This window comes from Phaenicophaeus curvirostris, chromosome 5 (assembly GCF_032191515.1).
Source record: "Phaenicophaeus curvirostris isolate KB17595 chromosome 5, BPBGC_Pcur_1.0, whole genome shotgun sequence".
Lineage (NCBI taxonomy): Eukaryota > Metazoa > Chordata > Aves > Cuculiformes > Cuculidae > Phaenicophaeus > Phaenicophaeus curvirostris.
In genome coordinates this window covers 42,492,521-42,736,313 of record NC_091396.1, presented here as the reverse complement: position 1 = coordinate 42,736,313, position 243,793 = coordinate 42,492,521, and the positions used below count along the sequence as shown (strand labels likewise).

Sequence of the window (243,793 nt, the reverse complement as noted above, 5' to 3'; positions counted from 1 at the left end):
GCCTACCCTAGAGAAGTTGGTATAATACCTACATACAAAACACAAACAGTGAAAACCTTGATACATTTCCACAAGCCTTCATTCTCTGAGCTCCTTACTGACTTCTGGTAAAGGGGGGTTAGTAAGTAGCGTATATGCTACTGGTTCCAGTATTCATGGGGCCATTAACCCTCCACTTGCCAGGAAAAGGACTGTTTCCATCAACTAATTTACCTGAAGATCTTAAACATTTACTGTTTAGTTTCAAATCACTGTCAGACTGAATTGATATCCTTCATCCTACTTGACATGGGACTGAGTATCAGAGGATTGCCAGTGAGCTTCATTCCCTGAAGGATTTAATGTTGCTGCTGTGGGTTCAAGCCAGCAGACTTAACAAGGACTGATATTTTTCTCAACATAAGACTTTAGAGGTCTTAAAATCACTTGTTAGTTCAGTTTGTCTTTCTGTCTTTCTAAACAGGACAAATGGCCAAGCTGCAAGAAAACTTCAGCCAAGCTTTTCTTTCCCAAAACCATAGACCCCCATTGAAAAGTCTCTCATGGTATTTAGGGCTCAGCCAACATTTCTGATTCTCCACTACCTTTTAATTTCAGCCTCCTGAACTATGTTTATTCTTCAAGGCTGGAATGTGATACTATAAAAGATGGAAGTGCAGATTTTTATTTAAACTAAGGGCCTCACTTTGCCAATAAACATCAAAGTATGTTAAAGTGGATACAAACACAATGCAGATGCCCTGGAAAGGCATTTTATATCATCAGACGAAAGGGATGAGGCCTTTGTAGGGTCGATTAGTCTCACAGATTTATAGTAATTTGACTTTTTCCTTATAAATCCCCTAGTCCTGACATCATATGAACATAAAGGAAACTCAGCTGTCAAAAAAGGTTAATTTCTAGCTTTTGTTTTAGGAGGATATAATTTCCCAAAAGGATCTCAGAAGACATTATATCAATTTTTTGCATTATATCTGAAAAAACACATGCTGATAATACTTGAAAATATTTGTTTATGTGGTGGCCTTAAGCAAAGATTACAGTGAGGGTAATACATTGTTTCTGATGTAAATATATAATTTTGAACGGTATAACTCCTCTAAAATATTGATGCTGAAAGCTAATTATGTTGACTTTTTTGTTACTAGGCTAAAATATATCTCCGATTATGTCCCAGGCAAAAAGCTGCAGAGAAAGAGAAGTTCAGACCTACAGATGCAGAAAACATGCTGCTTACTTGCACTTTACTGCTTTCTAGGAGAAAAGGGATGTCAAGTAATTTTGAACGGTAAAAAACCCTGGCACTGTCCTTTTCACTGGTCGAAAGGTTATAACCAATACACTGCGGAGGTGCAGTACCTTTGAAGCCTTTTGTATTCTGTTACTCTCTGTTTGATGCCCCAAATGTCAATACAAACTCCTCCTCTGCTATCTCAAGTGTATTTATAAAATGACAAGTGTACCTTTAAACAGCTCTCTAGGAATGGACAAACCACAAAGATTTTTCAATAAAAATTTATGGACTTGTATTATTGCAAACTATAGGAGCTATAACTGACACTGTGTCCCAGCTGTCATGCTGTGGGATAGTTACATATGACACTGAAGGGAAGAAGAACAAAAGAAAACAGAAAAGGGGGGGAGGGGAAGTTTCTGAACTGAGGGTGGAAACTCTTATTTAGTGCAATCCTTCCTCTAAGATGCTGTAGAGTCTAGATACTGCGGTGCCTATTTCACTTCTCTGTTATTCCCATTCGTATGGTTAAATTTTCTGGCCAGACAAGCCTGACCTGGGCATCTAGCTGGGCTGGGAATGGACAGTCTGTTTTGGAGTGCTGCTGGAGCAAGCGTTAGCTCTTACCTTCCCTGCTGTTTCTTGGCATGCAGCCTGTTCCCATGACATTATCTGAAGCTGGTCATGGAGGTTTATGGTCTATTTTTACAGCAATATTTTCAAGCAATTTTCTTCCAGCTTGTAGTTATAGACCTTTATACTCTCAATCTAGCAACAACTTGTTTCTGTAAATCTGCTTGTTTAAGATTTCCCTCATGTGTGCACACTAAACACATTGTTAACCTTGATGAGCAGTTAAACACTCAACCAGCATTGCAAAATTTCAGCCCGTTTTCAAGTGTTGCAAGCCTTCATTTCTCCTGTCTGTTCAGTAAGGCAATAAAGGAAGGAATAAAATATCTTGTGCCAGCAACAGAACTGGTTCAAATCAGTGCAGCTCCTCCACAAAGTCAGTGGGGCTATAGAGATACACATGCACACTGAATCTGGTGTTACATATAAAAGATCGATGCTCAATGGCTTTCATAGGTTTCTCTGTACCTTATTTATCTCTCATTGTTTCTCTGTGTGTGCACTTTGCTTTGAAGGAAAGACACTAACTTTATTTTAAGAAGTATTAACAGCTTGTTTGTCAATATTAATTTTTGGTGTATTTGAACTGGCATAGATGCTTTGCATAAATGCAATTATCTCATACCAATAAAATCTACTAGAGACCATGCTGGCCAGTGTGTTTTACATCTTCACAAAGGACTAAAACTCCATGCTCTGATTTTTTATCGCACTACTATGTTTTATAACTAGTATAAGTCAAATGATTGGGCTGGGGATACAGAAGAATAATCTGAAGATGCAGTGAGCCAGGTCCCCTTTCACTAGGTGGGCTACCCCAAAATGTAACATGCAACGCACATGCCAATCATAGGCAAATTCTGGAGCCTGAGTTTTTGAATCTGGAAGAGGAAAAGGGAAAATGTTGCTGTAGCAGTTACTGCAAAAGTGAAACATCAAACAGAGCATGTGAGGATCAAAAATGAGGCAGGAAGAATAAGAACTTAAACACTCTGCATACAAAGATTAATTACTTAAAATAAAAGCTGGAAGATCTAGAAGAACCAAACAACGTAGTGCAGGAAATTTCTAAAAATGTTGCTGTTAACACTAAAGAAACACAGAGAATATTCTACATGCAACTGCAATACAGCTGTCATATCCAAATAAATTAAAACCCTCTGGGAACCAAAAACCACAATAAAATGTAACATTACTTAATTGAAGCAGTATCTTTTCTCTGCAGTCCAAGCTGAATACTATTTAGAGTGTGAAAAAGTAGCTTGGGAGCACCCAGTGGCACAAAATGCCATTCTGAGTCCAGGGAAGGTTAAGGTTTGCTTTTTAGGGGTTAAAACTCATCTTCTTACTGGTTTGCTGACATTGCAAAAAGGATACTTCTGCCCTGTTTTTACATCTCTATTACAAGATTTCTGAAGGGGGATTCTGAGACTCCTGATTTTTGTGACCTAACCAATCAGAAAGCACGCACATACAGTTTTAAACTTAGTGCTGCAACACTTCCTAGCAGTCCAGTTTATTTGCTGTGCGGTATTTCAGGCAATACTGTACAAAAAGAGCAGCTGGGACTCTGGCTGCTGCTAGAGGTTTGTTCATAGGAACCCCCCAGCCTCCCAATCCCATCTCAGCACTTGGTTACTGAGAGAGTTTTGCATTCGTTATAAGGTGCTTATGCTGATTTGCAAAGCCATTGAAAAATAGAGCCAAGTTACCTTTCTGAGTGACTCTACTTTGCTGGTCACAGGCTGAGGTCAACAGATACAGGTCTCTGTGCATCTTCAATACTGAAATGCATCACTTTGGGTGGTCGTTCTTTCAGCCATTGTGCACGTGGCCCTGCTCCCTCCTGTCAGCACTCACACTGCTACCTTCCCTGCAGTTTAAGTCCAAACACAAGACACAGTTGTGCTCATCAGCCATTAGCTGGATGCAAATCATTGGGATTTCTGAAGATTCATTCCTAATGCCCCTTTTGCAGTCATTTATTTTTAGCATTTTGAGATGTGACTGTGAGATAAGGCACTACAAATAGTGTTTGCTTTTTCCCCCTCTGTCATTCATTTTTTATTTTCTGTTTGCAAATGCAATTGCCCCTGCCAGTACAGGAGGATAGCATCCATAATGTAACTATATGAGCACAAAGTTTTTCCTACTCTAAAGTAAACATTTGTTATGGCCAAAGTGCAGAATAGCTTCACAAAATACTTCTTCAATTAAAAGAATAAAAGCAGCTGCTGCTGTAAGAAACTGACACTATTTATCAAATTTAATATGGATCATGCAATCTTATGCTGAGTCTTTAACCTTAAAATGCCTACTAAATAAGTGCGACAGAAGAGGATTCACAGAAGTCAGCCTTCTAAAGCCAGTAATATGAATCATTACTTTAAGTTCCATAAATGTGTTTGCCGTCAGGCATAGTACAGATAATTATGTGAGCTGGAATTTTAACTCTGTCGTTAATCAATGAATATTTTTGCTGACTGAATGAGGAACAGGTTAAGAAAGCATATTATGGAAAAAAAAATAAATTTTCATATGTCTGCTCCAGAAATAGTAAAGCAGATTTTTTTCACTAATGTAACAAATTCCATTATATGAACACTATTATACAAAGGTTACTTATTATTAAAGGTATGTCACAAATGTCATGGTAGAAGAATGTTTCTATGGGATAAATATGTCTCAGTTTGAAATGTTGTCCATAAATTTCTCAGTTACCACAACTTTCATTTAGCTGCAAAGGGCTGGCAGGAACATGGGGTTTTTTTTCAGAATTAATCATCCGCTGTTCTTCCTTCCTGACAGTAGACTTAAGCACTGCAATATGAGGGAGAAAATCTTGGAACTGTTTTTTATATTCACCCAATGTCCAAGACCGGAGGCAGGAAGGGACATTTCCAAAACTGATTTTGGGAATGACATAGCTTTGAGCAATTGAGTGAGAGCTCTCACTTAGCTGCAGTACCCAAAAAGTAAGCTGTTCTGACTCTAATAGAACTAAGCACCAGGTATTTAAAGTGGTTAGTATGCGTCCTGCAAAAAGCTGAGAGATCATCCCACACAAGTGGGCCATAGTTATTAATTCCAAGTATTTTAATTTATGAAGGATGTCAGCACACAATTAGTCAACAGAGAAGTTATAAAATGATTCAACTGAATTTAAAACTGTGTGTGGAGGTGACTAAAGACTCCTAAAGAAAACAGCTGATGTACAACCTTACTTCGGGATCAGCTTGAAAAGAAGGGCAGAGATGGGGAGGATCAGCAGTCATTTATTCACTATTAGTCACTGTGTGTTCTTCCAGCCCCTTGGCTTTCTGTCCTCCCTTTTTCACTGAGCCTGTGTGTTCAGGATTTGTCTGATGCCCTATCCAGCTCCTTCTCTGACAAACCTGCCAGAGGATTTTCTTGCCATTTTTTTGTAGGATGAGAGGAATACAGAGATTCTGCCCCACTCCTGCATTCACGGGGACTCAAAGCTTTCTCCAGTGCACACTGCCCCTGCCAGAAATTATCTCAAGGGGAGAATATGAGACTGAATCATCACACAAGTCTGCTCAAAGTCAAAAAAACCCAAAATTATGACTGTGACTGTTCATAGGTGTTAACTTCTCACAAGGCAGCAGGTCATGTGCTCAGCAGCCAAGCACTGGCATGAAACTGTGCTGGGTGATGAGCATGCTGACAAGTGGGACTGAAGTGGTGTGAAAACAAATCAAGTTTTCCTAGTTGTTAGTTGCTGTCCATCAGTAAAATTTATTCTTTCCTTTTTAAACAGAGTTACTGCCCAGCTGAAAACTTTATGAGAAATCACTCCTGTTTTTTTTTTTTTATGTGAGCTTCTACAGTCACATTTTGGAAGCTGTTACTTAATGTGATGTCATTGGGTCTACAGGTGAGTAAAATCCCCAAATAACTTTTCTTTTGGAATGTTCTTGTGGCAGCTGTTTCTGCATGTAATTCATAATTTCTCTGCCTTAAGAACTGTAGCCTTTTAAGTAGCTTCAGTGAACAAAAGCACAGCACACATACAAGTATAGAACAAAGCACAAAAGCTTTCAGGAAATACCTGTCCCCAAAATGTTATACAAGTTAGGATTTTTGACAGCATTTTATTTAGTTAATGCTTTTTATGGACACTCTTTAATCACACAATATACAACCACAGCAGTTGTATGAGATAATTGGTTTAGTGGAATCTGACCCTATTTTACAGGCAAGGAAATAGGTCAAGGAAGCAAACCCATGTGGGGCGTGAGCGGAAAAAACAAAATTAGGTTTCAGATCTTCCTCCACTCTCATCTAACATGTGCTCCCTCACACTATGTTGCTGTCTTACTGAAGTTGGACTTCGATAATTACTGTGCAAAGAACCTTTGAGAAAAGAAATTGGGGAGGTTTTTACACTCTCATTATATGTAAAAGTAGCTGCATAAACTGATTTTCATCTGTTTCAAATAAGAAACTATATTAGTTTTGATCATTAATGGGATTTAAGAAACTACAGCAGCATTGAGAAATTACCACATATTCTCCTGGGTTCTTTATGCAGCCTCTGATAGTAGAGGCACTTGATGTTACTGTCAGAAAATAACTGCAAATAAGCTTTAAAATGGAAACTGTGGAGAGGGTTGAGAGAAGGGAAGAAAATCAGACAAGAGCTGCGGAAACAGACACCAAGGAAGAAAAGAAGATGAATCATCTACTGTGATGTCTAAAGACCATTATTATGTTAAATAGTGAGCATCAAAAGTGTGAGTATTTACTTTCATGTATAAAATATATAAAGTTAGAGGAGTGTAGTTTGCTACTTCTTAGTTTGGGAGTTTGTAATATGTGAAAATATAAACTAGCTTCTTGCTTCTTTAATAGCTCTATTTACAATATACATTTGCAGGAGCAAAGAAAGCAGCTCAATATCGAGCCATAGCAAAGATGAAAAAATCATATGCATACTTCTAACAGCATGTGGAAACAGGGGCATTTGGGTGTCAGCTATGGCTCATGTACAGTCAAACACTAAACCTAATTTTATTGCTATGATTGGAAATGATTCTTTTTCACACCCTTGTGGTAGACTCTTGTACAGCCAAAGCCTCTCTGTCCCTTACTCTGTGGCACTGCTTCACTCAGCTGAATGCTCTTGAAGTCAGCAGAGTTACTTTACTCAACATTTTAAAGGCAGCTGTAGTCAACAGTGTGTAAATGAAAGGAGAATTCAGCCCTAGACATGAAAATATGGATTGCAATTTTGAAATTTACTTTTTGTGTTCATATCTTTTTTACCTGCAGTATCAGGGACAAGCCTTTCAGTTCTGAAAATAGCTACAAGACACCTTTTCCTTAACATTTTCGAGTAGGAGCTGCAAGTGCCTTGTTAGCCTGATTTCTCAGAGTGCAAGGCTCACACAATCTTATTTTCTACCTTCCATCTGCAAAAAAAAAATAAAGTCAAAATTTGGTAGATGGTTAGAATCCCAAAACCAGTTACGATCACAGGAGGTTTGTGAAACCCAATAGCACAACTTATTGGTTCACTAACAGAAAATAAGTGTTTGACTTGGCAGCAGCCTGTTCACCAGTCAGCATTTGTGATGGCCAGTCAGTCAGGGTGCACTTAGCCAAAGCTCTGCTTCCTCTTGCGATGTGGCACATCACGGAGGAAGAAAATAACACCATATGAAAATAATGGAATCTTTTAAAAGTCTGCATGTTTGGCTGCCAGTTTTGTTCTAATAGAGTCTATGCATCAAAATTCAACAGAAATTAACCAATAGAAGATATTTATCTGAATGTAATGATACTTAAAAATGTAATTGACATCTTACAGTGCAGGACAAAGAGTTATACATTGAAATCCAATGTGTACCCTTGTGAGTTGTCCAAAGCACATAATACCTCTTGGTTTTGGGAAGGTGTATTGAAGGTGATAGTGTTGATGAACAGGGCAACTTCCCTCAGGGACACTCCTGTCCTCTACTGCAGTTTCTCGGCAATTGCTTAAGGACTTTACTTTTGTCTTGCCATGCACTCCATTTCCCTAGCACCATCCACTTCAGTTTTGGGGTCACATTCTCAAAGGGGTTTAGGCATATAATTCCCACTGAAGTAAAGGGTGGTTAGATGCCTAAACACTAGATGTATCTGGGGCAAGGTCGCTGCCTTTGCCTGAGAGCAGCCCCTTTCAAGGTCATCAGTGCTACTGGCTGCCCTCCAGGCTCCAGACATACCACCTGCACCCTGGAGCCTGGGCATCTTGTACAGATCTATTTAAAGAGGGCGGGAAAGGGGCCCCCACACTCCAGCTACAGCAGCTGAATCTGGACCCAAAAGCACAACCTGTCCTGGATGTGCTTTGCTCCGCAGCTGAAACCTGCTTGTGTCTCCCTGTGCGCAGGCTGAGAGTGTGGGATGAAAATGAGGCAAGAGGGGAAGTGGCACTGAGGTGGGGGTAGGTACACAGCCTGTACTCCAAACAGCGGTTAACAGAGTGACTGCTACATTTTCATGACCCAGGTAACCCGTGGCCCTTCCTCACTTGCCCAAGGGGGATGTGCTGACAGGGAAGCGAAAGACCCATCCCCTCAGCCTTTCCTGGGAGTTAAGCTCCAGGGAAGGAAAGTCCAGGCAGTTGGGCAGCCTCATTCATGTCCACGCCAGGCTGGCTCTGCACAAGCTTGTCCCAAACCAACTTAGAGGGCAGGGAGGTTTTGTCCCTTGCTGCTTTCCTTGCGGTCCATTCACAAAGTAATTTTTCCAGCATGATCACACAGAACAGATGAAAAGTTCAATCCTGAATCCTCCACTGCTGTTTCAAGGAGCAAAGTCTCTTCTTTAAATGCAGACTAGAAAATTGAGGATTTCAGATAAAGTTTAAGCCTTGGATAGCATGCTTCATGCTTTGTACATATCACACTTAATAATTATTATTTATTTTTAATGAATGTACTCTGTAAAACCAAAATAAGACTGATAGCAGAGAGAGTCATGATTTGTGGGACGGAAATTAGCACATCAGGCAATAAGAATCTTCAAAACTGGCCACAAAAGAAAAAAAAAGTTTAGTTTAAGATTGTTTATGCTTTTAACAGATTGAAGTTGATGTGTGTGCTTTCATTAAGGAAATAGTCATGAAAATAGAACCAAAGGAGCTGCAGAATAAGATGTACATTATTAGGAAGTATTAGGAAGTGAGGAAAGCAAATTACATTATTCTACAGGGAAAGACAAGTAAGCAAAACATATAGAAATACGTAGAAACCATTTCTTCCTGTAGGGAATATTCTGTGCCTTCCATAAAATTGCCGCCATTAGAAAATGTACCGTCATTAGAAAATGTACCATAATGAGTGTCGGTTGCAAAGCAAAAGTACAAAGAACACCTTATAGTAAAATTATCTGTGCAAAGCTAGTCAGTTGGCGAGAGGAAAAGATATTATTTTCAGGATAAGATGAAGGGAAAGGCTGTAAAGTTGTGGAAATATTTATTACTGGGGAAATGAAGCAGAGAATTATTTGGTTTTATAGAAAGATGAATTCTTGCCTGTTTTAAAATCAATTCTGAAATTCACATTGAATTCTGTGAGGTTAGGTTTTCTTTTCAGCAAAGTCAATGTACTAAATTAAATTAACTGCTTCATAGATGCAGTGTCATACAGATTAAATGTTAAAATCCAGTATTCTAGAGAAGGAAAGCTCCTCGGTCAGGGGTTCATTTGCTAGCACTGATACAGCCTTTTTCAGTGATATCTGCCGTCATTCACTCTCCATGCCTTAGTTCCCAGTCCTCAGCCGACCCGGGGGTGTGGGCTTGGCGAGGTGTGCTGTCTCGGTGACTTTGATTCCAGGGTTTGAACGTATCCAGTTAGCACCACAGCCTGGAAGCCTCCCAGCAACGGGGCTTCTGCTGGCTCTTAGCGCTCATCTGGCTCAGCGCTATGAGGAGTTCCTCCCTCCTTAGAGCCGGGACTGCACCAGTCAGAGCCAGACGGCCACTTGTATTGATGTAACTCTTTTCCGTCTATTTTTTTTCCCCTCTCTCCTCCTCTCTCGAGGTGTAGACACAACGAACCGTTTCAAGAAAATGTTCGATTTCTGCATCCCACATACGTTGATTTGGTCAATCTGCTTTGCGATCCTCTGTAGAGCACAATGAATTAATCCATTTAAAAGAAAGGGGGGGAAAAGAGAGAGAGACAGAGACAGAGAGGGGTGGACTTCCTCAGGTGGTCGGAGGTGTTTGTGACAGCCCGGCTTCCTCGGGGGAGGCCGGCGAGAAGGGGAGCGGGGTAAGAGCGCGGCGGGGGCCCCGACGGGACGGTCCGTCTAGGGTAGAGCCACATCTCGGACTGGAAACCCTGTGGTGACCCTCAAAGACCCCGGTTCGCCGCGCTGCAGGGTGACCTCCCCAGGTGACCCCGCATCCCCACGCGGGTCCACGGCCACCGCGCCCTCGCTTCGCCCGGCTCCGGCTCCTCTTTTCCCTGCCCTGTTCCACACGAGCCGCGATCAAGCTCGGTCGTCGGCGAGCGAGCTGAAAAGCGTGCTGCTAACAATGAGGAAACAATTTTAAATTTCTTTCTTTACCCCCTTTAGAAGCATGGAAATTCCCTTAAACGTTCAGGGCTTCCGAAGCATTTCTGTGGATTTAGCTGGAGGGACGGGGCGGCAGGACGCAAGCGACAGGGCACAAGCAGCGGTCCCCTTCGGGTCCACGGAGGCCGACACGGTCGTATTGAGCAAACCAGGAGGGGGGAGGATGGATCCCCTCACGCATCCTGTGCCGAATTAAAGCCTCGTTGGATTGGTGCTAAGGAGTTTAATTTCGCGATTTCGGCTCAGCCTCACCCCGTAGGCGCACGGAGACGGGGAGTCACCTGCTGCGGGATCGCCTGCCGCCCTCACCGCCTCTGCGGAAGAAACGCCCGCCTCGCATGGTCCCCGTGGGAGCCGTCGGGGAAGAGGCGGGTCTCGGGAGCACCCCGGGGCTCCCAGTCATCGGGGGCACTTGGCGGGGGGCAGGGCGGCCTGTGCAGAGAGGCGAACGGCAAACCCACCCCCTCGGTCAAAGGATGCCGTCCCCAGGGTGCCCGTGGGGCCAAGATCCCGCAGGGAAGAGGCTCCCCCGGCCTCAACGGCCAAGGGTCGCGGGAAAGGGTGAAATCCGAGCCGGCAAATCCCGAAATGAGGCCGTTCGGCCAGAGCTGAAAAATATCCAAGTCTGTCCCGAGCAAAACAAGAGATGAAACATTTCAAGTTATTACGTTCTCCCTTTGAAGCGAACTATTTCCCGCAGATAACAATGCGTAGGTATATTTAGACAGCTCAGCTCGTCCAAAGAGAATGTGTCTTGTGCTATTTGAGAAAAACTCTAAGAGTAAGTGCAAATATTTGATGCTGAAGAGCTCTTAAGGCTTGAAGAGTAGCATTTACTTATTTCTACACATCAGTGTGGGCTTAGGATGTTAAATAGATTAAAAGGCTAAGAAAGGTCACTGAAGTAGACTCTCTCTCATCCTGACTTTTTTCCTTGCAAAGTTTTTGCACTTTCTTTAGAGTGTCCTTGGCAAACTCCTCTTAAGAGCCACCTCGGATACTGTGTAAGTTTGTGGCTCTCTGAATGCCGGCCCCCTCCGCTGCCCTGGCCGCCGCCCCCCCGAAAACCCGCTCCAGCCTAGGCATTCAGCAAATGTTTGCCTGCGGGGTCAAGATATTAATAAGCACTTCTCGGCCTCCTTTTCTACTCGGGGTGCCCGGGAGCTCGGGGCAGCAGCGGCGCTGCCCGGCGGGCAGGTGAGCGAGGCCGTACCTGGCGGGGGGCAGAGAACAAGGACGGCGCCCACCTCCCTCCGGCCGGGGGCTGCCCCGGCGGTGACACGGGTAGACGGGGACGGGGTGACGACGAGGGCCAGGGAGACCGCAGGAGGAGCCGCTCCGCCGAGGACGGCCACGTCGTTTCAATTTAATCTCATTTAAAAAGACATAACTAATAAATTTGTATGGACGGGGCTGCCGGAGACGTAAAGCAGAGTCGATAGTGGTTCAATCCCATTGAACCCTATTGAAAACCATGACAACAAGGAACAAGCTCCGATTTATCCCGGAGAGTTAAAGCACATTGTGGGAAGGCGTCAATCACCTATTATTCCAGATCTGAACAAATGCAAAATCTTGACTGGAACAAATGCTTCCAACAGGTCCGGGACATAGGGCTACATTTCCCTTTTGTTCACGGCCTAGCAGTTGGCATGTATTTGTGCTCCCCTCGATCCGACCACCCAGGACGACTGGGAGGCTGCGCCTGGAGCGGGGAAGATAACTACTGTCACCAGGCACGCTTGATAGGTGGCTGCAGTAATCACGGCCTGGGAATCGTTTATAGGGAGCCTGTCCAGTCCCGAAGAAATATGCGGGAAGTTGGCCAAACGGAGCCTTGTGCCCCAGTTCATCTCGCCCACAAATCTCGCCGATATTAATCTCACCTCTCCCTTGTCGTTATTGCTCTATTGACATTTTCCCCGTGAAGCGTAACCACTTCCAGAAGCAGCGCGGAGAGCAGGGCGAGGAGGGGCGGCGGCAGCAGGGAAGCGGGGCTGGGGGGCGAGACCAGGGGTGGATAAATATAATCTATACACAATAGCTTAGAGATGTCTGTTTGGACAGGGAAATTTGAGCCAACAAAGCGCCCGGCTACAAGAGCAGCGTGTATCTGAATTTCTGTTTCCAGGCGCTCAGAGCATCCTCGCAGTGTTTCACACCGTTTGCCCGACGGCGTTGTGCTGTGTGCGCTTTGGCCGACGTTCATGGGAAAGCGGATCTGCTGGGGAGAGGTTAGATGTGCTCTTCCCTCCAGGCTTTCTTCCATCCAACCGGACTCGTCTCCCACTGGTTTTCTAGACGGGGGCAGGGTGGGAGGCGGCGAGGACGGGCGCTGCGGCTTGACATGCGGTGCCTGGTCCTCGTGAAACAGGCTAATCGCGCCTGTTGGGGCCATCGAGGTTGGATAAAGCCCGACCGGGTTGGCTTTTTTTCACGGGGGAGCCCGGTGAAAGGCTGCGAGGAGGCGCTTGTCCCTTGGAGGGGACCGTGGAGCTGCCACCGGGTCCGGTTGCTGCCGTTGCTTTCGGGAGATGAAGCGGCGCACGGCGGGGACGGGCGGATAAATAAACGCGCTGTGTTTGATCTTTCCTCCCTCTCTCTCTCTCAGCTGGAATCGTTTCACTCATTCAAGCACGTAGCCCGAGTGGATATTCCTCGGGCTGGTGCAATGCAAAGGGGTCCTAAAAATCTCCCCTACCCTCCTCCCGACTTATATGAACTGAGTGTGTCGGGCCTCCCGCGTTTCCCTAGCCAAGATCAGGCTATCGCCCTTCCCTAGAAAAAGGTGTGTATTCCATCTACCGTGCCCAGGAGAGGCAAAGAAAGCCCCCGTAGATCCCATCCTCTCAAAGCACACACTGGCCATCCTTCCCCACCGAGATCTCAGTGTGAAAAAGTCCCTGGTGAGGGTAAGAAACCTGCCAAAGACAAGCGGGAGAACTGGAGGTAGCACGACAAACAGCTTGGGGAAATAAAACAAATAACGACTTAAATTCCTTTCAGGTTTAGAGCGGGGGAGGGGGGGGGTGTGGAATAAAGAAGGAAAAGCAGGGAGGGGGTTCTCGGCAGGCTCTGCGGATGTCCTGGGAGGATTCACTTTGTCTGCGGATAGAAGGGACGCTGGTGGCTTTGGTGGCGGATGGAGGGGGGTGGTTGTTGGTCATCCACATGCCACCCAAGATGTTATTCACTGCTAACAATTACCATTATCTGTCCCCACTTTTGGCTAATCAGACAGAATATGTAATGATGAAGCCTGTTTCCTGCTGCCTTTGGGAGGTAACGGGTTATTCTCTCAGAGGGTGGCGGGAGGGGGGGTTACACCTACTCCCATTAGGGCTTTAGCACTTGACTAATTCAGGTACTTAGCATCCTATAGACAGGGACGGTTTGAAAGCAGGCAGTGTTTGCAGTGGGGAGGACTGTTTATATAAACAGGACACCTCTGTAAACGACACTAATATTTGGGGTTAGGCGGCGATGGAAGGGAAGGTTCTCTTGAGCCGGGAGATACCCCAGTAACAAAGCGCACTCCTTTCCTCGCAGTTTTAAAGGGAGAGGGTTCGAGGCGATATTTTTGGGTGGAAGTGTGCACAACCTACCATGGCCACATCTGGCAGGATCAGTTTTACAGTGAGGAGCATTTTGGATTTACCAGAGCAGGATGCCAACAGCATAAAGCAAGCCTCTGACCATCACCACACAGCGGAGAACTACGGTGGCTCGCCGTACCGAGGGTGGATAGAAACAGAGAGAAGCCATTATCCCTGTGAGTATGAAACGGACAGGAATTCGCCATCTCCGCACCGCTATTTTTTATTTGCTTTCCCTCTTCCTTTGGGAAAGATGCGAAGAATCGAATCGCGAGAGTGCGTAGCTTGCAGGATCGGGGGGATCCAGAAAGGCAATTTTATAGAATATTAAGGAATTGCGACAATGAACCAGCAGGAACATCCCGCCCATGAGCTTAAGAGAGAAAAGATATAATTTTTTTTGTAGGTCTGTTCATGTTCCCTGCGACAGCAGAGAGCAAAATCTCAGGCTGTGTCTGCCCGTCTCTCTGCACTTATCGTTTAAGGTTACTCCCGGATTCTTTTTCCCTCCCCCCCGCCCCTTTTCCGTTTCACTGTTGCAGCAGACCCTGCCTTTTCGTGCCGGAGGGGTTTCGGGTCGCCCCACGCCCCGCAGGGGAAGGCGAAGCGCTCCCCGTGCCTCGCCTCCCGCCTCCACCCGCGCAGTCGCCATCGCGGGGAGCGGCCAGCGGCTCAAAACCCACCGTGGGCCACCTCGGTGTCACTTCACGGGCACAGATCGTGCCGCAGACACGCGGCGTTTAACGTCTAACTGTGCGTGCACGGGGGACACCGGCCCTCGGGTGGATGCGGGGGGCCCCGCCGTGTTAGATTAAATATTAAGGTAATCGAGGGGCTGGAGAAAAACAGTAATGAAGGGACGGGGCAACCCGGGATCGCGTTTTAGCACCGAGGGAGCGCAAACGTTACCAGCCCGCGAGCCCTGGGCTGTGCGCGGCCAAGGGTCCGCGCCCGTGCGGGGCTTGGCGCGGGGGCAGAGCCTCTCCCCGCGGAGGGAAAACCCGCTCCGTCCCGGTTAATTTATGAGGGTGTTGGCGCGCATCCCTTGCTGGCCGTCGGGATCGCTTCGGCCCAGTAAAGAGCCGGGGCTGTCCCTGCGGGAGGCGTTTCGGCTCTCGACGGCCGCCGCCTCCTCGGTGCCTGCCCCGAGGTCTCTAACCCCCTCGCTGTCCGCAGCTTCCGACGAGAGCGGCCCGGAGCTGAGCCTGCCCGACTCCACCCAAAGGTCGCTCCCCGCCCGCGGTTCGGAGGCCGAGGAGAAGAAAAAGAAGCGGCGGGTGCTGTTCTCCAAGGCGCAGACGCTGGAGCTGGAGCGGCGGTTCCGGCAGCAGCGATACCTCTCGGCACCGGAGCGGGAGCAGCTGGCGCGGCTGCTCAGCCTCACGCCGACGCAGGTGAAGATCTGGTTCCAAAACCACCGCTACAAGATGAAACGGGCGCGGTGCGAGGGCCCCGGCGGCAGCCCCCCGCCGCTCCCGCCCGCCCTGCTGCGCCGGGTGGTGGTGCCGGTGCTGGTGCGGGACGGGGAGCCCTGTGGCCGCTGCCCCGCCGCGTCCCCGCCGCCCGCCGCCCGCCCCAAGCTGGGCTGCGCCCTGGCGGGCTGCAGCGCGCAGGCCGCCCTCGCCCTGCAGGGCTACCGGGCCTGCCAGCCCGCCTCCGCCCTCGGCCTCTTCCCCGCTTACCAGCACTTACCGCACCCCGCCGGCGTGTCCTGGGGATGGTGACCGCGGCGCTTCGCCCTCCGGGGCCGGACTCATCCCGGGGGGGGCGGCGCCACCCAGCCCCGGGCTCCCGGAGCAGCGGCGGGAGCTCCCCCGCCCGCCTCGCCCGGAGGCGACGATGCCGGGTGCGGCTCCACTTTTGTAAAATCTCTGCTCCTCCTGCTTCTTTCCGAGACGTTCATTGTTAAAAAAAAAGAAGAAGAATCCTAGCGACCTAGTTTATTTTTAAACGATTCTTTCGGTGACTAATAAAATGATTTTTTGACATTTTTTTCCCCCAGGCGGGGCAGTGTATTTTTGACGATTGGGGCTGTTTTTTGTAGGATTACCTCCCGTGCCATAAAAGCCGAAATCCTTCCTCTTGACCGCGCCAGCGGAATTTCACTTCCAAGTTCGTTTGTTTTACCCACGTGCGCCGGTTAGAGGGCGAATAAAGTTTGCTGCGAGCATCTCGCTGCAAACCTGGTGATGTTTCCCACGAAAAGCGTGAGCTCAGAGCCTCCCGTCCCCGGAGCTTTGCCGAATTTTCGTTTTGGGCGGCGATGCCCCGGGGCTGCGGCGCAGGATCCCCGCGCCCGGCCAGCCGCCCGCGGCTGAGACCAGCCCCAGGATCAAGCCAACCTTCCCTTTAGCCTGTATCCGATCCAAAGATCGACTGGGGAACGTTAGCCGAGAGAAAAAAACGCATATGCTTTGAAACGCTTTGAGGAAATATTTATTCTATTATTATAAAGAGGAAAATGTAAGTGTCCTTGCGACCGTCGATGGGGAAACCCCCTCCCAAACAAACCCGCAAGTCTCTTCGAAATACAGACTAGACCGAACGCCTCCATCCTTCCGACGGGAGCCGCGGAGGTAATATCTAGAAGCGAAGACCCCACGGGGATCGACGCACCAACCCGCCCGCCGGGAAAAGGATGTCGAGGGAAAGGGAGCCGCAGAAGCTGTTAGGAAAAAATTTTTCACAGAAAGGGTCATTGGGCACTGGCACAGGCTGCCCAGGGAGGTGGTTGATTCACCTTCCCTGGAGGTGTTTAAGGCACGGGTGGACCAGGTGCTGAGGGGCATTGGTTAGTGATTGATAGGAATGGTTGGACTCGATGATCCGGTGGGTCTCTTCCAACCTGTTTATTCTATGATTCTGTTTAGGGGCTATTTTATTTTTTTTTTTATTAATAATTTCTGGAAGAGAGTTGCTTCTGCCCAGGTGCGCCCAGAAACCCCAGGACTGCAAGGAGCCGCCCGTGAGGCTGGGCAGGAGGAGCCTCGCCCCGCTCCTCTCCCAGCCCTGCACGCCCCAGGGCTGTGTCCCCTCCGCCGTGTCGCCTCTGACCTCAGGAGAATCCAATCCAGCTGCAGGCAGGGCAGGTCGGGGAGGATGGAGCGACGCCTGTCCTCCCACCTGCAGCCCCTTCCTAGCTTGGGCAGGGGCCGTGTGCCAAGGGAGAGATGCAGACCGGGCTTCTGGGATGTGCGGGAAGGACCCGAGGGAATACAGCCTCTGTGTCACCTGTTCTGTATCTTCTTCTTCTTTTTTTTTTTTTTTTTGGTCGTTATCTTTCCTCTCCCTTCCCTTTATTTTATTTTTTCTCCTGCCATCCGAAATCTTCTTTTCCTTTTTTTTTTTTTTTTCCAGTCTCAGCTGCTGGCCACCTTGTCTCCCATATGGATGGGGTTATCTTAGAAGAATCTCTCAGAGAACCGCTCCTTAAACCTCCTTTTGTCTTGGGGGTTGAAAAGAGCATTGTCGTGCATGAAAAGGACCTAGACAAAATCCGCACTGTTTCAATTCAGGACTGTTTAATCAGTCCCTAGTGACAATTTTATGGGTTTTAGGCGGTACAATAGTATCTTTTAAAACCTTGTGGCCTTCATGAAAACAAAGGGCTTGAATTTTATGGGCTTACAACTCCAATTAGAACAGTGCCAATGTGTATGGGAGATTATCAAATTTGTATCATAAAACTCCTTTATAATAAATGATTGCTGGAAACTGGGGAGAGGTGGGGGGAGAAGGGACCCGGACTTCAAGCAATCGACTATCACACGTAATTTTAAAAGTGCACATGCTGCTCTCCGTTTTAACTCTTTGCAACCCAGCTATGCATCGGGATAAGCCGTGGAAACAGTGTGACACGGTATTAGAAACAGAAACAAAGACAACAGGAGAAGATTCTTTTTCCTCAGCCCAAATCCACCTTCCCTCAGTTTCCCGATGGTTTGGCAGCATCCCACCCAGAAGGCTCCCTCCTCGGCTCCTTGGTTATCTGGGCTGCTCTCCTGTCCCGGAGCCCACATATGGCCATAGGAAGCATCTGTAAAACAGGAGGTCTTCATTATATTACCGCTTTTATCAGTTACTGGCTGTACAGGTGATGACAAAGGGTGTCCCTTCCCGGGCCCAGGCTACAGTGATTCCCTCGGGGCACCAGCTGCAATTGTCCCTCCCTTCTCCCTCCATGCGGGTTTCATGATGCAAAATGTGCTGTTGGTGAACATTGCTTTTTACCAAGCCCAGCGAACAGAAAGTGTGTGATCCCTGGGTGCCGACCAAGGCTGAAGTCCTGCCCTTGCAGACTAAGGGAAGGTAACCACAACAGGGGTGCAGGAAGGATGAGAGAATCACATTCATGTACTGAGAAAAGAAACACACTTAATTTGATACATCCAAGTAGAAAGAAGAATGCATTAAATAGTGAGTCAATTCAATAGACCGTGGAGGTTTACAGTAAAAGGAAAAAAGATATGAAGAAGATACAGTAGGAATGAAAATATTACTCCTGATAGAAATGAATCCACCTAAACTTTAAGTGTATTTAGTAAGGAAAATTGATTTGTTAAACTTACCAGTGGTTAAGCCAATATTTAGGACATGCATCTTAATAAATGTCATTGGTAACAGCTTTGAGGCAAAAGAAATCTACTGCCTTTTGGTGTATTTTCTGTTACTTTGGGGTTTTTTTCTCCCTCTCAAAGGGGTGAGTGCACACACAATCTCTGCCTTTTCTCCCTTTCTTCTGCCCCACCAGGTTTCACTATTACTTTCACTCTGCAAATAGGCCTGTGATTTCACTGAACCTAATGAATAAACATGCCATCTTCAGAAAAGCATTGCTAACATCTTCAAACATCTTCCTGGGTGCTTTATTCTTAGTCAGTAAATAAACTATTGACTTTGCAAAGGCCCAGCCCTTTTTTAGTGGGAGCCCCTAGAACCGTCTGTTAACTCAGATCTAAGGTATTAAAAAAAATCACCAGACTGCCTCCAAAAGATGAAAAAGAGTTCATCTGAAAGGGCATACGATCAAGATGTTTTGCAACAACTTATGAAATAGTTGAGCGTGCCCCAATGCATGTTCATTGTTAGTCTTTGGATAATACATTTTTAAAATTGCAACAGCTAAAAACCATCACCTCCTAAGAACAACTCTGTCATGCATCTAAATAAATTCTCTTCTTGCTGATTTAGGAAAGGCTGCTGACAGCCATACAGTATGTACACCTAGGTTAATAACCCATCTGTGCTATGCTGCTAAATGCAAGTCAGATTTGTGAAAATTCATTGGATTTCTCAGCCCTTCCTACCTCATAGCACTCAAAAGGAACAAGCCTTCACCCTTGGTCAGAGTTCAGTTGATGCTGGAGGGGACAGCGACCTCACTTTGCTTTCAGAAACCAGTGGTATTCTGTGGAGGAACACAAACCTGGCTCTCCCTTTACTCAGTGCCCTTCATAAGCCACAGTTCATTGATGAAGGTAGTGTCTTGCTGAACTCAAATGACTGATAAGTACTGCTTCTTGAGAAAATGGGAACAGCTAGGATACAAGGAATAGCAGTTTCTGAGCCTTTCTAATAGCATCCAGCCCTTTCATCAAAAGCCTAGAGATCACATTTTCCTTTTCCTCATCTGGTGCTTCCAACCCTTGATCACTGGTCTAGACTCATACACATTGGCCATCACATAGTGCACTCTATCCAGAATTCATGCCTTGACCAAAGAATTGTAAAGCGAAGACTGCACTCCATCTACTTGATATAAAAATATCAGACCAAGAGTCAAGTGCCACCAGGATCAGCAATGACAGAAGGACCCCAGGCACCTCATGGAACTTCCAAGAGGCTTCTAACCCATCTTACTTAAAAAACTTCCTGTGCGAAAAGAGGTAGTGGATGCAGAGTTGCCTTTGTCGGAGAAGTTGCTTTATCTAATTCTTATACCTGGGAGCTAGATATTGTCTTCAGAATCTGGCAGAATTTGCCTCTGGGTGAGGTATACTTTAGTAGAGAAAAGGAACAGAGAAACAGGGGAAAGGTATAGCCAACAATGGAAAGAGTATATCTCCTCTGGAGCCCAGAGAGTATGTTTCCATGGGATGGCCATGCTGCTTTTGAGCAGTCAGCCAAACTCCTCAGGGGCATCTTGCATGCCAGACAGTCCTGCTCACTGGTTCATAGTGTTCCTGGAGACAAAAATTATTTCTTGACATTCCCAACAGCCACAGTATTTTGCTTTGCAGCATTCGTTGGCAGAAAATTTCTAGTTTTGTACACTGGGAATACTTCCTTGTTTCTCCGTTGTGAGTGGATGGGAGATTTGGTACTAAGTTAGTGGCATGATATCGAACACTAGTCATGATTTTACTAAATCCTAAATGTGGCTATTTAAAAATATATAGACATTATTGATCTGGAGAGAAAAAAATCCTTATTTTAATGAAATAGATTGTTTTATGTAATTTAATATGAATTATATAATTGAATTTCAGTATATTGGTTCTACATTGGCATGTTTGTATGCCTTACCCTATATATTTTACACAAATATAAGTAAATCATATTTTTCTTCAGCTGTGATAAAAGGACAATTGGGAAGAAAACCTACTACTGATATTTCTCCATATATGAATACTGTTGAAAGAGATTGAAGATCACTGTCATCTCTTGTATTTCTGCCTAGGTGACTGACTATTAGTGTTAACTGTCATTTCCATAAAACCTATACAGAGTCTTTTACTTCTTTTTTCTACTACTGTTGTCTTTCTATACCTATTCTTCAAGTTTTATGTCCTGTCTTGGATATCTTCTACACCTGTCTCATATGCTTATGAGTCTCCAACACTGTCAGACAAAGTAAACTTCCCTGAAAAGGTCTCAGTCTGGGATGGAAAGATGCCCAATAGCTAGTGCAACGCTTTTCAGGAAGCTGCTCATTTGCCTTTTTTTGTTGTTTGTGTGCATTCATGTAGCGCTCCTAATTGGACACATCTGCTCTCTACAAAATACACTATCATCCATGATTATTGCTTTTCCATCATACTTCAGAAAAAGCATCTGCTGCTGCTAGCTGGGCACTGGATAGGGGCTCCTCCTGATCTCTTCCACTTACAAGTTGCTTTCAGAGAGCAACATGTTGGCAAACATCCTTCTTTGCTATTTGCACATCCAGTTACAGGACACACGTGACTGTTTCTACTCATCTCCTCCCTTTCCTTCCCCTCCATTGCTTCCTCAGGGTGATGCTGATTTTATAATTTGTGTCTTCAGTGTAGAAGTTCTACTTTCATCACCACAAGTGCCTAGTTTATCTGCTTTCTACTGTCGTGATTGTGTTAAAATTCTTCCCTTCCTCTTCTTTTCTTTTTAAACCAGCAATGTAGCACTCCATTGTCTTCATTCATGTCTAACACAATAGTTTTGAGGAACTAATTTTACCAGTGAGTAACCAGACCTAGTTAGCTAACCAATTTTCACAGTACCAATGTGTATGTTTGTGATTACTTTAACCTTCATATATTCAAATTTGGCTAATGAAACCAGTTTTTTTTCTGTGCTGCAAAGTAACCTAGAGTTTATTACTGGTTTTTGTTTTGAATATTTTAGTTTCAAATGTGTCTTTGGCAGCAGAAAGTTGAATTTCAAGAGCACTGAAAGTTGAAGACACTACAGAAGTTCTGTTCTGGTGTATTTTAAGATGTTGAAGTGTTCAGAGACACCATGCAAAAGTTGCAGGAAAGGTGAAAGCTTGGCATTCGACCTGTGGATTGAAGACTGGGGTAGGTGTCCTGTCTATCCTAGCTTATCAAAGAGACTGAAGAAGCAATGTAAGTTAAAGCGCTCACACAGTAAACACAAATTTGGTCATAAAAGGCTCTTCAGTTTAGCTGGAAAGTTTAATGAAGTCCAACAGTTAGATAATTTCTGGTTCAAAATCTGACCTCATTCCTAATCAGTGAGAGTAATTAGCCATTTTCACCACAACTTGGTGACAAATTCCCCAACTGAAAATTTTTAATGGCATATTCAAATAAAATTTTTCTAGTTTAATCATAGATGTTTGACTTGAGCTGAGAAATAATTACAGGGATCCCCAAGGCTCTTATAGTATCAGAGATGACAGTGCTTGATTACAATAAGTCCTTTTGACATTAAAATCTGCACACCTAAATTTGCTATCCTGGTGGACTTCAGGTGCTAGAACAGTCTCTGTTATTAATCCATGTAAATTATCGGCACTCTTGGACTACTTTAATTTCAGCTGATCATGAAAGAGCCCTGCCAATCAGAATCACGAAGATGGTTTTGAACTGTACCATACAGCTGGAAAGCTCTTCAATGCTATGATTGCATGCGCCAGCTCACAGGTAAATGGCTTGTCTAGAAAAGTTTCTGAGTTTGGAATAGATGCAGCTATGAGGGTAGCGGTGGGGCTGAGCTCTTCTCCGTTGCGTGGTGCAGCCCCACAGCCCACACTGGTAATGGCAGCTATCAGCCCTTCTGGGATTCTTGGTAAATCTGTGCCCACACACGCATGACACCCTCTATGTCTCTGTTTCTAGCAACACCCACCTACCAGTTTGCAGACATCTTAGGGCAGTGATGCTACCAAAAGGCCAGATCTCCAGCCCGCTCCCCAAAACCTTCCCCCCTCTGCTATAGAAGCATGAAGAACATCCAGGTTGTCTTAGGTCTCCTTTTAATCACTGTCCTTTCTCCCTCTGGCATTGACTTCACAGAAAATGGAGGCTGCTCAGGACATCTTCAGACATATTTCCAAGGGCACCTTGTAACAGTTGGAAAAAAGAGCTGAAAAGTTAAGGAGCTGAGGAAATGCATACGTGACACTGTTGCTTTTTCTTTCCTCCTTTCTTGCTCTCTCTCCACCATCAGGCTATGCCTACTATAGAATCAAGCCTGTACCTCCTCCTAACAGCCTCACTTTGCATTTTTTGCTATTGTCACTGAACCAGCCAATCATGGAAAAAATGATATATTGACTTGGCAGGTGCTTCTGTTTTGAACATGATTAAATAACTTTTTATTGTCATCTTCAAAGCATTTTTATGGTCATTTACTGAGTGAAAGGGGCTCTGATTTTGTGAGCATCTGCCAGAATATGTTTGATCCTGTCATCATTTCTTCAGAAAATCACACGCCTGTAGCTAGAGTGCAAGATACGGTAAGTGCATGAATTGTCCATTGCACTCTGCACTTACAACACTGCCTGCTTTGTCAATGATAACAACAGCAGGGGAGAGATCTTGGAAGTTAAGCTACCTGCTGTTTTCTCCTTGATGTTTGAGCTCTTCAATGCTGTATGAGTCTCAGAGATGCAAAGAGAAGCTTCTCTGTTGATGCCGTATTTTATTGGTTATTTAAACTTGGTACGCTGTTTGTAATTAAAACTGACTAGGAAGGAGGATTTCCATTTCACAGGACATGCTGGGTATTTTGTTGCGTATCAGCATGGCAGTATTACAGCACTGATGGAGACCTGGGCTGTTTGCCGCTGTTCATGGAGCAGCTCTGCAAATCTCCACTGGGCACCCAATTTTGGGTTCCCATCATGTTCCCACTTATTGAGTAGAATTCACATATACCCCTCAAATATCCCAGTTCCACAGAATCAGCACTTTCCTGTGGAAAACAAATCAGAGCACTCCCTGTCAACATTATCTACCTATGCAATAGCCTTCATTGACCTTCATCCGGCCTTGAAGTCCCTGTGCAATGCAAAATAGAAGTACCTTGTGCTAGCTGAATTGTGCTAGTAATATTGTGTAGACGAAACAGAAAGTTAGAAGTGGCACATCCTTGTTTAAATTTAGCATTAACCAGCTGGCCACATTCTGTGGGAGGCAGGAAGGAGGATTCATACAGAGGGAGGAATCTGTTAGAAAATCAAATAGAGGCTATAAAAATATTTCTTTAAAATGGCAGCATCATGAAAAAGAGATGCCAAGCAAAGAGCTTACTGATCATCTGTGTATCACTCATAACATACTGCAGCTAGCTCAGCCCTTGGTTCGGAGGGGGCATGCAGGTGTTAGGAAGAATAGCTTCCCACATATGGTATTTTCTACAGGATTCTTTTCCACAGACAAAACTTATTTGTGCTTCATTATCACCCTCTGATACAGACTGTTAAAGTGCAAGGTGAAAAAGGCAAAAAGTTGAAGAGTATGGGAATGTCAGCATTCCCGAGAACAACTAAAATGAGACTGACTGTAGAGGCTTGACTTCCGGAGGAAACGTATGGACTAACTGGTTGCGTCTTTCCCTCATTTTCATGCTGCAGTGTCCCTCAGAACTGCTGCTTCTCAACCATTGCTCTGCCATATGTGTTTCTTTTGATTCTGGCTGTGCCACAACTGCCTTCCTCACCTTTGACAGCCATTACCTTTCCTCTCACAAAATCATCAGTAAGGAAACTAACTTTATATAAAATCAGTTATTATGGAACAGTTTGAAAGACAAAAGAGGCAATTAACCATAATGGCATTTGATGTTGCAAAAAAAAAAGCTCCTCATATCAAAAAAGCAAAATCATTTGCTATCAGGACTTATTTCTTTTGACTGGGAATATCAAAGGAAGGAGACTATAGGAGATATCTAACACTCCCATGAATATCTCTAATGAAGGAATATTTCTGGCTATAGTAATGTGTTTATGTTTATGAGTCTATGCTACATTTTCAAGACCATGCCATACAAGTTTTATAAATCAGTGAGTCAGAACTCACAAATAGTGAGGTCAGCGTAAAGAATTATGAGATTAAAAAAGAAAGGCATAACCTTTTTATTTGCCTCCCTGTTACTTCTTGAAGACAATTTTGTTATTTTTTAAATGGCTTTGGATCTATTTTCTCCTTTCAAAAGAGATTGCTAGGCTCAGTGAGAACTAAATTGGCACATACTTGTATGTGTTGTCACTTCATCATTTGACTTTAAGAACTGGGCTATAGAAACAGTTACAGTGGCAGTCCTGTGAAAATCATGAGAGCTGTTGAGTTCTGCATTTTCAAAGGCAGGCGTGCCCTGCTGTAAAATAATTTCTCACTCCTGTGGCTAGCTGTGACAGAAAGGTCCCTTCAGTCCTTAGCCCTACCTTTAAAAACATCATGAGCCAGGTCTTCATATTGTGTTTGCCACCATGGCTGTAGGAACTGTATGTCCAGCTGAGGATCTAACATGATTAATTTAATCAGCTGGCATTGATACATACATATCATATATTGTCTCACCTTCACATTTACACTTCTTGTAGTCCAAAGTCTTTGACTAATGTACTATCTTTATTTCTCATAACCCGTTGATGGAGTATGCATGCCAAATTAGGAACAGAGCTTTTGTTACAGTGACTCCCCATCCACATATTTTCCTCCAAAACCCAATTTAAGAATTTTGACCCTCTGGGTCATTTGGAAAAGCCTCCATGAATTCTCAGGTAACCATGCTATAAATGTGGAAAGATCAGCAGGGGTTCCACTGTACACCTTTCTCAAGCCAAAAACTGCATTATATTCCCTAGATCCCATAACTCTTAATGCCCTAAGACACTTGTACGCTATAACAAGCATTAGACTTCTTACATGAACAGCTTATGCCCTACTGTAAAAAGAAGGAACTCAAGAGGGGAGAGAAGGCAAATGAAAGCAGTCTGGACAGTACGCCCACAGCCCACTCACTGGGACTGGTTGATAACCCACAGTCTTCTCCTCATAAAAGCTGAAGATGATGGAGAAATTCACCCAAGACTCCCAGAGCAGAGTGCCTCCTGTGCTTGCTAGCTCATAGGGCTATCCCTAACAGGTTTCTTCTTACTTTTCTGGTCATCTTTCTGAGTGCCTTTGGCTATTTGAGCTGACTTTGCGAAGCCGGAGCAACATATATAGGGCAGGTCATGTATGCCTTATGTCAGAGGAGTCTGACTCAGAATATTTGCTAGGACTTCTTTCTTAGCCGCTAAATATAGTACAGAGTAAAAGTGTTGGGGTTTTTCCAACTTGCTAATCAGGAAGGAGGTAGATCTTAGCAATGAGACAATTATGAAAATCAGGAAGCGATTTAATTGTCTGAAAACAGCTTAATTAGAAAGAATATAATTTTCTTAAATGATAGTAATCGTTTTCCTGGGGATTAAAGAATAGCAGATCTTAACTTCAAGGAAAATACCTTTTGCTATCAGAAACCAAATGATTGAAAGAATAATGGAAATAAATAAGTCCATGTTTCTCCAGATTCTCTTAAGCATTATTCATATGGAAAACTTTTCCTTCTCCTGTTCACTATGTAGCGATATCGTCGGTATTTATCTATAGCACAATAGCATCTAAGCCCCTCAGCAGGAGGAGGGCTCCACATTGAGGTAGGAGCTGTCTAAATATATGGCAATATACTGATAGATCTTCCCTTACAGGCCAAAAAAGGGGGAAAATAGTACAGTAAATAAGTTGAATGCATTGAGTCACCCTTGACTGCTTGAAAACACCTAAAATCTATTTGGTTTAATTTGAATAGTAAGCATTTGTTTCTAGAAACAGAGCAGTGGGAAAGTATAGAAGATACCTGCATAGAGGTGAGGCAGATACTATAGGTAGATCAGCCAAGGATGAAGTGTTGCTGTATTTGGAAACCTAATTGTACAGTCTAAAAACTTCTACATTGACGTGTAGTTTTAGAGTGATAGTTAAGGCCTGTCTTATTCAAGGAAATACTTAAGTACCTGTTTAACTTTAATTTAAAGTTCATGGTCTGTCTCATGCATTTTCAGAGGCTGTTTCTGATGGAAGGTAAGTAAGAAGTGTTACATATGCAAAGTTATTTAAACACTTTTTTATTTGCAAAGTAGAACCTAGAACCTTCAAAAGTCAGGACATTTCAGAAATTAGATAGCCTCTTATTTATTCTGATATAGTCTTTAATTAGCTGATCACGCTAAATTTTGCCTGTGAGATCTCGGCCTCTTTCAGTGCACTTCACAACTGAGTTCCTTTAAAAGGCAATTGCTCAATATTTTGTATTTTTCCCTGCCCTTAACATTATTTTTACCAAGTTAAAGCATGCACAGATAACAGAAAACGTCTCCTGTGTTTTGTCAATAATATGATGATGAGTTGGCTGAGCTCATCTATCATCTTGTTGCTCCTGGAAGGGCCATCCTATTTCCTTCTCTTTTCCCATCCCAAACACAGGGCAGGATGAAAGTGGAAAAGGCAGCCACAAAACCAGCCAATGTTTGTTTGAAAGATGGGTCCTTAAAAATGCATTTGAATACTAGCATGGGAAAGTGGGACATCAAGGACTGAAAAATATTGGTCTTACAGAAGGAATAGGGAAAAATAGATGGGAAGCCCTGAGTCTGAAAGAGATCTAGTGAATCAGGAGCTCAGTGGAACCTGGCAATACAACTATGGAGTAAAAAAGGCTAGTGTAATCCATGGATTTTGATGAATGAGTTGGAAAGCCAAAGAAAGAAAGTGATTTCCCTCCATCTCTAGCTCTGATGAAATTAGTGCTAGGTCACTATGTCTACGAGCTGCATCCGCATTTTCAAAACACGTTGCAGCAGAGCATGCAAACAAAAGCCATAAAATAATTACAGGCAGATGAAAATAAAAGGATAGAAGACTTTAAAAAATATTTCTACTGAGCTTAACAGAAACAAGATTGACAGATCTCCTCCCAGAGACATGTGGGATTATTATGCTGGTTATTTTGTGAAGAGGCGTGGGATTTCATTGCTGAACTCTCTGTAGTAAGAGGGCTGATCCACAGGATCAACTGTGCTCTAGTCTTTCTAGATGCAAAAACCTCTGCAATCTAGGGCAGAAAGGCATAACAAAAATGGAGGCTGAAAGCCAGATTACACTTGGAGCCAGGCACACCGCTGGGAGTGTGACAGTAATCTACTAAGGTAAGGACCTTTCCAGGAAGACTGGAGGCCTCACTGCAAGGGATGTTTGGATCACACTCAAATCACTCAAGGTTCAAGACAGGTCTTAACAGTTACATAAAGTGACTACTGTTATATAAGAGACTGGACAAGATGATTCATTGCTTTCTGGTTTTATTCTTGCCTGTGTAAATCAGTGCAGAAGCAATGCTAGTGATAGGTCTGTGGGGCACAGTGTGACTCTGAGCCCTGTCTTGCAGACTGGATCCTCGAAGTAGCCAAGCAGGAAGGCTTTGATGAGAACTGCAGAAAAAAAGGATCTAACTCCCACTTCCCAAGGCAAACTCTAACTCAAGCATTGCATCATAAATCTTAACCTTCCCATTCAACAACTGTGATTAGAAAAGCTGTTGCTTTGGCTTGTATTTCTTTTTGTAAATCAGATTCTTTTTCAGGCTGAGTAGCACCTTTCACCAGCAGTGCTCAGGCTGAGCCTAAACATCCTGCTTATAGACTAAGCCACTACTTAATTCAAGAATGGTTGTGGTAGAATCTGGCTGCAGCACTGCTCTTCTGTTGAGGAGCACTTTAGTCACCATCAGCCCTTGTTTGTTTTCATCAGAGAATCACTTGGGGAGTCAAGAAGTTCTTCATGAAGGCATGCAAGATCTAGGAAAATATATTATGTAAAATGTGCCTTAAATGATGTTGAAAGGAGTCTTTAGGGTTCTTAACTGGTTATGTGTATGATGCAGTTTAGTGTTTATCCTCCATGACTTCTTCCTGCCTGGTGGCAGCACAACAAGCTCAGTAATACAGAGTATGAAAAGCTCCTCCAACACCTGTTTCCCCTCACTGAATTCTTTTCAAGGCATCAGTGCAAAAGGATTGCTTTGGTTTTTCAAACTGTAGTCCTGGGATACTTTTTTTGCAGGGTATTTTTTGTTGTATACCTTCTTTTCTGAAGTAGAGCAGGTTTTTTTTGTTGGTAGCACAGACATTCCTTGGCAAAGAGGCTGCCTGTGTAGAAACTGAGGGAGAAGCATAGGTGTAAGAGGGAAGAGAAGTGTACTCCAAGTCTGGTTGCCCATGCCTTGAATGCTAGCTGAGAATGTAACGTCTCCAAAAGCAAGTAACTCACTGGGGAGTCAGTGCAGCTGCATTTGTACATTCCACACGAGCTGAAAACTGTGGTGGGAATAACTCTGCTAGCGTGACCTGAAGGGATGAAAAAGCATGATTAACTGACAGGCAAGATAGACAACCTGGGGGCATTTCTGGGGATATTAGACTTCCACAAATAACTTGGCAGAAGCAAGTCTTGGTCCTTTACGCTCTGCTGTGACTGGCATAGTCAAGGATGGAGGGCACAGAGCCTTCCTCTATGTCAGAGGACTTGTGCTGGCATTTCCAGATCTGGACGATGCCATTTCACAACCTGGGGAAAAGAGCTAACAGCCATTTTTTTGCAGGGGTTGAACTGTGCAATCTCAGAATGTGATTCCCGGTGAATCATGGAGTTGGGCTGCCTGCAGTGCCAGCAAGAACAGCAAACTGTTGTTCATCTACAGAGAGGTGAGTGGGAACACATGATTTGTAGACAGTTCATATCACATGAGCATGGAATCTGTACACTGAGACAAGCATGGGTGGTGAAAACAATGGGTATCACTACAGAGCAATACTAGAAATCTCTTCCGATGGGCATGAGTAGCTTGTGAGGTTTAGTGAGTAGCTTGTGAGGTTTAGTGAGTAGCTTGTTGGTTTAGGGATTGATAGGAATGGTTGGACTCGATGATCCAGTGGGTCTTTTCCAGCCTAGTGATTCTGTGACATTTTTTTTCCTTGGCAGAGGCAGATTAGCACAGAATGAGCTATCCCACCCCTGACGGAACATGCTGCCAGGTAAAAAGAGCATCTACACAATTCCAGAACAGACCAGAGACTTAACAGAGCACTGAAGTGAATTTCCAGCCTAGTACAGGAGATATTACTCAAACTGCCCAGGCCAAATGTTTCTATAGTTTGTGACCTTAAGACAAGGTTCTGGTACATCAGCAGGTAGACAAGCCACTGAGCCACCACACCACCTCAGGACAAGCACCATTCATTGTTAGCATCAGTGGTTATTAGTAAGAGAAGAACATACCAAGGAAGCCCGAGCTAAGGTATACAGATATCATTACTCCTAAGAGAAAATTGAATATGAGGCTACACACACTCCTAAGGTTTTAATATGATGACGTGAGAATCAGCAGAGATTCAGAAAAGCCAGTTATTGTGGAGCTGCTGAGCAAAGCATGACACAGCTGGGCCATCAGCAGTGGAAGCAGAAACTGTTGGCCTGCCATAGACTAGAATACAGATTGTACAAGCCTGAATAAAGCAAATCTTATCATAAGACTGCCCTGATCAAATAAAAAAAAACACTGCAAAATGATACCCCAGTGCTCAGGCCACGCAAGGAAGCATGTAAGAGAGATTTTGCCTAGGAAGGCCGAGCAGTTTATCCTCTCAGGTATAAGACCAAACTTTTATAAAGTGAATATAGATTTTAAATGTGGAGACGGAAGCATGGCTGAGTGAAGCCAGAGGATGGGTAGTTGAATATCTCACGAACTATTAACATGTAACACTATTAAATATGCTAAGTTTGATTTGAGAAACCTGATCATGTAAAGCTGACAGCTTTGAAATCTTGTAAAACCCAGTGTGATGCTGGGAAGACGCCGAAACAGACTGATTTGTTTGTAATTGCACGTGGTCACAGGAGATGGCTACTGCACTGCAGGGAGAGTATCAAACAAGAAACTGGAGGTATGTCACAGTGCTCAGATTACTCACTCCATCAAAAAATTAAAATTAGTCAGGGCCAAATGAAAACTTCCCACAGTATCTGCCTTGAAATGCTAACAAGCAGGATGAGGGCAGCATTAGGTAAGACTCTCACAACCAATTGAAAACATAGAGGAAGGTTCAATCTGCAACACATCCCATATCAGGGATTTGTGAGCTGCTGGACCTAGATCCTCTTTCCATAAAAAAGGAAACGCTGCTGCTCTGTCTTCAAGAAAAAAAGCCCATAAGTGAACCAAATTTGGGTCTAGGTATCAAAGTACAAAATCCAATGATAACCCAATGGGGTATCCCCAGTTCCCTGCCTTGTTTTTTAATTCAATCTGGCTGACCAAGATTATGCTGCTATTGCCTAGTCCCTGAATTTTAGAAATAAAATGTAATGAGATATCAGTGGCAGGATCATCACGTCAAGAAGAGACACAGAAGGGTCCAAGATTTTGATTTCTGGAAATATATTAGGCAACTAGAAGACTGATGTTTTAGCCCTTTGCAGAAGGCTACCCTGCTTCCTTAGCAAGGGTTGAGCTGCAGGTTTCTCAGCTCACCTAAAGGCCTTATCTTCTTAATCATTTTCTTTCTCTTTTCCAAATATTTATTTCCTTAATTATTTTCAACTCTATATTCCATCAAAAAGCACTCATAACTGTTGATGTGGTGAGGTGAGTTTGATGCTGCTTTCTCCATTTTAAATAGTTTTTTTTTCCAAAAAACATTGAATGTGAGGTTAAGTTTGATGTACATATACAGGTTCTCCACACAGAATATTTAAGCATATAAATTTTTTTGTAATTCTCATGCAATATCACCTGAAATCAACGGGAAAGTTCCCCTGATTTAACTGTACTGACTGGACCCTGTAGCTCCCTAATGTAAATAAAATGAATATCCTGTGCATGTGAAGTCAGCCCTGCATGCAGAAGGCAGAGACACGGTGCTAATTATGAAAGATACTTCCTAAGTAAATGAATGCAAATTACACTTAAAATACTAAATTATGAGCTCTATACATGAATTATTATGTTTTACTTTAGTACAAAGGAAGGAATGTCATTTTCTGCGAATTAAAAAACGTTCCCATTATTCAAACATCCCTCGCTATCTGCCTAATCCCCTAGAGGGCAGTATGACCTAAAAATAAATTAAACTCAGCCAAGCAATTAGGCTTTTTCAAAGGCTGGTTACGTTAAATAAGATTGCATTTCCCCTTTACTCTGACAAATTGGCACAAAGATGCAAGACATAGAAAGGTTATAGTTTCCAAATTATATGAGAAAATGTGTATAATAAAATCAGCAGTAGCACCCTATATTAAATTATTTAGCTCACAGGATCCATATATTTAATTTTACAAACAGTCAAAGCCATGTACATTGTATTCAAGTATCTTCTAGCTGGTTTCCTAAGAAGGGTGTTATGGCTACAGGTTCGGATGGTCTCAGTTCCCTGGGCTGACCTTAAGATTCTGCCTTTCTCTACCTCTGCATGGGCTTGATCTGGAGGAATTAAATTGTTGAGTACCCAAGTGCAAGGGAGGTAGGGAGCACTGGCCCATTAATCAGTCACTGCCAGGGCATAATGCTATATGGTAGCCCAAATGCTACAATGGCCCAGCCTGCCAGGCACTATCAGAGTTTGAATGAGGAAGGGACGTCTGCTGACAGTGAAATGAGGAAGGCTCTGTCTCATAATATACACATCTGTATAATATACACAGATCACCAAAAAACACCCTTTACTTTGCAAGTATGAGCCTTCTGTTTGATGTTAATAGAAGTAATAAGGGACAGGTCTAAACCATGTAGTGATTGTCTAATACTGACATTTGCGTCCAGGTCCCTGCTCCTTTTTTATGCAGAGCACCACTGTCTGATTTTGGGAAACTAAGATCTGACTTCCTTAACTGCCTGAGAAGGGAGAATACGCACGCTCACAGAGTAGCTTTGGCACACAGTCCTTGACTATCATTTAATTTAACAAAAGGGCCAAAGAAGAGGATAAAAAAACTCCAAATGGACATAAGCATGTAGGCAACTCCCAGTTAACACCAACATCCTTCCAGTAGGTACAACCTCTGTCCACACAGACACCATACTGGCTTTTGTCAGCATTTTGGTTGAAAGTGGGTTTTCAAGGGTCAAAGGTTATCTCATGGAGACAATATCTCTGTTTAACTGCTAGAAATCGCAAAAACTGAAGCCAAGGATCTAATAACAGGCATTAATTCCTTGAGCAGCAGATCCCATTTACTTAACAAACTCCATAGGAGCTTGTCTGGTAATAAGCTGGAGAAGGAAGAAAAATGTTTCAGGATGACAGCTTAGTTTGAAAGACAATTGATGGAAAAAGGGACAAAGAAGCCTTCTAATAAAAAAGTGCCCTGTAGGTATGAACATTTTTATTCTGGTGTCATTGCAGAAAATATTTTTGATTTGTACTGGTTCCAGACCTGTTTAGAAATTATTTTACATATTCTTTGAACAGGGAAGAATAAAATATGTATATCTGTGGATAAATGAATTTAAAAAATAAAGTTTGGTTGTAATCACCAAACGTGGGATGGTGTAATAGCTGATAGAATAGCTGTTAGTTTCCCGGACTACTCTTTTAACAGGAAAAAAAACCCAAACATTTCTGAAGGAGTAGCTGGCAGGTACATAAAAAAATCACTTACATTGCTAAGTGTGACTGTTGGATCTGATGACACGTTTTAGGTTAACTAGTTTACATGTCTTCTGAAGTGAATTTCCTAGCGACAATGTTTGCACTATTCACCTGCCTCATCAAGGCCTGTTTAGAATACAGTGCTTAATACAGTTTTTAACCCATTATAAAGCCATGTACAGATAATTTAAAATGATCATAACAACTAACAAACACGTAATCAAGAAGCTCTTAAAATGTATTAAAATTCAGGTCTCTCGCTATTAGCAAAACCGCTTCATTAACATATTAAGACAATGTTCATTTGATAATTAGCTTCTGTTTTCTTTGTATCCTGGCAGTTAAATCATCCCTGTGAAGCCAGAGGGAAAAAGTTTATGCTTATACAAGATGTCTTTAGTGAAGTCTAGGTCACCTCTGCCTCTTGATAATTTTTAATCAACTTCCATATTTTCTTCTTCTTGTAGTCTCTGAAATGTTGCAGACTAAAGTTCACTTCCATGGTGAATGTGGGAATTTACAGCTCTCAGGGCTCAGAATAAGGAAAATCATGTGTCCCTTTTTTTTCCCTTGCACTCATGCTACTCTGATAACACAAGGCTCAAGGGAAAGAACTTGGGAATTCTTCGCGTACAACCTCTATGACACACTTGCGCCCCATGTAGCACTCAGATCCTGGCAGAGAAGAAAACTAACAGGTGGAAAGTAAGATCATTGTTCTCCATACTTTTCCTACTCACTGGTTATTTATTCCAAACTCTATTTTTCAAGAAACTAAATAGGGGCTGTTATTTAAAGTTGCTTTAAAAATATTTCAACCCCAAGAATGAGGCATTTGATACCTGATTTTGTCTGACTTCAAATGATGTCCATCTCTGCTGAGAGAGCTTTGAGTTGCGCATGCAGTGTCCCATAACAGCAGTTTGTTTCCACTGCAGCAACAGACAATGGAAGCAGCTTATTTATGATGAAGGAAGAAGGAAAAATGGATTATTTACATAAGACTGCTCCAGTTTATGTTCCTGTTGCATCCCCCACCCACCATCACCTCACTAGCCACTTCCAGAGAAAAAAACTTCTCATCCTCTCTCACAGATCTGCAAGAAATAGGAAGCCAGGCGTTACTGAATATACAAGCTAGATGAAGTAGTTATAATTTCCCCTGGTATATATTTAATTTGAATACGTTCTTAGAGCTAAATAGTAACAAACAACACGTTCTACTCTGAAATAACAGATGCTAAATGCTTCAAGTATAAGTAGCAGGCTGGCAGAACTGTTCAGAAGGATCTTACATGACAGAGTGGCTGGATACAAATAGCAAATGAAATTTAGTGTAAGTGAACATTAAACAATGTACATTAAAAAAAAATCCTATGATAACTTCACATATGGCATTATGGTCTCAGAGGTGACTGCTCAGGAATGAAGGGTTATAACAGGCAGTCCTATGAAAATGTCATCTCAATGATGAATTGTGGAAACAATGCTAAAAATGTCTAGGAAAGCAAAAGAGAACAAAAGAGAAAACATAACACTATTGTAGAAATTCATCGTACACATGTACCCTGAACACTATGCACAGTTCTTCTCAAAAAGGACATAATGGAATTGGAAAAGGCTCAGAGAAGGCTGGTACGGGTATGTTATTTTTTCTCTACTGAGGAGGAATCTTCAGTCTGAAAGGGGATAACAGAGGGAAAATATACTGGAGGTATATAAAAATCCTGAATGCCAAGGAAAGGACAAATAATATAGAAAGCAGTGATTTGTCCTCTCCCAGTGCAAAACCGGGGGGGGGGGCCATCCCATGACATCAGAAGGTGGCAGATTATAAATAAACAAAAAGGAGACGGTTCTCCACACAGTGTCATTAAGCAAAAGAATTCTATATCAAAAGAGATTTTTGGTACTAAAACTGGGCATGAATTCAGAGAAAGGCTGGAAAAATTCAAATAGCATAAACTCATCAAAGACTAAATGCCTTGTCTGGCTCTGAGCCACAAGTTGCTGGAGACTGGAAGATTATTTTGCAGAAGCATCACTACATGTTTTCTCTCTCCTTTAGACGTCCACTGTTTGCTGTTACAGGATATTGACTAGGTGGACCTTTGATCTGACTTAGCATTGAAGTTCTTATATTCTCACAGTCTTATATTAGATGAGATTCTGCTCCGGGAAAACCCTTACAGTAAGAATGGTGTCAGAGATGCCCTCATACAAACGACTAGATCTATCCAGCTTAACAGAAATTAAGCTGAGGCCCCAGAGGGAAGAAAATGCACCATATAACAACCAATTCACCGATTTTCATTTTACTTTGTTCAGATCACTTTTTATTACTGCTTCAGATATGTGCTGTAATAATGAAGAGACAGTATACTGTCATTGATGTCTTCTCACTATAGATGATTTTTTAAACTATATTTTTATTTATTTTGTTGTTATATTACATGCACTGAATTGCACAAAACCCACAAAATTACTTTCATCCTACCACATTCACTAGTAGAGATGCTGACTGAAATGAATAGAGAGGAGATGCTATCTTTTCATACATGGATGCAGAAGCCAGGATGTCAGGCAGAGGTGGTAGATAATCAGTCTTTGTGTCTTTTACCTTAGAAAGTACATGGCTCTTCTTTGCTATCAAGGGCAGGTGGGAAATAATATCCTTCTAACTTATCCATTTGTTTCTGAGATGCGTGGGAAGAACACTTGAAGAAAACAACAACCAAGAAAAGAGCAGAAAAGCATGTGAAAAATAAAAGGAAACCAAAATCTGTAAGCTGATGATGTGTCCCCTTCTTTTTCTCCTATTGCATCACTAAGAGTCCTATTAGGTTATTTTTTTCACTCTTCCTCAAGTTTTTCTCAAAACCTTGCCATGGGGACAGTCACAATTCTCAGAGCATGGAAACAGCCCTCCCTGTTCCGCTGCAAGCTCCCCTTGTAAAGCCTCACAAGTGTCAGCCTGCCCACCTACTCCTGTTCACCCCGGGCTGTTAAAGAATGCCTCAAATGAGCAGGGGACACCCTTTAACCACTGTGCTCATGATGCAAAATCATTTATTTTTCCACATCTTGAACAACTACTGCGTAGTTGTTCTTCTTCGGGAGGAACCTGGACCTTGAATGGGAGGAGTTGAATCAGGTGGCAGCCTAGAAAGAGGAAAGCACTCTGGGGAAGCAGTACAAACTCTACTAAAAGCCTTTACCTCCCGCAATATGCTGTCTGGTGATGGCATTTGTGAAACCTACTGGCTCCTACCTGTTTATGAAAACTGCCACCTCATGGTTGCCTTCATGACCACAGGAGGTTTGGAAGCCTTGCCACTGCTTTCAGCAAACCAACTCAAATTAACCAGGTAGCACCCAGTAGCACCGAGGCACTCACAGTGTGCTACTGAGACTGCAAGTTTTAGGTAACTTTCAGTGGTTTCAGCTGGCATTCAGAATGCACTAGGAGAACAAACACTTTCCTCCATCTAAAAATGCAAAATACTTGACCTTGGCTCTTCTAGAACTTTGCCAGATGCTGTGATATATTTAACCTTCACTTTCAGAGTTTCATAAACTAAGTCTTGAGGTGTCAAAAGCCCTAGATGTTTTTTTAAAGGAAAGTGTGAGAAAATGGCAAATCAGCCACAGAGAAGGCTCTACCGAAAACTGCAGCTGCATCAGTGTGACTGAGTAAAAAAAAAAAATGTTTTTAAAACAGAAACTGCTGATACGGCTTTTGGTGAAGCCTCTGCAGCAGCTGTGATGGCTTTTAACTTTGAGTTTTCAGTGGGTAAAAGATGATATTTCTTGCGTTGTCATTTTTATGAATAACACAGACGGATTGCAAAATGTCAGTCCAGGTTGAGGAGCAGATGTAAGGTTAGCTGTGCCTTGGACTGATCCAAATAGTGTGGGCTGAACAAGTTAGTGGGGGTCATAACTACAAGGAACACAAAGACTGCCAGTCCTCCAGCTCAAGTTAACTTCAACACAAGCTGGCATTGGTGTGGGTGGCAGTGGTGATGCTTAGGAAGGTGTCTCTGAGCAGCTGCTTCTCAGGAATGCCAAGGTACCACATGGGGAGAACAAAGAAGTGCAAATCAAATGTGAATAGATGCCTGGTATCTCAGGTCATGGACATCCTCTTCCTTACATGGCAGAGTGTGTGCTCAGCCTCTCAGCACTCCACACAAGACTCTGGGGCAGACTCCCATGAAATCTCTAAAAAAGGAAGATTACATCTTCCAAATCAGATTCTCCTTTGGTGCAAAAAAAGAATCGGCAAAGCAGCTGGTTTCGGGCACCATGGCTCTAGATTAAACTCTCCTGGGAGGACAGAGGGCTGAGAAATATTTCTGCCAAAAGCCAACTGAAGACAAAATGCCTTTGTGAAAAGCTCTGGGTTTTAGGAATGACAATTTTCAAAAAGAAATAAAATATTTATGATTTTCTAACTAGGTTTTCTTGAATCTCTCTTAAGGAGAATGAAAGGATCCTGAGACCCACGGGTGGTTCATGCTGATCTCTCAAAAAGACTGAATTTTCACCCTGGGAACAGAAATACTCCCAAGAGGGCACACTTCTATGCTTGAATAGCTACTGGCTGAGAGAGCTGGCAATATTCTTTTATTTCTTTGAATCTGTAAGGTATCAAGAATTGCAGTAGGGTTATACTACTAGAAAATACAATTCATTTCTTCAGAGATGGTAACCTTGAACATGTTCTGATTCCCTGCTAAGATTTATTAAAAGTATGATTTGGATTTGTTCATGCATGAGTCAGGGACCAGAAGTCCATAAGAAATTTCCACAAGTAACATTTTATTTTTCTTCTATGTGTTTCAAATTCCCTTCCTTGTTCCCTATGCAAAATCCCTAGCCCTCCAGGCAGCTACTGGATGGAAGTAAAGTGTGTGGCCAAGTCAGCAGTGCTACACACTGATGGCAAAAGGGAAAGATTTGCCAGAGACTGATAAAAGCCAAGGACACACATCATTTATCAAAACGTGGCAAAGGTAGAAAGTCTCCTTTGTCAGTTGCTGTGGGAATAGATCTTAACATTTCCACTGCAGATTTGCTCATTATTGGCACGTTGTTGAAATAAAGGAATAAATCTATTGGAGCTGTAGTTCATCCTCAACAGGAAGAAAATGAAACATGAGGACTGGCTTAATTTCCTGTTTTGAAGACTCTGGAGGTGGCTTCTTACATTCCTGTACTTTGTAAGTGTTTATAGGAATGGGAAAAGCAATGGGCCTCTGCAGATCAATGGATATGATACGAGACCATCAACGGACCTATACACACACACTGGCCAGTTTTATACATAGTATGATGTTTTATTGTGCGGGATACCCCTGTGGTCAGATGGAATCAACTGTCCTGGCTGTGTCCGTCCCCAGCAACTTGTGTCTCCGCAGCCCACTTGCTGGTGGGGTGGTGAAAGGATCAGAAAAGGATTTGATGCTGTGTAAGCACTGCTCAGCAATGATTAAAACATCCCTGTGTTATCAACACTATTTCCAGCACAAATCCAAAACACAGTCCCATACAAGCTATTAAGAAGAAATTTAACTTGATCCTAGACAAAACCAGTACAAATTAGCCACGCCTTTGTGGTCTGAAAATCTTGAGTGGACTGCTTGGACTTGGGACAGAATTTCTATTCCTTCCTATGAGGCTGAGCAGGAGTAGGGTTGTCTCTGCTTCCTGTGTGAGACCTAGAAGTTCATTTTTGTTAGTAGCTGGTTTGACAACTAAATTAAGTCATGTGACAGCTGCTCAGAACCTCTTCTAGCTAGACAGTGATTCTTGTTCTATATCTGAAAAGTATCCAATTTCCCAGTTCAAAAGTTCATAAGATTTACTTTCCTTTTCTAATCCCTTCCCTGGAAAATTGTCATCAAAAGACTTGAAACAGTGCTGGGCTTTTCCTGAGTGTTTGGAGGAAAAAGCACAAAGATGGAATGATTTTTCCTGTAAAGGAGGAAAGAAAGAGTCTCATGACCTTGAGAACTCATACTCTCTGTCTCACCCCAGGAGACAAGCCATTGCCGTAGGGATCTGAAACCACCTGATGTAAGTCGTCTTGTGATGGAATCAGGGATCAGAGCAAAATGGATACAGTTGGGGCTAACTGTGAAAAGGACTTATGGAACTTGCTCTGCTACTACTGTAAAGCTCAGAGGAGGAAAAATATAATAATTTTGCCCTGAAATTGCTTACCGTTTACATATCTCTTCCAATAACATAATTCAGTAGAAATTCAGTTAGCCTGTGCTTAAGATTTTACTGGACAATATGCAAGGGTTTCGGTGGATTTTCTTTAATATTTTGTAGGAGTTTCAGTACTCAGTAGATAGAACTGGATTTCCTTGGAATTTTTCAGGCTACATAACATGACCTGAACAAAGGGATAATTTGATTACGCTCCTTGCTTCAAAATTCTTCCTTCCTTCCTTCCTTCCTTCCTTCCTTCCTTCCTTCCTTCCTTCCTTCCTTCCTTCCTTCCTTCCTTCCTTCCTTCCTTCCTTCCTTCCTTCCTTCCTTTCTTTCCATACTGTCCATTTTGACTGGACACTGATTTGATCCTTGTTCTTTATTTTACCCCAATTTTCTTCTTTTCCCTCCTGCTTGAAAGTTTGATATCATGACAAATCTTCCTGAACAAGAAAACTTTGCATTGCAACCCTGTCAGGGACAAGCAAAATAACTCATATTTTGGCTAACAGGCTAACTTCTTTTGTTAGGGTAATTTACCTTTCAAAAAAGAGCCCTGTACATTTGCACCATTGCCAGTACAAAATGTCCAGAAATTTAGATCTCTCCAAAATCTCTCCAAAAATCTCTCCAAAATCTTTAAAGCTGCCTTCAAAATATGAACTTGCTAAAAACAGGAAAGCTCTAACACTTTTTCTGCCTGTTACTCTGAGCCTTGCATGTTCCATCAAGCTGTCTGTCCTTTGCAGGGATGACAGTAAGAACTTTGTCTTAAGAAGATAAAAGAAGACTAAACTGGACAACTATATATTTAAAGAGACCTCAAGGTCTATGCAAAACTGCAAGTATCAGAGGGCTTATGGTGCTGAGAGAGACTGAATTCTTTTTTCTGGATAATGGGAAAAATTAAACAGTGGGGGAAAGCAAAAAGAAAACTCATGGGTTTTTTTCCTTTTATGGCAGACAGTACCTGAACCTAACACAAGTGTGCAGCTGCCTGCAGCAGGCTGAAATAAAATATAAATGGCCCAATGCAAGAGACAAAACTAAAACATTTCTGCTAGGTCGATTAAATGGGTGTGCTGCCCCTCTCAATGTCTGTATTTGAAAAAATTATTGAAGCGATACCAAATAGATGAGCAGCATTTGACATCTAGCTCCTAGTGCATTAAGGTCTGCAAGCTCAGTGCTCTCCTTGCTAGTGCACTAGTGGTTCCTTCTCCCAGTGGCAGTTGCCACTAAACAGACAAGATTTGGTTGAATTGTAGCTCCGGAACCAGATCAAGAGCACAGAAGCAGAAACCATCTTCATGTTGCTTGGACCTACCCCTAAAGAGGGATCTGAACATCAAACAGAGGCCTTTGATTTGAGCGGGAAGCTGGAGCAGAAGGTAGAGCACTCTGGCGCAGTAGTAGCCAGCGTGCTTTTCGGTGCCAGAGAGCAAGTTGGTACCAGAGCACGTGCCATCCATTCCCTTCTCTCTGATTTAATTTCTTTCTTTTTTCTTCCTTACTTGATGACCATATTCTGTCCCTTGAATGTATGCGCTCTCTCTGCTGTGCAGGCTGACTCCAGTCTATGAGAATCCTCCCACAGAACTTGCCTCTCTTCTTCTGTCCTGTATTCTCCAACCACTGAACAGACTGGCTGGTCTAATACTTGCCTGTGAACTTCCAACAAACGCATTTCTTGGGAGCACAGGTGAAGGAGGAGAAGGAGAAGGAGGAGGAGGAGGAGGAGGAGGAGGAGGAGGAGGAGGAGGAGGAGGAGGAGGAGGAGGAGGAGGAGGAGGAGGAGGAGGAGGAGGGGAGGGGGAGGAGGAGGAGGAGAACACAGCACATTTGGGAAAATTATGAAGCCAGTATAAAGGCATCCACCAAGGCTTCATGAGTATGGCAGCACCATAACCGTGTTCTGATCCCCTCTCCTAGAAAGGCTTTATTTCAGAGTATAATGTAGGCCTACATGGAAGAAATTGTTCAAAAAGCCTTTAAAATTGTTAATGTTATGTAATAGTTTCATGTAAAGCTGATGATTATGAGATTGATAGGAAAAAAATAGGACATAGGACAATGTTTTTCTAGTATGGATTATCTTAATTTATCTATTCCAATTCCAGACTTAGCAGAAGATAAAGAAATTGGAAGTGTACGTGCACACTAATGTTCAGTAACATGTACTGAATTTCAAGTTTTACAACCCAAACTAGAGATTACAACACTTCCACAGAGAATGAACAAACTGGCAGTGGTAACCCTCAAACAACTGTTTTTACAAAAACAGCCCTAAACCAGCACCTAAGTGAGGTCAGAATTCATTTTATAAAACATAAGGATATTATAATTAAGTACAAAAAAACTGTTCTTCAGATTTCTTTCTGACAAGAAAGCAAAGACTTGTGGATACTGATTTATACCAAGAAATATTGTTTTATACCATAGGAACATTAATGTGTTATCTTTTATTGCAAAGACTGCTTGCATTATATTGTGAAGTCTATGTCATGAGCTAAACATACAGAGAAATAACGATTTTTTTCGAGGAAGGCAAAATTCCTATTCCTTCATATTATTACAAAAGATTCAAAAAACATGTTCTGGCCTTAAGTATCAGACTTATATTTTGTCTTTTGTTATCACTTACAATAGCCCTGCTGCTTGAATACCCAGCCATATCAAATGTAAGTTATTTGTATATCTCTATCCTCTCAGGAAATCTTGACCTTGAAATAGAATAAATATGTAACATGTTCACAGCTAACACCACCAGTGCTAAAAACCATAGACACTGAACAAAAACATGCAGAAGATGAGCTTGTGCAGTGCTATTTGACTCATTGTTGCAAAATGAGAAATTACAGTTTAAATGTTTTGCTGTCTGTGAACGACCCTTCATTTGTAATTGATTCAGCTCAACAGACTGCAACTCTAAAACCATTGAGATATGGAACTTATTTGTCCCATGTTTAGAGTATGCTTCAGTCACTCTACCAAAATCAAACCACACAGGATGGGACCTTCTCTGCTTGAGTGCTTTGGTAATGTGCCACATTAACTTAGAGTCTGAGATGACTAGTTATTCAGGTTGAGATTTTTAGATGTCCATGAGGAATAAACAAATCATTTGTTGACCAGTTCCATTAAAGGAAGTAAATTACGCATAAAACAAAACCTATAAATAAGCCCATAAAGCAAAAAAAAAAAAAAAAGAAAAAATGGAAATCCCTTAAATAACTATTTGAGACAATTTTTATTATCCCCTGTAAGCAGCCATACTTACAGACCAATAAGACAACAATTCTTGAGGTATCTGTACTGATAACACAGGACGTGATCAGCTGCAGTCAAACTGGTAAATCTCAAGGATTTTTACATAAAGAATTGAAGGCCTGTGCTCCAGTTAGGCCACAGCACAGGCCTCTGATGGCAAGAAACTGGGGTAAAATCTTATAGTACATGGCACGGCTCCTTCCTTTTGCCACTACCAAGTGAGAAGGGCTGTAGCCTTAGAGATACCTAAAAGTAACAGACATCGACCTTACTTCAGGTTTATGAAAGATGGAGTAAGCAAGGCTTGGAGTCAAGGGATCACATCATAATATATTGGACACTTAAAAGGAATAAAAAATCCTATCCAAAATCCTTATCAGAGGAACTCAAGAGATATAGTGAGTACTCAATAGCTCATCTTCTTCATCCTTCCTCCCAGTCACATAAAATTGATTCTGGGGACACATGCACTGTTGTGCTTGTGAGTATGTGGGTGTAAGAACATGAGAGAGTGAAATCTGTAGGAGAAGGAGCATGAGGGACTGCAATCAGTTTTCTTTAAAGTAAATATCACCCTTGCTTCCAGAAGGTCTAGAACTGTGTTTTGTTACATTAATTTTCTTCAAGAGCACTAACACAGGGCTCATAAATTAGCTGTTGGACTGAAATGATGAACACTAATGTGACAAGCTGGGGAAGGTGCCTAGAGGGTTCTTACAGAGACCGGAGCTAAGTCTGATTTTATTTGATATCCTCAGTGTGTTTAGGCAAAAAGAAGATTAGAAACACACTGATGGCATTTGCAGATGATTCTTCCCTGGGAAATATTCCCATCCTTTGCTGGGAACATCATATTGTACAGACATAAAATATGAAAGGACGAAAGGAGTCTGGGGACAGAGAAATAAAAACTCAAGACTGATCAAGGAAAAACTGAAGGCGTAGGATCTGGAGGAAGGGAGGAAACCCCAGAACAAGGCTATTCAGTGGGGATGATGAATTGTATCGTCCTCGTTGATGATGCATACATTAAGAGTGGACAAAAAGTACTCACTGAAACTTCCTGTCCAACAAACACTTCTTATGCTATATGACTAACGAAAATACTGTAACTGTCTTACTGATGTGAACAGCAGGAAGACCATCAAAGCTAGAAAAATTCATACTAATTAAGAAGTACAAGCACAAGAAAGGAATTTTATTTATAAGTTTTGCATTTTTATTTCAAAGAATTGTTAAAAAAAAAAAGATATGGAAGTTTTGAATAAAGGCATGTGAAAAAAGGGAGTAAGTTTCAATCTTGAGCAAGGAGGCAGAGATGAGCAGGGAGAAAGGACCGAGAGGCTATCACTTGCCTCCCTGGGCAGTTCCAGGGAGAATTTCAAAACATTGCTGTGCCCCCCAGCAGTTATTCTGCAAGGATGTTGGTGATGACCAAACGTATTAGATTCAACACACTTAACTGGAGAAACCAATATGCAAATTTCTACTCAGATACAGCTCTATAAACTGGTTTTCATAGGCAATATAGGGAAGCAAGTATTTCTAGGGTGTGTCAACTCCTCCCAATGTAGGTATGTAAAAGGGAAAACAGGAAATCTGTAGCATAAAGATGTGACAAAGTGATACTAATAATAGCAACAGAAAAACAGAATGTGTGAATAAAGCTTGCAATAGAAAGAAAAAAAGTGGTTTTAGCATTATTAAAAATGGAGAGGGTAGAACCATCAGGAAAGCAATGGAAAGCCCATCCAAGACAAGACGAAGCTTTAGAGAATGGAGAATCTGTTCTCCTCTCTTGAAGCTATACTACTGAGTGTAAACCACACAGCAGAGCTAGACACTTGGGTTACTGTGATTGTGCAGTCTGATGAAGGGTCTGGTGTGCTGGGCTCTGGTTGCTCCTGCTTCAGCCTGTGTATCATCTTCAGTAAAGCAACAGTTTCAACAGAACCCAAATGAGAATTAAGGTGCTGTCTAACAGGCACAACTAGCCTTTGGAGCTAGTGAGCTCATTCAGATCCCCTCAGGAATCTTGCTCTTCTATTCCAATTAAAAATGAGACAACTCTTTCAGTCAAGTTTTCCATCTAGCCCTCTTATTTTGTGCAATTTGCACATGGATAGTATCACAAAATCTGGTACTGCATTTTCCAGCAAATTTACTGCTCATTAAAATTATATATTTGAGCAAATGGAGATGGCAGAGTTCAAGTTTGTTTTCTCTTGCTTGTGATTCATCTGTAAGTACATAAATAAATGAGGCAGTCACAGGAGACTGTCATAGCTACCAGATGTAGTAATGTGGAAGAGTTTCTTAGTCTGGGCTAGTGGAGAAAGGATTGTAAAACTGGGTGATGAGAAGGAGAAATCCACCAAAATGCCAAAGTTCTCAGCTAGCAGGAGGTTGCAAACAATAAAAGAGTACTTTTTAAAATTAACATTGTCTGAAACACTTATATTGTACCACAAAGCTTTAAACAATTGTGACAACTGTCTTTGCTTTGTTAAAAATAAATTGTCCCTGACTTTTCTCACAAGTACTCCTGGAGTAACTACTGAAGTCAATGCAGTTGTATTCCAGACACATACCCTTCAGACTCCAGCCCTTTGACTGTGCTGTGTACATGGATGGAAACTTGCTCTTTTCTGAAAAGAAAAATGAAGCACATGACATGGAAAAGAAATGAGATGTTGCAAGAATGAGTTTTAAAGAAATGATTGACTAACCTTGAAAGAAACATCTGAATATAGGTTATTTAAAAGCATAAGGCTTCTGTGTTCCTCTGTCATACAATCACTTTGAGAGGGACTTTATCATGTAGGTGGATACTGGAAATTTTTTTCTTACGTTGGGTTCAAACACCTTGGGAAAGTTTCAGTCACATCGAGTCAAGTCCCAGACCAAGGGAAAAGGCACATTTTCTCCCTGTGACCTGACAAACCAACAAACAATAGGAGAGTCCTCCACTAAGTCCCCACAGTAGCCTCTGTTTGTCACAAGCTGGTTTTCATCAGGCTGCTGGCTGACAGTCAGCCGTACCACCTCCTCACCTTGCCACATGCCTCTCAGTCTGTGAGAAAGGGAGAATAAGCCATTTATGGTACAGTTTTCCAGGTTGTCTGAACACAACTGAGTTGGAGTAAAGGTGAATGGGTGCAAATAACAGCTACCTCACCTGGAGCCAATAAAGAAGCTGTACACATGACATAAATATACACTGAGGAGGAGTGGATGCCAGAGATACAGCTTGCAGTTCTCCCTCTCCAGCCTGTCTTGGCACACAGAGCCCTACTAGCACAGCATGTCCCTTCCACTGCACAAATGGCTCGAGAGAATTGTCCATACTTTCCACTTTCAAGACTGTTCAGAGGCCCTTTGTGCAATTCACGCAGCCATAGAACAATCAAAACAAATCTGTCCGTCTAACAGGGCTTTTACTCGTATGTGCCGCTTGCTCTTTGACTTCTTTTCTCCCTTGTTCATAGGTTCTGTGGGTTTTGTCCAACAAGTTGACATGCAACTGAATTTGGAATAGAAACATGTTTTGCAACTTCATGGTTACAGAACTGTTTATTGGACTATGACTTGATCTCCACAACTCTCTGGCATGAAACCAAGAGAGAGAACATCCGTGCATGCAGGTTGACAAGAAAAGAAGGAGGTTTTGCAACAGAAAGTCAGAGATGAAGAAAGAGGCAATCACAGAGAGAAGAAATTTAATATTGATTCAATTACTCGCATTTAAAGTTAAGAAAGAAGTAAAAACGATATTCATGTTGTCAGTTGCAGTGGTGGCCACTACCAGGTCTCTACCCTTTCTCTATGTGTACACAACTGTGAGATCAGTAGAAGCTATGTGTGCACATAAAAATGGCAAAATTTGAAAGTGAAGAGCTTTATCTAGCATTGGTTTAGATAACTAATACAAAGATAGACACTATAGTGTACAAGGAATAATGCCCACTGTAAAACTCAGTGAAAAATGTTTCCTGTGGAAAAAAAAAGAGAGATGTTTACATATCTGGAACTATTGACTTGAAAACAGGAAACAAAAAAGTTTTATACTGCAATAGTAAATTTAAACTGGCGGGTGTTTCATGACTATTTATAATGTGGCTCTGGGTTGTCTTATCCGAAGTATTCCACAACACTGTTTAAAAGTGATAGTACAGAATGGACTAGCTTGCCAAAAAAAAGGATAATATGTGTATCTTATATGGAGACACAGGATTTTGTTTTTCAATACAAGATAAAAATACTAGAGGCATTCCAATTCCCTATTGAAGACTGGGCATTTTGGAAGAGCAGCTTTTAAAGTAAAATTCAATGATAGTGAAAAAGCCTTGAAGGAAAGAAACATACGTGGAGGGAACAACAGCTAAAAAGAAAATGCTATCGCTTTTTTTATTAAACTATTTTTAGACAAATATAGGCAGAATTCTATGTTAAAAAAATCCCAAGACCAACATCCTTGGGTCTGCTAGAGCAAAGGCACACACATTTTCTAACTTGCCATCTTTAATTACAGTATAATATCTTTTGATGGCTCTTTACCTAGTTAAATGTAGGTAAATGCAGGAAATATACAATGACAACATGGAAAGATGAATAAAATTTGACTAAAGAAATAGAACTGGTGATTAAAAGTCATCCCAGTTCCGATGCTTATTGATAAGTTTGACTAGATGATCAATAACTATTCTGACATTCCAGTAACAGTCACTGCATGTCTAAACACCCTCCTCCAAATTTCTGGATCACAGATTCCCCTGAGACGCTAGCCCTAATTTGCCTCCAAGCTGACTTCCACAGCAGTTTATTCAAGGTCCATGATGTTGAAGTACAGGGCCATTCATGTCCACCTTCCCTCTCAAAGCCCTACCATAAACCTCAAGTGGTGGGAAGAGCCAATACAAGGCTACTGAGTAATATTAACTTTAAGGGAATAACCACTCTTCTGAGCTAAAGTGCAGCAAGGTACTGAAGTGCCCCCGCATGTCAGAATTTCATGATCAGAAAAAAAAGCACCATTTCAGTGCTCAAAAGAATATAAACTTTCAAATGACACTTCATTGAGGGAAGAATAGGTACTTGGTTCCCTCAAAGGCAGTTGCCAAATTAGCATAACCAAAAGTACATTGGTTGTTGAGTCACGTTTGATTCAGCAAAGATTACCTCTACTGAACTGATGGCATCATTCTAGTGTGGAGTTTATGCATTTACCCATCTACAGGAAACACTTCATGCTCCACAGGAGGAAGTGGGCATTCTTTTCCTTTCCCACTGCATCTCACGTAGATGTGTCTGAGAACATTTTCTGTGGTCTCCTTAATAGGGGTGTATGGATATGCATGCTATGTTCTGCCATGTGATTTCTCCCTCTTTCTATAACCATACTTATATAAATAGTACGGAATGCTGATTTTAAAAAAAAAAATCATCCATAAAGACACACTTCTTGTTTTAAAAACAGAGGCGAAAGCCACTGTCTTATTAGAAAAGAAAAAAATATCTGAAAACAGAGTATTTGTCCTCTGCCTACAAGACAGATCTGAACTGAACCTTATTTTCTAAGTAGCCAAGAAAACAAATCATATAAGAATTCAGACCTCTGACCACCTCTGAAGGGGAAAGCTAATGGAAACAGTACCTCACTGGGGACATTATTGCATATCATCACCTAACAGTGACCCTGAGGGAAATGAAACTGAAGAGAAATGGAGCAGCTGTGAGGGAGGTGGAACTGTTCTCATTTCTGAACCTGCAGCAGAATAGCTTAATTGAATATACAGTGCAGCAAAATGAATAAATACCTGAGGAAAAATATTTCAAAGCTTTGTAAAGGAACAACATGCAGATTGAGAGAAAGGCAAAGTCCTGCATTTCTAGTCATTTTTGATAAATGCAGGACACATAATGATTAGTCAGAAAAGGAAAAATTAGACAAGCCCATTAATTCAAGGGACTGCACATTCAGCAAAGCATTATGCCATGCAAGGAACATGCCATGGAGAGCTGAGCATCTGAAGTTCATTGAAAACTTTCTACAGAAGCCAAAATTTCTCAGAGGTACAAGCATTTCAGACACCTTTTATTTCTTTTTTTTCTGAAGTGGTTGGTTGCTGTAATTCACAATTTTCCTAGGCAGGAAAGCCTAGCCTGCAGCCTGCATAGTAATGCTGGCACACAGACTGTTCTGAGTGTTATGCAGAAAGGTGCTCAGCTGTGAGGCTGGTACCTGCACACAAGCTGTGTCACACAGCCTGTGCCACCAAAGCCAGCTCTTGCCAGTACTCTGTCAGTGCTGGTCAGCTGCTGAGAGTGTGATAGGAGGAAGAGCGCGGCTGGGGAAAGTCTGTGTGGCTGGGGGAAGATTAGGAAGCTTGTGGTTGGAATCCTAGTGCTGGTACAAAGTCCGTGCTAGCAGTCACCACCATGGCCAGGAGCCCTGGCAGCAGCTGATACCAAGAGCTCCAGCTTCCATCCTTGCCAGTGCCAGGGGCTGTTGCAGCAAGCAGTACCCAAGGTGAGATCTGTTTGGAAAACCCTGCCTCATGTAATATGTATTTCCATTTGATGTTTCCAGGCTACATTCAGGACAAAGCCTTTTTACTGAAAAAGCATCAAAATGTAATAACGCAAAGCACTCTTTTTATAGGTTTTGTAGTGCAAGCTTTAAAGGCCATAATTACCACAGAGTTTTTCTACTGAATTTAAATGCAGTCCTTAATTCTTACTCTGGGAGAATCCCGGGCCACAGGTGGCAAAGTGGCAGGACAGACCCCTGCCTGCAGGTGATGACAGACTATATGTGACCCTGAGCCACAGCCTGCAGCCCTGTTTGCAGCCCCACAAGGAGGTGGTTTTCCTCTCAACCGTTTTAAGCTGCTGTATACCTGACACAGTCACAGGGACCACTGGGGGCTTAATTTGTCTGCAGCACTGAGTTGCTCTGAGTGTGCACACACTTTTCACCAGAAATCCTGCCTCCCAGTTTCAACAGCAAACTGGGCTGGCTGTGCCACCAGAGGGGTCAGTGGGATCAGATAGGCAGAAGCTGAATTTGCCTTCATTCATTAGCCAAAAGAGGTTTCTGTAACAGCACACTGATGATACTGGGCCCATCTATTTCCCATATGACTATAAACCAAATCTTTGTCTCTTTTGACATCTCAAAACAGTCCTTAAATGCTTCCTTCTGTCATCCTAAGACCATTAACATTCATAGAGTGTTTTGAGATCCTGCAGAGAAGATGGGATGGAAGTGTCAAGTTTATTCGCTTATAAAGCCACGTATCACAACGGGACAAATCGGTGCTGCTCTCCCTGCCTCCTGGTGACTTCTTAGGGCACACAGAACTTGAAGGTGGCACCCTTGTGGGGTGGCAGAGCAAGCACAACAAGTATTATGTGTAGATGGCAAAATGGTTTTCCTCCTTAGTCCTGTGTTAAGTGCTCACTAAATGAGTTTGACTCTACAGACTCAAGGACGGCCAGCTCAGGTTGCTTCCTCCAATACTAATACGTAAACAAGTTACTCACTTGTTTTTTTCAGTTAATGTTATTCAGAGAGAGTAAAATGCTGTAGAGTGTTCATTCTGGTTCCAGTTGTGGGAATAGAGCATATATAATTACCGATGTGGGTAGCAGTCCATCTCATAGTCTTACTTATGCCAGTGAAGGATATTATCTCATTATATCAGCTTAGCAGTCTTCTTTCCCTGGAATTTGAAATAAGCAAGGCACATAAAGGGTTGATGAAACAACTAATTATAAGGGACATTATTTTAAAAATTGCACAGTAGTCAAAATCCATTAATGGACTGTTTTACATCATTAAACTACTTCCAAGAAAGTATCTAAGCTTTTTCAGCATAAATATTTCTACACTGAAAATGTAACTTGAACCTAACTCTGTGGTTAGCTATTTTTTGAATGAGCATAATATGTGCTTTCATTTATGACAGGGCAAAGATGAGTGAAATTTTTAACTTCATTATGTCTATCATCTGAAGTAATTTAGAAGATAGTCCTGCTACATGGAGACTCTTCTGCACTAGAATGCTAATAACGACTAATGTCTGGGGAAACAGAAAATAGAGCTGCTAGCAAGGACTTGTTTTAGCACATGTTTTAGGTTTTTTATTTGAATAGAAAGTGCTGTTCTCATTCAAAGGTTGAATACTTCTGGACATTCAGAAACTTCTCAGATGTGCTTTTTACATTACAATACCAATAAGCTTTGGTTTTGTTTTCCAGCTCTCAGTCCATCAACCCAACAGAACTTCAAGATTAACTTTTCTCTTTCTTGCTGATCAACTCCAGAAAGAAAAATTCTGCAAGGCTGAGCCCATCTTTTGTTGTATCTGTGAAACATTTTGGTCATCACTCAACTGCAAGCAGAACTGTGCTACCAGTCCTCTAGAAATATGGGAGCCAAAGAATCCTGCTCAATGGGACAGTAATATGTCCAAGGAGAAGAGAGATTGCTGCTGAGGAAGATGTAGACATAAGCCGATTACAGTAAGGTCACCTCATTTAGGAGCAACTCTATTCTTCACATAGCTACCAGAGTGGGCAAAAAGTACCTTTCCAACTTGATCCTTTCTTTGTCAGTTTATTTGTTCTTTCTGGGAGATGGAAAATGTGAAACATTTTGATGAACCCTTTGTTTCACCTTTCTTGGCAAGAAAAATATCCTGGTAGATCTCATACTTTGCACTGTGCAGCTAATATAAACAAACATATTTGGCAGAGTGAAGGGCAGAGAGTGAAAATGCCAGTGTTTGAGCAAGGATGCATGCAGTGATGGGAAAGCACGTTGCTCCCAGTATTGCATTCAGTATTGCAAACAGCCATAATTTCCTATCCCCCATCTCCATTTCTTGCATAAAATAGAGGGACTCTGCTTCCATAAATATGTATGACAATACAGATGCCTTTGGTGCTGGAGAGGGTAAGCCACATACAGTGGTTCTGCAGCACTCTTTGAAAAGTACAGTATTACAAGGTGATGGAGCCTGATCTGACCTCCAGAGTCTCTGACCCATTGCCTTGCAGGTTATGAGAGCTGTTGTCAGAGTAGTCAAATGCCTTCCGTGGCGCACAGGTCTCATGGCCTGAGCAGGGCTTCTCTGCCACATACGCCATGCACACATCCCACTGTACAAGGAATTTTTGAGACTCTGTTTGCAGCAGGAAACTCCTGAAAGAGCGGTACCTAGAAACTGAACTCACTTAAAACTAGTAACTTAACAGAACCCTTTCTGGGCAAGAGGAATGCACCTGTTACATCAGCACCCTGGGCCATATATATGTCAGTAGCTGGTTAACAAAACCCAGGCCCGGAAACAATGCTGCAGAGTGTATGGCTTTGTTAATGGGTTTGGTAGCAAGACCAATAAAGTTCATTGTTGAGTTTCCCAACAAATGGATTCCTTTGTGCTGCAGCTTTTTACATCAGCTTTTAACTAGACCTACCAGTTGTACTAGCCAAACTGAGGGCATGATCTTCCCATGAGGCGAAAAGGAGACCTCCGATACATCCCTAGAAGCACCCTTGGACTTCTGAAATGGTCGTCTTTGCCTACTGAACCCTTGTGTCCTCTCTTCCAGGAAAAGAACGTAAGAAAATCAAGGCAGAATGAGTTATGATTTTTTTTTAAAAAAAGATTCAGTCGAAATGTTGATTTTAAGGCTGAGGTGAGAAATAACAAATCCACTCTTCACTCACAGCGAGCAGTTGTATCAGTCAGGCCCTACCAGGCCAGCATACTGGCTCTGCTCAGCCCGACCTCTGAGGACTTCAGCCCCCAGCGGCACAGCAGATTCTGTCCCCACGCTCAGAGAAGAGTGTGGCGCAACCAGACGGTCCCTGCTGAGGGGGATACTGAGCAGGCTCAAGGGGTAGAAAGCAGATGGGGAAGAGGCAGAATGACTCCCAACAGGCAGCTTTTGAGCAAGAATCTTCTGTGTATGTGACCATGAACTGTCAAGAGCACAATTTGAAACTGTTTGACTGTGCTTCTCAAAGCAAACACTTGGAGCGGGCACAAATTATTAAACAGCTCCTTTTGATCCAGGAGCAGGCGAATTACAGACTCTTTCCCAGAGATGAGGAAGAATCCTGCTTGAAGCCGACCCATTCCCGTAGATCTGCAGCAACGCCCAGCGCAGAAGGACTAACACCCACATCATCGCACCGGTTTCCTGGCACGACCGAGCGAACGCCCACTCCGTTACCTCATTTATTTGGTTTTTTTTGCCGTGGTTGGGGGGAAATCTCCGCGGCCGCGCTCGGCCGGCGGGGCGGGGGCGGCCCCTGCGCTCGGGCCGGGCGGGCGCTGCGCTCCCCGCGGCGGCCTGGGGAGCTGCTGGGGGCCGGCTCCTGCCCAGGGGCGCGTCCCACCGACGCAAAACAAAAACCCAGGCACAGCGGGGCAGCCGGCAGCTTCTTTGCCCCCCCGGGGAAACGAAGCCGCAGGGTGGGGGGCGGCGCGGAGGCAGAGGAGGATTTAGGGGCGATGAGCGGAGCGCTCGGCCGCTCCTAAGTCGGCCGCGGACGGATGCGGCCGGAGCCGCGCAGCTTGCGCGGGTTCCCAGGCCCGGCCGGCCGGGTGGGCTTGCGCGGTACCTCGGGGCGAGGAGGTAGGGCCGGGGCTCCTCGCAGCCCTCCGGTAACTCGCCCACGAGTTTTGCTGCGAAAACAAAAGCAAAGCAAACAATTCCCTTCCCCCTAGCCCGAAAATAAAGCTCGGGCACCACCCGGGCTGGTCGAAAGGGCTCCATTGTCGTTTTTAAATGAGACATCTTTGCAACCGCTCGCCCCTCCCCGAGCCAGCGGGGAGCCGCCCGTATCCCTGGAAGCGAGAGGTAGCGGGGAACAAAAGGCAAACTCCGAAGTGACATTGAAAATAAAAGGGAGCTTTGGTTACCCCCAGGGAAAGGTCGAGGGGGAAAGGTCGCACGTACTCCCGGCGGCCGTGGGGGAGCGCCCCGGGCCCGGCCCCGAGGGCGCGGGAGGGCGCGGAGCCTCCGCCCCGCAGCGCGCCTGGGGCGGGTCGCAGCGCCCCCGGCCGCTCGCCGGGGCGGCCCGGGGGCGACGAGGGGCTTCGAGACCAAACCCGGGAGCAGCGGGCAACGCGCCCCGCTCCCCGCCGGCCGGAACCGGCCGCCAGAACGGGCTGCGGTAAATCCAGCCCTGGCGCCCGTCGCTCCGCTCGGCACCCGCGGGCACCCGCGCGGCTCCGCGCCCGGCCCGGCGGGACCCCAGAGCCCCCGGCGCCGGCGCGGCCGCGGGGCTGGCACCGCGGGGAAGCGGGGGGGCGGCGAGGAGAAGCACTTAAATACCGAGTTCCTTTTTGAAACACTTAGAGACGACAGGGTTGAGGGCTGTGAATGTGCGCGTAAATATGTACTCACGCTTAGCCACTGCCGGGGACACGCAGTAACCCCACACGTGTGTGTGTGTATAGGTGCGTCTGGGTACACACACAATAGCACCGAACTCCTGAGCTATCTAACGTAATATACTGATAACTGTATTTAAGCACTGATAGCAGTTCCCGGCAGGATTCCGTTTGTAGGTATAAACAGATAAAAAGTATTTACGTGTTTATATCTATGTAATAAATGCGTATGTTTTTAACTATCATTGTAGAACAACTTTTTACAAATCGTCTCAATGACCAAATTCCAAAAATCCTCCGCAGAAATCACCTGTGGTCTGGGTGTATCAAAGATGCTTCAGGGCGACGATGAGTCTTGTATGTGTGTGCTGACAGTGTCGAGGCGGTGACAGGTTACTCTCACATTACTGACATTAGGGAAGAAGACATTATATTAATTGCTAATAGATCATAATGACACATAAAACTAATAACGACCGCTCGTACATCTGCTCGAGCGATGCTGCTACCAGGCTGCTGGGGCATCCGTGCCTTGTAACAGCTTTTTCCAGCGGGTCCCCTCGCGGGGCAGCCGCGGAGGGGCGCGGTGTGGCCGTCGGGTCGAGGCGAGCCCCGGGGCCCCGCCACCCCCGCCCTGGCGCGGCGGCTGCGGGAGCCCTGCCCTGGCACCTCGTACCTGTCCCCACCCTGGAGTTCTCGGCCGGGAACGGCCCCGGCACAGGAAAGGACGGGGCGGAGGGGGAGGCTGCCGCCAGATTAGGGCAGGAGGTCTCAGCCGTCCGCCAAGAATTGGGCAAGGAGGGAAAAGAGCTGCAAGGAGGCAGCGCTGCCCTCGCACTGAGCCTTTCGAGTGGGGCCGCCGAGGGCTGGTGGCGAAGGGGCCCCCAAGAACCCCCAGATGCGAGATGCTCCACGCCCTGAACAGTTGGAGGAGCAGCTGTGCGTGTGCTGCGGAGGGGTGAGGATTTTCGCTTTAGCCTTTGGTAGTTTCACTTATTTTCTTACATTCCCACGCCAGGGGAAGAGATTTCGACCGATGTATTGCGGGATTTCTCCTACCCGAACGAGGTAACCAGGGCAGGGGAGCTTTCCCACGGCTGGGAATGGTCACCGTGAGGCACAGCGAGAGTTTCCCCTCCACGAATCCGCCCTACTCGGTCACCGCAGAAACCCTCGCTCCGTCCTCCCCGGCGTGGGCTCTGGGCACGGTGTGCTGAGCCATTTTGGTGGGGCTAGGAGGACAGGGGGTGTCATACAGCGACATGCGCAGAGTCGAGCGAGGAAGAGCTGCTGCAAGCTGCCTCAGCAGTTCGGACGGTCTTTCCTTTTTCCAGGCTTTGGGAGGGTCACTTAAACCTCTCCGTGGGTGTGCTGGGCTTGTGATGGAACTCGTCCCAGCTCTGCCCTGGATCCCTTATACTCAGGCTCCCTTTAACTCAGGCTCCGTTTGACGGCTGCCCCGCAGCAGGGCAGGCTGCTGGGCTTTGCGGGCCGGGCTGCGGGCCGCGGGGGCTCCGTGTGCCGGTGTCGGGGCGCTCACACACCCGGGAGCCGCCCCACGGCGGGGCAGCGAGAGCCTTATGTCCCCGTATCGAAAATTTAAGCCTAGAAAGTGTCTCTCTGGCTGAGAAGGAATTTGCCTGAGGGTTGCGTGGGACTCTTCCCCATTTCCCCTCCAAGCTCAGGTGCCCCGAGGGTTCCAGCCAGCCCAGCCGGCCGTTCACACCTAAGCACATGCTTAAGCGCTGCGCTAAATCGGGGCCGCGCTCCTGCACGGGCTCCGCGTGCGGAGGAACCGCGTGGGGACACCTCAGGAGCCGAAAGTGCCTAAGGGAGGCGAAAATCAATTAAGGGCAAGGAGCGAGTCAGGCGCCGGACCAGGCAGAAATGCCCCCCTGCCCCTGCCCGGCTCCCGGCCCTGTGAAACGGGTGCCAAGGCGGAGCTGTTGCCCTTCGGCGTCTCGGGCCGGCGGACCACATTTGATTCCCCTTGGGGAGGCACAGCAGCTCGCATGAAAAAGACATTGTTGTCTTTGGAGAGCCCTGTGCGCACTTTCAAAAGCTGATCCTTGAGTTCCCAGCCCCGGCAATCCAGTTGATGAGGAAACGCACTGCGGTCTTGGTGGCACCGTTTCCATTGGAATTGGCACCATTTGATTGACAAAGTCTCCCATTCTTCCACCTCTCGAGTGTTATCAAACGGATTGTGTGGGGTCAGAAGCTATTGAAGGGACGTCCGTGTAGCCGCATTCTGCAAACACTGGGTGAAGACCGTGCCTTTCTCATGAAAATGCTTCCACCAGGCAAAACGCATCTCATCTTCCCTGCTCTCCTCCTTAGCATTTCTTTTTAACTCGAGCGTTTTACTAAGCAGCATCACCAGGTAAACGGACACATCCCCAGAGGCAGCCCAGGCAGGACCCCGCGGGGCGGCAGCTCCCCCCGGGCTGCGGGGGGACAGCTCTGGCAGCGAATCTTGGGTGGAGGGCTTGGAAGTGAAGGGTGAGCGGACGGGTCAGGGTAGCAGCGAAGTTTTCTCGCCACTTGTCCGCGGTTTGAGTCGCCCCGTTGTAGTTCATTTGGGGCGGGAAAGGAGGAGCAGAGACTGACCTACTTCCTTTTCATTAGGTCGACGTAGCGGGTCTAAAAAGTGCTACCGGGACCTTGCGCGGGTAGCTGCGCCTATATGCGCGTCGGTGTAGTTCTAAATCAGCGGTCAGACCTACAGAGAGAGTTTCAGGCTGCTCCCCTGCAGAGCGGGAATTAAGACCTCTCGCCTTAACTTCGAAGACCCCTCGCAGAGTCAAGGTTGGACTCCCTCGGGTTAATCTAATTGAGGAAGTTTTTGGAAGCGACCTAAGCCGGGGGATGAACTCTCCCGGCTGTGGAAGGGGTCGTTCCGGCGGCGCCCCCGGGACGGCGAAGAGGGGGGCGCCCCTTCCCCCTCCGCTCCCCGGCGGCCCCGGCCCCCCGGCTGCCCCGCATCGCAGTCCCCGGAGAGAAACCGAGTCGCTGGTCCTGCCACACAGACCGCGCGGTCAGTCGCTGTCGTTCCTCTCTGATTTGAGACGATCGCAGCATCATTTTGGTGGATCTTGTGGTTTTAAAGTTGTTGGGTTTTTTTTTTTCTTTTTTTAATCTCCATCCACACCCTCTTTTTAAAGGCTAATAAAACAGGCACGGAGCTGATGTGCCTGAGAAATATTGGAGGAGGGGGAACAACGACCAACAGATGACAGACCGCCAAGGCAAGGCCGAGTGTCTCTCTCTGTAGGAGTAAAACCAAAGATCACATTGAACAACCCGCGCAGAAGGGCAGGGGGTTGGAGGGGGGGCGGGGGAAGCGGGGTAAGATATATTCCAGGGATCTGGAAAAACAAGATCTAAAGATCTGGAAAGAAAAGAATAAAGAAAAGAAGCAAAAGCAGCCGCCTTCCTAGCCCAAATTCGCTCTCCCCTGCCTTTGGTTACCCAGCAGACTCACAACAAGCCCGCTTCGGAATATTCAGCCTTGAGGAAGCTGGTGCCGAAAGAGGCAGCTGAGGTGATGTAGGAAAGCTGGAGGCCTGATTGAAGGAAAGTTCCCCCGATTATATTTGTGTGGAAAGGCTCACCTCTTGCAGAGCTCTAAAGTGTAATCAAGGCTAAGGCTTACACTTGAAGGATGTTAACTCTCATACGGGAACCTACTTTCTCCTAAACGGTTTCTTGCCTAGTGAATGAGAGCCTCCCAATTGAAGCAAAACGATCCTTATGTACTAATATCAAGCACAGTCACAAAGCGACTGGCTATTTATTCTGCCACTTTAGACAAAGATATTTTGTTATTCCCGGGTAGCAAGTGCACTTTTGCATTTTTAAGCACGAACCAACCGAGCACAAACATATTTACAAGTGCAATTACTGAATAGTTACTTGACACTTCAAAGTCACTGGGTTAACTGTACCTTTGCTGTAACGTTCTTAATATTCGGGTAATCGCTGCCTTAAATTGGGTTTGCCAGGGCCGTAGGCCGGGGTGTGAAACACTCGGGAGGTTTCCCTCCTCCGCTGGGGAACACCCCGAAATGTAAGCTTTGGAGACACTGGACAACTTGGAAGATTTCTTCAAACACCCGAGCGACATCAGCTGCTGGCTGTTCGTACGTGTATGTGGCTGTGAACGGGCTCGCTTTTGTTTTGACACCGGATCCGAGACGAGATCCCAAAGTGCCAGAAATTGCAGTTTATTCAAAACTGCAAGGAATTCATTGGCAAGGTGATGTAGCAGATGACCTGAGAGGTCTTCTCCTTCCAACTCCCGTACTGTATAAATAACCTTAGAAAGCAGCTTCAGGTTCAGAGGGACCATGAGAGCCTGTAACAGTCCTTGCTTTTGAGAGTAACAAGGAACATTTTGCACTATTTTCAGTCTCTGCCGCAGGCAATTAAATTATTGCTAGTTTTCGCAGACTTACATCTTTCACCTCTCCCTGGGGTTTGCTGGGTTTGCTAGGATTTTTTGTTTGGTTGTTTGTTTCTTAAAAAAAAAAAGAAAAAAAGCCTAGGTGGATGCAATTTATGGATTTAGGGAGACAAACGATCCTCGCACTAGGGGTCTCGCACTGGGGGGCTTAGCAGACATAGAGAAGGTTCCCGAGATGCTAAATCCCAAGTGCTGCTCAGCCACCAGCCGGCCAGGGTACCTGAGAAGCCGGTGCGGGGAGTGCGGAGCGCTGGGAGCGGTGGCCCAGAGTGGAACGTCAGCCCTGCGGAGATCTGCCCTCCCGGGGCTCCCTCCAGACCAAACTTGGTGAGGAGAGGACTCTGTCCTTTTGCTCACCGGCGTTCAGCCCCGTCTCCCCAGCTCTCACAAAAGCCGGGCTGACAGCCTTGCCACCCGGGAGCTGGGTTTGAATCCTTTCACCCAGACAAATGGGGGTGTCTTCGCCTTGCCTTCCATTTCCCGTCCATGATATTGCCACCCCCGAGAAAAACAGAATGAGTTGTTCTGATGGGGTCTCTCTTTCCCCTCCTCCCTCTCTCTCTTTCTCTCTCTTTTTAAAACAAAAAAAAAAAAAAAAAAGAAGAAAAAAAATCCTGACAAGTAAAACTTAAAGGTGTTTACCTTGTCATCAGCATGTAAGCTAATTATCTTGGGCAAGATGTAGGCTTCTATTGTCTTGTTGCTTTAGTGCCTATGCCCCGCCTCTGGTGGCAGCCTAAAACCTGGCGTCTGGCTAAAACAAACGAAAGGCAGCCCTGAGCCTCCACTCAATCCAATTAAGGCGGACTTCGTCCACTCGGTTACGTGTACATCCAACAAGATCGGCGTTAAGGCAACACCAGAATATTTGGCAAGGAAAAAAAAAAAAAAAAGATTTGCCTCCCCTTCCTTTTTTTTTTTTTTTTCCCCCAGCCGCCGAATCATGTCGATGAGCCCAAAGCATACGACTCCTTTCTCAGTGTCTGACATCTTGAGTCCTTTGGAGGAAAGCTACAAGAAAGTGGGCATGGAGGGCAGTAACTTGGGGGCTCCCCTGTCAGCCTACAGACAGTCTCAGGTTTCGCAGCCGGCCATGCAGCAGCACCCCATGGGCCACAACGGAGCGGTGACTGCCGCCTACCATATGACAGCGGCAGGGGTCCCCCAGCTCTCCCATGCCGCGATGGGGGGCTACTGCAACGGGAACCTGGGCAACATGAGCGAGCTCCCGCCTTACCAGGACACCATGCGGAACGGCGCTTCGGCCACAGGCTGGTACGGCACCAACCCGGACCCCCGCTTCTCCTCAAGTAAGTCAGCCCGGGGCTGGGGGACCGGCGGGGGGTGGCCGCGCGCCTGCCCCTCGGCACCGCGGGCGAAGGGGGCTCCGGCCAGGGCAGGAGCGGGTCCGGATCCCGGCCGACACCCCCGTCCGCCCCCACAATTCCTCCTCCCGCCCGCGGATCGCGCCCGGTCCCTCCTCCCCCGGCCGGTTTCGCGGCGGTCTCCCGGGGCTGCTTTTCGGGGCGAGGCGGCGGGGAGCCCCGCGGCGGCGGGGAGCGGGAGCCCCGGGGTCGCCGTCCAGCGAGACGGGAGCGGCGCGGCCCGGGGTCCCGGGAGGGAGCCGGCGTGCCCGCCCGCTCCCGCTGCGCCCGGCGCCGGGCGGGAGAGAGGGAAGCGGGAGCCGCGGGAGCCGCGTCCCGGGAGGCGCGGGGGCGAAGCGGGTGAGTCCGCCCCGGCCGGCGCCGGCGAAGCCCCCGTTCCCGGCCGCTCCCGCCGCGCCGTCACATCGGGTGCCCGCTCGGGTCCCGCTGCCCGGGCAAGGGAGAGCGGTCGCCTTTATTCACCGGGGCCGAGCGAGAAGGGCGGGGGGACCCCGGTGCCCGCCGCTCGTTGTCGGGGAGCGGGGGCGCCCCGAGGCCCCGGCGGGGCTGCCGGGAGGCGCGGGAGCGCGGGGCCCCGCTCGGGCCGAGCCGCCTAACCCGTGCCGCCTTCTCCCTTGCAGTCTCCCGCTTCATGGCGCCGTCCTCGGGCATGAACATGGGCGGCATGGGCAGCCTCGGCTCCCTGGGAGACGTGAGCAAGAGCATGGCCCCGCTCCAGAGCACGCCGCGGAGGAAACGGAGGGTCCTTTTCTCCCAGGCCCAGGTTTACGAGCTGGAGAGACGTTTCAAGCAGCAGAAATACCTCTCCGCCCCGGAGAGGGAACATTTAGCCAGCATGATACACCTCACCCCGACTCAGGTCAAAATCTGGTTCCAGAACCACCGCTACAAGATGAAACGCCAAGCCAAAGACAAGGCTGCGCAGCAGCAGATGCAACAGGAGAACGGCTCTTGCCAGCAGCAGCAGTCTCCCAGAAGGGTGGCGGTGCCAGTGCTTGTAAAGGATGGGAAGCCCTGCCAAGCAGGCTCCAACACACCCACGGCAGCCATCCAGAGCCATCAGCAGCAGGCAGCCACGACGATCGCGGTGGCTACCAATGGCAGCAGCCTCGGACAGCATCAGAGCCACCAGACAAACAGTGCGGGGCAGTCTCCAGACATGGGACAGCACTCGACCAGCCCTTCCTCTCTGCAGAGCCAAGTCTCCAGTTTGTCTCACCTAAACTCTTCTACTTCTGACTATGGCACTGCCATGTCTTGCTCCACCTTGCTATACGGTAGGACCTGGTGAAAGGATTAAACAAAGCAAAAGAAAAGAAAAAAAAAAAGAAAAAAAAAGAAAGAAAAAAGAGAGCAGATTTTCCCAGTCACACAAACCTCTGTCCTGTCCAAACTACTGGGTGTTTTTCTTTTCTTTTCTTTTCTTTTTTTTTTTTTCTCTTTTCTTCCCCGTTTTACTGAGTGATTTTCTGAGGACCTCTAAAAGAGAGAGACAGACTTTTTTGTTTGGTTTTGGGTTGGTTTTTTTTTTAACTCTTGATAGTTTTGGGTCTTTCTTTTGTCTTTCTTTTTTTTTTTCCCCAAGGTTGTTGTATGGGGTGTTAAAAACATTCTGACTAATAACTACGGAACAGTCTGCAGAAAGGGGACCATCATTAGACGTGGTCCGAAGGCTTGGATTTCAGATATACACTTTGCCAGCGTCTAGGACTTGCATGTAAATATAGAGATTTTGGGGGATGGGATGGTTTTCCCCAAGAAAACGCATTCGCGTCACCCAAACACAAGAAGCAGCTTCCCCCTCCCCGGGTCTCCTCTCCCAGCCCGCCGCCAGGGCCAGCGGACGGAGACGTGGAGTCATCAAAGGCTTGGCTTTTATTTTCCTCCTTACGTTTGATGTGAACCTGTAGCTGTATAATGCTGTCAAAAGTTGGACTAAACCCATAGTTTCTAGTAGCCTGTATATTTTGTTGTAAAAAGAAAAAGAAAAAAAAATACAATCAACCAAACCAACCCCCACCTTTTTTATGGACACTGATCGCCCCGTCGTAAATCCTCTGGCAGTTTGTTATTTGCGCACGCCGCCTTTTTCTGTTGTAACTTATGTAGATATTTGGCTTAAATATAGTTCTTAAGAAGCTTCTAATAAATTATACACATTACGGATATTCTTTTTTTTTTTATTTCACTTTGGTTGCCCCTCCCTTCCCTGCATCTCTTTTTTTTTTCCTTTTTTTTTTTTTTTTTTCCCTTGATGGAAAAACAACCCGGGATGCTGCCAAACCCTGAAAAGCCCCTGCCTCTCCCAGGACCCGGACCCTGTTCTCAAAGGGGAACTGCGCAAGGGAGTTAACGGGATATGGGATCAGTCAGAGTGCAGAAGTGACAAGCAAACGCGTGAGATTCACAAACTCGAGAACGAAGGGATCGAGTCGAAATTCACTAGCCCGATTATTGGGGGGCGGGGGGTACCTTAGAGACTTTTTGCTAGAGAAAGCAAAGTATTCCGGGTGTAGACACGCAAATGCCGAAAGCTTGGAGGAGAAAGAAGGTAAAAGTCCAACGTCACTAGAACCAAAATAACAAAGACTCTGCTGACATTATAGAAGACACGGTCGATTTAAAATGTGTCCAGTTCTAATACCTTGTAAAAAAATTAATTTCTACCAAGGTTTACTCTGTACTTGTATTTTAAGGGAAGTACAGTCACCTTATTTATAACCGAAATTAAAAGATAGTTTATTGTGTACGACATGTAGTTTGAATTAACTTTCTTTATCAGGCTGTATTTAATTTTGTGCACGTCCCCACCTCTGCAAGCTCATCCGCGCTCACACGACCGCGCAGTTTCTCCTGCTCACGTCCCCCCCCGCCCAGGCGAGAGGTCGGGCTGCAGGTTACAGCTCAGTTTAACGGGATTGGAGGTTGTTTTTTTTTTGGTTTTCTTCTGTAGCGATTTGGGAAGCTTCTAACGAGGGGAAAGTGCGTGTGCGAGCCCGCGGGTGTGTGCGCACGGGTGCGCGCGGATGCGCGGGAGCGCGCCTGGCTGAGACACCGAGGGGCGCTTCGAGGGAAGGCAAATATGGGTAATTCAAGACAATTAGATATTAACTTTCTTGTAAATATATAAAGCGTATCAAGTTAAGCAGATCGTATCGGACAAGCCCGAAATACACGTAATTCGCTGTTTCTCGGGTCCCAAATGTCCCTATTGTGAGTGTTAATAAAATAAGAAGCCCCCCGTCCTAAAACACCTCGTGGTGTGTTTTCTTTCGCATCTGCTGCTTGGTTTCGGGTTTTCTTTTTCTCCAAATCCCCTCGGTTAAACCACGGAAGCGAATCGTAGTCATTGAAAGACCTCTGAACCACAGAGGTATAATGAAATGCTGATATTTTTGAAGAGAAAGCAAGCAGCTTGCCCGGGATGGAAACAACCCAATCTCCAGTTTAAGTAGCAGCTTTTGAAAGCTCCAGTCTTTTATTTATACAAGATAGTCGGTGTTACTCGGGCACCAAGTGCTAGTTTGGATGGAGAATAAGGGAAATAGACAGAAAGAGATAGAGGAAGAAAAAAAAGATTATCGGATTCTTTCTGCCACCCCCCTCCTTTTATTCCTAACTAGAGAACATCACGTGTGTCAACAGGAATTTCGAGACCTTTCATTCTTTATATTATGTCCTGCTTTACACAGTGACATTCTCAAGTAACCCAAAGAATATATATTTCTTTTTTTTTTTTTACGGAAAATATTCATTTCAGAGCTATAACATTATGTTAAGCATGGCGGGCTGTGGGGGGTGGGGACGGGGGGTCTGGAGCTTAGTGTTGTTATTTCTGATAAAAGAAGAAAGTGTTGGAAATTCCTGGTCCGTGGCACAGCGCTACCAATTCCCGCGAAGGGAGCGAGAGCAGGGTTAACTCTAAGGATTTTTAAAAATAGGCTTAGTTTCTCCCAGAATTAATATACAAGACCGAAGGGGAAAATGCTGTGGTTAAGTCGACATTTCCCCTTCAAATGTAATTAATGCCTGCAGCCTTTCAAACAGAGGAACGTTCACAAGTGGGGAACACCGAAAGGCATCAATACAGTCGAGAAATATTGTCCCCCCGCCCCGTCCCAATATTGGAGTTAGCATGTTCGATAGAGATCCAGCCAGTGACTTTTCATTATAGACTTCGGGGGAAATAAATGAATTTTGTTGTGTCTCGACAACCTCATAAACACATATTTGGTGGTGGGTGTAATTACTGTAATGGATTATTATGTACACTGACTTATCTTTCTTAAACTAGATCTAGTTTCGATTAAATAAACTCGTTTCCACTTTGTCTGATGTCGGCTTAGTTTAAAGTCTGTTTACTTGTTCCACAGAAAGGTGAATTCATCTCTTTATTAAGCACTAGAGACCGAGCAAACACAGTTCAAACTGTATTTACATATCAATCAGGAGAAATGCAAACAAACTGCTCTTTAACAATTTTATAGAGTTTTTTATGACATTGTGTTATTGCCTTTTATCATAAATGTATTTGTTATGCCTTGACGGGGATGAAGATATTGGAGGGGGGGGTGTAAATACATTTTAATCTCCAGTCTCCCACGAGAACACTCACGAGAACTTAGTCACTGTATAGCTTTTCTAAATTAAAATATGTGCCACCTTCTAAATGCCTACTTCTTCCAATACACTGATTTTCAGTCTCCCGGTAATCAATGCAGAACTTGGGTAATGGGATGGCGGGGGCGGGGGGCAGCACTATTCAAATCTGAAATTATGGAAGAAGTGCACGTTTCCCAATATAACAGCTCCGTTATCGACGTCCGACGGTGGGCACCCTGTATTTTGAGAGATCAAGGGATCTAGTGAAGAATGGCTATTCCCTCACACTCCCACACTCCCTGGCACAGCCTGTAAATGCAGGAGAATCGCGCAGGGCATTTTTTCCTGCTGTAAATAGGAGTTCACGCTTGAGTGCCATGAAGTGTGCGTGTAGTGGCACAGCAGGCTGTGGAAAAAAAAAAAAAACCAACAAAAAAAACCCCACACAACCCAACAAAAAAAAAACCCATAACCACCACCACCACTACCACCGCCACGACAACAGCAACGATGGCAAAAAGCTTCTTCATATTTGCTGTTCGATGTCAAAACAGGTTGTAGGGTGGGTTGTGTTTTTTTGTTGTTGTTGCTTGTTTCACAGCAGCTTGTTAGCAACAGGGATGCTCGGGAGGAGAGGCTGGAGGAGGCAGCAGTGCCGGGGCCTGCACCGAGCGCTGCTGCTCCCCCGGCAGCGGGAGAACCGAGCAGCGAGGGGTTGTTTCCGTACCTACCGTGGGAGAAAAAAACGATGGGGAGCTGATCTAAAAGTATATTGCCTGCATCTCGGTGCAAATGGCAGCGCAGGGCCCTGAGACAGTGCTCAGAGTGCAGGTCCCAAACTGTGTAATCTGAGACAGCTCTGAGATGACTCCGAGAGAAGTTGCCACGGCGGGGGGAGAAGTATTTTAGGAGTTTTGTGGAGGACCGCAGGTAGAGAGGCCTCGCTGGGAAGGCAGCCCCGGTCCAACTTGTCGTGACGGCTGCTTGTACAAAAGGGACCTAGAGGTAAAGACTGAGTGACTTCTGAAGAATTTCAGTCCTTTCATGGCCGTGTCGGGAGCAAAGCTGAGAAATATTTTTTTTTTCTGCCTGACCCGTTGTTCCTCTCATGATCCCCTTCGCGGGGGGGGGTAGGGGGGGACACCCTCCAAACCCTAAGTAAATGGTAATACTGTCTATATGTATCAAATGTGTCCAGAGATCTGACCCAGTACGACTGTTCCTATGAGGTAGGGAGATGGCAAAGTGGTGAATAATATGAAATGACTTTTAAAATTTTTTTTGTTTTCCCCTGGCTGCAAGCACATTAGGGAGCAGGTAAGGTCAAAGTTTTCTATATCCTATGTCTTTCTCTCGAAGGCTTCTGGTCAGCTATATAAATAAGATGGTGAATAACATGTATTGATGCAAAAAGAATCTGAAATTCGTTTTGATGCCGAAAACAATTTATTATTGAAGAAAAATTCTTGGGAAACCTAGAGTTGAAAACGTTAACTAGGATATTTAATCTTGATATAAAGATTTTTGTTAGGGGGAGGAGGAAGAAGGAAATCGGTTATTTTTTTTTTTTTACAATGACACAGACATTAAGAAGCAAAGACTTTTATAAACTGTATAACGCATTACCTAAGAGAGATATTATGAATCTGCTGTCCTCAGCTGGTGTACAGAATTTGAGGAGGAAAAAAAAGCATATTCTAGAAATATTTACTAAGTGACTAACAATATTTAGGTCTGTTTTTTTTACTGGCTAGTTCCATATATCACATTAAAACCCAAATCTGAATAAGATGGTTGCTATTTTCTGAGTTATATATCTATTTTGCAAACACAGTGGGACTTCCCGAGCAATTTTAAATTAGTTTGCAGGTTGTGTTTCTTTAGCAAGCGAATATACATAGCTGAATTTAGTGAAAGTATAAAACTTACTGCATTCATTCTGTAAGAACTACCCATATCATTCTGAATAGAGCATCCTCAATATTTAAAGTGTACAGAAAAATAATAAAGCACATGTACACATGGAGTTGAGGATTCTTTTGGATGTGTGTGTTTGTTTGGCGCTGTTTGGTTGGTTTTTTTAGTTTGTTTTTTTTTTTTTTTTAAATAGAAGTATAGTTGCGGTGCTTAGAAAACTAAGCAAGGTATGAGATCATCACTTCTATCTGCTTCGGTGGATTTCACCGGAGTTTTTCTCCTCGATCAAGTAAATTTGGGCAAGTAATAACGTGATAGAAGGCGACAAACTTACACACACCTGGGATCTTGGAGGGAACAGACTTTTTTGCTTCATATCAAAGGTGTTGCTGAAGTGGCCGAGTTCATGTCAGTGTGTTACTGACCTAATAATGTGACACTAGGACACGGTTCGTTTGGAGTTTCTCTCGGTGCTTTTGTTCCTTAAAGTTTTGTTGCCGGTTTTCTCAGAGGAGCTCTTAAAAATAGTACTTCTTTTCTTTTTTTTTCTTGAGCATCTTGTTCTGAGTTTTTGCTCTTAACCTGCCCGTTACTTCAGAAACCACGGTGGCTGCTGCGAAATGGAGAGCACAAAGCTCCGCGTCCCCTGCCCCTTTCTCTTCATTAGCTCAGCGCAGAGGGAAAAAAGCTAGTGGAAGACGGATGCGGAGCGCGTAGCTCATATAAGTGCGTCTATCTAGGAATTGTACCTATAGATGTGTGCGCCTGACAGCGTATGTAGGAACTGATGTGCTCGGCAGTAGCTGTGAGAGCAGGAATGGGAAAACTCTTACTTTGAAAGAAGCGTTGCCCGCCGGCCTGTGCCTCCGCTCACTCTTTCTATCACCCCGAGGAAACCCTCCCGCTCCGGCGGGACGGGAGCGCGGCGGCAGCGGGGACGGCGGCGGGAGCCGGTCCCGCAGCGCGGCCCCGCAGAGCTCCCTGCGAGCGGTGTCGGGGACCCTGCGCTGCCCTCCGCCCCCGCCGCTCCCGTCGTCGGGGCCGCGGCCGCGGGGCTCTGGCAGGCGGAGGACGGGCTCTCCCGCGGGAGCAGCCCAGCGAGCCTCCGCGCCCGCGGGCCACGGGCGACCGAGGGCAGCGCCTGTCAGCCTCTTTATTTCTTAGGTGCCGGCCGAGGCGGCCCCCCGGGTTGCGGGTGCTCCGGGGCAGATCCAGCTGCGCGCACCCACCGCCTCTCGTCCCCGGCACCCGGGGCGATGCCCGGGCGGGAGGGCTGCGAACGGCGGGCGGGGAACCCCTTTGACTTTCGTCCAAACGCTGCTCCCAAACGTCCTGACAAGATGTTGACTGCGTGTGGCACTTTGCCATAGCTGGGGCGAGTGGCACGGGGCTCGGGGACCCGGTGCTGCCCCGTCACCGCAGCACACAACACGCCTGCCTAGCGGGGTGATGGCAGGGAGCGCGTGGCCCCTCCACGGTTACTCAAAAAAGACCCGAGGACGGGATGCGGACGGATGAATTAGCGCCTTCGCAAAGGTACGGTGCAGGTGCGGGGCAGGACGGAGGACAGGTCTCGGCACCGGCATCTCCTGCATTAGGTTTACCCGTGCGGCCGACTTTCGCGGGAGCCGCCGCTCCCCTCGCCGCGCCCGTCGAGGCGGCGGCCCCGGGGCTCCCCGCGCTTCGCCGGGCGGGCAGGACCAGGCACCCCCGCCCCCTCCCAGCTCGAGTTTCGTTTGGTTGGTTTAGGTGGCGGGAAAGCGAGCCCCGAGGAAGCACCTGAAAAAGTTTAGGCGTGCTCGCCCCGAGCCGCGGCGGGACGGCGGGGAGCCCGGGCCGGGCGTGCGGGGCCGGGGCTGCTCCCCCCGGGGAGCGCGGGGGGCAACCCCGCTTCCCACCGCCCGTTTTCCTCTCTCCTGGACGCGGGGGGCTGCCTAGTGCAGATCCCGCTTTTCTCTCCTCGCTTTTTAATTACCCTTCCGAATTTGAATGGATTATTCTCTGGAAGATATGACAGGGTTTAAAGCTCTCATTACATATCAATAGACGGAACCTTCGCACGGAGGTTGTCCTCATTCTTTAGCGTGCGAGCAATAGCTGTTGCTCCCTGGCTCTGGCTTTCCATGGACACACACGCATACACAGACCGGCCGCCTTTAAATAGTGACTCAAGACGCAGAACCCGGACGTGGGAACCGCGTCGTGCTGTGGGGCTCGGGAGGGTGCTGGTGGATGGTGTGTTTCGTGCCCGGTGTCACGAGGGGTCACCGGGACGCGCCGTCGTCGGGAGGGCGGGGGTGTTCGTGTCGTGGAAACCCGGGCACAGCGTGGGCTGCGCTCGGAGTCAGCCCCGTGGTGGTGGCTGGAGGTGTATGGGCTGGGGAGAGTGTGCGTGTGTGTGTGTGTGTGTGCGCGCAGGGGGAAGGGGGTGTTTGTGTGTCACTGCATCGCCCTTCCACAATGGCAGCGTAATTATCGAGCTGAAACATTCTCAAATGGCAAAAAGTTGCAAAATAGATCGACCTCCCCGAGACGAGAAGGAGCCAGTTTCAGAGCTGTGCAACCATCATGCTTTTTTTTTCAATACATGTTAAACAAGAGGATCTAGCGAGTGATTCCGATTCAATACACATAATCAGTTTGGAAGTCCTATTTCCATTTGAAAACAGGCCTGTTTGCAATCATGAGGGCCGGACATGCTGGAAGATACAGGACGCATTCAGAGTAGGTGGTAGGTGAGAGAATCTATAAACGAGCACCAAATATTTTCCATTCGTAACACACCTTTTAACCGATGCTTTAATCACGATGTATTTTTGATCTAATATTATCTTCGAAAGTATTACTTAATTGCTTTAGAAAGCGAAGTTTTGACCTATAGCGAGACTCCCCTTTGGGGCGGGGGGGAGGGAAATCCAAAACAACCAAGAAAAGAAGGATGATTGGAAAAGCATGTTGATTGTCCTATCAGTCTCTTAGGGTTAACAGTCATTTAATCAAGAATACACCGGGTAAATTATCCCAGAGGAAACGGCAACTTGTTTTTTTTTAAGTAAGGGCCGGAGGAAGGACAGTTGCACCGGGGTTTGAAGAGGAGCCAGCGCCCGCGGGCCCCGCAGCAGATCGGGGCTCCCCGCGGTCCTGTCCCCCGAGGCCCCCGTCCTGTCCTGAGTGGGAGAAGGATGCACAAAAGCCAGACGGCAGAGGCTGGGGGAGCGATTTGGCCTCAGGGAGGGCAGAGCTCCCCTCTCGCCTCGCCCCCCGCGGCAATCCCTGCTCCGAGCACGCACTGCACTTCTCCGCCTCCGCTTACTCCAGAGCATTTCTCTTATTCCTCAAGTGCCCGAAGCCGAGAGAAAGCCAGGAGGCCTGTGTGTCCTCCATCGTAATCATCCCGCAGGAGACGAGCGGGCAGGGAAGTCGGAGCTCACCTGCGGGTAATCAATAGCGAAATAAAGGCTCTCCCGACACCGCGCGTAGCACGTTAATTGGCGTTACCGCTTTCCCTCATTTACTTGTTTATGTGACTGCGCCGCTGACAGCGCCCTGGGGCTGCAGGCAGCGTCCCAGCCCCGGTCCCAGCCCTCCGCCCTGTTTTCTGCTTGGATTTTGAAAGCAGACACTTGCTTCTTGCAGCTAAGCGCCGTAGCCCGTCCCAGTCACGGCAGCCCTGCTTTTCCCGGCTCCCACCCTCCGCCACATTATTTTATTCTCTTCCACTTCAAAGGGTCAAATCAGCTCTCGGGAAGGTGGAGGGTGGGTGGGTGGGTGGGTGTAAATAAATAAATATTTGAATGAATACGGCAGTGCCGCAGAAGGCTGAATTAGCCTTGTAAGAGGTATAAACTGTCATTACTGAATTGCAAACGCACGCGCACCGACGAGGGTGACAGAGGGGTGGGTGCAGAGCCCCCTCCCCGGCACCTCTCGGGGGGCTCTGCCCCCGGTCACACCGGGACCCGTCCAGGGCGCGGTCGGGACGAGTCGCTGGCTCCGAGGGTCCCTTTTGCTCCCCTAGCCCTCTCTCTCCTCTCCGCTCCCCGCGGCTGGAACCACCCTCCTCCTTTCCACCTCCTCATTCCCCTGTCTCTCTTTCCTCTGCCAGAAAGAAAGAAAAAGCCGGGAAACTTGTTTCCACTGGGATTTCTACCTTGCTCCCCCCAGGCCGCCAAGGAAGGACCTCGCACTCCCCACTCCACGCCAGCTAATTAGGTCTGAGCCCTAATTAAGGCTTGGGCCAGACGTCCCGGCCAGGGGCCGGGTGCAGGAGGGCCCCAAGGGCTGCGCTCGGTGCTTTGAAGCGTTTCCTCCCCGACTCGGGGCACCACAGTGACAAACCCGCTCTGCCCCGTGTGTAGCTCCTAAAAACAAGTGGACACTGATCTCTCGTAGGACCCTCCCGTGTCCACCCGGGGACAGGGAGCCCCTCCGGACCGGCATCCCACTCACCTTAAGCAAGTTTGTGGTGGTAACAGGAGAGGCAGGACGCTTTCCAGAGGGAAAGAGGGATCGGAAAGGGAGGAATAAAGGGCAAGTGTTCGCTTAGGAAAAGTTTCCCAGCCCAGAATCCGATGGTTTTATTCACCCGGGTTGTCCCACAGAAAGCTACGTGGAGAAAATGGAGAAGTTTTTGACCCCACGTCTTGTTCTCCGCTCCTCAAGCCACGTAGGTTTGTTCTAGCGCACCCCGCTGGGTCGTGCCTAATTTCTCACCGCTTGGGAAAAACACCCCAGGGCTCCCAGCAGAACAGGGAAAGGATTCCGGTCTGGTTTCCTTGTTTCATAATTCCAAAAGAACAGGTTATTTATTTGGAAACGGGGAGATACATTACCTGCCTGTTGTGGGGGGGTCAAATTTTTACCCATAGGGGTATAAGAGACCAGAAACAGTGATGTCGCCCCCAGGAGCATCCTCTGTTCTCCCTTGACGTTTAAGGACACTTGCCCACCGCCGCCTCATTTTGTCTCCCCCCGATGTACATTGCACTCCAAGAAAACTTGCAGTCAATCAACAAGTGATCCGCTTATTTTATTATCAGTTATTTTCAAGGGAGAAAATGAAGGTTTGATCTCATAGCAGTCAGGCAGGCAAGATTCCCACTTAACCCAATCGTCGCCTTCCAAGTGGGAGACGGCAGAACTGCGACCTCATTTACTTACATTACCGGGTACAGGCTGCGCACCCACAGCTTTCCTGGGCGAAAGGAGAACGTTTTACGAACAAGCGTGACCTAAAAATTAGTGGTGCTACAAATGTGTGTGTATCCCTCGAGTTAACACAGATCTTCTGCAAAAGCCTGATGTACGCGTGTATGTTAAGGTGTGCGTGGATGTGTGTTTGCGTGTGTAGAAAAGTGATGCCTTTGGTGTGAATTCGAATTATTCAACTATACAATAGAGAGCCTTACTAAATCAGGGTGAGATTTGTCGGGAGGCAGAGGCAATTCAGTATGCAGTAAAAAAAAAAAAAAGAAAAAAGAGAAGAAAAAATATATTATGTCATTAAAACCAAAACTTAGGAGAGGAGAGTATCCTGGGAAAGGCTGCCTGTTTCTGTGTATCGTTTGCGAATAAGCAGCTGGACTTTTTACTCCTCTTTATTTAGATATTCGTTTTATTTAAATATTCACTCCTGGACACTGGTCAAACTACCGATGGGATGGAGACATTTCGAGGTATTTTGACAAGAAACCAATCGGTGTTCTGAGGTCTCTGCAAGCGTTTTTCAATGAAGGATCCTGGGGGGAGGAAAGAAAAAAATAAGCGAAACGCCACCCTTCCAAATGACAAACAATTGAAAAAAATTCTGTTGCTAATATTTTAAAGAACAAAGGGATGAATACTTCTTTTGCTCAATGAATATAAACTAAATACCAAAGCATCTTTAGGAATAAAAAAAGAGCAGATAATAGATTTTTGTTGAATATTTCACATACAAAAAAAATTATACTTTTTACATGTACTTGTCCTTAACCTTTAAAAGCAACTGCTGTAAATACAAGATCCGTACTTTCTCTAATAGATTTTACTAGGAACTGGTGACAGAGAACTGATTTCTTTTCTATTAGGCTTTAGTACATCTTTGTTGAAGGCCTGCAGAATGACCAGGGATTAGATTTGCATCTCTTAGACTCCCTGTGTGGTCTTTGTAAGAAGCTTGTAACTGTTAAAAATGACTTGTTAGGAAGCGTGTGGGCTCTCATCTCTTTGCTTTTGACAGAATGATTGTGAAATTCAGATTGTTCTTATAGGCTTTAGCCTGCAGATTCCACCTGAACCTTAAGCAATTAGAGCCTAATCTCAGTGCAATCATATTTGAGTTAGGATTTGATGCACTTTGTTTACTTCAATTAAAAAGCTGCGGAGTATTTCGGAGCAGTTTTAAAGCGATATTCTCGAGGCATTAGCGATTTTTTTTTTTTCGAACCCTGAACATTATCCTCAGCGCCCCATCGCCCGGCGGGTTTGAGTGCAAAGCACTCGTCGGGTTCCGCGGGCGGAACTGAAGAGGAAACAGCAGGGAAGAAAAAACAGTCTGAAATTCCTTACGATGCGGAGAAGATGCGGGCTGCACCCCCTTCTCTCTGGAGCCGGCGGGACGAGCCCCAGGGCCGCCCCCCGGGCAGATCGCGATGGAGGGGTGGGGGGGAGATGGCCTTGGTTGATACTAAAGCGATTGCGGCGGCTCTTGCTGGCGTTCCCGAGCTGAGTTTGTTCCCGACGGAGCCCCAGCCGCCCTCTCCCGCCCCGAAGGCTCCGGCTGCGCTCGCACCGCCGGGTAGCTTCAGCGCGCCCCGGGGGTAACCCGGCTCCCCAGACAGCCCACCCCCGGACACCTCACCTAACCACACCACCTGTCTGCGGTGGTCAGATACAGTAGAATTTGAGGTATAAAATGGCGAAACACATGCACTCGAAGGGGTTCTTTTCTCGCTCGGACTACAAGTTTCTATTCGTGCCCAGGTTTCATGTGGTCAGCCTTAGAAGAATGCTTTTTGCTATTGACATTCACATAATTATGGTTTTCAAGTGCCATCCTCTCACATTTTCTTTAAACTGAAACCTTTCGTTTCTTTTTTTTCTTCTTCTTTCTCTCTCTCTCTCAGTCATTAGGGCTTTTCAGTAAGCCCTTACGAAGTCTCTGTGAATCAAACGCCAAACTTTCCAAAACGCTTTAAAATTCGTGGTCATTCTGTAAAAAAATTGGGAAATGTTTTTTCTCCCCGTGAGACATTTTCCGTCGATATTCTATGTTAAGATGGTCTGGGCCAGATCCTGTTCCCACTGAAGTTACCATGCGAGACCTCCTCCGGCTCTCAGCAGAATAGGATCAAGCTCTTCCATGCTAATAGATGTTTAATAGCATCAGCACATGCCCGACAAACACCATTATAACCTTGACCCGGTCAGGTGCAATGATATTACTCCTTCTAAAGTTATCCTGCATTTCCTTGGTGACAGCAAGCAGCTCTTTATCACCTCTCACAACCCACAATAACCCACAGGCAGTGATACCAATAACCCACTGCTCTTTTGGCATTCTTTTCCTTTGGAAGTCTACTCTAGTAAGTAATAACTGTAAAAAATAAGAATGCAGTCTGCTTCTTTTAGCCCCATCAGTCTACACCACTCAGAACGTTCCAGCTCGACAGTGACTGCTGAAGTAAAAAGTCATGTTTTTAAAAGTGAGTTAAAAGTTACCCTCTGAGCAGTCCCTGTCCTGATGCTGAGTGCGGAATTGAGCACTGAAGTGGAACATCAACAGCTCCGGTGTGATTCCTGCTCCACAACTTCTCTGCTAGGCTTGATCCGTTTGACCTGAAAGCTTCTCTACAGGGAGTACTGGAGTAGTCCAGCATTATCACTGTAAAAAACTTTGGTTTAGGTCTGTAAGGGGGATACGAGCTAGACTTCTCTCTTTCCTTCTTTTCCTTTTTTTTTTTTTCTTTCTTACAGAAAAAAACAACCTTGCAGCAGTCTTGCAGGATTATTTTTAAACCTCAGAATTTCACCCCTTCCTCAGACTTGCAGTATTTTACAGTTTTCCTTTTCTTTTCAATTCATAATCACAGACAATTTTTTTTACAAAACTTGAGGTTTAACATGATATGTCTATGATCTGTAAAATAACGTGCTCTTCAGACTTTTCATAGCACAATGTGGAGATACATTCACCAAATAATCATGGCTCTAAGAAAATAAAACAGTGAAACTCAAGGATATTCTCTGCAGAATGTACGATGGACCAAATCAACTGATTTTAAATTAAGAATCTAATTGTGTTAAAAGTAGCGTCATACAAGCAAATATGTTCTCTTCCTGCACTCTGAAAGAACAGAGTGCCTTAAGCAAGAACTTCTTGCCTTAAGAGGCTGTTTAACAGATGAAAGCAACGCAGTTCACAACTTAATCTGTTCAAAATCAGGCTTCAACAGGGCTGAATGAGTGATGGAACGACAAGATTTCTGGGGGTACCAGTCCAAGAGCAAGGCAATATCCCTCCTCTTTCCCCTGCAGCAACTGTGATTGTGTGTATGTGCAATGTTCACAGAAAGCAGATACAGCTGAGCAAAAGGCAAAGTTAATACAGCAAAAGTCCTACTCTGACAAAAGAAATGGAAATGTACAGTACTATTCCTTAGGCAGAACTAAGGACTAGAGAAGCATTAAAGCAGAGAGTAAAGCTGGCAGGTAGAGCTGATACTTTTCTCGACGTACTAGTAAACCCACGCATGTAATGAAAAATGCTTATTAGATAGACAAAAGCTGGGAAAAGCAAGCATTTCTTTCTCTCATTATCTCATGCAAGATTAGGATAATGGGAGGAGCTGCTCTAAGAGTGGAATGCAACCATGAAGAACCAAGATGGAGCAATGCTAACAAGTGCAAAGCTCTGCAAAAAACACGTGGAAGATTTGATTGCTCCAGGAGGCAGTGAGGGCCTGTCCCAGACATCCTCAATAAAGCTGCACACAGAACAACACAGGGATTTTGTGTTTAATATGACTCTAAAGTTCTCTGTGTTACATATGTCTTCCAGAGAAGAAGCCAAAGTATGAGTTTTACTGCTTTTTTTTTTTTTCACTAGGGTTATTGCCACTTGGACAGATCTACTGTTCTAGAGTAAAACCTGGTCCATCTAGCACTGGCTTATATATTTCATGTACTGGATTTTTTTTAGGCATCAGTGAGTGATTTGTGTGTAGAAAGGAAGGCCTCAGTGACAAAAGCATTTCAGTATTTTTTCCTATTTCTGTTATCTAACAATTCAGTCAGGTCAGACACAGATTTCAAGACTGTTTCACAAGACATAAGCCACAAAGCAATCATGTCCTACTGCAAGATAAATAACAGAAACACACTATTTGTAATCCTTGACTTTCCAATATGGAACTTTTGTTATTGATTATTTTCAGATAATGTGCCCAGAGAGATGGAATTGCTCTGGCTTTCCACATCTTTGAGCAGAAAAATCATGCCTTGGTCGCAACTTAAGTTTTGGCAGAGTGTGAAAGGTAGCTACCTCCAAAGAGGACAACAGATTTCAAAAATATCTTTGCAGTCACATTCCTTTTGGGTATCTTGTCTCGCTCAGGCAAACCTAGTTCAAAACAGCCAGGAAAACGAGCGAATGATCCAGAGTCTGCTTTCCAAAAAATAACTTGCATGGTAATGCATGCTAGTCCCAAAGTTTGGAGGAATAATGAAAGGGAGAGAGAGTATTCTAGAAGTTCTGTGCTTAGATTCCTTCACTGGCTGAAGTGAGGAAAATTTCTGCCACTCATTTCCGATAATGAGCTGCAGCAATAAAACCCAGGCTCTAATGAAGGGGTAAGGTCCATGGGGATGTATAAGGATATTTCAGCTTAGACAAAAATGCTGGCACTACTGCAGGTACAGGAAGGAAACAGGGATGGCGTGAGTATTCAAAAGTTCACAGATACTAGAACAGTATTCATAAAGCAACACTTTGGCTAAGAGAAAGGGTTATACAGAAAAGACAAAGTCAAACCAGACCAGTAGCTCATATAAATCAGTACCACTACCGATAACACTACTACTACCTGTTGATTCTAAAAGAAGTTGCTCAGTGTGAGTAAGTATAGAATAATTGTTTCAGAAGAAAGCTTTCTGAAGTTCATTACTTCTTGGACTTTCCCAGGGGTATCTTGTGGCAATTATTTGCACCACTAATCTGGGGCATGATTCACATTTGACTGTGACATTTGGCAGTTCAAGGCCCCTCCTTTCCTGAGCTCTTAAACAGGCAGGCTCCACAGGGAAACTTTCTTTTTGGTGCTATACTAGCGTTAGGGTTGCTCTTTCTCACAGTATTTTGTGTCCTGGAATCACTTCCACCACGATCTTCAAATACAGTTTTTAATCCAAACTTTTTTCCAGAAGCTGCAGAGAATGGGGAGACCAGGAGAAGCCACACTTCTTGGTGACTCAGTAAGCAATGCTGTAAGATCCAAAGGTCTGTTCTTATTTCTAGTGTCCTCATTGATGTTATTATCTCAGTTTAGAGCACGAGATATACATTACTATTTTAACCAGGACAAATGTTATGCTAAATAAATACATACTTTGAAGAAATAAGAACCACAAGTTTTTATGAGCCTTTTCATAGTGTGAAGAATCAACATCTGCTTGTTTAATTCATATAGCAGCTAGAAACAAAAATCTGTGCCACAATCCAAACTCTTTTCTCTCCCTATGTGATATTCTTAGGAATGTATTATTTTTAATTCATTGCAAATACAACCAGTACTTCCCATTTTGTTCCCTCTTATGCACTCCATTTCTACTCTAATCCAGAAATGACATTTTTAGTTATATTTATTTAAGGAATAGGAGAGAGCTTTCCTGTATATGAAATCAATGAAATGCGTTTTTTTTCCAGTAACAAAGAGGTTGAGATGACATAGTCCCAGTCTACACATAACCAAGAAAAGATTTCCTATACTAGATGTCTTTTTAATGTGGTAAAAAAAAAGCATAATTGACACCTTACAGCTGAAAGCTTAGGCTAGGAGAAGTCCAGCTGAAATAAGGTGCAAGTCTTCAGTAATGAAGGCATAACAGTGGTATGGTAGATCCTCTACCACTTTAACTCGAAGGTCTATGTCTTTCTGCAGCATAGGCATAAACCTGATGTGGAAATTACCAGATGAAATACAGTGGCCTGCTGTGTGCAGGCAGTAAGACAAGACATACCCACTGGTCTTTTCTCTTCTCAATTTCTATGCCTCCAAGGGATCTTAGACCAAAGCCACTTTGTCCTTGCAAAGGCTCCAAAGCCTCCTGTTCAGAAAGGGTATTACTGGAGATCAAGAATATTGACAACTGAATTACAAAGTCAACACTGACAACATGGAGTATGCATTCATGCTATATCCCACTAGAATTCCATATAGAAAGAAGTCTGCAAAGCTTTTATCCTCAGAAAACTCAGTAACAGTGAATAGGAACAAATGTTTCAGTTGAAGAATAATACTTCTCTCCCTATTTTAATGCTCAATATACATAGGACACTGCTACTCCATACTTATTGTACCATCCACCACATGAGTAGGGTCAAAAAGCTGATGAATCAATTGCCAGTTAGCTCTCTTCCCAGGGACAGGTACTACTTTCTTACCTCAGAGTGTTCTATTAACAAGTCCATCATTGCCAGCTACTTGTACTTCACAACATGTGAAATTCTGGGACCTTTCCAATTCCAGAAACTACACATGGGTTTCTCAACATAAACCCCCAAACCTGCCATCACAAGACACATGAGGGTATGGAAACCCTAATAGCCACTGTAAAGTCCACACGAAAACAAACATAAATCCATAATGCGTGCTGTAATCAGCTGTAACAAGGCTCTAGTATTCAGTCCTTAGATGAATTCGCTGATGGTCTTAGTCTTCTTGGAGAAAGCATGATGGAAACACAGAGCAACTCATTTTTCATAGTCCCAGTCCAAGCTACAGTTAGTCTGGGCTCTTTGGGGAGCCAAGTTAGTCTGGGCTCCCAAGAGGGAGAGACCTCCAGGGAGGTTGCACTACTTGTCTGTTACTAGACTGAATACTTCTCTTGCTCACTGCCATAGCTGCCCTGCTTATTTGCTCCTTACCTCACATTTATCTGTGGTTTCCAATCTAATTTTTTCTGCATGGAGAGAGGGAGGGAGAGGGCATAAGTGTCAGCTCTGCGGGCAGTTTATGCTGGTGTAACTGCAGAGCTAACTGGAGCTGAAAAATCTATTTTGACAGGCTGCTGCAATGAGCCTTTAACAGTCCTAGTAAAAAGGTTTCTTCAGAAGCAATGCAGTCAGGGGAAGGAGAAATTGCAATTACTCTGAAACGTGGTTTTCACTTTAGTCTTTTACACTAAGAATCAGACCATTTTTTTCCTCATTCAATTCTAGCTTCACATCCAGAACAATATTGTTGAAATAAGAGTTGAAGGCTACTTTTGGACTGATCTCTTTGCTGCACAACAATACTGTCAATATGGGGACTTCCAGTAAAGAGCAACAAGGTACTTTTTAATCTAAAAAGTATAACCCTCCATCAAGGTGGAGCATTACTAGACACATGTTAATTAAAAATCATGATTCAGAGACTTGAGATGCTCGAGCTGTGGCCTGCATAGTATATAGGAGTCACAATCACATTTTTCAAATGCCTCCAACTCTCAGAGTCAAGCAAGTATGAATATAACAAGGGAGCCTCAGTCAACGCCTTCAAAAAAACATGAAACTGAGCACACCTCCTCTTTCCATCGCAGAGATAATTTTAATCTTAGCTATTTTGTTGTCAAAGCCTTAGCAGATAATGAGAGGAAGGAGACAGAATGAAAAAAAAAATGCAGGCAGTAGTATTGGGAACTCAAATGGCTGCAGAGAAGGAGAAAGATGGAAAAACAGGAAAAGCAAAAAGCTAGAAAAAACAGAGAGGAGCCAGGAGGCCTCACATTTGCACACCTTCTGGTGCAAATGTGAGGATAACGTGTACATAAAGTAGAGCTTAATCATCTTGCTGTAGCATCTGAAAACCAGAAACAGCCCCAGCCTCAATCAGAGAATAAGAGGAGAAAAAGCATTTTATCTTAATGAGAAAACAGAGGCAGAGGGAGATGAAGAAACAGGCTGAAGGCTCCTCTGGAAGTCTGTAGCACGCTGGGGAATGAGAAAGCAGCCTGCTGAACTGTGCAGCTAACATCTCAGTCACAAGTCTCTCCTTCCTCTCTTTGCTCTCAAATCCCTAGAAGCAGCAGGAACAACGTAATAGAAACAAAAGATGTAGTATGCTCTCACTGACCCCAAGTCTGAAGAGGCCTCTCAGCTCCAATTCCACTTTATAGAAGTGTGATTTCATAGGGGTCCGAGAATATGTCATGGTTGCCTGAGGGGCATAACAGAGGATGGAGAGAAAGGATGGGGGAGCGGCTAGGTCCTACCTACCCTTAGCATGAAATATGCACAGCATTTCAGCTCAGATTGATTTCTTCCACAGTCCAGTAGCTGAGAGCCTTCACTCTGGTGTTTCCATTCTGGAGTTTTTGAGTTTTAGCCAACTATCTACCCCATGTCTGCCCTCTCCTGTCTCCAGGAGGGTCTGATGCCTCAGCAGGGCAGCAAGAGCAGTGAGCACAGAATGATCACAAGATATGGCCTCGAGATGCAGTTTCTAAGTGGAATAGAGCTACCTACTAGTGTGGACAGGGGACAAGCTTCTACATGATGCAGAATTGAACTGTTCTTGAATTTACAGTCTTCAAATGACTTGTTTTAGACTCTCTGGTCTTAGACAAATATCTTGTTCTGACTCTGCTTCTTAGAGGCTGTATGGGTAGGAATTAAGAAACATTGCAGCAAAAATAAAAGGCAGTTTTAAAACAAGGATAAAGGATTTGGAAAGTGACATGAAGAGGCGATAGGTAATTTTGAAGCTAGTCAGATGAAATATTACAGGGATTCTTTATTTTGTGTGTGCAGACAATGGGAAATATGAGTTTTAAAAATCAAATTATTTAGAAGAAGTTGTTTGTTTTAATATTAAATAAAATTAACTGCAATTAACTTTCTCTAGATGTTCACATTTCAGTGGCATCAACTAAAGACAAATAACGAATTCTTACGTATTTCACACATCTTCTCTACTAAAACAATCTGATTTGCACTGTAACAAAATGCCTGCTTCTACAGCACTGAAATGGCTTTTCAGTATTTCAGCTTCTAACCCTGTAAAGTTTTTATTGGCACAGATGTACAGAGGAAAATGTAGAATGTGCAAGATAATAGAATTTACTTCTGATTCAAGATTAGCTTGAATACGAGAGATGAACAGGAAATAAATAACTGAATTTTCTTTTGTGGGATTTTTTCCCCCCATATCTAAGCTTGGTTTTTTTTGTATGCATATCTTTAACAGTGTAGGTCTGATTTGGAAATGTGTTCACAAAGTAGTATGTTTCACACGTATATTTTACATACAGAAATGCAAAATAGTAGAGCAACTTTATAAAAATATAATTTATTTTAAAATACAAAAAGCAACATGCTATTGGAAATACTTCTAGTGTATCTACAAAGAACATTTTAAGGAAAATAAGAGTTTAAATTGTATGGATTTTGAATTAATCTGTTTTAAAGCAAAAATCTATTGAACAGCGAAATAAAAGGTATTGTGCTTTGTGTTCCTGTTTAAAACTGAGAACAACACTGGAGCATCACAGTTAATTAGCTCAAGTCAACATGAGATGCTTTATAACATTTCTCACATTGGTGCTTCATCTAGGCTTTAGGATAAACATTATCCACGTTTTAGAATAAGCATTTCATGTAGACTTTGCATGAAGAAAATAACTGGAAAACATATAGCTCAGTCATTCAAAATATTGAGGTATTTCAGACTCTTCCCTGCACCAGAAAAGAGATTTTAAATAATTTCCATAAAAACAGAGATTAAACCACTGAACAGTGTGGTTTGTAATCCTATTTGCTTAGCATTTGGGGGGGGGTGGATTTAATATCTATTCTTAATCATCAAATTATACACATTGCTTTTTAAAATATCTTTCAGCCTTTCTGCATTTATTGTAAATTTTGTGTACTTTACTTATCTGTTATGCAGGAGAACTGTCTGTTCTGTAAAGGCATCATATAAAAATCTCCATTTAATGCATTATAAATAATGAAGTGCTACATTATAATAATTATTTCCATATTAACTGAATGCACAGCTGAGTTAGCTGTATTAAACACCTACACTTTGCTAAATGCCTTCAAATAGCATTTGATTCTCTCTTCTTGTTGCAACTATTCGACTAATGTTCTGGCCCAGAGAAGGCTGAAGAGTTTACTTGTGTAAGGTCAGGGAGAAGTACCATACTTAATGGATTTTACTTATTTAATTTAATTTTGATTGTACAATATCTGTATTTAAAAGGTTAAGACTCTTTGCATCATGCATTTCAAACATGTATGTAAAATTTACTATCTTTTACAGTTTCAGAAAGGCACTAAACAGCTTCCCATTTTATGTAATAGCTGAGATGAACTGTCTAAAATGCTTTCTTTCCAAAGAAGTGACTATAAAACTGCACTTCTGTGAAGAATTCCAAAGCTTGTCCATGGATTACTATTAGTAAATACATCAGAATATAGTATTTGCTTTGAAATGTAGTATTTTAAAACTTGGGATATATTGTACACTGTATACATACTTACAAATATATACTGTTTTTGAGATCAGAGGCAGTGCTTCCAAGCTCAGATGCTCGTTTTCAAACCAGGATAAGTATTAGAGAATGCAGAAGATTTTTGTTTGTCTAAAAAGCCATGTTGACAAGAACAGCTTTCTTGTGAACTTTCTGAATCCTGGCAACATGTTCCCTCAGACATTATTTATTATTTGTTCATTGTTTGTTGCTCTTCATGTTGCAACAACAAATAAGTAGTACTAAGGTATTTTCTGCCCTTCAGCTGTAAATGTACTAGACTCAACCAAACAGGGGCCACCTTTATTGCAAAAGCGAATGGTGTTTGAGGATGGGATTAATTAGGAGGAGGGAATGTAAGGGCTCCTACTTTAAGAGGCAACTACCTTGTATCATTAGTTTGCTCAAATTTGGAAAAAAAAAAGTAAACAAACAAACAAACAATCAAACAAAAACCCCTTCAACAAAAACTGAAAGCAGAATTAAATGCATTTTCAAAGACTGCTTTTTAGCCTCTCTGAAGTTTCATTTGTATTTAAAAAACTACTACTACAACAGAGCATACACCTTCAAATTATTTAATGTTCTTATTACACGAGATACTCAAAATCGACCAGCAGGACCACTGTGCCATTCATGCTCATATTTCAATTAAACATTTGTGAATGTCACACTGCTTGTAAAGACCCTGATGTTCTTAACACCGAGGGCAATTTTATAAGAAGTGGTTAATGGAAAATGACATTGCTGACACCATTTTTTAGTAAATACAATGTCAGTGCTATAATGGCAACTTTGAATATTAAAGTAGTTGCAGAATTACCTCTGAACTCATTGTTTCTTAAAGCAAATATACCTCAGGGAAAGGTCAAATTGTTTAGGTAAAAATATTTTAATCCTTTGGATACATAAAGCTGTAAAGGGAAGATGATGTTAAGTTCTGGAAAGCTGAAATAAGACTGTGGCTCAAGAGGATACACTGTATAAGCAATTTTTAAACAGAAGTTTCAATTACACTTGTCATCATTTTCAACAGGCAAAACTGTCTTCTGCTAATGAGGAAAGAATCTGATGCAGTATGTACAACTGAAAGGAAAAACATTTGAAGAAAAAAAATAGAAGCACAGCACAGTCTATCAAATACTTCTGTCTAGAAAATACTGGCACTTAATTCTGATCTTCTTCATGCTCCTTGGCTGAGGATCAAAATTATTATTTGGACAAAACTCTCACAGCTGTCTTTCTCTAGATTTTTGCCTAAGCACAAGCAACAAGAATTTGCCATTTTGTACACCAGTTTTCTGCTCTCTCGTACAAATTTTAAGCCACTGGCTTCAGCTGAATTATTTTTGGTACACATTATTGAATGTGAAAGAGCTGATCCCTTGGATTATACATTTTATGTACATAATGTACATGAATGTACATAATGTAACTGTAAGTCTTTTCAAGAAATTATGGCTAATGAACCCTAGGAAATTTATCAATGGACTGGGGAAATCTTTCTGCCTTAATCTTCTCTTTGGTTTATTACTCATTGCAACAGAACCAATAAAAACAACAGAACTGAGAAACAAGGTAAAAGAAAGAAAACTCAGAACTGCAGGAAAGTATTTTTCCATTAATTGCTAAACATGCAGGCACAAAGGCACAGAAGACAGCAGAGCAGGGATGAAATGTTCTAGAGTACTACTAGTCAGAATGAAATTAACGAGCCATATGAAATCTTGCTTCAACTTTTATATTAGTATACAGAAAACTCCTTCTTAAGTTGTGGCGCATAATTATAAGAAAAAAATGAAGCAAGGCAAATTTTAGTGTTGTGACTAAACAAACCGTAAATGAATGAATGAACATTACACGATTATCTGTTCAGAAAATCTATCTAGTTGAGCCTGATCCTGAAGTCTATTTTGGGCAAGATTTCCTTAAATATTATACTTGGCTGTAAGAACTGCAGGGCTTGGATCCAACATCTGGGCCTGCAATTATTATATTAAAAAGACAAATAATATACTTAACTTTTAACATTTCCTTAAATAAAACATCTCTTTTGCCACAGTAAACTATTTCTCTTTCAAAGAGAATCAACTCTTAAAACTATGCCTTTTAACTTTTAAGGACTTAAACAGGTACCTTATGAACTTCATGAATAGATGCCTAAATAAGATGCAGAACCAAAGAGAGTGATAATAAAATACAGAGTTCATCTATCTTATTTGTAGTTATTAACAAGAAACTTCTGGAAAAATGCTCCAAACCCCCTTTATTTGGCCAACCAGCTCAGTGGAACTACCTGCATTGAATATGAGAGCAAAATTTTGGTCAAATAGGGGCTCAGCTGGATCTTTAAAAAGAATATAGAAGGGGAGAGAACTCTAGAGGGGTGCTTTCCTTGGGGAGAGAGTGATCTACTGCCAAAGCAGAAACATAAACATTGGAATACATAGATTATGGAATCAGCTGAAGTCAGAGAAGTGTGGGCACACTATCAAGACTCACTTTTATGCTGCATCTGGTCACAAAAGGGGATGATATGCAGTTTTCTCCCAGACTTGACTGGGCAAAAAAAACTCCTTGAAGAACCCTTTGTTTGATTTCTGGTGTCTGAGTATTCACCCTAGGCTTTCTTGTTACGTATGGATCTACCGAGATGTGCTGCTGCTGAATTTAACAAAATTGAGCCCTGACTGTGACTGGGATATGAGGACACATAATTAGCTGTGTTAGAAAACTGACCCTCAGTCTTTCATTAAGATGGAATTTTACCGTGTAAAATATGAATGAGTAAAGACATTTTAATCAGGAAATAAAATAACCAAATTATTCTCCTCTGTTGTTATTTTTACACTGCAGTGAGACAATGGTAGGGAAACTCACTTTAGGTGATATCACTTAATTAGGAAAAGCATCCTAATCAGATCCCCCTCCAATTGCAATAACTGTAGGGAGTCGAGTACATTTCTCTACCAAAGTACGAAGCTGCAGTGAAGTATAGATATTGATATTTTAAATTGTGATACAAAAGCAACAGCAGAGAAGATGCAAACACTATGAAAGCAAACTCATACTCTCTATATCCCCCATTTTATGATTGCTTCTAAAAAATATATGCTATAGCTCTTATGAAATTTCTGCACCTCCGCTTATTAAAATAGTGTCAAGATCAGGACTTTCATAGTCAGGACTCAATGACTCACGAGGGCCATGGCACATAGACTACTCTCATTGGTGACTAGATACAAATAACAGAGACCACCTCAGTCCTTGCATTTTCTTGATATTTCTGTCCATCTCCCATAGTATTACATATTATGTATGGGAAATCTGGAAGCAGGATATGAACACAGAGAGGATCTCTTGCTGGAAGGTCCATTTGGTCGGCAGGCATATTGCCTGGAACTTGTGTAAGCACAGTATCTTCACATCCTCTGATTAAATGCAGTCCTTTCTTCAGTGACTGTGAACTAATGGTACAGTTAAGCCTTCTATGTTTACAAGTATGCTTACAGTTTCCATCTCTACATTTATCCCCAATACTATGAGTGCCTATTAATGATAGCATTCCACACCGTTCAATTTTTGCCTAGAAAAAGTAGCTTTAGCTTACAGTGCCTGATATTCTGCCTTCTGCACAGGACTAATGCAACAACCAGGAACTAAGGAAATCCCCTTCAATTTCAGAGCAAATCTTAGGGTTTATTTTAGTGAAACTGTTTTTCAGTGAAGCACCTCCTCCCTATCTACAAGTAGCCGTGCATAATAAAAGCCATACAGAATGGGAAGGGAAATAAATACTAAAGTACTACCAATTACATGCAATTAGTTGCATTGCCAACACCAATCATTGACAAGTTACAAAATAGGCTTTAAAATAACAATTTTTAACATATGTGTAGGATCCTGTTTATACATTTACTAAATCTGAGTGTTTGGTTTTTCCCCCTAGTTTTTCTAAGCAAGCAGCAGTAACTTCAGGATTACTTCACAAACAAAAATCAGTGCTCATATATCGGCTACGTAGTTCAGGGAAGGGTTTTGATAAGGTTCTTCACTGAGGACTCTGAAATAAAGCTATCCTGGCATAATAGGGTAGGTTCTCTGCTTAAAGGACAGGTCTAGCTTCTGCCATGTTGATGAAAAGTATGGAAGGAGTACATTCTAGTTACCTGACCAGAATACTCATAAATGACAAGAAAAAGGGGGGTGCCATGAGAATAGAAAGGCTGTTGCTGATATTAGAGCTCTTAAAAACTAAAGCTGATTATGCAGAGTTGTAGTAAGATCTCAAGGCATTTAGTAAGTGGCTACTAAAATGGCTGATGAACCTAATGTTGTATGCAAAGTAACAGACCTGAAGAGAACGAATCCCCCTACACAGAGTTCTACATACAAAAAGATGGGCTTTAAATGAACCAACTGTGTAGGAATGAGCTTTTGGCAGGTTTTTTTTGCATAGTCCTCTGAAAATATCAGTCGAATGGTCAGTAATGCACATGTGGTACATAATATGTTAAGAATTACTGAAGGAGATGATAGACAAGAAAACAGAAAGTATCTCCATGTCAATGAATGAATCCATACTGCAGCCACATATTAAGTTAACATGCCTACTGTAAACCCACTACAAAGGAATACAGCAAAGATACAACAGATTCAGAAAAAAAAAAGTCAGAATTATCAGAAGGACAACATAATTTCTTAACAGGTCTTAGTTTAACATACTAAGACTCCAGCTTGGACACGGATCTGTAAACATTGTAATGAAATGTTTACATTGACATGTAAACATTGTCATGAAAGTGAATAAAGAAGAACCGTAGTGTATCCAGTGAAATGATGAAATAGCAGATTTAAAAGTATCAAGAAGAAATACTGTATAATCTTATTGTAGAATTCATTGATGCAGGATTTTGTGGGGCCAGGAGTATAAAGGGGTTAATAAAATGGCAGACAAATTTGTGGAAGGAAGCTAGCCACAACACGACCTCAGTGCAACATTCTGCACTGGAAATCATTAAGCCATTGATTGCTTAAATGTGCAGGTGACACTACAGCAGGACCACACTGTACTTTCTCTGTCTATTAGATCCTGAGAGTTTCCTATTGAAAATTGTCAGGCACTGTATCCTGGATAAACTAGATCTGATTCAACATAGCCATTCTCTGATTATGTTCACATCAGAATTAAAAAAAAAAAAAAAGAAAAAAAAAAAGAAAAAAAAGAAAAAAAAAGAAAAAAAAAAAGAAAGCTGGTATTTTCATGTATTCCTGACAAAATCATAAGATGTGACAATGCCCACATGACAAACTCAGGAATCTATATGTAATGTAAAAATTGTCATTGATTTTTATTAGACCACGATGCCATTGTTTTATCTCATGTCCTGTGGGCTATTTTTCACCATGGCTCTGCTATGTATCTACCTAATGAGAAAGAATCAAAAGTGGTTCTGAAGCAATGGAATGGCCACATCCTGGCTAAAACTGTTTATTTCCAGCTTTTCTGAAAGATTTGGAAAGAGAACAGGAGTTAACAGGACTACTTTTAAACCACACAGTTTGAAAGACTGCAGGGTCACTCAAAGGTATGTTGCACATAGACAAATGATGCTGGGGCAGAACAGATGGACATACTTCCAAAGCAGAACGGTTCTGTTTCATTGCAAGATCAGATGAAGGAAAAAGGAAATGCATATACAGATGGGGAAATTCTGCCATTCAGGGAAAAGTTTGTGAGGGCAGAATGTGAAACACAAAGTTTTCTGCAGAGGTACTCTCAACTGAATGTCGAAAACACACAGGACTGATGAGGTGAAGAAACACCTGTGGAGGTTTGTTATTTTTATCTACAGCTGCGTTAGCCCAGATATGGAATGACTGATGTCAAAACCTTCACAAACTTTGTGTTGTCTTACTTTAACTGTTACATATGCCTAGGAAGCGATAAACTGGAGCTTGGAAAGTTGGAGCTTCGGGTACTCACTTTAATGAGAAGCCTGGTAAGCCAAAGCTGCTCTTGCAGGCTTATGGCAGGTGGCCAGCAAGAACCCATTTTTGTAAAGGGATTAAAGATGGAAAGCAGATGCCTAGGATACGTGTCAGAGATGAGAAGGAAAGAAGCAGTGCTGCAGCTTACTTGGACTAAAGGAAGCTTAAGAGCAAACTGATCCAAAAGACTAGGACCATGGAGCGTCTAATGGGATGAGTTTTAGTAGGACAGAGTCAGCAAAATAAAGGTTTGAACAGGGGAAAGCGAGAAGCTTTGAGGACTGGAATTTGTATACAGCCTGACAGGCTGCAGCGCTAATCTCCTCCAGCCTACAGACTGAAGGAGAAAATGTAAGCTCCTACTGACTATTCCTGGATTCACTGGCCACCTTGTGTGTGCTTGGCCAATGGCGGAAGACAACATCCTCCCCTCTGGTTTCCACTGGTCATGGATTGACTGCTGCAGAGTGGTTGCTTTGCTTATGCCCCCTGTACATCCAGGCTGTCAGGTTAATGTAAGAAAATACTCCATTTGCAGATCATCTGCTCTACAATAAATTTCACCTTTGGGTAAACAAATGTGTTTTTATCGCTGTAACATTAGAAGTAGATGTTCTGCAACGTGTACACAATCCAAACATTTTACTTGTAGCATTTACTGAATAGCTGATGCTTTGAGGTTTTCCATTTAAACAGGAATATGTACAACTCAAATTCAAATCTGTCGCTCAGTTATGCCTTTTTTAGAATGAATGAAGGTTCTTTTTGTCAGCTTTTCTCACCTTGCACATCTCTTCTGAACAAAGTGATAATCCAAAATATCTTTGAAGCTTCATTTCTAAACAGACCATAATTTCCACACGTTCACTTAAAAGAGCACCTTAGTTTGGTTGTCTGTATATTCTAGGACAACACAAACATGTAACTTGTCTAAGGATGTAAGTGAAAGCTGAGTAAAGCAGAAAGCTTCCAAGCACAAAGCCTTGAATTGTCTGTTGTTTGATGCTTTTTGTCTTCTCTAAATAATGGGCCCAATCAAAGATACTATCTGTACAACTCTTGCTTCACAGACGTCTACACTGTTACAATGGAAAACATTTATTAAAAATGACATTTCCTACATAAATCACTTACCTATTTTCACGCTCCTTTTCGCTGTGAGAAAAAGATGAAATCATAAATAATATTTTTGATCTACACTTATCTCAGTAAATGTATTTGCTGTATTCTATGAAGTTACTAGAAAGTCTTTATTTGATTTTATCTAATTATCACATAAATACAGGAACATTAAGTGGGCTGATGTCAGCAATCAGGACTGCTTGTTACACAACATCAGTAACAGGGGCTCAGGTATGAAACAACTGTAATTATAGGTATTTAGCCAAAATGTATGTCAGTTCTAACTGATTAGCTGTGTAAGTCTTTATAAGTAATTGAAATACTTCATAAATAAAAATCGCAAACTTAGCAACCAACAATATAGACACAATACAGCAGTTTGATTGATTGTACAATGACACTTAATTCTCTGTCTTTACTTCCGCTAATTGTTGCAAGCTTGTTCCCTATTGGATATTTTTGTCTTCCTCTTGTTGTGTCTTTAGTTTGTTTGGTGTGGGAGTAGCATAACAGCTAAGGGAAGATAAGTTTACATGACATTCAGTATGTATCTATCTTGCATTCCCATTAAAACTTGTTTCTAACATGGCAGGCAGAAAAATAGTGTCTTCAAGATATTTAATCATGGTTTCTTCAAGCTCTGCGGTACAACTAGCCTGTAATTTTCAATGGACTTTTCAGCATGTGCATCATTCTGTCAAGAGTTGTGTTGCTATCCAACACCACGTTGCAGTTAATTGTCAACTGATGTAGCTAGCTTGTCGTGGTGCTAACCAATCCCTACCAATATTTAAGTGATTCTTCCCTTTCTTAGGAACAAAGGTTAACTGTTGCTTTTAAACCAGGGATCCAAAAGCACAGAGTGCAATGAGATGTATGCCAGAGCGACACAGGTATATTGATGCGGTAGCAAACACTTATTTTCCATTGGGACCAGGCACATCTCATCAGGTATGTGATCACAACAACTGATATACAGATTAATATTTTTCTCTGGAAGGCATCTAAGAAGTATGTTTTGGTTGATGCCAGTTACGTCACATTTTATAACCACACTGAATTACTGCATATCACAGGGGTCCCAACAAGAGTCTTGAAGCAGGTTCCTGCCAGTACCTATTTTGTACCATACATAAACCCCTCAAACTTAAAGTCCAGATTGCTGCACATTTCGTTACTCCTGCATGTGCAGCAGAATGGGTTTTGCCTGCTTTGGCTGCTGAAACCATAACCACTGTGTATTTGCCACAGTTTATCTATCGTTACACTGAGAATGAGCTGAACTAGCTGCAGTCTGTGGCCATGGTGATTATCCTTAATTTCTAATTAATTTCTGATTAAGCAGAGTATGAAAACCATCAACACACACTGCTCCCCAGCATCACCACCTCACGCCATTTGTCCACAGATACAGGATACCCAGCCAGCTTTTGCTCCTTATGTTCATTTACAGCTTATTCAAAAGATTTAATTTAAGACAGGTAGGGCTAGGCACAGATGCTTAAAACTTTGCTATTAGATGCCGCTGGCACTGCCAAAGCTGACCCACTGGCCATTCATGTGAAAGTATTACGTTGTCTGACCTGAAGTGAGCTGTCACAAATTTAAGTATGGCAAAAAAGCATGAGTCACTGCTATGTGCCGTTCCGAAAAGCCCTTAGTAGAGGAAAACATGTGACTTTGCACTTGCTAAAGCAGGGCCACTCCAGAGTTTACAGCTGCTATCAGCCCTCAAAGCTCTTCCTCTTCACAAACAACAGCGCTTTATGCATGAAGACTGTCTCGAGAGCAAGACAGAGGAGCTCTGATGGAACCATATTCCATTGAAATGTGCTATTTTATCAGTTCACTTCAGAGGAAAAATTCTGCTTTATCATTTACAGGATGACTCTTAAGCACATGCGGTGCATATAACAGGACCTGGGATAGCAGGAGGATGATGCTCTGCAGAATGTACGCTCATCAAACAGCTCCCTGCCCCCAGCAGTCCTCTGCCTCTACATCATTTAGCTTTAGTTTCCAGCAGTTACTTGTCCTCTTTCCTCATGCCATGATCCTAACACCACTTGTATTGCCAGGACAGTGCTAAAGACCTGATGTCAGTGCTTCGAGGAAAAGGAGAAAGGAAGAGAATATGTGGATTGAGAAAAGCCGATAGAAGAGGCATTAGATATGTTGTAACTCCACACTGTCCTCCTTTACACACAACCTTTGTTGTTCCTCTCGAGGACTGTGTTTTCACAGGGACACAGCCTGAGGTACCAGTTCACTGTGTTTTCAGGAAGCTAAAGAGGAAATCTTTTCTCCACCAGCTGCGTTGACACTGGACTTTACCCTTTCATTGCCGACTGTGAAGGATCCAGGAACAGGATCCAGGAACATGGGCTGAAGAGCAGGAAGGAGACAATGCTGCAAGCCCCAGCCAAAACCACACTCACCAGTGCTGAACAGAAGGGGAGTTTTACACCTGAGTTTTCTCTCTCCCCTGCTTTTAAATCCATCAGACACAAAGAGACAGGCCAGTTAGATGTACTCTGGTAAATCTTTGAAATGTCCTGGTTAGGAAATCTTGTACCTATGGTAAAAAAGTGCCTTTCTTTCAGTCTTTCAGTCCACAGGATACCCCGCTGGCACCTCCACGTGCGGAGGGTCAGTACAGGGTTGAACGAAGGGGACACACGACATGTCATAGAACAGCCCACGTCCTTCCAGCAGCTCAGACAAAAAGAGAGTGTGTCCGGGGGGGAAGCTTGTCTAAAAGTGCCCTTAGTCCTCTCCAGTGCTCGCTCCCAGCCTTGGGCTGTGGTGTGAGGCCCCACAAAAGGGCAAAGAGCATCACCATTAGGGACGGGGCGAGGAGATGTAGGGAGGGAGCTCCCTCCTGGGCGGAACACACCAAGTCCGGGGTTCCTCTTGTTTAACCAGCTCGAGGTGGGCCCTACATTTGGCATCCTACGCGTGCCCCTCGTCCTGCCCAAGCCCGGGCGGGGCTGCCCTGGGGGACTCGCCCTCCGAGGCGGCACAAGAGCCGCTGTGAGCAGCGCCAGCGCCGCCGGGGCAGCCCCGGCCCGACCGCGGCGAGGGAGCGGCCCTCCTAGCGGCTCCCGCCGCTGCCCTTCGGCGCCTTCCCCTTCCCAGCCGGTTCCGAAGGAAAAATGAAAGGAACATCGCCAATTCCAGGCTGCGGGAGCGGAGCCGCCTCGGCCTCCCCGAGGCACTCGAGGGACCCTTCAGAGGCGGCGGGGGGAGGCTTCGCGGGGCTGAGCCATTAATGGCGCTTTATTAGCAGCTTTGACGCGAGAAATGTAAAAATTTTGGGGGCGATAAGTTTACGTTTGTTTGTTTTCTGCTCACAATGAACTCAAAGAAATTGCCGCTCTCGGGATTGCCGGGGGGGGGTGGGGTGGGGTGGGGGGCGGTGGGAGCGGGAGACGAGGGAACGCTCCGAGCCGCCGGCACTAATGGAGGGTTCCATTTGTTTCCATGATTACAGCTATAAATAATAATAGTTAAATATATATATATGTATATAAAATCCTGGCAACTTCGGGTGTTTTCATTCTCCGCGTCCCAGGGGTTTCCCCAGCCGCGCTCCTCGGGAGCTGCCTCCGCCGCCCCCTTCGTGCGCTCCGCGCATCCCGGGCTCCGCGCATCCCGGGCTCCGCGCATCCCGGGCGGGGCGAGGCTCCGCGGAGGGCGCACCTGGCGCTGCTCCCGCCGGCCGCCGCCCTCCTCCTCCTCCCCGAACTCTCCGGAGATGCAGCCTCGTCCCTTTTTAAGCCGTGCCCTACTTTGTATTGGCTGGTGAACAAGCCTGAAAATGGATATTACAGCTTTTTATGATATAATATCCCTCTAATTGGTGCTTCATAGGGCCGTGCCTGAATTCTTTTCAATTAAGCCCTAAACTACAGTAACTGTTTCTCTCGGTACATGCTGGAAAAGCCATTCACGAGAGAGGCGACTGGTACTGCACAATTCCAAAGTACCTTTAATGTGTCAAAAATGTTTTGTGAAGAAAGCAACACTGTAAATGCAATCACCTACATTGGTGTCCCCATTGTTAAGCGGGAGCCAAAGTATTGCTAATTGTCCTGCGTTTTAGCTGGGTTTTTAGAGCATTATGTAGTAAGTACACCGAAGGGTCAATTTGTGAAGTGAAATACTTAGCATGCAAAGCGTAATACAAGATGCTGTGTAATACTTGACCTCTCAGCATAATAAATGTAGCAGTGAAACGCTGTGCATTCAGGATTCGCTGAATAGAGCCTCCGCAGAGGAACAAAACCAGAAAATGTTCTCTTCATTCCTTTTTTTTTTTTTTTTCACTAAGCGAAAATTATTCTTTATAATGGCCATTGCAGCAATTAGCCGGCATTTGGGGAGAATAAATGTGCAGAAATAGCAATTTCTTATTTTAAATGAGATTTTTGTATGGAGCCTGCAAATTACTTGGAGGTATATGAATAATTGTTGCCTTAGTTTTATGCTACAGAATAGGGTGTGGGTGGGTATAAAGATTTCCTATTTGCAGTTAAATGTTTAGACATTTTATTATTTTAATTTCACTCTCAGTCTGTCTCGATTGACCCTGCTTTCCCCACTGATCATTTCATGTATGCCAGGAAGCAAGTACTCAGATGATGGAAGCTTTCCAATTACGGCTTTATGGTTTGTGTGTGTGTGTGTTTTTTGGGGGGTGGGGTGGTGGCGTATTTTCTTTTTTTCTCCCTCTTTTTTTTTTTTTTGTTGCTTTTTTATGAATGTGACATGTAAGTGCAATCAGGTTTTACTCTGGAAGCTACTAAAGCTACTAAAGCATGCTAAATCAAAACTTTTTAAGAATGTAGCATATTTGATGGGCACTTCTCATTATCCTCTAGAATGGTAAACCTAATTGATGCTTTATTTACACATTTGTGCTCTGAAAAAAAGAGATGCAAAATTCTTTCTCTTGGGCCTTCCAGATTCCTCCATTGAGTTTTAAGTGGATTGAAATTTTTGTGCTTCACTTGCTAAAGTGGGAGAAGTTTTGTGAATATGAAATTAAAACACTTTCAGAGAAAGCGTGGGAAGTTCTGAAAGCTAGAACTTATTAGGAACATTTGGTTTCTGAAAAATTAATAAGCTTCCTTGTGTATTTCACCACAGCAGTGCTGGAAGTTTGTACCCTGAGTAATGGAACTTCTGGTGTAATTCCATAAGCATTTGACCAAAAAAAAAAAAAAAAAGGCTTAGATAATTTAATTAATTTAGAGTATATATCTTCCTCTTACTTGATAGAAAATTTTCCTTGTCTGCGTCAGGTCTCTCCCTGCACTCTTATTCCCTCCTAGCCCCCTTTTTCACTTCTTGAAATCGTGCATTAGCAGGATTGCCTCTGAAAGTGATTTTTTGGGCAGTGGAATGGTGTAGCAGGATGTAGCTCATAAAACTGAATGGCCTCAGAAAATAAGGATTCTTTCACAGAGCTTGTTCCTGTTTTTATAATAATGGCAAATATTTTCACTTTTTTATGCTTTTGAGATGCATTTTTGGTTTTGGTTTTTTTTTGTTATAAATACAGTTCCTTTCTGATTATATGCAGTAATGGGTTAAAACTAATAACACTGTCCTCGTATCTTGTTTAGGTCTGATCCTCCAGTCACTGTGTGTTTCAAAACTCCTTCCACTTCATTAAGGTTTCTTGTCTGCAGGGATTTTTGGCTGCAGTCCTGAGCTAAAAGCAGTCAATTTGTATTTCACATACCTTTAGAAGGAGTTACAATAAAATAAAACTAACTGGTGTCAGTGAGAACTGTAGTTGAATCATATTCTATATTAAAGAGTCATGCTCTTCTAATTAACCTTTCTTTTTTTCTTATCCCCTAATATCTATTTTTAATGGATCTTATTGATAGAAGATAAGTAACCAGCACACAAATTGAGTAAAATGTGTAGAAATTACCAATAAACAAACCAGTAGTTTTAGATATTCAGCAGCTTCTAAAATGAATATTTTGTAAATCAAAAGCATTGCTATTAATGCTCCATACAGACTTTTTCCTCTTAATTCACTCATTGATGCTAGAAATGGATTCCATGAGTTTATGTGCTGGTTGAAGCATAGACTCCATACCAGTGATGGCAATAATATAATACACTGCAGTGTCGTATTTACCATGTATTTTTGGCAGCTTGATGTGCTCTCTGCCTACCATAGCTTTTTCTGTAAATGTTCAGATCATCTTTGTACTTGGAAAGAAACTGATCTACCACAGAAGCATCCCTTCTAACTCAAACGCTGTATTCATTTGAGCACCAATATGTCCTCATTTGAGTTGGAGAGTTGTCACTGTTTAGTATTCTCTAAGTTTGTAGTTCTCACATTGCATGAACAACTACAAAAAAGCCTTTGGCTAGGTTCTCTGTTGAGCTATGTTCTCTGGACCCAGTTACTTTGCACCAGCAATCTATTTATCTCCCAGAGTTTTATACTCCTGGAAAATCAGAATTCTAGCTGTTCCAATGGAATCCATGGGACTGGTTTCTAGCTTTCAGCTTTTATCCCAAGATATTACATGAAGTCAAGTGAGCAATTGAGTTGACTCAATTGCTATGTAAGATATATGCTGTGTATGTTTTTGAGGTATACAGAGTTAGGTTCACAGTATAATCTTGTCTTAGCAGGAGAAGACAGAGAAAGCTGCAGACTTGGTAAGATATTCAATGTCCCCTCCCCCCTGGATATTAAAACTCTTACAATTCAAAATCTAAATTCAAAAGATCAAACAATAATTATCACACAGATTGCATTAACTCACGTAGCATATCTTCTATATTTTACTTCTGTCTTTGCCAGTTGCTGAGGAGTGTAATGATAATCGATCATACTGGAGTACTCATTGGTAGTCTGCTAAATTTAAATAAAAAGTTCAACTTATGTTTTATTATCGAGTAAGGACCAGTGCCTTCATGATAAGAGTTGTAATAAAAAAAATCTGATTTTTATGTTAGGCCCATACAAAATGTTTCCAGGTAACATGTTTTCAATATATATTGCAAAAGCTCCAGTATGAAAAGGAAGTTTGTAATGGGCTTTTGGTTTTGTTGGCTTTGGGAAAGCAACAGAGAACATACCACTTCTTCAGCATCTTTGCTCTGTTGTAACTGTTAGTCTTTAATGTGGTATGTATGAAAAAGTAATCAAAGATAGTTAAAAGCACATGTTTTAAAGTCAATGTGTTTATCTGGGAAAATTAAGGACTTAACAAAAGCAAGCTCTGGCAGCCATCGGTAGTGTTATTCAGCCGAAACCCAGAACTGTAGAACTGAAGGAACTGAAGTTTCTTCTGCCTCATTTTGACAATGTTATTTATATGTTTCTGTGCTTCAGTGGTTAGTTCTCTAAATAGCCCACTATAATGTAACCAATAGTCAGCCAAAGTCCTTAAACTTGGTAGATCATAGAGTCATAGAATAACCAGGTTGGAAGAGACCCACCGGATCATCAAGTCCAACCATTCCTATCAAACACTAAACCATGCCCCTTAGCACCTCGTCCACCCGAGCCTTAAACACCTCCAGGGAAGGTGAATCAACCACCTCCCTGCGCAGCCTGTTCCAGTGCCCAATGACCCTTTCTGTGAAAATTTTTTTCCTAATGTCCAGCCTAAATCTCCCCTAGTGGAGCTTGAGGCCATTCCCTCTTGTCCTGTCCCCTGTCACTTGGGAGAAGAGGCCAGCACCCTCCTCTCTACAACCTCCTTTCAGGTAGTTGTAGAGAGCAATGAGGTCTCCCCTCAGTCTCCTCTTCTCCAGGCTAAACAACCCCAGCTCTCTCAGCCGTTCCTCATAAGGCCTGTTCTTTGTTGCTTTGTTGCTCTTCTCTGGACTCGCTCCAGAGCCTCAACATCCTTCTTGTGGTGAGAGGCCCAGAACTGAACACAGTATTCAAGGAGTGGTCTCACCAGTGCCGAGTACAGAGGGAGGATAACCTCCCTGGACCTGCTGGTCACGCCGTTTCTGATACAAGCCAAGATGCCATTGGCCTTCTTGGCCACCTGGGCACACTGCTGGCTCATGTTCAGTCGGCTGTCAACCAACACCCCCAGGTCCCTCTCCTCCAGGCAGCTTTCTAGACAGACTTCTCCTAGTCTGTAGCACTGCATAGGGTTGTTGCGCCCCAGGTGCAGGACCCGGCATTTGGCCTTGTTAAACCTCATGCCGTTGGACTCTGCCCAGCTGTCCAGCCTGTTCAGATCTCTTTGCAGAGCCTCCCTACCCTCCAGAAGATCCACGCTTCCACCCAGCTTAGTGTCATCTGCAAACTTGCTAAGGGTGCAGTCAATGCCTTCATCCAGGTCATTGATAAAGACATTGAACAGGGCTTGACAGATGCTTCCAGATACAATGTCACTAATAATTTCTTGATACAAAAGCAACCAAAAGTAAAGTTCTGTGTCTTTCCTGCTTCATATGTACCACTGATAAGCTTCAGAGATACAAGAACCTTAGAACTGATGCAGGAGCAACCAATAGCTTTATATGATACTTAGCACTGTGTACACAACCAAAAGATGGACACCTAATTCACTGCGTAGACCTGATTTTCAGAGTAAACATACAAATATCTCAAGTCTTGAGAAAATTTTAATTTATTGCCGTGTGTATATTCAGGGGTCTAATTTTAGGCAAATAGTAATCTATTCATATATGCTTAACCATTTCTGTAAAGAGGAAATGAAAAGTACTCTGTTGAGATCAATTTATTTGCTAGGGAAAAAGCCCTCTTCAGCAATGATAATTTACATGTATCTTGTAAATTAAATCCAGTTTCTTTCCAAAGAAATGCAAGGATGGATGTGATCATGTGTTGCCTGATATGATACCTATGTTTACAAATAAGTTAGTGAATGCAGTTTTCCTCATCTTCCATCTAATAATTTTTTATGTGTAGAAAAATTACTTGATTCAGCATGCTCTATTCATTATTGGCTCCTACTTCTTATAAGACAGAAGAGTCATGGTTGGTAGGCACGGTGGTCTTCTTTGGTTCATTGACTTACTGCTAGATGTTAATGAGTAGTTTTATATTTAGGGAGGAAAAAAGGAAGCTTGGCAATTCCTGTCCATAACTACCCCTCTTCAGTGTTCTTGCAGATTCACCCTCACTTAGAACTTTTCCCTACAAGTAGACTTTAATGCACATGGTCAATTAAGAGACTGAATCAAGTAGTCCATTCACAAAAATAACATATAGTCTGTGACCTCCTAACTCCTTCACTTAAGCAGATCTATAATGTAAAGAAGTGTAATTGATGGTGTACTTAACAGGTTCGATTCAAATTTGTCAGGAAAAGAATGCCTAAGCAGGTGTTGGAAAACAGCATAACAGACCACTAACCCAGTTTTTAGAGGTAACCAAAGCACATGTATTTGACAAGACAGGATGCAGAGCTGGCAAAATATCAGCGTGTAGCAAGTTAAAGAAGATCCACCTAGCTTGTCTTGTGTCTTCTGATTGTTTTCCTTCCTGTAATTTTTTTGCCATTGAACTTTTGAATGTATTCATTTTGCACAAATAATGGAATACTCAATCAATGCATGTCATTCCACCTCTTAGTCTTACTGTCTGATGTATTAATACCATCTGTGATATTTTCTTCAAAATTTCTATTACCTCTAGACATAGTGCAGATAGTTCTATGAGAAATATAATTGTTATACTATAAAAATTTGGTCAGTTGGTGTCTGCTCTGAATGAAACCAGCAAGGAATGTACCTGTATGACTGAGAATGGAATTAGCTCCAAGACTGGATATATCCGGTTAAGGGACAAGAATCTTCCAGCTGTCAATGTATATGAGAAAAAGGGATACAGTGTAGAGATATATGTAAAGAAAACATCACATTGGTTTTAAACTTAGATTGTTGGTAAAATAAAAAATTTAGCAATGACTTTAGAGCAGTATCAGGGCAGTTGCAATTAATTAAATGAGAAAAAAGTCAAAGGCACTCAAAAATCATGATATAAAATGGTACAAGATAAACAGAACACAACTGGAAACTGTAGTAGTTTTACTTGCTATGTCACGATAAGCATGGTAAGATGTGTGAGGTTTGTCACTTTCAATCTTCTCTTTGCTTTCTGTGTAGCAACATAAGGATGTTTATCCAGGCTTTTTCCCTGAATTTGCTGATGAATTCTAAAATTACAAGTGAATGAGATGTGGGTTTTGAATGAGGTCTGGCTTCAGGCTGAGATCAAGTGTAACCATTGATTTACTATTAATTCAGTATAAACACAGAAACAGGACAGGTTCATACACTAGAATCTGTGTATTTATGAATCTTGGCAAACTACCCATGATTATTGAGTTTTTCATGAGATCAAATCCGAGCAAGTTTCCTTTGGCTACAGTGTCAACTCGAGTATTTCATGCAACTCCAAAATACTATTTTGTTTATCTATCTATAAATATATGTTTGTGTATATATGTGGACAGATAGATATATTGATACATATGTACATTTATACAAAGCTTTTCAAATGTATTTCTTCATGTATTGATAACATTGACTCTCTGAAGAGGTCTCTGTGTTACATAGCATTCATTGTATACGAATAGAAAAAAAGGTAATGGTTACATATGTAACATTACTTTTCAATGTCTTAATTCATGTAATGGAATTCGTCAATAGATTTAAAGAAAAAATGAAGTCTGGCATTTGGGTTACGTAATGATTTTAGCATTTAAAAGTAACAAATATAAAAATCTCTCAGACTGAAGTTAAGATTTAATCTATTGCAGTAGGATTCAAAGCTGTGTTTTAATTTTATAGCTGCTAAAATCTTGAACTTTAAGGTAAGTTTTTACTATGAGCCAGTAAGTATTGCATGGGTTAATTATCTGTAGACTTAATTTTCCTCACATATTTCATTTAGAAAGCAAAAATTAAGGATCAAGAATTAATTAGCTATGTACAAACTATGAAAAATTGTTGAGGCAAGTGCTGTCTTGGTAATTCATGACTATATTTAGACATTGTAATGATTAGGTTTTAAAAGAAACAAGCTAATTAGAACATTTTTCCAAAGTCACACAGAGGTCAGGGATGACAGCGACCTTATGTAAAATGGAGACTAAATATCTGCTATTCTGCACATTGTATGGAACTGGTACAGTAAGGCTAAAGCCTTTTCCTGTTCAATGAGTTGGAATTAAACATGCTAATTTGAGATCTCCTTCAAGTATTTTATTTAACTACTTTGGCCTTTAATTCCTTTATATTGCATCATTCAATGTAATGTTATTTATATATACGAAGGATGTTATGCTTATTAACCAATGTGTAAAAATCTAAAGTACAGATTTTATGTAATGGGCTAATTACAGGACTTTAAAGCCACCTACTGAGTTTTGCTAAGCTTAACAACAGGTTCACTGAACTGGATAAATTTATTCAAACTTGTGGAAATGAACCCCATTCTATGTGCAACCGTACTGGGAAAACACACAAATTATACGTCAATACCAGTTTAATGGGTCAAACAGTGAACCTGAATACCAAACTTATCTACATCTTGCAACAGCAGAGAAGCTATAGGCCCTGGGTGAGAAGAGGAAGTGCCCATTCACAGTTTCTTCCTCCAGTTTGTAAATACCTCAGACCTGGTATATGGGATGAGCCAGATTTTAACTGTACTTAGAGTTGGCTAAATTTTTCTTACGGAGGTATTAAAATGTCATACATGTATTGTATGCAATTGTAGGAGAAATGTCTGTATCTATACTATATCTTCCTATTACACCTATGCGTGTGTTTTTTTATTTATTTGAAAATGCTTTTAAAACTGAGTTTATTTCAATCAGTCATTTCAAATGCACTATTAGATCTGAATTTCAACTAACTCACATGTTTGTAAATTGGGTCAACTTTAACTGAGGTTCAGCATCTCTCTCTTTGTCAAAATGGAACAAAATCAGAGTCATGCTAAAAAAATCTCTTCTTGCTATACTTCTAATTTAGAATCAAATTTTTGGATTCGTTATCCGAGGAGTTAAAAAGAGACTTAGGTTTCCTACTTATTGTTGAAAGTTTCTCAGAGGTTCACAAGGTTTCTACTTTCCTTGGATATCCAAAGTCACTTCACTGTTTTCCATCTAGTTAGTCTAGATTTATGTCAGTGGCATTCAGCAAAATATGTCTCTTAGTAACCCTGGTTTTTTTTTCGACTTTGAGCACTATTCAAATAAAAGAAAAATGAAAAGGCCAGCTTTCTTATTCTAGCCATAACCTGTCCTTTAAAAATGACAAAGCATTTTGCTATTTTAAACACCACTGTAGTCTAAGGTTCATATGTGATTTTTTAATTTGCATTGTTCTTGAAAAGTATCATGCAGATTATTTAATAAAATTCTTTTTCTCAGAAATCAAGTATTCTGTTTCTGAGATTTTATGTATCTTTATTCTGTTTTGGATAACTATGCATAATCTATTCAGTAGCTGACATTTGGGTCTTGATAGATACATTCAAGCATGTACTTTCAGGAATAATAATGCCAGTGCACTGTGTTCTACAATGTGTGCAATGAAAATGTGCCTCATAAAGCCCATAATTGTTGCTTAAGTTACAAAGATGATTTTTTTTCCCAGTAAATGAGGAACAAGCCACATAATCTTGCTAACACTATATGCCCAGGAAAGAAGAGTTTAAATAAGAAATGCATAAATTTAGCAGACTGCTGTAACAAATGAAATGGTGTAGCATTGAAAACATTTGAGGCAATTAATCAATGCTGTGTTTGCACATATCATTAAATATATTATACTAAGTTTAGATTTGATTTCTATGCTTCTTTTATAAAGAGTTAAAAGAAAATACATTTGAATTCATGCTGATACTGAAAACATGCTCCTAGCTCCTACTTTCTTGGATTTCAAATCATTTCCATTAACAAACAGCTATTTGCCCTCTAATAAAATATGTCATTATGCTTTATTCACATCACACAAAAGAATCACTGAAAAATCGCCCCAATGATGGCCAATAATTACACATTTTGCTCCTGCACGAGCAATGAAGAAATCTGTTCATTGGAGAAAGCAGGTGCTGGGGCATCATGCTAATAGTCAATGTGTGCCACAGTAATTAGCCATTGCAATTGCTAAAATTAACAATTAGCTAACATGCAATTCTCTTTTTGCAGGCTGCAGTTTACTTTGTATAATCCTTGTATGTTCTTAGTAATTATTCTGACAGCTTATTATTTTTATTTTTTCTGGTTTGAACACAGCTTTAACATTTGAATCAGTCTACCCAAATGTTCAACAGGCAGTATGAAACAACTGCTTCACTAGGCAATTTCTAAGGAACAAATTTGTTTTTATTCTCAACTTTGTATTGTTCAAGAAATACACATTTTTTTTTTGTAGAGTAAGAACTTCTCATCTTATTGGAGAGCTTAGGACCCCAGTGAAGGTATTAAGACACTTTTACACTGGTAGAATGTAGGATCATCCCAAATTTCTGTAAAAATTACTATGAATTATTCTTTGCACTTGTGTTCCCAATTGTTGGTTCATGGCCACTGGCTGTCTGTGGAGCTCTTGCTGGCACTCTGTCAAAAATTCGCAGGTCACAAAGTTCTAATTTTTTTGTTATTACTGTCTAAATGACACAAAATTTATCATGGAATATACTAATCTCTCAGCACTTTTCATGTGAACTTGTGGTAGTTTTATGCCTGGAGTTGTTTGATTTACAAAGGCCTTCAGAATCCTGCTAGAAATCCTTCAGAATCACCATATTGTAGAAATGAAAAAAAACCCAAAACCAAACCCAACTAGCCAACCCAGAAAAACGTAAGGACTATCATGCACAAATTAATGGTATGGTATCATCTTGAATACTGGATGTTGGTCTTGCAAGCTTCCTCAAAAGAGAGCAACAGTAGACATAGAAAGTAAATTCAACAAAGATGAGCACTGGTGTGGAATGGCATTTGAACTGGCAAAAACTAGATAGACTGATCAGTATGGAAAAGATGACTGGTGGGGTTATAGTAAAGGCTTATGCATTTATAGGTGATGTGGCAAAAGTAAGTGAAGAAAGCTAATTGCATCTTCTTAAGAGTTGAGGGACACCCAATAAAATCACCCAGTTTAAAAGGCTCAAAAGCAGTGACTTTTTCTTATGGTGCATAATTGTGATATGGAACTTATTGTTACAGGATGGCATGAGACAAATGGCTAAACAGGCTGAAAGAAGAAATGGCTGGATTCATCACAGGTAGCTCTCCAGCAGTACTCATTATCTAATCATGCGGCCTCAGGCTTAAAAAGTCACTTGGACTGGCAAGATATACAACTATGTAGCAGGGAAAGCTCCATCCACACATACATGGCTTTTCCTTGAACGTCTTACACCTCCTTCTAAGCCATTGTTGCAGAGAGGTTTTCAGAGCTAGCTGAAACTTTGGTTTGACATGATCTAGTCATGTTTTGTTTTATTCGGCAATACACACTGCATAAAAATCTCAAAATCTCTTTGCTGCAACCAAGATGCCCAAGAATTAGATTTTTACCCCACAAATTCAGTCAAAATTCAGCTGACATAAATCTGTGCATCTCAATTGAAATCAATGAGAACTGAAGTATTTATGTAAACAGATCATACTCTACATATTTTACTTTTTGGTTTTGGTTTTGGGTTTTTTTATGCTATTAGATAGGTAGAGACAACTAGACCCTATGAAAACACTGCTATCTTGCTAACCAGAAGGTTTGTATTCTTCTCTGGCACAGGCTTACACTTGTGTAACTTCAGTGACTGCAGTGAAATTCTGAATTTTATACATGTGAGATGGTAATAAGTTTTGGGGAATTTATGTAAACTTCTGTAATCAGCATGGCATCTGTAGCTGGCAGCAAACCAAAAGCAGTCTTTTAAACAGGTCTTTAAAGCTCCTCCATGTTTTTAAAACATCTCAAAATGTGATTTGCTCCTCTGCATGCTAACCAGCCAAACCACGTTAGACAGAAGTAGGATATCTCAGAAACTGTAGTTTTTTACCTTATTTTTTATTAAGAAAGCTCATCACAGATGGAGTCAGGAAGAAGCAACAAGACCATTCTCAAGGATCAGTGTGATTTTCGCAAAGAAGACAGAGCGAGATATGAGAGTAAGACTAAAGTATGGAGTCCAAGACTTAGTTAAGGCAACAGCGATAGAAAGATCAGTTAAAAGAGTAAGGATCTTACTTAGGCATGTTTCAACTGTAACCATAATACAAGGCTCGGTAGTTTTGTGGCTTCCATGCAATACTACAATTGGTGATGGAGAATAACAAAATGACAGTGAGAAGGAAAAATGCATTCCATTTCTGAGGAGCTATCTGATATTTAAGGTAATATGCTCAATGACCATAACCTCTGTGGACTTTGATGAAACTGTTTATGTATACATCAGCTAAAAATCTAAAGTCTATAGTCATGGAAACAATTAGCCACTCATGGGTGGTTTAAGTATCTACATGAAAGGGGGAAATCAAGATTTCTATCTTAAAGCCACATGCACCAAATGCCTATAGAGATTTATGTTTTAGCTCAATAAAACCCTCTGCGTGTCTAGATTGCTGTTTGTTTACATGCTAAGAAGAATCTTTCTATTATCAATGACAAGCAGTGTGATTTTAACTCTGCTAGTCAGAGCTGATGCAAAGTTCACAAACTTGGGTCTCAGCTTAACCCGTAAAGAAGGTGGACTTGCAGTCACATACTGAGCAATGTGTTGGATGGCTGAGGCATTGATACATACTTTTTTTTTTTCTTCTGATATTGTAGTAGGAGACAAAAATTAGGTTGTGTGCCACAAGTACTGCTCTTCTCCCTAGTACAATTTTTCCCGTTTTGTTTCACTGGGAGATATGTTGTCAGAGACAAAAATCTTTGAATAGATGCTGGCTTTTAAATTTGGTTTCTAAATGCTTCTAAAGATTAGGGAACTTAACTAAATAGAAAAGAGGAGACTTCTAGTTCTTCACTGAGTTGTAGCTGTTGGATAAAATGCAGAAACACTCTCAGGGGGAAGGAACTCAGGACTTCTTCAACCTGTATAATTATACTAAGCACTAGTCTCAGCTGTTGTTCATCTCACATTGCTTCTCTCTATCCTAGCAAATTTCCAACTCTTTTCTAAACAGTGGGACACTCTCCACAGGAGCATTGGCATTGCTTCTTTTGTTGGGCCTAGTATCATCCCTGAGTGCATGGAAACCCCATTTCAAGGTGAAATCTAGGGATGTGGAGCTGTCTTTTGTACACAGCCCTTCATAGGGTCAGAAGGGAGGTGTGGCCTTTGGCAGCCAGGTCTTTTACTGGATGCTAAGGGGACAGAACCCTGGACCGATCCCCAGCTTATGCAGCTTTGTGGACATAGGCATGAAACTTGAATATTTGAACCCAAGAGAAGAAGATTTAAAAGAAGATTTAGGAAACAGATTTTCCCCTCGAATTCCACCCACTAAGCAGAAAAAAGACTTCACTACAACACAACAACTACATAGTAAATTTACTGACAACAGCATGTTGGCTCTTGAGTTGTGACACATCCCATGGCCTTTGTTCTACAGCAAGTCCTGCAATTAAAAGTGAAAAGTAGAATCACTTCTGATCATTGTTTCGTTGCCATGTTCCACATGATTTTGTTGGGAATTAAATGCTATGTCTCAGTCCTGGTGATTTCTCTGAATTGAGTGAAATTCATCATCTTAACACAATAATTTACCTCTATGTGTGTACTTTATTGAAAGACATCAGCTCGTATCATCCCCATTAAAGCCATCTTGAGTTTCTCCAGTAGCACAGAGTGGTCCAAATAATTGTCTGTAACATGCCATTTAGGAAGGTTCAAATGATATCATGTTAGGATACTTGCTTCTTTACTGCTTACATTTAGTCTAATCTCTAATCTGGTTTGAAGGTTTTAATTGGAGTATGGTTGGACTCCAACCTTAGTTCTCACTAGCTACTGATATCTTTTCCTATGAACATTCCTGTTAGAAAATGTTCCTTTTCAGGTTTATCTTACTGAATCAAAGGCTGAGGGAAATGAAAGATATTAAAGTCTCAACTCTCTTGCACTTCCTCTGTAAATTCTTCAGACTGCTAAGCTCAAGCCTGTGGTCCACCATATTGGATGGATGCACCATCTTGATTCCTTCCCAGACTTCTCCCACCACATATAAGTCTTAAAATACACAGGGGAATTAAATGTTATAGAATCATAAAATCATAGAATCATAGAATAGTTTGGGTTGGAAGGGACCTTAAAGGTCATCTAGTTACAACCCCCCTGCCACAGGCAGGAACACCTCCCACTAGATCAGGCTGCCCAAGGCCCCATCCAGCCTGGCCTTGAACACCTCCAGGCATGAGGCATCCACAACTTCCTTGGGCAACCTATTCCACTCACCACTCTCATGGTGAAGAAATTCTTCCTTATATCAGGCCTAAATCTGCCCTTCTCCAGTTTATACTCATCCCCCTTGTCCTATCAGCACAAGCCTTTATGAATAGTCCCTCTCTAGCTTTCCTGTAGGGCCTCTTCAGGTGCTGGAAGGTTTCTATAAGATCTCCTCAGAGCCTTCAGTTCTCCAGGCTGAACAACCCCAACTCTCTCAGCCTGTCCTTGTATGGAAGGTTCTCCAGCCCTATGGTTATCTTTGTAGCCCTCCTCTGGACCCATTCCAACAGCTCTATATCCTTCTTTTGTTGAGGATTCCAGAACTGGACACAGTACTCCCAGTGAGGTCTCACAAGAGAGGAATAGAGGGGCAGAATCACCTCCCTCGCCCTGCTGGCCACACTTCTTTTGATGCAGCCCAAGATACAGTTGGCCTTCTGGGCTGTGAGAGCACATTGCTGGCTCACGTCAAGCTTCTCATTGACCAGCACCTCCAAGTCAGGCAGGGCAGTTCTCAATCACATCATCTCCCATCGCGTACTGAAATCAGGGACTGCCCCCACCCAGATGTAGGACCTTGCACTTAGCCTTGTTGAACCTCATGAGGTTCTCACAGGCCCACTTCTCCAGTCTTTCCAGGTCCCTCTGGATGACATCCTGTCCTTCCAGTGTGGCAACTGCACCACTCAGCTTGGTGTCATCTGCAAGCTTGCTGAGGGTGCACTCAATCTCACTGTCAATATCATTGATGAAGATATTAAACAGCACTGGTCCCAGTACGGAACCCCGAGGGACACCACTTGTCACTGATCTCTATCTGGACTTTGAGCCATTGACCACTACTCTTTGAATACAACCATCCAACCAGTTTCTTATCCACCGTACCATCCACCCATCAAACCCATATCTCTCCAATTTAGAGAGAAGGATGTTATGGGGGACCGTGTCAAAGGCTTTACAGAGGTCTAGATAGATCACATCTGTCGGTTTACCCATGTCCATGTTTACTCCATCATAGAAAACCACCACGTTGATCATACAGGATTTGTCCCTGCTGAAGCCATGCTGACTGCCATTAATCACCTCCATGCCCTCAATGTGCTTTAGCACAGTTTCTAGGAGGATCTGTTCCATGACGTTCCCAGGCACAGAGGTGAGGCTGACAGCTCAGTAGTTCCCAGGGTCGTCTTTTCTACCCTTTTTAAAAATGGGCACAATGTCACCCTTCTTCCAGTCACCAAGGACTTCTCCTGATTGCCATGACTTACTTTACTATCATATTAGGTCACTTATGTGGTGTAAAATGTTTTTAATTACCAATTTAATATATATTCAAGTACACACTTTGTACGGTTTGGGCAGGCTGATGTCATAAGATCGTAGAATATAGAAAGAGATAGACTATGATCTACTAAGTTACAGGAGTTATTTTGGCATGCATCTGGTATTTTGTAAATGCAGTTGGTATACAATGGATGGCCATTTGCGAATGGGGTAGTAAAAATAAATTACAGAAGACATCCCAAAACAGCAATGACAGTTTTAGAATAATGCATTTTGTACCTGGTGTATGCCAAGTTGTTGCCAAACATGATCCCAAAGTAATTTTATGGCTGCTATTATTTCAGTTTCCATTATTGAGATTATTTCTTATGTTTCTACCTACAAGACCAAGGGCTTCATTAATTTCAGTCTGACAGAGATTTGAAAGTATGGAACTTATTTGATTAAGTCCTAAAATGCAGGAAGAATTCAAGACAGGTCACAGCTTCTTTATATCCTACTGCAAATACTTAGAAATCGGCAACTTCTAGATCATGGAAGATCACGAGCTACCGATTTTTTAATTTATCTTTGGACTAAACTGAACATGATAAACATTTTATTTCAGAGATTTGTTGTAATCCTTTTTAGAAAAAAAAATTCATAGTGTGCAGGCAATTTACTGATAATAATCTTTATAACAACTCAGGAAAAACACCTTTTCAGCATTAGAAATTTCAAATACTGTCACATAAAGCAAAGTCTAGATTTTTGTGACTGCTTACTTGGTGCCACTCGTGCTACCTGGAACTTTATAGCACGCAGAGCATGGCATGGTGGCTCATCTGGCAATAAAACTTATGTTGCTTGTTGAAATTATGCATGGGTTCTCAAGAGATAAATCAAGAAAGTTGATGGGCTCACCAGCAGAAGCTTCTGAAAATCAATGAGAGGTTTACTGTTGACTTCAACAGGCTTTGGATCAGGCTTATGTAGAGATCTTCAGATACATGAATGTTACATGGCTGATCCCTCTGAGAGTGTTAGACACATCCTAAGGACATAAAATCATGATTCCTTAGACCCTGCAAGTAATCTAAATACCTGTATTTCATTTCATTTGTTCAGACTACCAACACAGGGACACAAAGTACAAAGCTAAATAATCTCCAGAGCCATGACCAATTTTAGAACAACAAAGCCTATCACTTTACTATCATACCTGTTAAAGATGTGCTAAGGATTACATTTTTTAGCTAAGAATATTGTGAAATTAGAAATTAATTACACTTTAATATACATTAACTACGATATAAAAACCTGTCCTATGAAAGGAACGGAGTTATTAATTAAACAAACTCACTTTATTTTTTCACATTGTGATAGATTTAAAATGTGCAAGGGCATGCTCTCCAGAATACATATGCTATGGAGTAAATCTTTTGCAGTAAAAGGATAAATATATTGTAAGCATCCTTATTTAAGATGCTGCTATATATAAACTGAGGCACAAAAAATTATAATATTTTTCCTTATATAGAGACATATAATAAAACAAGAGCAAAATCTACCACCAACTGCTTCATACTGTCTCGTGCTTTGATAGTGAAGGAAAGCCAAGTTTCTAGCTGGGGTCTAGCCTGACTCAGGCCATAACTTGTGAGTCCTGCTATTCTAACCCTTTCTCTTGATCTGCTTTTCAGAATGCCTTAGAGTACACAGCTCAAAGCAGCAGGGGAGTTTCTTAGCAAAGGGCCACCCACTTGCATATTATTCCTTCCTTGCCTGTGACATGACACAAGAACAAAGTAGACATTAACCGCTACATTAAACCCAGAAGGAAAGTAATCAGTAACCTGTTATTCCCTTAATAAAGGGAAACACATGCAGTGTGAAATCCAGAAGACTAATCAATAGCCTCAGACAATGCAATGTGCCAAACAAATTGCAAATCAATTAGAATCCTTGTTTTCTTTGAAATGGTTCACTATACCTAAAGCAATTACTCGTTCATTAGACCTAATTTAACAGCATGACTGCCCTAGCAACAACTGGCAGCGTCTGGCTATCAAATGGAAGAATGGCAGCTTATTTCTGTCTGTCTGTGAGTCTAATGCCAATCAAAAAAAAAAAAAATTGAATTCCTTTGTATAAGACAACTTTTCATTAATGAGTAAAATATTTTCTGTGAAGGAAGAATCAAGTATCCTATTCGATTTAGTTGAATTTGGGTTTATTAACTAAGTAAGGGAATTGATATAGACTTTGTGTGAAAAAATTCTGAAGTTTTTTAAATGTTTCACTTAGTTGCGGTACTAAGATATGCAAGTAGGAGGGGAAGTTTTAGACCTCCTTCAGTAAATCCTTTGGGATTTGGAAAAAAAAGTTAAGTCCTATATATGTTTGCATCAGCTGCATGTTTACCACAATTGAAATGGCACAATAAGATTAGCATGGTCCAGCACAGGATGACACAGATTGGTCAAATGGTCCATAATCCCTTTGATGGGCTCAGAGGGCATTCAGCTTTCGATACAAACCCTCCCTATTGTCTTCCCTTGGCATTAGTTCAGGGCCCTAATACCCTAACTACAGGTTCAAAGTGATGTTTTTGTATTTTGTTTCCTGCTCTATTCAGGGATATGGTGATAGCATGGCCATACGGGCCTTACAAGATTGAAAAAACATTTTTTTATGTACATTCCTATCCCTCCCTGTAAATCTCACACTCAATTTTTTCTTCTTCCTCTGTTTTGGTGCATGGCAATCGTGCAATGAAAGGAATGTTCCAGGAATGGGATCAGTTGATGGGAAGCCACCTCCAGGACAGGGGACTAGCTACCTTGCCATGCTTGCAGCATAGATATTTCTATCCCTTACAGTGAATAAAGGTAATAGAAATGTTACATACCTTTAGTGGTTGGTATCTGGGTGTTTCCAGGACCTAAAGCAATCTGGGGCTTTCTCCTTTTTAATGTCACTAGGGCAAGGTACTGCACTGTCAGGTACTCCAGGGTTAAGATACTGACCTGGCAATCTGTCCAGGATTAAATCCAGCACCATTTTTTGCCAGTAAACTTAGACCACAGGAAAGAAAAGAAAATGCTTGCCTAGAGGGTTATTTTTAATAGATATGATTTTAAACCCTTGTATTGTTTATTGACCTTTAAAGATGTGACATTCTTCTGTAAAAATCCTTGTAAATTCTTCAGTGCATATATAGAAATGCACATAGCCTATATATATATATAGACTAAATATATATAGCCTATACACATATAGCCTAAATATGTATGGCTATATTTATAGCCTCAGTTGGAGTATATTTTTGTATTAATTGAAGTAATTTCTGATTTCCAGCAGATAAAAAACCCTTCAAAATTATTTTAGAAAGCCTTTAAACATTTTTTGTGGCTATATTTAGTGTCAAGTTGATTTAATTACTTTTAGAACAGCTGCTGTTACAGGGAGTTGGAGCTGTTAAAAGGCTGTTAAAAGTGACCGTAAGTATTTATGTAAAGATATTCAACTTCAATGTTCAGTCTTGTCAAATCTACTAGGCTTTTATCCTCCTGGGTCTTGCCATCCTTTCTGGTGGTGTGATGCTCTCCCCCACTGCAGAGAGGATTAGTGAGATGATATTTTAATTTTGTGAAGAGAATGTTTTTCTGGAAGTTTGTCTCTTTTTTTTTTTGTGGCAATCAAAGGCTGCTCAGGAGATGGAAATGTAAGAGGTAAGTGCAATAATCATAGAAGCATAATAAGTGATCACAGTTCCATGTATCACCATCTAAAACTTGTCTGGATCTGCATGTATATACATATTTAATGTTTTGCTGTAAATTCAGAAGTTACTCACTGTTCCTCACATCTTATAGAAACCAAAGGTAGCTGAGCTTTGTCTGCTGGAACTTAATCTAACATTACAGACCCAAACAACGCTCAGGGTTACAACTTCGATAGCAGGCACACACAGTGAGATCCTGTTTGAAGGACTTTGGACCGCTGAATCCAAGTATTCCTGAACCTTCAGGCCCTTCTTCAGGCTAGTTTTTCCCCTGGAGTATAGACTAAGGAATCATGAAAGGCACCATAAAATCAATAAAACATGTCATTACATTTTTCTCCTGATGTTTTAATACAAAGCTTACAGTTCAAACATGCCATCCAGCACCGAGCAGATGTTTAGCTTTTTAAGAAGGTAAGAAATCTGAAATCACTTTATAACTCAAATGGTCTCAAATTGGAGTTCACAATAATCTCCTGCAGTGGCTCTGCCAACATTTAGAGTTCACTAAGAATTAATTTTAACACTTTGCCACGCTCACATCAATAGTTGAAATATGTTATTAAGTGCGACTGTACAATTGGTTAAAATTAGTTGGAAGCACTTAGCTGGAAATGCTACCTTTTGACTGTTAGAGCAAGTGCCGTGAGGCACCTTGAACTTAATAAGAAACTTGAAATTAACTACAAATTACCTATTAACTTCTGCCCTTAACATATTCAATAAAAGAGGACAACTATTCATGTCCTCACTTGGATAGAAAACTTGAGCATATACTCATGTCCATTCCGTTTTTGGCAAAACAAAAGTGTCCATGAAGCAATGGACATTGTTCACATGATTATATCTCCTTAGAGCTTATTTGACTCGAGACTATATACTAGCACTGTATTGTGCAAGTATGTCAACCTGAAACGTGTACTAAACTGGTTAGTTTCTTCTTGTTTTGCTAACATTTGAAATATAATGGAATCTCAAACTAGCCAAAGGGCATTTTAATACTTGTAACTGAGAAATAATCATTATGTTGTGAAATAATTAAATTACATAAAATAAATTGCACCTTTTTGTTTTGTGGAATCCCTTGCAGGCAAAGTCCTTATGATTTCACATTTATCAGTTTTTATGTATTTATTAGATTTTAGCATTGATCTGAATTGGAACTGAAGTAATCTGTAAGAAGCTACATCACTTTCTTAATTCTGCACAGATGATACTCAAGTGTTGACTTATTGCAAAGCAGAGCACATACAATTAATAGAAGTCATCTTGAGGTGAAGAAAGAGAGAATCTGCTTAATGTTTCCATGCCATGGCATCCAGGTGAGGGTCCTGCTTGCTGGCAGGACTGCTCCCGAGTTCCTTTACCAGCCAGGCCTGGGTGTTGGAAAGTCACGTGAACCAAGAGTGGATTAGAGAAACTCACTCTGTACCTGACCTTGTGAGGATGCATCTGCGTGCAGTGCCCTGACACCTAGTGGAGCACATATAGACCTTTCAAAAAGTGCTGAGCAGATGACACTTCGGAGTCTCTTTACTTTGCATATAAGGTAGAGGCATATATTCGTGTAGGTGATGAACATATCGTATGTGGAAAGCATCCACACACAAGCATGAAGGATCATTATTGCTGTTCTTTATTCTTTTAATAACACATGATTCCCTTTTTAAAACTTGAGTAGCAATCTATACTTTTTGCTTTGCAATTACATCCATGTCATTAAGTGCTGTGACAGACAAGCTGAAATAACTGTAGTATTTTTAAAGTTGTTGCTTCAAGCTCTTGGGGCTATATCTATTGCAAGGTTTTCTGCTCTAGTTCCCATGTCAGAGGGATCCACCCCTTCAGCAGATGTATCAGAACATGATATGTATTTGTGCCTCAGTCCATCTTGGCTTAATGTTCAGCATCTCAGCTTAGAATATCAATGAACTGTGCATTATTTCTAAAGATAGGATTAATTTCACCACACGTTAGCTGCCTAAAAGTGAGGTACCTGAACTGCCAGTCATTTAGGGTCCTTCTTTCAGCTGCTGAAGAGAGACAAGGAATTCTGAAGACTGCAAGACAATTGAGCCCCACACTGTGTAAATTGTGCATTTACTATTTAGTTTAATAGCAGATAACGCTCATGATGTTCACAGATTATCCATACATTTTTTGATGTATAACGTCCAGTTAGACTCAAACATTTGATGCTAGACTACAAATTCCTTTGGGAAGCAGTGCATCCCTTCTTCTGTTAGAAAAGAACATGTCTGGGGGGATACCACTGGAATATCTTTTCATCTTTCAAAGCAAACTTTTGTCTAGGGACTTAAGAGTATTTGAAGACTACTGCCTTGTCAGCACTACTTTCAAATAATGATGCATTTGTCTTCTTTAGCTAATTCTTAATTGTACGTTAAAGACAATTCAGTAGCAACAGCTAAGTATCACATTTTTCATTCATGTTTGGCAATACAGGAAATCCAAGCACACATAGATGGCAATTGGATTTCTTTGTTTCCTGTTTATTACAAGGGTGGTAGTGCTGGAAGGGATCTCAAGAAGTCATCACATTGATCTTCCAGCCCTAAGGTAGATTTGACTGTATCTTGAAGTCGATTAAGGGAGGAAATGTAATCTGTGTTTTGTGTTCTGGTAATTAAGCATTTTACAAAGATGTGGCTGTGGCTAATCTGAAGAATGACTATGCATATACATTTGTATGCTGTGATGAGGCATCTCTCTCTGCAAGAAAGAACTAGTCCTAATAGAGCTGCATGTTTCACTGAACGCATACCTAACAGTTATATTGATACTGTATGAGTCAAAAGAGGATGGGATTCATCCTCTCATAGTGGCACTGGTTCAATAGTGAAAAAAACTTACTTCAGTGTCTCAATGAACATATGTAAAGAAGAATCCAGAGGGACAGAATAAAGAACATTCAGAAAGGGACACTCTTTAACACTTTTCATATAATTCTGCTCTTTATAAAAGGCTGTTCTCAGACTATTGAAAGGGCTTCTTCCAGGCTATTGACAGGGTGATGACAATCACCCAAATTGTCCTGTTGAACTAATTCCCTACACTGAAACTATTTATTATTTCCTATTATGCAGTTGTAGCTTGAATAGCAAAAAGTTTGTATTTTTTCAAAGCTTTTAGGGCATGATTCCTCTTATCTCTGTTGGAATCTGTATTATAGCCAGTATCATAGTGAGGCCATTCTCTGTCATCTTTGAAAGGTCTTGGAGAGCAGGGGGAGGTCCATGATGGCTAGAGAAGGGCAAATGCTGCACCCATCTTCAAAGAAAGACAAAGGGGCAATCTGGGAAAGTACAGGCCTTATTTTGGTCTCCAGGCCATTCTCAAAATGAGTCCTTCTTGAATGCATTTATGGGTGTATGAAGAAGTTTGTAATCAGAAAGTCAGCAGATAAAACCATACTTTTCCCAATTGCATTATATGATGAAATAACAAGATCTGCACATGAGGGGAGTACAGTGGATGTTGTTTACCTTGCCTTTAGCAAGGCTTTGGACAGGCTCCAAAATATTCTTGTATCCCATGTCATGGGCTAGATTGTGGGACAAATGAACAAGTAAATAACTGGTTGGATGTTCAGGTTCAGAAGATAGAGATTAATGAGCCATGGTCTACCTGGAGGCTGGTAACAAACCACGTACAGGTATCTATCATGGGACCTGTCCTGTTCACCACCTTTATCAATGATCTGAAGCAGATGGCAGAGTGCACCCTAATCAGATACGAAGTGACACCAAACTAGTGGGACCAGCTGATGCACTTGAGGGCAGGGCTGCCACCCAAAGGGACCTAATATGGGCTGGAGGAACAGGACAGCAGAAACATTATGAAATTCAAGATGGATAAATGTGAAGTTCTGCAACTGGGAAGAAAGACCTCCTTGCATCCCTAAAGGCTGGAGGCTCCCAGGCTAGGGAGCATGGGGGTCTTAGTGGGCAGTGAGCTGAACATGAGCCTGCACAAAAGCATCCGGGAAAATAGTCACAAGACCATATCCAGTAGACTGAGAAGAGTGATTATCCCACTCTGCTCAGCCCCAGGAGACCTCATCTAGATACTTTGTGCAGTTTTAGGTATACCAGTACAAGCAAGAGAATGATCACCTGGAGGGAATTCAGCAAACTACCACTAAGATGGTCAGGGGTTGGAGAACTTTCCTTGTAAGGAGAATCTATGGGGCTGGGGCTTGCCCAGACTGGAAAAAAGGCAGCTGTGGAGGGATCTAACAGCAGTCCCAGTACCTGCAAGGTGGACATGGCTTCTCTGGACAAATCTACCAACTTTACCTGAATAGCCTCTGATATCAGCTTTGTGAAGGACAGTAGTCATTGGTGATGGTAGCACTGGGAAGATCATTCAGGTAGAATTTGAGTAGTGTTGCCACACAAGCAAAATAGTATCTTGTAGCCAAAGCAATCAATTAAATAGATTGGATTAAAAAAAAAAGATGCGAAAAGAAGAAGAGAATGTATTTATTAGTGATGAGAGTAAATCAGCATTTTAGAATAGAAAAGTATGCATTTTGAATTAACAAGCAATGAAGAAAATTTTGAACTAGTACTTTCCAAAACATCAAGATAAATTAACTCATAACAAATCCAGAGGAGCCACGAATTTAGGACGTTGCAAACCCTCACTTGGAAAGACTTCAAATATATTTTGAAATCTCATGTTTTATCTGTTTTTCTTTTTCTGCTGTTCACTGCAGTCAATAGAAATTAGGGGTACTTAGTAATTCACAGAAGCTCCCCAACAATTTGAAGGGTTGTCACAAAAGCAAACTATCTAAGAGACTTTGGGCATCTGGGCAAAGATTCATAGTTGAACATCTCTCAGAAGTGCCTAGGATAGGAATAATTTTAAAGCTCTGGAAATTTATAATCCATATTCCAAGCATTTGTAATATAACCAAGGACCATAAAAAATAATACACTATGAAAAAAGGTAAATAATACAGATACAAAAGCAAGATCATATTTTATTCTGTGTTTGTGATGTATCCAGAATATCTGGACCCTACATTCCATTTGGCATCTTCATTGTTAATGCAATAAAAAATGTAACAATATAAGGCAATCAACTTCAGATACCTGAATAAGTGAAAAAGACATTCAAACTCATTGAAACAATTCAAACTAATACAGATTACACCTGAGAACCACAGATAAACACAATTGGCAAGAGTCATATGAATAAAAAATAGTTCAGAACAGCCATTACATTTTGAAGGCTTATTAGTAAATAATTTTACCGTTTTAACAAAAATGAGTAGGCGCATGAGCAAATGATCTGTACTAATGAGAGACCTCGATGCAGCTGAAAAGATTACAACAACTTTCTATTTCTAAGATTGTGTGTTTGCATTTCCAAAATCTATGCTTGTTTGTTATTTACAAATAGTTAATTTTTTTGCAAAATTCATTATTTTATATAAATGTCCAAGCTTTGAAATGCACCTAATGTTTCTGCAAATTGTGCATAGGGAAATTTAGGCAAGCAACTTCTCTACCACTGTTCTAAAAAATATTATTGTATCATTGGTTATGAATAAGCAAGTTTATTACAAATTTTTATTACAAAATCACTGTGAAAAAGCAGGGTGTTTTAAGATAGCTGTCTTGTAGGAGACCCTGACTTATAAGGATCACCCTATGAATTAAAAGGAAGGAAAAGCTCAGCTTGACCATTACAGAGAAGATTAAGAAGTAGAAAGGCTGCAACGTTTTGATGAAGATGGATGCAGTGAGGGATTATATATATGAATCATTATTTGTTTTCCTCTGAAGGGAATTATTCAATTATCCATTAGCTTTCCAACAAAAAAGAAATAAAAATAGCTATAGCACTATTATAATAGCAGACTTAAAGAGATCCTCTCTCATTATAATTATTCACATATTACCAAGACCAGTCAGTATTTATCACCAATAGCATTTATGACACCTATCAAAATGCTTTAAATGGCTTTTTCTAGCAAAAGACTCACCAAAAAATATTAAGGAGATTTTCTATACGTGATATATTTCCCTTCGCTACAGCACATGCTTCAGAGACCTGATTACTGGTAAAGCACAGATAAAAGCTATAACAGAATGGTGGTCAAACAAGTGGAGCCTATAAAGTATGCACTCCTCTTTTGTTTGCTGCTATACAAAAAGTGAATAGACAAGCCCTTTTGCAAACTTGCAGAGGACCAACCTTTTCCCTACCCCCCACTCCTGGGAATAAGCCATTTTAATTATTGAAGTTTTTTTGTTTAATCTTCCACCAACAAGTAATATGAATATTTTATACAACACTGATGAATGCTTAACTAATACAGTTCTTCATACAAATGCAAACTTCCTTTTTACTGGCCTCTGGTGACTATGCATCTAGTGCCAGAGTGGCATCATTCAGCTCTAGTTGCTATAGCATTTTCAAGAACCTCTCTGTTCTTGTCATAAATTATCTTTAAGTGAAAAAAGCTCCAAGGAGGTCTGCAGCAAACTGTATCAAATAATGAATTTCTAAGCTGTGGTAGAAAACACTCATCTTACTTATATTCTTCTACCATCGATTGTTTAGTGACCCTTCTTTGGGATACAGATGAGCATAACCCTGAAAAATGTTTGTGTTGTCTTTCTCCTGCTGGCAGCCTGCAGCCTGCATGATCTAATAAATATTGGCAGGACCAAATGAAATAATATAGAAGAGCTTCTCTTCTTTAAAGTCCATAGACCAAGAGACTCTTGTCACTTGTTAATATCTCCATCAAACAGTGAAGTGTTAACATATGTGATACGACCACGCAATCAAGTAAGGACCGATTTGTTGACTAATTAAACCAACACAACAAGCTCTTTAGCACCTACAAGTGACAAGTTTAGAGCAGGCAAGTGGAAACTCTCAATTGAGTCCCCTTTTATGAGACTATCATGCCAAATTCAATTCTGACTGAGTAGTATTTGAATGTACTTGACTTCCACTATGTGCTGACATGCTTACAATAATTCATCATGTGTGACAATAGCCCAATATTAGAGATTTATGATATATACAAAACAGTTACAAATGAAATGTAGCCCTAACATGTGTCTGCTTTACTTATCCACAGCCTATTGATATTATAATTAATGGTCAATTACTTAGGGATAGAGAATAGAAAATAGTCATTACCAGTTTCAGTCATCATCTGTTTTTGGCAAATTCTGGAAGTAAATGAACCATTTTCATAGTGTTTGGCGGTTGCTGGAAAGTACACTGTTGCTCACTGCAAGAAGAATGGGTTTGATGTCTCTCTTGCAATTAAAGAGTTATTTTAAGACTATAATATTTATTTTATTATTATCGTAATGTAGGTAAGTTTAGAAAAGTGTATCTGGGAAGAAGAAAAGACAGTGAGCATTGCATATGAATATTTTGGAAAGATTGCTAGCAGTGGCTGATTTCACACACAGACATATGCACAGAACCAACCCCCAAAGCAATTAAAAAATGTAAATTCCAGTCCAAATTCCTTTAATAGGGGGAAAAAAAAGCATGAAAGTGAGCACTTTCTTTTAATCTTTCACAGTCTTAGATCCTGCTTTAATACTGATAGGATGACTAGTGAGTATAGTAGTCCAGTTTAAGGAGGAGTTCAAGCTACTGTGAATCACTTCTAGGTCACTGAATGTGCAAACAATTATGAATACTTTCCTTTCAAATTTGAATAATTCCACTGAAATAAATGGGGCTATTTGTGCATTAAAAATTATGAATTTTTATATATGCATGTTGCAGTATTTGGACCCTTAGGTTCAGTAAGCAGCAGGCAAAAGCCCAGACTCTTCCAGGTTCTTGGAGACCTCATTCCAAGGTTCAGCCTACTCCTTGGTAAACTTTCAGCCCTGAGGAAACATGAAGGCTTTCCACGCGCAGGAGGGATTCAGACACTGAGGAAAGCATCTTCAAGGATAACCAGGTGATTGTCACCTTCCTAAGTCCCCAAGGAGCTGAATGTGAAGAAGATGCACTTTCCTGGCTTACCTGCTGAATCCATTTGGTGGGCCAGAGAGAAAAACTCCCTTAGCTCAGGTTCTTCAGCTGCAAGACTTCCCTGGAATTAGGTCACAAAGATGATGTACCCTTAGTGATCTGGTTTAAAGGAAACCACATCTTCCACAATACAAACTCTTGACCTGGCATGGAGGGCACATTTTAAACAGATGTTTGCGGTAACAAAAGAAAAATACAGGTAATCTTTTGGTTTGTACTTTGGCTTGTCTGTGCTTGTAAGAAAAGGGGAAGAATGAGAAATAACGTTGGATTTGTACTGAGAAAAATGCTCTAATTGTTAATTTCAGGACTAATGTTTGCGCAATGCTTTGACATCTTCAGCTGGAAGAACTGCAGAACAGTTTCTTCAGCCTCAGAAGCCAGCGGCAACAAAAGTTCTTTACAACAGCAGGGGATAATAATTATACTGACCCCTTTTATACATTAGTACTAAGCATCTATTACTAACCAAACTTTTAATAGGATTTTTTAATGTCTTTGAGAGCATAGCATTTTGTCCCTAGATAGAAGTGTATTTTTTTAGTACCCCCAATTTACTTTAAAATTATATCCAAATATGTTAATATCCCTAATTCATCAAACACCTCAAGATAAATTGTCAGAATTTTATATAATAATGACCTGGAATCTAGAAAAGTACATTTTATTTCAGAAGTACAATCATTCATAGTTGGAAGAGAAATATTTGATTAATTTCTCAGTGATACTGATGCAAACAGAGCAATGATATAACATTGAACTAATGCAATTTAACTTCAGGTTTAACATGCAAATTAATTTAGATATTTTATTACCTAAAAGCATAAAAGCATTACATAAAACTACAATTATTTTAGTAACTTTAGAGGAGATGAGATCTTATAGACTTGTGTTTATATCTGCATCTCCAGAGGAATCAATGCAATTTCAACAAACGAATTGTATCACATTGAGTTGTTTCATGTAATGCCATTGAAATGAAAGAGGTTCACAAAGGGTTGATTAAATTTAAGTGGAAGAAACACAATGAGCAAAATTCTTCGCTGGTGTAATTCTGTTGTTTCCTGCAGTTCCACCATGAATGGATAGGGCCCATGGCAGTCTGAGCTGTTACTGTACTTCAGCAAATGAATTAGCTAAATTAAAATCTTTAAATTTTAAAAGACCCCCAACAACAAAATTTCAATCCCCACCCCAATAATTATACAAACAAAATTGAATTAAAGAAAAATACATTGAAAGAATGTTAAGAATTTGATTTGCTAAGACGAGAGCGTATAAGGAGGAAGCTCCATCATTAATGTGCACTGTAGTCAGTATTGATCTTGTAGGGCACATCAAAAGTGTTTCAAATCAGTCTAAAGAAAGCATGTTCACAATAAAGCTACTGATAGTAGCTTTGAGACAAATCTACCTTCTCTTTCTCTTTTCTTTTTTTTTTTTATTTTTCCTTCTGTTTAGAGTCAAAGAGAGCAGGGCTCCATGACAGACTTTTAACCAAGTTCTTAAACCTATTCCTAAACACTGTTTCAAAAATACATTGAAATGAACAGGAACATAGCCAGAACATACAGACAGCCATTATCTCAGAGGGCTGGGCATTTAATTTCTTTTCACAATTTATCATGTGTAAGACTCATCAGTTGCAGTACCAACTAAACAGCTAGATCAGTAAACAATATATAACTACACTCTGTAGGATTTATGTTTTTGGAGGTACACATATGTGAGGGAAACTATTTTAAAATGCAGCTACACTAGAGCTTATTGCACCAATCCTGTATTTTTTGTAAGTATGAATACATCTTTTCTTCTCCCTAGCAGCTCAAAATTGTTCAAAGTTATATTTTAAAGGGACTTAACCACTACTGAAATTAGTCTAACTTACATCTGTCTATCTCATACAAAAGTAGTAACCTACTTCTGTTGTAATGGAGTTTGCATACTAGCTCCATCAGTATGTTCTCAGTAATCATACAAATAGCTGTATTCTGATATTTATTCATGTAGGCGCTATAATTCAGAGACCGGAAGGGTTTTCAAAAGGAGAGGTAAGGTACTAAGAAAAGCCTTTTGGACTTCCTTTAACACTAAGTCAGCAGATCACTTAGTTTATAGATATATTATTACATTTGAATGTGAAAGCCTCAGAGAAAGAAATAGTTCTGTGAATAACAAAACTGGGAAACCTAGTTTTATGGTCTCTCTCCTGTGTTAGCCTTGATGTCATGTGGCTTGATGGCTGATGTCACACCACAGTCCTACTAGGAATGAGAACACTTTAACTCTACACCTCTGCCCAGCTGCCTACATTCATCTATCTCCTACTCAGCTTGAATCTGAAATCCCTTCTAAGAATTTCAGTCTTTCTGTATAATTTCATTGAAATTATACTACATAATGAGGAATCTCTAAGGGGGTGGCAGGGTGGGAGGAGTAGCAGGAGGAAAGGCAGAGCTATTCAACAAATCTTTTTCACCGTTAGAAAAAAAAACCCTGAAAGACCTCCATGTTATTTGGGCTTCCCATGACCTCAAAAAGTCCGTTTCTTTCCCTGTTAAGCAATACAGTTGAGTCAATATTGGCATATTTCAGGATTATCTTCATATAAATGTTTAAAAGGGACTGAACATTAGAGAAATTATTTAACCCATTTTCAGTACGTCATACAGAGTTGCCCTGTAGAGTGGAAAAGTTGCAAGATTAGAGTACATACAGGATGTCTTCTAATATTTGTGTCTGTGATTTTCCTGGAATTTTGCATTTAAGTTGAGACTTCTTGTGTTCTTGGGATAATCTCAGGACATATCTCAATAAGGAATGAAGAACTATATCAACAGGATCATGGCTGAAAGGGTGTAATGAGCCATAGTTTTGCAAGTACAATGATCTTTACCTTTAAGAGACAGAGCATCTGAGTACGATCATATTTGTATCCTGTAAAGCTTAATCAGATTAGATCCAGATCAGACTTTGTACTTCTACTCCCAACTTGACTCAAAAATATTGCACAGTATGTTTTATTTAAGTTTTTCATGCTGTTTTAAATAAACAGTGTCTTCTGTTTGCAGAATTACTTTATTCCATTTACAACAGTTTTGTACTTGGATAATATGCCAATTTCAATGAAGTTATACCTGGTTTGTATTAAAAAATATTAAAAAAATATTAAAAAATTTCTGACTGACTAGGTTAGCAAATGTCACCAGATGTACCCATCACAAGTCAATGGGCAAAACTAAAGGCATTAGATTAAACAGTTTGTTATTTCTATTACTGATAACATGCCAGCCTGGGGATGTGAACTTTTCACAGACTGATTTGTGAGCATATTAGACAGTTCTGCCTTGGAAAGTGGCAAGACCCACTAGAAGAGTGTTAGCTGTCTAATTTTAATGTGTCACAAACAACTCTGTCAGAGCCCTAAATATCTGCCTGCATTCTCACCTTAATCTCTCTCTTCTTTTCCCAACATTTTAAGTTTTCTTTATTATACTCCCACAAAGCAACGCTGGACTTTGGTCAATGTTGTACACTTTTAAAACTCAGGTCTGCATTTGGGACAAGGAAAGGAAGGAGTAAAAGATGTGGTAACTCAGAATGACACAGCTCAATGGCTCCAGTATATTAACCTTTTCTTAATTAAGGATCAATAATATTGATATGAACTGACTGAAATAGGTCTTAACATACACAGGCAGGTCCAGGAGTACAGTGTGCCCTGGGTATTCAGAACACATATTTGCTGTGCCCTTGGCGATTCTTATACACCAAGGTGTGTATCCAGTAACGCCAGTGACATTATACTGGAATGCTGCAGCACGAGTACTTGCCTGCCTTAAAGTAAAACCATAATTGACTTAAATGGTGGTTATAGTCTCTCTCATCAGCTTAGCTCCACTCATGGAGATCTTAATCCACTGCAAGTTATGGGACTCCTGTCAATGTGAATGGAGTTTATGTAACTTATGGATCTGGTCTAAACCCATGTCAGTGGGCTACCTACAATGCATTAAGCTAATTGTGTACAAGCTCTGAAGGACTAGCAACTGGGAGGAAATCTGCTTTAGTCCTTATTAATACAACCATGAGTTTATTTAAATAAATAAAGTGATCACAGCAACTGTGAGTTCCAAACACCATTTCTGTGATGATTTTACCTTCTGAGGTGTCATCGCCATTGCTTTGTTTAGGCTTATCAGGAAAGGAGGGAAAAGAAAATTTCAGACAGTGAATTTAAGATGTAAGCATTCAATCTCTTCTGCTTCATTATTATAGCAGCAGTAAGCCTTGTCAGGAAGGCATGGGAACATCTGTGTGTGGTTACACCTTACAACACATCAGTAAGATTTGACAGTGACATTACCCAGCACCTGGAGGGATGCTTCCGTCAGTAAGCTTCAGCTCATTCCTGCCTCTGCAAAATAAATGATGCTCATATATAACTAACAACCAGAATGATATTTTGTGGGCTGCGGTTTTGTGCTTGTTTTGTTTGGATTGGTAGGACCTTGAAATTGAACAGCAAAATTCCAGCAGCTGGGTATTTTTTTTAGAGCTAAGATCAAATTTAAAACCCTTCACCTCTGGAATCCTGAGCTGAAATATTATTTATGCCACAAATGAAAATGAGTACAGTGACATGAACTTACTACTATGTAGGCTGAGATTACAAAGCCTTCCCTTTCTTCAGTAGTATTGTTGGTTTCTGTTTAAGGGAACGCCAAGGACTTCAACAGCAGGATGTCTAAGCCCAGAACTTGAGTGCATCAGAATAACCAGAGGAGAGTCAACAGTTTCCATCTCTAAAAAAGGATATTAGAGCTCATGAGATGCAGAAAACAATGTAGGATTCTAATCTACAAAACAACTAACTTTCAGGTTTTAATAGTGCAGCACACTTAAATATGTGCTGCTACTGAAAGAATAAATTTAAGATATTAACGTGGACTTTATTGCTCCTATCCTTTTAAAAGTATCTAGTTCTTACAGCACAATCACTATTTTGCAAATGGAAAGTGAGAGAGAGGCTTAGGGATCCACTTCTGTACACAACAGTAAGCAACTTTAGTGGTATGAGACATTACTTATCCCATTTATTCACCTTTCTCCTTCGACAGAGGTTGCTGCCACCACTGCAGGAAGAGAGAATTTTGAATATGAATATTTGAAATATGTGCTCATTCCTCAGCTGCTGTACTTCATATCCCAGCCTTAGTGCAAACTTCAACAGCCCTGAAGTGAATACACAAAGCTGTGAACTAGAATGGCTGAGGTACAGACACATATTCTTTTTGCCATTTCTGCTACAGGGTTAGTTACCTGCAGGAGAGAGGTGAGGAAGGGAGCACATGGTGATGCATAGACCCAGAAATATTCACCAAAAGTTACTCCCAGAGCTTGAAGATCTTACTTTCACAGCTTGAAGATCTAACTCTACAAAGGGACAACTATGAATCCCTCAAAGCCCAAGATTAAAGTCCTAAAAATCCTTGTTTGGCCCTGAAGTTGCCTACTTTTTCTGTGTTTATAAGTGCTGGGATGCTCAATATATCCATACTGATAGAGGAAAACTACCCCGTCTTTTTGTCATCTGCTGAGACTTATCAGGATCCACAAAATGTCAGTCATGCTTGGATCTTGTCAATATACATCTCATATGGCACGCTAATTTTCTGCACAAACATGGGCAGAAAAATGTATAGTGCCCTTCATAACACACAGGAGTACACAGAGGATTCTGATACACTGTGGGAGATTTTTATTCATGCTCTTTTTCAGCTGAAGACTTGGAAAGTTCATCTCAAAGTACTAGAATACTCTAGCTTGTTCTGAGCCCGGAGATCTCTCTCGGTTCTGCAGAGCTGTGACGGACGGCCATCAGATGAAAGCAGCACATAAAAAGACAGGATGCAATTCTTAGCTCAATTGACAGGGCAACAAGAATGGGGGAGGGAGGCAAGTAGCAGGGTTTTGATACCTCCTCTATTTACTATTCTTGTATTTTATACCAGGAATTTACTGAACAAAACGTGTATTTTGTGAATAGAATTCTAGTGAATTTCCCAAAATCACAAGAGAAATCTATGATGGACATCAATAGGAAGTGTTCCAGCTCAGCTAATGCCCCAAACACTGGGTTGTGTTTTCTTTCTGAGCAAATTTTTTACATTAAGACTATTCAGCAACTCCAATACTTCCCAAAGCATGGCTAGCATCTTCCATGATAAAGCTCTTAATTCCTAAAGGGTAGCTAGAAAAGAAGAAAAAAATACAGCACATTGTTTATCAAATCAGTATCAGGGCTAGCAGAAGACACAGACCATGGTCTCAGTCCTGCAAAGTAATTTGTCCATCTGCAGCATTAGTGATTAAATCCCCAGTTGTTGAGAATCAGTCTGTCCTAAGAGAAGATAAAGAAAAGTAGGATTTCTTACTTTTAAGCCGAAAATTAGAGAGCGAGCTGAAATGAAGGGATGTGATTTTGAGCGAGGCAAGAGGAACAAACCAACACAGTTTCTTTCATTCCAGAAAGTAATATCAAGACTATTTTTGGTATTTTGAGACCCTGCCTAAACTCATGTGGGAAGACTGCTGTATGCCTATGCATATGCATATTCCATTTGGCAATTCACTAAGGCACACAGCCACCTACTAAATAATAGAACTTAAAAATGGAAAATCAAATGACAGAAAAAGCTATTTCCAGGTATTTAGTCAAAGGGAGGATCAGAGTACAAAGCTCAAGATAGACCCAGCACACAACTCTGGCTGAACTGTCACTCTACAGCGGGTTTCAAACATCTGCATGACTTTGACTGAAATACCATGAATAATTTATAATAGAATAAAGAATTTAAGAAAAATAGATTTAAAAAAAAATTAATACCCCACAGTAGTTACCTGGCTTCATGTTTATCAGTGAAGTTTTCTGCAGTATAAAATCATTGATTTTATGAACCTTTGGGGAGGTTTCTTTTTAAAAATTAACATTTCAGCTTGATATTATTTTAGTATTTACCACTCGGTATTGTCTTAGATGTCATCTTGGCAAAGGGCTCCTAAACAACTGCCACTTTTAGCACTGCTGCCAAAAGGCCCCCTTTCACAATAAAGCATGCTGTGCTTTGGCAGGAAATCAATAAAGTGAAAATCTGTTCTCATCATCCATACATTTACCATCACAATCAACAATCAAAGGCAAGACCTGGGTTCTTTATCCACAGGCTCCAGCCTCCCAATTTTCTGCTATGAAAGGCAGCATAAATTAGAACCCTTGGTTCCTGTTAGCTGGGCTTAATGGGTATGATTTATGAACCATTAAATGAGGTTATGTAAATTGATCCTTAGCAGAATGCTAGCACACAGGTGACAGGTGCAGTACATTTGAATGATGAGTCCACAAGGGTTCTGTACAAATCAGATTTCAGTGACATTCAGTTTTAGGAAGGAGAAATATGTTGTCAACAAGGAAGTGATTTAAATAGTGCCCTGGGTTTGTCAGCAATTATGCTTTTCTTCTTAATTGCTGCAAACTATATAAATTCTAATAGGAAATAAATTACTGATTTACCAGTTAATGACAAGGGGGTATAGACAAGAATGGTTTAAACATTAAAAAAAAAATTGCCTTCTGAGGCCATATTCAGTGATGATTTCACTTATGCTGTTAAAGTTAACAGATGCTTTAAAGTCACACGATAAACTTTGACATGAGCTAAGTAAAATTGTTTTTATGGCTAAGCTAAAGGAATCTGGTTTTGTACTACAGCAATGAGTGTTCTTAAAAGGATGAAATCATGTATTTACATAGTAAGGACAAAATTTGCTTGTTATTTTTTGCTTGTTTGTTGTCTTAATAACCTTTCCAAAAATCAGATGAAATTACATTAACTAGGCTTACAGTGATCTGGCTGGCTGGATTTTATACTAATAGTGAAAATGATAACACCTAGTGATCTGATGTTTGACTCCTTCCTTTCTCAGTGCTACTCAAAGTGACCGTAAGGATTGACTGACTGCCTTATAATAAGGTTTTGATAGGATAAAAAGAGCTTGCTGTTGTAATACATTTAAATCAGTGCGATCAGACTGCTTTGGTCTGCGTAGGAGGGCTCCTGGAGAACTGGATATTTGTGTGATACTTAAGTTCTGCTTTTCCCCAGCTGGTTAATAGCACGTTCTAACTAGTGGCCTGGCACACCTCTGCTTAATGAATTTTTGCATCTTTCTTTGCAGTGAAATGAAATAGTGCTAGGAATGAAATAGCATGGATAAGTCTGTATGTAACTCAAGGCTTCAAGGGCAGCAGTTCTGGAGGAAAGTTTATTTAGGAGGGTACTTGAAATACACAGGATAGCAGGACAGTGTGAAAACACTTTCAGAGGCTCAGCCATGTTAGATCATATCCATCCATGAGAGAAAACATAGAAGATGAGACGAAACCAGGGAATAAACCCACTTACAAACTAGGAAGCCTACTAAGATCTAAGGTAAACTGAACAAACTCAAGATATTAACATGTGTCTGTTTATTTTTGTCGACATGTTCATTGAGTGTGCATATCCTGCTTTTATTTTTCAAAATTCAGTGAAGTTTGTTCAGGCCACAAGCATCAGTTGCTAATTGAATTAACCTTTCCTACTGTGTTTTACTTCAGTGGAGATTCCCTCCAAGGTTCAGCTGCTTACTCATAGCATTATTCTGTTCAATGCTCATATGTCACTTGCTGCAACACTTGCCCTTTCACAGAAGCTGTCACTTTTATTTCTATGAAGAGGATCAACAGGAATGAGTCCAGAGTGTGTAGTGCTTTCAGGAGTGTGGAATGCAAATTAAAAGCATTGCAAGTTTGCAATGTGGGTAATGCAGAAAAAGCATGATGCAGTTTCATTGGACAGGAGATGAAATACTATTTTTCACTCCAGGTATTAAGGAAGAATTCTGCAGCCTACCTACCAATATTATATGACAAAACTGCATTAAAAGAATGCTAAAGACAAGTCCTCAAAAGCTAATGAAAACCTCACTATATTTGTCTAGGCCGACATCATTAAGTATCTTCTGTGACTGCTTTACAAAACGGCCTTCTTCATACAGGATCTGCTGGTGCTTTGGAAAGTCCAGCTTGTGTTTCACACCTACAGAAGGGACTGTGCACCCAATGACAAGTCAGTTATTTCTAAAGATCTTATCCTGGTCTAATCCAAGGTATCCTCTCCCACCACACAACTTGCCTTAGGTTGCCATGTTTAAATCATCATGGTAACCACAAACCTGTAACTCCAGTCACAAATAAAAAGCTCAGGATTTCACTCACATGGCTGTGCCTCATTCACTGTGTGGCATGTTGATCTTCGTGGAACAGGTTACTGTGAAATATCTCTCTTTGTGCACACTACCTGCTGCATATCCCATTCCTGAGTCCCTTGCTCTCTGACAAAAAGCAGAGGCTGCAGAAAGAGCACAAAAGAAAGGGAAAGGTATGTAATACTTCTGAGCCCTCTTCCAGCCTCCAATTATTGTCCACCTAAAGAATTCCTGAGTTAGATGCATTTTCTCTATGTTTATTACCTTCTGACAGATTTGACTTCTACACAATTGTCTCTTATTCTCTTGAACCCGCATAAACCTTAGCAAGACATTCCAGATATCAGCTCCTCTCCTTTTGTTTGTTTTGAACCTGAACCTGTGTGCAAAAAAAAGCAAACCTTAGGAAAGAGCATGACTAATGGTTAAGCACTGGACTTTATTTTATTTTATAGCATCTCATATTTTACATTTTAATGTATGAGATACAGAAACAGTCCCAAATATTTCCTGTCATGACAATATCAAGACATGACTATATCAAGACATGACAGACTGACTGAAATCCTGAACATCTCTCTTTATAAAATGCCCAATGGAAATTCCATCTGTATTCACTTCAGATTTCACTGACTGAAGGAGCATAGCTACAATAGCTGAGTATTGTAAGAAGGGTGGCAGCATCTCCTCTTCCTGCTGAAAACAGACAGAAAATGGTGCCTGCAACTGCACTTTTTTACAGCTCTCTAGTCAGCTGTACTCTAGGAATGTCTATTGGTGTCCCATGGATACTGGGATTGGGACTTGAGGTTGAATCTGATCAGATCTGTCAGAACTGGACAGTTCCGGCCATGTAGAAGTATCTGTATTTGCACGGGTGTATGACACAACTAGACAAGAAGATTCTCATGGAGATTAGTCATCTCCATGGTTTGTTTACCTCCAGGAGCTGTCACAATTTAACCCAGGGCAGAATGGGACATTTCCTGGTGGTGTCGAGAGGCATGTTTTATGCTGCAGTGGATATCAGCGTAAAGATCCCTGAGCTAGCCAATATTGGCCTGAATTAGCATATCCACACAGTGCAGGACAGCTTTATGTAGACTCAGCAGCTCAAGTTTGAAAGTAGTCTGGTTGTGTTGGCGCAATATAGTAATAGAGGGAAGCCAAACCCCATGAATAACACTAGTGTAGCCACAGAACTGAAATCCTGCAGAATCAGCCTAGAGATCTTTGCGTTGTGACAGTGGGAGAGGTAGCTAATTTAAGTCCCTTTAGACCTACTTCTGAGTTCTTCAGAAAGATCAGGACCTGCGCTGCTCCTTTCCCAAGTGGTGTCATTATCCTTTCTGTGTTCCATAGAAGCAAGAAAAATGCAGGGAAAATGCTTCCCACTGACGCAGCCTGATTGTCCATGTAAGGGAATATGGCAATGGCTCTGCTTACTAATGTTCTCTTTTGGACCAAATTTATGGGTTTGTTTTGAATAAAACAAAGCTAGGAAAAAAGATTGATGCATACGCTCTTCCTCATCCCCCACTGCAAAGAGTTTTCCAGTATAAAAGCACTTCAAAATTCCATAATGTAGACATAAGCACTGACATTAAATCACAAATTCACATTGACAAGTAAATGTAGGTGGCTGGTTTGAAGGACCAAGAACCTAACTTTGTTGCATCTTAACTTCTCAAGGCACTTCACTTTCACAGTAGAGCTTCCCAGGGTTCTAAGATGCAGAGGTCATGTCACAGGTTAGTACAACAGTGAAGCATAAAGATAATATTTGAAAAGTGACAAAATAAAATTAGGGGCATTTTGTGAAAATGGTGGCTTGTGACTTTTCAGCATCATGTAGGAACTCCACAGCAGAATTTGGGATAAGAATCAATTTGTTAGGACAGCATTTCACTGCCTCAGACATCAGTGCACTGTGTCCCTTCCTGTAATTCCCTTTCTCAAGTTTGAGCAATTAATAGGATACGGTTAATGAGGTAGTAATATCCTGAAGCACATAACAAGGATTCGTCCTCAAACTAATCCCATGTACAGTGAAATGCAGTTAAGTTTTCTTATGCTGAGAAAGCTTACAAAATCATGGAATTGAAGAGTGTTATACTCTTAATAATAAAGGCAGTCTTACTTATAGTAATACTTACTTTGAGTGTTTGACTGTATGACCTTTATACAACCCTTTATTTGTGGATTTTTTAAAATTTGGGTTTTTTTAATAGTTTCCTGGATTATAAAATCTTAGGCTTTGGAAAACCAAACCTTTCATTAGGTGTGATTGCATGACCTCATAGGGAATAGGTTCTTTATCAGAACTGAAATATTTAGGGTCACAGAACCTTCTGAAGCTGTTTGAAAGGCAGATAAGAAGGTCATCTGAAGTTCTGGTCTGCTGGGGTCCCACCTTACACAGACAGCTTCTGCACCCACTATTCTTTCCCATGGCCCCTGAGTCTTCCTTTTTTGCTGCCCTCACTGTCTCATCCTGAATGCTTGATGACTGCCACTACTCCCATCCTCCCATCTCCAGTTTCTGCCCTGCTCATAACTTCTTATTGTTCTCCAGTTCCTCTTCCTTTATCTTCATGTTGTCACGTCTTACCTGCTCCACAATACCATGGAAATTCCTGGCATTTCCTGCCCTCAGCTTGAATTGTCGAAATCAGACTCCTTAGTGCTGAGTGATAAAGAGCAAGCATGGTTTTATTATGGATCCAGGCACACGGGTGATACCTCTGCCAAATGATGTGTACTTTCAATTTCAGTTTCCTTAAATCGGGTAACTGAAACATATTCATTAACATTCTCAGAAAACTATTACAGATTGTAATTATTTTTTGGAAATTATTTACGTTGATCCCTCCCAGTGCCACATCATCATTATCTGCCTGCGCATGTTCAAAGATCTCCCTTTACCCTTTCTTTTGGTGGTCTCCAGTGAAGTAATAAGGGTTCTCCATCTTATCCTTTTTCTGACCTTTAATTCTTTCTCCTTATGTGGTTTTATCTTGCCTTAAAGCATAGATCATCAGAGTCTGTTTATACGCAAACTATGCTGGTCCAACATGCTTCAGGAACTGCTTACTGTATTCACACAACATCCACAAGATAACAATGGCACCCATGGATGCTGTACCATACACTAGATGCCATTAACCACAAGGTCAAGCTAACTTAATACAAAGCTTGCACAAGAAAGAACAGAGGAAAAAAAAATAAATTAAAGTTCGCAATGGTAACAAGCTGAAGTGTCAAGCATTGTACCTCTCCCAGCCTCCATCAGCTCTGCCTCAGGCTTACTGCAGAGAACATCTGGATCTAGTATGGCTTAGAAAGGCCTCCAGAGTCACAGAGCATCAAAAGGCCTCCAAAGTCACTATGAGACAGAGGGTACAGAAGTCCTAAGGTCCCATCTTCAAACTGGTCTTTCAAATTATAGAGGATTATTGTCATAGAGTTGGTATCCTAGATCCTGGGGATTTCTGCTGGGGATAGGACTCCTAGATCTCCTTGCCAGGCAAACTCTATTTTGTTGGTTAGAGACACTGCAGAAGGGTTCCCTCTTCAGCAGAGAGCCAGAAAACCGGCACTTTGTCAAAATTGCGATATGAATAAAACAAAGAAAAAATACTTAATAAATTTAATTGCCTAAAATGCCTTCAGCTTTGTCTCCTGAATAATTTCATTTCCATTTACTGTGCCCTGGACACAACATCATCTCCCATGATGTTGCCCACAGACTATGTCCTCACAAAGGATGAAGGATACTAAACTACTAAACCATTACAGTGGGAGCATTTCAGTGTGGCTATGGGAGAGCAGGAGATCAGGGCCACTGTCTCAAGTATTAACTGGCTTTTCTTGAGGACTAATTGTAGTCTGGAGTGAGTATCCATTTAGCTTGTCTTTGACTTTTATGTACCCACATCTGTTTCTCTTCTTATTCCAAATGATTCATGGAAGAATCTATGTGGAGAGAAAAGGTTCAGATAGGAAGAGAAAAAACCATTTGAATTTCCCTTTCTAAACTGCTTGCCCCCACCTTGGCTTTTTCAATAGATTTTGCTCTCTTCCGCTCCAAGAAGTAGTAGAGAAAGCAGAATTATATTTATATTGGTTATTAGCATGTATTTAACCACTGGTAGCATTCACTGAAAAGATTTCAGGCCACCCTAATTCTGTGATGTGTACAATTACATTATCTAGACATATTACTGTTCCAATTTATTTTACTTCCATGGTACATACAGGATAAATCTCTATATGAGAAAACGGTGTTAGAGTAATTTGCTGAACTTTAATTTTTCATCCTGCTAAAATCATTATAAGGTCATAAGAATTTCCTTAGGTATTTATTTTTTAACCTATGCTATCAAGTTTCACCAGTTTCCTGATTTTCGTATCTAATGCTCAAGTACTGCATAAAGCAACATGATGATGTTGTTTCTTTTCATGATAAGTAAAATGGCTAAAAAGTCAAAGCTGCTTTCTACACAGATGCTAAGATTTCCTTGTAATTAATTCTTTGTTGTGAGCTTACTCATGTTTTTTAAAAAAAACAAACCCAACAAAACAATAACAACTACAGCAACAATGATACTTAGCCATGAAAAGTGATATTTTTTGGTATCCAAGACAGCCTATCAGCCCTTATCACACGGCATTCCCAGCAGTGCACGTTATACCCAAAGTATGATTTCTATATTTCATGCTTAACAATTGGTTGTTTTCCTTCTCTTTTGGAGACCACGTAAAGTGGATGATACACTCTGCGCTGTTTCTTTGCACACCTCATCACATACCTCAGCAAAAAATATTTCAGAATTGCCTAAATTTTCCTTTTGACATGAAACACAAGAAGTAACAGTTACTGGTGTTGTGCACCCCATCCTCTTCTTCACTAAAGGTTATACCAGTAGAAGAAAGTCATAGTTGCAAGGCAGACTGTGGGCATGGCCTTCTGCTATTCGTATCCTCCTTGGCACAGGACTAAATAACAATCCTTTACTAGTAGTGAAATCAGGACTATTAGAAAGCAAATGCAGGAAAAACCAATCTCCATCTTCTGCATGGTGATGGAAGTCTCTGTTCCTTAGAAGAGTTTTAGTAACTAATTCAAAGTCACGATCCTTTCAACTTTTCTGCAAACACATTTGAAGAGTTCAAGCTGGAATGCAAATTTCACTGCTATTTGGGTTTTGTACTGACAAGTTAAGAAAAGACCGGAAAGTCAAACTTAGAATAATTTATCGGAAACCCTGTGTTGTAAGATTAATTTCATAAAATAAAAATAGTGATCTCAAAAAGCTGGAAGCATTTTTGATGAAAGAGCTTTTTCCTTCTGCAGTTTTAACCAGACTTTTTTTTTAATTTCACTCAGATTTAATACTATATTGTGCTTAATTTCTTTCTCTATCTATCATTAGATTTACAGACATTTGTCATCTGTATTTAGCTTGATCCTTTCTACTTTGGCAATTTCTTTTATCAATTTAATTACGCTATTATTAGTAGAACAACTCCTGCCTAGCTCTTGTCTCAGTACAGACAGGTTTTGGCTTTATATTCCAGGACTTTTGTAAATGACAACTTTTTGTGCTAAGTCTTTGCTTGAAACTCTAGCATGGATGATACTGAAGGAAAATTACTTCTTTACAGCCTTATATCAGAAAGCAATGGCCTCTGTGAGTGGAATAAATTTGCTCAGTAGGAAAATAACTTCCACCTAGTGGCTTTCCAGAAAACTACCATTGTAGTGAATTTCTTGTGACACTCAGATTTCTATTTTCACATAATTTGGGACTAATCCTGCCACCACAACCCATATTTATTTTTCAGTGAACTCAAATGCACTACCCACACATACATAGTGCTTGGTATATAGTTCACAGTAATTTTAGCATCACCATGCTTGTGGATTTATAACTTCAACATAATTCTGAAAAACTTTAGGCTAAAACTTCTTATGATTTCTAATAGCAAACTGATTTTATTCCAGCTTTCTATTTCACGTTGAAAACATATTTAAACACTAACTCTACTAATATCCCCATACCCACTTCAGAAAAAGCCCTCTGTATTACCTCAGTACTTAAACTACTAGCTCATCAAAATTGTACACATAACCATTTGGGTACTGTGTATTAATGGAATATAAATGACTCATAAATCTGGTAAGATATGAATCCTCTGTTTAATTTAAAAAGGAATTATTCTAGAATTGAGTATTATACATCTGGCAGAGCTGAATAAAGAAAAAGTAATGGAAATGAAAACGAAATACATCATTTCTCATGCTACTGCAACAATAACTATTCTGGATCGGTGATTTCAATACTAATTTACATGAACTGAGAATGTGGCCATTGGGCTACTCTGAACATTGTCCTTCTTTTTTTCTGGAACACAAGTATTAAGAAATTATCTTTAAATTCAGGCAGACAGAGATGAGTTCCTGTACTATGCAGTTACTGCTACATAGCATTCATGTGGAGTATCAAGGATATATATATAGGTTGAAAAAGGACTCTGAAGAATGGCATGGCCTGATTAATAATTTTGATTTAACTCATTAGATTGCTACCTATGGGCTAAATTCTGAAAAGTAATCCAAACTTCTACTTTTGTGACAGTAAATTTTTTAAAAAAGCAGTAGGAATATTTAATATAGCAAACATGTTTGTTACAATCTAAGCAGGAAATACAGAAGCTCATAATAAGCTGCAGTGAAATTAATTTTATAATTTTTAAATGTCTAAGCTAAGATAAATGCAAAAAATAAACAAGCATAAAAAACCCATAACAATTACAGTGATTCTGGACTTTTTCCCTTTCTAATAATCTAAAATATTTAGTAATATAAACTAAAAAATGAACCATTTTACTGCTGCTATTTTGTCCTTTATATAGCTATGTAACTTAGATATAGGCCCATATCTTTTTGCAAAGTTATTAGAAGATGAAGGTAGCAAATTCTTTGTATATATGGGCAAAATTACACAAGATGCAGAACAAGAAGACTGTGCTTTATACGGTGACAATTGTTGTTTTAACAACTCGGATTAATTTACTACAGTTCTCTCAAACAAATGTAGAAATGTTAATCTCTTAATATTATTAATATATGTGCAAGCGTAATTGTAACATTATCTTTAGCTAGCTGGTCACCCTATACATATCTACTGTAAACTCTGATTATATACACTGTACCTACGATTTTGCCAAAGGAAAAAAAGGAGCAGAGTCAGAGCAGTAGAACTCAGTTAAAATGTTTCAACTGCTGTTTTAAAAGGTCCCTTTGTATTCTATACTCACAATACTTATCTGAGATAGAAAAGTTAAGTTCATACTTAGTTTTGTGTGAAATGGTTAGGTCAGAATCAACCAGATTTGTGTGAACTGATTCACTAATTCTGTCCAGTGCTTGGAAGTCAAGGGGGTGGAAATATTTTTTGCATGTGTGTGAGTGGTTAAACTAGCAAAATACGTTAAATGAACATTATGTTAAACTAGTTGATTACTATATGGCAATTTTCATTAGTATGGGTTTTATCAATGGAGCTTTTAGTTGTTTTTCTTTCCTCATGATATACAATAGTTAAGGCATCTGTCAAGCTGTGCACTACGTGTCAGCTCTGTCACATGAAGTATAACAGTATGATGTGACGAGAATGAGGCTTTAAGTGTATGATGGGAGATCTACAAAGCCAGGCACCCTTCCTGAACCCTGACCATGGCCTCGTTGAAACTCAATGACCTCTAAATGTGGTAGGAATTCTCTTTAGATTTCTTTAAAGGGTGGTGAGATCCTATTTCTCTCTTTCAAACCAGCAAGAAACAAGCTTGCCCCAGTGGATCCAGGAGTGATGGGAGAGGAGATGCAAGCCTCTAAAATCAGCACCTGCCTTTTGTCCCCTTCTTGCCCTCCGAGGCTGTAAGACTATGCAATAATATTTTCCGAATCTTCCATTTAATTCTGATGCTGGGTAGTGAGATGTCAGGAACAGTCTGAGGATTGCAATGCACCCATTTCTATCTGTCTTAAGTTGTCATTATAGCTTAGAAGTAGAATGTCAGTACTTGCTTATTTATTATAATGGGTATATATTTATTCAGGCTAGCGAATTGCAATTAATCTTGTTTATGGAAGGCAAAATTAAACAATTAAGCAATCAAACATACTGCACAAATTTGTCAGAAAACATTACAAGAAAGAAAAATTAATCAAAAGGCATATTTCTCCTTGACTTTGTCCTGAAGATTTTAAGTTTTATTTTGGAATAAGGGAAATCCAAACAACCAGAACACACAGAAGTTTTTAGATTAATGATTTTATAATTGTGGGCAATTTTTAACATCATTAGGTGGAATTAAATGTCTTTTATTTCAAGCAATTCCCAATATAGGGAACTGATAGATTACATATCACAATTCTGGAGGACTTCAGAGAAAATTAAACCTGCACCTTCACACATCCTCCAAATTAGGCAAATAAAGCACTCTATAATCCATGAATGCTCTATTAGAGCTGTCAGAAAACGCATCTGAAAAGATCTGCCTATAAAGCTGGAAAATTAAGGAAGTTGAATACAAATGATATCAGCAGCAGTGAGGAAAATACAGAACGGTGATAGAATCTGACACCCAGATCATTCCTGCTGCAAGCACTGATACTTAGGCAGATCCTGCATCTTGTTCAGAAAGACAGGCAGTAGGTAAAGAGCTAGGGGAAGAATATTTTGAAATATTTCTGTGATGGTTATTTGCAAAATAAATATGGAAGGAAGATTATTTTTCTTGGAACTTAAAAGCAACTTTGTTGTTCCAAAAAATTAATACATGTTTATAAGTTTTTGCATCTCTAAAAAATCCTGATACCTCTGTCACCTTTCTTTACTCTCTTTTTTTGATGATAAATTACTAGCATTTGTTGAGTTCGGATAAAAAGAAATAATTCTGTTACTAACTGCATAAAAAAATGTTAAGTTTTTTTATTTCTTCCAAAGAAGCACTGCTGCTTATGTTTTCTAAAAAGGTGACACTTTGACAACAAACCATCTGCAAAATAATTGCAACTTAAAAATAGTTGATATGAGGTCTAAGTATGCTTATTTATTACTTCTCATGCACATGAATAAATACCACCATCTCACCCACCCAGATTGTGAATTTTGTAGATCCAATTTCTGAATGTTTACTGGTGGAAAAGGCTTGAAAAGAAGGTGACCACCTCAAAAGATGGTGTGTGCATGTGCACATGTCTAGGGGATGCTGATCCATGCATATAGAGGGGAACATAAATGTTTTATGGTATATTTTACAAAGGGGAGACATGGATGTTTCCAAATTTATTACCAAAAATATCTAACAATCACTGTGTTGCACCATAAGCCAGACTATAGGATGGCTTCATAAATCCACTGCAGAAAGTAAACTGTCAGAGACAGATGGCCTTCAAGAACCATGTAATAGGAAAGCCAGCTGTAATGCTAGCTCTGTTCTTCAAAACTCTGTTCCTTCTGTTGTCACCAGTCAGGTTGAAGTACTTTGTATTTACTGCTTAGATCTCTAAAATGGATTAGTTTATCACAGCATAATATCCTGACACTAGGATATGAGGCTAGAACATTTATTCGCTTTGATGCCAGTAAGGAAAGCTTTTATTTTTAAATTTCTACCACTCAGCGCAGTGCATCAAACAATCAGTTTAAATATCTTTAGTGTTAAGTGCACTCTTGTAATTTAGAATTAAATTATTTTTATTAAGCACTTTTACTGAATATCTGCAAGCTTTACAACTCTGTTGATTAAGGATCTGATAGTGAATGGTAAAGCAGCCACCTCCATGAATTAGGGAAGCATTAGTGAATGCATTCTGTCTATGATCGGTAGTACTTAGGGAGTATTTAAAAAAAAGTGCAATTTCTGTAAAACGTAGCCATAAAATGCAAGTAAATAAATGTAAGTGAAAGCTAGTGCTTGCATTGCAGTGACATCTTTTAAGAGGTTATAGGCATTTTTCTAGAGTAAGAACAGATCAGATAAAATATCCCAAGGGTGAAACTTCAAGAGCAGAGTTTTTCTGAAATATTCCCACTGAAACTCTTGATTGAAAAGCTAGCTGGGAATATCCAAGGTGCAACGAGCAGCTTGCCACTGACAACCCAGATCTGAGGGAGGCCTGGCCAAATGGCCCAAGCACGTGTCTGGGACCAAGGAATGTGCACCGCATGTGGATAGTAACCTCTCCTGCAAGCTTGCACAAGCTCCTTTATTTTCAGAGATGTTGCTCCCACTGCACTCTCATTAACTTCAATGGGAGCCAAGAATGCACAGCACCTTTGAAAATCAAGGGGCTAAACTCACAGCTTCAGTTTCCCCATCTATAAAATGAGGCTAAACCTTTCTTATCAGCCTCATAGAGCTGTTGTGAAGATTAATTAGATAATGACTGCTAAGGTCTTTGAACATGAAAAGTGCTAAGAATTGTTGTTACCAAATGATGGCAAAGATTGGGCTATTCTTCATTGCTGTCAAATAATAATAAAGAGATGTGCTAGTCTAAGGAAAAGAGAGGTGGGAAATAAAGGGCAATAATGGCTGCTGTTGTTTGCGCATATGGTACTGAATAATCTTTGCAAGAAGCAGCCAATCTTGTGAAAAGCTATCTACTGTAATGGTGCTAGGGTTATTGACAGGTCTGGCTATAAGTGCAGGTTCCATTAGATACATCAGCCACAATGTATTCGCGGCAAATCTCACTGATGATTGCCCTCCTGCAGAGGGAGAGATAAGACAAACTATGATTGAAGTAAAAATGTAAACAGTTAAAAAAAGAAATAGAAGTCAACCACTGCTCTCCCACAGGGGCAAGGACCAAGGATTGTTGCACCTGCGAAGCTGTAATAACACCAAATGTTAATGTGATATGTGATTGTAGCACAGATACTGCTTCAAGCTCTTGCTGAAGAATTTATGTTGTTTAGTATTTTTATATGTATATTAAGTGAAGTGCACTTTGCTAGTCTGGGGCAGTGCAGGGTACAATACTGGCAAACTGAAGGGGTTTCACATGAGTCAAGTTAACAAAAGCATTCTTCAGCAGTACAAGTTATAGCTTGTGCTTTTTACAGGTCTCTAGCAAAAGCCACTGGAGTAATACTGATTCTGAACTAATATTGATCCTCTTAATATCAGGGTTATGTCATGAAGTATACATGCTACAGTTTTGTGTTTTGTATTTGAAGTTTATATTAGACCTATTATTCCAAAACCATACTATTAATTCATATCAATGCATGATATAAATTCTTCTCTTTGGCAACTGGAAAGAAAGTGATACCTCAGTGATAAAAAAGTACTTCCTATTTTCCCAGTGATAGGAAATGTTTACAGTAAACACTAATATTAAATAATTTTCTGATCTGAAGAATGTCATAGTACGCATCCCAGAGTTTTAAAGCCATTGTCCAAAGAAGCATTCTAAGGTTGATTTATGCACATGGCTTAACAAATAATGCTGCCCCAGCAGCTGGCCATTAGTTCTTTTGTTCCCCACCCCTTCCCCCAACCCCAAATAATTTTCACTCTTTAGGTGAGTTGCAGTCACATTTAGCAGAAGCATAGAAGTAGCAAAGAGAATTAATTTATTCTATATTTTAATTGGAAAAAAAATACTGTCTGGGTAGAAGAGAAAGACTATTCATGCCACAAAGGAGAATTCATTGTCCCTCACACTTAGCAGCAGCCAGCTTATTCAGTGATCACACATGTACTAACCAGGTAGCCAGCATGTCTGTGCCAGATGTGCTGGCTCTTCCCCAGCTGGCAAGACAAAATACAGAGGTAAAGAACATGGAAAGAAGAATATAAAGAACATGAAGAACATGGAGCTTTTGTTGTACTGGACATACAGGAGATGGAAGGGAGGTGGGGACAGGAACATTGGTACTGGCGATCAAAGACACTGGAAGAAGTGCACAGCAGTGGTCTAGTAAGCTAGGTGATGTGATGGAGGAGAGCCAGAAACACAGAGAGGATGACATGGCAGAACTGTGTTGGGAAAGACTTAGAAGACATAAAGAGAGCTGGGATGACAGCAGTGAGTGGGTGGAAGATATAACTCCAAAGAAAATAAGGTTTAGTTCTTTCTGCTTCTCATGGAACAAACTTTTAAAAATACTCTAAAGCTATCAAAGTTTCAGTGGTTTGGAAAACATCTAACTTGGCATTTTGGTTTTTAATACACAAACAATGTTACTAAAGTAAGTAAGTAAAAATCTAGTAACCTGATATTCATTCCAGACAAAATACTGGGATATAAAATAGAATGGCATCTAATCAGTAAGTTTATAAAGAGAGTAGCACAATCGTTTTGAGTGAATGAGTTTTCATGGGAAATTAGTAATAGAACTGATTATATCTTTTGATGAAATGAAAAGGTTCTGTTGCTAAAGGAATTTGCTTAATATAACTGAGCTGGGATATTCTACCTTGTACTCTGACCTTCTCGTTAAAAGTGGCACAACATAAAATCTGGGTAGCATATTTTAACTGGTGAGAAAAGGCTGATACAGCTAAAAAGTAATTGCATAGAGGGCATCATTATATAACGGGGTTCCACATACATCTATTCTTAGTTCAGTGCTATTCAATATCTTTATCAATGAGATGGAGGAAAATAGAAACTTGTTGTTGGTGAAGGCTGCAGATGCCATATTCACATATAAGAAGTTAGTACGTGACCTGATTTTTAGAGGCACTAAGCATATTTAGGCAATGAAAAAGGAGGATTTTGGCTTAGGAGCTAAAACCACAGATATGTAGCTATTGCAGTGCCAAGCTTTTAAGCACCTTTTGGGCTAAACCCATCTCAAAATGGTCTTCATAACAGATGGTAAGAGAGAGATGCCCAAACTAGCCAGCACAGAATGACACTGTTCCTCAGTGCTCAGGCAACTATTTCAGTCTGTCAGATCAGAAGAAAACTGCATTATTCCAAAACCTTCACACTGAATTAAACACTTAATTGCTGTTTCATACAACAAGGCTGTCTAGCAGTGAGAGTACTTACTGAGCCATATGGCTTAAAGGGGATGGACATCCTCCTTTGGTGTGAGCAAGTTGACAGGTTCACCTCTCGTCTTCTAGGAAATTGTCTCTGCCTACAAGTTAAGTGCATGGAGGCACTTTCCATCCCTCCTGTTTAAGGTGAAGCACTATACAGAAGTACTAGAAAAACACCACATATGCTCAGAGAAGCATTAGATGATGTAATAGCTACCACCTCTTCTGCCCTCACCAGCTGATGGTGAGATATAGATGACCACAGTCTTAAAACAAAATTATTCCATGCCATCAGTTTTTGAAGCAAAATCTGGGTCAAGAGAAAAAATGTGAGTAGGTAAGCAGATGCTGGCAGATTCTCCCTTTCTATGCATATAAGTATAAAAAACCCCAAAGCATAAGGATCCTGCTTCTTTGTAGTCTGTGTAGGAGGCTGATCAGACAATGCTACCAGCACTGTTTCTCCTCACATTAGGCTTTATTTTCCATGGAAACCAATATAGAGCAGAAAGGGCAGACAAATATGGTATGTCTCCATCTGAGAGGTATGCTTTTACTCACTTCCCATACCCGGATCAGAGGATGGAGAAATATTCCCATATCTTGCTGTTCAAGCATAGCCTGAGAGAACAGAAGTTCCTCCTCAGTCTTCTCTGTTTCTCACTATCTTACATGCTATAATCTATCCCCTTTTATTAATTTCCTCCCTCAGGTAATGAATCCCAGACTTTCCTCTTTCTCTTTATAAAACTTTCTATAGGCCTAGGTGTAAAGTGAATGCTTGGCATAATCATTGCTCAGACTGCAGATATAAAAGTACTGGAAGGAGAGAGTAAAAAAAAAATATCCTAAAGAATTTTTACTAATTCTGATAATGAAGTTAGTGATAATAGAAAAGGATACCAATCCCTTTTTTTTTTTTTCATTTTTCCAAACTACAAGTAACTGAAGATAGAGGCTGTGCCAACCTTCCTGAACCATGTATTTATTATAGTGACCCTGGGCAGTTCATTTTCCAGAGGTGCTCCTTTCTTTGTGTCACTGCTGGAAGTACTAACAAGAGTGCCACATGTGGCTGTATTTTCTATAAAGTAGACCATTACCAGCTAAAAAAGAAAAGGGAAGCAATCAATTCACTTAATATTGAGGTCTCAGTGAGCATTTAGATGCTGCCACCTCTGGGCACTGATGGTTATATTTGAATATCTGTAGAGGCTTGTTACCTGCATTCCAGGCCCGGACTACCTGATGAGCTGGCCACCAGGGAGTTAGCCCAGCAATTCCTTGAAGGCTGCTCTGTGCTTTTGGAGAAAGCCTGCAAGATCTGCAGCTCTTATAGCCTGAAGGTGACTTGTGTAGAAGTTTTGGGGCATCTAAAGTGATTGCAGCTATAGCTTTCATGGCCATTTTACAGCCCTGTTGTACTGTAAGAGTACAGTCTCTGTCCATGGAGAAATTATGTTCCCATACCTATACTTGTCCTTATTTCTTCTAACGTATAAAATGAACTGTTTTAATGTCCTTCTGCAATAACAAAATCCCCAAACGACTATTCATTAAAGTGGGTCTTCCTTGCATACGGACTACTTTATATCTGGGCTGCAGTGCAGGGGGAGATATCCAAACTGGCCTTAAATGACTTAGATGCAGTCTAGCCATTCCAGCACAGCTGTCAGCTTGGATCAATTTCCCCTTCAGAAAAAAAAAATATGCTGCCATCAGTAGGAACGTTTTGTGGCTGAGCTATCTTGATCCCCCACTACAGTTGCAGCAGGGAATCTAGCCTACTTATATTCTTCAGCAAAGAGCAAGGAAAGAGTGCTCCTGAACTAGGAATTTGTGTGCACCCCATTCCCATTGTACCTCTAATGTTAGAAGGAGTTTGGCTGTTCTCTGAAAATGTTCCTCATTTGGATGACTGGAATTCAAGGATGCACTGTGGCAAACAACTGCAGTCTGGGGATCAATACAGTTCCAACAAATCCAGGTCTTTTATTAGATATTGTGGAGTTTATTTCAATTTTACCTAGCATGATTTTCTGCCACTTTATGTATTTAAATACTTCTTCAACCCAGAATGGAGCTCTCCCCAGCAAAGGTAATTAGTAGCTATCAGTGTGCAGTATGGAAATGTTTTTCTCATTTTGCTCCTACAAAGAGAGCACACTGTGTATCACATTAACACTGCCTGATAGCAACAGGTGACAGCTATAAAAAATCTAACAAGAAAATTAACAATAATGCTTCAAAAATCATCACTAAGGACCTGATCGTGCTAATTGATGTTTAGGATGACTCATCCAATTAGTTCTTTGAAATAGGACTGGCTGCTTTTCTTACATTATTGAGATTGCTGTGTTGTAGACCTTTGACAGTATCAAGCAGTCAATGAATGCAAATTAATGACCATTGACCCATAGACGCAGAAACAATTACATCTATGTTATCTTGCATCAGCATCTAGACTGCCAAGCGACTAACCATCCCTCAGGGTGCTCTCTGAGCTCTTCAACTGGTAGCAAATAGGGAACCTCAGAGCATCATACCTGCAGGCTACTATGGATATCTGGATAATCTGCAGAAGCCCAAGTTCATTCTGTCTTACAAAACCACAAGCTTGTCCCAAACTGCTTTTCACACTACCTCAGATGTCCTGTGCCGCCATGCAGAAAAACACAGCACAAATATTTAACCTTGATGGTGTCAAATGGCTGAGATAGGGACAACACAACTTCTCCTCCCACTTGGAGCCTTATATGCTTCTTTTCAAATAAAAATCAGATGGAAGAGAGTCCATATTTGAAAACAACAGTTACATCTTTGCAGAGTTCAGTGCTTGTTTGGTCAAGCTAGTGTGCTGTTGATCTAGGGAAAATGCTGAGAGATGCTTCAAGCAAGGCTAAAGATGGATAGTTTGTAGTTGTGTACAAGAAGTTACAGAGTCACCCATTGAAGAAAGAGGAAAACATCAAAGACTCTGAACACAGTCATACTCTCGGAAGGGCTACAGATGAAATATTCAACATAACCATCCAGTGTGGGCCTCATTACAAACGGACCCACAGAAACCTCCATTGTCACCACACAGCTACAGTGAGACATATCCTTGGGACAAAGCGTAAGACCACTGCCAGCAAGGGGTAACTATCCAGTACTGCACTTCTGCATACTCTGCCACAGGTCAGGAGCCTTCCCCTGCCTGAAAGAGGATGGAAGAAGAATGTTGAGTAGGGCTATGAGACCAGGCTCAGGCGAGAAAGATGGGAGTAGACAAGAAACTAAGTAGAAAATGTCTTCTAGAGAGATGCTGGAAGCTGGCAGGTGGGAGGCAGGCTGTTGGATGTCTCCTCGTACATTTTCTTTGTGCTCATGTGAACATGAATGACTGTTGCTTTAAATCTTATTTGCTGTCTGTTTTCAAAAAAGAATTGAGAAGAAATGTGTATAATTATATACAGAATATTAATCTTCTTCCTGGTGATCTACAACTCTAGCATATTCATCACACTGGAACTGTACTCAAAAGTATTTTCATCTGATTAAAACCGCTGATTCATCGATGCATGTAATCCTTTGCTAATATGTATATAAATGGCTCTTAACAATTTGCACATCAGTTATTCCTCATTTTTGTTGTTATTTGATTTTTCTCAAACACAGAGTGCCACACTGAAATTTTATGTTTTAATCTAGCTTTTTTGAGAGGTAAGGTGCAGTGATCTGGGTTGTGATGGAGGAAGTGATGGAGGAAGCTAGAAATGCTAACATCTGATTTTAGCACTGGCCCCAACTTCCCTTGTAGATTTGGATAAGTCAGTACTGTCATGCCTGCAATGGGGTCAATTGTACAGTCACCTTCTATCCTGGACCTACATATTTTTAGGCATTGTGAATTGTGAATACTTAAACATGATCACCAGCCATCTCCCTCAGTACTGGAAAATGCCACACTTCAGGGTGTGAAGATCACTCTGATGTTACTCACTATGCCATGTCTTTCTGCACTTTCTCAGAAATTCACACGGGAAGATACTTGTATATTCTCACCAGGACTGTGACAATTTGTTATTCTTTACTTCTGACTCTTCCTGTACCTCCCTCCTTTCTTTACTGTTTATAAAAAGAAGCTTACCTGGAAGAAGAGACTAGGCTGCCAAATGATTCACAGCAATGTCCCACAGGGAAACTGGGATAAATCATAGAATCATAGAATACTTCAGGTTGGAAGGGACCTTAAAGATCATCTAGTTCCAACTCTCCTTCCACGGGCAGGAACATCTTCCACTAGGTCAGGTTGCTCAAAGCCTCATCCTAACTGGTCTTGAACACCTCCAGGGATGGGACATCCACTACTTCTCTGGGCAACCTGTACCAGTGCCTCACCACTCTCACAGTAAAAAATTTCTTCCTAATATCTAATCTAAACCTATCCTCTTTCAGCTTAAAACCATTGTCCCTTGTCCTGTCCCTGCACTCCCTGATAAGGAGGCCCTCCCTAGCATTCCTGTAGCCCCTTCAGTTTCTGGAAGGCTGCTCTAAGTTCTTCCCAGAGCCTTCTCTTCTCCAGGCTGAACAAGCACAACTCTCTCAGCCTGTTGTCATATGGGAGGCATTTCAGCCCTCTGATCATCTTCGTGGCCCTCCTCTGGACTTTCTCCAACAGATCTATGTCTTTCCTGTGTTGAGCATTCCAGAACTGAATGCAGTACTCCAGGTGAGGTCTCACGAGAGCAAAGCAGAGGGGCACAATCACCTCCCTCAGCCTGCTGGTTACACTCTTCTCATGAAGCCCGGGATGTGGTTGGCATTCTGGGCTGTAAGCGCACATTGCCAGCTCATGCTGAGCTTCTCATCCACCAGCATCTCCAAGTCCTTCTCTTCAAGGCTGCTCTCAATCCATTCTCTGTCCAGCCTGTAATTGTGCTTGGGTTTGTACAATTTTTCCTCTATGCTCATGAATTAGAAATGCACTGCGAACAGCTTTGGTTTACGCTAAACAGCCCATATATATATGATGCAAAAAGGAAATATTGGCTTATGGGGCTCAATTTTTTTGTTTGAGAATAACTTCAAGGTGAACACTACGTATCATTACAGACATAGCCTTAGGGAATATACGTATAACAGTCTCAATACCACTCTTGTCAAAAACTTCAAAGCTTCAACTTGTCCCATAGGCCAGAAATACTATCAGTTAAAATTCCCACTACTTAACCATCTCTTTCCACACGTGTCCACAAATACTCAGCAGCAGAACATCCATCTCATATCTGCATTCCCTTGTTCATATCAAGAAACTGGGTACTTCTCACCATCTTACCTGTGTCTCTTGAGAAGTCTGAAATAGTAGCTGTGCTCAGAGCATGTGAAGTGTGTATCTAGGAGACTGATTTTGTGTGAAACTGAGTGATAGCCATTTATTACATTAGAAATAAAGGCATGTATTGACATGCTTTTTGTACCATACTCTGGTAATCTGAGCATTTCCCCTAGGTTCAGTTCTCTCCTCAGGGTAAAAGAAAAAGCAAGGTCAAATTCACAGCTCTCAGAAGCAAAGCTTCACTGTTTGGCTGAAATCTTTTCCTGGTACACACATCCTTCATTGGTTGTTGAAGTTGTTACGTAACAGTCTTAAAATCTCCCCACTCTTGTGAGTGTTTGAGATTTTATGATCATATTCACCGTCCCCAGTTCTCTCAATCTCCTTTTTTTCCTCTGAAAATTACTTAAGCAGTTCATGCAACTGAAAGATGCAGAGTTCTTCAGTCCATGTGGAGAGAAGTTATAAAGGGTTATTTATACAGCTGGAATTGTGAGAGTCTGGAAATCAGTCTTCCCCTTGTGTTAGTTTAGGCAGCTTCACATTCACCTGCTGTAAACATTATTCTGAGTTAATGAACTCCTCCCATGTCTTGATCCTGGGTAGTTATTATAAAAACTTGTAATGCTCAGTATTATGGTATCCAAGATTCTTTGTGAATGTAACTACTGGGACAAAAGTTTCCATTCTGAGTATGCAAATGTCTTCAGTGCCTCTGAAAATTAGATCATGCCTCCATCTAGTCAGTGCCTAATTTTACAGTTGATATTCAGAAATGTTTGCCCAACCTCTGTATTTTCTGGTTTTTGTTTGTAAAAATGGAACATTAATACTTAATTGCTTCTCAAAACTTTGTGGGAATTAATGCTTCTAAAGCATTTCAAGAATGAAAAGGACCACATAAACTGACAACTACTGTAATTAAGTATGAATTATTTAAAATGAAAAATTTGTATTGCAAATGAAGTGTTGGAGCAATATATTGAACAAACCACCAAAAACTTCACAAAAATTACTAACCAAAACACAAGGCTTAGACATATCACAGTATGATGTCTTAGCAAGTATTGAACAGCAATGGAGCTACAGAAGTTTGCCCTATTGTTTTCATGGAAAGTAGTTCCATGTAACATATTTTACTTTGCATTTGGTGCAGACAGGAAGATGGTCAGTCAGGTAACATCAGCTTAATGAGAAGCTTTCAAAAATAGTTTCATATTGACTGCTAGTGACTGCCATCTAACTGTTATCCTGTGTCTTCTTTTTGCAGTATGGAGATATTTTTCTCTTCTAGCATTTCAAATGTAAGTTCTGTGTGGCAGTAACCACTGTTTTATTACCTGAACCTAAAAGTTAGGCTTAAGCTCCTGTGCTGGCATGTGATCCGGTATAAGTAAGTATCAGTGATAGTACTACTACTACTAAACTTAAAAACATTTAGAAAGGAATATGACACTTCAGGGTGAGTGTTAGCAAGCTATTGCCTTGTAGCAAAAGCATACAGGCCATGACACCTACGAGTACTAGAAGCACTCCTACTAACCATCTTTTTATGCAATATTCTTGTACGTGTCCTACATCTTTTTCTGGTTACTTTTCTTATTTTAGTTTTGAAGCACTTCAAATTAAATTATATTTTAAATAGCAAAGATATGTCTAACTTTCTGTTACGTTCCTTTTAAAATCTGTTCTGTGAAGACCTTATTTCAGTTTATGAGACAATGTATTAAACAGTGGTTTAGCTCTTTTCCTATTTCAAATGCAACACATCGTTTTAAGGACATTTATTATAAATAACTATATTCAACCATGTACAGAATTCAAATAGGCATTTATAGTAAATGCCTCAAGTGGAAATTTTCTAGATGAAACATAGGCAATGGACTTGGTTTAGGGAAAAGAAAACTAATAATTAATCTATAACATGGTATAATAGTATGTGATATTTGACAACAGCATTCCAGTAAGAAATACTTACCAATACTCAGTATATTTTTTGAAAAGTAGTGGTGTAAATATTGCAAGTTTTGCAGACATCTTACAAAGTCATCCTGTTCAGAAAAAGACCTGATGGCTGGAAAACGGCTAACGTAATGTAATTATTGAAGATATACTCAAGGAACATTTCAGAAAATTACAGACCATTTAGTCTGGATGCCTTTTGGGAGGAGGAAATCTTAAAAAAGCATTTTTGGACATTAAATGGGTACCATTTAGAAAAGCACAGCCTGATGACGGATAGCCAATATTTCTTCAGGAATGAAAGATCACGATTCACTACCTTCTGAATTTCTTTCAAGTTAAACGTAATCAAGGGAACAAATAGATAACATGCATTTGGTTTTCATTTTCAGAGAGTATTCAGGAAAATTTTAAATCAAGTACTAATGCAGTGTACTGTGATGTTATTAAAGAAATAATGTAAATATTTTTCTAAAAGGAAAACTTTATTACTTTGAATTAGGAGAAGAGTAACACAGGTATTAATGACAGGGCTTTGTACTTTTGTTTTATATATATTTAGTGACATGTGTAATAACAAGATCAGGCTATCCAGAACCATGTAATTTAAGTCCCAACAGAGTACTTAAGCATGTACATAACTCAAAGCAGATGCTGAAACAGTATTGTTAAAGTAAGTGGAATTACTCAGGTGCTTAAATGATTTATAGACAATGGCATGTGCAACCCCTTCTAAGATAAGCTCACAGAATTCAGTCAAAAAAAAGAGGAAGCAATTGCAGCAATATGTTTACCAGGAAGCTAAGCCAATAATTACAGGACACAGTCTTTTAACACCCTCCCTCTCAACATTTCCAAAATACTGGGATTTCACTTACGAGTCTCTGACCCATCCAACTCCATGATCTCATCCTCTGCAACTTCTTGTGCCCCAGCTCAGAAAATTTAATGTGCTTTAAAATATCAAAATGTAGTATAAACAAGATTTTTGAAAAAAACCTAAAAATTTTGAGTCTCAAAATTCTTGAAATACTTAACTAATAAGCTGTTATTAAAATAGCAAAGATTAATTGTGCAGCACACTCAATAGGAATTTATTTTATGACGTGGAATTAACAAATTTAGATAGAAATATATGCACCAGTATATAAACCAAATTTAGGGCACTGTAAAATCTGTTCAGTAAAGTTCATTATTGTATCAATTTACGTTAAATGTATCACTACTAAAAGACCCAAGTACATAATTATGCAATTCATAATACATAATATAAACCAGAACAGATTTAGCTAAAATTTCTCTGTTTTCTACTCTAATTCTTTTCTATTTCTTATCCAATATTAGTAGCAGTTTGAGATTTCAATTTGAATGTCAAGCGTCATGCTGAAAATTGTTATTACGGAAAAAAATCCTTCAAATTAATTTATAGCTGACTGCAGTTCTGGAAATATTATGACAGAACAGTGAATTAGTTTGCACAGCAGCATCTTGCTTTTCATTTCTTCCAAGACCTATGCAGACATCTGTTTGAGACACAAATGCTATAGTTAATATATTATAAATGTGTCAGCATCACATTATCCTTCAACCTCTTACTTTTTTGAGTGTCTAACAAGAGAAATCCGAACCAGAAAAAACATGGGGGAGACTGACAGGATTAAAGGAATGATAATGTGCAGGAAGATTTTTAACAATTACCTTTGATATAGCCTTAATCTGGGAATTCAAACATTCTCCAAATCATTTGCTAAAGACAGTGCTCCAAAGTTGAAATACAAGAATATAAGATAGACTTCTCTCTCCAGGAAGAGATCTTGAACATTCTAAATTTTTTGCTCAGGTTCTGAATAAAGAAGTAAAGACAAAACTCATAGATTAATTAAAGCAAACATCATCTTATCGTGATTTAGGATACACAGTTTGCACCAAGAGAGATTATCTTCTACGAGACAAGCCAATGGAGGTGGGAAAGGGGGACAAGCATTCAGGCAGTTCCTGATCAGAGCTCTGCAGTAGGAACAGTTTGGTAAGGAGCCTGTTCCTAAAAGCTTGCCTTTCTTTTGCAACTACACTAGCTGATCTGATCTACCTTTTCCCCCATGCCCTGTATATCTGCCTATTCTTATTTACCACGTCTACAACAGTGCTATAAGTTCCAGGTAAGCACAGGGAAGACTGGCAGAGGATGTTTAAATAGAGGAAAGTGAACCTAAAAGCTATGTGCAGGATAAATCATGCAAATACTCACTTTTCTCAGTCCTGCTTATTTATACCCCCATTTTAAACATATCCCAAGACTATGAAATTAATGCAAATGTATTCTGTGAGTACTAGTACAACATGGTGGTCACAAGATGGTAATTAGCTTGATGCAATGCTACACTTTATCACAAAATACTGCAAGCCTACTCTAAGACAATAGAAAAAATATTTTTAAAAAGTTATTTATTAGATAAGTGATGCAAAGTGCATCCACCACCAGTTTATCTCATGGGTAAATTTACAAGAATTAAAACTACACAGAGTTAAATTAAAAAAAAATATTTAAAATCATTAGGAACAAAAGAAATCCAAGGAGAGATATTTGGACTTTGTTAGACTGGAAAGGCAGAACTAGTTATAATAAACAGAAGCTCTATCAATATTTAGAGTCTGCATTTGGAAAAGTTAAATGATATATTTTTATTATCATTTCATGGTGTATTAATTCCAAGAGTCATTATGAAAATTTTGTCTTAGGCTTCCCCGCTCAATGGTCCTTCCTCCCAAACATGTGGCATAACTGCAAGAGCCTAGTATAACCAGTTGTCATCACGTGGCCTTGACTTTTCTGACTGGGAGATCTCTTCCGTCTCTTAAGACAGCAAAAAATATAAAAGTCAGAGGTTCAGGTGGAAAAAAAGCACAACCACATCTGACTTCAGCTAATGTGATTAGAAGACCCAGCTGGAAGGATAACCTTGGGTTTTGTGACCCTGCTTCCCAGTATGTGTGAACACATTTACGTCTCTGACCCACGCTCTTTGCACATCAGTATGCACGCTGGCCCTGCTTTTACAGAAGGGGTGGACATTTCTGCTCAGAAATGCCCTATAACCACGAGCAAACTCCTGCAACTGGGCTGTCCTAAAAGTGTATCTGGCAGAAGTGCTTGAGGAGAAATCAGGTACCAAGTTAGCTGCATCATTTGGTGATGGGGTTCAAACATGATTTTATATGGCCTGGTTTTGTCATAGGAACAAGTATGCTGACAAGAATTCTTTCAAGGGGAGGCCCTGAATCAGAAATCTGTGATGTTGTTAATAACATAGAGGATATGGTAGAAATGCAGATAAGATTTCTCCCTGAAACATTGTGCTCAAACTTAGCTTTTAACAGCAATGGTTCTTTGGGCTCCCAATTTCAGGTCTTTTCTAAGAAGGATGCCTTGAATCTGGATCCAGCAGTTATATTAAGCTACTGACATAATTTATATTTGTAGCTAAATGCTTCAAAATCACAGTAATGGATTTTCCACCTTAAGAATGCCTTTCTCAAGAACTACATGTCTAGCCCAGCAGAGACTCAGTTACGCACAGCCCTCATCTGGTCTACTTCAGTGTTGCTTTGGATAGATTTCTGAAATACCATGATCACGCTCGTAACACCAGCTGTCCAAATAAATATTTTTTAAAAAACGAATTATTGGATCTTTCTAGAGTCTCCTTCTTTGTCCTTATCATTTCTGTCTGCTCTTTAGTAGCAGAATACTAGGTTTCAGGTTTCAGTGTGGGACTATGAGCTGTGCTTATCATTTTGCAATTCCACACAGCCACATGCCTGTCAGTTGTTCTAGCATCCAAATCCATATCCAGGCTACCGATATCGTGCAACATGTCCCATGAGCTACAATAATAGCACAATTCCCTTGACATTCTGATGTACCTAAATCTCTTTAACCTTTTCCAGCTTCTAATTGTGACTTCCTTGAAGGTGAAGCTTCCATTGGTGTCTTGATATTAATAATTAGTTTCTTCTTGGAAAATATTTTGGTATCAGCTGTTTTCCTTCTCTGACAACTTTTTTTTATCCCCCTAATTAATTTAAAACAAATTCAAGAGCTTTAGGAACAATTTTAACTACAGCTCCAGCCCAAGTGCAATCTGCTTCTAGACCAGATCAGATGGAAGTATAAACATACTAAATACTTCTGAAAATAAAAGGTTTAGCCCAGCCCAATGAATATGTACCAATGATAACTGTGGCTTCATGTGATCTGCATGCACAAGTACAAGAGTAATGAGTAAAGGGAAAGGGTGTATCTCACTTTTGTTCCTTGCTGCAGGTTCAATCTTTTTTAGAGGCAGTTTCTTTCATTTCAAAGTGAAATAAAAAAAAATCATGTATATTACATTAAAACTGTTTTTAAGGCAAGGTAATTTGTATAGCTACTTAGCATTCATCAGATGGATGTGCCTGGCAAACCAAAGCTGACTAGCTCAAGCACCGTGAATTCATGTGCTTTCTGCTAAGTTCTGTCTGTACAGAAGCCCAGAAAGCAAGTTAAAAAGTGATTTGTCCTATTTCTATAAGTTTTTTACTGAAGAAAGACTAAGTTTGATCAATGGCATCAGTCTGAGCAAATCAATGTGTTACAAATCTCAATGGCTGAAATTAAAGGCTACATAAATTTAGACTATAGGTCCCATTTTTATTCATTGTTAAGTTAATAATTGAAACATATTCAGATTTTTGGTAGATGTTTTTATCTCTGGAAACGTTATAATCAAGAATAGCATGTTTTCTCAAACATACGCTCTAATTCCAGAAGCAATTAATTCCAGGAAATTCTTAGCTCTATGTTATGTGGGAGGTCCAGCTAGAGAATTGGAATGGTTGCTACTGGCTTTATACTATACAAACAACCTAAGAACTTGTGGTTGAATAGTTGTTGCTACACCATTCCTGCTTGGAGAACAAGCATTTGGGTCACAATGCTCTTTCAGTGGCAAAGCTCATTTTAACTACGGGTTAAAATACAGAAAGAGACTTTTAATTTGGCAGTATCACTGATTCTGACTCTTTGTATGTGTTTAATAATTTCATGTTTCTTTCAGGTTTTACTAAATCACTGTCACTAAATAAAATCACAAAGAATCGTCAATACTTTAGTAAATTAACTCATATATTTGTGATAGAACATACTGATCTGTCATGTATAAATTGACCGTTAAAGTCTAGTAATTCAGTGATTTATGCATGACCCACGTGTCTATGTCTGTCCAGATAATGCAACTGTAAAATAAGCATTCAGTAATATATCTTCTTGTTCAATATTACAGTTTTAAATAATACTGATAGAAGCCCATACATATGAAGAGAGTTGGCTATCACCTAAGGTACAGATGAGGTGACTTAGGTGTCTTTTGATCACAAAAAATGAGAGTTAAAGCAAAGTTTCAGTAGTTAAAAAAACCCAGAAAATAAGGCTACTGCAGCATTTTCTAGTTATAGTACAAGAAAGAGTGCTCAAACACACCACGTTTGTAATTTAAACATCTGGCTCCTTCCACTTTTTATACCATGACTGGTACAATTTCACCTTGGAGATAGCATTAGGATAGGTTTTATGAATGAAATCAGCTTTTCTGCTTGTCAAATGCACAAAAGTGTCAGGATCTGTCACCCTTTTATCTTTGTGAAGAATGCTAGGCTAACTGAATCTGATTCTTGGGCAAATGTAAAAACTGATGAGGATGCAAGGGATCCCAACCTTTGTAAACACTGGCATAATCTGCAGAGGGACAAAGACAGGGAGAAAGAGAATGTGAGACATTGGTGAAAGAATTTGCAGTGCTTAGGAGCCCCAATTACAGGCCAAGATGCCATTTGCATTGTTTAATAACAAAAGATAGTTCTTGTCCCAAAGCACTTACAATAAATGTGAATTTGAAATTCATTTTCAAGGGATGCTAGTGTATTTGTGTGAGCACTGTGTTTAATATAGAAGCAACACACTTTTGGAAAAGGCATGTATTAGTGGAATAAAGCCAGCCTAAGCCTGTGTATTGTTAAACTCTGTTCACAAGATAAAAATTATTGTGTTATATTGGGCAAAGACATAATTTCTTCATTAATTAATTCCAATTTTTAAATGCCTTTCTACATTAGCTATAGAATTTATGCACCTGACAGCATCTGAATGAGAAAAATAAAAGATTTTGCTTTCTCTTACTGAACGACCTTGATAGCCATAATAGAAATTGGAAAATATGTTCTATACTTGTTTTGGCAAATTTATTCTCCAAAGTACTACAGTTATTATTTTTAAGATCATAGTTATTTAACAGTCCCTCACTTCTTCAGGTACTCTGGCCTTGAATAATTGCTTGAATTTTCACATACATATTACCTCCAAAATCTTTGTATATGTTTTTAATACTCCAAACTCTCTACTTTTTTGAAATATTTTTAAAGATATTGTGGATTAATGAAAGGTCAGATGATGATATTTCATGGTTTTTCAGGTCATAGCTGAAGTAAAATGAAACTATGCCCACAAACATATTATGAAGTGTTTATTTTACTCTTCATTTTTATGAAAATCATTTTCTTTTCTCCCTTGATGAAAGAAAACAAGTTAGCTCTCAAAGAAGATACATCTTTCACATGGAGCACAATTGTTTCATTCTCATAGGCTTGGATCTACGAATGAAATTGTCCATCGCTAGATTCCAAAGCTCAGTTCTTCACAGCACTAGTAATGGATGAACTCATCCCTGTATCTCACCACAAAATTGTTACAAATAGTGTACAGCACTGCTGACACCCTTGGGACTTTGCCACTTTTAAACGCACAAACCACCTTCCTGATAGCTATGATGGTCAGTGAAACCCTCTAGGAATTTTCAGTTCTTTCCCATGTGTTTTTTTTCTCCCACTGCCTACCACCCACCTCCTTCTGTTCTTGGAAAGGTACTCAAGGGAACATAATTCCTCCCCATATCTCCCCAGTTTGCTTGGATCTACAGCATTGTAATCAGCTCTAATATTTCACACAGACAATGAAACAAAGTTACCTATGAAACTACTGGAGAAGCACAGTCTTCTCAAACATAAGGCTTTGATTCCATTCCTGGTCCCTTCGTGTTCCCCCCACAGAACATGTGCAGAACTCCTTCTTGCATTTCCTACCTTCCTTTGTTCCTGAAGCTATTTTAAAATCTTTGACCTATAATGTACAAACCTCCTCTTCTTTCCCAAACTGCTTTTTTGGTAAGCCATCGCCTGGTTTCTTTTTTCCTCAGATTTCTTTCCCTCTTTCAATCAAGGTTCCGAGTCTTCCACCTCCTGCATTTCTTTGCACATGCAGACCAGCAGCATTAGGATGGGAGAGCTTGTATCTGCACTGTCTACTGGCATACAACTGCAGTATCTACAGGAAAGGAAATCTCACCATGGTACCATCACAGGACAGTGCATATATTGCATTGCACCACTTCTTTCCCCACAGCACCTGATTTATGAACCTTGACTGTCAGAAATGAGCTGTTGGATATATCTGAACCCTATCAAGAGGAAAGCAATTCCACAGAGCTCAGAATGATATCATACTGCCCCCCCAACTACAAGAGCCAGTTCTCTCCTAGCTGTCATAGGACTGCATGACTTCCTCCTTGGCTCCGAAGATTCAACCTCCTCTCTTTACTGGAATATGCCAGCAAACCTGAGCAGATCTTTCACAAACTTTCTTTGGGTCTAGGTGATTATTTACATACTGTTTATATTTATAGGTGATCTATTTATACAGGACTTACACTTCCCCAGCATTTTATATCATTAAGTCCATCCTTTGCATCCACAGTAACAAGTTCAGGAAATATTTCTGCCTTCTGAGAATTTACAAAGGATTCAGAGCAAGACTTCTCTGAATTCGGCCTGCCAAACTACTGTGTGTTTGCATATAGTCTAAACTTTGACAGAGGTACTTCCAAAATTTACACAAGGCCATAATTCAGAGAAATGGTGCTGAACATCTATGTCAGAACGTGAGCTGTGCTCAGCTGCATACACTGACTCAGCTGTTACACAGACACCTGGCAGATACAGACCTTCAGCTGCCATCTGTGCTGCCTGTATTGTGCAATCACATCTCTGTACTTCTAGGGCAAAAATGGAGGGGAAGAAGTAGCAATAACTGTGGAGAAAGAAGGATGCAGTAAGTTTCATATAACCTCTAATATCAAGAAGTGTATGTCATAAAATAGTTGATTTTGCTTGCCACCAAAGCAATTTTCACAGTAGGTGATATACAAAATTATCCTAGACTCATTCAGTTTTTTAGAATAATCAAGAATTACACACATAAAACTCATATTTTATATAGGGCAGTAACAGTCATTATCATAGGAACTGTCTGTCAGATGCCTGCTTCCAAAGAATCTTTCAGAGACATCACAAGGAGAAGCTATTAGGGTTTTGTACTCTGCAGAGGGTAATAAATTCCGAGTGACATTATTGGTAGTTACTTTTTACAACAGCATGTCTACTTGCTGATAACTACCTCTTACTTTCTTCCTCTAAAATAAAAAATAAATGAATTAGGATGTGTAATGGTCGAAGGGGTTTTTATTCTTTAATGCCCAGCTCTGTATCACATGCATAGGAATATTTCCCAACACCAGAAATTTGGGACAAATTGCAAAAGCAGTGTAATACAGAGGTGGTCTCCTATGTGTTTTGGGCTACAAGGGAGACAACCAATGGATGACTAAGTTGGCAGTTCCTGCAGTTAACTTTACTTCTTGTTTACCTCCAAACCTTTCACAGAACTTCCCAGAGCTTTCTAAGTTAAGTTGGGCTGCTCTCAATATTAAAAGGTTCCGCAAAGGGGCTATGTGGAATAAATGAACTAAATTAGTAAGTTCATTTTTACGACGGCAATCATGCCTTCAGCTTTTATAATTAGGCTTTTGTTCTCAGGCCTTTTCATACATCTTTTCCTTAGTGGTAACCTCATGGATGAGAGCTAAAGCAGTTCTCTCATATGCAGCCTTCTGCTCTCCAAATGCCAGGCACAGATTAGCCAAGAAATTATTTCTACCTTCATTTTCTTCTCTGTACCTCTGTGTTTGGTTTCTGTATCTGTTTTGGCCAGGTTGAGAGGCTATATGGATTATATATGTTCATTATTGTATTCAGAAACCTTTTTGAGTATGTTTATGTTAGTCCAGAAATATGCATAGTCTTAACATGAATGTATTTCTCTAATTTATTTTCACTTGCTTTTTACAAATTACTTATTTTCTTCAGGCCCAAACGAGGCTCTTCCTACATGTTAGTATATTCAGCATGTAATGCAGTAAGATTATAATTTGAAATATTTTGCAGTTCTACAAAATATGAAACGATAATTCATAACCTATGATTGTTTTTTCTTACAGAGTTGCTAAGGTAACATGCTGGAACTTGTGGTTCAGTTTTGTTCAGCAGACTGTTTATTACATTTTAAAAAGAAAAGATTTATTGTATTAAGTCGTATTTATTATTTCTATAACCTCTGCAATTCTCCATGGGTTTCTACACCAGAGACAAAGGCAGACTGGTGTTTGGACGTACCCCTTCTTGAGAGAGATGATGTGGGGAGTAGATAGCAGATCATTAAGTGGTTTGTTGCTTTTACAGAAGACTCAGATGTTGTGGGATTTTCATCATTTGCCGAATTTCCTTATTGTTGCTTCTACATAGTAGATGCTTGTTCCTCCTGCATGATTAGCCTAACATTTGGCATTAATCTTTGTTGAAGCCCTTCTCCTCATCCATGCTTGTCCTTTCAGAAGAAGCAGCAAGCCACCCATGACGTGCCCCTGCCATTCTGTACTGAGGCTTTTCCCATCTTACTGCTTCTTGCGATACCTGGCAAGCTTGGGAAGTGCCTTTGTTGTACGTTAGGCCAAGCACAATCAGCTGGGCAGGCTTTGCTGCCTGTTCTTTTCACCCTGGCCATTGTGACTGCAATTGCACTTCAATGTCATCACAATTCCTCATATTCAAGGGCTTCTGTGCAAGCTACCCACTTCAGTATTTATTTTACTAATTCATGAATATTTTAAAACACATTCCTTTTGAAATCATAGAAGCCCATATTTTAATTAACAAGTCAGGTGACCATCAAATGCCTATAGATTGTAGTTTTACCACATGCAGGCAGTTCTGAAGATACAGTCTTTAGGGAATATCAGTTTCAATGCTTAGGAAAGACCTTTCTCACCCATCACTTTACTAACTCAAACTTGCCGCTTCCATTGATTTGAGAAAATGTTATGAAAGCATTAAGTACTTATTAAGTTTAAAGGTTTTGTTCTCCTAGTTTACTGCCTTCCTATCTGCCCTTTACTTGCAGTGGAAGCTAAAGGAAATGCAGTTATCTTGCTCTTGTCTATTTAACTTTCATTAAGTAAGTTGGTACATGGATCACATTCATTCTCAAAACCAGCCCATCATCTAAAAGTATTTACATAAGACTCTTTGCATTATATACCAACCTCTGCAACACTAGTGTTAACTACTGACATCTGCCAAGGCTGACTAGTAAGTGCTTTACAGTATCAATTCATCCTAAGCAAAAAGCATGTTTGAGTGCTGCAGTGCTCTTGTTAACACCAATAAGAAGTATCAGAGCTCATATGACACCTAGCAGAAATTAGTACCCACATTCAAAGAAAAGCTTTTGTTATTTTCCAGAGTATTATGTGGACTTTATTGAGATGACTGCATCTGACACCTGCTGTAATATAAAATGCAGCTATAATTAGCCAACTGATGCTCTCCACAGTTTAGGTCGAATCCCTTCTGTGGGAATTATGCTTTAAAATATTCAGAACTCCAAGTGGCTCTCATTACATTTAATTTTTACTTAGAATTAGGTGGTCTAGAAAAAAAATTTAGGATTGTAATAGCCCCCCGCTGAATGCCACACAGCAACGTGAAAACCCATAGATTTTTTCCAAATAAAAAAATGAGAACAGCAGACTACACTACAGCCTTCAATTGAAGTCTGGCTTTGCTTAATTGTACTTTTTGCACTCATCAGTCTCTCCTCTTCAGAGCAAGCTACAAAAATTGCCTGAATAGCCAAAGAAAAGTTTCCCACAGTCACTGGCCACAGAAAAACACCATTGTCCTTCCTCACAGTTTGATGGACAACATTTCTATAAATGGGTAGCCAGTCTGTCAATGGTACCCTTGCTGAAAAGGCAAAAGAAGAGAACAGATTCTGCCAATATCTGACAAAGCATGTTAACACATAATCAGGCATTCACTAGTCAGGCAGCTGCCCCTGGGACCTTCATAACACAGGTGCCTTTAAGCCATTTCCTATTCACAGATAAAGGAAACAAGCAGGAGATACCTGGGAAAGGAGCAGTCTATTGTGGCCTGTCAAATGTCCATCTTCTAGCCTGCCTGCATAAAACCAGAAAGAACACAAAGGAAACTTCAGCCTGAACTGCTAAATTATAAAACAGCAAAATATTCTCCAACTCCAGAACTTTAATCTTTGCTTAAATAATTAGGGATAATTTTAAAAGAGTGGCAAAAGAACACCGTGCCTTATAAGAGGTACCTTCTTCATTCTTTTTCCTTCATCAAACCAAGCCAACATCTGTCATGTTCCCAAGGCCAACAACTAGAACAAAGCCAGCAGTGGTAGTCCCAGGACTATCACCTCCTCCCACTGCATTTTTGGTATGTTTTCTCCAGGCCTAATCTGAGATTATTAAATTCATCCTTTAACTGAGGAAATCGGAATTTTCAGATGGACCAGCCTACTATTATTAAAAGTTGATTAAGCAGCAGGATGAATACCCTTCCCCTCTTTTTTATCAACTCAGTGAGCCTAACAAACAAGTGACATTTCGTAGTCCATGTTACTTAAAGGCCCTAAGTACAGCAATCATTTCAGCCGTGAATAGATCATGATAAGGCAAGTTAGCTTAATGCAAAAGAAAACATTTCTCTTTTGTGATGGTGCATAAACATCCCTATTTCATACACCCAGCATATTAAATGCCAAAACTATAGCCTCAAGCACGAACACAGTTTACATTTAAATAATCTAATTGATTTTTCATGGTGATATTAGTAGCATTGCCTATTTAATCTTAAATGCATGAAAACGAACTTTATCAAAATCAGTGGAAGTTCCTGATGGAAGCAGCTGGTAAAAGCAATATCAAGAACAGGCTTTCAGGAGATGTATCACAATCACTGGAACTACCTTGATGATGTACAGGTGATGCGCTGTCTCTCAGAAGATAAACTGCTGCAGTGCAGTACAAACCACTTGCAGCAGGAGCCAGAATATGGCATGGTAAGGAAAAGTAAGTATGGGAAGCTCTTCTGTGCACTTGTTTATGAAACAGTGCTGATGTCTTGCCTTCTCCTCAAGCAAAAGCGTTCCAAAGAGCACAGTTATGATTTCTCACAATTATCATTCTCTATCCACATCTGCTCTTTAATACAGGCCTCATATATGTGTGTATGTGTGTGTATAAATATATATATAGGAGAGCCTCTAAGCTTCTGCAATAGTTTTACAAATGGAATACATAGCCATAATGAAATTAAGCTGAAGCCAAGAACTTAAAATACTGAGGAAAAAATCAGTATCATAAAATTTAGATGAAAAAATACGTATGATCCCCATTATTATTTTTTCTTGGTCAGTTTTGAGATTTCCATGTACTACAAGGTTTCTTAGCACTGCCATACCTGTGCAGCTGAGCTGGAATTATACTTCTCGACACTGAAAAAACACTGCTTGTTCTCTGTTGATTCAGCCTCAGGTCATTATCAAACTTACAACCTAGGCCCAGTCTTGCAAAGGCTTTTACACACAGGCTTAGCTTTATGCACATGAATAGTCCTTTAGAATTCATTAGAATGATCTGTGCACAAAGTAAGCAGGTGCATGACTAGCTTCACTGAAGGATTGGGACCCAAAATGTCAAAGACTCCATATTCCCTATTAACAAATGCCTCTTCTGCATTAGAAAAATACTGACAGTGTAAAGATGAGTGTGATCTTTTGTTTTGTCTGCCTACTATAATACAATGAGGATCATTCAAATAACTTTATAGTAACTTTATATTGAAAAAGAACATTATATATTTACTTGTACACGTACCGAAGTTGAAGAATACTGCAGGTGTTATGAACACAGTCATATATCCAGAGGATCTTAAAGGATTTAGGTGCCTATCTTATGGATATATTAACCCCCTCAAGGCTATTTTGAGAGGTTCAACTCAACTACATAGTACAGGTCCCTAATTTCAAATATCAGTCCATGAATCTCACATTTAAAGCAGATCTGGTTCCTGAAGTCAATGAAGCAGTCCACTAAGATACTGAATGATTGATCGGATCAATAACAACAGATATGGTGTATTAGATAACTGTCCATCTGCTAGGGTATAGACATTTATAAGCTAAACTGCTGAAGCAGGAGGGAAATTTAAATATAAGCAACTTAGTAGTTCCACAGAAAAGGCTAGGAAAATTGTGTGCTTAGAAAAGGACTTGGTCCCAGCTAAGCTATGTGAAATGTTTGTACATAGCACAGCTGAAGAACCCTATTTTAAATATTCCTAGGCATCCATCACTATTATTTCTTTTAAAATAATAGTCAAATTATACTAATAAAGATGCAAGCTACAGCTTTATTTTAAAAGCACTCAGCAATCAAGGAATCCCAAAAGTTAAAAGTTTCTCTGAAGTAAATGTATATTCCTGTTTCTGTTAAATATAGATTTTCAAGTATGCCATTAAAGCTGAGTTAAATATATAATATGTGCAGCATGTACATATTAATGCAAGGGAAAATTATTAATTATTAATCTTCAGGTATGAGTGCTTAATTTCACAATGCTTGTGTCAATTTACTGACAGTTTACAGACAAGGGAAACACTCTGAGCACAGACACTTACTCTGCAAGACACCTTCTACATTTTCATGTGATAGTCTCAAAAGGAAATTAGAGAGGCTTATAATCAAAACTTTCAAAGTAACTATAGAAGTCTAAAATTTGTGTAGACAGAATAATTATAATAACAGTTCACTGGCTTCTTAGAAGAGCTGTTGAATGGGGCCTAGTAGAGGTCAGTTCTTATGTCAAAGTCTATAACTGAGATGACGAATTTTGTGCAGAGGATGCTAATCCTATTAACAGATGGCAGCGAGAAAGAAAGAGCAGGCAGGAAGATAAAAATTCAATATTGTGGAAAATTACTAAAAAAGGACATGAACAAATACGGCCAAAGCTAAGCAAAGCATAGAACAATGCTAGAAAATCTCAGGAGGAAAAAAATTGCCGGATTCAGACAGGAAGGGCCATGGGCCATAGTGCAAGTCAGTGTAAGAACACTAAAAAAAGAGTGGGTAACAGCCTCATGAAGATTTTGCATATTGTCAGGAATGATAAATTCACTGCAAGATATTAATATATTGGGATTTTTTTCCTTTAAATGAAAATACATCACAGCTATCTTTTACAGAATATTTCATACAGTTCCCACCACAATTCTCTCTGAATGAGGCTTTCTAAATTTTGGTAGAGTGAGAGGAATACCAAGAAGTCATCAGAGATTTACTTTGAAGGAATGCCACTCCTATTGGATGGGTTATTAGAGCCTTTATTTGATGAAGTTCATAAGCACATGGCTACATTTTAGGGAAGCAGGCTGAGTTTTTTAGCTGGGGTAGTCCTTAAAATTAGGCATCAGCTTAAGCATCTTGTTGAACCAGGACCAATAAGCAATGCCTTTTCCTGGGTACCCAGGTAGCAACAGAAGTGAAAAGCTCTTCTTCTGAAATTACTTGGAAAAATAAATTAAAAAATTTTATTCTGGAGGGGACTTTGCTATGTCCTACTCTATTTTAATCCAGTGGGTAGGATACTATCAATTTTCTATTTATAATCTGAGATATTTTAGAGCAGCATTGACAATCTGAATATTAAGGAAAACTGTATTTACAGCAGTCAGTGCCAAACTGCACTACTTGCATGGGACTGTGGGCAGAATTCAGAGTCTTGTTTTTATCATGGAAGCTCCAAGTGATTTTAGTTTAATTTTTTTTTTTTTTTGAGGTGTTGTCTCTTTTGACTTTCTGTGCTCTACAGCTGACATAAGCAGAGTACACAGCATGAGCTTTTCAATTCAGGAGAAAAATCTGCTTATCTATTACACACACTTCTTAGCTCAGCACTTCACTCTTTTGCACAACAAGCCTCAACCACTGGTACAATCTGCAAAGCACCCACCTTTCTCTGAATGTTAGTTAGGGACAAAACTAAAGTGCAAGTTCAGAAATCATGTTAATGTAACATTGAGCAGAAGAAATAATGCTAATAATAATGCCAGTACCAACCGGCAAACACAAGTTATGCCAATTTAATAAAGCTTACTGTGATTTTAAATTACCTAAAGGCACCTACAGTTCAAAAGAAGTGCGTATCTTCATCATAACATGAACAAAACAAAAAGGAGCAACAGTCCAAAACCAAAAGTTAATCCTTTTCATTTCAAACCCCTTTTCACTCAAACAACTATATTTACTATCAAAGAACTTACTGGTTTTGTGTTCATACTTTTCAAGATGATTTTTGTGAGAGAGACTTTTTTACACCTCAGAGATCCATTCCAGGAGAAAAAGCTGCAAAGGATTTAATCTTATCATGACAACCCTATCCCCCAATTTTGAAAGTGGTTCCAAAGTATTCCTTTCCTTGGTGGTCACATCATTAAGATATTTGAAAACAGCCATTACTCTCAAGTTACACATACCTGAATCTTTTCATCCCTCTTTCTAAACTAATGTCTTTATCTCCGGCACTCTGCTTTTTGACAGTTTTCTACAAATTCCCCCCAAATCACCAGTATCCAGTGGTAATGCTCTAGTGAGCATGCCATATATTCCCTCTGTCTTTATGAGATGCCTGGATTCACCATGGCCAAGCTTTACTGTCAGAGGCAATTTCAAGTGTTTTCGTTAGTACTGTACGTGCAGTGAGCATATAACCACCTTTTGGAACCACTCTGCTCTGATCTGTCTCTTCTGCTAGATATGAACGTTTGACATAGTTTGTCTTGGCTGTATTGCACACTTTTCTCTATTCTAATTTTCTCACATGCTCTCATTTTTTTAATCTCTTGAACCACTCTGTATTATTTCTAGTCTGTTTATGCCTGTATAATGCATTACATGATTTCATCTGTGAAATTTCAGATACTATCAAATTTATTCAGATAGCAGCTGCAACACAGATCAAAGCCCTCTGAGATAGTGAAAAGCAGGAAGAAAATCTGTTCCTTACTTACCAATAGCAATCATTACGGTTTCCCTAAGAGAATGCATTTGCCACCATCAGAAGGAAGGCCAAGGTCCAGTCTATTCTTAGCAAATAATGGGTAGATATCGACAATTCTACTGACTACTTCATACTCTTTTGCCTGCTTTTCTTGTCACAATCACTGAACAAATACATCACATACATCCTCTCTTTATATCCTCCATGTTCATTCATTGTCCCTTATATTTACAATCATAGAATCATCAGGTTGGAAAAGATCTCCTGGATCATCAAGTCCAACCATCCCCATCTGCCACTAAACCATGTCCCTGAGCACCTCGTCTACCCGTCTTTTAAACACCTCCGGGGATGTTGACTCAACCACCTCCCTGGGCAAACTGTTCCAGTGCCCAATGACCCTTTCTGTGAAAAATTTCTTTCTGATGCCTATTCTGAACCTCCCCTCGCATAGCTTAAGGCCATTCCCTCTTGTCCTATCACCTGCCACTTGGGAGAAGAGGCTAGCACTCTCCTCTCCACAACATCCTTTCAGGTAGTTATAAGAGAGCAATAAGGTCACCCCTCAGCCTCCTCTTCTCCAGGCTAAACAACCCCAGCTCTCTCAGCCACTCCTCATAAGACTTGTTTCCTAGCCCCTTCACCAGCTTCGTTGCTCTTCTCTGGACTCTCTCCAGAGCCTCAACATTCTTCCTGTAGCAAGGGGCCCAGAACCGAACACAGTATTCGAGGAGCGGTCTCACCAGTGCCGAGTATGGGAGCAGAATAACCTCCCTGGACCTGCTGGCCAGCCACGCCATTTCTGATACAAGCCAAGATGCCGTTGGCCTTCTTGGCCACCTGGGCACACTGCTGGCTCATGTTCAGTCACTGTCAACCAACACCCCCAGGTTCTCCTCCTCCAGGCAGCTTTCTAGCCACTCTTCCCCAAGCCTGTAGCACTGCACAGGGTTGTTGTGCCCCAAGTGCAAGACCTGGCATTTGGCCTTGTTGAACCTCATGCCGTTGGTTCCAGCCCATTGGTCCAGCCTTTGGTTCAGATCCCTTTGGGGAGCCTCCCTACCCTCCAGCAGATCGACACTTCCACCCAGATTAGTGTCACCTGCAAACTTACTAAGGGTGCACTCAATACCTTCATCCAGGTCATTGATAAAGATGTTGAACCGGACTAGACCCTGCACTGATCCTTGGGGGACACCATTTGTGACCGGTCTCCAGCTGGAATTAACTCCATTTACCACAACTCTCTCTGCCCGGCCACCCAACCAGTTTTCCACTCAGGAGGGTGTGCGCCTGTCTAGGCCGGAGGCTGACAGTTTCCGAAGCAGAATGCTATGAGAAACTGTGTCAAAGGCTTTACTGAAGTCCAAGAAGACTACATCCACAGCCTTTCCCTCATCCAGAAGCGGGTCACCTTGTCAACCTTGTCACAGAAGGTGATCAGGCTAGTTTGGCAGGACCTGCCTTTCATGAACCTGTGTTGACTGGGCCTGATCACCTGGTTATCTTGCATGTGCTGTATGATAGCACTCAAGATCACCTGTTCCATGACTTTTCCCGGCACTGAGGTCAGACTGACAGGCCTGTAGTTTCCTGCATCCTCCCTCCGACCCTTCTTGTAAATGGGTATAACATCAGCCAGCCTCCAGTCAAGTGGAACTTCTCCAGTCAGCCAGGACTGCTGGAAGATGATGGAAAGGGGTTTGGCCAGCACATCCGCCAGCTCCCTCAATCCCCTGAGGTGGATCCCATCTGGCCCCGTAGACTTGTGAATGTCTAACTGGCCAAGCAAGTCTCTACACACTTCCTCTTGGATCATGGGAACTTTGTTCTGCTCCTCTAATTCCTGGGGATGTACACACAGGGACACATACACGACAGCATAACCTGCAGTATCTTTCTGACCTTTATGTGGTTATCTCTCCATTTTTCATTTGAAATGTTTTGAACCCCAAAATGACCTCTTGCTAGAGGTAAAGATAACATGCCCCAAAACAAAGTAAGGATCTCAGCTCTCACAACTAATATCCAGCCATTGCTATATCCAGCAATTGCTGAAGTAGGCATATATCTGCTCCATCATTCCAGGAAGGCTTCATTTTTCAGAAGTGGAATTTATCAGGTAGTTGAGAATTCAACCACTTGAAATTAAAACTTTGTTCACATGTCTGGACTTGATCTGCCTTTGCAAGTCACTGCAGATTTAGTCAGGGAAAAATGCCTCCTCTGACAGTGGGAAGTAAAAATCAGTGCCTGGGTATTACATCTGTGCTCCATATTCTGTTCTGGCCAGCAAATTTCTTCCATGTTTATTCAGTGTTATAGTGCTGGTGGGGGAAGGGAGATTGTATTTCCCTTTATTCTTGAAAGCTTCATGGTTTGACCCAAATGAGTCGATTATGTTTTGCAGAGTTGCTTCAGCTGCCTGTCCAGAGATAAAAATGCATGAGGCTGGCCAGGCTGAAGCAGCGAGTCCTTGACCATGAGCTGGAAATAGCATTGTTGGAGAGAACTGGAAAATAAAGTTTCACAATGTTTCTTACTGTTCATAACCAACTACCATGTTTGGTGTACCTATTCAAAATGTTGTCATTTAACAAAAGCAAGACTTTTGTAGAAATTAGACAAATTTTTGTGAACTGCAGAACTTCCAAATCAAGAACACATTTTGCAATAAGCATTTTTGAATCCAAAGAGCGGTTGTCATCTTCTCAGTCCAGCCAAGTGCTATCTAGCCCACCTTGGATAAGATATTCTTGCAAAATGCAGCTCTCCACAAAATATATTTGCAATCATTAGCACTGCAGTCTTTGCTGGAATTAGTTTTCCCCTGGAACTGAGCAGGACTTTCTCTAGTCTTCTCAAAAACTTAAGTTGGTTGGTGAGACACAGTATACTGTATCTTCAGTTTAGTGGAATTTACTTTCACTAAATTAAGGTAAGCTTTTTCTGGGTACTTAAGAGAGGAATGGCTTTAAATTACCCCCAAATTGTCAGTCAAATCAATGAATCTGCATTTCGAACATTTTTATTTTAGAATGCTTTACCATTTGTATATAGATCAGTACTGACCCTTTCCCAATGGAATAGAATATACTGTTAGGGGAGGGAACAGGAAAAGGTATGAAGATTAATGGACCAAAATTAGGGTATCAAAGGAAATATCGGGCAGAAAATCTCTGTAAGCATTCCTAGTGTCCTAGGAAAGCAATCAAGTAGACTGTCATAGAGGAAACAGAGTCTTGCAAGCTCCCTCAGTTCAGAGGGATCAAACTTGCTCCTTGTGGTCAGGTGGAAAAACCACCTTGCTGTAACTGCAAGCCAAGGCTTTGAAGAAAAGCACATATGAATGCTAAAAAGTGAAGGTATAACCAGAAAAGCACATCTGAAACAAGCACAGTCATCTGATGTACTTTAATAAACACGCGCTGTCCTTCCCTCCATGACCAAGCATCCAGGGCTTGTGCTGAAGGATCCAGCAGGTGAAGGGTAAGATGACCTCGCAGGGAGAGGATGCCGCACAAGTGTGGGAGCAATGCCAAGTGTATGGAAGATTAATTGGGACTAAGATAAAGTGAGAAGCTGGTACCAAGCATATTAGAATAAGCATTATTAAAAAGATCAGGTGTCCTGAACTAGACACACAGGATGATGCATCTTGAATTTGTGAGCAGGCCAGGCTGGAAAAAAAACCTGCCTGGTAAAAACTGAATTAGAGATATGGCTGAGAACAGTTACAAGAGTGTGGAAAAGACAAAAATAAAAACTTCCTCTTCGTCTGAAGGTCAGAAAACTGAGGAACTGTATAAAGATCTGCCTGAATGAGAGAAGCCAATGGTAGTAGTAGTAATTTCTTAATGTGACTTCTGTGTGCCTTGCCGATTAAAAGAATATAGAGGAATCTGCAAGGTCTGCGTCTCCTTCATTGCCGCACACAGAAGCTGCTGCAGTCCAGGATGCAAAGCCTGCTGCTACTAAAGGTGCCAAACCAGCACATGGAGCTGGGTGCGCACCCCTGGGCCACCATGCCGGGACCCTGTGACCACCCAGGGAGCCTTTCACCTCACGGCTGCAACGGCCGCGAGCTCAGAAAAGCTTCAGGTTCCCACAGAGGCCTGAGAAAGGAGCAAATCGCTGCCTCAGGCTTGGGAACGAGGGCGGCTCGCCCCGCTGGAGAAACGGGTACTGAGGGAGTCCTCCCCAGGACACGGCAGCCCGGGGCCAGAGAGGAGCCGGCAGGCCCGAGCGGCCGCCACCGCCGCCCCTCGCGGCTCCCCGAAGCCGGCACCGCGCGCAGCTCGGCCTCCGATTGGCCGTCGCGCCCGTCCGTCAGCCCGCGGGGCGGGGCCAGCGGGGCGCGGGGCCTGCGTCATCGCGGGGCGACGGCAGGGCCGGTGTCATGGCGGCGGCGGCGGCCCCCGGCTCGCCCCAGCCCGACGGCCGCGCTCTGGAGACCGGCGCGAATCCTGCGGCCTCAGAGGTGGCGAGCAGCGCCCTGCGCTCCCTGGCCGGGCTGGCGGGGCAGGTGAGCGCAGGGCAGGCGGCGGGAGAGGCGCGGGGCAGGGCCGGGCCCGGCACTCCGCACCGCGGGGGCTGGCAGCGCGGGCTCCTGCTTCCCTCGGCCTGCGGGGCCCTCCTGGGCTCCAGGGACGGAGCGCGGCCCCGGAGAGAAAAGAAGGCAGCCGCAAACGAGGGAGCGGCCTCGCTGCTGAGGCTGTGCGCGCCTGCCGCGGGAGCGGTGCAGCCTCTGCCTCTCGTCGGGGCCCGGGAGCTCGGCCTGCATCTCGCGGCGCTTTGTAGTTTGAGGGACGATCTCTCCCCCGAGAAACCGCAGTTCAGCTAATCGCTGTATCTTAACAATTAATGGTTCTGACCTGGAAAGCTGCTAAAAGCTTACTGTGTGTCAAATCAAAATAAGCGGTCGGGAGCTCGAAGTTAGCCTTACCTTGGCGATAACGTATTGTGAACCACATCTCAGTGGTCAGAATTTTTAAAGCAGCTGTGCTCTGTGATGCTTAAGTTGAAACACCTACTTTAGGTAAAGCCTATGAATTACTTAATAGATGTTATGGCAGTATTGGTAAGCCCATATCAGGACAAAGTTTTAGTAACAGGTAAATTATTACCATAAATAATTTAGAGATTAATTATTTTTCTGCTCTGGAAGCATGTACATAGTACTGTGAGGGCAGTCAAAGCACACTCTTCCTTCTGAAATTAGACAGCATTTTGAAGTTTTGGGGCCAGCTGATATCTGCAGGAGGTAATATAACTTAATGTGTGTTTATGTTATAAAAATGTTTAGAAATGGATAATGTTAGACGCAGAGACATTTTAGTAGCTGCTGACTGATATGAAATTATTTTCTGGAGCATTTCACCTTGCAGTTGAATAGGATAGTGTATTACATTTACTTCTCACCTTAAAGTCTGCTAGTAATTGTATGTTTTCAGGCAAAAGTAATCCAAAATTAAGGGCCTAAAAAAATACGTGCTGTCTATTAAGAATCCTGTTTTCCTGTTTCTGAGGTCATTAAAAACTACTCTAGGTTTTGAACAGGAGTGCAGTGTTAATCAACCTGATGATCATTCAGTGCTGGTTCATAGGATAACTGAGATAGGAAAACTGTCTATGTACTGAGGATGAAATATCCCATGATATTTCCTGGGGAAAACACTAAATGTAATCAATGAAGAGCTAATGACTCTCATTTTATCCAGGTACAATTTGGTAGTTCATACTGATAATTTACTTTGTTAACGCAAGTGAAAAGTTGAACTCTTTATTCCTCTTTGTGTTTTTCATAAATAAAAGGGCAAGTGTCCTAAGCTTTTAACTGGGATAGTCATCACAAGTTTAATTGTTTTCAAAACTTCGTTGAACTCTTGTTTCTCTCTGTCCTTCAGTAGCTTACTTGTTCTCCAAAGTTTGCTCAATGTCTAGCATGTCACTGGAGAGAGCTTAGTGATTTTTAACAGTATTTGGGTGTGCACAGACAATTGCAGGAGACCAGTTTAGAGTTGCTACGTTCCCTCAGCAGAGTTACAGTAATTGTGCAGAGTTAAATCGTCTTCATTGGCATTTGGAGTGTATTCTTTCCACAACAACAACAACAAGCCCATTGCACTGTACACTGTACTGGATGGGGATCTTGTTGCTTCATCTTAGCTGAGAATGCCCTTTTAATTGTGCAGTCATGATTGTTTCCAGTTGCTGAGTTACACTCTTGTCTGCACTGTCTGGTAGACCAAACTGTGGTGGTTTACCAGCTTACTGACTATAGCAATCCACTTTGCATTTTTGACTGAGACTGCAGATTCCCCAGTTGAGTGAACACGTTCATTAGCTGTCATAGTTTGTGATTTGTTGTGGTAGTTTAAGTTGAGTTTATGCTAGCAGGTTGGACTGTGAACAGGAATATTTCTGGCACAGGAATTTTTTTAAGTAGAACAGTCACTTGCAGCACAGTGACTCAGAGGACATCTAGGGATAACAACTCTTAAGTTCTTTAAACCCAAAGTGACAGTCTATGTCTTCCATAAAACAATTTTAGAGGGCTGATATGACTTATGATCCTGTAAATTGCGACAGAATAGGCTGTGGACTTGAAAATATACAAAGGTGCGCCAAATTTATAAGCCTGCCTTGTAGCAGTTCTTATAGGTAGAAGCATATGACACACCGAGCAACTAATTCTATTGTACTAGAATGTTTGAATGCGGGAGGAGCTTGTTTTTTACTTATATTTAAAAGCAATGCTTATGAGTTTAAAATATCCCTGGCCTCTAAATTATTCCAAGTCAGAAGCTCTACTCTTTTTGTATGTTAAAGCATCTGGACCGGAGTCACGTGCTAAGATAGGAAAGCATGCATAGCTGATTCTTTTTTAAAAAAAAGAAGGCTTATTAGGAAATTGTGGTAGGGCCATTATTTTTTTTTTCATTAAGGTGACTTGACTTATATCTACACTTTTTTTTACCCTGTCAGTGGACTGTAGGTTATAGCAGGTATTACTCTAGAACTTGATGAAGAAATACCATGCTTTAGATAATCACATGTGCACAGTGGCCTAATTCATAAAGTTTTATTTTTACTAAATTTTAAATACAATCTTGATTTTGTAAGGTGTTTAAAGATAATATTTCCTAAAACATTACTTTTTCTATATCCTGTGTAGTTTAAGTACCAAATGGGAATAACCGTGTGTGTAAAAATTATCGAAAATACATCGTGTATCTAAGCAGATCATCTCCTTTGCTATGTAATTTGGAAACTGACATTTGATTTAACAAGGCTGTTCTTTGACTAAGGAAGGAAGGCTCAGGCTTATAGTAGACTTATAGTTCTTTACGTGCAGAATTATGATATTGCTGGAGTTTAAAACTAACATAGAACAACTTAGTATCCTCCATTTTGCTTTCAAGGAGATGGCGGTATTCTTTAGTTGTTTAGTTGTAGTCTTTAGTTGTTACTGTTTCCTCAAATGCTGTGTGGTGGATTCAGGAAACAGATACATACATATTCTGTGTTCTTGTCCGTACTACTTGATGCCTTTAGATGTTAGATATCTTTAGACCATGCGTTGAAGGTTACTTTTGTCATCTGCCTGAGGTCTCTCTTTTTGTTCATTTTGTTGTTTGGTTGTTTGTTTTTTTTTTTAAACGAATGAGCTGTAGACGTACAAATATACATATGACTTAGGAATTCTGCCTCAAACCAAGTACTTGCAGGTCCTTTTGATTTTAAATGAGTTTTATCTGTGTTTAGAATTTGGAGGATCACTTATAGGATGTTTGATTGGAGAACAACCTGCTTGGCTTTGGGAAATGAGTGTGCTCCTTACTTCAAGGTCTTGAGAAGAGCTTTAATATAATAAAAATGGCAAAGGTTGGCATGAAAGTGTGTAGTTCGTTAGTGATTATTAACAATCAGATTAGTATTAGAGCTCGGAAGTTAATTTTTATATTATAGAAGATAAATAGTTCCTCTAAATAAAAAAAATAGATTTACTATGTGCATTTCTCTTTATTGTTTGGGAGTTAAATATTGCAATTCCTTGACAAAGAGAATAGACTATGGCAATTGTTATTTTGATCTGAATGTATATAAAGGAAAATAGTGTGATTTGGAAATGGGTTTGATAGTGGTGCTGTGTAGCATAGAGTTTGTTTAACCTCAAGAGCTTTAAATATTTATTTTTAAATACTTTTTGTATAAAGCCTCCTTTGGATTAGAAGCAAGTAAAACTTTCAAGAATGTGGCATGGTGCAGCGTCAAGGCCTGGTCATACAGGCACAGATAGCCTTGCAAATCTCAGAATAAAATAACATGTACTTGTAGGAGACTGGCATCCTAGGCACATATTTCTTTCATACTGGTGATTCTATCATCTATTAAAAGAAAATATTTGAGTGATTAACATGAACAATATGGTTTTGTATGATAGGTAATTGAATTGAGAGTTGAATAGAGTTAAAGATAAAATCAACATAATGAAGGTGTGATGAGGCAGTAAGGAATTTTCAGTTTTTGAATATACTCCACAACTACTAGCTTACTTTGAAAATGATAACTGTCTGAATTATAATTAGTGTCAAGCCTCTCCAAATTTCCTCATATGGATATAGGGTCTGTATGAGATTGTGTATAATTGACTTGTAGAAGTCTTGTATACTTTTGTGATGTTAATACAACATAACAGTGTAGTTTTCTGTTGTGTTTGTTTTGTCTTCTTGAAGCTTAACCTTGAAGATGATATCGTGAAAGTTGTAATCAACTGGAGCAAGCTTCAGAGCACATCAGCACTCCAGCCAACATTGCTTTTTAGTGCGCTACAGCAGCATGTTTTATGTTTGCAGGTAAATATTTCATTGAACACGTTAGACTCGACAAAAGTGATCAATAACTGAATGTAGTTATATTATGTAAATAGTAAAATTTAAGTTATTTTGATCTTACATTGCTATGTCCAACAAAAAAGAACGCAAACATATTATATGCTTGGGATTCCAATGTGCATCATAGGTACTCACACTTATGGATTTTTCAGGTTGGTGGTAGAAATAGCCACTGTAGGTGAGCAGGCTGAATAAATGCAGCCTCATTGATTTGTAGGCTTGCATTGTAAATGTGCTACATTTCCATCTATGGTGGGTTATAATTAAGCAATAAGACACGGCAGGTGTGTGTCATGCTATGATAATGATTCCATGCGTTGGGTGAGTTTTGAGGCTCATGGAGTGCTTTCAGTGGTTCAAGAAGTGGCATTATCCCAGCATGACACATCCTGGAGTGTCTTACTGCAATTAAATATATTTTCAGCGTAGGGTGTTTTTTTTAAAGAGTAATTTCTTTGACATTAATGTCTCATCTTGCCAAGTAGCCAGTCACCATTACTGTCATTTCTTTTAACTGTTTGAAACTTTCCAACCCTGCCAAAAGTACATGTAATTTAGTTGCGTGGAAGGGTGGGTGAATAGTTTGTTAGCTGGTTACTGAACAGTGTTTTGACCTTGATAGTTCATTTATAAAAGGTGGAATTTGGGGTTTGAATACCAGTTTGTGCTTCAGCTAGTCAGTGAGTTATTACAAGTGTGTAGGACTGAGAAGGTGAAAAAGGAAGTTCCTGTAGGTGCTTGTCTGTAAGTAAAAGAAAGATCCTTTTAGTTTTTGTGGACATTCACCAAATCTTTGGTGTGATAAACAAAAAGAGAAAATTTGCAAGATAAAGGCAAATAAAAATTACATCCAACTGTAAGAACACCTTGAGCAGGAATTTGATTCCATTTCAGAAAATATGATTGGTAAAATTTGTGGTTTGGGTTTTTTTAAATAATTTCTACAGGAAAAATAAGCAGTGAAATTCAGACTAGATGAAACTGGTGAAAATTAAAAAGAAAGTGACATAAATATGTACTGAGATTTTGTTGTATCATCTTGTGTAAGAGTTATTGCAGTAGAAATAGGCATTTATTTTTGCTGCTACAAATGTCAGTGCATTCTCTCATTTAATTTCATCACCTAAGTAGATAATCAACTGTGTCAAGAAAAGCATGTGGTCAGGATAACACCTATATATTTCATGTCTGTTCTTTCATGCACCTGGGCAACTGCAGTTTCAAGCAGAGAACTAGTGCTGTGGTGATAAAGTAAAGGCTTTACAGTGAAAGTATTTGCTTTCATGTTAAGGAGGAAAAATACTAAGCCTTACTGTGCATTTGAATGACATGTTAATTATCTGGCATGGGTGCCAACGATTTTCACTGAAATTTGGGAGCTTTCCTTTACAAACCTCTAAAAGGCACAGGTCAAAAAGGCCAGAATCGTGGTGTGCACGATGTTTGGAAGTATAGCTTTTTTTTCTTCTTATATTTTTTTTATTTTATTTTATTACTGTGTTCCATCAGGGGCAGATGTTGTAGTTCCTAAAATTATTTCAGTTGGTCTGTTTTAGAAACTATTATAGTATTTGTCCTTCTGCTTTTTTGTTCTGTGGATTTTTTTTGATTTTTTTTTTAACCCTAACATGCTGTTTTCTTTGTTCAGCCTCTTTTAGAAAAGCTCCAGTCATTGATTAAAGAGGGAAATATAGGCCATGCTGAACCTGCAGGTAAAACAGAAAGCCGAAGTTGTGAAACAATTTTAGATGTTTATGATGGTAAATGTCAGACTGAAGAAAAGTGTCCAAGTTATGACTTGGGAGATCTGAAGGATGCTCATATTAATTTTGATCCAGAGGTGGTCCAAATAAAAGCCGGAAAAGCAGAAGTAAGTGATTTACCTGAATTTAAAAAAAATAATTAAATGGCATTTCTAAGTTTTAAATTTTAAGAATGAAATAGATATATGCCTCATGTTTATTATCTGCAGATTGACAGGCGGATATCAGCCTTCATCGAGAGGAAACAAGCTGAGATCAATGAAAATAATGTCAGGGAATTTTGCAATGTTATTGATTGTAATCAAGGTAACTGGCTAGCCAGACTTTAATCTTCATAGCAATTTAAGTTGGTTTTGGTTTGTTTTGTTTTTTAAAAACGCTATTTTATATTTTAAACAGAACTTTATTTCAAGAGTAACTGTAAAGTCAGAACTTGCATGTGCACTGAATTGTTGTCAGACAAAACAGAAAGTAGTCGCTGTGTGACAGTGTTTAATGCATCCCATACAGAAGGATTACGGCTATTACCATGTTCATTTTAAAAAGAGTTTAAAATCAGTTGATTTTGTAGCTACTGTTCCCAATGTTTTAGCTAGATGTTCCATCCAAAGTCAACAGAATGGCAGTTGAGAAATGTCTTGTGAATTCCATGAAGTTAATTTAGTTAAATTACAAGGAAGTTATTTGTTACTGTCAGTTTGAATTACTAACTACGTAAAATAACTTTTTCCTTTCAAGTTTATTCACACTATTGGTGTTTTTAATGCACCAACTGGCACAATTGGCTGTATCTATAACCAAACAGTCTTAAATCCATCTGGTAGGCTGGATTGCATTGTCTTGATCAGTAACTGTGTAAACAGTTATATCTTAAAACCGAAGATACTTTTATATACATACGTCGTTTGGAGACGTTTTTCTAAATTACCTGTGAACCCAGATGTGCATTGTCTCTATGATGTACTTACGCTCTTAGAGGTCAAAGCTTACTGTTTGCTAAGCTTTATAGGGAGAAGCTTTAACTGCTTGAATATTTGTTGGAATGAAAATGACATCTGAAGTCTAGTAGAATATGCTAGAGAGTAAAATACCGATTCCTAAAATTGTTAATGATGTACAGAAGAAATGATGATAAGAACTTCCTTTATGTTCAGGCATGATAAAATATGTAAAACCTTAGTGTGTATGAACAGATATTAAATATAAACATTAGAGTAAACTAAGATGGTCTGTACTGTAGGTTTTTATGGTTGAACAAATTAAAGAAGTCATGGGCATCAGAATAAATGCAGGAAGGTGAGAGAAGAATGCTGATGAATAAACTAAACGCGTTTAACAGTTTCAAAAAAGGTACATGAAATTAGAAATAACAGTAGTAAGCGGGAAAAGACTTCTGTACAGAAAGAAAGAAGTTACAGAAAGAGGCAGTGAAAAGTAAGAACCAAAGAAAATGTTAATTGGAAGAAATTTGGTCCAGATCAAATAAACTTTTATATACGCATGTGCATACATTTGTGTAAGTGATTTATCCTGTTACATCTAGTAAGTCCGTGCAAAGTCTGTGAAACTGTTTATGAGCAAGTGCTTATGGAATGCATGAAGTGTTTCTGATGTTTTTATTGTATGAAAAAATTAATCAGTTTTGTTAAAACTCTCAAAGCTAGTCATGGTTAAAATATTTTAAATTAGAAATACATAATTAGGACATGACTCTTTCTCTTATTATTTATTTAGAAAATAGCTGTGCCAGAACAGATGCAATTTTCACACCCTATCCTGGATTTAAAAGCCATATAAAGGGTAAGCAACTATTTTAATACCCATTTATTAAGAGTGTCCACATAGAACAACACTGGTGAATTTTTGGCTTACAGTCTCTTTACAGAATGCTCAAAAAATGCAAACTTAATGTATTGATTTTTTTACTCTTGTGAGTACTCCTACATCTTCTCCAATGTTTTCAAGACCATAACTGCATCAGAAAGCTGATGATTATGCACTGAAACCAAGACAAAGTTGCCTATTTTCATTGTCTGAAAGGAAAGATGCAAAAAAAAGCATGATGGAGAAGATGAAAAATCCTTAACCTTTCTTCTAAGGTGAGGCCAGCAGTCCAGTTATGGAATTGAAATTAAATAAAATTTTCTTCTGTTTTTTGTTAGCCACTAAGTATATTGTATTAGAAAATAGTTTTGGAATGTAGTGGAAGTTCTGAGACATAGATTTATCGGAAGTGACAAGCTAGGGAGTGAGCATACCAATGCACTGTCTTTTGGAGAGGAGTCAGTAGTGTAGAAATGATAGTCCAACAGAAGTTATATATATAAGATTGCTTGTCCCATCTACTGCTCTGTAGGCGTACACAAGTTACTCTGTGTTTACAAAACAAAATCTCCAAAATGAAAATGAGAGTAACCTTCTCTTCCATTTTTGAGAGTGGTAGTATTCAGTTATCCACTTGTTATTGGTTCTAGTATCAGTTAATTGTTCTGAACTCCAGAATTTGGAATACTGCTGTGCAGCACGATGATGGGTATAAGCGTTAAAAGGGCTGGTGAGCTAAGAGGAAGATGGGGAAGTGAATTTGAGTTAAGAACTTCCCCTAAAAACCCCTTTCAGTGGTCACTTTTTTAAACTGAGTACTAGTTTGTAACTTAAATGCTAGAGTATTACAGGAAAAAAGAAAAGGTTGCACTTCAAGTAACTAAAACCCAAACTTTGTAACTGAGTTGTAAATAACACTCAGAAAAGAATTGGAAGTAAAACCAGCGTAAACTGAAGCAGGAATGTAATGTGTGGCCTTAGTTTAGTACTGAATAAGAAGGTATATGCTTCCTTGTCTGGAGTTGCTGACAGAGTCTTTAGTCTCCAGCACACTGCAGGAGTCCTGTCAGGAAGGACTTGAGAAATGGCCATGATTTAAAGTGATCAGAATCTTCTGATGAAGACATAGTTCAGCAGAGGAAAAAGATAGGCCCAGAAGCAGCTGACAAGGCAGTAAAGCTGTTACCTGAATAACTAAAATTGGAAGAGAACTTCTTTGCTGAGATTCATAACAATTCTTCTATTTGTATACCTCCCCTCATCTTCATGTATTTATGATACTTCCTGTAATATTAGCTCTGACCTCGTCTTTGCATTCACAATGGCTCACATGTAACTGCTGACACAGTTGTCGAGGTTTCTGCTATTTATCAGCAGCTGATGACAAATTGTTGATACTGCCATTCTACATGAGCATGAGTAATTCTTTTACTTTGCATATATTTCTGTTTAGTTTAGTTACGTGTGCAAAAATAGGAAAATACCTTTACTTGAACCTTTGATCTTACTTGATCCCTTGATGCATGGGACCCTTCACATGAGACTGATGTGAAATTGATGTAGCATGAGTTTCATATTTTAATATTTGGATTGTTTTAGTTACATGTACTTTGAATTTTATGTGCATAGATATTAAATTTGTGTTCTCTTTGCCTAGTATCTAGGGTAGTAAATACATATGGACCTCAGACTAGAACTGAAGGGGCACGTGGGTCCAATCACAAGGCCAACGTACCTCTTCATGATTGTGGAAACCAAGCTGTTGAGGAGAGATTGCAAAACATTGAAGCACACTTACGGTTACAAACAGGTTTGTATCATGTTTTAATTTTGACATAGGTGTGCCAGGTTGTACTGCCGTTATCATTACAGTACTAAATCTTGGCAAGTCTAGAGAAACTGTGACTGTAAAAGCAGTAGATGGATCCATTGAAGGGCTTGATCACCTCAAGTATTACAATCTAATGTTTAGATTCTTATGCCCTAAATGGAACCCAGACTCATTCCCAGATTAGGATGCTGAGTTAGTGAATCTACACTGGGTATGGTGGCAAATGAGAGGGAGCACTTCAGAATGGGATTTAAAACAATCTGGACTATTTGGAGGAAGGCGTTCTCCATAGCCAGTGGAGTCTTTCTGCTTTGATCCACTGAACAGGAAAAGTGGAGGTTAGGACTCATTCCTGCTTCATGGGCACTTTAAGGGCTGGGGATGGGATGAACCCAAAAGACACCTTTTCCTAGAGGTGGAGGATTCTTGAAATACAGTTAGGTGAGAAGCTTGTTTCCCATAATGTGGAAAGCTCATTGTCAATACTTCCCTTTAGTCACAGAATCACTAGGTTAGGAAAGACCCCCAGGATCGAGTCCAACCGTTCCTATCAACCATTAAACCATGCCACTCAGCACCTCATCCACCCATCTTTTAAATACCTCCAGGGATGGTGACTCAACCACCTCCCCCGGCAGCCTGTTCCAGTGATGACCCTTTCCGTGAAAAATTTTTTTCTGATATCCAGCCTGAACCTCCCCTGGCACAGCTTGAGGCCATTCCCCCTTGTCCTGTCCCCTTTCACTTAGTAGAAGACGCAAGCTTCCTCCTCTCTACAACCTCCTTTCAGGTAGTTATAGAGAGTAATAGGTCTCCTCTCAGCCTTCTCTTCTCCAGGCTAAATACCCCCGGCTCCCTCAGCTCCTCCTCATAAGAATTGTTCTCCAGCCCCTTCACCAGCTTCACACACTCCAGAGCCTCAACATCCTTCTTGTGGTGAGGGACCCAGAAATGAACACAGTATTCGAGGTGCAGTCTCACCAGTGCCGAGTACAGAGGGAGAATAACCTCCCTGGGCCTGCTGGTCACACCATTTCTGATACAAGCCAAGATGCCATTGGCCTTCTTGGCCACCTGGGCACACTGCTGGCTCATGTTCAGTCGGCTGTCGGTCAACACCCCCAGGTCCTTCTCCTCCAGGCAGCTTTCTAGGTAGTCTTCTAGTCTGTAGCACTGCATAGGGTTGTTGTGCCCCAAGTGCAGGACCCGGCATTTGGCCTTGTTAAACCTCAACTCATTACATCTTTCATTAAAATAAACAGCATAACTTCCAGGCTACTGACTTTTTTTTTAAGTAGTTGTTTTCCTCACCCCAGCCCCAGTTTTCTACAGTATTAATCAATGAGTCATTTATCAAGGAGGAATCTGTATTTTTTCCTAAAAAATGTTTTCAAAATAGAACAGAAGCCCACATCTTCACCTCATAAACTGAGTGTTTTACACATCACACTGCAGACACACTGGCTTGATTTGTCTTCTGAATACTGAATAGATGCCAATCCATTCTCTTAAGAATATGGCGAGCGTTGACTAGATTACTAGGTTCCTGCAAATGCACGCTGGATCAAAGTCCTCTGATGGCAAGAAGAGTAGAATGCCCCTAGATACTGTCGAGACAGCTGACAGACCTGTATGCTTAGCTGTATAGCTGTCTCAAAAAGAAGGGTTTTTTTGCAAGGAAGCAGAATTTGCAGTTAAGGTTGGCTTGCGTAGTAGCTTTGGACTTTATGCATATCAGGGATAATGATTGGAGGTAGCTAAAGAAGGGCCCTTGCTTCCAGGTTCTGCCTATAATAGGTGTCATAATTTTGTTTGAAGCAACAGGTCAGCTAAACTACAGTATAGGAGTAGAAGATGGAAGTGTGCAATTCAGGCTCAACTCTTGTCCAGATTAGCATCCTGGGGAATGTCCCAGGGAAGATCTCAAGGTCATTTGTCACTTAGCCCCGCAGCTGTGAGAGAAGTATGCATCTGAGCAGGTAACCTGCCTCAGCTACGTGCTTGCTAGTTCTTGTTCCTGATGATTGAAAGAATTGGTTTTGAGCTGCTTGCTGTTTTTCAGAACAGCTTCTTCTAGTGACAGTACTGTTCTTTTCCCTTTACAATGTGATAGCAATATTAAGAAGAGCAAGAGGTTAGCTGATTTAATTAGTAGGTGATGAGTAGACAGCAGATCTGAAGGAAGGAAGCTACCTGCAAAATTGTCTGTTTGAAGTGAGGAAATAGATGAATGACAAAAAAAAACATTAGTGCTTATTTCAGTAGTTTGTGCAATGGAATTGTCTTACCTAACAGACCTAGAAATAAATGGAAATGGTTGGCAAGAGAATTGGCCTTCGTTATGACTACTGGTCAGAACGAGACTGTTCTTTTAATTGGGACAGCCAGAAGTTAGTTGTGCTAAACAGTGGTTTCAGTTTATAGAATAATATGCAGCATAAATAAGGTGCTTTCTAAGACAGATCTTTTGATCAATTCTGTTCTGGGAAACAAACCCAAGCTGCTGCAGTATAGCTGGAAACATCAAATGGGTTGAAGTGTTTTTTGCTGTTCTTGTTTTAGCAGTGTTTGTAGGTTTTGGTGGTGGTGGTGGGTTGGGTTTTTTTGAGGGGGGGTGGTGGGTGGGCAGGGGTGATTTTCTTCCAAAGCTCTGTTATTCTGTTTTGGACACACATCCCCCAACCCTGCTTCTCCCATCTACAGTCAACCACAACTAGTACCTATCCTCTAACCTCTGATACTCAGTGGTGATAGGTTTCTGTCAGAACAATCTTGGGTATCAATGCTGAATTCACATGTGGTCTGCTGTCCCATCTACTGTCTCCTGCTGTCAGTTTAGAAGTGGTAACATTTGGTGTACCAATGTATTGTAAGAGTCATCATTAGTTGTTCCAGGGACTTTGTCAGACATTTCAACTTCCTGCTTAAAGTTGTCTGTTGCCCTCACCAGCTACACTGGCTTATCAATCAGGTTTTACCCTGAATCATATTAATTACCTTTCCTTTTTACTACCTCATTTTGTTTCGGCTACTAGTTGATAGCTGGGCACAAAGAATTTACCTGTAAAATGTGCAATCTTTAGTTTAAAAGGTTATTAAAGCACTTTTTGTGATTTCTTTCTATTTGTACTGGTGTATTTAGGTGGTCCTGTACCAAGAGACATTTATCAGAGAATTAAGAAGCTCGAAGATAAAATCCTTGAGCTGGAAGGACTGTCTCCTGAATATTTTCAATCTGTAGTAAGAAATTCTCTCAACTTCTTTTAGCATTCCAAAATGCATTTGGGACTTTTGTGCTTATAGTTTTGATGTATAGACAAAAACCTAAGGAGTCAGAGGACAGATGATTTTGGTGGACAGTTCTGGCTTGGTGTAATGGTTATATTTCATGTGGACCATATATATTTAAGTTCATTTTTCCACCTAATTTCTTATTTGAAAGAAAAAATATTTCAGGGGAGGGGGGAAGAATTGCAGCCATCTGAGCTTAACTAATTTGTAAGGAATATGTTACAGAGGCTGGATTTCTCCCCCTTGCTGCTCTGCCCCCAATTTAAAATCTGAGGTGTTTCTAATGACGAGAAAATTGACTGAAGTTTTGATCTCAATATGAATCAGTAATGGTTTAAGTCAGCTGAAATCCTTTGGGCTTCCATGCGTGATTGGATTGCTAAAGATCAGCTATGTGAAATAACTTCCAATAGGATGAGACATTAAAGTGTTTAAAAATTGTTTGTTGTGATTCTATAACTTTAGTTTCTTTGTTGGTATTCTTCATACAGAGTTCTGCCTCTCTCGCAATTGTAATCCTTGTACTTTATTCACCAAAGGAGGGTAGGACAAAGAGAACGTAGTTAATACATCAGGTTCTGCTTGGCTGTTCAAAATTCTTGTCTGATATCTTGCTCTTCTTTCACCATGTAGTCAGAATGTCTGTTTTAATGTTTGTGATATTTTAATTTATATTTTCTCCCTTGAGACCAGCCAGAGAAGATTCAGCAATTAAAACTAGATAGCAATATTATAAATTTTTTTATTAATTTTTTTTGTGCTGGAGACCAATAAAGTGCTTTAGTTGTGAGGCTGTTCCTTCAAGTTGTTGGGAACTGGAAGTTTAATTGCACACTTTCATAAGCTGAAGCTTCCACAGAGAGTTCTTTTAGGATCTTCTCTAGAATGGGCACCTGGGGAAAAAAAAGTGTTAGTGGCAAAAGTAGTGTTGTGCAGTAATTAGCATTTTTTTTTTCCCCAAAGTTTTGCATATATATTGGAGTAGATGCCAGAAAATTTAGGGAGATAAATATTGACAGTTTCAAAAGCTGGATATTGATCTTGGTTTTGTCTGAAAGAAGCTACGGTTAAGTTGATAGTTGTTGTCTGCCAAACGTGGAGAAGCTTAACAGTTTCTGACTGCTCTCCAGTACTATTTCTCATGATCCAAAGTACACTTAATTATATAAAAAAGCTTTTTTTAATCCATGGAATGGCAGTCAGTGTTCTTTCTGTACTTTAAAGACTCTTGTTAATGTTGTTAAAGAATTACTTGTGGTTCTTTGTCAGTGCAACATTGTTTGTTTTGATTATGTCGTTTCTTTAGAGCTGTTCTGGCAAGAGGAGAAAGGTGCAATCTCCCCACGTAAGTGCTGTTAACTTTTGTTTACCTTAAGTTTAGGATGTTCTGAGTGAAAAGTAATCAGAAGTTCTACCAAGAAAATATCTAACTTACAAATAGCTATATCAGTATTGGATAGCTTGCTGGCAAAGGAAGAAAGGAAAGTGGAAAGAAATTTAATGGGTGTCACAGTGAAAAGAGTCTTCTAAGAGTCTGTACTAGGGAAGGTTAGTTAGTGTATTCACTGATTAGAAGGATGATAAAATAAAATAAATAATTATGTTAATCAGGCTGAGGATAACAAGCAATTTCTGAATTCCTATAAACATCCTAACCGTGTCTTCTGGTTTTGTTTTGTGGCTTTGTGTGTTTTGTAAAATTTGTTTTTTATTTGCTTTATTGCTTTATGAAGTGACAATAAAAGTAGAAATTACTGGCTCAGCAAATGTGTGGCAGAAAGACCTGATGTCATAGCAGATATTACTCTGAGTCAGTAAGATTTGCCATTTTCACAACGCCGTCACATAAGAGAAAGCATTAACCATGTACCTTAGGACACAAGAGAGAATTTCTCCTCAGTGCAAATGAGACTAGCTGGAACACTGTCTTCTACCAGCCGTCATGCATGGAGACAGATGGATTGGTGAGAATGCTTAGAATGGGATGTGGGCATCTGAGATTTGAGAAAGAAGGCTTGTTTACATGAGAAAAAAATCTTCCCTAGGGTGAAGTATTTTTTTAAAAGGATGATGACCAGTTCTTTGTGTAAGAAAGATCAGAAAAATTGACAGGTTAAGTGGGTACAGAGGAGATTGATGTTGAGCAATAGGGAATAAAACCCACTTCAGTTGTAAAGCTGGGTTCTACAGGCTCTAGATAGTCTCATCCAGTGTTTTAACATCAAAGGATTTGGGCTTTTTTTAATGAACAGGTTAAACAAGCATCTAATGGAAATAGCATGGTTATATTGATCCATGATTAGGACTGTCAGTTTGTTCTAAGTTTACATTCTTTCAAGTTTAAATGGCCATAGACTAAATTCAGACAATTCTGCAAAAGTATTTCTATCATTTAGTGCAATATGCAGTGACCTCAAGTATCAAGTGCTTGGCCACTTCTCTAGCAATTACAAGATGTAAATGATTGTGGGTTTTATTTTGTTCTTTCAGCAGAACTATTCATTGGCTGAACTTGATGAAAAGATCAATGCTATAAAACAGGCATTACTGAGGAAAACAAAAGAAAGCAAGTCCAAGGAGGCTGAGCAGCTTCTTCAGTAAAAAAAGTCTCTTCAGAATCCTCATGCTTGATACATACTGAAACCATAGACCTGAGAAGTATTCATCAGGGATGACTTCAGCAATGAAAACAAAGCATGCATATAAGTTCCTTTTGGATGATCTTGAAAGCTTGCTTTCAGAAGAACTCATTTAAAAACAGTCTTATTAATGAAATAGTTACTTTAAAATGAAGAATGTTCTAGGAATAGCATTCTAATAATCCATTCCCTTCTGTTATAAAGGAGGATTTCGGCGTTGTTCGTATCTGGAAAGTCAACCTGCATACAAAAGCTACATTCCACATGTATTTCTTGATGATTGAGTATTCAGAAGGGCTATCTTTTGAGTACTTTTCATGTGAGTAGTTTGCATTGACTTGTGAAATAAAATTAAATAGTTGCTCATAAGTAAACTGTCTTAGGAAAAAAAAATACGAAAAAACTTGCAGTATGCATGCTTACCTGCATTTTTTTTCTGTATTTGTTGCTCTTTTCACAGCTGTTAGAATTGCAGCAAATTGCATTTCTGTTTGAAAGATAATTATAGAAGTCTTATATGTGTAAATAGAGACTCCTGTTCTTCACTTGGTCAGTATCCTGTAGGAATTCAAACTTTGTACCCTGCTAACAAACTTAACACATTGTAAAGACCACTCCAGGGGAGGTTCTGAGAAGCATGCCAGCAGGCACCAGCTTGCTTTCCATATGCATGCTAACATGACTTCTGAAGAATGGATGCTGGGTACATAGTTTAAAGTCAGACCTTTGGCCACACACTGAAGTGTGGGTTTGTTTGGGTTTTTGTTTTCTTTTTAAATAAAAGATTTTCTGTTCATATCAATTCTTCGGTTTATTTGCTGTCTCTCTCTTAGTTCCAGTTTAGAAGAAAAGTAGCTGTTACATGGGGGCTTCTTTTATGTTAATTGCTCGGCTTACAGCAGTTGTACTAACAATGTCCCTGTGTAAGTATCTCTGACAGGTGTTATGTACAGTACTGACTGGACACAATCTTGCTCTTTGAAGAATATTAGGCATTTTCTGTGATTCTGTGTTCTTAGCTAGACTAACATTTGTTTATAGCAACTGTACCTAATCATTCTGTGCAGGTGAATCAGCAGAGGTGGGAGGCAAAGCTGCTTGGGCTCTGGTCCTCGCTCCAGGAAAGAAGGCAGTATGATAGTTACCTGTTCAGATGCTTGCTATTCACCCAGGAAGAGAGTAACTCAAGCAGTCTTCAGTGTCTTAAATACAAAGAAGCACTTTTGCAGTCCAAGACCTTACTGAGCTGTGTATTGGTACAGTATCATGCAGACACCGCTTTTGTTATGCAAAGCGATGCCATTGTTGAAAATCCTAACAGCTCATATAATGAGGGGTATTTTGGTGAAGTAACACAGTGAGCTACAACCTTTACCTCAAGTAGATAAGTTTTACTTGCTGTGTACAAGACTTTTTTTGTACTGTGTCCCAAGAGCCATAGCTTCAAAGAGTACAACTGGATATAGTTGGGTCTAATGCCACACATTTCATAGAATCATAGAATCATAGAATAGCTTGAGTTGGAAGGGACCTTAAAGATCATCCAGTTCCAACCCCCTGCCATGGGCAGGGACACCTCCCACTGGATCAGGCTGCTCAAAGCCTCACCCAACCTGTCCTTAAACACCTCCAGGGATGGGGCAGCCACAGCTTCCCTGGGCAACCTGGGCCAGGGTCTCACCCCTCTCAGCATGAAGGAATTCCTCCTTATGTCTAAATGCATGAACAGAAATTATCAAGTACATTCTAACAATAATAAAGCATGATACCTGTATTCATTTTGCTGGAATTACTTCCTTTATTAGAAAATCCTATAAACCTTCCTAGAGCATTTGAGAAAGCAGTGTTGTTCCAGAAGGCCAGCATTTCACACCGTAGTACTTGAAAGAGTGGTGGGAGGTAGCTGTTACAGCTGGAGACAGCAGGGATGACCACAGGGATTTAGCTTTTATAAAAGCTCAAAGCTATGTGGGCTAAGTCTGCTGCATTTGTGCTATGCATTTTTTTCCTTGAAAATTTTGGAGTGATGCCCTAGAAATTAATCTGTGGCAAATACCTAGGTCTGAAAGATTTTTTTGTTAGTTTACATTAAAACAAGGGCATATGTGAGTGTATACACATATATATATATGCACAGGAAAAAATAATACTTGAATCCTCATCAAGGGTCAGTTCTTGGAGTAAAATGCAAACTGCTGATATTTGCAAAGGAGACTGCTTAGCAGTTTCACAGTGTTTTTTTCTGTTGTGAATTGCCTGCTACTTGAAAGACCTTTTGCCATGGGTTCTCCTTTTCCTCTTTCTCAGGGTGATGACAACATAGCAGTTACAGGTTGAAAGTATAATGAAAATTCATTGTAGCAAGACAATAGCTGAGGACACAACAGTGAAATTCTCTGAATGGTAATTTATTAGCTCTATATACTTCAAAAAATGCTATAGATAAACTTGAAAAAATTCAAGGTATTCCTCTTGCTTTGCCATTCTTTGGTTTCAGGTTGTAAAATTTCTTGTGCAGTTGTTGCCAATGTTCCTGTCCTATAAAAATTAATTGGAAGGATATTCTCTGCTGAGAGTTGCATGTTAAAAGTAGTTGCAGATTTCAGAGGACTGCCAAACTGTTGGAAATTTCCCTTCCTCTTCTATGTGACTTCTATGCATACAGAGATGGATGAACAGGAAGGACATTATTCTGGTATTAAATGCTACTGCTATTGCCAGTTTATCCTTGGTTGCCTTTTATCTCTTTGGGCTTTACCTTCTACAGCTAATTTCCACTCCAGGTTCTATTACTGCAGAAGGAGATCACCTACTCATTCTACCACACCCCCATAACAAAGGGGATGCAGAATAAACCTCTTACACTATACATTTTCCAGAACTACCAATTATGCTGGTTTTCCTCTGCACCTGAAACACTACAGCTCCTGCAGCCCCACCTATCAACAAGCACTGAAGAGGTCTGAAAGGTAACCACATACGAAGCAAAAGCAGAGGAAGTGTTAACTATCTGGTTGGCATGTCTCAACACCTTCACCAAAACCTTTTACTGATGTTGGGCTTGTGTACACTCGCTTTCCTCTGACAGGGCTCACCTAAGTGTTCTTAGGAAGAAAACTTTTATCTTTGTTAAGCATCTTCTTTCACTGCTTCCAGGTAGAGCTTGCAGTACAGTGTAACACTGAGGATACCTTCCTTCATAACAATGTTTTCTTCTGAGACTGCATATGGTATCCAAAAGGCTGTGTAAAGAGAAGCACTGCTATGGCTGCTGCTTATTACAGCAACATTTCTTACTTGGCTAAAAGCCAGGATTGATTCTGAACTGAACAAAGAAGTGATTTAGATGTGCACGTTCACTCCAGAGAAGAATTTACCAAATAGATAAAATGACACAAGCATTTTTGTAGTTCGCTTAATTGGGTCCAGTTCATCATTCTCCAGCATACATAATCCTGGTAATAATAGAATCATAGAATAACCAGGTTGGAAGAGACCCACCGGATCATGGAGTCCAACCATTCAATGTTCAAGGCTTCCCTGAGAAAGGCTAGTGCTTTTGTGGAAAGACCTCTACTGCCTGCGGCTTGTCTGCAGCATGGTGAGAATGACTATTGTATGGTAACAAACATTCTGCCTGGCTCTCACTCCAGAGTTCTCTTTAATTGCAAGCAATTTGAGAAAATTAGCTTATGGTTTACTTGTAAGATGTTATCTCAGTCCATGAACAAACAGACTGCCTTAAAAATAATAAAAGTGCAGATTCTTCATTAGTTTAGGCTCACAAGCAAGTGTTCTGTTTATTAGAAGTCTCTCTCACCTTCAACACGTGGACATTTGACAGGAGGTCCCAGCACCACTACCCACCCCTTCTTCCCAGTCAGTAGTGGAAAACCTGTTGACATCAGTCATGCACAAATGCTATAACTGGATGCTGGGATTTGTAACTGGAGTCACACAACAGTAAGAAAAGCAGTTCTCTTAGGACAATGAGAACCCCTAACTTGCTTATAGATAAAGACCACCTGGATTTGAGTTACACAATGGTAATTTTGAAGAGGTTTACCTGCTGAGGAACTCTCTCTGTGATCATAACTGCAATCCATTGCAGGATCATACATCACAAGGTTCAGATGAAATTCTACGAACATTTCCCACATGTTTTTAATCTATATATGTTAAAATTGCAGGCAATTGAGAATGGCATTGCTTAATTACCCATAACAGGTTTACCATGGTAGTAGTGTAGAGCTACTCCACGTTGCTAACACCAACAAGCTTATTCTGCTGCAAACTGGCAGGAAAAGAGAGAATGATCTCAGTCTGTCCTACTGGAGACATTGCAGAGGATTCCAGGCTGCCAAGGCTCTTACCTGAGCTGCATCTCTTCTGCCCTGATGTTTTCAAGGTGTGTGCTTTGAAATAAATGCTTAAAATCTCTGTCGCTAACCAAGAATGGAGAGGATAGCTTGGTTTCCACTGCAAGAAGTCTAAACAGACTTATATCCCAGCTGCAATATGTAACATTTCACAGATAAAGTGAGGCATTCTGTCTCCTTCCGTATGGTTACCTGAAAGCTGGTGTAGAGATATTTCCAGGTTTTGCTGGCATCCAGTAGCTTGTGTTTCACACTTCATCTCATTATTACATGCTTCCAGTTGCAAGATTAAAAAAGATAATTGCACAACACTGTAAATTTGGCATTAATTATATGAGGAAGACATCTAAGAGCATCACTTCTATGCCAAGAACATTTGCCTCCTTTAGGAATGCTTCATATTGCTGTTCAACACCTTGTGTGAGAGATGTAGTAAAACATTGGAGCTTGTGTTACTGTGCAGTTCTACAGTGTGTGCAATTGGTTTCTTTGCTTCAAGCTTCCATGAGTAGGGAGCGATTCGTCTCTAGGAGGCTAATTTCTTAGAGTAGAGTGCAGGGTTTTAATAAATAAACCCAAAAGTGAAGTGCCTTTTTGAACAGCCCTCATATCAGCAGGTAATATCAGTAATTTAGGAAACTCAAACCATTCACCATTCCATCCAATGTATTGTGATCAGAGCTGGATATTTATTTATTTATTTTAAATACACCATAAGTTATCTTTTTTGGTTTAAAACCTTCCAACACCACAGAGAAATGTTAACCCCAGAATGCCAAAGATGCATTATTTGAAGAAGTAGTCAAAATACTGAATAAAAATATGTTTTTGATGGATAAGCTTACAAATCATTTGCACCGGTGAGAACAAACAAAATATTTTCTACAGTAAGAGCTGCTGAACCATCCTTTCCTGAATGAGAGGGGGCTTTGAAGTGGAAAAAAAAGTCTCCAGAAAGATTCCCTTATAGATATATTTTCCCTTCCCCCATAAAAGCAACAGTTTCCCCTAAACCTTCCTGCTGAAGACTTGCTGAATACTTCAGGCTTCTGTAGCTGTAGGAATCTCTTTACCCCAATTTCAGCTGTGCTACAACATAAACACCTATAACCCCCTCAAAATTGCTTGCTACCACAAAGCATGGCAGAAAGTGCATGAAAACTATCCGCAGCCCTGTGGGTTGCTGAGGATCCAGGCAACCTGTCCAAAAGTGTTGGGCTATGTATTACTTTTGCTGCCTTAGCCCAAATAACACGCTCTTATGGTTATGAATATGATTTGCTCTCCTGTTGGATAACATATCCCACCCAAGAGCTGAGAGCCTCAAATCAAGTGGTCTCCAGGAGTTTTCTTGTCATTGTTTCTTAGGATATATAGATTTGCTTTCCCCTAACTTCAAGGGCTACCTAATGGTGGTGAGGTGGGAGTATGTACTGCAGAAAGTCTAATGACAGAGAAATAAGAAAAAATAAAAAGCACATTTAAACAACTACCTCTGTAGATCTTCTTATGAAACTTCCTTGTCATGGACAAAGCACTTAGAAATAACAATGAAAATAATAGGTATTGTTTAAAGCTATTATTTAGAAATCATCTAAATTTTTAAAGGTTAATTAGTCTAATTTACCCATCTTGGTTATTAAAAAGGGTTATATATGAACAATAAATGTAAGAGTTCAATCCATTTTATTTCCACAGTTGATTCATCCACATCTGTTTAGCTTTTTATGACCATCTAATTGATTTGTAGAATTCTGTCCAGTACAGATGGGCTACTGTTCATGACTACTTTCATACCATTTATATTATTGTTGCTCTGATTTTTATTCAAGGCCAACCAGAGGAGAATATAAGAGTGTGATGTTCACCTAAACATAACAATGACATTAAATTTCTGTTTGGCTATGAGACAAGAATAGATTTGTGGAGGCAATACACTATGGATACAAATAAGTTGTTTATACATAAATAAATAAAAGTTCTAACTTAATTATGACCTATTTTACCATTTCGACAATATACTATGTTATTATGAAGTTTTGTAGCAACAGCCAGGCTAAATCAATTGTCACAGACTCATTTGGTTCAAAACTAGGATTATACCCCTACTAACACTTGGAAGAGAATAAAAGCTATATCTCTGTAACCTGTTCTATGACAATTCTAGTAAGCCTGTCTCATACAGCTGTATATGCATATGATATACTATTTTATACACAGTTTATACATAAAGATTTTTGCATTTGTGTAGTCTCTCCTATCTCCCTTTGAGTTGTCAAAATGAACAGAAGCTGGCTAGATATTTTACACCCAAGAATCTTCTTGTATACATCACACTGCAGATGATTGCTGAAGCAGGCCAGCTGCATTGCTTGACCACCCCACAGGGAATTCATTTTGTGATCAATCTCAGCTACCACTGCTAATAACTCTGAGGAAAACTAGCAAGGAGTTTTACTAACCAGGTGCTTCTCTGGCCAACACGGTATGTAGTATCTAGCAAGCTCTGATCTTCAGCTACAGCCTTTGCACAAAAATTGTGAAGGAAAGAAAATGCATGGATTATTGGCTTCATGTCTGCATTAATTTTTCAGAATTTGTTGACACTATATAATAGCACCATAAAATAGGAGAGAAAAGCAGAAAGAGCCTTCTATATAATACATGTGAAACTAATGCTGTAGGAAGTCAATTTGTTTGTTTAACACAGCTGAGCACATTTTACTGCCTGTAACTTCAGTTACAGGGTGCAACAAGAAGCCTCACACTTGCTTGATTTACCTATCATAGCATAATATGAGACAGCCAGATAGGAAGCAGGAAATCTTCACTGGCACATTGCAGTAGCTCACAATGAAAACATTTCTTACATAGTTCACTCCTTCAGAGTAAACACTCACAATTCTTCATTATTACATGGTCCAAACAGCAAAGGAGGAAAAACACTGCAAAATGGAGGTGTTTTGGAGTATTTAAAAATCAGTATGTTAAGTGTTGCTGAGGCTAATTACTTTTTATATTTGGAGAATCAGTACCGATATGCCCTCCAGCACAAGTTGAGGCAAGCATCTGTTCAATCCCCACACTTACAGGGAGTATTTAATCTCTGCTTTGGTTTTACGACAATAACACATGTCTAACAACAAACTGTTCTGGCCTGTGAATTCCACTTTAATACAGTACAATAACATTTGTGTATATGGGCTTGTCTTTAAGCTGTGCCAGAGAGTTTCACTGAGTGCCTCTAATGCAATTACAAGATAAGCAAGCAGCAGAGAGTGAATAGATATAGAAAAGGTGAAAAGCTATTTCAAATACAATTGGAAACATGACAGAGTCAACGAGAGACAATATAAAGTTGTTCCAGGTGGTGGAGTTGCAGAAGAGAAGACACTTAGCCAGCACCTATAGCTGTGGAGGTAGAGAAGAGACCAAGGTGATACAAGATGGTCAAAAGGAGAGTGTCAGAGACTGACCTTGCAGGATGCTACATAGAAGGGTTGTTAGCACAGAAGAGATGAAAACAAAGAAAAAGGAGTTTGACAGGAGAGGAAGGAACTAATTCTGGTTGCGTAACTCTGACAGGCTCCTGCTGCTGCTGAAGGTTATGCAGACACCAAGAAGTCTAAAGGGTATCAGGTCATTAACTGCATAGAGGAGAGCTGTTTCCATGCAGAAGAAAACCAGACTCCTAGTCCCTCTGAACACTTCACTGCAAAATGTGTTCCAGATTCCTAGCGCTGCAGAGCCACATGATTCTGCCTGCAATGGCTACTGGTGTTTTCTCTCAGTTAATATCAATGTTGCAGCTTATAACCAGGATTCAGGGCACTTGGACAATTAACTAAGGAAGAAAATGGCTTTGCAATCTAGTTTTTAGAGAGCTTGTTATGGTAATTTTTGTCACAAGTTTAATCGATTACAAAGTATTTATTATGTCCTTTCAATCCAATTCAATTTATCAGTTACCCAGAGACTGCTGTGTGGCAAGGGCAAAATATGCCTGTTTGCCTCCTTCTGAGGGGTCAGATTTAGTACAGCAAGAGTTAGAAAAACAAGTTTACAAGGTACTAATAATTGAGAACATAGCACAGTTTCATGTCAAGAAAGAAATCCTGCTATCCTTCCACAATACAACACTCCTCACCATATCCTAACATGTTTCCAGTGACTGCAGTTGCTTTGTATTTATTTTAGACACTCCCATTCCTGACAATTTAGCTATATAACCATTGCTACCTTTCCCACTTGCTCTCCCTTGCGCAGATTACTGCCCTCATCCTCCCTTTTTCTGCCATGCTTTTGGTGGTCTTCTCACTATTCACTGCCAGGAACATGTGAAAAGCCCACTAGGATAAGGGAAGTCCTTTTTCCAGAAGAATCAGTAAAAAAAAATAATTAATAAACTCACTTTCTTAGGAAGACATCATTTCTGAAAGCATTTCTCTAATGTAAAATTAATTACTTCTCAGTCAAAAAATACTAGTTATACCATCCTCTTATCTCAATACTTAGATGTCCCAAAGGAAAAAAAAACCCCATATTTATGCCATTTCTATCTGTGTTTATTTCACTGAAGTAATATTTTCAAACTGAAAGGAATGAAGGGGTGTGGGAAATATTGAAAAGTCACGAATCAATTTCAATCATTTTTAATTCCAGTATAAGAGGAAGTAATGCCACTTGTCGAAAACAAAGCAATCATTTCTGACAGCTAAATTTGTGAGAAACTTATTGCTGTCTGGAGAGAGGAAAGACTGAACGCTTCCTCACTTCTACCTCTGCATTAATTGACTTTCAGTGCTGTTCAGTTTATCCTAGTGAAGTTTCTCTGTGTCCTCTGACCCCTACTTTTTTCTCCTTAAATCAGCACTGCCATGCAAACGGAATTATCTTTTTTTCCCCCAGAGTTTTAACTTGAAACCTAGACTTGGTTTATAAAAATAAAGGTAGGTGTTTTGTAGAAGTACTTTTCTTTAGGACAGATGTCTTGATTTAAAACAGTTATTGGGGAAAGTTGGGATGCTAATAATTCTAGAATAAAACTAAAATTAAGGATAGGATTAGAAAGAGCATCAAGTCCCACCTTTCTATCACTGTACCTTGGGTCTTTTACAAATTGACTTCTTCGGCCTGTGTGTACTTTGTGGTTAAAACAAGCCAAAATCCTCCTATGACATATATTCATCATTTAACACCCAGAAATAGTTTTGGCTGGTGGTTGCATAAACGTTTTGCTAACTGATTCCCCCTGAATTCTCTGACGGTTATGGATTTTACATTGACGTGTTAAAAAGTTGAAATATTTTACCTTTGGCACTACCAAAAAAAAATAACCGAAAACCAGGAGCCTCTTACTTTAAAGGAACGCCATGGCCTTCTGTGAAGGTTTGCAAGGGAAACAACTCAGCGTGTTCAGGAGCCTGGAAAGGGAGACCCGCAGCAGAGAAGTCTGCCAGTGCCTTCAGAGTCCCAATAGCAGGTCTTGTCTTTCACTATTTCATTAAAGTATAAACTAGTTCCTCCATGTGCAGTGGGCTCAGGCAAACCATTTTCCATCAGGATGGAAAATAACACTGAATATCAGCTTCATTCAATAGCCTATTCAGCACTGAGGTTTTTGATTTCTGATTTCAATTTTTTTTAACTGAAGAGGGAAATTCACTGCCCAGCATAGCTACCACCTTCCTAAGATGCCACATTCTACCTGTACCTAAAGGTTATTTTCTTCTAGACCATGCTGTTGCCTTTGGCAGCAACAGGACTTCATGGACACATTTCCCTGTGCATGCTCTGGAATTTTTACTGGCAGTGACCAAAATATCTTTTTTACTGTTATAAGCAATTTTGAACATAGATGTTTTAAAATCAAAAGGCATCCATCTTTTATTTATTTCTGCAATCTATCTTTTCATAAGACAGTTTGAAACATGTGGCATTTTCCACTAAAACTGAATCATAGAATCTTAGAATAACCAGGTTGGAAGAGACCCACCGGATCATCGAGTCCAACCATTCCTATCAAACACTAAACCATGCCCCTTAGCACCTCGTCCACCCGTGCCTTGAACACCTCCAGGGAAGGTGACTCAACCACCTCCCTGGGCAGCCTGTTCCAGTGCCCAATGACCCTTTCTATGAAGAATTTTTTCCTAACGTCCAGCCTAAACCTCCCCTGGCAGAGCTTGAGGCCATTCCCTCTTGTCCTGTCACCTGTCACTTGGGAGAAGAGGCCAGCACCCTCCTCTCTACAACCTCCTTTCAGGTAGTTGTAGAGAGCAATGAGGTCTCCCCTCAGCCTCCTCTTCTCCAGGCTAAACAACCCCAGCTCTCTCAGACGCTCCTCGTAAGACCTGCTCTCCAGCCCCCTCACCAGCTTTGTTGCTCTTCTCTGGACTCGCTCCAGAGCCTCAACATCCTTCTTGTGGTGAGGGGCCCAGAACTGAACACAGGATTCGAGGAGCGGTCTCACCAGTGCCGAGTACAGAGGGAGAATAACCTCCCTGGACCTGCTGGTCACGCCGTTTCTGTTACAAGCAAAGATGCCATTGTCCTTCTTGGCCACCTGGGCACACTGCTGGCTCACGTTCAGTCGGCTGTCGACCAACACTCCCAGGTCCCTCTCCTCCAGGCAGCTTTCTAGACAGACTTCTCCTAGTCTGTAGAGCTGAGCCTTGGGGGACACCACTTGTCACTGGCCTCCAGCTGGATTTCACACCATTTACCACCACTCCCTGGGCCCGGCCATACAACCAGTTTTCCACCCAGGAGAGTGTGTGCCTGTCCAGGCCAGAGGCTGACAGTTTCCGAAGCAGAATGCTGTGAGAAACTGTGTCAAAGGCTTTACTGAAGTCCAGGAAGATACATCCACAGCCTTTCCCTCATCCAGCAGCCAAGTCACTTTGTCATAGAAGGCGATCAGGTTAGTTTGGCAAGACCTGCCTTTTGTGAACCCATGTTGACTGGGCCTGATCACCCGGTTCTCTTGCATGTGCTTCATGATAGCACTCAAGATCACCTGCTCCATGACTTTCCCTGGCACTGAGGTCAGACTGACAGGCCTGTAGTTCCCTGGATCCTCCCTGCAACCGTTCTTGTAGATGGGCACAACATCAGCCAGCCTCCAGTCCAGTGGGACTTCCCCAGTCTTCCAGGACTGTTGGAAGATGATGGAAAGGGGTTTGGCCAGCACATCCGCCAGCTCCTTCAACACCCTTGGATGAATCCCATCCCGCCCCATAGACTTGTGGGTGTCTAGTTGGGCTAGCAAGGCTTTGACCACCTCCTCTTGGATCATGGGAGCCTCATTTTGCTCCTCTAGCTTCTGGGTTTGTACACAGATGGAATGACTTTCCTTACAATTAAAGATTGAGGCAAAGAAGGCATTAAGTACCTCAGCCTTTTCCTCATCCCCTGTCACTGTTGTTCCTTCTGCGTCCAATAGGAACTGTATGGTCTCCCTAGTCCTCCTTTTATTATTTATATATTTATAGAAGGATGTGTTTTATCTTTCACAGACTTTGCCAATCTGATTTCTAGTTGAGCCTTATACTGAAAGTAATAGTTGAATAGAGTCTAATTTCAATCTAACAGGTTTACGAGGGTCTTATTTCAAACCCTTAAGCCACACACAAGGACTGCCTACAAACAGGTTTCATCCTGATGGGTATCAGAAGCCCAGGACTTGCATGGACATTGGAAAACCCCCAAGATAATAGCAGTGAAAGAGCCTGGAATTTTTTAATTTGGCTGGAGATGTCAGAAAAAAAAAGAAAAAGCCTTGTGCATTTCATGTACTGTATGTAAAACAAGCTGGACCACTGGGCTGAGTTCAATGGGATGAAGTTTAACAAGGCCAAATGCTGGGTCCTGCACTCAGGGCACAACAACCCTATGCAGTGCTACAGACTAGGAGAAGTCTGGCTGGAGAGCTGCCCAGAGGAGAAGGACCTGGGGGTGTTGGTTGACAGCCGACTGAACATGAGCCAGCAGTGTGCCCAGGTGGCCAAGAAGGACAATGGCATCTTGGCTTGTATCAGAAATGGCGTGACCAGCAGGTCCAGGGAGGTTATTCTCCCTCTGTACTCGGCACTGGTGAGACCGCTCCTTGAATACGGTGTTCATTTCTGGGCCCCTCACCACAAGAAGGATGTTGAGGCTCTGGAGAGAGTCCAGAGACGAGTGACGAAGCTGGTGAAGGGGCTGGAGAACAAGTGTTATGAGGAGCGGCTGAGAGAGCTGGGGTTGTTTAGCCTGGAGAAGAGGAGGCTGAGGGGTGACCTTATTACTCTCTATAACTACCTGAAAGGAGGTTGTAGAGAGCAGGGAACTGGCCTCTTCTCCCAAGTGACAGGTGATAGGACAAGGGGGGATGGCCTCAAGCTGTGCCAGGGGAGATTCAGGCTGGATATCAGGAAATAAATTTTCACAGGAAGGGTCATTGCGCACTGGAACAGGCTGCCCAGGGAGCTTATTGAGTCACCATCCCTAGAGGTATTTCAGAAATGGGTAGACAAGGTGCTTAGGGACATGGTTTAGTGGCAGATAGGAAAGGTTGGACTCAGTGATCCAAGAGATCTTTTCCAACGTGGTGATTCTATGATTCTAAAATGTACAGTAGCAGAAGAGGATTTGTCTTGGTAAATAAAAATTTTTGAAGATAAATTCACTTGCTTCACTTACTATACTTGAATATTTAGGTGCCATTATAAGTCTGCCTTTTCTGTGAAACATGTGTTTTGCACTTTTATTCATATACATGAGGGAAAAAGGCTCACTCTGTGTCTCTGCACCCATTACTTGTGTGAGTAATGCCTTGCAGTGCAGTGAAGGCAGCTGTAAAGGCTCCTTGCATCATTAAAGACTCACAGAACTGGTCCCATCTTTTGTTACGCGTGTTGAGACTGAGATCACTGTAACGAGGAACTTTCACAACTTTTAAAATACCGTGAAACAAGTATTTCATCTTAGATTTCACCCCTGAAGTCCATCATTACCGGTTAACTAACAGATCCCTCCAAAGAGAACCACAATGCAGAAGTATATTTTCAGAAATTCAAGGACCTGTCACAGTGACACCCTGTCTTCCAGGCAAATTCATTAGGCCAGAATTAAATACTGACTGTGGAGGAAAATATAGGAAGAGAAACTCCAGCCTTTGTCACCCATACTTTTGTTAACCTAGACTTTGCCAGATTTGCAGCATGTCACAACCGGTGCTTGCCGAGGGCCATTGAGGCACCAGGAATGCATTCGCTTTGTGAAGAAGTAGTTTCCGCTTGCATGTGACAAAGCAGCTAGCTGGCTAGTCAGCCCCAGTCAGTGTCTATTTATGGCAAAATGTCAAAAAAGAATGTCCTGAATTTGTGGCTCAACAATAATGAACATGGCTAAATCTGAAAATGAACAAAGGGAAGTGAACAGCTTTTTAAATCCTGAAGAACATTCGATTCTTGGTGTCCTTTTTGTTCCGATTGTTTGGGCTGAAGGCTCTGAAAGGACCACCTGTTGAGCTGCCATTTTGGGATTGTGTTAAATGCAGTGATTGCATGAAAGAACACTTTCCAAAATAACCTGGTATTATTATTCACTTATTTTATAGTAAATCTGCATTCAAAACCTGCAGGAGAGTATAAGGCTTTTTTTCTAAGTGAAATTTAAAGCTGTAAGTTCTCTATAAATGCGCTTACTGGGATGCATGATTTTATAGTGACAATCATGATACTTTAAAAGGAGCTCAATTAAACCTTTGATCCAGCAGTAAGTTCCTCTGTAATAGAAAACCAACCTTTTGAAGTAATAAACATAAGACAAAGGAGAGATTAATTTCTACAAGACTGAGTATCTCTGAGGATTAAATTAGCAAGAAATACTTGCACACAATGTAACTTAAATACTTGTTCTACTCCTGGCACAAACTTGAAATTCGTAGTGACACAATTATTTTTAATGTCTATAAGAGTGTTCTTGGGTGTAATTCACTTTTGCTCAAAAGACTCCATTGAATTGCACTAGAATATTACTGAATTTTGAGAGAGTGTACCATAAACCAGTTTAATCATTTCATTTAAAAATATGAAAGATGTGTTCATTATTCTAAGGGAGATTTTTTTTGTAAATATACTTTATACAGTCAAGTGATAATGATTATTTGCATAATAAAATCAGGAGTAGTATTGCCCAAATTAAAAAAGAAAAAATCATTTGTGTTTTATAAACATCAAATCATCCAACTCTTATTTTTTAAGTTGAGACAGATTAATCCATTCACACAGATTAGTATCTTTAATATAACACATAAAAACTTCCACCTGATTCCAACAAACATGCCCATAAATGTATTAATTGAGCAAATCTTTCCATGACTATAAAATAACCTTTATTTAGCACCAATGTTAATAATGCTTGAAATAGCCAGAAACAAATGTTTTTTTCCAAAATATGTTTCATTTTTGCACCCATGATGAATTCTGAAGTTATTTACATAATCTCCCATATAGTAACTTAATTTTTTTCTTAAATATTGATGACAATAAGCTTATTGACAGAAATATGTTATTTACCAGGATGAGCAATGAGCATTCTCTATGCACATCTGAACATACACTCTGATCTCATTCTACACAACACATATTTTCAAAAACTTTCTATGAATTTTAGCTGCGAAAGGATTTCAGGACTGGAGCTGGGTTACACAGTTAATTGGAGGGATAGCAGAAAAGAAAGTCTACATGAATAGCTGGCTGTATTTCCAGCTGCTTTTGCCAGTTTCAATCACAAAATTTATAGCTAAAACTTAGGAGTTAAATCTCTTGGGTTTTGCATATTTTTCATCCTCAGAAAAGTAATGACTGTACGTCTGAAAATGAGCCAGAAGTATATTGGTATACATATAAGAGAGCTTATTTTCTAGAAACTCCCTGTATATTTTATGCTAGCAGAGATGTAGCTTAATGTAACTACCACTACATTTAAAAGTTAAAACCTGATTTAAAAGAAATTGCATTGGTATAAGTGACTTAAAAAATAACTGTTTTGTTGGTCAAACAAAATTGCTAGCCAAGTAGATTTTTACATGTGGATTGAACTGTATTTCCTACACTAGACAAGAATGAGGTTTTATGTGACTATCAGTTCAGAGGGGGAAAAGGTGAAGTGGAACATAGCACAATGTATAAGTATAAATTAATATCTGGGTTTATTGTTCACCATGATATAGAGTATGTTCTACACGTAGCTATTCTATTAGGGAATTGTGGAAACTGAGGCTAGGAAGCAAAAATTACTTACGTCTGAATAAAAATATGTATCTTTGGGAGAGGTACAATATGTTTGGAACCCTGGGGGTTAATGAGAGGTAAGCTGGTGAACGATGGAGAGGAGATAAGGGAAATAACAGAAGCTGAATAGATGAAAGAAGTGATTCAGCGGGAAGCATTGTTGATCTCAGCTAGGTGTAAGAAACAAACTAGAAAAATGGGACCTGCTTTAACATTGGCAGGAAAATAATATATATAAAAAAAAAGAACTCATACCAGATACTAAAAAGAAAAAAAAGAAAATAAGAAATAATAAAAGGCTTTCAGGATTTCTTTGGGATGCATCAATGACAAATAATGCAAGCAAGCAAGAAAGCAAGCACTGAAATGGAATTCTCTCTGAAGGTATCTTGGGAAGAGGGGCTTATTGTCCCATCCTTTTCACACCAAGAATTTAATTTTGCATTCCCTTTATCTGACTTGAGGTATACTTGTGGTTATATTATACTGGTTAATTTTCTTTCTTTTCATCGACTTCGGTAGTCTTGCAGTGATGGAGAAACAGCCAGAATGGGAAAAATCTAGCCATGAATTAAATCATCTGGCTGTTCCTTGCCAAAATGATTTTTCTCTAAAGTTTGATCTGCACTCAAAGGCAGAGAGGGATTCTTTTTGCTGAATGCCAGAAGGAAATGCAGTTCTGTTTTCCTCATTTTCTGTTTCCATTTTTGACATCTGTCTGGGTTGTCCAGATTTCATTATGTGTATGCTACATGACATACAGATATACCTTATAAAACTTCATTGCCTATTTACCAATCTCTCATTTTAGGCAACTGGAAAAAGGGTACCAGCTTATATTTTCCCTCTGGAAAGACCTATGCAAAAATGTTATTAGCAGAATATTAAAAAAAGAAAAAAAAAGTAATTTGCTTTTTAGTACCAAGGACATTCCAGTTCCTATGTAGATATTCTATTTACACCCATCCCCCATGAATTCCTAAGACTGTTTCTCTTATATTAAGCTTCCTTCTGGTGCCCATAGCAACACCATCTAGTACTGAAATGTTCCTGCAGGATTTGCAGGAGTCCTTTCAAATGAAGATGCTGATTCTGCAGTTATTTCACACCCAGCTACTTATATTAGGTTAATAGTACGAGCCCTTGGTTTTGTGTGGAAGGCAGTTCGGCTGACCACTAACTATCCTCATCATTATTAGGGCCAGAACATGTTAAAGATGTTCTGGTTTGTTTGGATTTTCTTCACGCAATAACAACCAACCAGTTTATTTTTCATAGTTTACTTAACAGTGCAAAGAAATAGGATAAGGTATCAGTGTTTGGATTTTAAGATGGTTCTGCTGCTTTCTTACATTTGTCTATCTGCAAATGCACTAACATGAAAATTGGCCTCTGCCATCTGGTACATGGCTCAGAAGTCACTTTCTGGTCTGGAGGACAGTGGTGTGAAAGAAGAAAAACTGTGTTTGGTTAAAAATCAAACTGGGTTAAAAAAAATAATTTGGGAAGTCCAAATGACTCCTGCAGCCCAGGAACTTTTACCAGAGCTTGTGCACTGGAAGCCCAGGTCCTTTGGGACAGAGCCAGGTCAGAGCCTGCCTGTGTTGAGCTGGACCTTGGCAGGTTCTGCCAATGCACACAGCAGGGTAAAAGGGAAAGGACTATATCACTGCCACTGTCCCTGCCAGTGGATCTCTAGGGGGGTGGAGAAGGCTGAGGAGCTACCCCAAGGCATGCTCAGAGCCTTTTAGACCTCCAGCCCAATGCTGACCTCAAGCATCAGAACTGTGTCCATTGTCAGTATCAATCTTTTGTGAGACTTTGGCAAAAACCCTGGAAAGGATGAGGGTAGTGTTTGACACTACATGCTCTTTTTCCATTCATTTTGAATACAGCATTTCATTTAAATTCTGTGTTGTGCCATGCTGCATGCTAGGAAAGGTACCCTAGGATATTTTTAAAGCTATAAAAGTTCAGTAAATGGAGACTTCCCTGCAGGACTCAGCTATTAAATCTTTGCTGAAAAGTGTGATCTACGTCCATTAAAAAAAACATATTCTGGTGAGACTAATCACATCTTTGTACTACTAAAGTATGCTTGAATTCAGATGTTAATCGCATAAATATTTGGCAGTTATAAGTTGTGTAGAACAAATGCCATAATTTGCCAGAGTTAAATAACCTCTTATCTCTGTAGTGATCTTGAGAACAAGGAAATATTTGGGACGTGTTCAGGGTGAGGGCAGAACATTCACCACAGTGAGGCAAGAAGGATCCCTCCCCTTGCTATTACTTACCAAGAGAAAAATTCTTCCAGAATGCAGCTGCACTTACCCTCTGCTGTGCGCCATGGCTCAGGCTGAGCTCAGCTTCCTGCTCCAAGCAAAGGTGGCCCAGCCAGGCGCAACCCCCTAGCCTAGGGACCAAGCCAGCCTCACTCTGAGAGGGAGCTAGATGTTGCCCACAGATATAATATAGACATGATGTTTAGGCCTTTGTACAGAAAATGTGCAAGGGATGGAGAGAGCCCACCCAACCCCACTGGTGCTCTGAGAGATGCTTTGTGTCATGGCAAGGAGTTAGATTCAGGTGTGCAGAAGGCTTATCCTCTCAATAGAAAAACAAGATCTGGAAAAAGGGAGAGCTTGAAACTCCTTCGGAGGAGATGGGTCACAAATCATCCTCCGTGTTCTGGCTTTAGCCAAAGCTATTCCATGAAAGCAGGAGTAAAGCTTTGCAAAAGGTGCCCTGTGGTGCAGCACAGGTTCATTTCTTCCTCGTGACCTTCACACATATGGTACAAAATGTGTAATTCTGAATAACTAAGAATTTAATTCCAGGTTTAATTCTGAATTTATAGGTTGTTAAAGAAAGAAAATGTTCTTTATGAGTCAAATACCCTTTGCAACTTGCCAGGAGATATGGATGACTTCTAGCACTGCTGTATAACAACTGTATTTTTATCTGATATCATTCTTCCTACCCAGTATTAAATCTCCCATTACTGTCCATTAACTCATTCTGTTGTCATTGCTGTTCCTGCTTAAGCAAAACTGAGGTCTCAGAAAATTTTTTTGTTTCAGGGATGGCAAACTGATGAACATATCTAGCCCATGGGATACTTTCTTCCATCTTTCTGGGAATACTGCTTGGGCAGAGGAAAGCAAAATAGGGGGTAAAATGCAAGGACAAGAAAAATAATTTTTACAATTTATTTATTCTGAACCTCAGATTTTCACCCCTTGTTTTTGGTTGTTTGGGTTTTTTGGCCTTTTTTTGGTGGTTTGGTTTTTTTGGCTTTTTTGTACTCTTCTTTATATCTTATTATTAGGGAGCATTTCTTTTATGCAAAGCAATTCTGATGCTACACAAACCTTCAAGGAGGAAAAAAATGTTTTTCATGTCACGGTTTTTAGCAGAACCTGCAATCTGAAAGAATTATCCTCCGTTATTAAGAAAACTTTTCTTGCAAAGACACGTTAACCCTGCAAAGTTAACAAATCATCCAGTTCACACCAGACTGGATCTTGCCAGTGCTTGAGATTTTGTAGTTCGGTATTTAGATCTCAGAAAGGTCCAAGATGTAGGGCTTGATTCATCACTACATAAATTTCATTTTACACTTGGATTAAGCTGTTTGAGACAAGTTACATTAATATAAAAACTTTTCAAGACACATGCTGCCTCTTTCTGAATGTCTTAGAAGTCCCTGGCAAAACTCACAATGACATTTTTCTCAAGGTAGTTTCTAACAATAATAATAAATCACATCCAAAGATGTTGCATGTGAAAGCAATGCATACTTTATTAAAAAAAAAAAAAGAAAATGTACTAAGTAGAAGAATGATTTAATTTGAGAGCAAAATTTTGTAACTCAGGATTGTCAGGCTGCTTTCAATGCTAAACCTTGTCCCAACTCTTAATCCATACTGGTAGTCTATTTTTTTTTGCAATGGAGATCCTAACCCGCTTTTGAAAAACTGTTTTACTACCTGTAGGTGGTACTTAGAGAAAATCTGGGCTTTTGTTGAGTTATTGTTCCCTTTAAAAAAAAAATTCTCTCTGCTGATAGTCAGAATCAATATTTACCAAGTCAAGAAATGCCATTCCTTGTCCGAACACTCTGTGCGCTTGTACCTAGTTTTAACACATCCCTTTGTTATCACTTCGCTTTGCTGAACAAATGCATGTTCTTTTCTTCAAATGACAAAAATCAGAATTAATTACAGTAAAAGTTACTTTTAATAAGTAAAGCAGTAATCAGATATCTAAGTTTGGAGAATGCGGCATAGTTAATCTAATAGAAATTATGAGTTTCATCTACTGAAACTATAAACACTACACAGATTAGTTGATTTTAATCCCATTTAACTAAAGCTCCCTATTACATTCTTCTAATCTTTCCTCATAAACAAATCCTTCCAACTTCTCAGTCATGTTTTCTATCCTCCTTGGAATTCCTCTCTATTTGTCTACATATTTTGAGAATAAAGAGAGGCCCAGGGTGATTATAGGAGGAACTCCATCAGCATTGTGCTAAATCTGTAATTAAAAAGGGTTAAAGTTAATATAGTTAAGCTACAACAGTGAGTCCACTTGATCACACATGACAACAGAAGTATTTATAATTATAATGATGGTCTTACCTCTCAAATGGTCAGACTTAGAGGGTTTAATCTGTGCAGATTTGTTTTCTATAATGAAGATGTTGAGGACATTTCCAAGGCAGTGCAAATTTCGCTTGAATCGGGGAAAGAGAATTATTTTTAAAGGATTTTAAAAAATCTTATGCCCTAGCAATTTTGGTCTGCAAATAACAAGCTTTCTCTTCTCCACCTTCACTTTAACACTGATCTTTCTGTCCCAGTGTAACAAGACCCATACAGTAGCCTCCACAAGCAGGCACAGAGCACACAGGATGATGCACAGCAGCAACAGCAGCTGCTAGCAGCATTTTCTAAACATTTTTGCACACTTTTACTTAAATGCTTAAATAACATAACAGAGATGAAGAAAACTCACATGTTCATTCCATCAAGCATTACTGAATGCAAATAGTTCACCTGTGTAAATTTTATTATTTAAGTGTTCACCAAACTATGCCAAAACACAGCTGCATACAGAAACCCCAAAGCTGTTGACTGCAAGGGTGTAGTATTAGACTCTGAGACACCACAGATTATGATCATATAAACGTAATCTGTTTGTATTATTTCCTTTCTGACCTTAACCAAAGCTGAACATAATTTAAAAGTCAAGAATATCATCCATGCCACTTTTGTCACTTTTCTTTTTTTTTAAAAAAGGAGCATAACCTGTATTCTGATTACTGTCTATTTTTTGACAAGCCATCAACAAACCTGCTTCTTCTGTTGCCACTGATAGGCACGAACATGACACCTCAGAACTGTTCGCATGCTTTGGGAACCCAACAGGGTAGTAAGAGTTCCCACCTTACAAAAAGTCTCTGATCTGAAGAGCTTCCCCTGGGCACAAGTTCTCAGTACTTTGTACTGTCAAACTCACAGGCATGGGGTTTGGAAAGTTTGGAGTTTGTCTTTGTTTTCCAGCCAGTGGTGCTATGGGATTAATCCAAACAGGCTAACTTATGAAAATAAATGTTCTCTCCAAAGACTAATATAGTGGTACAAAGCATATATGCATGTGTACCTTACCCACTCACCACACACACCTGCACAAGCACACACACACACACACACTCTCTCTCTCACATGAATAGATTAACTGCATCTAAAAATCGATTGCTTATCTGTGTGCACACGTTATTAAGATTTGTGAAGGCTATGCATATATTTAACTACAGGTTCTACTTACATACCTAAAAATTTGAATCAAAGTATGGTCCTGATGCTCCTCATCCCTTTACTATTTACCTACACACCATGAGCATATCATGTTAATTTTTTATGATATATACAGGTGTTAGGGAGAAGAAGCATGTAGATACATCTACCTATGTATCTGTATATGACCATCATGCATTATTTATAAAATGAGTTTATTACGTGTACAAACAATAATTATTCTAAACATGCAATTATATATCCTTATTTGTGTGTCTATATAGATTTTTTTTTGTCCTTAATGGAAAATGAACTGCAAGCAGCCATGTCAGAACTCAGATGGTTAACATTCACTTCTTGCTGTTTTATTGCATATTACTGTGCGCTCCTGAGCAGCAGGAGCAGATTCAGGCAATTACAATCAAGTCAGGGCACACGCCGTGGCTGAGCAACACGATCATGATGAGGATACTGATGAGGCACTTATCGAAAACCCCACATCATCCACACTCATCAGCCACAACATGTCACCCCAAATGAGGCATCAGCTGCCTTCAAATGGCTCATTGCACACTGTTTACAGCTTTCTTTGGACCCACTTTTGATTTTGCGGTCAGGACTTAGTTCAAACAGCAGCTGACTGGCACTGGCAAACCTCAGGATTCAGCAGAGCCGGCTTCCTAGGAGTCAGAAGTGTTTTGACACGGGGCCTCACCAATGGAGAGGAAAGGTCCCGGTTCAGTCTCCCCCAAGCGCTGGTCCTTCTGAGGGTGGTGGTGGGGTGTGTGAGTTTGTTCAGAAATGTCTGAAATCAGGGGACAAGGGGCAGTGGGACAAACTGGAAAAGCAAACAAACAAACAGTCCCACAGCACTTTCTGAATTCTATTTTTTCTTTTTATTTCCCATCTCCACCTTAAGGACTGGCCAGCAACAGGAATTCAGGCAGAAACATTTTGGACCAGATCCCTGTCATTTCTGGGACCCCTTGAGCCACTCTGATGGTGTAAAAGGCTCCTTAAAGTGGGGGCACCAGTCATGAGTTCTCTATTCAAAATTGTCTTTGCGTGGGAATTGCACTTAGCTAGGCAGAAAACTTTACATGGGCTGCAAACCTTTCCCTGTTACATACTGAGTATCGGGAAGACCTTTCTTTCCTATTTAGTTATTTCTGCAAAAAGCAAGCAAACAAGAAAGAATCAGCAAGGAAGGCTGAGAATGGTTCCTGGGGATCAACCTTCTGCTTGAGTATGGGCCAAGGAAGACCCAAAAAGGAATCAGTCCAAAATGGAGAGACAGAGAGAGACTCCCTCCAGCCCAGCTGATGGGCACTCAGAAGAGGGGTTTAGAAACACGGAGACCACATCCAGACCCTTGTTTAAATCAAGTGGAGTGAGAGCTCTGAAACAGATTGGTTACTCCTGTAAAGCATCCCCCTGGGCTGACCTAGAGCTGAGACAGTGTTCTTCTGCCACTGCTGCCTAGAAGATATTTCCACCGCACAGGTTAAAACTAATTTGTTTTGATAAATAGAGATTTTTCTGATGAGAAAGTGCTACGTCGTGGAGTCCCTGACACTCTGCCAAGGAGAGGTGAAAGGACTTCAAGGTGAATAGAAAATCTAGTCCTTGAACTTCAGATGTTAGCTGATGAAAATGTATACTAAGCAGTTACTGTCAGTTTGTATCATTTTATGTGAGAGGCTGGGAAAAAATGAAGTTACTTTATTTTACCATTCTTCTTCTTCTATCTCATACTATCTTATGAAATTAATTTGTTAATTTGTGACAATGACAAATGTTGAAATTCCGAGATAATTGTCTTCTATACTAATTAAAAAACTCATTTTAAAAATAGACAAGCTTATGAACTGAAAGCTAAAGTTATTTACCCAGTCTTATACAGCCAGCTCAGGCCCATGAAGTAAATCATTAGACAATACTCCCTCTTCTGATTGTTCAATTAGGATGCAGGAATATATATATGTGTGTGTATATATATAGTTACCTTTGTGGTTACTGTCTGCAGCCTGTGCAGTCTGCCTCAATAGTTCTCAAATTCTACAACGCAGAACACTCCCTCCAGATGCCAAATTGTAACAGCATATTGCATCGTGAAAACATTTAAAGCAAACATAGAGGATCCATGCAAGTTTTCCTATATTTGTACATACATTTGTACAATTTTTTTTCCTTGCTGATTTCATTTCTAATTTGTGTTGCACAATGCCTTCTTTCTCTTAGGGACAGATTCTTCCTGCTGCTTACAAAGATTTTATTTAATGTTAAATAGAGGAAAAATATTTTCTAAAAAAAAGCAAAACAGATGGTCCCAGGAGAGATAGAAATTAATTTGTACAATCCATTATTAGTCATATTTAATGAAACTTTTTTTTTCTTTCCCAGAGGTAGGAAATTTTCCACACAATTCCTAAACACATTAATTTCCTCAGAACAGTGTAAACTTATTGCTAGGACTTCTGTCGTGCTATCTTCTCTGTGGTGCTCAGCAATATAAGCGGGGAGGGGGAGGTAAGGAGTGTGCATGCATTAGGATGGCACAGCATAGAATCCCTGAAAACTGCTTGGCCAAAATAAAATTGAGCTACTCGTGCGCAGTGCTGCAAAGACATAGAACTCTGTGTGAATGATGCTAGATAAGAACTTAAGCACCGGTGGTGAAGCATCCTAATTACTAACCTGCGGCGCAAGCAGAATAATGGACATAGTGACAGCTCTGGTAATTGTGTAAAAAGGAGTGGAAGTTTGCATTTTTGTGGCTGTATGTTGAATAGAAATGTGTGTGTGTGAGAGAGAGAGAGACAGAGGGAGAGAGAGATTGGAAGGGAGGGAGGGAGGGAGAGGGAGGGAGGGAGGGAGGGAGGGAGAGAGGGAGACAGAGAGGCTGAGAGTGTGTGTGTAAAGAACTGGTTTTGGGTCATCATCTTACGCTCTTTGTGATGCACATTCTAATTTAGGCAAAAGGGATGCATCTTTCAAATGCAGATCATGTTTGCATTAGAAGAGCAATGAGAACACTTGTCACTTTCAGAACATTTATGTGCTAGAAGTACTGTTAGCAGAAGAGCAGTTTAGATAAATTCAAGACTTTTTTTTGCTGATCACAAACATTAAGCTTCACACCTGAAACCCTCAACCCCCTGCTGTGCTCTAATCCTAGCACCATTCACCCTTAGAGACTCAAAGTGCTGTGCCACTGCTCTCAAACATTTGATTGCCCTTACTTTGAATGCCACCACCTGCAAAAATGCCTTTTTATTCCCTTTGAGCCTCTTGAGAAGGAAGTAAAAATGATAATTCATGACAAACATTAATTAATTGTTTACAAGATGATCTTTTCTTTTTCTAACTTCTGTTCAGCAGACATGTTGAGCTGCAAGACTCCACGCTTGATGCCAGAGCTTGTCAAGAGGTCTGCATTGTTGTTTATCACTCAGGCATAGGATAGACTGCAGGTCATTGTTTCTGCAGTTCAAGTAGGACTGTCTAGCTCTTGTTTGAAGAATGGAAGTGTCATGCATGAGTTCCCCGGTATAAAAGAACTACCGGTTCTAAGAAGGAACAGGGATTTAGCTTCTAATGCAGAGTAAATAAACATTTTTCACCATCTCTTGCTCCATGTGATTTTGGAAAGGTCAAGAGGTGCCATTACAGTATTTTAAAAGCATCAAATTATGTTTAAATAACGTATCGCTAAACTCAGAGAAATCTTATCACAGTTTAAGAACCTATTGTCGTTGTTTTAGTTCTTGAATTCATCATCAGAGGAAGACGTATTTTGAAAGGAATGCGCTGTTGTTGGGAAGCCTGAGATTCACTCGGGGCTTGGACTCAGCTTCTCCCCCAAGCTAAAGCTTACCCCCCACCCCAATGCAGAGTTGATTAAACCGAGTCCTTAAATTCAGGAATTACTTTATACGAGAGGTGTTACACCGTGCTAATAACTGACCCAACAACAGGCTAGAAGAGAAAAATGTAGTCAAATTTAAAGCAACACTGCCAAAAGAGTGCAACCTGAGCTGCAAAATTTAGCTCCCAAAATTACACTTAATGCAGCTAAAGGTGAGCAAACAGGTTCATAGAGAAACTGAGCTGCCAGAACCCAGCTGAAATCATCAAAAACTGTGGTGAACAGCACCTATGCTAATCAGACTTTTATATTTACTCCTATGTTTTTAATATCTATAAACATATCTTTACTTACACACACATAAGCAGACAAGTTTGGGCTATGTTAATCTGTTCCTTTTGCAAAAGAACAATTCCAAGAACTTGAAACCACATCAAAAGTCTGGCAAAAAGGTAAAGAGACTGAAGTTTTACTTGTAGGAAGTGTACAGTAATACTGTTTCTTGTACAACTTTGGTGTCCAAATTCCAAATTAGGAGCCTTTAGATCATGGCCATAAGGCTAAAAATCAATGCTATATTTTCTGAGTTAATACTAAGGGTTGCACTTAACAGACATGGAGACTAATAAGGTATGCAGAAGGAGTAAAAGCAGTGCACAAAAAATTCAGGCCTTCGTCTTGGCGACGATCCAGCACAATGATGTTTCAACCAGATTTGAAAAAAAAAAAATCAATAACATCTGTGGTATAATGGTTAATTAAAGAAGCTCTTCAGCAGAGCTCAAGATGAGAGGCTCGGCCTGAAATTCAGACAGCTGAAGCTTGATTATCAGGAAAGAATGCTTTTTTAGCTATGAGTGGATAGGCCAAAAGCTGCAATGTGTGGAAATGGGGGAAAAATTGCTTTTATTTTAACTTTCTTTAAGTGATCAATACATGGTTTTCACCTGCATTAGGAACTGATTAGGGCAAAAGTATCTTTCTATACATCTATATAAATATAATCCACTCCTTTGGAATCTATAGATTTAAAAGCAACACTAAAAATAAGGAGGTTGGCTGCCTGCTCTTAATTCACAAATTCTTCACCTTCCCTACACACTCCTAGTGCCACCAACTGTGTCTTATGTCCAAAACCCATCCTGTGGCAGATCCCTCCACCTACATAATCTTCTTTTTTCAGTTTAATTTTTAACACCCAAGCCTTTCAAGATTAAGCCTGACAGAAATTAATTAAAGATTGAATATGAAAACTTAATATCTGCTGTAACCAGACAATTCTGTTGCCAACCTCTGCACCTTTCCAGCCTATTCTTTCTACTTTTATTTGTCACCTCTATCTAAAATGTATATGCACAGATTTATAGCCAGAAAGGACTACCCTAATTCCTTGCATGACACAGGACAGAGGTTTCCAGCCAGTAATTCCTGTGCATTATCTATACCTCAGGGATGAGCAGGGAAAAAAAATTAAAAAAAAAGAAGAAGATCCTGATTTAGAGGTTTCAAATGACAGAAAATCCACTCCAGCTCTTGGCAAGTTGTTCTGAAAGTTAATTAGCATCACCATAAAACTGCCTTATTTTTATTCTGAATTTTTTCTACCTACTTGTGTCTCGGTCTGCAAAGTTCAAGAGCCCTGGGCTATCAGAAATCATCTCTGTAGAAATTACAGACCATGGTCAAGCCTGCTTTTTATCTTCTTCCTGATAAACTGAGAAAGGTGGCACCTTTTACTTTTTTGCTGTATACAGACTTTCTTACTGTAGACAGGTTTTCCAGATTTCATCTTGTAACTCTTTTCTATGCCAAAAAGCTTTTCAAGAACACATAGACAAACACAAGCTCTTCTTCCAGTAGCAATCACTCTAATGCTTAATGTTAGGGTCCTGGCTCCTACTTAGTTTTTCCCCACTAGTCCGTCCAAAAATTTCTCATCTGCCAACTCCCACACTAATAGCTCAATTATTTTTAGTCCAAATTATTTTTTCCAAAATGCATGTCCCTTCCTTAAAAATAAGAGCAGTAATCCTTCTTCCAGAAGATGGAGATACCTTGTATTTCACTACATTATAACAAATCTTGTGACAAAGATTACAGCTCTGCAAATATAACAATTGTTTCATTCACAATGCTAGGCAATATATCTCCTATGCATTACAACTGTCAGGAACTGCATTTTCTCTTTTCCAGGAAATTTCAAAATGGAATTAAACAGATGGCAAGTATTTTTTAACTTAGCCAGCAAATGAAGTTTCAGGAAGAAAAGAACTGCTGTGTACAGAGGATTTATTTAAGTAATTTAAACTTTTCATTCAAATTTTTATTTTGAATATATTTTTATTTAAGTATTGTTTCTTAAAATGTACGTAAAAATTAATTATCAAAACTTGTTCCGAAATGTTAAAGAAGTAATTTCTACACTAGCACAGCATTTCTTTTCTTTTTCCTAGGTGGAACCTCTTGAAAGCATTTCTTTTTCCAGACTTTACAAATCTAAGGTAAACAACTCTGCTCATTAAAAAAGATTGTAATAAATGAGTTTAACTCACACTCGTGAAAATCTAAGTAGGCAGGTCTTTCTTTTTAAACTCTAAAGCTCAAAGTAGCAGTAGAAATAAAATCAGAAGTTTCTTGAACCCAGAACTTTCAAGATATGTCTTCCAAAAGCAATCAGGATCAATTTACTTGCACTTCCATTTAAATAAATGTTAGCTTTGCCGCTGTTTTCAAAGGGAGCAGACCTAAGTCAAGAGAGACTGCAAAGTAAAATCCTGCCTCCTCAAACTTTCTGTCAGAATTCTTCAGATCGCTCAGGAGTTCAAGTGGAATTTTCCTCAGCAAACAGCATACCCAGTGCAAAGATCTTTTATGTCATCAGTGCTGAAGAAATTAAAACATCAGCAAGTACATATTTGGAAATATAACTGCATTGACAGTCAAAACCAAAGTAGACAGATATGATGAAGCATTAGCTGTACCTGGTTTACTCCATGTCAGGTTATGTCCATCAGTGAGTCTTGTTGTATGGGCCAAACGTATTTTAACATGCATTTTATTTACCTGAATTAAGTTTTACTTTAGATACATACATGACATCCAAGAAACACATAATCGTGTTTTCATTTTAGACAAAAAATCTTTCCCATTCCTCAGACCTCTAGTGCAAAGCATCATGTAACTTCCAATCAATAACTGTTCCTTGCCATGATTATAAGCCCCTGCAGCCACTGGACTATTTCGAGTTGCCCAGTCTCACACAAGGTAAGAAGAGCACTGGTGAAACCTCATTGCTCTCCCACAGCACCCAAAAGAGCCAAACACTTCATTAATAAAATATTTCTGCCTCTAAATCTCCTCACGTGAATTGGCAGCTCTCCACTCTACAGTAGCCTCCAGTGAGATCCCTTGCAAGGGTGCTCCGAACAGGCAGAGAAATAGGGTTAGCACTGTACTAAGGATTTGAGGCAGTCACATTGGGAATAGTCTTGCTAATAATGCTGTCAAGAAAATCTAGAAGGCCTAGGAACCAGAATATCCAGCTGAGAATCTGGAATGGCATGATCTGGCCCATATGATCAGCAATTTTTCTCATTTTCCCTAAAACTTGATCCCTATGAAACTGCAGACTCCTGGCTTACATTGGGCATGCAGGCACCAGGGACAGGATATGCAGAACCTTGGATGGGCAACTGGTACCTAAATTCCTGGTTCTGTCCTGTCGGTTTAATTACAGGACTCGTATGATTTCAGTCTAGGCACAGCACCAGGTTAAACATGTGCAGACCTGTCACAGCATTGCTTGAAAATACAAAAAAATCTGCTTGATTGATAAGCATCATTACAACTTAATTTCTCAACCAATCTCAACTATCTGCAATCTGCTGGTTTGCAATGTCCAGGAATACACAGGAAACTTGAACTGCACCTAACCCTCCCTATCTACAGTAGTTCCTTTGGACAACTGAGACCCATCAGAAGCTTGCACAACATTCTTGCATCCCTACAAACCTTAAAAAAGACCAACAGCATTCTTAACATACATCTGAGTTGACACCTATGTGTAAGATACTGAACTCAGAAAAGTTACTTGAGTGCTGGCTTTAATATATCCAGAAATCGAGAATTACACTCCACAGTTTAGCCTCTGAACTCTAATCAGCAGAACAAGATTCAGTGTGAGATCCTCCCACATTGCTTTAAACATGCACATGTGGATATGCACACACTTCTGCAAAGTCTGAAGCAACATAGCAGCTGGATAAATCAAGAATTAACAGCCAAACTACATTCCAAAAGAATTCTTGCTCAATAGCCTCTCCTTAAAGGTACTGAGAGCCACATGCCTCACTGATAAAAGTTACCTAATTTCTGCCTGGTTTTCTGTACTTCTGTTTTGAGCTCTGCTAGTTTTCATGCTTCCGTGTTTTGGAGAACTTTGTGGGAACTGAAGTGAGAAAAATGAGAAGTAAAAGTTGACAGGGGTGATAGAGTTTAAATAGCATCTACTTGGGTTAGAAGAGCAGTGAGGTAATGGAGCCCTTTATATAAATGAATCAAAAAAGCAGAGGTTTCAGTTTAGAGAATGAACTGCTTTTAATTTTGGCTGAACTGATTCATCTGTGCCCTGATTCATATATCCAGATTGATGATGTCACCCCCACCACTGCAGAAGAAACACAGAGCAAGAGGCTCCGCTATCTTTGCAGAAATCTGGAGCAAGTCTGTTGGCTTCTAGGAGTTACTCTGGGTTTACAATTAAATAAATGAGAGCAGAATCTAGCCCATGAAACCATAAACTCAGCTGTTATTGGGCAGAGTCTTAGAATTCACTATTAATATCTGCACTGAGAGCTATTCTGATTACAATTGCAAAATAATATTTTATATCCACTTTTACTATCTTATTCAAATACAGGAAATGAGTCAATCTTCAGAGAACAGAAAGACCAGTCAAAAGAATTGGAGAGTCTTATAATTCAGCATCCAACTCTGAAGTGAAGGAAAGAAAAGCTGATTCCTGCAAACAGCCTGCATGTGGGGCTGTTAATATATTGCCAAAGGTCATACTTATAGACTCTGTTGGTACGGTGGTTTCTGTTGTTCTCTTCAAAGCACATACATGCGCGCAGATGCTCCACTTCACTAAAAGCAGAATGGGCAGAAACACTGCTGAACAAAAAATGGCCAGCAAAATCTTACCCCAATAATTCACCGTGAAGTATATTGGGAATCTCTAGACGAAGAAAAGTGAGGACAGTACATGCAACTGCTGTCACTTAAACGTTTCCATCTGATAATAATTACAGTTCTCTTAGATCTGGGAGGTTTGAATATTATATGTTTTGTATAGTTCCCACTTAAAGATGTATTTTCTGTAAAATGCAGCTAGACCATACTCTCTTGCTTTTCACTGTAAACAAAATGTTAAAAATAGAAACTAAACCACTTGGCCTTCCCTGGTGTGAAGGCCCTGCTCTAGGAGCTCAGGCTTTCTTCTCCTTTAATATAGAATTACAGACATGGCTCAAAAAAGGGGCAGTAGCTAGTTCTGCTTTTGTCCCTTACCTTTCATTAAAAGCCCATGCCTTCTAATGCTTTTAAGAAATCTGTTTCTTCATATTTATATCATGTGCCAACTTTCACTGATGTGGCTTTTGCTGTGGGAGTGAAGCCACAGTGGTAAAAATAGGCTTGAGGGCAGATTGGACAAGTCTATTCAGGACTTTGGGTATAAAGTCAGGTGCTGGCTCGCTATTTGCTGGTAGTGTCATCCAACGCAGAGTTTAAATTACCTGAGACACTTTTATAGGACAGTTGCAGTATTAAAAGGAAGAGGTATAGGAGACAGAAAGCAACAATGGAAGTCTAACTAATCATCAGGTATTAACCTTAATGAGGTCCTAGCAGAGGAGCCAGGAGCTTTGAGAAGGAGGTTTTGCTCTGGGTCTCCATTCAGAAATTGCCATGGCAGGATAAAAACAAGTTGTCATAGCTGATCACTTGCCATTTTATTTACCTCCAAGTACTGCCCTGGAAATTGCCAGAGAAGTCAAGTGTCATGCTTGTCCTCTAAAAGAGCAGTGGTCTTGGTCAGCAGACTGAGAAGAGACTTGTTGTGATCTCCTTCCCATCCAGGTGCTGGAGGGCTAAGCCATGAGAAGGACAAGTGCAGCAGAGCCTGAGAGTCTGGAGCAAGGTCAGGGACAAAGCTGTGAGCTTCCCCTCAGAAAGAGGGGACAAGTCTTAACGTGTGTGGTCTCTGTGAAAGAGTGCTTTAAATTAAAGGTCTTCCATAATGAAAAGGAACATTATTTCTAACATATAATCTCATATATTTTAAGGTACTGACATAGGGCACTCCAACAGGAGACGCTTCAGAAATCCATTGAAGAAGAACGGTTGTGAATTACAGACTTGGCTAATTCTCCCTAACAGTGTGCTGCAGCTGCTGTGGTGTGGGTATCCAGGTCACTTCTCCTGTGGCTCCCTTAAACATTTAATAGGAGCAGAATTTTAAAATTACTGACAAATCAAATGGGCAGAAATGATCAGCAATGTGCAGTGAGCACCCCCAGTAGGTAAACTATAAAAGCAGTTAGGAAATTAGTTGTTTTCAAATGGCATCAAACTCCAGTTATTGAAGCCTGTTTTTTCTCAATGAAACGGTGTTACCAAAGTCGCGTTAACTACAGAGCTCTGCCAATGCCTGAAGTCATTGTATGGTGCAGGACACATAGGTCTCCTTTCCTTGGTTTCTGGGGGGGGTTTGTCTTTGTTTTTTTTAATATTTTCTGGTTTGAGCTGTTTTGGGTATTTTTAACCTCATGGACGCTAAGAACATACTGTGCTTTCCTGCTCCATGGGCAGAGAGAAACCAATACAGACTCGAGGAAGTTGCAGTCCTCCAGCTGAATTAGGATCCTGATTCACCAGAACGGAGGAAAATGGAGACAGGGTATAGCACAGATAATGCCCGTGAGCACTCAGGTACTCCTTGCCCTCTGGTACCTCCTCTCTGACAGCCAAAGACTCCCAGCATATTACAGCAAGCAGGTTATCTCCATCTTCAGAAGCCTGAGGATTAGTCTACATGGAGGCACTCAGGAAAGTTAACTTGAATTAACTAAATAGAGTAGTTTAAAATGAATGCATTAAGCTACATTAAACCCCTCTCTGCTCTCAAATGTTTCAGTCTTAAAGAAACATTGTCTGTTCCGTTACCATTTATAGATTGTCCAATAAAAGGTATTGCTTCTCCCTAAAAACCTTTCCTGACTTATTCACTTCAGCCCTAAGACTCCTTTGTTCATTAATGAATTAACTCTTGTGTACCTTCACCAGGGCAACAGTGCAAAAGTTGACTTTATAACAGTACAGGAATATATAACTGCCCAAAAAGATAAGTATTTTGAACCATATATCTGTTTGGCTAAATTAACCCTTAGTTTGTAATAGACTTAAATAGCACATTGATTAACTCTTGCACAAAGCTGAACCCACAAACTATGTGTGTTGTAGTTGAATTAAGTCAAATACCCATCCAAATGTGACCCGATGGCACAGTGTTGTTAGTGTCAATGCTATCTTGTTCTGGGGGAGGGGGTTATGTTCACACAGCAGCTCATCCTTCTGTGTGAGTGATCTTCAGTGTACAATGTGTTCACCCATGCAGCTGGAGGGGTTTAGCTCATTTGCAGCAAACAATGCAATATGTCATGCACATGTGCTCTCAGGATAGCGCAACTCCCTGAGTTTCCTGCCTTTCGTCTGTTTTCACCATAGCCCTAATGTCAAAGACTTTTTGTTTGTTTATTTTTCACTAGGGTGGGTTGGAAGGAGATGGATCTCTGGTTTTATAAAATTCATTAGTTTTTGTTCAAGCATGTCCCATATAGTTATGTATTACCTTTGAATGTGAATGATATCTTTTCCAATTTTAATTAACAGTTCGCAAGTGGATAAGCTAAATAGCCATTTAGAACTATGGAAATGTAATTGCTCCACCATCTGGTCAGCTGTAATATTTTATGATGACTATGTGAAGAAACAATGTTTTTTTTTACTGCCACTGTAAACCACCATGATGGTTTCAGAGTGTTGTTGTGTAGATCTGGATTCTGACCTAAGGCCATCCTTGAACCTGAAGATCAGCTTCCTGGGTATCATGGCTGATGGCCAGGTAATGTATCATTTATATTTCCCTTAGCTTATTTTGAAGTTAATGCTTACAGAGACTTTGGCTTAGTTTTGACCTTTGTTAAGTCAGTAGGAGCACTGAATGAGCTATACAGTGTTTTAATTTATTTTTTTTTCTATGCCATTCTGGTTACCGTGCAGTACAGAGCGTTGAGGCAAAGGAGATATAATTCCAAGACCAATGTGAGATTCTTTGTATTTACATTGCTACTTCAAAGGGAAGAAAAAAAATGTCATTACCATAACAATGTGCAGTTCATGTATCACAACTATAATAGAACTGTAGCAACTTGCTGGCTACTGAGTCTTGGAAATTCAAATGTAATAACACAGTTTTCCTGAAAATGTCTGGTGGCAGAGGCCATTTCTTAGGTGCTAGTGTAGAAATGATCTAACTGCATCAGAAAAGTATTTAGTCTTTGTTCAAAGAAGAACAATGGTGCAAAGCCAAGGAAAATGTTCTGTAGAAATTGACTTTTTTTCTTAAGTTGATGATCAAAAAACGTGTATATATTAATAATAAGAGTGCAAACTCTCAGATATAGCTTTAGCAAATTTAAAACATTGAAGAATTTATATATTAAGAGAAATAGTGAAGAGATGCCATATACTGAAATTGCTAGGCACAATGTTCTGTGAAAGTCAGTAGGAATTTTACCACTGACTTGAAAGAAATACAGACTTCATTCCACACTGGAAAGACCATAAGAAGATTCAACAATGTAAACCAAGTTGTTATAGGGAAGGGTAGTGAGGGACAGCTCATCCCTACAAACTGGAATTAGTACTGAAGCAATCCACAAAAAGCAGATTAATTAAAACAATAGTGATTGTTATTTTGCAGCAAGAGTAGATAAGAGCAGTTAAACAAGGTTGGAGGGCTTGGGTTTTTTTTTTAAAAAAAAAAGTTTCTTCAGTATTTGCCTTCAATTCCTACCAGTTCTGCCAGGGAGGGTGTGCAGGCTATCTGTGTGATCAGCCAGGATGGAGATGCTGCTGTCAGGCTGATGCTAATGCAGCTTTTAGAGAAGGTCCACTTGGAGAGGATGGTTGGGGCCCAGCTCCTCACTCTCCCTTTAAGCATTGCCAGGCTATTCCACGAACAGTCAGAAGAGTGGAGCTGGTTGCTGATATGTCTGTGTTCTTGTCTTCGCATCTTCACAGTGCGGTGACACCAGCACCTCCCATCTGCTGTGTAACCTTGCTTCTGTCTGCTATGTCTCCAAGTTTCCACTTACAAAACCAAACCACTTCCATGCCCCTAATCTATCCTACAGTCTCCCAGCTGCACTGCTTGGGGGGTTCAAGCCATGTGGCTGCTGACTGGACAGCCCCCAGACTGAGCAAAACAGGCCTTGGTGGGCTCAACCTTCAGCCTTGGAGAAGCACAATGTTGAGACTCCCTGCCCTTTTTCCAGCCAGCAGATTTTACAACACTTGTGGGAAACTCTAACAAATGTGGATGAAGTTGACCAGTGGGCTCAGAAGCTGTGATGTGGAAAAGTGAGGGATAGAGGAGAAAATGAACCAAGGGAAAATTCAGAAAACACTGAATTAAAACCTTTACATTATTTTATTCCTACCTCACATGTAGCAGCTTAATGCAATAATTAATGAACTGAAATACTACCAACAATCAATCCCTTATAGGCCATAGGATAACTGCCAAGTAACACCAAGTAGAGAGAAAGCAGCTAATTGTGCATAACTTGCACTAACTCAAACACCAGACACAATACCAGGACCAATAGAGGACTAAAATTTGTAAACAAACTACCAGTGAGACAGGTATGTGAACCACACAAGTCTCCAAATAATTTCTTCACCTAAAGAAAGAAGATATTGCAATGTGAATGATTTATCTAGAAATTCCCTTTCCTTACCAGCAAATCTTTACCTCTTATGCAGTGGGAAGTAACTCAAAGAAAATATCCCACTTGGAGGCTGGAGCTGTGAACTTAGTTACAGACATTAGTTCATGTTTATTCACTAACACTGGGAGGATTTTGCATGTGATTTGCATGGTAAATACAGGGTTCATTCTTTTACATTTACAAAGAAAGAATTAGCACCTTCAAAACTTTTTATTTTTTGTCAGCACTAACAGAAACATCAGATTTTGCTACAAGATTATGAAACTCTATCCCGAGCCTCCCTTGAAAAGTGATCCTGTGCAAACAGTCATAAGTGGTGCAGAACAAAAGGCCAACAGTTATCTAGGCTCCTATGGACATGTCTGTGTTAACATTTGGGTTTTGAGGAGCCCTGAGGTTTTGAACCAAATCCTCCAGTCATCTCCACTTACTGTGTGCTGGTTCAGACCACATGATGGTTTTGGTGTGCGCTAACTGGATTGCCTCCCTTATCACATCTATGGCTACTTGGAGCCTCCTGATGTTACTGGGGTTTGGGTCAGACTTTTTTTCAAGATCATTTTGCTTTCTTAGGCAGGGCCATCCTATGGCACATCTGGGATCAGTTCCAAGGCTGTGCACTAGAGGGCAATTACACGTGTATATATGCTGGTTCATTACAATAATATTCATACAGTAGTGCAGAATACGTTGATGCAGATATCCTCAATTACCTGCAGGTATCCTGATGACTACAAATCATTCACTGTGGGCTAGCAAATGGTAGTTTTTAGCAGCCTCAGTTGTGTAAGATAGCTTTGCATTTTCAAAATTACCTGAATATCTTATTTTTATCCACCTAGGAGATGAGTCTTTTTAAATAATCCTATTTTCAACTGATATCCATTTAGATATTATTTTTGTCCATACTTTTTAGCTTCAATTTAAGAATGCAGCAGCAGTAATCATATGACTCTATAGCCAGATATTGGAAAACAATTCAGAGTTTAAATTGCTGTTTTGTTGCATTAGATTTTATTTAAGGTTGCATATCTTTCAGGCTAAGAGAGCTGTGCTTGTTCAGCCTGGAGAAGAGAAGGCTCCGAGGAGATCTTGTAGCGACCTTCCAGTATTTGATAGGGGCTACAAGAAAGCTGGAGAGGGACAGTTTACAAAGGCTTGTGGCAGTGGGTATAAACTGGAGAGGGGCAGATTTAGGCTAGACATAAGGAGGAATTTCTTCACGCTGAAGGTGTTGAGACACTGGCACAGGTTGCCCAGGGAAGCTGTGGCTGCCCCATCCCTAGAGGTGTTCAAGGCCAGGTTGGATGGGGCCTTGGGCAGCCTGATCGAGTGGGAGGTGCCCCTACCCATGGCAGGGGAGGTGGAACAAAAGATCTTTAAGGTCTTCCAACCCAAACTGTTCTATGATTCTAAGATTCCATGATCTTTTGGAGAAACTATTCCCAGTTGTGCACTGACTAAAAAGCTATCTTATTTCAAAGAGTCTGATTTGAAACCATTGAGCTCAGTGCATTTTGTTATTTAGTTCAACAAAACCGCAGAAAACTCCAAATGACAGCTGCTGGAGCTAGAGGAGGATACAATTGCTAATGGCAGAAAAATTGCAGTAATGCAGTTTTCCAAGATTTGTCCAAGCAGAAGTTGTTTGAGCTTTTAATGAGGCAGTGAGGACTGATGACAGATTAGAAGGATCTTGGCTAAAATAAGAGAGAAGGAAGCATTTTCTGCTCTGTTATTATTCAATTCATTATTCAAGACACAGTTGTGTGCAAACCAACCAAGAACTGTTCCAAAATCACTGAATCCATGATTCTTTCCAGAAAAGAAGTCAGACTTACAGCTGTGGGTCACCACAAATACACAATCCACAGGAATTAGATCCAGAATACAGAAATAGCAATTCCTGGCCAAAGTCCTCATCTGACGTTCCTCATCTGACATATTCCTTTTCCCCTGAAGGTGTGAGTTAGACTCCTCTTATTCAAGGCCCAGTCTGGAGACCTGCAATGGTGTCCTGGGGACCACAGCATCATCCCTGGGACTTGAGCCCATCCTTTCTGTGGTACAATACTTACTTGGTGCTGCTGAGGAAAGTCTCAGGACTGTATTCTTCTCTAACTTCCAACTTCCCCACATCTCAGAGCTCAGCTCTGCAGGTCCAGCCAGACTCTTCCTAGAAATCCACTGCTCTGGTCAGAGCTCTGGCCAGTGCAGGTGCCAAAGGAATCACTCCTGCCACTGGCTATTAAGGAGAAGCGTGCAACTTTGCAGCCTCTAGTCCCTAGAGAAGGAGTTTCAACTGTGTCTGTTGATGATAATCTGTCAGCTGCTCATCATCTATCTTTCCTCTTTTTACTGAAAAGAAATAATGAAAAAGGTAAAGGCTGTATCCAGTTCCCAGCCTGCTATTACTGTTTTTGCATTTCAATCTCCTCAGATTCAGTGGTGGTCTTTCCAGCATTCCTCACACTATTGAAGGCTGTTGGCTTGTCTTTCCTCCAAAAAGTTTATACACTGACCCAACAGGCATTTCTTCTAGGTAGAGCAACACAAAAACTTTCAAAATTGAGACAGGATCCTTATTTGCAAGTGTAGTTGTTCATTCCTCTCTAGCATTCTTGTTACCGCACATTTAGAAACATGAACCACTTTTCTGCTATCCCTTGATAACAGAGATTTCTCAACTGCTGACAAAAAACCAACCTTCTTAGATAAAACCAGTTTAGATTTTATTTCAGCTAGACTGTCTGGGTCAGGCTGCAAGGAGTATAATTTTGTTTATGGGTGTGTTAGTTATCAGAGGCTCAGTGGAAAGAAAAGTGAGGGTCCTTGATCAAGAAAGACAAGTGATCAGGACAGAACAGGAAGAAAGTGTAAGAGGGGCAGAAATTAAAAAAAAAACTAACCTTGAAATTTCAATGAGGTATTTAACTAATTATCATCCATTATTATTCTTATTGTATGGAAGAAGACTCATATTGTGCTCCACAAGTGTGCAAATACCCCTGCCAGCTGCAGGCTAGTAAGTTCTCCTTGCAGTTTATTCTAAGAACGGAAAGGGAGTGGGACAGTACAAAAGAGGAAAAATCCTCCCTGAGTCATCATGCTCTCAGACATGGACAGGGAACAGAGGAGAGCAGAGAAGGAAAAAGAAAGGGTTTTGCTGTACTCCAGGTAGCTGTAAGTGCAGACTGTTCCCTTGCTAGAAGAGCACTAGTGCATAAAAATAGCCCCAAACCACCCATGGTAAAGGGTACTACTTCAAGTAATTCCTAAAGATTATCAGAGTAATATTGATTATGGATGGGAAATCCAAACATCAGAAGCCAAATAAAGCAACTCAGATCAGAACATGGCTACTATATGGAAAGGATAAACATAAAAATCAGAAAGGAAATATTCAAGTTGAAAGAATAAATATACTGTGTAAATATTACCATTTCACTCCACTACCATACTATGCAATCTTCTGTTTCTAACTTAAACCCCATACTTATCATTGAGTTCAGAGGTTTTTATCAGTTATCATGTTTTAAATACCAAGGGAAGAAAAATTAAAATGAAACAAGGTGTTTGAACCCCACACACCCCTATAATTTTAAGATAATACTATGCTAAGAAATACATTCCTTTCTTAAAAAAAAAAATTGGAATGGTGTGCAAGTGGAAAATATTTATGTATTTTTAACAGAAACAGTATTATATGTAAAAACTTGACCACACAACTTTTCCTTTAATTGAAACAGAATGGTATCTGTAGTTTTGGTTTTATATTCACTAAGGCCAGCATCTAACCTAGCGTGTATATATACTGCAAAATATAATGTACATTATATACAACACAAGGCAATTATATACAATTGTACATTATGTACAATAAATAACATTGGCACCCACGTTTTCCTCTGTCTTTTCATCACACTTTTTTCTCATTAATATTAAAACCTATGGATAGTAATAAAAAAAGGGTGTGCTGATATTTTAGTAAAAGATTTATAGCAAGAACACTCTCATTTGTATTACTAGATGTCTCCTAAGCATAAAAAAGACATGGCTTTTTTTTTTCACAGATCCTTTACACAGAGAGAGCTTTATCAGGCATGATAAAGTGATAAAGTGCATTTTGGACACTTCTCATTTACTATATATTAAAGAGAAAACAAACATTTTCACAGTGTTGAAGTAGTGGGAATCCCAAGGTCAGGGGTTTACCCAAAATATTGTTCCAAAGGAAGTGAAAGCTAGACATCAAAATATTCCCCACTATCAGCAATAAACAGAGAAGAAGAGACAAAGAAATAAAGATCACGTTAAAAATAACATTTGTGTGGAACCCAAACTACATTATTATTTTATATGATGTTTCAGTTAGATTAACAAATTAGAAGCTGGAAACAGAAGCAAGTTGGCTAATGGGAAAACTATCTAGAAGTGGTTAGAACAGAATTTTCCATTACAGGTGGAAGAAGAATTCAAAGACCTCAATGTGTTCAAGGAAGGTACACGAGATAACCTTCCTTCCAGGCTACTGAAAGGACTGACATATGAAATTGTGTGAGCCCTGTAGAAAGGAGTAAAAATAAAAATCTATAAAGCCAGGCTGGTATTGTCTGACTGGAAAAGAGCAAACATAATACCTGTATTTAAAAGAAAAAAAATGCCCTGGTCTAGTACAGACCAGTGGTAGCCTGACCTCAATAGCATGTAAAGCTTTCTGGTGCACTTTAAAGGAAGCCAATACTGTATTTCAAGATGTATAAATGATATACACTATTCACTATTTCTTTTGCTGTGAAGCATCTTCTTGGGTAGTGAACATATGCAATAAAAATGCTTGTTTACTTGAAGCCAGTAGGCAGCTCAGCTCCAAAAGGCTTCTGGAGTAAACAATCTTTTTAGACCCTTCTGGGGATACATCTTTCTCATTCCTTATTCTGGTCTTTTCCATACTTTTAGCCTTCCCTCTCCTATTGATGTCTTCTATCCAGGACTTCATTCTGGTGCCCTCTCCTCTCTTCACTTTTGTTCAGGAAAGCAGCTGATACTGTATTTTCATATGTATCTAACCTACACATTATCTCATGCAATTGGATTGCCTGAGCATTTATCTTTTGCATATAATAATTTTAAAAGCTAATAGTTATCCGACATATGAGTTATACCATGAATAAAGAATGATTAAATGTATGAAGAATAAAAAGATTTGAAAATGCAACACTGGGTTTACTTTATAAAACATAAGTCATGCCTTCTTTTCTTAATAAAGAATTTCCTTCTGTATAAAATAGATGTGGTAGACCTAAGGTTTTACAAAAGCATTTGATGTGGCAGAGCATAAGATATTGTTATTTTATTAGGATAAACTGAGGAATAGTCCAAGAGCTGAAAGATGGGTACAGAAATGGATAATGGAAGAATAAAACTGGGTTATTCAAAGAGCTTTTGGACTGGTTGCAAGTCCACAAAATCCCTCTAGAATTAGCCCTTCACAAGGTTGTATTTAATCTTTCCTTTAAAGATGTGACAAGTCCAAAGTATGTCATGTCCTACAGATTTAATAAAGACATTTTTTTGGTGTAAGTGTGCAGACAAACCTGCACAGCCCACTGTCTCCCTGCTCCCTTCTTCACTTGGTTCAGCCAGGGAAGGAGGATGAGACCAGTGTGGGAGGGCTGGCTCCAGCTTGAGAGCAGATTTAGCACCATGTTAGTCCCCCACACTCAGATATTCGCAGTGCAAGAGCAGCAGCATGGCTGGAGGCACTTTTATCGGCTCCTGATTGATCCTCTGCTTTCTCAGAAACTTGTGAGGAGACCTTAAGTCCCATTTCCTTGTAATTTCTTCCTTCTGCATGCCTCCAATTCTTCCATTTGTGAGATCTCTCTTATTCTTTTGTTTTGGTGTACCAGTGCATGTTGTCGTGTTCTCTTGAGATGTTGTAACAATGCAACACACCTTGTGGGTTTTTTGAAGAGACTCTCCCCATCTCTTGAGCAGATACCTGCGTCTACCTCTGCAATTCTTTTACAGAGACAGATCTTTAAAGAATCTGCTCAAGTTGGCTCGTAAGGCTCTCACAGGCTGGTGGAGGTTTTGCTGCCCCAACTCTATTAGAAAAAAAATGGCCCACTTTCCAATGACGTATCTTGTTTCTGTGTTTCTCTTCATGGATGCCTGAGGGTATTTAATGGGGTGGAGAGCCAGCAGTAGAGCAAGGGACCATGATCTTCTGTGGAAAGAAAGAAAGAAAGAAACAATAGAGGGAAAAATTGAACTCTTCTAATATTTAGCACTCACTAGGGCAAGTAGAAGGCCAGGTGTCGCTATGATAGGCTTGTTATAAGAGGGGGGAACAGATCCAAGGGCAACAGGGCACCAGGGCAAGCATGGTAGCTTGCTGTACAGCCATGATTACAGTCTCAGCCTTGTTCTAGCCTCGTCTGGATTAGTTTATTCTGTATCGCCACTCTCCAGTCTAGGCAAGGCTGACCTTAACTTGTCTTCAACACAGTCCCTATTCTCTTAATCTCTCCAGTTTCCCACCCTCTTCTATCTCATTCTTAAGGATTCTGTTAACATTTACCATTATCACCTAGACCTATTCTGTCTAATCTTTCCAAGATTTATCTAATTGAATCTAAATGGTACCCAGCAAACAATAGAAGCTCACCTCCTAATTTGCCTCTGTCCCTCCTCCTAGCCCTAATATCACCAACTCCAAGATAAGTGTGATGAGGGTTAACACTTTTATGTTGAGAGATGAGCTCATTGCTAGTCTGGGAATTTTAATTCCAAAACGCCTGAGCTGAATTAGGCTTAAGGCATTTTCGGTGGGGATGCTGGATTTTAGCCGGCTGCACAAAGGAGATTATCATCATCAGTGTCTCAGTGAAAAGCCGATATCTCGGAGAGTAAAAGAGTTTTGTACATGTATGAAACAAGTAGCATATAGAGTTAAGAATCTCTGTGGAGCTATCTCTGGCTGACTACTGAATTCAGATGTGATGATGGTGCTAGGAATCTGCTGGGCAAGTTGGAGAGCAGAATTTAGTAGGAGAGTGGCAGAGTAGAAGTAAAAGTTAGCAATATAAGATTTTTCATCCTGCTAACTTATGTTAACTTATGGAGAACATGCCAGTGTGTCATAGCCACTGCATGTAAAGCACTTCTCAGTTTTGTTGCTAGCTTGTATTCCACCCTCAATTTGTTGAGCTGTGCATGGCCCATCTCTCGCACCCAGCAGTCTCCATGTCCTACGTAGTGGAGGCTCAGTGATGAATATCGACAGCTGTGCCAGACAAAGATTTGCCCTTGGTAGGTGAATCCTTCATCTTTCTCTTTGTAATGGCCAAAAGCTCCTTACAAAACCAGTCAAGTTCAAAGTGCTTCAACCAAGGGCAAGCTTTTGCTAAAGCATTTTTTCAGATAGTGGTTTTAATTATGCATTTGAGTAATTAATCGTTTCACATTATCGCTTATATAAAGCTGGCCAAAAGATTTACCCAGGAGCCAGTAACAACATGAAATGGGGAGGGAGGGAGTATAGAGACAGTTTTGGCTAAGGCGGTGGGTAGCATGGAAAGGACTGCCTGCACAATTCTAACATGCCATTGTTAGATAAACACAAAGAAATGATCTGGAGTTTGTGCCCACCGCTGTTTTCAAATTGCTAAAATACCTCCTGGCCATCTCCAAATACCTCACCATTTAAAACCAGCAGCTTCCCTCCTCCACACCCTTCCCTAAAATGTATAAATTATTCTCAATAGTAGAAACTACAGACATTTTTCAAGTGGTAGCACACAAAAATCCCCTTCTTGTAAAGAAAATCCCAGAACTTCTAAAATATAATTGGGAGCTTAATAGGAGGCTATTAGTGTGATGCTAAATTTCAGAGAAGTACACAGTTATGTTTGTTGTTTGTTTTGTGGCACATGTACAGTTGCAGTGCAAGTTTCCCTGGAGCTGTAAGAGAGGTCTGCACAAAATGTCATAATAAATTTTACAGCAAATACCAATATGCAGAGGGGTTGGTTTAAAAACAAGCCATCATTTCTAATGAATGCTTGACACACGTCCAGTTTTCTGAAACTAAAGTGAAAGGCGAGATCAGTTATTCATTGCACAACTCGGTCATATTTATTTGCATCCACGTATTTGAAAATCTGAGTTTACGTTTTTAAAGCTAAATAAAGTTGCCTTGTGACACTCATATTGTATCTATTACATATTTCACTTCAAAACCTCATCTCTCCTAAAGCCTCTTCAGTGTGCTTGAAGTAGCACAGCAAAAGAAAAGGAATTTTCAATTTAACTAGAGCACTGACATTCTGTTACACAATTCGATCTTGTCTATTTACCTGCTCTTAAAAAACAGAAGACACTAAACAAAAAAAAAAATGCTGAATGCATCCAGCCTGCGGTGCCATAGGTGTCTGAATGCATCTGTAGCTTCTCTCTCACTCATCAGTGTAATTGTTGTCATGTTATTCCATTTTTTGATTAGGCTGGTCTGCCAAGCTCCCAGCTTTTTCTGGCCAAACGTTCTTCTGCTGGTTGTCATGGTGACTGCATTGTTAGCGGGGAGAAAGGCTCTGTTGTCTGGCATTGTTCTGTTGTGCTTTAGGTAATGCACGAAGCATCACAAGTGAAGTGGATGGACCTTTTTTGCTCGGCATCATTGCTGAGTATTGAAAATCTCACATAAAAAAGGAGCAAATAGGCCCTGACCAAAGAAATAACCAAGTTCTTTTTTTTTCTTTTTTCTTTTTTTTAAAAAAACAAAAGCGTACCTTATTATAAAGAGGTAAAACAGCACTGATGATTAACTGAATAATCTAAGGAAATGTTATAGAAATTGTATTTATTACAAGAACAATTGCTGTGATTTGAATGTTACTATACAATGCTAACCATTTGGCAATTTAGTTTGAATATAGTTTTTAACTATTCATTGATTACTCTCTGGCTTGCAAAGCCATTTAACCTTGAATTCTATTTAGTTTAAAACACTACACTTTAGGAGGTGAATGCAATAATTTGGGTTTTAAAATTTAATCTGTGAATGCCTGCCTTTTAAAGCAAGCTACCATGATTAGTATACCACTTTATATCACTGCAGACTATGTAATCACTGATTTTCCTTTTTCTCCCCCCAAGAAATTAGGTTTTACTCCAATACTAATTAAACTATCTGAAAAAAAATATTAAAACATCAGCTACGAGTCACAGGTTTGACTTCAACATTGAGACAATTTCTGTAAGAGACATCTCAGGAAAATTAAGGAAGAAGTCCTGAGAGCCTCATCTTATTTAATTGGTCTGCCAGACAAGATATTTGCTTTAAATTGTTATTAATTAATGCCTTTACAAAAGTAGTTTACACATGAGAGAATTAAGGTTAACCTAATGTAAATCCCAATTGCCTTAAAACAATCAATAGTATATGATTTGGAGTCTCATCTTCTGTTCAAATTAATCTGCTAGTCCCATTAGGGGAAACTAACAAGGTACCTGTGCTTCTCTCCTGTCATTCCAGGGGGGAAAGACACGTTTCAGCAGAACCTGTCACTGGATGTCACCAAAGTTCCATGGATTTACAGGCAAAACAGCACTAATTTATCAGTAAAAATCAAGAGTCTTAAAGAAAGCAAGCAAAAATTAGTATTGCAGGCAACCCGGCTTACCTGTAAAGCTATCAGGGCCAGAACCTGCACTCAACAGCTATGATGCACTCAGAGTCTTCAGTGGAGCCACTGAGTTTCACGTGCTGCAGATTTCAGCTGCTCAATATCCCACAGATGTGGAGTGAGGCAAGATTTCAACTGCTGACACAGCTGAAAAACTGCACAAAGTGGCCTAAATTGGGTTGCAATACCTGTTGACGTAAATTTCACCACTTCACGTCTTTAAAGTGAAAATTACATTTTCACTTTTCCTCTTTACTTAATGAGGTTTTTTTGTCTGGACTGTTTATTGAGCTCAGCAAGATTGGCACCATGTCCTGTGCCCAGCGTCTCTTGCCCTGGGGACTGCTGGTGCCATACACTTCACACATGAAAGAAATTTCAGCCTCTCAGGTCCTCCAAGTGTCAGATTAAGAGTCTAAAAAGAAATAGTGGGAGATAACGATTTGTTGCAGGGGAACAAATACAAAATAAAAATTTGCCATGAATAGGAAACTTTTAAGTAACTATTGTATGTAACAGAAAAAATAGTTGTCCTTTGAGGAAATAAAATATCCTACCATGCATGGAGTCCATGTGTTTTTAAAGCTTGAGAGCGGGGATTTCAAAATAACAAAATTACTTGGGCATGTGTACCACAATGACTTCCCATGGATATTACATCCCCAAATCCCTTGCCATTTCTAGTTTTCTCAGAAATTACTTTTAAAAGCTAGAGAAATTAGTAGTCTTCATACAATTTGTGAAGGAACATTGAACTACAGTGGCTTTCTCACTTAGAGTTCACCTTGGGCCCCAGATGGTCCTGCATTTCACAGGTCCTGCATTTCTCCTGCTCAGGAGAAGAGGGTCTGGTCACAGCAGCAATCCTGTCTTTCCACGCTTCTCTGCTGCAAGGTGCTCTGGGCACGTGCCCAGGACCTCTGGCAGAGAACGTGCACACAAACACCTCCGAGATTGGGTAGTAAATCAGGATTTATCAGGCTTGCATACATACACACGGATTATTTACTCACATGGCAGAGGCAGGTTTGTACACAGCCTCACGTCAACTAATGCCAGCCTCATCTACGGCAGAGGTATAATTCCTGCTAAATTCCTAATTCTCTCTTAATTCTATGAAATTACTATACAACCCTGTTTGTTTTATACTTATTAAATTCAGGAGAGCTTTTCCATAAGGGATAGCTTCAGAAACATTAAAATAGGACAATTGCTGTTTTTTGGAGAGCTCTATTGCAAGTGTATTGCCTTCTCAGCTGGAAAGGATGATTACTGATGTTTGAAAAAGGTACTTACAGCTTAGCACACAGTAAACATGTATTCTGTTTTCCTTTTACTCTGTTAAACAATATAATACGTAGCTAAAAACTACAGAAATAGCAATCAAAACAGACACACTTTAAGAAGAATCCCAATGCTTCTTAATTTGTACTTCATTCCTCCTGTCAGCATTTCCACTGGCATTCATCACTGAATATTCATTCCTGCTTCTGCCTTTGGGTTCAGTGTGGCAGCAGCCCAACCGAGTCACACAGGCATTTCGGTAAATGGGGCGACAAGGCATCACTTTCCTATTCCTGCTGCAGTGCAGGAGGGTCTCTAGCCCCTTTCTGGTTTGGGAGAGCTGAGCTCCACACTAGCCCCCTTTCCCCTCCCTGATGCACTGAGAGCTCCCCCTCCTGTTACAGTCAATCTTAACTGCAGTCTACAGATTAATATTATTACCTCATTTTAATTAATTCCTCTTTTTGTTTCAAAATAGCACATCTGGTGCTCGTCAGAGCCAGACAAAGCTTCTTTCCTCCCATCCTCTCCTGAACATCAATTAATAACTTGGCAACAAAAAGAAAATAAGAGTTTGTTCTGCATACCTAACAGTGACAAGTGACAGAGAGAGAAAAGGGACTTGCTCCAGACAGGGATAAAGGAAAACAACAGAACTGACAAATCTTCTGTGTTTCTGTACCTCAGCAGGGCTTATTAAGTCAAGCCACAGTGACTCAGCTACTGTGGCTTTGCAGTTTCCAGACTAAGGTTGTCTCACCTCTCTCCAACTTGAAGTGCGTGAAAAGTGACATGTAATTCTTCAGACCAATCCCAGTAGGTGTTGAACAGTTGGCTTCTATGCAATAGCTCAAGTCCAAAAGCTTTAGGTTTTCCAACCTAAATGATTCTGTGATTCTGTGAAAAGGTGATTTCAGACCTTACTGCCAACATTTCCATTCCCAAACCCACAGTTCAAATTCACAGTAAGAATTACCCCCCTTCCAGAATTTCCAAAGTCTTTCTTAATACAAGCAGAAAACACTCAGCACCCTGAGTCTATAGTGATGAAGATGATGAGGATGAAGAGGCCTTGCAAGTTCGCCAAAGCAGGTGGAGGTCTCCTTGAAGAGAGATAATAAAATAAAGTTCAAAGGAGACTTGATTATGAAAAGGCTACTGGGGACAGAGTTTGGCATACAAAAGCATGAGAGTATATCAGAATAATTTGTGCAACATTAAAAGATGCCGGGCTAAATTCTGGCTCTCTGGGTATGTCCTCACTAGCCAGAAAAAACACACAACATTTTCCAGAATAATAAGCATCCATGATAAGTAAGGAGTAATGTCACTGAAGCCCGCTAAGCCAAAACCAAACGTGAGATAAAAAATAAAGGAATAATTTATTAGTTTTCAAAAAGGGAATTTGTGCCATATTGTTGTGTTGTTGTCTACAAGCAACTCCAGGACCTCAGTTCTTCACTCTTCATTGGAGAGAAAGGATTTGAAGTTATGGTCCAAACTGGCTTTCTTCATTTAAACTTGACATTATTGCAAACTCGGTAACTCAGGTTCATGACTTGCTTGGGAGCTTGGCTTTATTTTAGAATTTTGCTCTGATGATGCCTTTGTCCCAGCTTTTAGCAGCTACTTTCTTCCTTACTGTCTCTATTTTATTTTACCTCTTTTATTTCCCCACGCCAAAGAAATGCAGACTATGGACCACTCTCACATGATTTCAGTAACAATTCCAAACTGAAGTTCTTCTTGGGAACCCATTTTTAAAATGCTCAAATACCTTGTGGTTGTTCTTGATGGTGCTAAGTACATTAACAGCTAGGTACGTTAAAAATCAAAACAGACATGAGAACGAGATGAATAATTTTATTATGAACATTTTATATTGAACACAAGTATACATGTTAAATCAAATGGAAAAATGTCTTCTCAGAGTATGGACATGAAATTAATTTATTTACAACTAAACCAGACCCAAGAAAAGAAATGAAGGAAGAAAATAGCTAGCTGCTGACAAACACAGATTAAAGAACTGCAAAAATCAAATAAATTCTACCAAAAAAATGACATTGAGCAAATTAGAAGTATGCTTTCTCTTAAAATTTGCTTTAAAATTACTTTTTTGTTTTAATTATTGAACTGACTGTCACACAGAACAATATAGGAAAGGGAGCTGTGTTAGCTAATCTGCCGTTATCCTTTCAACTCTTTGAAAGAACAACAAGCAGTTGATAAGCAGGGTCAGGCCGGGTCAGGATTTCGATAGGAGACATCTAAGGAATGTCTAGGTGCTTCAGGAAGGGGATGTGGGCGATTTAGCAACTGGCTAAATCAGCAAGCTTGCTCTCCCCTCCACTTCAGTAACGAGCAAACGGAGCAGACCATGTGCTGCGGAAGGGCTCACCTTTTGGAGGAGATAGGTGTAATAACAGAAATCCTGATTGAGACATTATTTTACCCTTTTATCAGGCAGTGGCTTTAACTAACACCAGCTCAGGTAAGTACGATTTGCCTTGCTGACTGATGGACAAACTGTTTCCTACATGCAGTCCTACAATTTGCAGGGTGTTGTCAGGTGCTGTTAAGCCAGACTATAAACCATGTCATCAACCCATTGTCTCGAGTCCTACACACTTCGGAGATAATTAAAATATATTTCTGCAAAATGATTATAAATTGCAGGAATACCAGCTGCACCCATTACAGCTATCACCCGTAGCAATTCTTGTGTTAGTTTTAACATCTGATTCTATATATAATCACCATAAATGGATGATATGCAATATCAATAAATATATTTAATTCATCCACCACAAAGTTCTCATCTGAACCAGAAAACTAAATGAGATAAAATTATTTTAGAAGTACGTACCTTGCACTTCTGAAACATTAAACAGGCTGTGCTGGCAAAAACAACGGCCCTCCAAGAAAATATTTCATTGAAAAGTCAGTATCTGTGGGCTACTGGAAGAAATGTAGCAGTTTCACTGAAAAGAGTAAAAGCCTCTCTCTCAGACCTCATTTCATGCTTTTTTTTGTTTCCACTGAGCATATTTTAAGAACTAATCAGCCTTATAAAAGGTACCACTGTTAATCTACTGTTTGTCTTCGTCTTCACTGCAGCTGCTTAGTAGATAGAGAGCAAACAAAACCAGAATTAAGGTCATTCCATTTAAATCCTTCAGAGTGGAAGACAAGGACTAAATTATTGCTAAGAATTACACGAAGGAAAATCCCAGGATAAGATAACTATTGTTTATTGTGTATTATTTGCCAGACCCATAGTGGCACTGCATTTACATATTTGTGAAGGGATTACATTAACATTTTATGAGATTAATTGGTAGCAATGGGAGATTTTCTGATATACAGTCCATACAACTTAAAAATATGCTTCCGTGCTTTCAAAGACTGTATGCAGTACATATGGCTAGTGAGAAATAACCCAAACCTAGCAGCTACTGATCAGTAGTCACGCATGAAATGTAATGACATTTTTTCACATAAATAAAATATAAAGGGCATTACTACCTTTCATCATGCAGCACAGGTCTGAATTGCACAGAATCATAAAGACCTTAATGGATGATTTTGCTGTCCTTCACAAGACACCTTAAACCTGTATTTTCGTACTTATAAGGCAGAAAGAGCAATAGCACAGAAGATCTCTTTTATGCTATTAACAGGAAGTCATTTCACAGTAGTCAAATATGAGCAGAAAATGAATGGCCAAATGAGTAGAAAATCTTTTGGCCATCAAAAATCCTCAAGCATTTCTTTCAAATTAGGAAATATTCCCTGGGAGCTACTCTATAAATAATACATGGTGGGTTTTAGTGTAATCTTTAGTACAAGAACATGCTTTCTTTAGAGCCAACAGTAATACCACTTCAAGAAGGAAATGCTGTGTGAAGAGAGGATCTTGCAGCTCTCTCCCACTTTAAATTCAAGTGCATTGGCTCCACAGTACCTCCAGTCCCCAGGAGCCTGATGGCTACAAGGTATGAGTCAGCTTCACCACTCTGTCCTCTCAAGCCGCAGAGAGGAATGTCCTGGTTTGGTACCCTCTGCTGGCTCAGGCTTCTTGCCCTCAGCCTCTGTGAGGCTCACTCGACACTGATGCTGGTCAGAAATTGAATATTGGCATCAGGTATCCGCAAAGAAAACAGAAGGAAAGGGGGCCTTTCAGGCAGTTGAAGAAGGACCCTGCCTACTCATTATGCAAGTGTGGGATGAGATGCTCTGGCACTGTGATCTGGGCAGGGGAAAGCTATATGCTGTAGTGAGAGGTCACTGCTCACATCAACACAAAGTTTGCATCTTCTTTTTTTCGAGCAGTGATTTTGATGGATGATAAATCCCAAACAACACACCACTGCACTGTGGATTTACACATAGCATAGAAATAGTCCTTCCCCCAATTCCTTCCTCCATCCATTCTTTTTCTTCTCTATACACGAGATTTTTTTTGCTTATCCTGTTCATTTCCTTCATCCAGCCTGATTTCACCTATCCAAGCTGAGATGGGAACAAAGGGTATTTAACTGCAGCCGTTCATTGCCTGCTGGCTTGGCTCTATGAGAGATGACAACAGGCTGAGGGAGAGGGGAGCCAGAGCAGAAGTGTGAACCCCCAGGGCACCGGGGTATTAACCAAGTCACTAAGACTCACCGTGTTTGCAGACCATGTGAGTGGTCCCTTCATCTTACTAGGAAACTGCAAAGATTTGCGAGGCAGGTTTGCATCAGCCTCTCAGATGATTTAGGAGCACACTGAATCAGTTGGATCATTCTCTTTTGGTGGCATCCCTTCTTCTAAAAATTCACCTGCATATGTTTAATTTTATAGTGCTCTCCTCGGGTGCAGCATCAGTAAGCAGATGAATCGCAATAGAAGATATAATGTAGGTGAGTCATAAATTTTCCAGGTGCCAATAAACCTCTGGAATTCCTAGGAATATCTGCAAATAGAAAATTCAGAGTGAAACAAAAAAACCACCCTATTTTTTCCTCCCATTTATAAAAAGTACAAAACAGAAAAAAATTGCTTTCTGCTCTACTCTTCTCTGTGGAATACATCTGTCTGTACTGGGAAACCTAACCTATGTCTGCATTCCCCATACCAAACACTTCGTTTTTTCCGTTTAGGACATACACAGCTTTAGTGTCATACTGCTAAGGACTTTCACTAAGTAAATAATGGCTATATACAATCAACTATTGGATATAATAATGCTGGAGATAACAGTCTTTACTAGTGCCACTGAAGAAACACATACAATTTCTAAAACTATCAGAAGAGACATCTGCAAATAAAGTCACTTGCATTCTTACATCTCTGAAACATATTTTGTTTCTGTTGTTTCTAGCACCACTTTGATGGAAAGCATTAATCAAGAAACAAATCACCAGCAGATGGATATCATCTAATGCATTACATGTATGTCTGCAGCAAGACACTGGCTATGCAAGCAACTGCCAGATCCTATAGCCTTGAACTTTAATTCTCCTACGGTGGCATACTAAGTCCATAGCATACAGTTATTAACATCAGACTTAGAAAATATAGATAATGCAACATAAAAGCTATTTGCCCAGTTTGATGACATTCAAAAAAATCCATTGTATGGCAACAAAATCACAAATTGCTTTATATATCAATGATAAAGCACTCCTTCATGTTTTACCGAAGCTGATCAAGCAGTTGGGAAAAAAAGAAAAGGCAGAAAAAGATCCTACTCATGTTATGATTACAGTTAAGAACTAGAAAGTTATTTATTTGTAAATGTTAGTCTTTTGAAGGGAAGTTTCATAGACATTGAATTAAATAATTATCTAACATAAAGGAGGCATTATACTTGCAACATGTAAATATTGACTGACTTAGCTAATGAGTGGCTGTGTATAAACAGCCTCTTTTTTTTTTTCAACTGGAGTCTAGAGCAGACAGGTTTGTATATTTTACAGTCTCTTGTACCTGAGCCAACAATTGATAGTGCAGGAGATTAAAGCCTTGATACAGAGATGCCAAGCAATTTGTGTATAAATGTGCTCCTTAAAAAGCGATAAGAGCACAAAAGAAGTTTTAAGATACTTTCACCACGATTTAAATTATAAATAGCTAATTACTCTGATGAGCTGTGTTAAAGTTGTACCCGATGCTAAAAATATATTAACAGAATACAAGTTCAAAAAATTATTTATACTTTTGCCTCAAGATGTGTAAATGAGAAGACATTTTACATTAAAAGCAGCCACAACTCATTCTGTTCTCAACAGGACTATTTCATTTAACTCCTTAACTATTTCTTCAGATTTTATATAATGGGCTAGGACATAATTTTGTGTGCATAATTTAATGGAGATATTTGAGGAGTCAAGCAAGAAAAAATGCCTCCAATTGCCATAAGATGCTCACTAGTACTGTCTGCTCAATTAAAGTCATTATTAACACATTAAAGTCATTATTGACACACAGAGTGATGACACTCAGTCCAAGACTCAAGCTTCTTCATGGTTTCTACTATAGTTACACTGTCTAATTTATGAGCCAGCTGCGCATGTTATGCCTCCATAAATTGTGAAAAAGTCAAAAAAAGGCATATAAGCAGTAAAATATATTTTACTCTTTCATTCCTATATATTATTTGAAGGGTTAAATTGTTGGCACAAGTATTTTCTACTTACATAGCAAAATACTTGGCTTCTTCACTTTTTATTATGCAATAACAGACAAGTCAGAAGTACAAACATAACACTCGCTATGGCTCTTAGAAACAAACATTATAACCCTCTCTCTTGACTTGTTTTCTCACACTGTATCAACAAAATTGGCTAGAACAAAAGGGAAAGGTGAATGACATCTAAACAATAGACACTTATTTACTGCTGTGTTACTAGGAGGCACATAGGCTGAAGAGGAATTGAGAGAGAAAGTCACCTCTTCATGCAGATGTATTTAAAAAAAACCCGAAAACCTCGGAAAAAGTAGCATCTTGCACTAATTCTGCTCAGTTACGAGGCAGCAATCTACCAGACTCACAGTTGAGTTCAGGCTAGGCTTGTGTCTGAATGAGTTGCATGATGATTTTTAATATGGGGGTGCTTTTTAACAACATACTCCACATTGTGTAGCTAACCATTCCTGCATTGTAAGATCAGCCTGGGTATAAAAGGCAGCCAGGGTGTGACACTTAGCCTGTATGTACAATGCTGTTGGCAGAAGCAAAGTGCACTGGCTGCAGTAAAGAAGGAAAGACCCAAGAAGGGGTGGGTAATTCCAAGTTCTGCCTATGTGTATATGCATGCATGTATACACACACACACGTGTGCTTCTGAAGAGCACTGTGAAAAGGATGTTGTAGTGTCCAGAAATACACTCACTCCAGCTTTAATCTAAGCAGCTCAGGCAATGAAAGCAGTGGAATTATGCCATCCAGCTACCAGAGAACATCCCAGACCCAGCCACCTGAGCAGCAACACCTGCAGAAGTCTGTGTTCAGTCTTCTGTTGCCATCACACCTTTGACTCCAGGAAAGACATACCTGCTATGGTGGCAATTTCCCAGGTGTAGGCAGAAAGCTACAACACCACACCCACTGCCCTCTCACTTGGCTCATATCTCTTCTCTTTCTCTGTGCTTTGGGGAAAATATGAATATAGACTTTTCCCCCCAGCCGTGGCTTATTTTACTTAGATGTAATGACACAGACCTAGAAAATTAATTTTAATATTTTCTTCCCATTTAGTCCTATTCAAAATGTTGCAGTAATTAGAAATAAAATACTGAGTGGGTACAAATCCCTTTTAATGTTACATCTATAAATAGCTGTGCTCATACTTATTGTACTGCAAAACAATTCCCAGGCAGCCAGAGATTAAAAACACATAATCAATCATAAAACTAGCAGTAAGGCAGAACTGGGGTTTTGCTGCTGGTTAAGTCTAGGTATGACCCAGAAGATGATCCCAGTAAAGCACCCTGACATTTTCAGGCAGAAACAATAATAACAGAGCCAGGCATGACCCTGTATTGTTGCTGCTATGGAACTATTTTCCAGCTCTTGCCAAGGGAAAATAAAGCCCTGATGTGAACAGAGGAATGGGGGTGTGGGATGCTTTCCACAGCCAGGGGACATAACCTTGCTGAGAGGACAGGTTCCTCACAGCAGCCTGAGCTCAAAGAAGTGTGCAGCCTCTGCCTCTGACACAGCAAAAGCAAACCCAACTCTGAATGCAGATTCAAGGCAGTGGTTTTGTTCTTCCCAACCACAGCCATAATAGAGAGAGATTTTTACCCATCCTCTGCCACTAGCTCCTATCCTCCACTTCTCTGCCTGACTCTGGGGATGTGAGTGGTGCCAGCACTGACACAGCAGCGATGCACACAATTTTCAAGAACACAACTCCATTTATAAACACATCAAGTCTTTCCTGCTGCTGCAGGGGGACAGTTTTTAATGTTACACGGCCTACCTCTTTGTTTCCTTTGGAAGTCCTCGATTTCTTGGGGTGACTTGGAATGTCCTTTGTTCCTCTTGAAGAGGAAAGAAGGCCCAATGGGTTTAAAGTCATGACAATTATAAAAAGAATCAATATATTAGCATCTCAGATTCAGCCTATATTCAGCCCTCGGCCTCCGCATTGCTCTCAGACATACTTAGAAAATTCCCCCAATAACATAAAAGTGAATTATAGATGCAGGTTTTCCTGTCAAACTTAGAAGAAGTGGTCACAAGGCCTGATACTTAAATAAAAGATTTGCATTCACCTGATTCAAAGGTGGATGGACAACAATTGATAAAGGAAGGTAAATATGTCCTAGAGCAAAAGGGTAAGCGTTGTCCTGGGAAAACATGGCAATGCAGAGACTTAATTAATTTTAAATCATTTCTCTGCCTTCAAGGTACCTGGCTTCACATTTTTTAGCTGCATGGGTGTCTATCAGTAGATTCCTAGCTTTGGGATGTATAAACCTCTTTTTTATCTTGTTCCACTTGACAGAGTGGCCAAACTTAGGAATTACAGAGCAGTTGCTAATCACATTTATGTCCAACACTCTATAGACTATAAAAAAAACTTTAAACATCCATAGGTAATGAAGGCAAGTCAGGTATTTGGTTTGAGGTCCTTCCCTCTCCTCCCCAGTTTATTAACAGGACATGAACACTGTGTCTGTACTGTTAAAATAACTCATTCCCTATGTCCTTTATGCGTCCTGAGCTAACCACACTGGAGTCACCCTCACTTGCCCATGGACTTCCTTGCAGCAAACCTTGCAGGTTCTTCCAAGAAGAAACCCAGATGACATTGATGGCACAGGTACCTTCGTAGCCTGTACCCTGCACAGACTAAGCCCAGGGGTGTTCCTAGTGGGAGACAAAGGGATGCAGCCAGCCTGCACCAGAGGGCCAGGGGTTGCACCCTGTCCTTGACTGATCCTTCACATCCAAAGAAGACAAGTCTGTAATACTTGAAAATCTGCTCTTTCACTGTTAAAAGGAATGAAATTATTTATTGCTTGGCAGACAATTACAGTTTATGCAGACTGAATGCCAGAAGGTGTTTCTGCTAGGATTTCACGATTATCTGACATTTTCCAATGTGTGTAGATTTGATAATGTGGTTGAGTTACATTAGCTTTGAAATTATTGACCTGTTCATTACACAGCAGTAATTTACGTCCCCTGCTAATTCACAAAGGCCAAGCTTTCTCTCACTTTCAATTTCTCAATAATACGGAATCAAGCCAAAGCTAACTTTGCCTTCTGATCTCGATCCCAATCTTTCTAATCCTAGAAAGAGTTAGTCCTGAAACTATTATGCATCTATTTTGGAGGCTAATATCCCATTTTTCTTTAACACATTTTCTATTGAAAAGCCTGTTCATGCTTTTGGACACTGCACATTCAAACAACAGGTTATAGTTACATCTATAGTTACATATTCCAGTGGGTCTCTTCCAACCTGGTTATTCTATGATTCTATGATTCTATGATTCTATGATTCTATAATACATATTGGCTGATAATGCTATTTCTTTCTGAGCACCTGAACAGCTGATCTGTTTCTGCATGTATATATATAGATCTCACTGCATAAGAGACAAAGTGGGTAACTCCAGAAATACTATAGTAATGTCATAATAAGTTCCTTAAGAGTCTTGTGTACATCACTGCTACTGATTGGAGCTTCCAAATCCTTTCACTGGAGTTGGATAAGACTTATAGTAGCCTTTGGTTTTTTTAGGTAGCAAATTGAGGTTTGTTTAAATTATTTTTCACATACACGTATTCTTATATCCTAACTAAAAAACTCCCAACAAAACAACAATGCAAGCTGTACCACTCCATTTAGTATTCACAATAAGGATTTCTAAAGTGGTGATATGTAATGCCTAGATTTGCGTTCGATTCCTTTACAGCAGACATACTTACCTCTTTTGTTATAGCCTTCTGCTATTTCTTGCCGGAGTGCCTTAATTATTTTTTATGTCCTTCACAGTCTTAATAATTTTACTTTAAATATCTATGTTGTTCCCATAGAAATAATGAAGTGTCATGTTAGGCCACTTTAGATCCCATGCCATTCTGTAATACCAGATCTGCAGCTCTTATTTCTTTAATTAATTTAATATTTACACATTACAGCAAGAAATCTCCCCAAATGCTAAAGCAATGGTAAGAACAAAACTCTATTCAGTGGCAGAAAAATAGATCAGATGTTGAGGTCAGGTACTGTAAGAACACTGTTGTAGGCACTTTCCAACTAGGGAAACAGAAACTCCTCAGGTGACGTAAAGGGTGAGTGGAAATGAAATAAACAGCCAGCTCCCCTACCCTGTCATAACCAACTGGTTGGCTAGAAATCACCAGCTAAGTAGAGTCTCCAAACAGTTGCTTTAAAAACACATCAAACATTTTTTTTTCATACCACTACTCTTGCTGCCTATAAATTAAGTATTTGAATTCTAGCTCTTCTTCCAGCATATTCAAACATTAGTTATCCTTTTAAATATACTTCACCCAAAGGAG

At 40.7% G+C, this 243,793-nt stretch overlaps 3 protein-coding genes across 5 annotated transcripts; all 3 read left to right on the top strand.

Moving 5' to 3' along the window:
- The first annotated feature begins 10,173 nt into the window (after positions 1 to 10,173).
- On the top strand, positions 10,174 to 187,183 carry MBIP (MAP3K12 binding inhibitory protein 1). 2 transcript variants are annotated; one of them, XM_069858460.1, is made up of 10 exons: positions 10,174 to 10,179; positions 170,535 to 170,665; positions 174,879 to 174,998; positions 176,686 to 176,907; positions 177,010 to 177,106; positions 178,535 to 178,600; positions 180,282 to 180,434; positions 183,598 to 183,695; positions 185,053 to 185,091; positions 186,237 to 187,183. In XM_069858460.1, exons 2-10 carry the CDS (start codon positions 170,540 to 170,542, stop codon positions 186,345 to 186,347), a joined length of 1,032 nt encoding a protein of 343 aa, XP_069714561.1. In that variant the 5' UTR covers positions 10,174 to 10,179; positions 170,535 to 170,539; the 3' UTR covers positions 186,348 to 187,183. The 2 variants fall into 2 exon arrangements, with proteins under 2 accessions (XP_069714561.1, XP_069714564.1); XM_069858463.1 differs by lacking the exon at positions 10,174 to 10,179 and having other exon boundaries at positions 170,528 to 170,665.
- On the top strand, positions 13,619 to 15,820 carry NKX2-8 (NK2 homeobox 8). The gene is made up of 2 exons (XM_069857033.1): positions 13,619 to 14,237; positions 15,238 to 15,820. Exons 1-2 carry the CDS (start codon positions 14,072 to 14,074, stop codon positions 15,783 to 15,785), a joined length of 714 nt encoding a protein of 237 aa, XP_069713134.1. The 5' UTR covers positions 13,619 to 14,071; the 3' UTR covers positions 15,786 to 15,820.
- On the top strand, positions 55,250 to 63,053 carry NKX2-1 (NK2 homeobox 1). 2 transcript variants are annotated; one of them, XM_069858459.1, is made up of 3 exons: positions 55,250 to 55,361; positions 59,777 to 60,153; positions 60,849 to 63,053. In XM_069858459.1, the coding sequence occupies exons 2-3, from the start codon at positions 59,787 to 59,789 to the stop codon at positions 61,517 to 61,519; spliced, it is 1,038 nt and encodes a 345-aa protein (XP_069714560.1). In that variant the 5' UTR covers positions 55,250 to 55,361; positions 59,777 to 59,786; the 3' UTR covers positions 61,520 to 63,053. The 2 variants fall into 2 exon arrangements, with proteins under 2 accessions (XP_069714560.1, XP_069714559.1); XM_069858458.1 differs by having other exon boundaries at positions 55,256 to 55,336.
- Positions 187,184 to 243,793: the final 56,610 nt, after the last annotated feature.

Coding starts and splice junctions, on each gene's coding strand:
- NKX2-8 (XM_069857033.1), top strand. CDS start 14,072: ATGGCCACATCTGGCAGGATCAGTTTTACAGTGAGGAGCATTTTGGAT. Junction 14,238..15,237: donor AGAGAGAAGCCATTATCCCT/GTGAGTATGAAA, acceptor CGCTGTCCGCAG/CTTCCGACGAGAGCGGCCCG.
- MBIP (XM_069858460.1), top strand. CDS start 170,540: ATGGCGGCGGCGGCGGCCCCCGGCTCGCCCCAGCCCGACGGCCGCGCT. Junction 177,107..178,534: donor TGTTATTGATTGTAATCAAG/GTAACTGGCTAG, acceptor TTATTTATTTAG/AAAATAGCTGTGCCAGAACA. Junction 180,435..183,597: donor ACACTTACGGTTACAAACAG/GTTTGTATCATG, acceptor TGGTGTATTTAG/GTGGTCCTGTACCAAGAGAC.
- NKX2-1 (XM_069858458.1), top strand. CDS start 55,284: ATGCTCCACGCCCTGAACAGTTGGAGGAGCAGCTGTGCGTGTGCTGCG. Junction 55,337..59,776: donor TGTGCGTGTGCTGCGGAGGG/GTGAGGATTTTC, acceptor TTTTTCCCCCAG/CCGCCGAATCATGTCGATGA. Junction 60,154..60,848: donor GGACCCCCGCTTCTCCTCAA/GTAAGTCAGCCC, acceptor TCTCCCTTGCAG/TCTCCCGCTTCATGGCGCCG.